Here is a 267963-nt window from a genome sequence, read left to right on the forward strand (position 1 = left end):
CTATCCACCTTTATGCATTTCAAACAGTGGAAATCAGTGTTTTCCTTATACATAACAGTCTGTATCTACAATCATTGGCTCTTATGTTCTCTTGTCTCTTTTTAAGGACACATTACATGTGTTCTGTAAGTAAGGGTCTCTGTGGGCAAGGGTCTCTTATCTCAGGGCGGGGGGGGGGGGGGATTTTGGTATTATAATGAACCAAGCTCCCTTAGGAACACAGTTACCTGCTGTTCTGCTGAGCTTTTCAAAGGCTTTCTGCCTTTCCTGATCTTTCTGAAGTTAGTTGTTGTTCTTCTAATCCAGATGGTTCGTTTATCTTCTACCTCTTCTCAAGGTCTGTAAGCTTGTAAGAAAACATTGCTTTTCCTTGCTCCATGCAATTCTAAAGTTGAGATTTTCAAGCTTTCACACACGTAGTCCTCTGCAGAATCATAGAATGGTTCATTGCCAAATAACAAGGCTTCTTGTGGATAAATATAACATTATTCCTTATTAAATGACCAGGATATCCTGAGTATGGGATATTCTGAAGCAAGTGTTTAGATAACAGCTATTAAACAATGGACAAGCTAAACAATTGTAGTAAAAATTGATGTGAATTCTCTCTGGTCCTCTTTTTGAGGTCATGGTTATTATTGTACAACCTATTGCTTTTCTGGAGTACACAACTGCTATGAAAAACCTCATGAACTCTTTTTGTTCATTTTTATACACAAGCAAGAAGACCACTGCTTAAGTGAAAAACAAGGAGCATCAGCATTATGATTTGCCAGCAGTTTATAGATATTTTAATCCAAACAGATGAACTGCTACTTCTTTGGGAGACACAGAAATTGGAAAGCAAATCTGACGGCCACCACAGTAGTAAATGTATTACATATGGTCCAGCTCCTGGGCATGCAGGAGAGGTGAGTCCCATCACTATGACTCATTCTCAAGTTCAATGTATTCTGTTACTAGAAGTGACAAGAAGAGCAAAGTACTCCAGACAAGATAAAATGGTGTGTTTCTTTTACGCTGTGATGGGTTTCAAAATGCAAACTATAAGGTGTGATAATGTGGGTGAACGGTATCCATGGCAAAGTAAATATAGCCCCTGCAGCATAACTGTAGTAGGACTTGAAAGATGGGTAATGAGGAATGATGCTTGTTGCTACTTGGTAACTGAAAGCAGTTTTGTGTTTATGACTTCAGCTCTACAGCAGCCATCAAATGCCCTTAGCTTGTGCAAGCAGACACACGGTGTGGCTCATCAACTGCCTCTTTCCAAGGAAGGTCCAGAGCACTCTGTGAAGTCTCCCATCTCTGACACATTCAGCATTTTGCCCAGAGACCCAGTCTGTGCTCAGAGAGTTTGGAAGTAGCCGAAGTCCTAGAAGAATAGGCTGTTGGCCATCTTTCATTAGCCCCAAGCTCAAGAGCTCTCATCTTGCCACTGGCTGAGGAGGTGAGAAAGGGCTACCTCACAATTTAAACAGCAGTAGTAAAAATGTGGATTTACTCTGGTCCTGACTTTGAAGTCACAGTTATTAGTGTACAACCCTTCTGCAGCCTGAGTGAGCCTGCACAAGAACTGTCTGGAGCATGTACAAGCATGTGCTGAGCTGGAGTTTGCAGTGGCTGGTCACCCACTTGGTCCTTGGACTTTTCCCACTGGCTTGGGGTCACATCTGCATTTTCTCCAGCCTGTGGGCCCCATGGCTGGCTGGGAGGCTGCAGCCATTCCCCTTTATGTAGGTCCTACCGTGATAATTGCCATGCTGCCAAGCTCTAGGTCACTCTGTGGGCAGCAGCTGCCTCCCAGGCACAGAGGGCCATGCCAGCTCCTGCAGATGTAGCTGTCTGTCTCTTGAGCGTGGATGTGCAGCTAATCGAATCAGCCTTGCGTGAAAAGACAGCCCAGGCTGCCTTGAAAAGTCAGTATGCTTGTCGTAGGATCTGAAAGGATGTGGAACATGATGGGCTCAAGGGTGCAAACAAGCACAGGCTAGTGAGAATCGAGCACATGGGGCAATGGGTTCATAGCATTCAGTGGTAGTTTTCAACAAAACATCTTTAGGATCAGTTTCATACAAGCACAGCTGTGCTTTTAAAATGTTTTGGGGATGCAGAACAAAGTGTTTGAAGTGATGGGTCACAGGCAGTGGGCAGCATGATGATGTTTTTGTCCACTTATCTGGCTTTGTGAAGAAATACAGGAAAATACAAATCAAGGAGTGAGGAAGAAAAATGCTTTTCACTTTCTGGTTGTTTTCAAAGATTTGGTTGTTGTGGAATGACATTTCTGAGTAGCAAGGTTGTGGCTTCAGTTGTTCCACAGCTGTCAGAAAACTTTTAGTTATGGGGCATGGAATGTTGTGCAGATGATGTAAAATTGCTGACAGTTTCTTACCTTTACATATACTTTTTTTTTTTAATTTAATAAATAAATAAGAAAATCCTGATTCTAACTCCAAGGTTCAGTGTTTGGAGTAGTTAGGACACCTTTTTGCAGCTCTCAAGTGTGCTTCTGACTCTCACCCTAGTTTGGTTGCCTGTGAATTAGTTCAGGCTCCTTGACCTTGGTTACCCAGGTTGACTGTGAGTACAGCATCTTGGCTATAAAACATAAGCTGCTTTCTATGAAGTAGGGTTTCTATGTACTTGAAATCCTGTTTTGTTTCACATAAAGTCATACTACATAACCAAATCCTTGTACAGCCTTTCTCTTTGCACTTGGCGCTCTGCCCTGCTCCTTGTTACAGCGTTTTCAGCTTGCTGGGGTTAGTATCTTGTATTCAAGCACTGCTCTGTCACCTGCATGGGGCCACCCATGACACTATGCAGATGCAGCAAGTTGCAGCAATGCTGTAATAACTTGATCACCTGAAATTAAACCACAACAGAATGCTTACACAGATGCTCCTTAAACTGCACCAAACAGCTTCGAAACTCGGTAACCACGTACTAAGTAGAAGCTGAGGACGATTATCCTGTTCTCATCACCACCTGAGACAGAGCTAATATACTTCCAGTAAAATAGATGTTTAACAATGATCTTGAGTACCTGTGCAGAAAGCAGGTGGCATGAATTCTAGAAAGAAAATGTGCAATCCACTATGCAGCCCTCCCGTATGAAGTTAGGCTGAGGAAGTTGGGGCTGTTCAGCCTGGAGAAGAGAAGGCTGTGTGGAGACCTCATAGCAGCCTTCCAGTATCTGAAGGGGGCCTATAGGGATGCTGGAGAGGGACTCTTCATTAGGGACTGTAGTGATAGGACAAGGGGTAACGGGTTAAAACTTAAACAGGGGAAGTTTAGATTGGATATAAGGAGGAAATTCTTTCCTGTTAGGGTGGTGAGGCACTGGAATGGGTTGCCCAGGGAGGTTGTGAATGCTCCATCCCTGGCAGTGTTCAAGACCAGGTTGGACAAGGCCTTGGGTGATATGGTTTAGCGTAAGGTGCCCCTGCCCACGGCAGGGGGGTTGGAACTAGAGGATCTTAAGGTCCTTTCCAACCCTAACTATTCTATGATTCTATGGTCAATAAATACAGTAATAGACAAATGCTATATAAAGAAGTCTTGGCTCTGTGTGGTGCTATGTGGCACAATTTTCCTTTTCTCTAAATTTAAAATGCTGCCTTTTCATCAGCAATTGAGCTCTCCAAAGACTTGCAGCAGTAGGAGCTTGATGTGCTAATTTCTTAGGTTTAATCATGATCACCATCATAGGGGAGTCTTCAAGCTAAAGCCAGCTGGGACCAGAGCCACATCCTGAAATACAGCTTAGCTACAGTGAGCATGTACCAGCTATGAGAGAGACATCACATGAGATATAAGGAAATGCAGGTTCCAGTGATCTTCAGATCTGCAATGCCCTGAAAAAGTAGTTTGGGTGAAGAAGTCTTAGTGACAGGCAAGCCCCAGTGATTTCTATGTGGTTTAAGGTGGCTTCTCAACTCTCCAGCAGTGCTTTGGAGGCTTTACATGTGTGGTGATGTTTTTGTGCCTGTTTTCTGACTTGAATGTTTGGCTCTGCTATTTGTAGGCTTGGGACAATGCCTGAGGTAGTGCTGTGTGACCGTTTCTGATAGATGTTCTTTTTCCTTCTTCGTGCTAAGGGCGATGCTGTGGGCAGAAGTGTTGTTACAATTGCAGTTAAGAGTGGGCTTGATGCCACACTCTGCTTCATACAACAGATGAGGCCACAGAAGTCCCTGTGCAACAAATGAGTAACTTCTCCCAGGGTTATTTCTTCCCTTTCAGTTTGTCAGCGACTGTGGAACTTGGGCACAAGGGAAGGAACCACGCTTTTGAACGACGTGACTGCAAGCAGCTGTTAGCACAGCAACAAGCCATACACGCCCCGGTGAGTTAATGGCGATGGCTTTGCTGTGCCTTTGGCACCGAGACCCTCAGACAGCGCTGTGAGCGGGAGAAGCTCCCCCGCGACAGGACGCAGACCCCTAAGTGAAAACCATTCGGGGAAAAACGTGCAACACGGAGATTGCCACACAGCACCACTGCCCGCGCAGCGGCACTGCCCGACGACACAGCCGTCCCCGTACCTGGGATACAGAAGCACCCAGTCCTGGGGATACAAAACCCCGCAGTGTCCTGTTGTGGTGATGGGGGCATGGAAACGCGTGCTCACACCCCGCAGTGGGGGCAGCACAGCCACGCCGTGCGGGACCCGCTGCAGCTCTGCCCCGAGGCTCCGGCGGTTCGGCTGCGCTCCCTCAGCGCGGTGGCGCCGGCGCGAAGGAGCGGGAGGCGCCGCTCCCCGCCCCGCGGGCGGCCCCGGCCCGGCCGGCCCCCGGTCGGACAACGCCCCCGGCCCTCACGCCGCGGCCGGGCCCGCCGCCCGTGGCATTTCCTCTGAGCTCACTCGGCGGCTGACGCGGCGCCGCTTCCCTCGGAAGAGGAAGGCTCGCAGCGGAGCAGGCAGGCAAGGGGGGCGACCGCCGTGCCGGCGGGGTAGCAGGGGGAAAGCAGCGGCGCGGCCCGCGCTGGGGGCGGCCGGGGCGGAGGAGGGGGGCGGCGGCGGCGGGGCCGGGCGCTCCCCGCCCGCGGGGCTGGGCGGCGGCCCCCGCCGTGGCCCGAGCCCCCGCCGCGCCGGGCCCGTCTACACCGTCAACCTGCGGGTGCTCTGGCCGCTGGCGACCGCTCTCTGCACCGCGCTCCTCTGCCTCTACCAGGCCCTGCGGGGCGGCGCGGCCGAGGAGGGCGCGGCGGAGGCGGGCTCCGTCCCGCTGCTCAAGGGCTCGGCGCTGCTGCTGCTGGGCTGCCTGCTGGCTCGCTGCTGCGGCGGGGCGGGTGGCGGCCCGAGGCCCGGCGGGTTCCGCTTGGCGGGGTCGGCGGGGGCGCAGCGCGACGCCCTAGAGCGGTTCTACGTGCGACAGCTGCGGGTGTCGCCCCACGTGCTGGGGCACAGCAAGGCGCACGTCGGGCGCGTCGTGGCCGAGCTGGTGCGCGCCGCCAAGGCGCAGGGGCTGCAGCCCGGCCCGCTCGCCCTCAGCCTGCGCGGGGACTTCGTGCGCATCGGCAGCGCCTACGAGCAGCACAAGGTGCGCAGCCCCGACTGCTTCGACATCCTGGTGCCCCTGCGGCTGCCGCCCCACCTGGAGCCGCAGCCGCGCTGCGCCGAGGGGCTGGGGCCGCACGGCGCCTTCGTCTGCGGCCTGCGGGCGAGGGGCGGCTGGCCGCGCCGCTACCGGCCCTTCGCCGAGGGCTTCTGCGTGGAGCTGCAGGGCCGCTGCCACCTCTCCTCGGCGCTGGTGCTGCGCTGGTTCCAGGGCCACCTGCAGCGCTGCCTGGGCGCCGTGCGGTACCGGCTGCAGGAGCGCTGCCGCATCAACCTCTCGGCCTGCCCAGGCCGCCCGCCCGTGTTGCACATCGTGCCCTGCTCCGACTACGTCTGCTGCCACATCTCCATGGCCGTGCGCCTCATCCCCGCCATCCCCATCGGCGACGCGCTCTACCTCACGGCCCTGCCGCCCGAGGGCCCGCTGCCTACCCCGGCCCCCGAGGCCGTGTGGGGCCTCAACGCCTCGCGGCAGGAGCAGCGGCTGCTGAGCTGGCTGAAGGAGCAGGCCCCGGCCTCCTCCTGCCACCTCAAGTGTCTGCAGATCCTCAAGGGCCTGCGGGACCTCCGCGGGCAGGGCCTGGAGGAGCCCTTCAGCTCTCAGTGGAGCCGGGTGCTCTCCTCCTACGTGCTGAAGACGGCCCTGTTCTCCCTGCTAATGCAGGGGCCCCTGGAGGCCTGGGACGAGCGGTTCCTGGTGGAGCGGCTGGAGGACCTGGTGCTGTACCTCAGGGACTGCCTGCGCAAGCAGGTGCTGATGCATTTCTTCCTGGGCAACACCAGCCTCCCCGAGGCCGTGGCGGTGCCCCGGTTCCTCAAGGAAGCTGCCCCTGTGAACTTGCTGGCTGCCTTTGATGGGCTCATGCTGGACCTGACAGCTTTCCAGCTGATCAACACCTGGATCCAGGCCCCGCACATCATCAGGATGTACAGCAGCCCCCGGTACTTGCGACCAGTGCCCACCCCGTGCCGTCATGTCACCGAGGCCAAGCAGGAGCCACCAGCAGAGTGAGCCGGTGGTGTCCATGGACTCTGCCAGGCAGCGCACGCTCGCAGTCCGCTAGTCCGTTGAGAGCCCATGTCTGCCTGAGGAAGGTGGGACCTGTTTGTGTGGTTCTGTGGTTTTGTCCCTGCCGTGAGAAGACTGGGAAACCAGAGGCCAAGACTTAAGGAATTTGTGATTCTTGTTTTTTAATCTCATTGCTTGTTCATGGGGAAATTGTGAAGTTTCTGGGGAAATGCGTTAGTAGAGAAGCATTACGTTCAGTCAGCTGTCTGCGAACCTAAGTATAACAGGCTTAAACTGGCATTTCTGGAAATCCATTTTCACTTGTTGTCTTAGTGGCAAATTTGACCTTTTTATGATATTTGCTTTTTATGATGCAAAATCCATTTGGGATTTAAAACTTGTAAGTGCAAACAGCCCCCCTAATGTACCAAGGTGCTCTTAAAATGCAGCGAGCAATGGAGCATGGTTGTGGATCGCAGTTTGAAATGCTCAATGACATGCTTTAAATTGTGTAATCTAAAAATGTGTAATTGAGTACGTTATTCTGAATAGAAATACAGTGCATATGTTAATGTTCATGTAAAATTGGGGTTCTGCCTCCAAACCGTCTCTGGTAACAGTATGAAGAATCTAGTTGCACGTTTCTGTGTGAAGGTTATACTGAAGGATTGAAATATAGATAAAAGGAAACAAATAGCACTTTATTTTCACAAAGGCCTTCTCTTTAGGATAATTGGCTGCACTAAATATTGCATTAGGAGGCATTAGTATTTGTTAGGGGAATGATGTTTGACATCCCCAGGAAAACCTTCTTTTAAGGAAATGCCAAAGAGGTTGGTTTTTTTGTGGGTTCTTGTTGAGTTGTATTATTTTTTCTGTCTTCAAGTATTCTTAGCATTTGCTTTACCTCAAGGACCAAAAACAAAACTAAGAAATTGTATATTATGTTTTGAAACAAACCTTAAACGAGCTCAAATCTCAGTGCTGTAAGCTGACTGCTGCACCTTCCTGCTCTCTGATAGGAGATTGGGGGGATTTTTGGATGACTGCCTAGGCAGTTGTCTGATTGTGGCAGTGTTTTGACCAAATAACCCGATGGGAATTTCTAGTGCTGTGCTATAGCAATCATTACCTTGTTGTGGGGAGGAGAAAGTGAAGTGTTTCAGGGTACTTCAGATTATTTAGCACTGATTCATGGTACAGTGGCAGTCTAAGGCTGTGGATTCCAGTGTCCCCTAAATATTCAGATCAGCCATATAATTTCCACTTCTTGCCCAGTTATGTCCCAGTCTCTGGAATAACCTGCCGAGTTGTAACACAGCCAGTTGTGCAAGTGTCCTTAGCTCCTGGCGTAGGTACCTGGTGCAGGCGAACCTGATGTGTCTCAGGGTGTCAGCAAATTCAGCATTTCAATCCTTGCATTATTGGGCTGCCTGCTCAAGTATTTGATGTATTAAGACACAAAATGTGTTGCTGAATTGCTGGTGCTCAGGAGGCTGAGGCCTCATTACCCACTATACTGTGTCCTAGGGGAACAGTTGGAAACAAGTTATAAATGACCAAGTGTGCCTTCTGGAAAGCTTTAGGGTAACTTGAAGTTACTAATACACTCCTTCTCTCCCTGCTGTACATAACGATACCAATGTGCTTTATCCAGAGTTCTGTGCATCAGAGCACAAAGCAAACATTTTCAAAATCTATGAAGCTTTATAAAAATCTATTTTTCTAAATGGAAACACTCCCTAGGCAGATGTTTGCCTACTTCTGTCTGTTTTTTTTAACTGCTCTTGCAGTCTTATTTTCAGGTAATTATAGCCTAGGTCACACTCGTAAACTGGGTTATTTTTATATAGGAAGCACTGTGCTTCTTTCTACAAATAGTGTATTTATAGGTAGTATTGATCAGTGTTCTTTACACATGGTATTTAAGTTAGCTACCTTGGTGTTTCGGGGTTGAGTTTTTTTGGTAGCAGACCATGATACATACTATTTTTGCAGACTTGTGTTACTTGGTGTTTGAAATAAGATGCAGCCAGGTTATTGTGGCTGCCTGAACTCGTGACATAAAACCCCTTTATAACTGTTAACTTTGGCATCTTAACCACTTTAGTCAGCTGTCAGTTTGTTTACATCACTGCATCCCTGTCTCTGAAAAGTGATCTTTGCTCTGAAAAGGGATGCATATTTGGTGTGTATTAAGTATTGCTGCAGTACACAGAAATCTGTAATAGACTTGGTAAAATGTAGTAATGCCAGGAAGAGGCAGTCACATCAGGAAATGCATGACAAGGAAAGATGGTGGAGGATATAAATAGTTTAGAAAATGAAAGTTGGGCTCGGGGGGGTGAGTGAGAGTGATGGTAAACTCTCAGTGAAGACATAGGAGGAACAAGCCAAAAGACATGGGAATGAAATTGAAGGAGAGCTATTGAAAGCAAGGTGTACTTGGAGTGTAGGGAAATGAGGGTTAAGTAGGTTTTGCCTTGACAGTATTTCCAAAGTGGTTGAATCTATCCGGGCTGAACAGTGAGGCAAACAAACCCTTGGCTTATTAGCCATGTAGGCAGATCTTCAGTTTAAGTTTTTGCTCAGCAAAGCATTTTTGAGTTTGTGATGGCTGTTGATGGGAGAAAATGTATGCTCTCTTGAGGAGAGGGGTCTTCCTGCCAGTCAGGCAATGTGCATGCAGTTGGTGGGAGGTCTGAGGAAGTCTCTCAGACTAACTTGCAGCTCTGTTGTACAGCTGAGTGTATTTTCTGTATCTGCTATAAAGCATGCATTCATGAATACGATTGACAAAAGGAGCTGATAAAAGTTGGGTTCTGTTATGGTATTCATCTTACTCCACAACAAATGTAATACTACCAACAGCATGCTGGAGCTATTACAGGGCCTTATCTGCAAGGAGGTGTACAGAGAACTTGACCTATATGAGTAATTCGGTGAGCCTTTTGCCCTCTCCCTTTTCTCTCAACCCATGGATACTGTACACAGAACAAGGTTATGAATGCCTATTTGTTAAGGTCCTAACTATTACAGTGTATCATAGATTCAGCATGGTTGCCTCTACGTGTGTAAACTGAAACACGAACACAGAAGAAAGTGCATGTTATTTAGCACTAATGTGGGTTCTTGGTTCTCTTCATCTAATTGCAGCCTAATTTTCCAAAGACTGCAAATGAAGTTGTTTTCATTGAACATTGATTGGCAAGAGGAGTCACACCTGCAAAAGAATAAGTTTATTTACGGAACAAAAATTCATATATGTGACTTTATCTTGTATTGAAAACTGTTGTGTATTTCTGAAAGACATCATTATTTTTTACCTGACTAGGTATCTCAGAAACATTCCTCTTTTGATTTTGAGTCTCTGCAGAGTAATGTAAATTTTAAGTGTCTGTTTGCAATGTACATTCTTGGTACAACTGTGTTTTGCTGGTTAATAATCAGACCAAAGATTAAACTAAAATGTTCAGCTGCTATTGTTTTTTTTTAAAAAAAAAAAAAGAAAAAAAGTGTTTCTAGGCTCAAAGTGTCAGCCCATTTTAATGAGGCATTTATAAATTCATTTCCTATTTAATATCAAAATACTTTTGCACTTTTATTGTTTCCATAAAACGTGGGTGATCTTGTTTTGATATCTCACTGTAGTAATAAATGGCTGTTCTAAAGCGCCTGTGCCTCAAGATTTAAATTCCTTGTTATCTTTTCCTCAGTAAAAGCTACCTGCAGCCACAAAACTGTGATCAGCAGGATTATGTGCTCTTTAGGAGGAGGATCCTGGAGTGGCAAATCCATGGGAAAGCAGGAAGTCCACGCCTTGGGAGTTGTGCAGAGGGATGTGGGAGAAGAGCCAGGAGAGAGACTAGAGCAGGGCTGGCACCATCAGTGCTGTTGCCAGCTGTTGAAATGGAGCACGCTGTTGTTTGTGGCTGTCTTGCTCAGAGGTTAAGAAGGATTCATTCTGCGTTTCTGTGGCTCCAGTTTAAGGGTGCTGCATAAAATCTGCTTTTTCTGGTGCTTACTGAAGAGCTAGGACTTCATTTCATGGCATGTATGTGAGCTTTTCAGCGTGACATGTACAGACACATCTCCTTTCCAAACGGTGTAGGTCGCGCTTTACTAACTATGGAAAATGTCCTGCTGAAGCCAGCAGGAATTCTGTGGATGGGCCAGCAAGTTACCTGTACTTTATTAGTCTTTGGTAAGATGCCAGAGCTCCACATTCGTGGCTTGTGCTGATGTTCCCTATTGAAGAATGAAATTACAGCACAACCCCTTGCTTTTCAATCATTAAATCAAAGCCAGGCTGAAAACTACTACCTCCAGATCTTTGTGTGCCTGGCTCTTACCATGCAGGGAAGAGCTCCTGCAAGAGGGGCAGCAGCCGATGGGGTAGCCCCACTGGCTAACAAGAGTTCTTGCTGGCAAAGGCTGGAAGAATGTCATTCCTTTAGTGTCAACATTCAGCCACCCAAGTCAGTACAGAGGAAGTGTATTTAGATCTTTACCTCTTTAATAAGATAATCTGTTGTAATGGCTTCCTTTAAGAGCAATGATCATCCTTTGGTCTCCATTCATTCCTTGCTCTGAAATAATTTCTCTGTTTGAAGCCCAAGTTTCTATTCAGCCAAAAAATCATTAAAAAAACACAGGACTTTCCTTTCGTGGTAAATCTGTTAACAAAAAATTAACTGGCCTAAGGACTTGCATGCTTGGTGTTTAAAGAAAAGCCTGTTTGCATCCAGCTCATTGGATAAATTGTTTAAAATCTTTCCATCCCTGTGCAAATAACTCCCTTGTAATGCAGCCAAGGTCGGCAGTGAATTGCTGATGAAGTTCTGCAAATGCAGGTTAAAGCTGCCTGCAGGGGAAGGGACTCTATTTGTGCATATTTTCATAAGGCTCCAAAGGAGTTCAGACATGAGAAATTTGTTTTCCTAGGCTGGCTTATTTCCTGTGTCACCTCTTCAGATGTTTGCCTGGTAAGTCTTCCCTGAGGTAAGTGACATTCCGACTGGTGAAAAGTAGTTTGAGGAGCTGGCAGAAAAGCCAGCCCCATTTTTGTTGGACTGATAGCACTGGGAAGCTGGCAGTCAATGTAGGGGAAAGACCTGCACCCCTTTAAGTGCATAGATTCACCTTCAGCGCTTCCTGATGCTTCGGAGCACAGCGCTCGGCTTACTCAAGGGGTCTGAGTAACACAACTCTACAATAAGCAGGACATGGAGGGCTGACCATAGACAGATCTGCCTGTACATAGTGGGTTTCTCAAACATATGGTATCCCTAATTAAGAGACTACCTGTGCTCTGGTGTGTGTGCCTGCAACGTCCTGTTTTAAATACGTAACCAAGAATTGGCATATGTGCAACTGCTTTATAAGAGATTCAAAGCACTGTTGTACTTGATCAGCAACACAGCTATAGATAACGTATGTTGTGTATCTGTGCCACAGTCTGTTAGGACTCAAATACCAACTTACAGGCAAAACTCTTAAAGGTTACAAATGTGTACGCATCAAATGTCATCATGTACCAGTCTTCTGTGTTAAGGAAGCCTTATTTTTTTCCTCTGAAAGAATAACAATGCTGATGCAGAGACTCAGAAAATTTCTGTATACTCAAGTTATAGTATGCATTTCTTGAGACCCCTACCCCTGGGAATTTCCCCCTTTCCCTAAAACTAGGACCAAAGCTGCATGGAGAATACTCAGTTCTCTGGGCTAGACAGCATATAATAAGGGTTTGCTAGTGTTTTCATGATACTTGTGATCCTCTATTGGCTTCTATCCCTGCCAAGAGTCCATACAATAATCTGGGTGGGGGGGAGAAAAGTGGGGAGGTAAGAAATCAAGAAGACAGGAGTGATGGGGATTATGCTGTGAGGGTTACTAGCTACCAAAGTAAAGAAGAAAAATTACCGTTATGGTGGACTCCCAGTGGAGAAAATGGAAGAGGTTCTTTGAAGTCTCACTACAGAGAGAAACCTGCTAGCTGTAGAAACAGAGGAAGAATGGTTGCAGAATCTAACAAGATAGCCCACTTCTCCACTGCTGTTTCAGTCTGTGCCTTTCCAGTTTCAAGTTGGGGAGAAGAGAAACTTAGAGCTGAGTTCGCTGGCAAATCAGTGTGCTTACTAGCCATGCTTCAGGCGGGGGGCAAGGGAGAGGGCAGCTCTTCCAGTGCTTTATTCTGTGCAAAATTAAAATGTTGAAATACTCCCACTGAGGGAGGGAGCGTTGGGGAATGGTTCACCAGTCTGCCTCCTGTGCTATCCAAAATGACAACCTGGGATCACTGGTTTTAAGGACAAGTCATAGTTGAAATTCAGGTGTTCAAGGCCAGGTTTGACAGAGCCTTGGATGACATGCTTTAGTGTGAGGTGTCCCTGCCCATGACAGGGGGGTTGGAACTGGATGATCTTAAGATTCTTTCCAACCCTAACTATTCTATGATTCTATGCTGGAAACTGCAGCTTCCCAGTTCCGGCTGGGAGCTGCTCTGCTGCCTGTGCAAGTGAAGCATTGGAGCAGCAGCTACAGAGGAAATGAGTCATTCCTCTATTTCTGTTGCAGGAGACTTCTCTGTGCTGTGCAGTGCATTTAGGAATATGTTCTTGTTGCTGCTTGGAAGTTCTAGGACCATGTTTAGGCATACAAACATCAGTGAATTAACAGGCGTGTTACAGACCTTTACTTCATTTTAAACGTGTAGTGCAGGCTTGGCTTCTGCAGGGAGCTGTTGTTCAGGGTCTTCCTCAAGCTGGTGTTTGGTGCAGTTCTCAGGTCTTATACTTTCAGTATAAAGACACAGTGGATACCAGAGGGAGGGAGGCTGTTAGTAGACACTGACTTCTGTGGTTTAACCCTTGGAAATGTTACTGGTGTTCAAAAAAACTGTATAAATCTTGTGTGCAGAGCTTGTGAGAGCAGCAGTGTTTAAATTTGCCTCTTGAAATCATTCTCATTACCCAAAAAGTGTACAGGGGCACATAATGAGCTTTTAACTTTCAAATTATTCCTCAAGGAAGAATGATTATGGTCTTCCAAAGTGATCCCTGTGTTAAGTGGCAATTAGGAACTAATTTTAATGAGATGCTGTAGGATGAAATTAGTATCAAACTTGGAGAGATGACAGAAACATCCATGTAGGTAAGGTGGAGAGGAGACGGTGGGAGAAAGGGAAAAGTAGGGAGCACAGCAGCTGGGCTGCAAGGAGGGCTAGGTGCATCATCTTGGGGAAGATGGCAACTAACTGGGTGGTCAGCAGAAGAGTCAGCCCTTGGTGGAAAACATGACAGCTTTTCTGAGGGCTGACCCTGGGATTTGCATAAACTCCTTCAGCCAAAGCTTTCCAGGCTTGTAGCTTTTATGGAAGAAGATGTGGGCACTGCTTTCTGCCTTCAGAAATGCTGGCTGGTGAAAGCGCTGTTCACCCATCTCTGGCAGCTGGAGGGGTACAGTGCCTGCTATCTGAAAAAGGGCTGTTTTGGTGGTGAAATTAATCTCTTTGGCTGATAAAGACCTTCATAATGAGACTCTTATATCAAAGGGCTTTGGCAGCGCAACAGTTTGAGTATTTGCTCGACTGCCATTGGAGTAGCTGCATGTGAAGTGCACAGGTATTTGAACAAAACCTCATGCTCTCAGAGATGAGCAAACACAGCTGCCCTGGAAACTTGTGTGTTGCAGAGCAGAAGGGTAATTTTGAGTGGATAATGTGCTGCTCTGATTGAACTCGGGAGCCTGCACGTACCGGGATACACTATCCTGGCTGCTCTGGCACATCTTTGCCCCTCAAGAACAACTAGGGCTTGTTTTCAGCAGATTTTCCCCTCTGTGATGGGTCCAGGCTTGCAGAGGAGCAGGCCCGTGCAGCGGAGGGAGCAGATGGATAACTCCTTTCTCCCTCCTGTGTAGTATTTTTGTAACCTTTCAATGGCATCCCAGTGGAATGGGGACAAGATGGCGATCATGTGCTGGCCACAGCCGCTCCATCTCTTTCAGTGGGGGAGGAAGCCAGGATGAGATCAGATCTCCTTTTTTCCCTTTTCTACTTGGAAAATTATTTGTGTTGCTAACGAGGTCCCCAGTTCAATGCCGTAAAAGGGATGCTGCAGGGAGGAGGAGAAGTAAGCTTCCTCCCTTGGGAAAGGGCTAATGTAGTCCTTGACTCATAAACTGCTCTTCTGAGGTCAGTGGGCATGCAGTTTGTCACCCGTGATGGCAGGTGATGTGGGTTGAGCCATTGGCACAGTGGGATGAGGCAGCAGATAGGGCTGGACATACACCAGGACATTGCTCAGGAGCAGAGACATCTTCCCTGATAGCATTGCCTGATCAGCTACAAGTTACTGGGCACAATGTGAGGGAGGAACATAACGTGCTGCTGCCCGTGTAATACAGGGAGCAAACCTGGGACCAAGCGTGTTACTGTCTAACCTGCAAGTTTCTTTGGTCAGACACCCAGGGGAGCACCCGGTGGCAAGGAGGACTTCTACTGCCTGGATTTGAGCAGACTTTTACATATAAGATTGGTTCAATCTGTGATGAAGACAGGTTTGTTTTCAAAGTGCGGCTCTGAATCTGAATGCAGAGAGCACACTGTTGGTTGCTGTGTGCAGAGATTTTGGTTTCCATTAACGTCCAGAGAAGAGATTCTTCATGAGAAGGAAATTTTAATTCAGAAAGGACTTGGTTCATTTATATTGATTACATTCAGCTGGATTTGTAGCCTCCCTCTTCAGCAGAGCTGCGTCCTAGTGAAAACACCACAGGATGAATGCATAAGAATGGGCAGGAGGGAAAAAGAATCAAACAACAGAAATAGATGGGTAAAACCAAGGTCCCTACAAGGTAGAAAGATTCAGTAATCCCATTTATTTCTCAGCTACAGCACTGCAGTCTTTTAGAATGCAAATCACCCCCTTAGCTCACCGATTTAGCTCTACTATGTGATACAGTATTTTGCACATCTGTTTAGTGAGATGGGAAAAACAGATGTAGTGGTCTCTGCTGCTGTGAGGGAATGACTGGAAATGGAGCCTTTTGTAATAAAAATAGCCCTGCCCTTTTGAACCTGTTGAATTCTGAAGCTGACATGGGCATTTTTTTTTGTTTTGTAAATGATGGTTTGGTCTTTGCAGCTGAACGATCCTAAACTTATTCCCATAGTTGTTCCTTTGCAGCTCAGAAGCAGGTCCGATTGCTGTTGATGTTGGCATTTTTCTCCAAAAGCTTTAAGCGATCTCTATTTCTCTGGTTTGGTCATTTGATTCATAAATTAAAAACGTTTCTCTTACCAGCCATATTTAAATGTTTTTGTGATAACTTTTGCTACATTTTACAGCTGCACAGCCCCAGGGCTCAGCTATAAAGCTTTGCTGGTTTAGTTGAAGTGTGCTTGACCACATCTGTTTCTGTGTTAACTCATGTCTTTAGGTCACTGCTGGAAAGGAGAAAACTGTAAAAGCCACTTCCTCCCTGGCCTCTTTCTAGGTTTGATAGAGTTTTTAATGTTCATATGAAGAGGAAATGAATATTTTAAACTGTGACTCGTTAAGTTAGTGTGAATCAAATGGGAAGAGTTATAGCACAGTTACTCAAACAGCTTCCAGGGATCAGAGTGTTCTAAGAAAGTCATCTGTGAGTTTGTAACTCAACCAAACCGCTCAGCATTTATCTTGCAATCTTACCCTCAAGTCTCGGAGAGATGACCTTGGATGGGAGACTGAGTTTGCCTGGTTCTTTAAAATCCCACATTCTGACCTTCATAGGAAGTATCCTCTCACTTTTCTAAGGTGGACACTGGAAGTATGTTGAGTATCTTTATCTCTGAAGTTGTGTCACTTTGGAGACCTGGGTCCCCCGTTGGCTCAGCCCCCCACTTGCCAGGGTCACGCTTCATCCCCAGGGCTGGGGAACCCATGTCTGCAGCTCCCATCTGACTCCTCTTGGTAGGAATGGCTCTCATTCTGCTGGGTTTGTCTTCCTGAGAAATGGGGATACTTCTCTGCTGCAGAAAGGTTGATGTTTCTCAGTCATTAAATTAAAACAAATACCAAGTAGAAATTTTCTTTAAAAATAGAGCTCACTTCCTTAGGAATTTGCTTCAGTGGGGCCTGTGAGATATTCTCTCCGTAATGATTTATATTACAAAAATAGCTCTGTCCTATGTCTGCAAACAGTTAGAAATGCAAGCCTGGAAAAGAAATCTAGCAGCTTAACTCCTCAGCACTACAGCTTGAATAAACCAGTCATAAACAAAATGAATTACAAAAGCAACTGAAAAGCTGAACTTCTCTATAAATATAATGTTCTCTCCTCGGAAGTCTGAAAATACTCTGGGCTTTTTAGCATGACCCAAAGTGTACCATATCCAAGCTTTTTTTGGCCTCAATGCAAGGAGTGAGTTCCAAAGCAGAGGAGTCCTGGCAGCGCTGTCCCTTCTCCAGGGAACTCTCCCACTGCACCGAGTCGGGGGGGACCTGTGAGTGAGCGAGTCACAGGCCACAGAGGTCCTGTCTTTATTGCAAAATCAGGTCGTTGGAAGAACATGACCTCAAACTCATATTTACACACAGGACCTGGCAGTCACCGTTTCCCTTCAACACCATCAGCTGATGACGCTTGGCTCGCATGCAGTGACCGTGTGAAGCCACTGAGGGCTCTGCCATTACAGGACGTGATAGGAGAAGAGGTAACGGCCTCAATCTGCATCAGGGGAGGTTTAGATTGGGTATTAGGAAAAATTTCTTCACTGCGAGGGTGGTGAGGCCTTGGAATGGGCTGCCCAGGGCAGTGGTGGAGTCACCATTCCCTGCAGCTGTTCAAAAACCATCTAGATGAGGCCTTTAGAGTAACATGGTTTAGTGGTGGACTTTACAGTCGTGGGGTTAAGGTTGGCCTTGATGATCTTAAAGCTCTTTTCCAACCTAGTTGATTCCATGGTTCTATAACTGGTGCTGAGACGTGATCAGCATGCTGGAAGGGAGCACGACTGAACCGGGCAGTGATGGCTCCCCCTGGGACAGGTTTGTTTAGAGCAGGAGCTTGGATTTGGGTGCTTGTTACAGTAGTGTGCGGTGCCTGCTTCCTCAGAGGCTGCGTGACCTTTGGCTGTGTTTTTTATCTCTGTTTACTATGGAAATAGCTCTAGTAGATTGTGCTGTGTCATTCAGTTCCCTGCCAGGATGTATGGTAAAGACAAAACAGAAAGCGTGCGAGTGCAAGCAGTAATCTTTATGGCATAAGCAAGGCCATTATGAATTATGTGAGGCACTGAGGACCTGAGGATTTTAGATCAAATTTAACCACTTTATCTGGAGACTTCAGAAAAGAGAAAAATATGCTTTTACTGATATTGCCAATTAGGGAGCTGCCAGGTGGCCAGTTAATAACCCAGATGTGCTGCAGAAGATGCAGCATCAGCAGAGGCTGTTTCTGAAGTGGAGCAGAGGAGTGCTTTCCAGGGCACAGCGCCAGCGGCTTCCTCCCGGCTACAGCATGAGTCGGGGATGGGAGATGTGACGAGAGGGATATCCTGTGGTAGGTAATGCCAAACCAGACAGGGATACGAGCTTAGGAAAACTGCAGAGAAGGAGGAGGGGAATGCAATGATATTTAAAGACAGTTGGCTACTGAAAATGCAGGAGCCTGGGAAATTGTATCTTGGCTTCAGCTCAGGCACATTCACAGATGTCCGTGTTGATGGGCTAATTAGAGACAGTTGAGACCAAAGGCTGGACGAGTCTTGGAAATGGGTTGTAGCACCTTCCCCGTTTGTCAGTAGCTGGAATCTGTTTCTGTCACACTGATGTCAGCCCAGTTCCTGCTGGAAACTGCATCATCGCTGGCAGGAGACCTGCTGCTATGACACTCGCATGCCTCAGGGGGCTAGAGCTTGGGCAGAGCCACTGCAGCTGAGGCTTCTTGCTGACCTCTGGAGCACATGTGGGAGAAGGGGATAACCTTTCCCTACTTCAAACAAAGCTATCTGGGCATGCTGCTACATGGGAATTTGGGAGAAGAGATCAAAGGGATCAATCAACACATGAGCTGGGGCAGCAGCCAGCGGGGTTTAGCTTGCGCCTTGGCCACCAGTGGGGGGGTGGAATTCAGCTCAGGTCACTTCAGGTGTTTTCTGCACTCATAACAAACACAGAGACCCTGACACTGAGTTAGTCCTTGAGCTTGAATAAATACAGGTTCCTATGGCAAAGTCAAAGCTAATCCTTGCTGCCAAAAGCCTGCAATATGAGGAGCCAGCAAGACAGAGCTGTCCTACCCCATAGCAAACCAACCCCCTTACCCACACTGCGTGTCAGGTCTCTCCTGGGATGCAGCAGGGGGTAAAGGCAGGTGAATAGAGTTTGCCAAGTTCTGCTTTGACAGCTGGGATAGATCTGCAGCTCAGAGCCTGGCTCACACTCCCAGCTAGGGGTATTTGCTCAGTTTCCTAACTCCACTGTTCAGGATCTCTGTGCCAGTGCTCTCCAGCCCTTCCCTTCTCCTGGGTGCAGGTCCTGATCCCACTTGCCCAGAACTTCTTGAATAAAGCCTCATGGACTTGCCTCTTCAGGGTAAAAATCCAAGGCAGAAAAAGACCTGAAAACCACAGAGGGAAACTGTGTTTCCATGAAACCCTCAAGGAGACAAACGTGTTGATAGATATGCCTGGAAGAGTGAATTGAAGATAACTTTGTTGGAGGGATGATGCTGTGGGGGAGCAAAGCTCATCTTATAGTGATGATTGAAGCTGGACCTTTATGGGCTGCCAACAGCACTGGGGAAGCACCAGCTACAATAGTTTGCCATTTAGAAAAACATCTGGAGATAAGAAACTTATTTTTAGTCAGAGCGGTAGCTGGCTATTCCAGCAGGCTGAAGTGATGATAAGGATTTGGCATATGGACAGCAGAGTAAGACATCTCATCTCATCTTGCCCTGCCACTTTTCTCCCCATTTTCCCCCTTGCAGCAGAAAGCCCTGTCAGTTGCTTTAGGAAGATTCAAATGAAAATCCTTTCATCAGCTTTCTTTCCTTTCTTTCTCCACTTTTTTTTGAATGATGCTCTTCTCCCTTAAGGCATGAAGCAGCTGTAAGACTTTGACTAGGGTTTGGAAGACACATGCAGACATAGCATCTTGAATACCAGCAGCCCTTGTTCTGGTTTGTCTGGGAAGCTGCTGAACTGATTTGCTGTGCTGGAGGTAGATTTTGCTCCTTGCTGGGCTGGTTGTAATGATTCAAGCGCATGCTCTGGTTGTAGCTAATGTTATTCCCAATGTGTATTAATACCAGCAGGAATAGAAATTTATCATAAAATCACGTTTTGCAAAAGCAGTGTTAATTTCCTTGTTTTCTGTGTAGAAATTCTGCGTTTGCAAGCCTCGCCATCTGCATTGCAGCCATTGCATATGGGAAGTATGGAATGTATCTTACCGGACACAGAGTGTGCACAGCAAAGGACATCCAAAGGTTATGTTGTCATCATGTCAAATGGGTTTGTTTATTCTGAGTGCTCTAGAAGCAGAGCTTAATCAGAGCATCAGCCATATGCAGATTTGAAATTAGATTTTACAATAACCACCTGTCTGCCGTTTTGAATCCATCAAATTCTTTGGGTTAGAGCTGTGTTTGCTTAGTGAATAGATGTGCTGGGAGAATGGGATCCAAAAGCCTTCATGCAGCAGTGAAAAAGGCACTTAAATGCATGTATATGTATGAGTGTGCAAGGGAAGCACATCTATCTTATGGCTCTGTGTTACAGTCAGCTACTAAAGCATATGGGGGAAAAAAAGAGCATTTTTCTATGTATTAGTGACCCCCCCCATCTAACTTGTTTTACTCTTCTTTTTGGGTTCACAATGCTTATAGATGTTAGCAAAAAACAAAAAGGCAGTGGCAATTGATGCATCATTTGATCTTTCTCTGTCTTAAATGCTTTAAAGGAGTAAGTACAAACATGCACATAATGTTTATACAGTGAGGCACGCCATCGGCTTTGTGACTCACAGCATTCTGCCTTCAAGGAGTCAAAAAATCTGTCTGAAAAGTTTAAGCCTCTCTCTGCTACATTGCAATCAGGGGGAAAAAAGCCTCCAAAATGTGTTCGCTTATTGCAAACTGCATCAAGGCGGTGGTGAGTCAAGATTAAAAGAGCAACGATATTCAAAGTAAAGGCTGGCATTTTAAACACTGGCACTTGGAAAGAAGGGAAATTAGGAAGAATTGCAAAGCAAAAATTGACAAACAACTTGTACCACAGTTTAATTATATCCTCAAAACTGTCTGAAACTACTACAGGCTTGGGTTTTTTCCTTGCTTATCTCCACTGTGGTCATTATTCTTCTAAAGCAGTAGCTGCTCTCCCTGGGGAAAAAGAGAATTTATTTATTCAATTCAGAGTATGGCCCTTCCCACGGAAGTCAACGGGAGTTCTTTACTGAATTCAATGAGAACTTAAATGGGCCATTAAATGAGATCAGTAATGCAAAAGCTTTCCAAAGCTGTCCTGTCCCAGAATCTTCCTCCTTGCCACTAGGAGCAGTAGGGATCCATGGTTTTAGGCGCGCCAACCTCCGAAGCTGTGCATGGCCACTTCTCCAGAGCAGATGCTTTTACCATTTATCACAGCACACTGAGGTATAAGGGTTGGTGTGAGTCGGGGATGTGCCTGTAGCATGCAACTGCTGACCATCCAGTTGGGCTGAGCTGCAAGCTACTGCCTTTTGCCTCTATCCGGGGTTTAGCGTAAATCCACATGCCAGGAAGATGCCAGCAGCGTAGCCTGGGTTTCCTCCGAAGCTGATGGCAAAAGCCTTTGCTCCCAGCAGCACGTTGGGAAGCCTCTAATTTGTATGGTACCAATGTGGTGCTCGAGGGGAGCAGCCCTAAATCTCCACCTTTCCTGTGTTTTCCCTTTTCTGGAGTTTGACCTCAAAAGAGTGCTTTCCTCCCACGTGAGTTCTCCATGTCCAGTCACCCACGTGGTGGGATTTACCCACTGCTGGACCACATCCCCTCCCACCCTCCCTTCCCCTGGGACCAACCCAAGCAATGTAATGCTCAGCGTGGTCTGTGGGCTACAAGCTCACTCCTCGCTCCAGCTCCTCATCTTTGCTTGGGAGAACACCAGTATATACATGTTTTAACTTTGTTCATTCAACCTCATAAAACGACTCCATCCTTGTGAAGCTCCGGTGCGTTCATAGCATCTTCTCACAGACAAACTCTTTAGAGGAAAACACCGCTATAGAAATTGCTCTATCAGACAAGGCCACCGCTCCACACGTACGAGCCTCCGCTTCCCTCGGCACCTCCCGCGTCCCCCGGGGGCCAGGAGGGGTTTCCAGCCCTGAATTTCCTCGCCGGGCCCTCTGGAGGTCAGTGTTCGCCCGCGCTGCAGCGGACCTGTTGCAGCCCCGCGGAGGCTCCGCGGGCAGGGGCGGGCCGGGCGGCAGCCTGCCCGCTCGCCGGCCCCTCGGAGCGCCAGCCCGGCAGCGCCTTCACAGACCCGACCGGCCGCGGGGGGCTTCGGGACCCCCGCGGTGCCTGCGCGGCCGCGGAGCCGCTCTCTCTTTCTCTCTCACACACACACACACACACACACACACCCCGCCCGGGGCGGTGCCGCACCGCGGGGCGTACTGCGGCGCGGGCGGGTGGGGCGGGAGGCGCCGTGCGCACCCCGCGGAGCGCCCCGCGGAAGATGGCGTACATCCAGGTGGGTGCGGAGCGGCGGAGGATCCGCGTCCTAAGGAGAGATGAGTGTCACGTCTGGGGCGTGTGCAGGGGGACCTCTGCTCCGTCCGCGGGATGGGTGTCGGTGCCTTGGCGGCCCCCTCCCTCCCCGTTCTCCTGGCCCGGGGCTGGTGCGCAACTTCGGGTTAACTTCTGGGGAGGAGTTCCCGGCGGCGGCAGCCCCCGGCGAGAGGGACAGGCGGGGCCGGGGCAGGAGCGCGGTGGGAGCGGGTTCCCGAGGGTGACGGGGAGCAGCGGTCGGCCCTCGCCCTTGTCTGCGGGGGGGAGCGGGGTGGCCCCGGGTGCGGGTGAGCCCGGCCCGAGCCCGCACTAGGACTTGCTGGAGGGAGGAGGATGCGAAACCCCGCGGGCAGACCGAGCTGCGCTGGGGGTAAATCGTCTCCCCAAGCCCGAAATGTCGAGGGGCCCCAGCCTCTGGCTGCCGGACGGGACCCCCGGCAGTGTGAGGCTGAACTGAATTTTGGGCTGGTTTAAACCCCGAGCGGTTCCCCCCCCGCCTCGGCTCTGCAGTTCCCAGCTGCCTGCGCCCATCTGTAGCTCCCGAGGCTGCCGCCCCGTTTTCAGATAAACCCGAGCGGAGTATTGGCAGTGCGGGCGCTGGTAGAGACACCCGCTATCGCCGCCACCCGTGACCCGCCATCCCGCGGGGCCACGTCCACCTCCAGCCACCCCGCTGTGTCCCCGCGACCGCCTCCCACCGGGACTGAGCCGCCACTGGTGTGTGCGGGGCACCGGGACCCTCGGCTCGGCGGGGATCTCGAGTGGGGCCGGGAGGGCTCCACGGCAGCGCTGCCGTCGGGGCCCGCTGTGCGAGGCGGGAGTGTCCGGGGGAGAGGAGGACAGCGGGGACACCCCATTATCCCCCCACTGTGGCGTTAATCACGTTGGGGTGGGGTGGGACACGCTTCCAAGGCTGTGGTGTCTGCTGTGGTGGGGCTTGTGAGCCTTCCCTGGGGGTGTCACAGCGGGGACCCCACCCTGCTGCGGCATCCCCCAGCAGGGACGTGGCCACAGTGGGCTGTTGTAACTGGTCTGTTGCCCCGGTTGTGATGGCAGCTGTGATGGCTCAGAGCAGGGGGACCCCTCATGGGCCGGGCAGGCTGGGGAAGAGGGCTCTGCATCAAGGTGCGGAGATGAAGTCCTGCCTTGCACCCAGAGCTGGGTGAGGGGATGCATCCAGGGCACTCATGACTGGCCTTCAATGAGGCTTCTCTCATGTTCCCAGCCGGGTTGTTTTCTGCTTGGCCGGTTTGGGAAGATAGGGAAAGGCATGATGGTACCTCCCTGACCCCAAGGGCTGAGCCCTTCTTCTGGGGGATGCTGAGCACATCACAGTGACTTTGTGCCCTGAGATCCTGCTGCACCTGCTTGCCGGTGCATCCTTCCCTAAACCTCTGCCCGTTCCCAGCCCCGACCCTCCTGCCTGGCATGACATGAGCGAGGTGGATGAACATAGCTGATTGTGTCTGTGTTCCTTTCATGGACCCCTGCATTGAAGTTGCTGGTTACTTGTTTACCTCTTCTGCACTATAATACTTAGTTCCTATTTCTGCTGTCCCATTTCCTGGTGGAGATCTGTGGGTGGTCGTGGATTCACTCTGTCACGGTGCCCACAGGACCACTGTGCTCTTGGGGCTGGTAGCACACAGGCATGACTTCACATTGCTACTGGCTGATTGGGAACAGGAGGGCTGTTTGACACCGTGTGTCCCCATGGGCCACTCTGAAATGCCACTTCCTTCCCACAGCACGTGCTACGGTATGGCATTCCATGGTGTGGCACGGATCCAGCCTCTTCGTTTCAGAGTGATTTAAATATTCTTGTTGCAGCTTTGCTAAACCACTGTAGCCTTGGCTGCAACTTAGCATTAATGAGGAATGATAAAGCCCTTTAAACCATTTAGAGTTTTCTTAAACGGTCCATGGCTGGCTGGTAATCACTGTCTTGTCATACAGCACTGCAGCCTCTTCATACTTCTAACAAGTGGTGGCCTTTTCACCAAGCACTGGCTTCCCGGAATTTTAAAGGGGGAGCTTGCACCAAAACGTGGCCCATGGGAGAGTTCTTGGCAATAAAGACACCTTTTGTGACCTGGTTGCTTTATAAAAGGCTGCTCTTGTCCTTGTCATGAGCATAAAGCTAGAAGCCAGTATCTACACATGGAAGAATAGAGTGTGTAGTCTTTTGTTTTGTGGCTTTGTCTTGGTTTGATTTGGGTTTTTTTTTAAGGATTCCCCCTATAGAAACACAGCCAGGACAGTTGGGAAACTCTTTAGATGTTATCAAGGGAGCGTGATAGGAAAGATGTCTCAGGAGGCACCTGAAATGCTTCTGAGTCTCCAGTTGTAAATGAAGTGGGTCAAGTATAATATTCTAAGGGTGGTTTTGTGAATAAAACACTGCCTTGCAATGATTTCTTCCTTTGCTGTAGATTTTCTCTATGGCTTGGGGGAAGTGAATGCAAACTGGAGTTGGTGGCTCAAGTTTTAAGCGCTTCTATTTTTTGTATTCTTCAAGTCACATCTGAGGATGAGACTGAAGATGCTCAGCTACCTCAAGTGCTGGGTACTTAATGGGGAGTATGCTGCATCTCTACTCCTTCCTAGAAATGTTGCTTTTAATGAGTTGGCATCGAAACTATGTTTATGTGGGCTGAATCAGGAGGAAAGCTTTTTTTTCCACTGTGGCATCTAACTGGAAAAATTTGGGTATCATTTGCTGTCAGCAGCAAGTAGTTGCTGCAGCTAGAGACAGGATGTTAAAGAGGAAAGTAAGTGGTTGCATGCGATACCCTGATCGTAAGGGGCAGTGAGGAGGATTTTCATTGCTCTACGATGGGTTTGGGAATTTCACTACTGGGGAAGGAGGAACAGAGGGAGCTTGGTGGGGAAGGACTGGAAACAGAAGCTGATGGCTGGTGAGGAGACCTCTCCTTCCTCTAACATCTACAAGGTGCTGTCTGAAATTCAGGCTTATCACAGGCCAGGCCAGGTCATGGCAGAAAATTTAAAGTTATTTGAACATTGCTAACCTGCTTTTGTCTTTTTAATTTTGTTTCCCTTTGCTTCATCCTCGATGTCTAAAAGGACAGTTGGAACCAATAAATGAGGTGAGTTAATCTGATGATTCACTCTCCTCTCTGTCTCCTTGCTCCATCCTGAGGGGATTGTCTCGTCTTTTCTGACTCTTTACTGATGTCCTAGATATAAGTGATGCACTGCATTTTGGGCTAGTAATTTTTAGGTTTTTTTTTTCCCCTTCTCCCCCAGTGTTCAGATTTTGTTTATGGAAAAAATGTGTGTTTTACTGGAGCAAAAAGAAATGTTCCTGTGGAGTCTTCTCTACAGATCTGTGTTTCTCAGAGGAATCCCCTTTGTGTGGAGTGATAGTGCCCCTGTGTCTGCACACTCATGAATACTGCAATGTCTCAAGTATTTTTGGTGGGATATCTATAGAGAAGATCTCACATGCTTTATTTCTTCAGCTTCATAGGAACATTTCAAGGTCACATACCATCATAAAGTGATTTAACCCTGTATGTGCACATGCTGTGCTCTTGCAGCTGCACGTCTACCCGCATTACTACAGTGTGATGCCCTTTATTAGCAGGGCCCTTGTGCTGGCTAAGCAAGCCTTCTTATGACCTGCAGAAGTTGGAGCTGGTGTGGGTGGGAGATGGGCTGAAGCTTGGCTTTCTGCTCCTCTTGAAGCAAGCAGAGCTTTGAAGTGGAGGGAAGGCTGTAGGGATGGCATGGAAGTGGGGCAGCAGCCTGCTGCCCTCCAGTGGGGTGCACCCTGTGGTTGTAATGTTGTCAAGGAGCACTGCTACAGATGATGCTGTCAGTACCACCATGGAAACCTAAGGAATAAAATACTTTTCTGGGTCAAGTATCTTCTTTACAAAAAATCATTGAAGGTTCTTCATGAAATTAATCATAATAGCAGAGGAAGGCATGTGGACAGAGTGCCTTTGCTAATCCATTTTAGTGGCAAGCTTGTTGGGCTGTAATGCTGTATGTGTATGGATCATACAAATACTGCGTACTGATGGATCTACAGGGATGGAATGTGTTCACATTGCTGTGTTAATTAAATAGACCCTTATTGGATTAAATTGGAGCTTTCACTTACCTTCTCCTTTAAATTCCTTCTGCTGTACATTTGCCGATCTATTAGTTTGTTGATGTGCGTGAAAGAATAAGCATGTTTCCACTCTAGCATATTGCTATGCCATAGTGTTTTGTAAATCACCCTCTTGCCAACCTATATAATGATACGTTGCTATGAGAGGGAAAATACCTGCGGTGAATGCTTATTTTTCTGCCTTGTTGTGGCATCAGTGAAGTTGGGCTGGTAACTGCATAGCATTTGTCTGTTGATATAGATGGAATAAATATAGTTCTTAATGTTCTGTTGCAGAAACACAAACATAAATACAGCTGAATGTTATTTCCCAATAGCTATTGATGGGTTGTAATCTTGTACTTTGGTTTCCAATGGCTTCAGGGTCTGCTCGCTAGAATCTCGGATCTCTTGCTGTGCCGGTGGACTTGTAGAAATTGTTGTCAGAAGTGTTTCGACTGTAGCTGTTGTCAAACAAATGAAGATGAAGTTGAAATCCTGGGACCTTTTCCTGCTCAAACTCCAGCCTGGCTGTAAGTTTAGATGAACAATTTCCTAGCTTTAACTGAGGAGTAGGGCTGCTTGGCTGTGATGAGAGTATTAATGTGAAATGATGACAGGACATTCAGAGGATGCTACTTAAAAAGGAGGAACCTTCTGCTGAGGCTGGGAATGTAGGCTACTCAATGGCAAGGTGAAAAAGGGCAACCCTATTAGCTCAAATAGTAATGTTAGATGGGTAAGATGGAAGTTATTTAGCAAGCAAGCTGACAACTGGTTTAGCTGTGCACCCTTTTCTGAGGATGCTTTTCATCTTCAGACTTCCTTCTTTTTCAAATGGACCAGCCCTTTGGAGCACTTCAACTTAACTTAAATGCTGATGAGGTTGTTTTGAAATGTTTTCTTACCCTAGCATAAGGTGATTATCATATAGGCAGATGAAAGGTGTACCTTGTACATGCTCTAAAAAGGAAATGAATTTAAAATTTCATTTAGCGAGACTTGATCTCCTGTGCTATCTCAGTACTCTTTAAGATTTCCCCTTGAACCATTAAAGAACAACAGTGGCAGCGCCAGGTTTTATCTGGAGCTTTGATTAGTGTATTTGCAAATCTATTACTAAGAAAGTCAGTGAAGTTGTGCTTGTTTTAATCCCTCTCTTTTGAGAGTCTGCAGCACAAAGGTGACCCTGTGGAGACATTAGTGAAACCAAGAAGGGAGCAGAGGTCTCTTGTCTTTTAGTGGCTGCTCTGTCAGCTGGGGCTGGGCTGTCTCTGTGAGAGCAGATTGTTTGATGAGTCCAGTTTCAGTGAGTCCAGAAGCTGTGGCACAGGAGATGCCTGTTCAGTGCAGCATTTGATGCTCAGAAGTTTGTACCTAGGCACGGAGACACTTGGTTGATTTTATCTGCTCCTGTGAGTAACTGCGGTTATTCTCTGTCAGGTCTGGAAGGTCCATATCTTGGTGCTGCATAATATAATTTGTCTCATGTTTGAATCTTGTCTATATGCTCTTCTGAATCCAGGTAGAACAGGATGGTAATTAATACTAAGCAATAAAAATAGAGATGTTCAAGATGTGTTAGAGCGGTTTTTAAATGTGGTGTAACATATTTAAGAGTCTGATATATGCCCAGAAATGGATTCACCTGCAGTTAATGGGAAATGGAAGCAAAATCAATGCTAAATAGGAAAGCACTGTGCACAGAACAGAGTGATGAGGTTGCAGTATTGGACATAGAAAGATTGCTGCAGGAACAATTACATACTTGGGAAGAAGTAGCTAGGCTTGTTGTGAGAGGTTGTTTTAGGGTTTCTCTGGTGTACTGAGAAGCAGAAGGGACATTATATGTGTTTGAGGCTGTGTGGTCATTGTCCTGTGATGTTGGTTTTGACTGCTGGATTCTGTCTGGCTAAAGGGGCATTTTAAGCATTGAAGCTCTGTTCTTTTGGTCTCAAAACAAAGATGTATGGTGCCTTTGCAGATGAGCTGGACTTTGCCACAGGCAGAGAACATGGAGACCTTTGGACTCATAAAGTGCTCTCTCCAGCCTGTATTGTTTCCCCCCCCCCCCATCCTGCTCCATCTGAAAACCTCTGCAATTAACTTACTGGAATGGCCACAGACAGAAGACAGTGTGCTCTGAAAAGAAAAGAAAAAACACCAAGCCTAGTTCTTCAGCCATGGTGCAATTTATGTTGCACCTACTCATACTAGCAGCCCTGGGTAGGGTCCCTGGGACCCCAGCCTAGGTCATATATTCATCTTTCCTTCCAGCCTCAGGTGATTTGGTGCCATTAGGGTCTCTGTTCTGCTCTAGTGCTCAGAGCAGTTGAGTTCCCAAAGGTAATGCCTGAGTGGGGCAGCAGGAACCAAAGAAGAGGACACACGAGACAAGTAGCTTTGCAAGGAGGCATGGATGCTGCCATGCCTTAGGATCACTGAAGTCACCATCTCCTCTGGCACTGTTGCAAATCCTGTGATCTCTACGTATGCCTGTTAACACATGTTGATATGGAAGCTGGAGATCAGGCTTTGCTTGCTTGAAGAGGCTTTTGGCTTCTTGTCGTGAGCTGAGATGGACCCAGGGTGGTGCCAGGGAAGATGGTGATGCTTTGAGCTTCGAGGGTGACTTTGCTAGAAAATGGTGAGGGAACCCAGAAATTAGTCAAGTGAGAAGGGCAAAGAGAGCAGAGGAGATGGAGAGGGAAAGGAGCTGAGGGGATGTGATTGAGAGGAGAGGAGGAAAAAATGAGCCTGTAGAGGAACAAGAGTCTGGAAGATGAAAAAGAAAGGAGAGTAAAAGGCGGGAGACAGAAATGGTGTCTTTTGTTTGCTGATTGATAGGAGTGCCATGCTTTTTGTGTGTGCAGGTTTAAGGTGGAAGTGATCCCATGCAGCCTCTGCTGGCTCAGAATTCAGGAGCCCAAGATTTCTATTTTCACTGTGTTGATTTTAAACTCTTAAATCTCTGTATGTGTATTTGGAGGTAGGATATTGCCTGGAGTTAGATGTGTGAGCAGAATAAGAATTTGGAGTTGGTCTAGGAATTAGGTGTTTAATGGGTATGTTTTTAAGTGCTCATAAATCTGTATATATCAGTTGGCCCCTCATTCTTTTTTATCTTCTTTTCTTTTTTAAAATGGGGCTTTTGGATTCCTAAAATGGAAGATGGATTTAATACCACCATATTCTGCATTTAGATGCATGCATTAGAAATACGAACAAATCAATTTACTGTATGCCATACTCATGGCCTGAAAGTGTTTCAAAAATAGACCTAGGTTTTTAGCTGAGATCTTTCCACCTTGCCACTTCTTCATGGGCCCAGGACGCTGGCATAATGCAGAATGCAATTTGTTCCTTTCTTAACTCCCCACCTAATTCCCAGGGGGAAACTGCTTCTGTGATCATCACTGGCCTACAAGCAAACATCTGAACCCCATGCTTAATAATCCATCATTTATTTTTCGCCTATAGGTTTTCCCTTTGGCAGCTCTGACACACCTTGCTTTCCTGGAAACTCAGGATGGGATGTTAAAGGTGCATATTTAAGCCCTTCCTCTTGGGAGACTGTTGAATTTTATCACTTCCTGATTTTTTTACAGTGGTAACTTGGGGAAAAAAAATTCCTTACAAAAGTGAGTCTAATTATATTGACCTGAATGTGTACTTGCTTCTTGTTATTCCCTGAGGAGCATTTGCATCCTGGTCCTTGCAGCAATGGACTGGGAACGAGCGTGTATGTTGGATCTGCCCCTTATGGAGTATTCTACAGAAACCCCAAAGATAAATGGATAAATGGTGCACACTCTGTGAGACTGAATGGCAGGCAGGATGCAGCTCCTCTTCCCAAAGGGTTGGATTAAACAGAAACAGAGCTGCTTTAACCAGAGCCAAAGTTTATTTGGGGAAAATTATTGTGGCTCAGCAGCAATTTCCTTACTAAAGGTCATCTGTATGTTATTAACTCACTATTACGTTTACCCATTGTAGAACATCCCTAATGCTTTTCTTCCTGATTTCCTTTTCACCCTGCCTTCTCCTTGTTTTGTGCATTTTCTTCTCAAACACAAGTATAGCCAAATGCTACCTATGATTGTGTAGACCTGCACTTAGGCGTGAAAAAGCTATTTGCGTTCCAGGTACTGATTATATGTCAAACCACATGATTTGGACTGCATTTAATGGGCTGCAGAGTTGTGCAAATATTGCATGCCCCTCTTAGCATAGGGTTTGGTTTTCATTATTAACAGACTTTCATGTGGGTAAGTTGTGTGACTGAATTAGTGAGATTGGCATGGATTCTGCTGTGACCTTTGTGGGTTTGGAGAAGAATTTCCAGTTCAAATCTGTTTTATATGGGGGGTGGAGAGATGGGATGGATATGACTTTTCTGCAGTTTTACTGCTTTTTGCAGGATATATTTGTTGCTCTGCTCCAGTCATTGGTTACTAAAGCAAATGATTCAATCTATTTCATTTATACCCAACTGTGCCATGCTTGTAGAAAGGGTGAATCAGGAGCAAAACTCACACAGTATTCCCCTTTGTTTTGCTCATTTCATGCTGATGCTTTCCTTGTGATCTGCTGCTATTTTCTTTTGAGTGCTCTGTCTCATGGATTAGCCAAGGTTTATTTTGCACGATGCACTACACGTCATGTACCGCTGAGTGATTTCATCTCTGTTGGCAGCCGCTCCCCTCTGAACATGCAGTTGGAGACTTTATCTCCTGTAGTTGTTACTGGTTGCTCTTGCTCTTCTTGCGGTCAAGGCTGGGAGGTCCTGACTGCTTTTGTGAGCCACTGTGGCTGTGACACAATGAGGGTTTTAACCAGAACGTTGTTATAAGATATATAATAGGTGTTACTTTCACATAAATTTTTTCTTTATACTTCGTATTGATATATTTACATATGTATAATTTTATATATATCTATATAAACTGAATTAGGAATTACACATGGACTTCTTTATAATGCCAGTCTTCTGTAGAGTCTTCTCAAAGATGTTACAACTCTCTTCAAAGCTCCCTTTGTTATTTAGATCCTTCCAACTTCCCTGCTCCTCCCAGGGCCCCAGGGCAGTAAAATTACTGTCTGGTGAGAATCACCTGTTGTTTATAGAAGTGGATAAAAAGCAGCCAGTTACTTAAACAACATCCTCCCCATGTCAATAAATAGCTCTTAATGAATGTATTTATAGGATCGAGTTTTGAAACATTAGTGGCATACCTGCAAAGCAATATTTTACTGAGAGAGGTGTGTTGTAGGTTTGAGATGTCTGAGCATGGTGGTTTCCCATGCTGGCTCATTCCTAGCGAAATCTGTGCTTCCAAAGTGTACCTGTGAGTTTACAGCAATAAGCTACTTTTGGGGGTTTGTGATTTGTGGTTTTTTCTTTCTTTTTTTTTCTAAGGACAAAGATAATACTTTTGGTCAAGGTCTGCCCATGTGGCCTGTGTTGTGCACTAATACTGATACAACTCTGTTTGAAACCCAGGCAGAAAGGTAAAGAGTCTGTTTTTCACATAGGTCTGAAGTCAGTTGCTCAGCCTTTTGCTTGCCAGATAGATCAGGAGATACCCCACAGCATCCAGGGATGTGCACCTGAGATGAGACACAATACCAGGATGCATTTTTATTCTGTATACCCTTTTTACTGAGTTGAATCACGCAAAGGTCTCTTCTTATAACAGGATAAGCAGCCAAAATGAGGACAAAGATGGAGACTCTGATAATACAATCAGTGAGCTGCCTCCCACTCTGCAGGATGTTTCCCCTGACAGAAGGCGGTCGTCTTCAGATGCATCACGGTCCACTTACAGCCTCACGAGGCGGATTTCAAGTAAGGTCGTCCTTCCAACATTAATGTAATTCTTGTGGGGAAGAAAATCAAACTGTAGTGTTTGTTCTTTCATCTTTTAGGCAGGGAATCAATTCAAGTTGAAGGAACATTGATTAAAATCTCATTCTGTTCTGCAGGAACATGGCTAATTCTGTTTTCCTTGCTAAAGCATATGCATGGTAATTGCATGTGAAAATGGACAAGGAAGGAAAAGTGTAGGTGGGCTTGGACTTCAGTATAATTAAGGGTCCTACTAATTGTGGTGAAAAGTCCCACTGGGAGGCCTGCTGTGCAAGGTGTTGCACAGAGACAATAGCTATATCCAAAGAAGCACAAGTTGACTTGCACCTTTAATGGCTTCAGCTGAGTTTCTAACAATTGCATTTTTGCGTTTCTCTCCTTTAGGTTTAGAGTCGAGGAGGCCAAGTTCTCCGTTAATTGACATTAAACCGATCGAGTTTGGAATAATAGGAGCTAAGAAAGAAATAGTTCAGCCGACAATCCTGCGGAAAACCTACACCCCAGATGACTATTTTAGAAAATTTGAACCAAGACTGTACTCTCTTGACTCGAATAGCGACGATATGGACTCCTTGACAGATGAGGAGATCTTATCAAAGTACCAGCTGGGCATGCTGCATTTTAGCACACAGTATGATCTGTTGCATAACTACCTAATAGTGCGAGTCATTGAGGCTAAAGATCTGCCTCCTCCAATTTCTTACGACGGCTCAAGGCAAGACATGGCTCACTCCAACCCCTACGTGAAGATCTGCCTTCTTCCCGATCAGAAGAACTCCAAGCAGACCGGAGTGAAGCGCAAAACGCAGAACCCGGTGTTTGAAGAGAGGTACACATTTGAAATCCCCTTTTTAGAAGCCCAGAGAAGAACTCTGCTTTTAACCGTAGTGGATTTTGACAAATTCTCACGCCACTGTGTTATTGGCAAAGTGTCAATGCCCTTGAGCGATGTAGACCTTGTGAAAGGCGGACACTGGTGGAAAGCCCTTGTGCCTAGTTCTCAGGTAACACAATTTATCAGATTATTGACACAAATTCTCTTGCTGGTTTTTTGTGCGGTTCCTCTGCTTGTTGGCAAGTAGCGTGCTTTCCAATTAGTCATTGCCATCTTGTTAATACAGCATCTGCCGGCTTGAAATAGTGTGGGCCTGTAACTGGTCTCATAACTAAAACTATGAGGTAGAGGAGATGGCTTTCATATTCAGAGGAGGTGACATGATCCTGTGTCAGCTTTAATGACAATGACTCAAGACTGCTTTGGAAGTCTGCACCTTTTAGACGATCTTCCTTGACACTGCAGTGACCTGCATCCGTTCCCAAACGCTGCAGTGACACTGTCCCATCTGGGTCACTCCTGTGGTGGGTAGCGTGACTGTGCTTTGGGGACATGCCAGTTTGCTAATGATTTGATTCGGTAAAGTCCGAATCTCCACAGACTTTTTGGTATAATGCATAAGCAAAAGATTGCAAAGTAGTGTTAGATTTGTTGTCATCATGTCCCTGAAGGAAATAAACTTGCCATGGATTTTCTCTAATGTACGTGACACATTGCATGCATGAAAGTTTGAGTGTGTGTCTTGGACTAGATTCAACCCTTTGATGGGAGGAGAAGATGCAGAGGGTCTGCGTGCTTACATATCTGCTCTCAGGAAAGGGCCTTGATCAGTGCCACCTCCTCCCCAGCTAGGAAAAGAGTTGTTCAATCGGAAGGTCTGAGCTTTGCAGCCAGGAATGGCAGTTAGCCACCAGATTTGCTACCAGCAGTATCACTCATGTAGCTAGAGGCACAGGACCCCATAGGAGGAGGGAGCTAAGAGCATAGCATGAGCAGTATCTCAAAATTGGTATGAGAGGGTTGTCTCTTCCTATTCCTTGCCAGCTCTGGGATTGCAATTTCTATGTTTTAAAGCCTTTGCTGAATCAAACCTCTCTGTGAACTTGGACGGTTCACATTTTCTTTGATTTTTGTGTGTTCACAGGATGATGGCATAGCCAGAGATATTAGACAAGATTAACAGTAAATCATTGGCTTCACTGCTGATGTACAGTGTGGGTCTGAGAGTCTGATTTGGAGTGGGAACTTGTGATGAGACACTTGTACGAGTAAAATCCACTGAATGGTGTTTATATGTGAAACCAAACGGGTCTTTGACTCTGCTTTGCCCCCTCTCTGTGTGCAGAGGGGCTGGGAGTGCTTTTACTTCTTGCTCAGACTTTCTGCAGGGTACAAGGGGAAGAAGATCAAGACCCCTGATAACTGCAAGAGAGCTAACTAAATTCACTGTAACAGAATTAGGAGCATTGTGGGATTAGCCTGAACAATATTCAGGCAAAAAGGATAAGTTTTGAATGCTGTGCACAAGTCAAAATCATGGGGTCCCTGAGCATAGCTTTATGTAGGACATGTCTTTGTGTCATTGGATCTGCTTTGCTCACTAGAGTGGCGGGGGGGGGGGGGTGAGGGCATGGCTGTGTTACAAGGCTGTTCATAAGGGGAACGAACAAAGACAGATATTCCTGGGCTGCCTTTGCTGCCCGAACCTTCTGTCAAATGTTTACTTAAAAATGCCTGCAATAATTTATATATATATATATATACACACACCTTTTTTGTGTGTTAGCAGTTTGTCATGGGCTCTGCGTTGTGTATCTGATCACAGAGCTCTCCTCGTTGCATCCCGTTATCCTCCCGTGGTTCCCACCATGCAGCCTTGCTCCGTCCTGCTCCCCTTGCTTTTGCATGGTAGATACTTCTATGTGTAATGTATCTCTCTGTTAGTAACGTGGACTCATTCCGCAGCTAATACAGACCCTGGTTAGACAAGATCATATCTGCCTTTGTGTGCCAGGCTCTGAACCAGCCCTTCCTCTCTCCCTCCCCAAAGTTTCATTGAAAGCTGCTGCTGTTTTCAGCAGTGCTGTCTGCTTCACCGGGATTCAAGATAAATTTATGCATTTCTGATATTTATAAAAGGAAGGAGACAAAGATAAAACTCAATTTGGATGGGCAGGCCTAACCTTACACACCTTTTGCATTTATCTGCTTGCTATCACATGGAAAAAAATTTAAGCAGAAAGGTCCTCTGCACCTTGGTTAGTACAGTACCTTGTTTTGGTCTTTTCATACTTCCTTGTTCTTTTACCTTGGCTGGCAGACTGCAACTGCAAAGGGAACAGCAATACTTTTACTAGGACATCCAGAAAGGATGTTTGGTATAGTCTTCCCATGTTTCCTCAATGATAAGATATTTAAAGTTCAATGAATAAGACATATTTTATCTTAGTTGGTTAAAATTAAATTAATTGATCAGAGGGTTAAAAATAGAGCCTGGAAGAAGTAAAACAATAAAGCTTAGACCTTTGAACAAACCTGCTTTGGAATGTCTTTCAATAACAGTGGTGCTTGAGCTAGAAATTTGTGAGGTGTTTTTGACTGCTGGTTGAAAGATTCTGCCTGCAGAATGATAGACTTGACATACTGACAATATTTTTATACTTCTTTTTGCTTGATGATTTGAGGGACAGACAACCTTTATTAGTTTCTTGCTGGATTGAAGTAGAGTCTGTTGAAGTGTGCTTTGTGCTCTGAGCTCATGGTAGACAGGGACAAAAAAAGTCTCTGTGCAATAGCATTTTATTTTGCAGAAGGTGTCCTCAGACTCTGGAGAGCCACATGAAGCCGATGTGCTGCAGCTCTGATCATTAGTTGATGAAAATTTGCCAGGCTGGGTTGGCTGCCCTGGGCTCTGACATGGAGCAGCAGCTGGCAGCAGCACCCCCCCAGAAATAAGGATCGTGTTGGAGACAATCCTGAAGCAGGTGCTTGGAAAACCAGTAACAGGAGGGAGAGAAAAATAGACAGCCACAGACGTGGTATGTAAAGATGAAAGACACAAAATATGTGGGTTTTTTTTACTGGCATATATAGACAGAAACGTCACGAGCTGGAGACGTGGAGGAAAGTGAATCCAGATGGCAGGAGCTATGGAGAAGGTTTTCTCTTTATACAGGTGGGAGTGGGATGGGGCAAGGTTTGTGGAAGAGCAGAGAAAGTGGCCTAATGGTATCACCCAGGATGAACATCTGTTTGCACTTGCTGTATCCAGCTGGAAGCCATTGCCATGGCGTGTGCTGATAAAGTCAGGTGCTGAGTCCTTGTCCCACCATCACGCTGAGCCCCATCAAGCCCAGAGCTGGGGCACAGCCTCAGCACAGGACTGCGCCAGCACAAGTGAGTCCTGCTAAAAAAGGTGGGGAAGCCTGCAGTGTTGACAGCTCTGGGTGGATTTCTCCCAGTCTGAGGCATGGTCCAGCTTCTGCAGCCAGCAGCTCCATTGACTCCACTAAGAGCTGGACCAGGATAAGATGAATTGGAGGAAGATGCTTAGGGGGCTGAAGGACCTCTCCTATGAAGAAGAAAGGCTGAGAGACTTGAGGCTATTCAGCTTGGATAAAAGAAGGCTCCAGGGAGATCTCACAGCAGCATCCAGTGCCTAAAGGGGTTGTCAGAGAACCCAGTATGGGTGAGCATCATGCTGTTCTCTCAGCCTTGGGAATCAGTGCAATAAACCACTTGATGCAAGCTTCAGGCAAAAGATTGCACCTGTACATAAGTGCTTTTTAATTTGGCTCACTCGTTGAGCACATGGGGGATTGAGTCCAAAGTGGAGTGTGGAGGCACAGGCGAGCTGCTGTCCAGTGTATCATCAGAGCCAGCAACTAAGCAGAAGGACTTATTCCTTGTGGAAAATGTCAGTGCAGGTATTGCCAAATCCTTTATCCTTTCTAAAGGATAGTTCTGGGAGGCTTTTTCTTGCAGGGTAATTAATATGTTTCCAAAGCACAGTAGGAGCAGCTCCTGAAGTAGCTCTTGAGTCCAGTCCCCATAGGAACACTCTGCTCTCCTTAAATGTCCCCTTAAACGTGTGTGGCTTTGCTTAATTACCATGAATGAAGCTGGCAGGCCTTGCTGTAGCTGGGCTCATATTTGCTTATTTCACCGTTCAGATTGATTCTGAAACACGTGCTTAGGACCCCAAGTTTTATTGACATATGATTCATTTCTCTTTTGGCAGATTTGAGTAGGCAGGAATAAACGCTGTATACCAGCAGTAATGAGAGCTTGGAGATAATTCCAGAAAAGAAAAAACAATTGCCTGGTCATGGAGACAAAATAGCGTAAAAATTCCTTCTCCTCTCAAATTAAGCCATTTTTGTAGTAGGGGGATTATGTATTGGACTTGCTTTTTTGACTTTGTACTATGAATGCACTAGAATGAGCTCTTTGCTTTTTACATTCAAAGTGTGATATGTGCTCCACAAATGGAGTGGCTTTGCTATGGCAGCTCTCTGCAATAGTAGATTCCCATCTCAGGATAAGCCTACAACAAGTACTGTGCTGTTCTCACCGTGCCATGTTTGGGAAGGAAAAGGGGGAAATGAGTTTGAAATTCAGGTACTGACTCATTTTGGCACATTCCTCTTGGGTGCTATGTTAGTTCTGCCATGCAGCCAGGTGGTTATGGCATGGGCTTGGAGGCCTCCAGCTGTGCGTGTACCAGGTTTGTTCTTAGCACCCTGGTTCGTTGGGCATTGCAGCCCTGAGAAGGAGCCATCCTTGGGGAACATGGATGATGCCCTGTGTTTGGTAGCGTGGTATATTATTGAAAATAGTGCCTGTACTCATCTCTCATACAGGCATAAAGCATTGGTCATGCAGAGATTTGGTTCGGAGAATTGGCACAACAGTTGACTCAAGTCTGTGTGTGCCAGAGTGCAATGGGGGTGCATGTTCATGACGGTTAAATATGGGAAATGAAACATGAAAGTGAACGGTGTCAGGGATTTTTCCTTTTCTTACTTTTTCCTTTTTTCTTTTTTTTTTTGTCTTGCCCCAGAGCTCAGTGGCTGCTTAATTAAAGGAATAATGCATAATCATTGATGGTGCATGCGGATTGGGTACTTAGGGCTATGCTCACTCATTAACAGGATATTAAAATCAACCTGGCAGATTGCCTGTGTCAGGCAGGAGAGATGTTCTGAGCGAAGCTTGGCTGGAGGTGTGATGCCACCCCCCTGCAGGTCACTGGAGTTGAGGGAACTGTGATGGGATGCTGTGATAGACACTTGCCTGTCATGATGACATTTTTAGCTCCTAACCTGTGGTTTGTTGTCATGTTTTAGTTTATGATATTCTGCCATCTTTCCTTCTCTGTGTGTTTTTTATTCCCCAGATTTGTTGGTGTTATTCCCCCCCTTTCATTTTCCAGTGCTCCAGCATAAGAAATGCTTCTAGATTATTTTCTCTTCATTCTTATCTGTCTCTTCTGCTTCCAGCTGTTGACCCAGCCGCCTCATCCCTTCCCCTCTGTGCTGTTCACTCTTTGCCCTTTCTGTGTAAGACTGGGATGGTGTGGGGTGTATTTTGTGGAGGAGCTGCCCAGAGGTGGGGCCTGTGGGCTGGGCCTCTCCATGCAACATCTTCTTCCCAAATGTTTTTTGCACAGGAGAGGTTTTCTCATGGCTGTCAAAACTGACGCAAAGCCAGTTAGGCTTTAGAAGGGATTTTGTGACTCTTCTCATCACGCATATAGCCAGCTTCTGTTACACAAGTAACACTGTTCTTAGCCATTGGTCAGTATGTATTTGTTTTCAGGTTCTGGTCCTTAATGGCTTGGCCTTCCTGAAATGATTGCTGTGTGTTGCAGGATGCTGTAGAAAGCCTGTTGGAGCAAACTGTTGTAAACATCAGTTTTCTAATGTGCCTGGAGGTACCGTCACAGATAACCTTGAGGAGGAAAATCAATCTGAAACTTCATTAGGAGCATTGCATAGATGTCTGTGCTGATGTAATGTGCTCTGGTTCCCGTCGGGAACAGAATTTAGCTGCAGAATTGTGCTGGTGTTGTAACAATGCACAACCAACAGTCTGAGGGGGGGGCTATGAGGAAAGAATTGCCCTGGTCCAAACCAGGTGTGCAAATGGCCCTAATTATAAACTCCTCTTCCCTGGAGGTGGCCTCTTTGTGGTTCAGAGATGTCAAAAAAGAAAAATAGATTGCTTATGGGTGTCTGGTTCCACCCAGTCAGTAACTGCAGAAGGTTCTGGATCACACGCGAGCCCGAGGCTGCAAATCCAAACGTCTGGCTCTGTAACGCAGCTGCGGAGAGGAACAGCCAGGAGTGAAATGTAAATCAGAGCTTCAGGAGGGTCTCGGATGTCCCTGACTTGGTGTCACTCCGGCACCTCATCAAACAGGAAATTGCTTTTTCAGGGTCATCTGGGATCTCGGCACAGATCAGCACATCATCAGCATGATAATGGCAACTAAAATGATGCCTTTGCACCGTGGTGCCTGAGGGGCACCTCTGCAGCTGTGTTCTATGAACAAAATATTCAAAGCAAAACCAACAGCATTTTAGTTTCCTGGTGAAAAGACCTAGGAAAAGTAGAATTCAGGCACTTCCTTTCCCTATAGTGAACAAGGTGCTGATGACACCTCTTGTGTATGAACTTGCATCCCTCTTCTCAGCTCAGCCTCTACGTGAGTCTGAGGTTGGGGATGCTGCAGTGTGTGACAAAACAGGAGCCATGCTTCTATGCCTCTGGTCCCCAGCAAGACGTGTCTTACCGATAAAACACCTCTGAACAAGGTGATGGGCATGGGAGTCCATGGTTATGGCAACACAGAGTGTTTCCAAGGTGCAAGTGAGCTGGAGAGGCTCTCTGGTCAGCTCCTATGGCCCCACGAGCCACTCAAGACCTCTGTGGCCATTCATTCCTCCCTGAGCCGAGTCTCCTGCCTGACCTATAGAGCTGGATGTCCTGTTTCTCCATCTCGCAGTGGATCCAACTGTGCGCTCCAGTTATCTACGTTTTGCATGCTGAGCCAGTCAGTCCATTAAGCTGCAGCTCTGTCTGCATCTCCATCTTCATCTCTGACACACACTGTGCCACCAGCATGTCTTATGAGCAAGGCTGTCACATCAGCATAAGTATGCCACGGCATGAGCTTGCTGGGGAAAGAATGAAGCTCTAAAACCTAAGGAGGCCTTGTACCTTGTGCTTCTTGGAGCAACACGTTAATTCCTTGCTAATGGTAGCAGGTAACCAAAGAACAGGAGAAAGCTAGCCAGCGTGGTGCAGTGGAGGCAGTGGTGGTCTGACATGCTGGGGAGGCATATGTGGTGGCTGCTGGCCACCAATTCGTTTTCTTGAGTGCCTGATGTCCCCTCAGGCACTGTGGCAGGATTTGAAGCATGTTTCCTAGATCCTTCCAGCTAAGCTAGAAATAATGCCTTCAAAAGAGCAAAGGCAGTTCAGTGCTTGGGTTAAGTGCCTTGAAAAGGCTGAGTCACTTGTTCTGGGAGGCAGCTATCCAGGGATCTGGGTTTCCTTCTGAAAACACCTTTTGTTACTGCTGCAGACACTGCTGGTGCTCACCCTACAATGGAGCTGCTGCTTTCTGGCTGGCTTTGAGCACACTCATCCTGCCATGGCCTCTGTGCGTTGGATGTTCCTTCCCTTAAAATAGTTAACAGAAATCTGGGAATGCTTGAAAAGCACTAAGGGGCGGAAGGTGCTACTGAGATTTAGGTAATTAGGCCAGATCTGGGACTCATTAAAGCTAGTGGTAGTCTATCTTCTGACTTCAGTGGATCACACTTACAGAATACAGCATTTTATATCTCCCCTTACTCAAATTTAAGCCCAGATAATCAGAAAGTTTTCTAGAGGTGCCAATATCCCTGTTAGGTTAGGTCCTACGGAAAATCAGGGATTTAGCTTTACCTTTACCTATGGAAGGCTTGTGGGTTAGGCAGCAGTGTGACAGTTATGTTATAGTGGCTCCTTCAGTAACCTCTGCAGGGGTTATGTGACCCAGTGCTGGGGAGGGTTCAAGTGGGTGTCAGGCTTGGTTCCTGCTTGGGGGTAGATGCCTGGTTTCCCTGGCAGTGCCTTAGAGAGTGTTACATACCCAGTCTGATATTGTCATGCATAAATACAGTCAGGAGTTAAACGTGTCCAATGTTAAATATGTTGGAAGTGTGGAGATCTGCCTTCCCTTGCTGGGCTTCACCATTCCTCCCTGACCCAAGGAAGTCCCTTAGTTCCTGCAGGTCTTGGATAAGATCAATAGGCTCCAACAATGGATGAATGGAGTTATTACCCCAAATCTTAATGTGGATTTTCAGCACTCTAAGCTTGAGGTGACTTGAAAGGTCCTGCATCCCTACCCAGTGCCAGCCAGCCTCCTGCCTGTGCCAGAAACTTGGTATTTGCAACAGGAGCTGTTTGATTGTCTCCTCTCAGCAGGTAATAACGTCACTAATTAGTTTCCTAATTCGTGCTGTCCAAATGTACCTGAATTTCTAGGAATTAAACACTGCATGGAACCCGACACAGCAGTTAATGCAAGTGGAAGTAGGACTGGATACGTTGTTGATATGTTATAAAGAATGAGTTTGAGGGGTACCTCAGCTGGATCCTGCTGTGGGCACTGTGGTGCTTCATTACTGTCCTGGTAATAGATTTAGAAGTTGCCAACTGTTTTTGGTGATAAATGTGTCTTCAGGCAGTTCCAGCCACAGAGCCAAGATCAGAGAAGAGTTGTTTGGGGAATATCAAACCAAAGGTGATAGCCTGAATTAGATAGATGATGTTTAAATCACCTTGAATGTCAGGCTTTCTTAGATCCTAACGTTGTGCAACCATTGGGCACAGCTGTATATATAGGTATGGCTTGACCTCACAGAAGTCATGTCGGGTCAGGTTTGTGTTGGGGAATGGTGTTCTGATTGAAAGAACTTCTAATATCGTATATTGAACAGGACTGTGATATGGGAGTTGGCAAAGGTGGACAGAAGAGGGGTGCCTTCTCAGTGAAGCAGTACTGTAGCAATGGAAGAAAATGCACATGATGAATGTGAGTATGTGTGCTGTGTAGTTGTATACTGCCACATCAGAAGATGCTGTGACAGAAGGCATTTGGGGTAAGAAATCAGATGCTTTTCCTTGTGGGGAAAGGTCAGGCAGAAGGTGGGGCAGCTTGGGGTGGATGCTACCAGGCTGGCTCTGGGGCTGGCTCCTGGGGCAGTGGAGTGTGTGAGGAGGGCCATGTGTTTGCCTTAGGATCTGTGATGTGGGTCCACACTTCACCCAGGGGCTGAGTCAGGATGCTGCTGTACTTGCAGCCTTTGCCTTGCTCCCCACATGGTGCTTCCCTTGTCGTTTGCTCATTAAATGTGTGGGGTTAAACACAGGGGGGTTGCTTTGCTAGCTCCCGAAACGCAGTGACCTTTAATATGAAATTGGGCAGCCTATTGCCACATTTTCTATGAAAGCCAAAAAAAAAGGATATTGATTTAAATTGAATTGTATTATGTAGCATCGGGGGTGCAGGACTTCCTCAGCCTGCCAGTGCTCCTGCATGCCACGCACGTCCTGCTGCTTTCCCCGGGAGTAGTCAACAGGAACAGGAGAGGAGACAAAATGCCTCAGGGAGAACTTTTAATACCATTACCTGACGTGGGTTTTAGTGCTTGGCTGGTTAGGTGAAGAGCTGAGTGGCGTGTGGGCAATGGGAGCCATCCTGTGCAGCTCCTGCCTGAGGAGTGAGGCTTTTCCCTGAGTGTCTCCTCGGGTTTGGTCCAAGCTCTCTGGTTGATCTGTGCTCAGTGGAGATTGTGCTTTTCCCTTTGCAGCTGAGTAGCTGTAAGCCGGTTGGGTTTCCTGGCAGCCGTACCCTCAGTTTCCCCAGTACTGTTGGTAACTTTGCCAGGGATGGGTACTACATGTGCTGGCCCATCTGCTGATGAACCTGGCTCTTTGGGTCAGTTCAGGCTGTGACTCCGTCTCAGAGCTTTTTTCTTTATTGTCTACTTAGTCCTTTAGTTTTGGGTTTCTGTAATTTAATATTTGGGGCATCAGTAAAGACATTTAAGCCTTTTGTTGCAATTGCAATACCACTGCAGCTCCTTTTCCATTTGGGAATGGCTGTGACTTGGTTTTTGAACTGTTTGGCTATTTGGGATGAAGAACCAGCTCTGCACTCTGACATGGACCTGAGACAAGGCAGATGGATTGGTGAACTGCCTGGGCTGGCTGGTGTGTCTTCAGTCTCCAGAGTTGTTTCAGTGTCTGGATTTTGCATCTGAGAGTAACAGCATCTCGGAGCCAGGTCGTGCTAGGGGAGGAAAGGTTACTTTAAGCTGTCATGTCTGAGGAGCAGTGATGTCAGTGCTCCAGCTCTTTTTTTTGTTGTTTTTTTTTTTTTAATTAATAGTTTTAAGCATCATTAAGTAAAGGGAAAAGAAATACTGGCTGAGCAGCTATTCGATGTGAGGCTATGTCTGGTGCAGACTGATGAACAGCAAGGGCACAGTTAAGCTGTGCCACGGCCTGGATAGAATGGGCTGGATGCCAAGGGGATGTTTCCTCTGAATTACCTTCCTGTGGCCCAGGGATGCATTAACTGTCTCATGCCTGGACTTCCCAAGTGGCTGGTGTGGTCCCTGGGGGCTGGTAAGGGAAAAGGATGTCTTCCCCAAGAAGGCAAGTGACTGACCTTACATTTATTCCTCCTTATAGGTCCTCTTTGCATGGCTGCTGAAAAGCTGGTGAAGGATCAGCAATTAAAGAACGATCTTCACCTGGGGATAGTATTCTTTCTTGTTTCTGCTCAGCATGAGGTACCACCAGATGGTTGTTGGCTGCAGTTTAGAGCGTAACTGAAATTTGGTTTTCAGGCACTTAGATAAACAGGATTTATTTAATTTCTCTTCCTGCTTCTCCCTTCCCCTCCAAGCTCTGTTCTGAATGTCCATGTTCCCTTTTTCCTGCAGAATGAAGTGGAGCTGGGAGAGCTGCTGTTGTCACTGAACTACCTACCCAGTGCAGGAAGACTGAATGTGGACATCATTAGAGCAAAACAGCTTCTTCAGACAGACATGAGCCAAGGTTCAGGTAAAGGGCAGTACATTTCTCACATTACTCATGGGCAGATTATATGTGCCTTTACAGGAGAGCTGTGGTGAGGCTGCAGTTTGTGGGGGATCCAGGGGGATTCAGAAGCTCAGTTCCTATTAATATAAGGCTCCAGATATTAATTTGGTATATATAGCCAACAATAATGAAAGTATTTGGAACCCTGACATAAAATGGAGGGTGTGAATACCTTTGCCATATTTAAGTTAAAATCTCTGAACCAGGGTGAGGTGAGGAACCAGGAGCTCTAAATTACCCCTGTGATGTGTTCTGTGAGGCAGCCCATTTGTGGCTGTGCTGTGCTTTGCAGATGCTGTGTGCTGCCTGACTATTAATGTTGCAGTAGTTTCATTTATGATATCTAGCTGCTCTGTGGATGCTGTGAGGCTTTTCCAGTGCCCATGCTTTGCTCCCTGCTGAGCGTGCTGGCTGGTAACTGCTTCATGCATGTCCTCAGGTATTCTTCCCATGTTCCCTGCCCCAGCTGCCGCTGCTGCCAGAACACTGGCATTTTCCAAAGTGAACAGTCCGCTGAGCCTCTGTCAAGGCTGCCATTAATAGTGGCTTTGGCAAGGAGCAGTTTTAATCCACCTGCCTGACTTTTGTCTCCACTGCAAATCCCTGGGAGCAGCGCAGTGGTACAAGTCCCAGTCATTTCCAAGTGCTGTTTTCCAGCACGGTCCGTCCCCATGGTGCCCAGCCTTCACAGACTGGGGTGCTGACTCAGGATGCCCATAAAGCAGACCTTGTGCTTTGTTTTTTGCCAGATCCCTTTGTGAAAATTCAGCTTGTTCATGGATTAAAACTCACAAAAACCAAGAAGACCTCCTGCATGCGGGGGACAATAGATCCCTTCTACAATGAGTCCTTCAGCTTCAAGGTTCCACAGGAAGAACTGGAAAATGCCAGCCTAGTGTTCACAGGTAAATGTGGTGGTGGTGTTACCGACTTGGCATGGTTGTGCTTACCTCCAGCATCAATAAAGAAGCAGCTGTGGGTGTTCAGATGAACCTGTGCAGGATGGTGTCTGTCCCAGTAGCCACCCTGCAAGAGGTGACAGTCGGTGGGGTCTCCAGGGAAGCTTAATTAGCACCCTGTCCTCTGCAGAAGATGGTCCCGGCATTGCCACCTCATGGCTGGAGCTGGCTGGGAGCACACCTTGTCATCCTGTGCTTAGTTGGTGCCATTTGGAATGGTTTTGTGCAGAGGAGGAGGCGCTGACTGCACTTCTGAGTGGCAATGAGCTTGGCATAAAGTAAAATACTGGAAGAATGAGAGGGAAATATTGAACAATCCCAGACACAGGCAAAGATAACTGCTGGTACTTGGCGTAATTTGCTGGTGAGGTGATGCAGCTACAGGTGTTTGACACTGGCATTACCTGTTCTGTAAACAGGTTTGTTCATGCCTTTGTTTAAAGGACTGGAACTTAGTGTCAAGCCCTGAATGGCACAGCTGAGAAAGACCAAGAGACAGACCACACAGGCTGTGGGCGAGGAGGAGTCCTAGAGCTAACCTCACTCGAAAGCTCTGTCAGCACTGGGCATGTTTGGCTGGGATAGGAATTCTTATTTTTATGCAATTTCTGAATCTCCTATTTTTGTTCTCTGGGCATGAACACAGTCAGTAAAGTTGGCAACTGCCGTGCTGCTCAGAGCAGGAGGAGCAGAGCACAGCAATGAGTCTCTGGCTGTGCTCTCACTTGCAGGCTGGGCAGCAGTACTGGGGCTAAACTGGGGCCATAGACCCACCATGGCAATGGCCTTGTTTGCTGTTCCACGGGATGGAGCTCATGGGCAGGGCTGCAGGGACCCGTAAGAAGCAGTGGGTTTCTCTCCCATGCCACGGCTTCACTCAGGCTGTGTGTGCTGTGGAGCTTGGGCACTGTCAGGACTAGGATTAGACCCTCTTGTCCTTTGGAAGAACAGAGGGATTGGGCAATGGAACCCAGCTTTTCTGCCACACTGGGTTCCCATGGTTCACAAACATGTTTTTTGGCAACTTTCCACCCATTACTCGCCATCTTTTGAGGAACAGATAGGAATCTGCATCTGAAGGAATACATTTTGAGGTGTTTTTTCATTTTATTTCTTACGCGGCTGATACAGGTGTCAAAGCTGGTACAAGGAGCCTAATTCCAACCAATTAGTTTGTTTCCAAACATGTTATAACAAAAGAGATGCTGATGAGCAATTTAAATGTTACCCTGCATGCTCAGAAATTTCCTCAACTAAAAGTCTATAATTAATCACTGCTTTGCATGCATGTCACCCTGCCTGTACCTTGCATGTGCTATGATGAATTTGTTCTTGGAAGCTTCCATCTAGGTGATCTTGTGACTGCTGTAAAATATGCTTTTCTTTGTTCCCCCCTTTTCCTAATAGAAGAAGAAAAGGCAAACGGAGTAGCAGCTCTATATAGGCAGAAAGGTGAGGGGAATACGCTGCTCCTCACCCTGGCTGATGGAGTGGATGCCTGATTATTTTTTTCTGTGCAGGTGGATGTATTCTCAAGCAAGCCAGTGGGTAGTTATCTGATTTCTAATCACACATAATGCAGTCAGATTTCTGTAGTGTTCCTTTTAAGTGGTGCTTCACTTTCTAAGTGATGCGTTGCTCACTTTGAATGTTGCAATAAATAATCCCAGGCCAGAAATGTCACCAGCGCTTCAAAGCTGGGAAGGAGCATGCAGAGCTTGGAGGAGCAGCAGTGCCAGGTTCTCATGGCTACTGTCAGACTGAAGGGTGGTGAGTGGCTTGGGCACAGCACTGCAGGCATCATTGGGCTTGCCGCTTTTGCTGTGGTTGGGACTCTGTTGTTTGATATACATGGTTTGTGCAGCCAGTATATAGCTGGAACCAGAGGTGTTGGTCATGCTGTTGTGTGCGTACAGTCTTCTGGTTCAATGTCTGCACTGCCTCCCATTGTTAAAGAAGCCAAGAGCTCGTCTTGTTGTGAGGACCTTTCTGAATTGGCACTCTGTGTGTCACAAGAGTGAGATAGTTCAGGGGACATGGTGGTGGTGAAGATGCTGAGCCACATTTAGTGTTCACCTAAGTGATGGAGGTGCTCTGGATGTTGGTGGAAGCCTAACTCCAACAGGGAGTGCGGCACCAGTTTCTTCTTGTGTGCATCTGTGAGGTTTAAATAAAATGAGTATTAGCATGCAGCTTGGCTGAAACTCTGGGCTGGGGATGGTGGTATTCCCCATATAGCTGCCTTCTTGGCATGTTAGGGTATTGCACAGCATAAAAGTTTGTAAAGGGCTTTGGGATCTTCTGTTAAAAGACAATAAAGAGCAAATGGTTGCCCCCATGGAGAAGCTGTACCTCGCAATGTGAGGATGTTTTTATTACTCTGCATCTCCAAAAAGCAGGAGAATGAGGCACATTTTTCTTTTCTAGGTTTTTGCTTTCACTTGGGGGTTGGGGTTTTTCTGGCTGCAGTGATGGGTTTTTCTGTTGTGTGTTTTGTGGGAGTTGTTTTGTATTTCTGACTTTTTCTCAATCCACAGCTCTAGTCCATTAGGTCAGTTAATTAAATTTGCTGTTGAGTCAAAGTCCAATTGAAAAGGAAAATAGTCCTGCTTGATTGGTGGGTGATGATGCTTTGAATGAAGAGCGAGCTGTAAAAGCAGTCATGGGAGCCAGGAGTCAAGCGTATCTTCAATAATTTAAAGGAACCTTTTCTGTGGCTTCATATTTTGGACCCAGTCTGCAGCTGTCTTTACATTGGCTTGGCTTCACTGGAAATCAGTAGAGCTGTGCCAGTCCTTATCAACTGAGGCTCCTGGCTCCCTCTGTGCGGTTGGTACCACACTGCGAAGTAAAGCACTATGTAGACAAAGTAAGATTAATTCTTTTTCCCCTGTGTGTTTTTCTCCTGTGCATCTTGAATCAAACAGTCTGGGTTTGGTTCTTACTGTAGTAAAAATTTAGGCCCAGTTTTGCTGCAGCTTTAGCAAGGGCTGTGTGCACAAACACTGTGGATAGATGGTTTTCCATAAAGCACTTTCCTGATGGTGCTCTGGAGAGCTGGACTTTGGACTGAAGTGCAGCTGGACTAGGAGACAAGGCAGTAGGTCCTCCAAGAAGAGGTGCACAGGGTGAGCTCTGCATTAGGCAACATTTGGAGGGGTTTGGACTGGTTCTTAGCTCTTTCCTCAGACATACTAGGATTCAACACTGTAAATTACTGGCATTTACAGACCAAAATGCTTCTCCTTCCACACTGGTGCAGGACACCTTATGCAAGCTGTCTTTCAGCCTTCCTCTCTGTTCCTACCTCAGGTGCTTACTGGAACTGTCACTAACTCACATGTCCCTGTTTAGTGCCTAAGATGAGGTGGGATGAGCTTAGGTGGAGATGTCCATTCCAGGAGGAACCATCTAGGGTCAGGATCGCTGCTGCAAGTGTCACAGAATCCCAGAAAAGGCTAAAAATAGGAAAGTAGCTGATAATCATAACAAGTATAATGTCCTGACAGAAAAAATAGATGATGAATGAGGCAACATCTAGTGAAGAAGATACTTGTTTTTCATTTACACCATCAAACATGTTGTCTAGGTAATGAGCATCTGTATACATCCTGTCGTGGTTTAAGTCCAGTCAGTAACTCAGAACCATGCAGCCGCTCGCTCACTCCCCTCCTTCCTCCCCCAGCTCCCGGAGGGATGGGGAGGAGAATCAAAATAATGTAACTCCCACGGGTTGAGATAAGAGCAGTCCAGTAACTAAGGTATAACACAAATCACTACTGCTACCACCAATAATAATAATGATAAGGGAAATAACAAGGGAAGAGAATACAATTGCTCACCACCCGCCGACTGATACCCAGCCCAACCCTGGCGGTGATGTAGCCCTTCCGGGTAACTGCCCCCAGTTTATATAGTGAGCATGACGTGCTGTGGTATGGAATACTTCTTTGGCTAGTTTGGGTCAGGTGTCCTGTCTCTGCTTCCTCCTGGCTTCCCCTCCTCCCTGGCAGAGCATGAGCCTCAGAAAGTCCTTGGTCAGAGTAAACATTACTGAGCAACAACTGAAAACATTGGTGTTATCAGCACTGCTCCCAGGCTGAAAGTCAAAACCACAGTACTGCATCAGCTACTAAGGAGAAAAATGACTGCTACTGCTGAACCCAGGACACATCCTGTAACAGAAATGCACTTTTTTTGGGGTGATTCTTTTTTCCACTTTGGGGGTATTTTTGGCAACTTGATGCATACCCTCCATGTGCCATCTTCTGCTTAAATGAAAGTAGCCTGGATTCACCTCTTGCAGAGAAATGGGGTGGGGTTTAAAAGATGGTGTATTCTCCTAACCACATATACCTGTGGTATATATATATACCTGTCCCATGGTAAAGGGAAGGTGGAGTTTGGCCCTGGAAGCAGGGCTGTCAGCTGCTGCCCAAGGTCATTTCCAAGCAGAGAAGAGGATATTTAAGGTGCGACTGCAGCTTCTGAGCTCAGGATGGTTTGGTGCTGGGTGCCCTCTCCTCACTGATGGGTTTTGTGCAGGTTGTCCTCTAAATCCCAGCCTAACATTTGGAAAACATGGGCTGTGCAGCAGGAGGTGAGACAACACCTGAAATCTGAGCACTGTGGTATTTTGTTAGTGATTATAATGTTGTTAATAACAATCATTGGTAATGCTGTTTGTGTTGCAGTAAAGCCCAGATGGTCCAATAAAAAACATCAGTGCTCCAGGGCAAGCTGCATCTTGGTGGGTCGTTAACATCTTTTGATTGCTTACCATAAAAAATACAGCCTTCAGGGCTCACAGATAGGGAATATGTATCTCCCTGAGGTCCTGTGGTGAGTCTGTGTGTGTCTCTCCATCTAAATAATCTCTTGTACGTGTTTACATGACAGCATCTTTAGAGCTTGTGAACAAGCAGGGTCCCCCAAAAGGGAAGAATCATTTTCGTGCTCTGGGTACTGGTCTGTGCAAATCCAGAGGGAAAACCTTCTTTGCTGTCTGAACTGGCTGAGAGCATAGCAGAAGCTGGGACAATAATCAGGGCTGGTGGTGTCTGATAGAGAGCAGTGGTGGGGCTCATCCCACTGCACTGATCCCCTGTGAAAGGTGGCTGTGACTCCAGCAGGACATGATGCTCTGGAGGGAAGTGGGCTGGGATAGGGTTTACATGTTGATGGAGAGATAGCCTTGTTACATGTGTGAAAGCTGGTAAGATCTTCATCTGAAGTATTGGCTGAGGATGCAGCCCACAGGCACTCTCTTTTGAAGCATTCATAGGATTTTATATGATTCTCTTCACTTTTCACTATGTTTTAAAAATGGACTGTGCCTGTCTTCTATAAAGGTTTAGGACCAATTTTTAAATGTAATTTCTTTACGTATTTTAGTTCCTGAGGTAGCATTGAGGAGCGACTCTTTGCACACCTATACCTGAGGTTTCAATAGCTACTGCAGAGAGGCACTGACAATACCATCAAGCTGTCTGTTCACTGAATGCTGTAGCAATGCATGTCTTCAGACCCCCAGATCCCTTTGATGCTTTATTCCAATTAGTTAACTCTAATTAACTTCCTGTAATGGACAGTACTTGATTAAAATAACAGATTACTCCTCAATAGCAATATACCTGGTCCTCTGTTGGCTCATTTTCTCTTTCCCTTGGCCTTTGGGAAAATTTAAGGACCATTTAATCAACCTGGAGTTTTTAGAGGAGAAAAAAAGTCACTGTTGGTGTGTGTTGCTAATGGTGCAGTTCTGGGTAGTTTGGTTTGCTTTCACTGAATGCTGCCTGTTTGAGCATATTCATTGCTTTTGTGGCATTACAGCTTGAGAGGAGAGGAATTGAGTCTTCTTTGAAATCCTGACTTCTTGTTGAAGGTGGATACTTTGGGATGCTTCTGTATCTGGAAAAAGTGGTCACTAATGGCACAGACAGCCCCTGGTGAGCACAGCTCTGCCCACTGTCACCCTTCACTCTTGGGGGTGCTGGGGATGCTCTGATGCAGACCAGTTTGATTTTGTATGTTGTCTAATGAACATGAGTTGGATGCTCTATAGAAAATGTTTTGGGGTGCTTTAGAACAACATAGCAGAGTTTCTGGGTCAGTCAGAGGTGGTGGAGATGAGGGGGGAGGAGGGCAGCCCTGACGTGGCAGAAAAGGCTGCTTGGAGATGGGCCAAAGTTGATCATCAGCTCCAGACCTCACCTTCCCAGTGAGCCCAGGCTATGAGCAGGGGAAAACTGCTGCACCGGAGGCTTGCAGCCCACAGACCCACACTTAGTCATTGCAGCTGGAAATAAAACTAGCTAGGATTCATTCTGTGTGAGTCCTAAAGTCGGGTCTCTAGGCATTGGATCTCTTAAGTCCTGGTGGAGCAGAAGATGGCTGAAGCTCCTCTGACCTTAAAACTATTCCTGTTTTCTCCATCAGCTCTGGTGGTCAGACTGGTGTAGACACTGGAGACAAGGTGATGCTTTTGGTGTTCGCCTGTGCTGCACTAGATTTGTAAAAGTGCCATGGATGGGATGCAGACATAGCAAGGCTTTTCAGTGGTACCTTTGTAAATAACAGGCCATTTTCCAAATGTCCCAATTAGCTGAGCAGGTTGAAGGCTGATAGTGGTTTTATTCCTCAGGCTTCTCCAGAAATACACCTGAATCTTGATTTGCCTGTCTGTGTGAAAACATGACCTTCAGATGCCAGCATCATCTTTAGGTGCCTGTTTGCATGGGTGGAAGCCAGGATGTGTTTGGGGTCATTACACATGTACATTTTGACTTGTTGCTTCAGACAGGTGCTCATCTCTCCTTTCTCCTGTTGCTTTTCCTTTCCCATAAAGAAATATCCAGGTATTTTGTCTTTTGCACACAAATATGGGGAGTGGAGGGGAATCTTCTCTAATATATGAGGCAAATGATTAGGGTTTTTTTCCTGTGCTGGGATGCAGGAGGAAGAAGTGGTTTCTGTTTTGAAATGCTATCATGTTGAGCACCGTAATGTCTCTCAGATGGATAGATAATTAGGCAACTTGCTGCTAGAAAATTGTTTCTTATTGTCTATTAGACGTGTGTTTCTGAAGTATTGGACTGTCTGTATATTCCACAGATCTGGAGCTCAGAAGCAGAATCTAATTTGTGCCTAAACCTGTGTAATCCTATCTTAGCCAAAGGGAAAAAAAAGAAAAACCCATTGATGTCAGCGCTGGATTTTCTGGGGATTTATACCTGTTTAATTTAGATCAGAATTTGGCCTTTGTGTCTGGTGTTATAAAATACTTCATGTATTTATGCACCAGATACCATATGCTCTGTGCTCGGGTCTGGAGAGAGCAGAGTGCTCCCACCCGGCACCCTGTGGCCACATGGAGTAACCTGGCAGGTCTTGTGGGGACATCTCCTGCTCTTGGGGTGGTGGGAGAGGAGCACGGGGAGATGTGCTTGCAGTGGGAAACCCTGGCCTCCTGGTGACCACTCTGCCTGGAGGAGCCTCTGTGCAGCAGGAGCCATGCATGGGCTTCAAAATCCATCTCCATTGCTCTCCAGGTCCCCACCTGTGGCTTCCTGGTCTCCATGAGAGGTGCTGTTTGTCAGCCTGGAGCAGCAGGCAGCAGAGCAGGCAGTGGGGGTCAGTTGGAGGTGCTAAGTGGGTCCTGCAGCCCTGATCATGGTTCAGGCTCACTCAGGGAAGATGCTCCAGGGATGGTTTTGGCTTTTTTTGCAGACTCGCTGCTTTAACTAGGAGGAGTGAACCACTGTTAATCCTGGTGAGAGCAAGATGCTGATGCTTCCTGAGCTCATCTGTTGCTTGCTTAGAAGGCAAAATTATATTCTTCAAGAGGACAGACTTAGTTAATAACCGCATTGCAGACATGGCAGAAGCTACTTGTCCTGGAACTTTCTGGAATGTTTGGGAATCTTTTTCTCCTCAAGAGAGTAGCAAACCCTCCTCTGTCCAGGCTGCTCGTCAGCGCTTGCTCATTTTGCCAAGCCCATCAATTTAAGCAGTGTCATGCCTGTCTCGACCTCAGTGTTTCATCTTGTTTGGCTCATGCTGTGGTGAGAGAAATTGTTCAAACGTCTCACAAGGCCATAATCTTCTGTGTATCAAATGAAAAATGTCCGTGGCAGGAGCCGCTCTGGGCGGCAGAGCAGTGTCTGGAGATGAAATGCCTGTGCCTGGCTCCATGGCTGTCGGAGGAGACATATGAATTGCTGGCAGAGGCTGCCTGTCCTGCGTGGCCATCCCTGCCCGTGTTTACAGGTGCTGTACAGAACTGGTGCCGGAGCCTGTTCCTGTGAGGTATATAAATATGCATGAAGCCATTCATGTGCTTTGTTGGATCTGGGGCTCATAGTGCAGAGAATGGAGATGCAATGAAAAACAAGAAAAAATAAAAAGAGGAATTGGAGGTGGAAAAAGCCAGCCGTAGGTGCTGCTTTTCAGTATGCTCCGGGCTGTTGCAATGGGTGCATCCACTCTGTTATTCCAGCATCTCCTGATGAGATAATTTCATGAGCTGTCATCCCTTCGTGTCCTTGAGACCTCTGTGAGACATGCTTATGTGTTTCCTCTGCTCCTTGGGTTCCTGCTCTCTCCTATGGGACTTTCCTCTCCCTGTCTGACATCACACCCCAATTAGCTGAATGCTTGGCCCGGGGGCACCACTGGGTGCACCTGCAGGGTCCCCTTCCCAAGCTGCCCCAGCCAGAGCACAGGGGCTGCGTTTAGAGGAGGTCGAGGAGGAAAGTGGTTTTCTGAAGGGAGTTTCCTTGCCATGGTAGCGTTCCCCTCTATGGAGCAGCAGCTGGATACTGGAGCTGCGGTGGGTCTGTGCATGGCCAGAATTTGGCCATGTGCTCAAGAGGTACCAATTCCCTATGGAGCTGGGCAGGTGCAGACATTGCAGGGAGCAGCCTCACGGAGGAGATGCTGGTAAGTGACTTTTACATGCACATCAGAGCCTGATGGAGATTAAATTGATAGATATGAAATCACTGCGTCTTCTCTTTCTTCTCTACTAAATATCATGGGCCATGCGCAAGGCGCAAGGGGCAGAATTTGGTCTGTGCCTGTGACCTTCGCAGTGTGCATTATTAGTCCTGCTGCTGCCTGCTCCTAGCAGCAGCCTTCTTGTGCTAAACAGCTTTTCAATATTGATGTCAAGCAGTCCAGAAGTAGTTTTCAGACCTGCTTAACCTCATAACTCAGACCCACTATAGCTGGTGGCAGAGCTCAACAGCCAGCATAGAAAAGCCTGGACACTGGTTTCTGCCTGCAAAGGATGGGGGAGGAAGCATTCCGTGTGTGTGAAACAGAGCACTTGAGACCCTGCCAAGTCCTGAGGCTAAGGTGGGGAAGTGCTGATGGGTCAGTGCCAACAGGATTGTGGCTCCTGACAGAGACCCCATGGTCTGCTGAGACCTGTGTCCCCAGGGAGACACTGCGGCTCAATTGCCTGTGTGCAGCCTTGGCCACATGCCTTTGCTTACTTCCCCCTTTTTTCCCTGGTTTGGCTGTACTCCGAGAATGTGTCTGGGCAGTGTGCAGTGTGGCTGCTGGAGCAGGATGCTGGTGGATGAAGGTTTCTGGTATTTCGCAGCTTACAGCAGGCATGGCTGCAGGGTTAGGTGTGCCTGCACTGCACAGCCCTTGCAGTAAGGATGTCAACTGTGTAGGTGTTTATTCAGTTCCTTGCTTGGTGGGCCAGGGGTACCAAACTCCTACAGCCTGTGGCAACAGCAATTGCAGGTGTATGATGGTAGGTAGGGTTTAGTTAACGACTTCCGTGCCCAGTGGTTGACCCAGGCACCAGATATTCTCCTCTAGACCAGCTATAAAAGTTGAGGTGGATTTTTGCTCTCTAGTATATAGAATGAATAGCTTTATCCTGTAGAGGAGAGGAAGACAGCAGGGCCCTCTAATTCCTTCAGGGTTTCTCCCACTGGGATGCTGGTTCCTGTGGCTGTGCCTGCAGCAGTGGGCTGGCTCTGTAATCATGCCAGCTGGCATGTTGTGTGCCAGCATTGTGTGTCAGAGGGGTGTACATGAGTGGCAGTGAGGGGTGCTCTCTTGTTTAAGGCCTTTTAAAATATGCTGGAAGCAAGTAAATTGCATTGAAAAAAGCCTAAAAAGTAGAAAACTTTGGGGGCAACTTGTTAGAGAGTGGGTGGTGGTGTGCTGTAATTGTGCTGTAAATAAGCTAATGCAAAGTGGGTGTATAACCCAGTGTATAAACCAGGGTGTATAAACCTAGTATAAACTGGGTGAAGATGTTCTGCGTGATGCCTACACTGAGTAAGAAGACAGATGAAAAACAGAGGCACATTCCTGCTTATTTTCTTCAGAGTTAAATGGTTTTAATTGCGTTGCAGGTGACTGATGTAGGTGACTGAAGTAGAGTTAAATTCTTGGTGCCAGAGCTCTCACCCACTCCAGTGCCTTGAGGTTTCCCTGCGGGGAGATTTTCCTCCTGCAGAGGCAGCAGTGGAGGGGAGGCTGCCGCAGGGGCTCCGGCAGCTGCAGGCGGCAGCAGAGGCCCGGTGTGGCTGTACTCAGTGGAGCAGCGCAGACGTAACTGCTGAGTAACTGCTGGGCTCGTCTGGCAGAGGGGTTTCAGGAGATGCAGGTGCTCTGTGGCCCCAGCTGAGCAAGGTGCTGCTGCAAAAGCTTGTTCCCCATCACGTAATGGTACGGATAGCTTTGAAGTTAGCTTAAGGAAAGGAAATGTTCTGAATTAGTGCTTCTTCTTGGTCATTTCAAGCAGCTAATGTGCTCAATCAAAGGGTGAATTAGTATCCGAAATGCCAGCTTAAATTTTACTATTGCATATAACTCATAAATCACAAATACTGTGCAGTCATGCTCTTCACAATTACTTGGTTTGCAAGTCTCAGGGTAGAGGTAAAGGGGAAGGTAAAAGTGCATTTTGTCTGGATTTGGTGCCAGGTCTGATGCCACCCCGGCAACCTCATGGTTCAGGGGCAAGTGCCAGGTTATGCAGTGACATGTGAAACTGATGAAAAGCAATTCCCTGTGAGGCTGGTAGGGGACAAGGTGAAGCTCAGGCGGGAGTTGCCCCTGGAGCCAAATGTTGGAGCTCCAAGTCCCAGCGCATCTCCTGGCAGTCCCTGCTGCTGATGGGGGGCAGCTCTGGGCTGTTCATTGCCTGGTACCTGTTGTGCCGTGTTGCTCAGCCCTGTGGGAGCAGGACAGGCAATGGGGCTGTGACCCAGCCATCCTTCCTGCATGGGATCCCCACAGGGACATCTGCCCCTACCCCAAAGAAAAGTTTAATGTAGCACCCAGGCCCTCATCAATCTGATATGGATCATGCAGGAGCACTGCATCAATGAGTATATAACATGAAAATGGTTTATTTACATTACGTTACTTGTCCTCAAAATTCCACCCTTTTAATGAATGTAAGTGAACCCAATTTTCTTTTATTTTTCAGCATTTCTAATATAATAAGATTTAATCTTTTTTAAAAAGAAGTCTTTCTGTTTCCAAATGCATCCCTCAGTAAAGAGCAGCTGCAGAAGGAATTGGTTTGACCTCTGCTTCCTTAATTGCTTTTTGTTCTGTATTAGCCTAGAAATGGATGTTGCTATTGTGTAAATTACTGTGGTGGTAGAATAAGAGCTCCTGACATCAGGTGTGTCGTTTCTGTCAGGAGAATAGGTTTCTTAAATGGAAAGCAGTGTCTTTCTGTCCATAATCAGAGTCTGGGTCAGTCTGAAACCCTAAATGGTAATTACCTCATTTTCTGCTTCTAAGCAGCTCCATGGAGGTACTGGGCTTTTTGTGGCCAAGGGAAGATTTAATCTGAAATCTACTCTGAGCTCCTGTCAGGCTATGGAAGGGAATGCTCAGACATCAGGGAATACAGCTCCATCTACTTGTACCATAACCTGTGCTCAGAGAGTGGTGCAGCGCCCAACTGCTGTCCCATGGCCTGGACCACAAGGGCTTCACCTCTACCTGCTGTGGAAGAAGCTGAAAGGAAAGAGCAGGAGCCTTTTTCCTCCTAAGGTGTGAGCTTGGTCTCAGGTCTTCCTGTGGATGCCTGCTGCTTCAGCAGGTCCCCTTCAGCCAGAGCAGGTGTCAGCTCCTACAGGTCTCCTTTACGAGCTGTTCTTGGAAGAACTGGTGACAGCAATGGGGAAAATCATGCTCCCCGTGAGCAAAGAAAAGGGCTTATTTTTGCACTACCAGCTTTAAGCACCTTCCCCTAGGTAGGGTCCACACAGTACCTCTGTGCAGCTCCACCACCAGCAAATTTGCCTAGCAGATACTGGTCATTTAAAGAGGGGAGTAAAGCAAGAAAGGCACATCCTTGAGTTTTAAAGGCTCGTGAAGCTGGATTTCTGGCACACAAAGATCACTCATGTTTTCAGAAAGCTGCTGCAGTGAAGCTGCAAGGCTGTATACCAGAGGTTGAATCTAGTGCCACCTCTTATGGTCGGTGTGTGAGCATTTAGCATTTAGCCTTGGAAAATGGTGGAAGAACAATGCAGCAGCTCACATGTCATCTGTCACCTTCCTGGAATACGTAGAGGACTGCTTCCTCACACAAATGTTAGATGTGCCAACCAGGAATGAGGCGCTGCTGGAACCAAGAAAACCTGCCTTGTAGTATCTCAGTTACTGACAGCCTTGGCTGCAGTGGAGTTTGGGATCAGGCAGAGCATGCTGAAGGTTAGTATTTTAGAAGAGCAAACTTTAGCTTGCTCAGAGCTCAGCTGGAAGGGATTCCCTGGGAAGCTTCTGCTGTTCTGTGATTCTCTGAATGTCTTCCCTGTTCTTCAGCAAGAAGTCTACCTCTGTGCTATCTAAACTAGTTAATGATAGAAGCGACAATGCTTGTATAATTAGCCTGTTAATACCCTAAAGGAATCAACATGCTAATTACCTGACGTGATGACATTTCTAAAGCAAGGTGCTTTAGAAAAATCCAAAGTACTTGGATCAACAGTGAAATGAAGGTTAGCACACCTACCTGCTTTGCAGTCCTGACATGGACTGGTTTTGAAGAATTGGTGCGCCTTGGGTACTTCTCCACTGTTAATTTACCCTGTGATTAATTGATGGCCTTTAAGACTCCTTAATTTAAATTACTTGGTGTTGTCTCCCAGGATTAGGCTTCGTCTTCTTTCATCCTACATAAAAAAAACTAGGGAGACGTTTGGTTTGGGCGTACTTTTATGCGATTTTATTACAATATTTGATTTCTCTAGGATAATAAATCATAGAAAGACATTTAGCACAGTCATGCTAGCGGTACTTGTGAGGCCTTGTTGTAGCAGAACTTGTTAATAACTGACAAGCTGTGCACTAGCTGGAGATGGATGGCTTAAAATTCTTCACCACATCCTCAAAAGGCCTTTCCAAATAACACCAGCCTGGCCTCTTGGCGGGGGCACTTCCTTGGCAACATGCCCCAGAGAGCTGATAGCATCACCTCTATGTAAGTGATGGTGACAAGCAGGAGAGATGAAGCCTTCTTAACGGGGGTGGTACCTCAATTAATTGTTAACTAGTTTGAAGGTAAACTTACAATGGTCTGAGCTTCAGGATAGTTGCCATTCATTGTAATTGTTTGGAGAAATGATTTAGACATCTGAACGATTGCCATTATCAAAAATGTCCCCAGGTAATTTGAGGAGCAGTAGCATTTCTGCCCATGAACTGTGTGTGTCAGAGCTGTCAGAAGGTATAAAGTGAGATGTAACCTTGTACAGATTGTTTTGAGAATGCACTGGCAGGTAGTCCCTGCATCACACAGAGTGAGATCCCATACTGATGCAGTAGCTAGGAACCAGCCTTTGCAGAGAAAGGAGATGACAGAAATACTGAGTAGCATGCATACTAATTACAGTAATTGTGGGACAGGTATAATAGGAAATACACAGCCTTGACAGAGATGTGTAGCTAAAAGTGAGGTTGAGTGTTTAGTGCTCGGGGTGCTGCCTGCCTGGAAGTGTGCGTGCTGCACCAGGGCATGCTGCCATGAGGGATCCCAGTTGTGGCTTTGCTGCCAGCGCTGGTTTCTGGCAGCCCTGGGGAGCTGGTGCCGCTGGCAGGGGCAGAGCTGGGCTCCATGCCAGGCTCACGGCTCCATGCCAGGGTGCTCTCCTCCTTTGAACTTGCTCTTGCTGCACAAGCCTGGGTGGATTTGGAGCCCCTGCAGACATTTGTTCTTAAAAATCCCTCTCTTCCCTGAGGAGATTTTTAAATCCTTGATATTCCAGCCACTGCCTGTGGATATTCTGGCTGCAGCTTGCACAGACTCTTTGTTCTAATGAGCCGAGGCAGGGCTTCGATTTGCAAAGTGCTTTTGCTCCTGTCTGGTGGGAGCATGCTAACTTTCCTGGGATCGGGCCCATCATTAGAGTTTGCTGCTGTCTGCGATCTTTTGTTCCAGGAGACTGGGCTAATCCAAAGGATGGGATGTTGGGATGATGTCTTTCCTTTGGTTGCTTTCCTGGACTTCTAACAAGTAACTGCAGTGATAATTATGGCAAACTGTTTCTGTAGAAATATTGTGCTGACAGCCTCTAGGTGTGTGGTTCCTGTCTGGGTCGGGAAGGCTGCTGATTAGCCTGGAGTGGTTCATGACACTTGTGTTTGGAAGAGGACAGTTTGAGATGCTGCTTCTTCCTTTACACAGGTGCAGGCTGCTTGTCTGCTTTTCTGTTTCACAGTGCCCAGCAGAGCTTTTGTCATGCCTTTCCCTGATGTAATTCTACTTCAGAGCAAGGTTGGACGGGGCTTGGAGCAACCTGGACTAGTGGAAGGTGTCCCTCCCTGTGGCAGTGGTATTGGAACTGGGTGATCTTTAAGGTCCCTTCCAGCCCAAACCATTCCATGATTCTACTTTACCTGCTCTTGCTAAATACCATGATAACTGCAGATTTGTGTCGTTTGTTTGAATTGTATTTCAGTTGGTAGTACAGCTTGTCGTATCCCTTTCAAACTCCCGATTCGGTCTCTGACATTTTGAGATGCTGAGCTATATACCAGTAACACTGGCACCTGGTGTGCTGTGTGAGGGGGTGTTTGCAGGTCGTTTGGCTTTCTGGGGGCAGGGCTCTGGGTGGACAAGCAGTGCTTTTGCCTTGACCGGTCTCTGTCTCTGCTCCCTCCAGTGTATGGGCACAACGTGAAGAGCAGCAACGACTTCATCGGGAGGATCGTGATCGGGCAGTACTCAACAGGGGCCCCTGAGTCCAACCACTGGCGCCGGATGCTCAATGCGCACCGGACGGCCGTGGAGCAGTGGCACAGCCTGCGGTCCCGGGAGGAGTGCGACCGCGTGTCTCCAGCATCCCTGGAGGTAACATGAGGTGGGGACTAACAGCACCCAGGCCAAGCAGGTGGACAAGGCACATGAATAAACCACCGACCGAACCACCCCACCTCACACCCTACACGCACCCCATGGCAGCTCTGTTGGATTGAAGCGGCTGCCGGCACCCAACCGGCCTCACTGGCCTCTGTGAACCATGTCCCACCGGCTCCCGGCTGTTGCCCTGGGACCACCGGTGTCCCTCCTGGCTGGACCTCTCGCAGCGCACACCCGGCACCGCTTGACTGTTCGCATCCCGCATGGCGGAGCGTGGGCAGGCTGTGCGTGGAGGTGCTGCAGCAAGCACTGAGCGGGTGGAGGAGATGGGAGTTGCCTCCGCTGTCCTTCCAGTCCAAATCCATGGCTCATCCTCTCGGAGATATAAGTACCTGTGTGCTCTCGTTGGTGAACGTGGTAATTAGGCTAGAATATTTTTTTAAGCGGTAGAACCTGTGGTGAAATCGATTCTGACTCCAGTTTTGTCCTTGTGCTAGTTTAACAGAATTAAGCTCCTGTTAGTACGTACATGTGTGTGCTGGGGCACGCGTGCGGCCGTGTGGCCCCGCGTCAAACGGATCCGATGTCATGTCAGCGGTGAGACGTGCCACTCTCGATAGCAGCCTGTGTGCGTCCCGTAGATACAGTGATGATGTAGCAAAGTAAACATTTCCAATAGCATTTGTACTGGGAAAGCCAGCTCATGTCTTTTCAAACGTGTGTTCAGCAAAAGAAACCTGCTCTGGGGACTTTTGCAGTTAAGAAGACCCAAAATACATGATTTCAGTTCTCTCACAGACTGCAGTGGCTCTTTCTGTGTTGTGTGTGTTAACCCAGGTAGTCCTCCAGGTCACCAAGTGAACTTAGCTACGGTCAAGCTGTCCTGTTGGTTGCTTCTGTACATTTTATTTTTTCACAGCATATTGTCTGGTATTGATGTAGATTGTATATTTATTGAAAATAAAATTCTATTTAATTGTGGCACGTAGACTGGGGTGATACTTGTTGGCAGAATTCATCTTTGTGTTGAGCTCCTTTGGTTGTATTTGTGGCACAAGAAAAGCCGAGATGTTGGCTTTTGTCCCCTTGTTACTCACTGTGGGTGAACCAGGAGCCATTTGAGAAACTAGGGACCAGATGATGGAGATCGGTGGAGTGAGTGAGCCGTTGGTCTGGATCTGCATGGTTCCCAACCAGACCACATTGACACACTGCAGGGTGGAGGTGTCAGGTTTCTGCACCTGGCTTTGGGTTTTGGTTCTTTGCAGGGGTGGGCCTATATTATTGTTTTTTATTGCCCTCTTTATGAACACTGAGACTGCATAAAAATCTGTACCTTGCTTACAGCCCATTCAAGAAATGGAACAGCAAAGGCATTGCCCAGAAGAGAGCTGGGACTGGCTCGTGACTTTATTGTCTTTCCATGTCTTAATTGTGGAGGAGGAGGGATCTGTTCTGTGTTCAGCAGTGTTTATTTGTGTTGGACTGGAAAGCCTCACAGTGTTACGGATGGTTTGGCTCTGCTGCCACATCAGTGCTGCTGTGATGGAACAGAGGTGTGGAAGGGCCCCGGCTCTGGCTGTATCTGCTCCCTAGGTGACCTGTGAAGTTACTGGGGGTAGCCCATGGCCTCTACCCATGCCCATGGCCCACTCCATGCACCCTGCAGTGCAGAGCCTTCCTGCAGCCACGCTGGTCTTCAGGTTCCAGAGCAATAACCATCCAGAGCTGGCATGTGGTAGGGCAGGCAGCAGCCATCTCCCTCCCTTATATTCATCAAGTGCGGCACAGAATGAAGTTCCATTATCTCCTTACTTTTAATATTTTGGGTTTTAGAAAGAAAACAATACATACATGTGACTATTTCACCTCCATTTGTTGTTTGGCTGCTGCAGTTAGTTGAGTGTTAAAAAGCTTAGTGTTTGTTTGGACAGACATCTGTGTTGGTCAGTATCCTTCCTGCTGTCCAGGATTTCTGTGCTCCAGTGTGAAGGTCTGTGCTGTAACTCCGATACCAGCATTCAGCCAGGGACCTTCTCCAGTTCACATTGCAGTGGGTGTTTTGTTCTCTTCTGCACTCAGAGCAGTGCATGTGAGTTCCCCATGCAACAGCCAAGTCTGATATGGTGACCCTGCCATTGTGGATGAAGGAATGCGGAGAATGCAAGGAGGCTACAAGAGATGCTGTCTCTGTTCTGTATCTAGAAGCTATGTCTCAGTGGCTCGGGGAGCTTAAAAGTGTGGACACCCTGCTCCCGGGTAGGGCATGGTGTTGGATAGAGGATGTCAGAAAAGAGCCTTGGTGACCTTGTTGCTGAGCCTTCTACCTACTTGCTGTGGCTGGGCACAAATACGGGTAGGAGCTTACCTTGTTGGTGTGGTTGTGCACACAGTCCCCTGGTGAAAAACCTTCCCTTCTTACTGACCACTGCATATGGCTCATGGCTGCTTGGCAGCACAATTGTGTGTATTGGCAGCACAGAGTGGTGGGGACAGTGGTTGCTGCAGGGCTGTCCATGGGCATCCTCTTTCTGAGCATATTGTGGATGGTGGGTTTCAATTCTAACCTGCCCCTCTGCAAGGTGAAACTCTGTCTTGCAGTGAGGTTGATAGCAAATCATCTCTGTTCTCTGGCTTTCTTCTGGTTTGTCTCATCAATGAATCACAGTGGAGAGGGAGCCCATGGGGTGTGCTGGACAAACACACACTGTAGGCGGCCAGTCTCTTCCTGTAACTCAGGCTCAGACAAGGGCCTGTGGTTTCAGCAGTCACTGCCACTGACATTAATGTTCTCCCACATGGTATCTATGGGCAGCAGCAAAAGCTCTGGCATCCATGGAAGCTGATGTGAGACCTGCCACATGCTTTGCTCAAGCGTTGGGGATGAAAGTGAACAGAAGGCACTCTTGCCCCTTAGTCTGTCCTTGGAGCCATGAGGTACCTGTTCCACAGGGAGGGGGGTGTCATGTACATGTGATGCCAAAAATTGGTGAGGGAACCCTGAGGAGAGGTCAGTGAAAGCAGGATGGAAGCACATTGAGGAGCTCCTGACCTGGAGGGCAATCAGAAAACAGCATGAGGCAGGAGAGGAGCAGAAGGGCTGAGTACACGAGCCGTGGCTGTGCTTCTGGGGCTGCATGCAGCAGGTAAAGCACATCTCATGCTTTGTGAAATCAGAAGATAACCCCAAGTGCAGCTGGGGCTGCAGCCAGCTCTGCGTGTGCGACGTGTGTGTACTCTCCCTGCGCTGGGAGCAAAGCTGGTGTCCAGCTGCTGTGCCGGGCATGGGGAGCTCGGTGCTCCCCCTGTGCTGGGGGTCTGCTGCTAGAGACAGCATTGAAGTTACTCTGGGTCTCTGCTCCCTCTTTAAGCATAAACACTTGTGCTTTGGGAGTAGATTAATATGCTCAAAGAGTTTTGTTCCATAGTTTGCTGTTAATTGCTCGTAACACCGGTTTTATCTGGGGATGGCACACAGTGAAGAAGGGAGAAGGCATGCCTTGGTTTCTGATAATCACAATTCCTTCATTTTTAGTGCTCTGATGCATCAGTAGGCTTTTCCTTGAGACGTACAGTTTCAGATGAATGTATGGAACTGCAAATGGGAGGACGGGGAGGAGTTTTCTTAGAAGGTTTTTTACTTAATGCAAAGAAAATTTAATATATGAAAGTTGATTGAATTAGTTACTGTCTCTGGAGTAAGTCTGGATGTTTTACTATACTGAAAGCTTTGTGTCACCCCAAACTGTTTCTAGTTGAATCGTGCCTGTAAAAATGGGTCATCCCAACTGAAGTCCCAGAAAATTCTGAAAACTTTAACCTGTAGCTAAGAATAAAAAGGGAATACCATCGAGTATGTTCCTAAGCAGTTCATTCAATGCTCATTCAAGGTGTAGATTGGAAATGGAGCGGGACCACACAATTTCATAGTATTTTGCCTATACTGTTTCCCTGCCCAGTGTGTTTTAAAAAATCTGGAGTTTATTTTTCCCCAAAAATTGACCACATGAAGGAGACATGGTAGGTCATATAGATGGTTAATAATATGACTGCTGCCTGATGCTGAAGGTTTTCTGCTGTTACAGGACTGCATGGACCTGGCAGACGGGCAGAGTGTGAGTCCCTGAACCAGCCTTGGACCTGCGGCACACCTGGTGGTGCCCTCTTCCAAGATGTTTATTGTGTCAAAGCATTGCCTGTCGCTGGTTATAAATAAATGAAAGCACAAAAAGGGCTAAACCCCACAATTACAGGCCGTGCCAAGCCTGCACAAGGCAGTGCTCCCCTGCAGCCCTGGCACCCTCTCTGCCTGACCCGGGGTGTCCAACTGCCGCAGCTTCCCGTGTCAACTCAGCCCTTGCTTCCAGCTTCTAACCTTGTCTTGTGCTCGATGGGCTGCCAGCCTTGCTCAGCAGGCAGAGGGCATGCTGCTCAGTCACCCCAAGGTGGAGGTCTGCCCCGAGCCCCTCTCTGCTCTGCGCCTGGCCGCTGATGCCCACCAGCATCCCTGCGGTAAGGCAGCCAGCTGGGTAGTGCTCAAGTGGGGACACGTAATCGTGTCTCAGGAAGCAACTGAGGGTAGATCAAGGATTTCCTTGCTCGCTTGCAGCGTGTGACAGAGGTTCTCTGGGAGGAGGCGTGCACCCCATGAGCCAGGCTGGGGCGAAGGTCTGGGCGCAGGTCCCTCGGGGTGGGATGCGATGAGCGCGGCCGGGATCCGGCAGCGCTGGTGGGAGGTCTGTGTCGCCGGGAGAGCCGCTGTTCTGGGGGAGGGAGTAGCACAGCGCCTATATCCAGCTCCGCGCCGGCAGCCTCCCTGGCACAGCTCGGAGGTCCCGGACGGAGTGGTGACCACTGCAGCCGGCTGCCTGCGGGGTTTGGGAGCGCTGTCCTCCCTCCTGGCCATGGGCACCGGGTGGGATGTGTGCGCCCTCCTCTCCACGGCGTTGTTCACTGCCCAGGCTTTCCCTCAGACCAACATAAAGATCAGCCAAGGTGAGTGCAAAGCATTGATTGCGGCTGGGGGTGAAGGTAACCTTAAACTGTGATGCCTTTAGCTGGGGAAGGAGGGTGCATACCTCCTGCAGGGTCAGCAGCTGGATTCCCGCTTTCTCTGACTGCTCCACAAACCTCTGATTTGCCTTGAAACCAACTTTCTTCACTGTGGGAACATGACAAGAGCAGCCCCAGTCTCTCTCTCCCAAGCTATAGAAGTTGCATCTGGGCTGGCTTTGTTTCTGTTCACAAGAAACTGATCTTTTGCCTTCAGCAACATGTGCTCACGTGGCACGGTGCTGTGGCAGCCCATCAGGACAGGCTGGGGCATCCACTGTGGCTCCCCATTTATTTATTCACACTTACTGCATGTGAGAAGTGGGCACAAATACAGGATTCCTCTCATTTCCCTCTTATTTTCTTGAGCTGTTGGTGACTGATAGCCACTGCTGTGCGTCACTGAAGTTTCTTGCAAACTTTTTCATGGGGCTGATGCAAGTGAGAGTCTCTGCTCTTAGTCTGTTCACACCCTGCTTAGATTTATATAGGAATGTGAGCAAAAAGGGACTCCCGGAGTGTCGTTCAGTGACTCTGTGAGAAAAAGGATCGATGCAAGCCTGGGTTTCCTGCCAGACACCTAATCCGTGGGAGCTTGGCCAAAACTAATTAGGGAGGGAAAAACCCTGCAAGATAACCCCTATCTATTAGTGCCGGCTGCAGGAGGGCTGCTGTGGTGTCTGCTGTAGCCTCACAATGCCAAACATACCTGGCAGAAGATTGGAAGCTGTAAAACCAGCTTGGTTTCATTACAGGATTCTAAAAAGCAAAGCCCTCTGTGTGAAGGATGTCACTTCCAATGTGCTTCAACTGGTGTTTAATATTTCACTTGGAAATTTGTAACATGTGCCTAAAGAAACTTCAGAGTGTGAAATATTGCCCAGTTATTAAATGAGCTTCACATCCATCAGTGGATACCATCCCCTGCAGCTCCGTATGCCCCCCCAGGCACACAGAGGCCAAAACCCCATCCCTGATCTGCTTGTTCTGAAGGTCGTCTTTGTCATCTTTGTCATCTCTTAATGAAAGACAAATACTGCAAGTAACATGAAGGTGGGACTTTTTGTCTGTAATGACTATAGTGTCAGGGCTTAAGGATGTGCTCCTAAAAGCCGTGGGTGACCTGAGGTGTCCCAGTGTCACACAATAGTGCTGTCTTAGCCCCTGCTACATGCTCCTGCCCATCAAACCCCTGTTTTATTCTTTATTCTTAAGGTTTATTCAATAAAGAGGGTGTGGGCTGGTTGTTGTGTCAAGGCTGTGGTGGGATGGAGGTCTGGCTCAGCTGGCACTTTGGACTCCCTAGCTGAAGCTGTCCTGGGGGGGGTCTTGGGCCTCCCCTGTTGTCTCATCCATCTGCTATAATCACCTTCTGCCCCAGCAGTGCCAACATGGGGTAAAAGCCATGCTGCTGGCCTTCCCCATGGTCCTGTGCTGGTTAGGCGTGATTCAGTGTTGGTGAGCACCAGGATGCTCATCCTGGGCCCCAGCTCTGACCATCAGCTGGGGAGCGCTCCCCATCCCACACTCTCAGCATCACCAGCAGAGGGGCTCTGCGGGCAGCTCTGCCCTGGAAATGACCCAGGCCTCCACGCAATGGGGATCTCCTCAGCTCTTCTCCATTGGCATGAACTTCAGACAAGCCTCTTGAGTGTTGATGGACACCCTCCAAGCCCAGCCACTTGCCAAGAGCTGAAGAGGTTCACTTGATTTTTTCAGGTCAGATGGCAGCATTAGCTTATGCATGTGCCAAGGGAGGGTGTCTCAAGACCATGTGTTTCAGTGAGGTGTCTCTTAATGTCTCTAAACTTTGTGCTAAGTCATCAGCTGTTGATGAAACAGAGCTCTTCAATGCTCTACAGCAAGAGGACCATCTGCTGCCAGCACTGATCTGGTCTGCTGTGCTGTCCAAAACACTTTGATGGAGTTGCAAGCCCCCAGGAGTCTCCTTTGCATGGGCATCTCTTGCCAACCTCATCCTAGCACCAGACTTTGTACTTCAAACCTGCAGATCACTGGAGGTGAGGCACCATTGCACCTTGGGATGAAGCTGTTCAGGAAAAAGCCTGCTCTTGGCTGGCTGCATCAGTGGGAGTCACACAGTTGGTATTTTATCTTTTCCAGTAGCATCCTGGAATAAAAACAACTTATGATACCAGCTGGGATTTTCGCAATGAATTATTTCTAACTGGAAAGTGGCCACTTGGGGATGTGAAACTTTCTGGCAAAGCAGTGCCAGCTTCTGCAAGAGGTTCACAAGTGATTTTCCTGGTGGTGCTGCAGTGGGTCTCAGCTAGTAAAGAAATGAGGAGGCTCCAGTTTTGTTGGCCCCGATACAAACCCAGAGAGCACAAAACTCTTTCTGGCCCCAAATTCTCATTTTCCAGCTTTTCTGAGTTAGTAACAGCTTCCTGATATGAATCTTCTCCTCATCCGGGTCAGGACACCTATTCTGAGTGTGCTGTATTAAAACATGGCCCTGACATTAAAACTGCTGTACCGTAAATAAGCAAAGGAAGGAAGACCCCAGATAAAGCAGCACCCCCAATTGTTCCTGCAGGTAAAACTGGGAGCAATAGTTCTCCAAAGAGACAGCCAAAGCCTCTGATCCTGACCTAAGAGAAAAGATGCTAATTAAATGCTGACCTCCTGTATTTTCCTTTTTGGTATATTTAACCTTAAATTCCTTCAGGCACCTCTGGTTCACCGAAGCTCATCAAATTAATGCTACCTAATGGGAAGCAGTATGGAATAACAAAGAAGGACTGTCTCCATCTCTGACTCAGTTTCAGCTGCTCTGAACAGAAGGAAGGTGATTTTCCTGGGCCATGGGGGTGCTGATGGAAGTGGCTCGGAGCCAGGCCATCAGGACTCCCACTGCAATTAGCACCTGGGAGCAAACGGCCCTGTTTGCCAGGATGCTGCTGGGTTAAGCCCTGTGAATTTTGCCACCAGACTGCTAGAGGTGAAGAGTTCCTCGAGGAGCTGCAGTCTCTATAATAAATCCTTGTTGCTGGGGGGAGATGGTGGTGCTTGTCTGCCACAGGCACCCGAGGTGCCTTAGGCAGGAGGGAGCAGCAACATGGAGTCACCAGGAGCTGAGACCAGATCCCAGTCCTGTTCTGAATGGGGGGGACATGCTTCATCTGTGATTTGGTGGTAAAGCTACAGCCTCATCCCATGGGTCTGACCCTGTTCCTTGCTCTGCTTTGCTTTTGGTGGGGACAGGGATCCCTAGCCAGTTTCACAGAGGGAGGAGGGTTTGATTCCCAGGGGATCACATCAGCCCTCAGTGTTCCTGGTACTGTTGCTACAGTAGAATAATTTCCATTTCCTAGGGCTGTTCTAAGGGTTTTCCAAACGCAAAGAGGTCCATGTATGAATCAGACAGCTGAATCCTGCATTGCCATTGAGCTGGCTGCAGGTTAGCCACCCTCCCCTAAAGCTATTCTGCTCTCCCAGCCTGGTGTGCCTTTTGTTCTTGGCAGCCCATGAGGATGGGAGAGCCCCTCAAGCCCCTCACTGCTCTTGGTGGGTTTGTTGCTGTGGGGTGCAGAGCTGCTGCCAGATACAGATCCTCAACAGGGGGTGGCAAGGGATGCTGAGGTGGGGTGATAGCACCACAGGGCTCTGCAGTCAGCTTGGCCTCTGCCCCTTGCTCAGGAGGTTAAAAAAGGCTCTTTGCATCTGTGTTTGTTGCCTGGGGACTGCGTGTGACTGAAATATGGAATTATCACCCAGATCTGTCAGCACTAGTGCAGGAAAGGGTTCAGCACAGGGAATGCTCCCACCACTGCTTTGAATTCACCTCCTGCCTCCTCTTCCCCATGCTGATGCTGCCCGCACTGCTCCCACATCCCATGCTGCTGCTGGCAGGGTTTTGCTCTCTGGACCCTCAGGGAAAGCCATTCCCCAGCACCCGAGGTCCTGTAGCACCACCCTGACCTCTCCAGGCTTGAGCCTGTTACCTGCTTGGATAATTTCATGGCATCTGACGTCTGCCGTCGCCCCCTGCTCCCCCTGCCCTGCCTGCCTTACTTCGGCAGCAGCACTGACCCTGGACCAGGACCCCATGGGGATGCAGGAACTAACTGGGGGAGCTGGCAGTTCCCCAAGGCTCAAACACCAGCAGCTGAGAGAGTTAAGTCACTGTGACACGAGATTTGGGGGTTAGTGCTGCGTGGTGTGGTGTGTGTGTGCTGCATCCTTCCTGCTCGACGAGGGGAGCATGACTAGGAGGAGGTCAGAGGGATGTGTTAACAGCACTGCAGTGTTTACACAGCGGCAACTGCAAAGGCTCCAGAAATGTGTCCTGCCCCTGAATGGCCTCTTTTTGGGTGACTTCCCCGCTGTGCTGAAAGGTGGTGAGGGAGGAGGATCAGCTCCACGGGCTCCAGCACTTATCTGGTGGTGGGAGGCAGATAGGCCGGCACCGCTCCTGGCGGCAGGCTCCTCACCCAGCTATTTATGGGGCTGAAAATGAACACGTGTGTGCGTGCACGGCTGTGTCCGGGCCCAGGGACACAGGGGATGGTGAGGGGGTTGCTCAAGGGAGGAGGTGCAAGGGGGCCTTGCAGGAGGGCAGATTGCAGCCATAACCCTACAGCCTCTGGCTATCAGCTCCCATCACAACACCGAGGCTCCGGTAGTGCCTGGTAGAGGTGACAGGAGCCCTTATCTGGGTTTCCCCAGCAGCAAATATCAGTGCCTCTATTTCGAGCACTCTCTGTCTAAACCGATGTCAAACTGGCTTGAAGTGCTCGTCCTGATTTAGGCAGATGCTAAAACTGAGAAACCCATTTCATAAAATGTGGGTCGGCTTTTGCAAACTTCTGCATGGCTTCTGCAACAGCTGGTTTCTCCATGCATGTGTTTGGTAGTTGTTTGCCCTGGGTGAGGGGGAGCCAGGCTGGGAACTGCTGCCTTTGTTGCCTGCTTGGTTGCCCGGCCATGCTGCTTCACCATCAGCTGCCAGATGTCCTCTGCTCTGCCCCCAGCCATGCCGGAGCCTGTCCATGCCTACTCCTGCCCGCTCTTCTGGACAGAGTATGAGGGCCATTGCTACCGGTACTTCCCCATCAACAAGACCTGGGCTGAAGCCGACCTCTATTGTGCCGAGTTCTCCATTGGCATCAGATCAGCCAAGCTGACCTCCATCCACAGGTGAGGGGTGCAGAAATGTGTCATCCCACCCTGGCACAGCCTGGGGAAGAAGGAAAATAGGGACAAAGTCCCATGCCCACAGTACATCCTCTGGGCCAGCTGCAGGGTCATGTCCCAGCCCAGCATCCCTCTGCAGCAGCAACTGGGTCAACTCTCATGCACTGGGCACACTAAGGCAATGTAAAAAATGCCTTTTCCTGGCCTGGCAGGGAAACTGATGTATTATTCCCTATATTTAGCCAAACCTGTAGGTTTTTACTCTTGAAAAAGGAAAGAAATACAACATGATTATACAGGCTTTTTCCTCTATTCCCTCTCCCCTAGCTCTTCCGCACACTACACACCTCTTGCACAGACGCAGGAAAGCAATCAGCAGCAAATAGATGAGGGGAACCCATTTGGCCATGCCACAGGGTGAACGCTTAGGGACATAACTGGCCATTTGCCTGACACACTCCCTCAGTGGCTGTGCATTGCTCTGTTTTCCAGCTGGGAAGAAAACGTCTTCGTGTATGACCTGGTGAACAGCCGTGTGCCGGGAATCCCCACCGACATCTGGACAGGACTCAATGACCTGAGGCAGGTAAGAGCTCCCTGCAGCCATGTGGGAAATGGTTTGAGAATTTCACTGCCCCATGCTTTCCCCTGGGAAAGCCACTTGGCTTTATTCTTTGTTCCTTAGAGCCCCATTGATCAGGTGGTGGTGTAGGGTCTGTTGTGCAGTACTCGGGGGAAAGTCATATTTTCATCTCCTCTGGTCTGATTTTGAATGAAAAGTGTTACTAGAATTAATAGATTGATAATTAGTGATTATTCACATCATATTTTATGAATGGATTAATGGAAGGCGTATTGTGTTGCTGGTCCAAGAAGAGCAAATGAACTGAAAACATCTCCAATATCAAAAATCACCAAGTTTCATTGCTTTCTTGTGATACCCTGTAGCTTTTCAAAGCTGACATGTTGGAAATATATAGTCTAGTATGCAACAAAGAAAAGTTGAGACCATCAGGAGAACAGCCCCGAGCCAGCAAACGTTTTGTAGATATTGGGAAAGCAACGGAAAAGGAAAAATGAAAGGAACACAGGATTGGGTGGGTGTGTTAAAAAATAAATGTGTTCAATTTCTGGGCTTCCCCTGGTGAGACACGGTGAATCCTGGGGTTTTCCAGCATAAGTTATCAGTTGTAAAATGCAGACAAGCTGCTTGGCCTTTGCTGAGGGGTGGCAGTCTCTTCCCATGGAGAATGGGTGTACATGGGAGTGGGACCCCCACTCTGCAAGCACGGCTCTGCAGTCACGGCTTTCTCTGCTCACCCCGTGCCAGGAGGGTCACTTTGAGTGGACGGACGGCTCCTCCTACGACTACCAGTACTGGGATGGCAGTCAGCCTGACGATGGGATCCACTCCATCCCAGAGGAGGAGGACTGCGTGCAGATCTGGTACCGGCACAGCAGTGGTGAGTGGTGTTGAGGTGCCCAGTATTGAGGGCACCTTAAGTCTCATTTGCATGTCAGTACATTAAACCCACTGCGGCTCATCTATTCTGAAGAGCTTGCTGGTAGGTGAGACCTTGCACTTTAATTTTTTTATTACTATTCTCTTTTCTTTGCAGAGAAGGGACGTGTTTTCTCTTTCACCACGTACACACACACACATATGCTTGCTTTCCCTCTGCCAAGAGCCTAGCTCCCTCTCCGCCCAGAGCCTAGCTCCCCCTCCCGTAGCAGTGGCAATAAGGAGGGGAGCATCATCCACTTGGAAGAATTACCAAATTTAGCCAAAGGTCAAATTTTCCTCTTTCTCCTCCCACACAGGAGGCCCATGGAAACACTCATTCCTTTGCCAGCTTTTCCCTCCCTCCCTCAGGCCAGGGGCATTTCACTGTGCAAAAATCTCTGCTTGTGCAAAAATCCCACTTCCCACCCTCATTGCCAGGGAGACCAGTCAGGTGTATCCAGACCCCTGGACATATGTAAATGCCTGGTCCATGGACACCCTGCTGATGTTCCCTAGGGTACAGAGCTGTTTGCAGCTGCCTCCGCGCTACCATGTTTGTGTCTGGGTCAGGCATTTCTGCCAGCATCCCTAGGACAGGGATGGGAGCAGTGCAAATGGAAGCACATGTAGGAAAACCCTCCTACAATGGCAGGAGGTCCTGGTCCTGAGGGTGGTGCATGGATACCCCCCATGCCTTTTCTGAGCTAACGCCTTGTTTCTTTTGTGGGGTAGCACTGCGCTCCTGGAATGACAACGCCTGCGGCAGAGCCTTCCCTTTCGTCTGCAAGATCCCCTCGCTGGCCCTGGACTGAGGCTGCTGGTGCTGCACAAGCTCCCCTCATTTTGGGTCACCTCTCCAGTGGCACGGAAGAACAGCCAGGACGTGGCACGGGTGGAGAGAGTGTGGAGCTGCTCAGCATCCCCAGCCAGACCCCTGCTGCAATATCCCTCCTGGAGTGCTGTGGGGATGAACCTGATGCTCACCCTCCCCATGGGCAAGCAGTGATGGGAGCTGTGTTAAACAGCAAAGGAGTCCCCAAGCCTGGGCCTGGCTTTGGGTTTCAGATCAACTATTGCAGTGTATTAGCAGAAACCCATGATTTTAGCAATACACCAAACTGTTAGCACCAAAGAGTAGCCATGTGTAGGAAATTATTCTGCCGGTTCACCTGTGAAGAGTGGAGGAAAAGTATTATTTTCTGTTAAGTTATACAAAATGCCTCTCACATGTGTTATTTTTCTCTCCACTAAAATAAACAGCAAACAGCCGGTGGAGGCTCCTCCAGCTTTCTAGTGCTTGAGTAACAGCGACTGCCTGAGATATGGAGTCTTGTGCCAAAGGCCCTGGTTTTACTCTGGTCTGGTCTGTATTAAAAAGGTGTGTTGGGGGAACCAAATGCCTGGGTTTGTTTCATTGACTCTGCTGGTTCTGGGGGACCTGGGCAGCCTGTGAAGAACCCTGTCCTTCACCCGGCCCCATCAACCAGACAGCATCACCACATGGGGTCACTCAGCACCCCACACCTTCACAACATCCCTGCCTGCAGCAGGTGAGCAGGGTTTGGTCCGGGCTGCTTTGAGCTGTCCAAACGACAAGGCAGGTGGGTGAAGGCTTATGTGCACCAGCTGAGGGCCAGCCTGCCTCACAGACCTTCCCTGGGGGGGAAGAGCTCACAGCTTTTGGTGTGACCCTGTTCCCTAGTGAGATGACAGTCGTTCCCACAGTCACTGCTGATGTCCTGTTCCGTGCTGGCATCACAGAGGTGCTTTTATCTTCCAGGTATATCATGTCTGAGGATTTGTGTGTGGCTGTGCTCGTGGCCCTGGCGTGCTTTGTCTGAGCTACTTAGCAGGGAGGTGGGACCCTGCCCTTACATATGGGTGAATTTGCAGGGCTTCAGTGGTGGTGCCAGAGCACAAGGGAAGGGCAGTGCTGGTGAGACAAAAACATGCTTCTCCTTCAGGGGACGTGGGTGCAAGGGCACTGCTGGACCCAGTCAAGCACAATAAATCCAGTGCTCCCTGCAGAGCCCCTGTGGTGTGACCTCTGGTCCCACACAGCCCCGTGGCACCCAGGTGGCTTTGCAAGAAGCTCTGTGCAGAGGGGGCTGCCTCCACATCTGGCCCTTGCCAGATGTGTCCCTTCTGTCCCTGCTCTGGGAAAGCCTCAGGGTCTCACAGCACCAGAGCAGCCAGGACAAACCTGGGCTCCCTCATCTCAGCCACTGCCTGCAAAGACGAGCAAAGGCAACCTCACAAACTTGTCTGGTCTCCCATGAGGTCACCACCTTAGACACATAGGATTCCAAATCTAAGATTTTCCAGAGCAATTACACTGGATACAATGAGGTAAATAACTGAGGCTCTGCTAGGAGCTCGTGACTGCTTCCTCAGTGCTTCCTCAGCTCAGCTTTCAGCTAAAATAAGTTTCCACTCAGGGAGAAGTGGCACAACTTGGTGGGCATGACAGTGGTGCTGTAAGTGGAATGTGTGTGTTGGAGCAGGTTTCTAGAATAAGGAAATACTGTCACCTCTGATTATGTATTTTTCTATATATAAATATAGAAAAGGATAATACCTAGAAATAAAACTGTATTATTTTTAATGGTTTATATATATGCACATTTTCCATATATTTATATGGAAAGTGAACAATTTGTATAGTTTTCAGCCCTAGGCAGGAGACAGCATTGAATGTGGTTTCCTTGAGACTTTTGCTTCATCAGAAGACAATAAATTATATATGGATGATAACAGTATGTAAAGAAACCAACTGTAAAAAGAAGAAGAGTTCTTGTATCTGACCAGGTAACAAAATACTGATGTGTCGGATCTGATCTGTGGCAGAAAAAGGGCTTAAGCAAACATCTTGGTCACTGCTCTAGAGATTGCCCACGGATGGGTCCTGTGCCTGCTGCTGACATGAGAACAAGAGGGTTGGGCATATGCATGGCATGGGACATGTGTCTGATTGACTCCTGGTTCTGAGTGCTGGAGCTGAAGTGTGGTTGAGTCTCTGTGGTGAAGATCAGCCTCATGACAGAGAGCAGACCCAGAAACCCCACAGATCCCCCTGGGGCTCAGCCATGTCCAGAGCCCATCAACTGGACAGGGAAGATTAGGGTGCTGATGGCAGGCTCTACCCTAGGCTGCCTCTCCCCAGTTTCTTTTCCATGTTCCTCCTGTTCCCTGGTTCAGAGGAGCCGGGAGTTCAGCATGGCTGGGGCTCAGTGTGCCTCCAGCCAAAAACTCTTCTTTTTTTCCCTCCAAGTGGCGTGAGATGTTTCAAAAGAAAGGTTAAAACCTTCCCTTGGGAAAGTGTTTGAAGACTTGGGCCCTGCTGGGGCTAAAAATATTGCTAATGGGGAAACCTATGAAAGCTGTCAGCTCCAATTAACATCTTCATTTCCAGGTAAAAAGAACTGAATATGCATGACCCGAAAGTCAGGGCCAAAGTTAACAGGGGCCTTGTTTTGTACCCCAACTCAGTTTTCTTCCCTGACAGCAGGGTCCTTACTTAAAAAAAACAACCCTCTGTCCTTGATAGTGTCTTCTGTTTCACAGGAATCAAATAAAACCCAGAAAACAACAGGAGTTTTCACCTCCTTAATGAACTTCCAGTGGATCTGGTGAGGTCAGTGCTCGATGGAATACAGAACGTGCCCTTTCCCCCAGCATGGATGGTCCCAGACTTTGGGTGGCCAGGAGGAGCCTCTGGCTCTTCAGGCTGAACTTAACCTTATTTTTCTGTGCTGTGTGTCCCGTAACCCCTGACTCCCCTGTTATCCCGAATCTCTCCATCCTGACTTGCCATATGGTGCAGACAGTGGGAAACCTGGCAGCGGCAGGGCTCTCCCACAGCTCTCCTGCACATCACTTGCAAGTGACTGGTACCTGAGGGCTCTTTTATATCACGGTTCTTTAGGAGCTGAACATCTTCCTTTGTGGTGCATGAAAGTTGGGGTAAGGGTGGAGAGTGTGTGAGGTAGCCTGGGAGCGAACAAAAGCAATCGCCTATTGGTGACAAACCCCTTTACCCTCCTATACCCCATTTCTAGGTCTATAGAGACAATATTACTGCAGCCCTTGAAGAGAGAGAATGGCCTGGCATGGCAGGCAGGAGAGATGGGCCTGCTTGCACCATCTGCTCTCTGATTCCCCTTTTCCCCTACTGTTATAGTTCTTTATTCCCTGAAATATGCTGCTGTTGTCCAGGGATGGGAGCTGCAAAGAGAAGCGCTGCACTGGCGCTGCTCTGCCCGGGTGCAGGCAGCCTGGTGATGGTTTTCCTGCCCAGTTTCTAATCTTGACAGCTCAGACAGCTGGGCTGAGCTGAACGGTCCTTCCCTCTGTTTATTCAGTATGATTTTTCACCCTGAAATTTGCTGGGAGGCTAAGGCCTGCACAGCTGAACTGTGAGCTCTTCCTAGTGCACCCCCTTCCCCTCTCCCTGGTTTCCCATGGTTTTAATTGCCTGAGTAATGGCGCAGCTCCTGCCCCAGGGCAAGGATGCTGCAGAGCGTTTCTCTTTGACAAGAGAACAAAAATATCTCAGGGCCAAAAAAAGGCTTCCAGCGGCTCAGTGAGAAAATTACAGACATTTACTGGCTGTGGCTGTGAGGTTCATCACCAAATAGAACCCTGAAACACAAAAATGTATGATGAACCATGTTACCTACCTGTGTGATGGTGTTAGCATTGAACCTCACAGCTTCAGCGCATCCCAAATGTGTGTGGCAGGGCACAAAGAAGGCAGGCAGGATTTGGACCTGTGCTGTGCGGGTCCCAGCAGATGTTGGCTTAACCAAGATGTTCCTTCTGTTCTGCGGGAGGGTTTTCCCATCCCACCTCGCACCAGCTGCTCCCTGCTGCTGCCAGGGAATGAGCGAGATGGTGGGAGCCAGCAGGGACAAACCTGCTGGGAAATGCATCTCCTGGGCACGGCTGAGCCCAGCTACCCCTCAGCTGGGCAGGGGGCTCAGCTGAGACAGCTGCCAAGAGAAGGGCCAGAGGTGTGATGGAAGGTGGGCTCATAAAGAGTGCAAGCTGCTGGGGTGTGATGGCACCTCCATTAATAACAAAGGTTCAGTGAAACTTCAAGCAGCACCAGTTTCCCCCGGAGATGGGGCTGGGGGAACCCAGGACGGGGCTGGCTCAAACAGGAGCTGCCTCATGCCAGCACCAGGGCTTATTTTGCCTCCCTATCAGCATCTCTAAAGTCTCCCCCTCTTTTGTAGCCAAGGATTCCCAGGCTTCATGCTAAAACTGGCCACTGGTCAGCAGCCCTGTACCCCTTTTTGGTGCAGGTCTCTGCGGCACAGGTACCCAAAAAGGATGGTAAAGTTTTTTGTTAACTGCTTTTGCTCTTCGGGGACTTGGTAACACGGCTGGAAACACTCATTCCCGGGTGCAAATTGCCAGAGACACTGCTGATTAGAAGTAAGGTGCAGATCTAACAGCAGCACAACTCCTGTTGCGGTTCCTGCTCATAAAACTGGGCAGCCTTGAAGGCCCCAGAGCCAAAGTGCGGGTGATGTGAGAGAGAAATGCATCCCAACTGGCACCATGAGCCTGAATCCCCTGGAGCCAGTGACTGTGAAGCTTCTTTGGGCAGACTGCTGAAAGAGCCGGTACTCCTCAGCTATACCTGGTTGCTGTCCCAGAATGAGGTCCCTGGTGCTGCGGTCCTGCTGCCTTGGCAAAGAGTAGCTGAACGGGGTGATGTGCAAAACTGTGCAGTCTGGCTCCTGGGGTTACCGTGGCAACGGGGTATTTGCTCATTTGTATTTCTTAAAAATTATGCTGGGCTGTTGATTGCATCATTTGTGGAGCTCTTTGTCAGCAGGCCAATAGATCATTGTCTGTCAGGGCTGTACCACAGTGAGCGCTGATGTTCTTATGTTCCCACTAGGAAACCTGCTTTGCTGGAGTGTGGTGTGTGTTGTAACTGCATCTCTCCTGCAGAAACCCAGCATAACCCCTAGCCTAGAAAGTGTGTGCTGGCTTTGCTCATCCCCTCTGACAGCCATTTGTACTCATGGAGTGGCTTGGGATAACACAACATCCGAGTGGCTTGCAGTGGGAGACCTTGGTAAGGATGGGACAGGGGAAGGCTTGCAGGAGAAACTTTCTTCTTGCACCTCTGTAGCAAGAGGACTTGAGTAAAATATGGCTGTGCATGGAAACCTGCCATGAGGTAGGAAGGAGAGGAGGTTTAACTAACTCAGAGCTAGTGTGAGGAATCACCAGTCTCCTTGTGTGACTGGGGGATGAGGTGGGAGCTGCGTGGCTGGAGGAGCAACACCTGCCAGCTGTAATGGGAAGACTGTGGTCCTGGTCCTGGGGGAATAACCACCATCCTCCACTTCCAGAGTGCATGGAGACTTTGAGGTTTGGGAAAATGCAAGCTTAGATCAAATGCTTCCTGATTTGTTGTATTGCAAAGATATCACTCCACTCGCTGCAGAGCACCGGGAAAGGTTGGTGCTGTGGGGCTGGCTTGAATTTCCAGAGGTGACTGTAGAGCAGCTTAGGGAAAGCTTCTTTCTTTTTTGAATGCTGAAGACAGAATTAATTTGATTTGGATGCTGTTCAGATTCAATGGCCATGAGTTCCTGAAAGTCAATTGACCCACAATCCAGGAGCAGTTTAAGAGCTCGTTGTCAAGTATTTGCTTAATGGCAAAACCCCACTTGCCACTAATTCCTCTTTTATCTCATTGATATAATCAAATTAGGAAGCAGGACATTGTGGTAGGTCTGTAGACAGAAGTTGTTTGTGCAATTTGTCTGCGTGAGGACATAGTACCTCTGTGGGCTCCCAGTCTGCTCAGCAGGGCTGGCAACAGTGTCCATGTGGAGCACATGGGCTGCTGGACCTCATGGTCTCCATCATGGCCAGCCTCTTCCATCCTCCCACCACCAGCCATGGGCTGCACCCAGCAGACACCAAATGTGAATGTCACAGGCAGAGAGAGGGGAAGGAAATGTCAGGAGTGAGGGTCAGAGCAATTAAATGTGGTATTTCATCAGTGTGGAGGGCAAGCACTCACAGGAAAGGGCTGTGGCCTTTATTAATCTCCAAAGCATCACATGAAGTCATGGTCCCAAATAAATGCTAAATGCAAATGATGAATGTATTAATCTAGTATGGGTAGTTACCCTGGATTTAGCTGGGTCGTGAAAGTGATTAGTATTTGGTAATAGCAATAAGAGTAACATCTCTTATGAACTTTTAAATGCCAGCTTTGTAACCTGCCTTTTTTCCGCACTGATTCCAATCAAGTGACCTGCTGTAGCTGCCTATGGGACTGCTTGTAGCTTTGCACAGGATCCCTCCAATTCCCCAAGCATACCTGGGGATTTCAGTGTTATCTATTACCTGTGCCCCACAACCACACAGGCAACACAGAGCAGCTCCCACTCTGGCAGTAATGCAGGCAGGCTACTGAAAATCCTTGCTTGGATTTGACATTTTTGGGTGTATTCTGCATCTACAGTAAATTCATCCTTCATTGCACCTTATCCTGAGCCCCTGGGTGCTGCCTGCTGCATCTTACAGGCAGCAATTGCCAGAGCAATAGCCATTGGTCTCCCACAGCATCCTGGTGCTGCTGGGTTTGGTGCCTTCAACCCTGGGATCCCCAGGATGTGACTTCTGGGGAAGGACTGGTGAGTCTGTAGCTTTGGGTGGAGCGGGTGAGGTGATGGTGAAGAGCGCTTGCAGTTTGTTCCACTCCCGCTTTTAGCATACAGCCTCACAAGGCACAAGATGCCTGTATGGGTGGGGTTTTAAAACCGCCAGTTTTAGACTGCTCATATCATCTGGCAGCTACAGCAATCGCATCCGTTCCTGCATTGCTTTCTCCATTTTTCTGGTTTAAACTGAGCAGACCCAAAAAAAGCTGCTGTTTTGTTCAGGCGGCTCAGTGCAGTGAATGACCCATTTTTCTTCCCGATGAGTCACGGATCCTCCTTTGAAAGCTCTCATTATTAATATGCCATTTGGGGGATATGTCTGAATTTTCCAGCATTGTCAGCAGCCTTGTCTGTGCTCACTAAGGGAACCTACACAATTAACGGCATGTGCCAAATGGCTGCACCCTAATGCAATGGATTTAGTATCTATGTATTTTTAGAGGATATATTGCTTCTCTTGTGGGCATTTTTGGGTACAACATTCTTAACACTTTTTCCTTATTTGAAATTTGTTGCAGTTCTTCTCACATGCAGGGTAAGGGGATCCCTCCCCAGATGGTTTGTCTCACAAAGGAGAAGCGGAAGAGGACAAGGGAGCTATTTTGGGATGCGCAGAATGGTCATTGAGTAGGGCTGCACCTCAGAGAGAGAGCAACCATCACTCCTCAACTGGGCTGCCAGGGCAGCACATCCCAAAGCCCTGCTCTTTGTTTTAACACAGACCTTGCTCAGCTGTTGCAGAAAACAAACGCTTGTGGCAGATGCCCCCTGCAAGGGAAAACGTAGAGTCAAACAGGAGGAGAACAGTGCTGAGTTTAGTTTGGGAAGAGGCCAAGTGCACTGTCTGGGCTGTCTGAACCCCACCTTGGATGAAGGCAACATGCTCTGTTTAAAATGATACCTTTATTTACAAGATGAAATATGTTTTCCCTAACATTTGTGGAGCTCCTGCCTCCAATACATCACCTGAAGTGTGACTTTAAACAACAAGTTAGACTATCAGGTAATACGTTAGTTCAAGGGTAACAAATGCAGGTTGAAAGAGGACAATATTCCTCCCATTTTCTGTTTGTTGTTTTCCCCTGAACTGCACTTTCAAAACGACTTCTCTGGAGCATTCTGCAAACGCTCAGTCTCTAGCAAGCCTAGTGAAAACACTAAACCACATACACCCCCTTCCTCCATTACATATGCGTGTTTAACCATATATAAATACACACATAGATATTTATGTATTACATTACTATTATATCCTAACCATTTCATGTACAAACAGCACATCTTCTCCACATCCCACATAGAATCATAGAATAGTTAGGGTTGGAAAGGACCTTAAGATCATCTAGTTCCAACCCCCCTGCCATGGGCAGGGACACCTCACACTAAACCATGTCACCCAAGGCTCTGTCCAGCCTGGCCTTGAACACCGCCAGGGATGGAGCATTCACAACCTCCCTGGGCAACCCATTCCAGTGCCTCACCACCCTCACAGGAAAGAATTTCTTCCTTATACCCAGTCTAAACTTCCCCTGTTTAAGTTTTAACCCATTATCCCTTGTCCTGTCGCTACAGTCCCTAATGAAGAGTCCATCCTGCCCAGTGTAACCAGCACTGAGGTCTCTCCCATGGACATTTCTTCTGCTGAAGAGCCCAATTACATCATTTTGAAGTTCCAAGCGACATACTTGGTAAGATTTACACTAAAACCTAATTTCAGGCTGATTATACACTGTAGGCAGTCACAGTGCGTATCGCCTCATTAGCCTGATTAGCTGGCTGAGCTGAAGGACGAGCACTCTGAGCTCTCCTGAGAATGGCTTATAGGAAGAAGGCCCAGTACCCAATAAGGTTTTTGGCAGCAATGAACGTTTATGGGTTTGGGCATAATTCTGTTTATGGGGATTTTGTGATCAGCCAGGAGCTGGGAACAGCCCTGTGGATAAGTGGCCATTTGTGTGGCTCAGCTCTGCTGGGAGACTGAGACGTCCCCCTGACTAGTTTTGCATACTGAGCTCTGCCTTTTCTTCTCTTCCCTCCTCTAATCCCATGCCTATTATTGTGGATGTACTGGAAATAACAGGTCTTTGCTGATTTTGGAGCTGGGTGTGTGTGGGGACAGAGCCTGGCTGCATTTCTGCCCTCCCTGTCTCACAGGGGAAAGTTTGGGTGTGCAGGAAGGCTTAGTACCCAGGGGGGTTGTACAAGGGAGCTGAGGCCACAAAATTAAAATGGTTGTAACCTGTAGCTTAGCCACTCACTTTAGAGACTTTTTAATTTTAAATGGAGCTGTACACATGTGCCTGTCTGCCCCAAGATTCTCAGTGTGTGCTTAAAGCACCACTGATTCAGTGGACAAACACTAATTTAGTGCATTTAGTGATGGTGCTTGCTCAGGCTCCCTGAAACAGCACCAAGCAGCTTGAGTGTGTTGGGGGCTCTGACCCTTGTTCTGACATGGGGGGAGCTGTGGGATGTCAGCTTACCATGCAGGTTACCTCTGAGACGTGCAAGAGGTTTCTAAAGAAGTAGGTGACAAGGGAGCCAGGCACAGAGCTCTAAGGGTAGGTGGCACCTGCCTGGGAGCCTGCTGAGGTCTGCTGAGGATCCATCCCATACAGCAGGCTCAGCCCATCATCTCTTCTGGGAACACAAGCACCAGCTTTCTGGGGGCAGCCCTTGTTGGTCACTGAGCTCTGGTGCCCCCTCCAGCATGGTGAATGGACCTTGCGCTTGTCCATCCTAGGAAGCAAAGCTGAGGTGATTTTACATTCAGCTTTATCAAACAGAAACTGATGCCAGACTTGATTAAAAGGTGGGCTCGAGTCCGAGAAATAAATGGGCCTCTGTGGTGCTCATTACCCTGGGGCAAGCGGCGCTGGGAGTTTGCATTGCTGATGCCTCCTGGAGTCCTAGGCAGACCTGGATAGCAGGTTTGACATCACGTGCTGCAGGGATCAAATCTTGGTTCAATAAACCAGAAATCTAATCTGCCTGATCTCTGGTCAGGAGGTTTATCCAGGCCCTGCTTCGCCTGAAAGCCTGGGGATGACTGCTGCGTGGTGCTCAGCTCTCACAGGTTCGGGGTCCTCAGAGAGGCTGTGGCTGTTGTAAGTTATTGTATGGCAAGTTATCACCGTGCACATAGCACGGGACATCTCCACTGCATCCCTGGCAGTCTCTGGCACAAGTATGATTTCCTCTGGCCGCTTTCTGAATACGATTTTGAGCCATCAATGTGTGGCTCTGCAATAAGAATGCTAATTAAGTGCCACTTCCACAACCGCAGGGTTAAATTAGTTTTGGCCATCACTGATGAATTATTGAACATTTGTACTCCTCGATGCGCTTTGTGATTTTCTTTAAATGATTTAGTCCCAAACCCAGAGGAGTCCCATTTAAATGGGATTTGCCCCAGCTTGTGCTGATGTTGCACTGGGGCTCGCGGTGGTGGTGCTGATCCGGAGCCCTGTGTGCTGCAAATGCAGTCCTCGCAAGAAGTCTCTATGATGTGTAGCAATGATAGATCGTTTCTGAATAAAAAGATTAGGAGAAGTAAGGCGCAATGACGTGTTGATACTTCATCCACCCCTGCCCATGTCCTGGGCCAGGTTCTCATTTCTAGCATGCTGGAAGGAACCCAGAACAACTCTGTCAATGGCAGTGAAATTGCTTCTGGATTTATGTTTGTGCAGTTGAAACTACAGTATGTCTGCTATTTGGGCTAAATCTGCCTGTCAGCATCTCGGGAGAAGTGAGACCATCCAGGACAGGAGAAGGAGCCACCTGAAGACTTTTTGCGAGGTAGAATATCTCTTAATTTACCAAGAGATACACGGTTTGCTGTGGGTATCTTCTGGCTTGGATTCACCATTAAACAGTCAAGCACACTGAGCATTACTAGTGCAGCTCACATGGGTGAGACAGCCAGGATGGAGAGGAGCTGTGGTGGCTTTCCCGGGGTCCACGTGTCCCTGCCAGGCACAGAAGGATGCAGGGGCCCATCTGCAGCCACGTGCCGACTTCATCACCAGATGGGAGTCTTGCCACACTCCCTGGTTTGGCACGTGCTGTCTCTGCGTCTCTCCATCCTGGGTTTCTAAAAAAGCATTGCCATATGCTGTATGAGCTATAGGCCATAGGGGATGAATCATGGCTCCCTCCACTGAAATGAGGCCGTCTCCAGCTTGGATCTTGCAGTTGTCAATAATATATGACCATTTACAGTAGTGGTGGGACTACTGCCATGGAGTTGGGCCAGGAAGGTAGCCCTAAAAGGGCAGGGATGGACTCAGAGCATCCCTGGTTGTGTGCAAGGTCTGGTCCAACAGCAGTTGAAATCCCATGGGCTTTGCTGGGCCTTGAGCCAGACCACAGGGCTGGAGGTGTCCCACAGCTGGGTGGAAATCCAGCTACTGCCCCTATTTGGTGGGTTTTCATAGTGTGGGAGAGAGAATCCTGCTTGGATGGCAGGTTTGCCTCTATAATAGTGCTTGGATGGCAGGTTTGCCTCTATAATAGAAGCCTCAGCTTTCAAAACTTCACCAAGCCTTTCGAAGCAGAGCTGACCCTGAAATGTCCTCATTCTCTCATTCTTGTGGATTATGGCAGTTTTGATGAAATCCACTTCCCTTCGCTGGTCTCTGTGAGTCTGAGAAATCAAGTATGGGGGTCTGAGGGACTGGGAGCTGGTGCTAAAGCTGGCCCTGAATTTCATCCTAAACTTGATCTCTGTGGGGATTTTTTTGTGTGCAATTAAAGAGGGGGGTTGTTTTTTTTCCTATCATCACCTTCAAGCAGCCATGAAAGGCCAGGAAAAAGAGAGAGGGCTGATTTATTTTCCACTTCCTTTGCCATCATCCAAATTGTTTGTGATCTGAATTTGGCCCAGTGACATCTTTTTGCTAAGTGAAGGCTCCAAGATAAGAAGCTACAGCTTCTTGACAGGGCTGTTACAAGTACCTGTGCTTGTATATGCCAGACTGTGTAGTGCTGCCTTGGCAGTGACAGTGCAGAAAGCTGTTTTACAGCAAGGACTTCCCAAGTGGTGGGAATGGCAAAGGATCACCATTTATTAGCATTTTCTTCCTTTCATACAAGAATTAGGTGAGGGGCTAGAGTTTTCTGGCTGGAGTAAACCAAATAGCAGTGATTTGGATAAGATGATGCAGGTGAGAAATTGCAGGCAGAGGTACAGCAAAACAGGAGCTCCATCAGAGCAGGGATGGGGAAAACAAACCTGAAAATTAAACCTGATTGGGATCTCTCCAGCAGAGAGAGGGAAGTACATGAAAAATAAAACAGAATTAATCCTTCTGCATGGGAAAATGGCCAGAGTGAAAAATCCCTGTGAGATGGGGAGTACTGGTGAACAAGGGCAGAAGAATGCAATACAGTTGTCAATGAAAGTGGTGATGGAAAACCAAAAGCAGTTTCCCCTCCAGTTCTCTGAACTGCCCTTGCAGTGATTTCTTCTAGTTAAATGGTTTGTCCCCACTAGCTGCTTTGGGGAACTGGGTTCTCTGCTAATTACAGACTTCATGGAGTCAAGTTCTGCACTGATTAACCTCATACCCCTTCTCTGACTTACCTGGTAATGACCAGGATGCAAAAGAGCACAGCTTCCATATGCCAGTCTGAGAAAGATCCCTGTTTTCATTATAAAATCCCTTCTGCAATACTAAATAAGCAGTTTAAAAACGGAGCCTAAAATCACTGTCATTTAGCCATGACTGCCACTGGCCTCTGCCTTTTTTTGAAGGTTATTGATTGCTGCCATGGATAACAATTTTTCCTGCTTGGGCTCTCTCTCTTCCTAGGCAGCTGAGCTCCCAAGGAACCCGTATTTATCTGTGGCATCCTTGCACCCAGGGCACGGTGCTTGCCAAGGTGTCCAGGATGAAGTGTGGGGTGTCCTAGGGAGGATGCGGCAGCTCCTGCAATGGTTGGTTCAACCGGTGCCACTTGCCTTCCTGCAGAGAGCTGCTCTGCAAAGCCTGAAACGCTGCTCAGTGCCTGCCTGGAGTTGCAGCAATGCCACACTGTGATCTGAGAGAGGCAGTTTCCACCACTTATAAACATCCATCAGAGATTAGATCTGTTGGTCTTTTTTCTTAGGAGAGCAGCTCAGCTCTCTGCTTTGTCTGAACACTTCAGCACAAGCTGGGCATCAGAGGAGCCTGTAAGATAAGTTACAGACATGTACTGTGATAATGTTCACTCTGCTCCTTGCAGCACATCTGAAAATACACAGACAATATTGCACTCCTGTTTTTCTATTATGCTCATTTTGCACATATAATTTCCAAATGGCTCTGTGTGTTTGGTTTTTCCATTAACCCAGACAAAGGCATCCTTGAGTACCACCAGAGACTCAATGAAACGCCTGCCAGCGTAAGCAAATCGAGGCAATGTTATGCTCTGTGTTTTGCAAGAGAGATGATAAAGATCCTATTTCCATGGCAGGTCACTGTAATGTTTGTTGCTGCTCGTGCCCTGGCGATGCTGCTGAGGTCATGCTGGGGCTGCAGGCCAAATTCAGCCTGGGTGGAAGCACTGGGCTCTCCTTGGCTTCTCAGAGGGTAAGGCAGTGGCTGCCGTGTCCTTGTCACTCCTGTAAGTGCTGGACCAGTGCAGGGACTTTAAAGGAAGCCCAGAAATCAGTGGGGCTGAGATATTCTATACACTGCCAAAAGCAGTTCCCAGGTGTCACAGAGGCTGCCCTGCTACTGAAGACACCTTATTCCCAGGCTGGTGGCACTCCACGTTGCAGCAGAGCTACCCCATGGTGAGGCTTCCAGGATAGCACAGAGTGACCTGGCTGCACAGCCCCAAAGGGGAGCATCAGCTTGGCTTACTCCCGGTGGGGGGGGCAGCAGCACCCACAGGGACAGTGCACAGATGCTGGACCTTTGGCAGTGTCCAGATGCGGGGGTTGCTTAAACAGCATGGAAAATACCAAGGAGGAGAAAGGAGATGACTGTGTGGAGTTGCAGATGCAGCATCTGCCCCATAGCCTAGGGAGCCCTGTAATGGAAACTCATCAGGTCCGTGGGAAATCAAGGAGAAAACACTGAACCAATGTTTCCTGACAGCTTTTATTTGCTGTTGGTCCAAATCCCAGATTCCTTGTTTTGTAAAGACCGGATCTGGGTTTTTAGCACACCTTGCTCCGAGTGCTTGTGCTGGAGAGCAGCAGCTGGGCCAGTAATGCCCTTGCAGAGCAGAGGACAGAAAGTAGTCAGGCTTGATGAGCAGCTGGCACATGGCAAGTTTTCTGTGCTAAGGAAAGCATTTGATGAGTTTTCTTTAAGCAAACTGCCCTGAGGAAATGCTTCCCACCAAAGCTGGCTTCCACGGACTGTGGGAAGGTCCTGCCAGCTCTGCTCTTCCTTCCTATAACAGTCAAGGAGGCTGTGGCACAGTGGCATTTGCAGGTGAGGCCATGTTGCTGCCCCTAATTAATGCTGTCATTAGCTTTTGTCCCAGGTGCTTCTCCACTCAGGTTTCCCCATATTGGTGGCAGTGGTCTGTCTCCTGCAGGAACTCAAGCTAGAGGCTCCCCAGGGTGATGGAAAGGAACTGCAGGTCTTCCTAAAACCCAGTCAGTGCAAAGGAGCATCTCTGGTTGGCGCTACCACTCGAGCAGACACAGCTCATCTCAGAGGTTCTTCTTCATAAAAATTTGTTGTAATTAGAAGGTATTTCCCTCCCCAGCTCCCAGAATGACACCTTTCAATGTTGCTACTCCTGACTGACAGCATTAAGCAGAGAAAAATCAGGTCATGGTTCACACTAAGTCTGCCTGCGGTCGTGGTCAGTGGTGACTGGGGGTAAGGGGTCTGTCCCTTTCCAAAGCAGTGACCAAGTCTGTTTTCAGAGAAATGAAGATTCTCCTCCTTCATCTGGCACAAGCTGACCTGCAGAGCCAGGGTAGCTTCCCTGCTGTGGGCTCTCTGGATCTGCTGGGTTGGCCCCTGGGGGGCTGGAAATGCTCAGCCCTCGCTTCGACCTTAATGCACAGAAGATGTGATTATCCTAACACAGCACGGCTCCTGTTGCGCCATTATGTGCTGCTGCGGATGGGCTTCTTGCTATAAAGTGGTTTCCTCTGGGTGCAGGCACTCACATTGCCCGTGGTGGGGAGGGACTGCCTCCTCCAGCCTTTCCCTTACATTCAAGTGCCATGATCCACAAATCTGAATTTCCCTGCAGCTCTCCACCTCTCTTAGTTCCTTCTGTTTTCATAGGGATTATGAAGCAGATCTCTGCATCAGACTTATTGAAATCAAACCTTGGTTTCTTCTGTTTGCATAGTGTTGGAAATGAAGGAGGGATGGCTGCGATCTCAGGCAGTGGCAGCAGCCTTGTGGGATCCCACAGGAACCAAGACTTGGCCAGGGCCAGCAGGTCAGTGCACAGCAGGCTCCTGGGGGTGTGCATGAAAGAGTTCAGCAGTCAGACAAGAAATAGGTGCAGGGTAGGAGGAAAAAACCAAAGGTAAGTGGGTGGAATCCTGTGGTGGAATCATCACCTTGGGAAAGGCAAAAATCAAGGCTGAATGTTTTCCCTGAATTTCTCTGCTTGTGTGCACTCGGGGCAGCTGGGACCTGCACCACACAGGGTGGCATGGGAAGCAAGGAGAAGGAAGAGTCATTCCAGATGCCAAAATCTGGCAAAGGATGCTGCTGTTCTTATTTTCTTCCGCAAACACCATTCAGAAGATGAAGAACAAATCCTTTCACTGACACCTAGCAAACACCTTGGATGGACAGCATAGCATCCATTCCATGCAGATGGGGATGACCAGGCGTATGTGAAATAATTGCTGCTGCTCCTTGCCTGTGTGGCAAGGTGGGGGCAAGGCCGGTGTTGCTGTACAAGGCACGGTACACAGGCAGCAGAGGCATCATCATCCCTGCCCTGCCTGTGCCCACAGCCCTGCAGCCCCATGGCAATTAGTGTGGCTGCATGCTGCAGCAGACCAGACAGGACAATGTCCCTGTGATGTGCATCGCCACTGGATTAAAGTTCTACACGTTTGCGTTCATTTGTAGGGGAGAGGGAGCTTTTCCTGCAGCACATATGTGAGGGAGTGCTGCCATCTTTTGGCTATGCAAATCAGGAGAGGTGTAAAGGAGTTACAGTGGGCAACTAGTATTGGCTTGGAAAATGTTGCTTATGAACTAGTTTCTTCTGTGTGTTTTTACCATTATCCCCATTACCATGTGTTATTCCCTTTACCGTGTGAAATGACCCTGGGCGCAAGGGGAAAGCCGTGATCTGTGCTCAGTGCTGGCCAAGGGGACCCTGTCATGGCTCCCAACAGCCCAAGCTGAGCATCCAAGCAAGCATTCTGTGTTGTGGGGCACCGGCATCCAAACAAAATGTTTTATCAAGTGTCTGATTTTAGTGTGTCAGCCCAATAAATAAAGATTTTCTGTAAATCTGAGAATTAACTATTGACTGATGGAAAGTCTCAGGCTTATCTATTTGCTTCAGTGGTGCACTGCAATGTCTGCAGGATGTAATTAGCATCTTCCTGGGTTTAAAATTAGAGTTTACAACCAGCAAACACATGAGCTCTCTATTTTATATACAGTGTTTACTGTATGTGTGTTGCCCAGGATCGAACGGTAGCTGCTACCACTGGGCAAAATAGGTTTCAGAAACAAACTTCAGAAAATGGGATACCTGTTTCCTTTCTGGTGAGCACCATCCAGAGCTAAGCATGAATCATTCCATCCATCCATTCATTCATCACCACAAAATCCATCAGTGTGATTTCTCTCAAAGAAAATGGGTTGTGCCATGTCAGATCCAGGGTATCATCAGCTGTAGAAGATATTTGTTAGTATAGCAGCCTTTCTTTCTCATTTGTGTGGGTCTAAATAGCTCATCTGTGGTCCCTTGCCTTTGGAAAGGAAAAGAAACTGGAAATTACTGAAGAAACATAAGTGAATACTCGTGGCTGCCATGGCTGGATGTAGTGAACATGACCTGACGGCTTGTTTCCCACCTAGGCTGGAGCCAAGATGCCACCCCTGCTGCAGTGCCATGTTTTTAACCCCATTGGAGTTGCTTTTTGCTGTGCGATTCCTTCTCTGGCCAGGAAGCATTGGCCATGGATGCTTAGTTCTGCTCCATTGTGGCCATGGTCCTGCCCAATGGTGTGGCTGCAGCTGTGTGGTACTGGGCTGAAATAGCTCCCTGGGAGCTCACCCTGACTTAAACATCTCTTCTGGGGTGAATGCTTTTGGAGAGCAGCCCTGCAAAAATAGCCCTAAAAGCTATCATGAGCACTTGCTCTAGAGGTAACTCCTTCCTGCGGTGATAAAGTCAGTGTTTGAGAAGCCATGAAATAAGGAAGAAAAATTGCCAGGGGAGATTACAGGGTCAAACTGCACCAGGTGTTTTGTTGATGCAGATGTGATCTATTTGAATGTGACATCTCTGACAGTGACATAAGCTGCTTTCCCAAATATAAAGGCTTTCAATATATCACTTTTCCAACACAGAAAAACAAATTTCAGTGGTGCTGCACTGAAAGAAGGTGAGGGGGTAGGGGAAGGGACCTGCTCTGAGCTAACAGCCCATCACTGACAATATGAATGTTGAACTGGCGTGTTTCAGGCTGTTTTTCTTGCCTCTGCCCAAATCAACAGCAGTGAGTCATCAGGGCAGACAGCATCAGCTGCCATGGTGCTTGCAGCGGTTCACAGCCCAGGCTGCTGAAACCTGCTGCTTTCCTCCCAGACATCCTCGGCATAAAAATGACAATCTCTCAGTGGAAATGTGGTTTCAGGAGCCAGAGACCCTAAGTTTTATTTTCAGTACCAAAAGATGCAGTGCCCTGCTCCCACACTAGGATGGGGATGCACCCCAAACAAAAGGTTGGGCAGAGCCTGTTTAAGCAGATACTGGGGAAGAAGAGCTATGAGATGGGCAGCCCCATGCTTCTGCCTGGCAAATCCCACAGGCACAGTTCCCCGAGGGTCTAAGTGTCGTGATACCATTGTGATAGTGATACGAGAACTTTGCAAGCGGTAGCAAAGCAAAGGTCTGGTTTTAGGCTTTCCCCCTACCTGCACTTGGGCCACCATGGCTGCTGCCAGAGCATCCCAGTGGATGCAGATCCAGTGTTTTCCCTACTGTACCCCAGCTCAGCAAGCATTAAAGCAAAGGGGAGCCATAGCCAGCTGGGTTATACTACAGCACTCTTTTGGTCCCTGCAGCTGAGTGCCTGCCTCATGGAGACCTTGACTTTGGGCAGGGAATGGGGAGTTTGGCACCTTGGTGTTCTGACTCAATTTGAATTTAAGAAAACTCCAGAGCATGTTCCTAGACCTGTGACTGGGGCTCCCCATATGCACTCACTTACAGGGAGCTGGTGTAAGGCTGAAGGGGTCCAACTTGCTTTGCCACCTGAAAGGAGGTTGCATTGGGGTGGGGGAGTCAGTCTCTCTCCCAGGAAACAAGTGACAGAACAAGAGGAAATGGCTTCAAGTTGTGCCAGGAGAGGTCTAGACTGGATATTAGGAAAAATGCCTTCACTGAAAGTGTTGTCAAGCATTGGAACAGGCTGCCCAGGGAAGTGGTTTAGTCACCATCCCTGGAGGGATTTAAAAGACACTTAGATGTGGTGCTTAGGGACATGGTTTAGTGGTGAACTTTGATGAACTTGGCAGTGTTGGGTTAACAGTTGGACTTAATGATCTTAAAGGTCTTTTTCAACCTAAACCATTCTGTGATTCCATGATCCAGGGCTCGCCGTGGCCCTGCAGGTAGGAGGCACTGCTCAGCACCTGCTCTGCCAAAACTACCACTGCCCACCCCAAAACCTCCTCGTGGTGGCTCCAGGAGGGCCAGCGTGGTGCTTGGCAAGGCAAGGTGAGCATCCTGGGGTGGCGCCAGGGCTCCATGGGCCATGCAAGCCCTCTCTTCCAGCCCTGAACATGCACCCAGCCAGGGACTGGGGAACACCTGGATTTCTCCAGGAAAGCTGCAGGACGTGGATGTCACTGAGCAGCTTTTGCTGAGCAGCCTGATGTGATTTAGAAGGAAAGCCTCAGTACTTAGAGTCATTTTCCAGGCTTGACCAGTGCAGCTTAGCAAAAGGTCAGTCTGTGGCTGGAGCTGACTGACAGTCCTTGGGGTGCAGGTATGTACCCACAGCATCAGCAAAAACAATGAGACAGCTGGCAGGACCTGGGATGATTGAGCAGTTTGCTACAGAGGGAAGCATTTCAGAAGCTTTACAAGGTCAATAGAGATGCCCTTTTGTCTTGGAAATCCCTGTAGCCACAGCTCCTCCCTGCTTCTTGCTTGGGAATGGAAATGTGATTGAAGTTAAAGGAGCAGAGCTGAAAGCCCTGCAAAAGCCCTAGCTGCTCAGGTCAGGCTCTGAGGAGAAGAAAAGCTTCTCCACTGCCCAGGTGGCTCCCTGCACACAGAGCAATGGGATGGGGAAAGCGTGAGCCTGCATAATCATTGCTATTGATGCTGTCAGTCTCCAAAGGCATCTCCCTTGAACACCCACCTCACAGATATCAATCGACCAGCTGGACAGATTAGATTAACTGGATTTCTGCATCCAAAGCTGATGCTGATGCCCACTGATTGGAAACCACTCCAGAGCAGAGGCAGTTAAATAGGAAGGTGTTTCCTGTTCATGCACAAGCTTTGCTCAAGGGAGATAAGGATACTTGATAAGAGGAGGCAGAGGAGACATGCAGCAAAGCTGAATTAGTAAGGAGTTTGGTATGCCTGTGGTCAGATTGTTACTACAGCTTCAGGAATTTGCTAATAAGCTGTGTGGGACCCTAATTATCTTGTCAGCCAGTAAGTCCAATAATAATTCAGTTTAAGCACCATTTATTTATTTGGAAGCCTATTTGGCACTGACATCTCCATGCACTGCTGCAGTGCTGCACAGGCTGTAATTAACCCCCTGGCTCTGCAGGAAGGGGGGCTCACAGCCACCCAGTCTTTGGGGTGATATGGCCCCCAGTCTCACTTGCTGCTGTAGGAAAGCAAAGCAGGACACAACAGGAGGATTTGCGAAACAACACTGGAGTTTGGGTGGTTTTGTTTGCTTGGGTTGTTTTTGTTTGGTTTTCTTTGGGGGGGGTGGGGGTGTGGTTTTGGGGCCTTTTTCATCCCACAGAACCCTGAAATACACCTCAAGGGCAAACAACAGCTTTCAGCTGGCTCTGTGGGGGCAGCAGTCCACAAGGACCAGAGATAGCTGGAAAATTAAAACCTGAATGTTTTTAATAAAAGACTGTAAGCCCTACAGAAATGTTTGTCTCAAGCAGGTGCCCTGGTTACCCCAGGCCCTTATTTCCTCAATCTTGCACTCTTCTCAGATGAGTATCCAAAGCTGAGTCCACTGGATGGGGCAGAAATAGCTGGAAAAGGCACTTTTTTTCCCACCTAGTTGATAAAAGTTTTAGCCTGTGGGGTTAACCGGGCTCTGAGTGACACCAGAGCAAATCTGAAGTTCATTTAATTTATTAGAGTCCCTCCAGGTGTAACGACCTGCAGATTTGTTCCTGCATCTGAGGAGGGATCCACATCCTGGGCAGGAGAAGATTTTCCCCATCCCTGTAAAAGTTTTTTCCCCTGAGCCAAGAGGGGGAGGAGGTGGTGACTTACATTATTTGTGAGCTGAGTCCTAATGAGGCTAATCACCAGGTAATGAACGTTCTCCTGTGTGCTGGTTTTGACTGGGATTGTTATTTTTCTTCACAGTAGCTGGTATGGGGCTGTGTTCTGGATTTGTGCTGGAAACAGTGGTGATAAACCAGGGGTGTTTCAGTTCCTGTTGAGCAGTGCCTACAGACAGTCGAGGCCTTTTCTGCTTCTCACCCCACCAGCAAGGAGGCTGAGGGTGCACAAGAAGGGGACACAGCCAGGATAGTTGATCCTGACTGATGTCGGCAATATCCCATACCCCGTGGTGTCATGGTCAGTATATAGAGCTCAGGGGAGAAGAAGGAAGAGGGGGATGCTTGGAGTAATGGCATTTGTATTCCCAAGTCACCATTACGTGTGATGGAGCCCTGCTTTCCTGGAAATGCTGAACACCTGCCTGACCATGGGAAGTGGTGAATGGATTTCTTGTTTAGTTTTGCTTGTGTGCATAGCTTGTGCTTTACCTGTTAAACTGTCTGTATCTCAATCCACAACTTCTCTCACTCCTACTCCTCTGATTCTCTTCCCCATCCCAATGGAGGGGTGAACGAGTGTCTGTGTGAGGCTGAGTTGCTGGCTGGGGTTAAACCACAACAGTCCTTTTGGCGCCCAGCATGGGGCTTGAAGGGTTCAAGATAATGACAGATTTGATTGGAATGTGCTACGTAGCGTTTATAGCTGTTATTGCTGTTTAGCTATTAATTGCCAAGCTTCTGTGTTTGCCATGGGGCTTGCTTGCCTTACTGGATATTAGAGTCCAGTGCTCGTTGGTGGCTGCTTTTTGCTTACGCTGCTTACTGTAGTGCTGCACTGCTTATCATCTTACTGTGCCGTGCCTGGGAACATTCTGATAACAGAGATGGCCACGTGCTTGGGCTGGCAGACAGCCAGGGCATCCCTGCTGTAGTGGACAGGTTGGAACTACAGTGTGAACTCAAGCCGAAGGGACTGGACCTGTGGATGAGCCCATGTGGGAGCAGGACACCCCAAAGCATCTGTGCCTGTGGTTATGTTTGTGCTGCTGTAGGTGTACCTCTGAAGGGCTTGTGGCCAAAGGATAAGTCCACGCTGGTGAAGGTGCATCTTGAAGCATCTGTGTCTGTGCACAAGGTCATGTTGGAGCACCTCGAAACGTTGCGCCATGGATAACCCTGCAACAGAGCAGGGCACCCCTGGAGGGACTGCAGCCATGGATAAGGCTATGCTGGAGCAGGCTTACTTCTGAAGGGACTGTGGCTGTAGGTAAGGTCCCACTGGAGCAGGTATATCTCTGAGCATTATGGCTCATGGATAACTCCATGCTGGAACAGCTACACCTCAAAATAAGGTGTTTATCCACCACCTGTGGCTGTGGATAAGCCTGTGCTGCAGCAGGTATACCCCTGAAGAGACCTTGGCCCATAAATAAGGCTTCATTTGGAGCAGATGCTCCCTAAGGGACTCCAGACTGGATAAGTCCAAGTCAGAGCAGGGGAGAGGGAGGGAGTTCATTGCAATATTAAATACTACAACCTGACCCACAGGGACATGCAGTGGGTATATCTTGCACTGCTTTTCCTAACACAGGGAGTTAGCTGAAGAAGCTGAAAACATTTCTTTGGAATACATTCCAAAATCAATTTAATATATGATGTCTGCCAGGACTGGGTGAGTCAGAGCACTGTGTTGGGCCTGTGAATATGCTGCAATTTATTTGTGCTGAAGTTTAAGCAAGATCGATGGAGCCATAAAAACATTATTGAAGAGACTTCATGGTGGAACATAAAGCACAGTAACAGGCTCTTGGTTTTGTGGCATCCTCCCACCTCACTGTGGGGTTGTGATGGTGGTAGGTCTTTGTTAGCTGGGTTTAGGTCCACAGAGAGCTGTGGATAGCTGTAGGTTTGGGTGGATGCCTGGGACTTGCAAGAACCACCAATGCTCTGCAAGGAGATTTCTCAGGAGATGAGAGATGGTTTGTGGAGCTGTACCCAGTAGAAGCTTAAGGTCAACCTGAGTTTTCTGGTTTAGATCTGAGCTTTTGTCAGAATTGGCCTTGAGGAAGAAGGCTTGTAAACCTGCTGAGGTTGGGGGCTAGTTTGGTACGGAAACCTTGGCGAGAATGCAGAGGCCCAGGCTGATTTGAGGCTTTTTTTAAAGCATCTCATAAATTGAGAGCTTGAATCTCTTCCTGTATTCCTTGAAACAGTGATAGTAAAGTAGACCAGAAGTAGCCTTCTGGCTACCTGGGATGAGCCAGGGCCATGGCAGGGAAAGGTGTTTTGGAACAGAAACCAGAAAATCCAGAAGTGCTGCAGGTTTTGCTGAGTGTTACTGGTGCTCAGACAATTCAGAGGTGGCTTGGGACTGTAATAGCTCCTGGAAAAGAGCATTTACACTCCTACAGGAGAAACTGAACCCTGCTGCTGGCTGTGGTGCATGGGTGAGTCTTTGCAGCAGCAGGCGACTGCAGTTAGGAAGAGAGATGCTTTGAGGGTCCAGGCACCTCCTGCTGAATCTGAGGCTGTCCCTCCACAGCCCTCTCCTCACCCCATTTCTCCTCAGTGCCAGTGCCTCTGCCTGCAGTGCTGTGCAATGAACTTCACCAGCAAACCTTGCTGGGCTGGGATCTGGAGACGGCGCATCTGCCACAAAGGCTTTTGGAAGCAGAGCAAAAGAAATTGGATAGATGGGATAATAAAACTACAAAGGATTATTGGCTTTGGTTTGCTTTTCAAAGATTAAGAACCTCTTTCAAGTGTCTTGGGCTTCATTTATCACTTAGATGTAGACCAGCACAGGCAAGTACGTTTATGGTGCAAGATATCTCTAAAGGTCTTTCTTTATACTTCACAGTTGTGAGGTATCAAACCCTCAGCTCTTTAATGATAATTTAGTCCAAGAAAGACATAAAGAGCATCAGCAAGTATATGTGGAGGTGTGCAACCACGGGCTGGGCATCCATGGGCCTCAGGGCACCTCCACTTTCCCCACACTCACCACACTGTCACATTGCCATCATGCTTCATCATGCTTCAGGCTTCCAGGGTGACCTGGGAAGGTTAATGAAAAACCTGCTGTCAGATGTTCACAGGCTTCCAATTTTAGCTGAACCCTTTCCATCTGGGCCTGTAGAAAGGTTTAGGGGTGGCTGCTTCCTTGATGTTTTCAATGCCACGTGTGCAGCCGACATGTCCAGTATTTATCACTTGGAAGTCTCTTTCCAAATGCACGAAGACCTTAGCTTAAGGGCAAGAAAGACCCAGGACGCACCAGGATTTCCAACTGGGGTATTTCTATCGCTGCTGTCTAAAAAGAGCTGAAGCAGAATCCTTCTAAGTAATTCAGAGTCTCCCTTTGCATCTGGGCATGTGAGTCATCAATGTGTTGACACATACTCATTTTAGTAAAATCTGGTATTTGTTTCACTAGTAGTGTTGATGTATAAAAGGCATTGAAATTAAGTGCTGCATGTTAAAGATCAATTAGCTTCTACTCCCACTGAAAACGACATTGGTATTTGGAAGACATATGTGCACACCCACGTCCCTGCTTACGCTTGTTGGGAGATTTATGGCCCTCTCCCCAGCTGCAGAGAGGCCATTTCCTCTGCAGCAAACTTGACACTTTGGTTTCTAGCTCTGCTCTTTCTCCACTTGAGTACGTTTATGTGTGCAGGAAGGAAAGCCCTGGAAAGAGTGAGTACTGGCCAGGAGAGGCTGAGAGCTGCCTGCTGCTCTTCAGACCTCGCTGCCTTCTCACTGGGGCTTATTTAGTGTAACCAAAGGAGCAGACTTACATCATGTGTGTGGGCTGCATGTGGAAACCCATCACCTGATGTGAAAGCTGCACCCCTGGGGTCGTTAACAGAAGCTTAAGAGGAAACGCTATTACAGGTACCTCCAAGGGAAGTGCTGTGGGATCTGATGAGGAGGTTTGCAAGTTTGGTACCAAGGGCTTTATGCTGCTCGAAACCAGAAGAAGAGATGAGGTAGGAGAAAGTATGCTAAGGGTGCTTGCCTGGGTTACCAGAGACACTGAGTTAAGGTTATCCCGGTCTCCACAGGTGTCCCTATGTGGGTGTCATGGAGCCCTGCTGATTGCTGGGTTGCTTCTCTGCTGATTTGAACAGGGGGGCTCTTGCTGCTGTTTTTCTACTCAAGCAGCTTTGTTTATCAGTTCCCTGTGGTCTTGGGCTACTCTTTTGAAAGAAAGAGGTATTTTGAAGAGCAAAGCACAACTGTTGGATGCAGTATCTAAAGCAACAGCCATCCTTACATGTGCGTCTGCCTGGACTTTCCTGTTCCTGTGGTTGGTGTTGCAAGGAGGTGGAGGAGGCTGTTGTTCAAGACCTGTGAGTAACACACCCCTCCCTGCCCACAGCTCTCAGGGAGAGCAGGCACCCTCCATCCCACCCCAGCCCTGCTGGAACCCGGGATGGTCAGCATGGGGCTCTGCATGAGCAGACGTGGGCCAAAATATCCCTGGGGAAAGGGAGTCAGGGGGCTCTTTTCAACCTGAAAATTTCCTTGATGTGGCTAACGGGACTGTCATTCCTTTCTCTTATGGACTTGGAAACATTGCTGCACAAAGGATATGGACACCTTTTCTTGTGTTTTGGCTTATATCCTCTTCCATCCCTGTGTAAAGACAGATACAAACTGAGTTTAGTACGGACAAGCTACAGAAGTGATTTCAATTGTTAAGAACAGACTGGAAAGAGAGGGGCATGCATATTCTGCCTCTCATTGACACCAGAGTTGTAGCTGTTGTCATTTCCAATTGTGTGCATGACTTTGTCAGTTTAATCAAATCTCTCCTTTTAACACCAGATTTGCTCAGGGGCTTCTTTCCATTCCCTTCTATGTCGGATGAGGATCCAGCAATGGCACAGCAGGGGAAGGCCATCCCAATGCCCTGCAGCCTCCCCAGAGGGCTGACGGCCAGGGATGCTGCTGGGCAGGGGGGCTGCCCCCAGCTTTGGGCACAGTCTGGGGCTGGCCACACAAAGGCAGCACATTGGGGACCACCAGCAGTGTGATCCCTGCTGTGATGATGATCCCTGGGGAGACCCAGAGGAGCTGACCTGGCCACGGAAGGCTGTGAATGATGGCAGGGAGGGCAGCAGTAAGAAACGTGATGTCACCGCTAGGGCTGCTCGCTCCGTCTCGCCTGCTGGGGACTATTTTTAGCATTATCTCAAAAGTGCCTCCTCACCAGGGTTTAGTTGCTTAGCAGCGCCTGGCGAGGCGTGATTTGGATAGGAGAAGGCAGTTATTAATGCACACGTGCAGAGATTACCTTGCAGCTTCCACACGGTGGCTGCTCAAAACCCTGGCAGCTCTCGGGTCCATGGGGCTGGAGACAAGGGGTTTCGGCCCCAAAGGCAGATCTCCCCTGTGTACAGTAGTGACAACCCACACTGGCCTCGGGGGGCTGCCTGCATGCTGTCCTGGGCTCATCCCTCCAGCACACCAGACCCCTTCCCTCTGGGTTTGCTCTGTTTGGGAACAGGCAGCAAAAATGGGATTCAGGTTCAAAATATGCCTCTGTGGCACTTGGCAACCTGCAGCCAAGAAAACATGGTGCACAAAAGATTGCCCCGATGCTTTGTTCATTCTTCAGTGAGCCTTTTTACTTTCAGATGATCTGTTTTCTCTGACATATATATAGAATCGCATGTTTCTAAAACTGCCTACCAGGATCACTGGTGGAATTATGTTTGTCGTTAAGTCAGCGATACACTCAGTCAGAATCAGGGCTCTTGGAAGACAAAAGAAGTTATTTTCTCAAATGGAAAAGTTTAGTACTTAAACTATATCTGCTTAATTTGATTGAATCAGATTGCTGAGCCACAGGTAACTTTATAAATACATTAAGCTGAAGGAAAAAAGTCTCTATGCACTGATAGGCTCCTTTTAAAGCTGGAAAATCCTGAAATGAATTACTGTAGGTACAAATACAGTACACAAACAGCACTTTAAGGGACTGGTTCCCAAAATGGCAGGAGCCGAAGCTAGTGCACAACTGTAAGCATGTCCCAGCTGATGGCAAAGTGATGTCTGCAAATGGAGACCACTGCAGCCTCCCAAAGTCAGAGCATTGCAGCTCTCCTAGGAGCTACTACAAAATGTTATTTAGACAGCAAAGTTGTCCTTCAGCATCTGTTCAGGGATGGTCTTGCTCAGTGGTAGTGTTGGACAGTGTCTCTGGGATGGCCACTGTGCAGAGGGACAGTCAGCATGGCTCAGCCAAGGGTCTGCTCTAAGGAGCCTACATAAAGGGACAGACAGGCCTTGGGGACCAGGTGGCAAAGACAGGGGCTTTTGTGGATGGGCAGAAAGAGACATCCACCACCTTAATGGCATCCTTAACCACGGTCTGGCCCTCAGTGTGCTCTTTTTGGGAGCAGTGTAGATCAAGAACTTCTTCAGCAGCTCTTCATTCCCACCTTTAATCCTATGCAAATTCCAGGATAGTGCAAATAATATCCCCGAAGAGTGGTCAAAAGCTTGCATGTGGATATGGAGCAAAACTGGAGATTGCACAAAGTGGAAAATTGGGCATAATCTGATAAACCTGAAAAATCAGGCTGAGGCTCTGTGTGCCTACTGGGACCCATCCTATTCCTGTCTGCCCAGGACCTTCAGGGACATACTGTAGCTCCTGGTTCCTGCATGTGCATCTCCTCACCATGTATGACTAGATATGTCTAGTGCATCCAAGCTGGAGAGTGGTGATGCAGAGCCACAGGTCTCTGAGCACGGGCAAAGGAGGTATTGGGAAGGGGAACGGAGGTCTGGGATCTCCTCAATAACCCACTGCCTGGGAGGACCATGCCATTGCAAGGACAGGTGTTGTTTCAGGAGTAACACTGTTTGCGAGACAGAAGGTCTCCATCAGGCACCAGGGCATGAATGCTGCTGGCAAGAGAGGGTTTCTGTTGCATGTCAAAAGCTGTCAGGAGAAATCCTGCAGCGTTCAAACCAGGGATCAAATTCCTACTCAAGGGAAGTGATCTCTGGATATCACCCCCTGTTTAATCCAGGGTAGGTTATGCTACTGTGTGTATTATGCCCAGGATCTCATCTGGAGCATCTCCACCTCTCCTAGGCAGTGGGTAGGAATAAGAGGTGGGATCACTGGATCCCAGCATGAACACCCTGCATGCATACCTGTAGTCCTACTGATTTAGCATAAAAGGCAGCCTTCAAGTATGATTTCAGCCTTCTCTGCCAGCTTGATTCACAGATCATGCATTTTTAGAAAGCCCTCCTACATCCTTCATGCAACCGAGAGCTGTGGGCCACCACTTGTGATGAATGTCAGCCAATTAAGCTATATATGGGAATGGGGCAGTCTTGTCCTTCCTGCCAGTGATAGTGACACCAAAGGCCTTCCTGGTGGCCTGTGCTAGTACCCAGATAGCTGGCAAGCTGGAACAGAGATCAAACAGTTTGAGGAAAAGTAACATACAGTACTGCACAAGAGAGGAGGTGTTTCGGTCTGGCTATGGTTGGCACCCTAGAGTAATCTTTAATCACTTAAAGATTAAATGGCAATTCCTGAGCTACTGTAAACTCAGCGTTACAGAAAAACTGTTCTCTTAGAGCATGCTTGAGTGACGGAGCTGTTTCCTCTCACTTGTTCCTCTTTAACCTATGTACAGTGAAGAATGTAGAGCCAGTTACTAAGCTGTTTTTTCCTGACCAGTCCTTGGTCAAGCAGCAAAATGCAGGTGTGTGTTTCTGTCACGGTCCCAAAAAGGCAATGGAGAATCAAGTACCGCAGTGCCTGTGCTCCTGTTCCTCTGCAAATACAGCTGTCTCATTTCCACTGTCTGGCACGTGTCCTGGCTGAATCAACCCAGTGCGCACCCAACTGCCTGCACAGGCATGCCCCGAGGTGATGCTGGAAAGGTTATTCCTTGGCTTTTTGCTTCTTTTAGTCATGTCAGGGCTTGTGCCTGTATCGATCACTTTCAGACACTATGCAACATTACAGCATGGAGCTGAAGCTCCTTCGCCCAGGTGAGGCAGCATGAGAGCAGATCCGTGGGCTTTGCTTCAAAACAGCTAAAGCCATAAACCCGTGTGGCTGCAGAACCAGCCCTCACCAGGCCTCTGAACACTTTTAATGAAACACTTTCTGCATTCGAATTCCAGTTGCCTCTCGCTAGGTGTGACAGTGCCTTCACTCTGCCACCTGCTGCCAGCTGCTGTGGGCACTGGCTTCACTGCAGCCGGGTCTAGGCCTTGGGTTCTTCTTCTTCATTGTAAATCGAATTTGAGGTAAGAAATACTATTTAGGTGGTTTAGGGCAGAGCTTTATCCTACTACTTGTTTGCTTGATGCTTTTTACTTCGGCAAGCGTGTCAAGAGTGGGAAAGGAGTGTTAACATTTGTCACACATTTGGTAATATTGCATATAGAAAGGTAAATGCCAAATGTACATATGCCATTTTATAAATAAATGCTTCTGGCAAGGAAAGACGTTTTCTACCCAATTATGTGGCCTTTTTGAGGTAAATGTTATGAATGTGTGGTAACACTTGGCCATCTGCTGATGATAGTAAGAATTGCACTGGCATGGCTGAAGGAGTCGCGGCTCTGTGCCGCTGCAGGCAGGAGGAGGGATCATGGGGACCCCAGCGCCCCACAGAGGTACTGAGATCTACCCCACATAGCGCGATGCGGTGACAGCCTCATCCAGACTTCCTGACATCATAAGAAACCCGAATTCAGGTTTGGGATCACCACCTTGGTCTGTAATAGTACCTGTGGGTGGCAACTAGCAGATGACCCTGCTCGTACACGGCAAGCTTTTCCCACACTGTTGACCACTTGTTGCTTTCAGTCACTGGAGATGTTTCTAGAAATGTGTTTGCCTAATGTCTGTAACCTATAGGGTCATGGACTGCACCCAGGAACAAAACCAGGGAGCAGTATCTGAGTGAGAGGGGAAAAGGAAAGGAGCAAGAATAAAGGGGAGATGAGAAAAACACAAAGCAGGAAAAGGTCTAAATCAAACGAAGTCTTGATTTGTGTGGTTGAGGCTGTGTGAAGGAGGAGACAGTGGTGGAGAGAGTAAGGAAAAGCCGGTGAGGGAAGACAGGGAGACAAGAAAAAGGGGAGGGGAGGTTGAAGTGATGAGCTCTTCTTAGATGAGAGTTTAGGATCTGGCATACAGGTCCTGATAGATAGAAACTCGTTCCTTGAAAGCCCCCTGTGCTCCCCCTCTGTATGCACAGGCTGTGGGACAGAGGGCTAGAGGGGAGAGTGCAGGACTTCTCTGCCCCTGTCCAAACCCTGCCAGCACCACTGTTTCACACCTTCTCAGCTGATGGGCAGTGGGATGTGATATCCCTGCATGTGTGGGCTGGGATGTTTCAGTGCCCTTCCAGCTCCTGGCTTTCTCTGTGGATTGGGGAAAACTGTGGGCTCAGGTCTTGCACTCACAAGCTGAAGTCCGGATGGAGGAGCTGGGGCAAATGTGCTGTGTGCTGGGGTGACAGCAGGGACACAAAACTGTGACAGCAGAGGTACGATGTAACTTTGCCTCGACTCCAGAACCAAAGGAAGTTGGTTAATGGTTTCATCACTGTTTTTTTCCTTTTACTCTCTGCCAGTGGCCACGTTTTGTGTGCCAGCATAGACCAGCACTGTGCCACCCTGGGCAGGGTGCACACAGGGACATGACTGTGTCACCTAGAAGACACCTGGTGCTGAGGTCTCCACCCTCCTGTCCTGCTCTTCCTTCATGACATGTACGTATTGCAGGATATTGGTACTGTGCTTTACAAGAACGGGTTGTGTAAAGAGATGTGATTTTACAGTCTGCCCAGCAGAAGGCAGTCAGGTGAACTCTGATAACTCTTATCTCCTCCTCCCATCAGAGGGATCTTTCAGTTCTTATTCCCTGCCACCCCACAAAAGGTACCGAGGAGGTGTTTTAGGAGGTGAAAAAGGAGGACTTGGTTTTTAAACCCATAGAAACATAGTGAGTCAGGAAAGGTTTCTAAAAGAGATAGATAGAATAATAGCACAGCCATTTTCTTCTGAACTTTCCTAGACATCTTAAATACATTTTTCTGCTTAATTAATCCTGATTATTCTCAGCCCACCTCCTCCAGACAGAGGGGCACCTGGCATCATTATAACACCAGTCCCACCTCTATCGACCCTGAGTCTCAGCTGTGGGTCATGAGCTGGGAACAGAGGACCATGTCCTAGAGCAAGAGCTAGAATTGGATAAGGGAAGGTGACAAATACATGGTAGGGATGCTGAATTAATGTAATTCAATAGGAGTATGTTCCCCAGGCTGGTCAGTGCTGAAAGCCTCCAGCATGTGGAGCAGTCCTTGGGGTGTGCAGTGCTGCTGGTCTGTCTTTCCTGGAGGAGAAGGAGAAATTCTTATCTGTCAAAAGTCATCCCCTGTGCCTGCTTCAACCCTTTGGTCGTTTCACTGCTGCAATAAATTTGTGCCAGGTAGGGACTTCGTTGATTGCATCTCTAAAAAATACATGTTTTTTTTTTTTTACTTTCAGCTACCATGACTTTGAAAAACACTTCTGCATTTGACAGGCAGTGTATTCACTTGCTTCTGCCCATTTGCTTTCCTACTCTATTTTTCATTTCACATTTCTCAACAGCTCACCATAAGCTATTCAAGCTTGTACTCTTTCTGTGACAGGGCATGTCCTCAGACTAGAAACTGCACATGTTGGACAAGAGATGTCTGCTCCAAGGCTTTTAGCTAGGCTTTTTAGAAAGACCTGAACAATTTCCAGAATCTGGATCCAGCTGTGTTTCAAATGGATGCAGCCAAGACAGTATGAGGGAGCTCAAGTACAGCACTTCAGCACTATGATTTTGTTTCAGCTTAGAGTAAAAAATACATCTGATATATATTAAAGGAATTTATGGAGATGTCATTCAGAAGAGTGAAGTACTTGTTTTAAGAGGTATGGGGACAAATTCCCTGTTAGGGGATCCTACAGGGGAAAGCCTGACTTCCAGGGAGGGGATGTTCCTTTGGCTAAAAATCCTGTGCAATTCCTTCACTCTGCTAAGTAAAAAGCTGTGCGTGCTCTCCCTCTCTTACCACAGGCCTTGATCATAAGTGAAAATCTTTCCACATGTGGCTGATATCTTTCTGTGGCCTAACAGCATTCATAGCAATTGTATTCCAATTTCCTCTCTTATGTGACAGTTTAATAATATCCTGAGTGGCATTTAATGCTACTGTTATACTTGCCCCATCTGGTACAGAATGAGTATCCTTACAAAACTGGAGGTTGGGATATTTATGAAAGCTTTCTTTATTGCCGAGTTCATTGTTGATTTGTTTAGTGTTCTATTTTTATATCTACTCTTTCAATTAAAGGAAAACCAACTCTGAATAAGAAAGTAAGGAGAAAAGGCAATTTCTGTGGGCTTATGTTAGTGTTCCTGACCTACACCCTCTTGGTCCTGCTTACCTTTAGCTAGCTGAAGTCAAGCTGACATTCAACCCCTGTCGCTGTATCAGACAGGGCCATAGAGATCTTTTTGCATAGATATCCCTAACTTCAAGGGGAATATTTGACCTCTGAAGCATCTGAGCAACCCCCATTGCCTGGAATGATAAAGGTGCGTTTGCTAGGAGGAATCCTTGAGCTGTATTTCAGGCTACTGCTCCTTGCTCCAGAGGTGGCTGCATTGCAGTAACAGTGAAAGAAATCCCTTGTTGGAGCACTGCAAGGTTAAATTGAAGCAGACATGGAGTCGTCTCTTGCCACGAGACAAATGGTATTACTCACACAACGTGAACAAGATCTATCCCAGGACTTATGAAGACTGTCAGCTTTGCACACACGGATAAAAGGCATTAAGGAAATCCCTCTTATTTTTATGATGTGTTGTCCTTTCTGGGACTTGCCCATTTGCCGGGTTTATGCTCTCATGCTGAACGCAGTTTGAAGCTCTCAGGTGCTGTGTATTTAATTGGCTTCGCAGGCAGGCACCTCGCGCGACACAGTCTGTCTTGCTGGCAGTCCGAGAAATATTTCGCCATTGTTCTTTCTCATTTGGCACACAAAGATCTGCACATGGTGTCCAGGATAGCCAGGTCCAAGTCACTGATGACATCATGGCCTCTGGAAGAAAAACTTCCTCAGGGAGTCAGGGCAGTGTGTGCAGTTTTGAGCTAACTACAAAGCAAATCCACTTTTTTTTCCTGTAGAAAATGAAAAAGATATTTATAAATATAAAAGGAAATTACAATTACCAGCAGAGGATGTGTTGGATGAGCCCAAAGTTGATGTGATTGTACTTCACACTGTATCAGCAGTTGCATCTGTAGTGTGAGCCCCAGCTCCCAATGAACTCATCCTCATGCCTTGGTGGCCTTTTCCCTCTTACAAGGGGCAAACTGTGGTCCAGATGACCTACCAGGATTCAGCAGCACTTGACCTAAGGGAAGCCTCCTGTCTTGGGAACCTCTCACTTCCAGACTAGAGCCTGCTGGGCCCATGGTTTCCCTTTTTTCTTCTTTTTCTTTACTTTTTTTAAGCTGATTGCAGGTATCAAATGGTAAATCAGCCTTTGCCAACACTGATGCGAATTCATCACTCCTCCTGGTTTCCAAGAAATGCTGAAAACTCCAAGGCTGGGAAGAATCAGTTTTGAGGGAGAGAGGAGGAACACGGCATGAGCTATTCAACTGTCCAGGCAGATTTGCATCTTTCAGCTATTAACTGAAGTAGGGAGTAAAAATGCAATCAAATTTAAATTGCCTAAACAATCAAAGACCAATTACTTCCTTTCACTATAAGCAAGATGGAGAAAACAATGGGGTTTAATTTCATTAAAATCTCAACCAACTCAGCTATGATTTTTATTTAATACAAAAGTGACAGAACTTCCCGCTTTGCAGTACCCTCTGTGCCTGAAAATTACCATGCTTTATCTTCACCATACACAATAAACCATGGTATGGACTTTGCTTAATACTCAGCACCTGACTGAAAAATAAACCAGGGCCCTACACTTTGTTTTTAGATTATAATCCCAAATCTGTACAGCAGTATCTGCTCTCAGTGCCAAAGTTCACTGTGAGAACTCAGCACTAAGTTGAATGATGCCCTGTTTGTTTTGGTATTACTTATTAATTATATATTTTTAGACCTTTATTTATATAATATATAATTATAAATATAATTATATTTATAATTCCTTTACAGAGCACAGAGCCAACTCGGTCTCTCCCTGGAGAGGCTGAGGGCTCAGCAAAGGGGATGTGAGAGGGACCTTTCAGTACTTTGAGATGGAAAAACTTACCAAAATCTGGGTAAACAGAAAGGGAAATGAGAGCAAAAGTAACAGCTGGATTAGTTGGCCACTGGAGTGCTGCAGGCTTGCTGGTGAGTGGCACAGCTGTAGAACAGTTTTGGCTCGTTTATTCCTGCTTTTTGCCTTTGTAATTGCAGATTATTTTTTGCTAGTATTTTTAGCATTGTTCCAGTTTGGTAGCATTTAACCTTGCTGCTATAATAACTGCTGCAGAAATTTTCATGAGGGAATTTATTCTGTCTTGGTGAATGCGTTTGTATAGTATGAAATAAAGAAGGCCTGAGGCAAGCTATTGAACTACAAGGAAAAGACAAAATATTGACTCACCAATTCAGTAAGCATCATTTGCCTAGTGTGCTGAATAAGGCAGGGGTCCTGTAAGAAATTTCTCCCTTGGCCATGCTATTAAGGAGTATCTTGTAAGGCAGAGAAACTGAAGGACTGGTAGACCACTGCATGGTCTACAGTATGCCATTTTTGGATATTTGATTTTGCAGCATGTGAGTATATAAAACTCATATATAATCCATATAGGTAGGCAAAGGAACTGATATGCTCAGACATATATTTCCAGTTCATGTAAATCAGTGGTAGTTTCATTCCTGATGTTCCTGGTTCCATTTATTCTCATCTTAGTGCTTGTTCCTTTTATTTAGAGTTGCCCCTTCTGACGTCCTGAGTCACTTCAGAAGAGGAGGACATGAGGATCCAGCTTTAGCTTCTCCAGGCAGCTCAGTCCCATGCCTCGGTTGTTGTCAAGGAGACATATCTCTGGCATATATCTTCTCTGTGGTTTCTCTTCTTAGTATGCTTTTCCATTGCTATGGAGACTATCAGAACTCATTTAGCAACTCCCAGTGCCCCAGGAGGAATGTGTATTTCAAAATCACTGCTCAGAACGAGGAGTGTTGTTTAATTTTTGGCCTCTCACCTGCACTGTCCAGCCTGGCTATGCCAGGGACTGTCGGTGCTGAGACCTTCTGGACCAACCCAACACAGTTCTAAGGGCAGAGCGTAAAAAGGTATCTTCAGTGGGGACGATTTTGAAGCTGAGGCAAACCTTGCATGTGGGAGGTAGCCAAAGGCCTGCCCTGGCTAGTTGGCATGGCTCTCCAGGTCCCAAACCCTCTTCTTCTCTAGTTCTTCAGCTTGTGTTCTACTAAGTTCCCATGCCATTGTTATCTCTGGTAGAGACCACTTCAGATCAACGATTGCATGCTGTCGGTGAAATGTAGCTTTGGATTCAGTAAGGATTTCATAATAATTTATTTTGAAGAGACATAATTACAATAAGACTATTAAGAGACAAGTCTCCAAATAGCAAGAGGGACTGAATTTGCTGGTATAAGAGCAGAAACAGCTCAGAAATTTGAGGATCAGGGCAGAGAACACAGGTATGGTGGTCTTTCATGGATACAATCTGAAGCAAAACAGTTGAAACCAAGGAAAGTGCCTAACTATAATGGTGCAAAAGAGAGGGAAACAGAACTGCTCTTGGCCACCACTGCAGGGTAGGAGAGAGGGTACCATGCAGCAGATATAGCAGCGTGGAGATATAGAGAGAGAATCTGTGGTTTGGTTCAATCAGTTCCTAAGACTGCCAGCATCCTAATACTGCAGATGAAGTTGGCATCTTCCTCAGGGTAGTACCTGACTTTGCATCAGCCAAGTGGTAACACTTTGACTCCTAGAGAGCAGTGGGGCAGTTGCGTTCGAAGCAGCAGCATTCCAACAGTGGAGATGGCAACAGCAGGCTGGAAGAAACTAATAGTGTGCTGGCATCATGCACACAAAACTGTGCTGGGCAGTACAGAATTACAAGCTTTACTAAGAAAACCAAGACATACAAGAAGTTATCATTTGGGGTTTACAACAGCTGGTACACAGGAAAGCAGACACTGCTGGGCTGAAGAGGCAGAAAACAGTGGGCAGAAAGCACATCAAAGCATCTTCCTCCTGAGATAGGAGAATAATCCCTGCAACCCAGTCCAACAGGGACTCAGTTCCATGGGAAGACCCCTTTCAAAGTGGATGCAAGTGAGCAGGCAAAAATTAGAAATAAATAGGCCAGCCTATAAAGTAATGAAGTTTCATGTTCAAGGTGGGAATTACAGCCCTGCTCATGAGCGATGTGGTTCATGCTGAGATGGTAGCTGAGGCTGAAGCTCCCAGCTCCCTGCCCTATTTCCCCACTCCAGTGCACAGTCTGACATATTAGCATAATCCTCAATTCCAGTTTGCATTAATATGTCGGTCTATACCCTGCAGTAACTCAGGAACAGAAACACTATCATTCAGCTTCTACAGCTGGAAGGCCATAGGAGGGAACTGAGATGGGGATAGTAACTCCATTACCCTCCCAGGGTAAATCAGAGCCCACCCATACACAGAAATCTGTAAGTAGCTGGATAATCTCCAAATCACCACCTCAATGCCACACAGCAATAAATATTCATCAGGTAATAGGAACAGCTGAACCCAACTAAAAGAATCTAAATATATTTTAAAAAATGAGGTAATTAATCAATTCAGGCATTTTACAAAAATGTAGATAAAATTTACATATTTTGCTGAGGCACATGATTTGTAATGAAGTCAAATTTGGGGAACTAAAAGGAATCACATATAACCTGTCACTTATGCAAATCATTCTCTTTTCAGTGATCTTAAAAATCAGTTACATGTGAAACTGCCTTAAGATGCTGACATGCATCTCCATGATGTACTTGGCCTCTACATGTGCTGAACTGCAGCTGGTTCAGCACAGCTCTGCGCTGCGCCAGCATAGGAGGCACACCCTCAAGGTACTCTCAGCATTAGGAAGCCAGCACACTGCATCCAAAACATTCACAGGCCATAAGCAATAAAAGGAGGGAAATGCATCAAAAATCAACCCTGAACAATTAATCTCAATATACCTTAGAAGAAGAGATGGGTTGGTTTGTAATTCGCTTCAGTGTCATTTTTAACCTTATGAAATTCAAAATTAAAAGGATATATTTCATTCAAACTTAGATGTTCTTTTTTTCAACTTGGATTCCAGATTTAAAGGAAAACAGTTATCTTGATCCAGATAGTATCTGTAGAAATACATGTGTAGGCACATATACACCATACATGCAAATACATTTCAGAGGGGTACCTACACCCAAATTGCAATTACCTGTGCAGCTCTGGTTCGTACCACTACATTTCTCAGTGTCACTTCTTTTGTCTCACCATGGGTTTTCTTCACAGCATTTAAACGCTTAGCTTGTTCTTTAGCTGTGCGTTGGTGAAAGTATACAGCCAGGATTTGTGGACTTGCAAACATGTCATTATGGGGCTGGTGGACTGGGCCTGCATGCTTGGAGCTAAACTCCATTTATCTGGAGAGTAGGTGTTTAACTAACGGGCACATCAGACATGGAATAAATGCAGGGCAGCTTCTAGTGTCAGTGTTTTACAAAAACACCTGAATTAACAGGCTGAGAGAGCAAAACGCTGACTAGTTTTATATTCAGTGAACAGAAATAATAAGAAAAAGTACCATGATGAAGCGCTATCCTGGTGGATTACTGATTATTTCAAGGTTAATTTTATTCACTCTGAATGATTGCTGTATCTATCTGCAAGACTGAGGAACATGAAGTTCAAGGAACAGAGAGGATTAAGTACAAAACATAGGCTAAAACCAATCTAATTAATATCTCAAATAAGAATTTAGAGGAACTTATGTGAAAGACACCAATAAATTTATGTCACTTATCGATTACTTTCTAGCTGAATGAAAGGCTGATCATGCTTGTTAAAAGGCCTCTGGGTTAAAGGATTGTAACACTGCTGTGTGCGTTGCCTGTGTGGGCTGTGGTCTAAGGACAGCTGTGCAACAAGGAATCAGGCAAAAGTGTGGTGCAAACTGTGGTCTAGGAAATACAATGATGGAAAGAAGAGAGAGATGTGCTCTGTTAAAGGGCTCATTCTACTTCAAATGATGAAGCTCACACCAACTTCAGGCTCTTGAATTCTATAGCAGAATTATTAGACTTAACATTATGTTGTGCTCCAAGATCCCAACTAGATCAAGGTCTTACTGTACTTAACATAAGAAAAGATGTCATTTCTGCCTAGAAAGCTCTACAATGTACAGAGTTTTATAGATTAACATGTTTTTTACAGGAGGAATCACAAGTATTGGGGACTAAAAAGTATCAATTATATGTAAATCATAAAAAAAGGTAACAGAACATATCTATACATCCTGATGAGATCTTCTGTCTTCATTCTGTTTATCTCTGATTAAATTCTGGAGTTTTCTCTGTAAACATGCAAAAACTGAATTAAAATAACTTTATGAAGGCTACAAAACCAAAATTCAGGTTGACTAGGAATAATGTATGATTTTTATGCACAAGAATGCGTACTATTTTTTCATCCTGGCCTGGAGATGAGTCAAAGCTGTTTATTGAAGGAAGCTGTGGTTTGTGAGGCTGTTGTTAGAGAAACTGGCAATTGTAGTGATTTAGATAGGGTACAAGAAGATGATTTGGTGGTTACGATGCATGTATGTTATCTGGGAAATCAGATACTCTTTTACATAATGCTAGACAGTCCTCCCACACCAAGCTTTTCAAAGGCTCAAATTAATACCAAATCTTCATGCTGAATATATCTGAAAGTAGAAAGCAATTTATTCTCATTTGATTCAGCTGGAATTGTGTCATTATTTCAATAACGGACACAGTCTTTCTCACAGAAATAACATGCAATAGCAACTATGCAGGTGAGATTTCAACCAAGTAGTGCCTGAGACCTCAATTCCCTGTATAGAGACTTTGAATCCTCCTGGGTTTGCTCTAGATAGTGCCAGGTGACTGCAGCCACAGGGATGCTCATCCTCTGCAGTGCCAAGCAGAATAGCCATGGCTGAGCTGGAACAGAGCAACTCCTGCTGCTGCTGCTCCTGAGTTTACCCCAGCTTTATCCGTACACCATGAGTGAAGGAGTCCAACTCACGCTCTGATACTATGTTTTTTTCTCATAAAGGCTAGTTATTGAGCTGTCACTTGAAGTATGACCCAAGTGACATCTCTAATGACATCATCAAATTCTTTTCCAGAGACTTCAAGGAAAGATAGAGAGGAAAGGATCTGGTAATGCTGAGACCTGAAACACTTTCAAAAACAGGTAGGAAAATAAGCCTAGAAAAAGCAGTTAAAATTAGTGGAGATTAAAGGATAAATACCCTATGGGAGTTTACTCTCTGTTTCACCTTCTAATTGTTAGACCTCTTAGACCAGTCTTTCTTTTAATTTTCATAGCACTCCACTATCAGCAATAAACACCAAACTGAGATAAATTAGCAAGTTGGATTCATTACACCCTCCAAACAAATTCTCCTGGGCTTATTATGCCTTAAGGGCTTGACACTTTCCTGGCAGCCTCTTTCAAGTTACCCCTTCAACAAACACAACATAAACTTGGGTCTGCAGAGCATGAAAATTTATGTGAGAGAGCAGCTATTTTAAGAGATGGAAATTCTCAGATTCACCACAAAGGTGAAGTATCGAGTACATGATTAATTTTTCAAAAGGACTTCACAGTATAATAGTCTACTGGCATCCACGGTAAAAGATAACTGCTTCCTGCTTCAACTTTGTCTTTTTCTGCAGTGCGGTGAATGCCAGCTCCATTCCAGCACTGTCTAGCATTTCATAATATGCAGTTGCTTGTGAGTCCTGATTCAGCTTTTGCTCTTGCAGGATGCAGTGCTTCTCATTAAGCTTCTGCCCAGGCTTTCCAGAAATAATGCAAACAGCACAAATTTCCCAACAGCTGCCAGTCAAAACAGGGAGCTCTTGCAGCAACATGAACTAATCTACGCTCCTTGGCTTGCACGTAACAGAACATCTCGGGCAGGACCTTGGGTACTCATTGAGCAGAGGGAACTGCTGCTTGTGGCACACATTTTATTCAGTATGAGTAAAAGCATACTTGATTCTTGGCCAGCACTGTCTACCAATCAGACATACAACTGTTCCAGTCTGATTTTCAGAGATGCTGAGAATTTTTTTTAACTGAGTTGCTATGATGCTGTCACTTTAACTATGTAAAACACTGCATGCAGACTGTGACTTTCCTCCAAGGCATTCTGTGTGGCTTCCAAAACTCGTAAGAGGATTGCTACAATTTCTGCTCTCCTGAAGACCAGCACGGAAACTACTGCTTTGGGCCGTCTTGTCAGTTTTACTCTGGCTGGGATTTAACAGGTGTAATATGGCTGATTTTATTGACAAAAGAAATTTACTTTTCTACCGTTTTTTCCTTGGACATTTCAAGACCTAAATATTTAAAGACCTAAAACTGTTTTAGGCTATGTATTTGCCAGGTCAAAGTAACTTAAATGACTGCTTGCTCAGGGACTAGTCACTTGAATGGATGCTTTCAGTTTATATATTATATATAACTGTTGCTGGTAATATGTAAATGTTTAGGACATTTAAGGAAGCACATAGTTAATAAACAGAAAATGAAAAAAAGCTTATACACACGACCAAGGACTTTTGTAGTCTATGATGTAATAAATCTATAACAAATATCTGTGATAGGCACTCAAATATTTACGCATATATTGTACATATTGCTATCTTACCTAGGAGATGTAAAATGTCTTAAAGATGCAATAGCCTTAAAGAAATTCAGTAGAGCAAAAATACAAGTTCTCAGAAATCTACTGTATTTGTTGCACTGATGTAGGGGAATACTGTTCAGTAAAAGTTATTCTCTAAAAGACCTTGAGGAAATGGAGCAGATGGTTCCATGTCCTATACCAGTTAATTTTAAAGTGGGTTTATAAACACTCAGAAAAAGCAAAATACTATTTCCCTCAGTCTGTTATGTAAAAAAAGGTAAAAGATGTTTTTTGTTAGTATTCAAATCACAGTGCACTTATTATGGAATTCCAAAATATCAGATTGACCCTTTTTTTGCATTATAAAGATTTTCAACACAAAACTGTAGAGTGGTTCGATATGCCTTGCTATTAGGACTATTTGTAAGTTGGATTTCTGTACTGATACACCACACAGGATATGGAAAGATTCCAGTTTCGGATGAAATAAGGTAGACCCCTATATAGTCTGCACATTTGTCCATGATAGACAGTATCTGTGCTCGGCAGTACAATCTCCATAGATCATTACACCTGCCAACATTTTTAATGAAGAAAACAGTAGGAGTCCTGTGGGACCTCCTGTGCATGAGCGGATGGCTGTGCCTGCACCACAAGTACAATATGTTCTGGACACCCTGGGCTCTCTATGCTTGCACAGATTGGCCATACATCATATGTGTTTTGAGTCTGCTGTGTCCAGAAAATAGTGTATGGGGCCACCCACCTGAAAATCTGGTAGGTTACCAACAAAAATAGGATTCTGCCATCCAAGCAGTAGAATTGGCAGGTACAGGGAATAACTGTTCTAGGAATCCTTTCTAGTTCTTAAGAGGTATCCATCTGCAATATACAAGCTACAGGATCTTGGTGTCTGGTACTTATCTGCTCTAGTTAAATACTCTTTTGCTCCTTGGCTTCTACCATATTTCCAGAGGAGGAAATAGCATCCCTTTCCCTCTCATGGTTGGTGATTATTTTTCTCTCAATCTGTAGCTTTGTTATGCATCAAAGCAAGCCAAGGGCCAAAAGTGATTTGTAATCCTCAGAACATGCTGTTTTTTCTAGACATACTGCTTAGTAAGGAAATAAACTAGTAAGTGATAAAAGATGCAACATGGTGCTTACCACCCTGTTCCAGCACATTAAATGTATACAATCTGCACTTCATTCCAACTAAAAATAATGCTCAGATTAATACAGCTTTCTTTCATATATTAAATAATCATTACCACAAATTACAAAGCAGGAAAAGCGTGGTTCACAGTGTCTGTCACTCCAGAGTTCTGCATTAGTATGGATGCGGACAGTCTGATGGAGTGAATTGAGCATCTCACCCAGCAGTGAGAAGAGAGGCAGACCTCTGTGAGTGTCATCGACTCATTCTGAAGTGCAAAACTTGTTTTTCGAGTTCATATAGTTCTATTTTGAGAGGGTTCAGATTTAGACATCTTATTTATTCATTTTTTAACAAGACTCAAGAATCTACAGCTCCAACTGATGTCAGTGCCAGCCACTGAGTACCCAAAACTCAAGTCCCAAACTCGAGGACAGAAAATGAGAAGAATTGGAATTTTGAAAATCCTGGCCTCACCTTCTGTGGGCTTCTTCATTCAGAGTGGTGTCCGAATGGCCTTACCCATCTTTGCAAAGTGGCCGTAACTGAGAAACTGTTATATAAATAATTATTGCCCTATCTTGGAAATCCTGATGAGCATTTTCACTATCAATAACATTCAAATTTCACGATATAATCATCCTTGTAGAAACAGATCAAGTATGTCTTCTCATTTGGCAGCTATAGAATATTTTACAGTTTTAAGGCTGTGCACAACAGCAGTTTGGAAAGCTAAACATCACTGATCCATTTTACAAACAGAGACAACTGCACTCAAAAGAGGGATCTGCATTATACCACACAGACTGCACCAAACTCACCACTAGAATACAAGATTTCTGATACAGAATTTCCAGTACCAAACACTAAATCAGGCAGTTGTTTGTCATAGTATGCCAGCTTTATTTCTTGCTTTCCTTTGCTAAGTTAATATGAAAGGTAGTTAAAAACACATTCCTAGTATTGCCTTGCCCCTCAAGTGATTTATATTGTTACTGTTGCGATACTACTCAGTCATCAAATAAGAAAAATCACCCGATACATCACCAAGGGCAGGATCTGCTAGACTTTGTTGGAAAGGGCAAGCAAATTTGCAGCAGGTATTCTTACTACGCTTATAAACACATAATTTTGCTGCATACTGTGTAATTCTGAATCTTGATTATAGAGAAGGGGAAAAAGATCTATCATGGGTCGTGGAATTGATTGTTTTTGCAAAACTGAATCACTTAAGATTCACATGCATGTGTCAGTTGAAACAGCCCAATGGGCACTGGGTCCTAGCACATTAAAATGGCATTGTGTTGCAATGAAGCCTCAAGATACAATTCTTATTTTATTTTGTCCTAGAGCTGATTTTTAAATATGTACACGTCTCGCACACATCACTTATGGACTCTTAAGCCAACAAGAGTGTACCAGCAGGATGGTGGCTGTCCAGCAGAATCCAAGGGAGGCGGCAGTATGCCATCTGTCTTAGCCAAGTCACCACAGGACCATGGCACGCAAGCAGAGGGGAATTTTAAAAGTCCCCTCGGGTCTTTCAGTGGTCTCAAATCTAGGATAATGTAATTAAAAAGAGGTTTTCTGCTCAGGTCTCTTTGCTGAGTATCTCACTAAGCTATTCTAATTTTTCATAACTAAGGAAATATTCTGCAGTCAGGAACTGGATTTATCAAATCAGCTAATGTAAGTTTCTGGTGTTGCAGGAAAAAATATGCCTGACAGAGTCTTCACATTTTTTAAGGGGGCAGAATACCTCCCAAATTGAGGAGACTTTTATTTTACTCCCATTTCCTGCCTTCCTGTTTACAGACAGGCTTTCCCCACAATGGGCATCTAGCAATGTGGTGACTGCTTTACACAGAAAAGTTATCTGGGCTTAGAAGGACACTAGTTCACTATTCTGCCTTTGAAATGCATTTTAGCAGCCGTGAGGAAAAAGGTAGGAAGGAGAAACCTTTGGGGTTTAGTTAGTGTTTAGGGTGGGATTAGTCTGCTTTTTGCTGACCGTTGCCAAACATCAGACTTCTCCTTGGCAGTCATATATAGGTGACATGTTCCAGTGGTAAGAAACACGGGGATGAGGATCTGAACGATGCAGCTCCCCACAGACACCCCAACAACATTTGGGGCAGCACAGACCCACATCCTCCTAGCAAACGGAGATGGGCCCCAGACTCCTCACGCCCTGGGGTCCTTGGTCCCCTCAGCGCCCAGGGGCCCAAGATCCCCTCAGGACCCAGTGTCTGGGATCCTCTGGCTCCCCTCGCAGTTGGGGCAATGGGAGCCTCCACTTTCCCTCATGCTCTGCTGACGCTGGTCCCCTTCGGGGTGCAGGGGTGTCGGGATCCCCTCAGTGTGAGAGAACCCCCACACCCTTCACGCTGCTCAGCCTGGGATCCCCTGGCAGCCTTCACGTCCACGTTCCCCCCACAGCTGAGGGGCTGGGAGCCCGTCTGCTGTCACCGACGCTGACAGCCCACTCAGGCTCTCCTCATGTCCCGCGGGCTGGGAACCCCCCTCCCCTCACGCCCCGGGGAGGGGTGGCGATAACTGAAGCCCGCTCCCCACCGCCCCGCAGGACGAACCCCGCCGACCGACGCCCCGCGGTGCGGACAGCGGCGGGGAAATGCGGACCACGGCGGCTCGGGGCGGTGGCGGCGGAGGCACTTCCTGGCTGTTGGGCCTAGTTTGGGGCGGGCCGGCCGCCGGGCCTAGGCGGCGGGGAAGGGGTCGGCTGCGGCCGTGCCACGGCGGGGCGCGGAGGGGGATTTCCGGATCCGTGTCTGCCGGCGGGGCAGGGACCGGGGCAGGTCTGTCACCGCGCGGGGCTCTGCGGGACCCGGCCAGGGCTCCGAGCTCGCGGGTACGGGTTCCCCTTCCTCCCCGCCCTGTCCCTTCGTCCCCGCGGTCAGCCTCGGCTCGGTGTAACGTACTGGGCTGATATCCGGTGTGTATCCGCAGGCAGCGGCTTCCCTCTCCCTGCGCTTCGCGGTGGAAGACGCTTCCCTGGGAAGCTGAAGCGCTGGGGGGCCTGCAGCGGGGTGGATACCGGGGGGTGGGCTTGATAGCCGTGTTCCTTCAGTCTAGTTCTCAGACGGCAGTTTATCAGAGAAGAACAGAGGCTGCAGGAGTACCCGTAGTCTTCTGAGGGTTAATAAAATAGTACGGGATTATTATTGGGTTTGTGTTCACCTGGGGAAAGTAGTTGAGCTGTAAGTAGGCTGGGGTGAGAGCTCATACAGTGTGTTAGGTTTTAAAGTGTGATACCTCTTAGTAAGTGACATTCAGAGCCTGCTCACTTTAGTCAAGTAGATATAGTTTATTTCAGGTCCTGATTGATACCTGGTTAATAAATCTGATGCCAATGTATTTGCTGTGCTGCTCAGCTTTGATACTTTAAGAGTCTAAATTGTCATGTAGGAATTGTAAATAAATTTGGTATTTCTTTCTGGTGGAAGACCTGGGGCTTTTTTAGTGTTTTTGGAAGTTTAACATAATATGGAACCCTGCTTTAAAACTTCCCAGTGAAGAACAGAGTGGCATGTGTTTGGGAATGTATTTACAGATGACGGTCGCTGTTGCGTGTGATTTAGACTAGGAAAATTGGGTGGATGTGAAGGTAAATCTTCAGATGAAACAGATGTAACTGCAGTATTTACTGTGAAGCAAGTTTTCCTGTTGCTCAAGCAGCAGCTCAGCCTCAAGGGTTAACACTAGAGGCTGTTCAGTTCTTAATGGTGTGTGGGGCATGGTTGTTTAAGTTCTAATTTCTGCTTGGTTTAATAACTGCTTGGTTTAATAACTTACAACTTGAAAACCTCCTTGGTGACCTTTTCTTACAACATCTGGATATTTTGGGGAGGAATTAAGAAGTCTGATCTCTTTATTATTCCTTAACTACTACCTTGCTTCATATTTCTGGGCTGCAGCCTAACTCTTGATCTTCAAACCTGGAAGAAATTGGATATACATTTTCTGTCTTTGCAGTGGAGAGCTTCTGTAAATGCTTTCTGGCTGGGTATATTAATTTGTCACATGTTCTATCTTTTAGCCTAAAAAATTACATCTTGCAGTGTCTAGGAAGTTGACCTTTTCCAATATAGCGTTATCTTCAATAGGTTCAGTTATGTTAGGAAAGGAGCATCGTAGCTGCAGAAATGCTTTGCTTGGTGATAAGCCTGGATTAAGAAGTTACTGTCAGCTCAGTGTCTGACTGGTCCATGCCCCATGATGTAGTTCGGTGCCTCCTTAGCTCTCAGGTACAGCTGCTGTAAGATGGGCTGCTAAAATAGTTATCCCAAAAGCCACAGCAGGAAACAAAAATCTGAAAGCTCTAGAGGAAGCGTGGCAGACAAGGGTACCTTCGTAGCATGGATGGGGCCTAGTTCTGTTCCCATCATGCTGTGTGTTAGAGCTCCTGCTAAGGAATAGGTAACACCTCTTCGCTGGTCCTGTCACTTGTAAGGATTTAACTTTGTCTTTTCCTTTAAATATTATTAATCTGGTGAGAAAGCCCAGGAATCAGGAATGTTCGCGCAGTCCCAAACACAGAGCACATTTTTCCCTATACGCCATGCTCAGATTTTTTAAATCTCAAAAATATAGCTTTGGTGATACAGAACACGTGAGGCTACATTAAGATCTCACAGAAGTACACAGAGATTAAATCAGTCTTTGTTGTTTTGGCGGTAACTAATTTTTTTACAAGTGATTCAAGTGCACGGTAGGAAGGAGATCTGTTGCATAAAACTGGCAGTGTTTCTTTTTCACTGATTGTTTCGAGTGTGCGCTTGGACAAACCCCACGACACAGAATACACCCACTTATTCTTCCCTTCCCCTTTCTTTTCTGTTAGTTTCATTTAGCTTAGGTGATGTTGCTGGCAAATGCTTTCTTGTGGGGCGTGGAAGAGGGAATGCACGTGGCCAGAGTAATGAAAACTGCAGTAATGGTAGTTGTTTCAAGTTCCTGAAAGGGAAAGAAGGAACTGCTAATGCACAGGTGTATCATCAGATGGATTGTGTTTTCAAGCACACATTTTTGTCTGTGTAAAGAGAACTAGATTGATTGTCATTACTAGGTCTAGATTCTTCTCAGTTTTTAATAACAATAATCAGCACTGGGATTTGGGGGGAAACAGTGTGAAACTGGAAGTTGGAGCCCACATTCTTCTTCAAGGGAGAATAGTTTTAAATTGCGGTCTGATTTTTTTTTTTTTCTTTGTGCCTGCATGAATGCAGTAATATCTGTGAGATGCAAATGGGCTGGTTTTCCTATAATATGTGTATGACAGTGTATTACAGAGGAAGAAGTTGTCCTAATATATATATGGGCGTATTAGTTTGTGCACTGAGGTGTACCAGACCCTAAATTAGCATCAACACCAAAACTTCTTGGATAAATGTTGGATGTATGTGATAAAGAATAGTGAGGGTTTTGGTTTTTTTTTTTTGAGAAGGCTTGATAAGATCTTGTTCCTCCTTCTTCTAATCTTTATAGCTTTCTAGACTTGTTTTCCTTTTGTTTGGTAAATTTCACTGCATTTTCCCTGATATGAGGGGAAAAAAATAAAATATCAGTGTGCAGGTCTTGCATGTGAGCAGAGTTAATTCGGTAGAGTACTGAAGGCAAATTACATACTGAAACAAGCAATACTTCCCTTTGATAGGGAATGCAAGTTTCACATGCTTAGGTGGTACTAAGCAGGAGTGTGTGTTCAGAGTGGCAGGTTAGCAAGTGCAGGGTGCACTATGGCTTTCTTATTCTTAGGCAGAAGTGAGAAAAGGAAGATAAGATTTTAATTAACAGGACCTCTCTGTCTCTCCTGTCATAATGTAGGTTAGCAGGGGAGTATACAGAAAAGAGAAAAATCATTCACCTCTGAGAAGTTCCAGAAATACCTTACTAAGTTCAGTACTGAAATTCATTCCTGAAAATTAAATATATTGTTCTCATGCAATGTGAGTGTTATGAATTACTAATTTCTGTTGGCATGGTTCCTGCCAAGCCAAGTTACCGCCTAGGTCCCCATGGGTCTAGACATGATGAGACAAGACAATGAAATATGTCTCCTCTTCCAGGTAGCTTACAACCTAAGCAAGAGAGCGGTATTGGCTGGCTCTTCATAACTGAGGACAAGTACCCCATCTTAATTAAAGACAGGACAGGAGGCATTGGCAGAGAGCAGAGAAACTAATCAGAGCAAAACGGCTAAGAAAGTGATGGTTAGAACAGTCCTTTTTACATGGCTGTGAAGGGCAGAGATATATCTTACAGAAGGCAAGCACTAGTTGTGGATATTGTCTGTTTATAATGCTGGATTAACACATTGAATGACAAGCAGAGTGATAGTAGTGTAGGAGACAGGCTTTAATTCTTCTCCATTTGCATGTATAAGGAACAAAGAAAATGTTTGTTAGAAATCGGCTGAAATCTTAGTTTGAACAGGTCTGTAACTGAAAGATCTGAAAGTTGACAACATAGAGGTGTTTGAAGATGTCACTGAAATTAGTCGAGAATGGGTGTAGTGTCATGAAGGATGAAAGTTTGTAAGACTTCTCCGTGTTGTCAGGGATAGCTGAGAGTGGAGTGTGCTGTGAGAGGTGCATGGGGGCAGAGAGACAGAGAAATAATCTGTGATGTTGAAGGCAGTTTAGAAAATGAGATACAATATTAGTTGTGAGGTGCCATTATGAAGAGGTCAATGGAAAAGCTTGGGAAGAGATTCAGTGAACTGTGTGGGAGGTGCTGAACAGGAACGGGTTCAGCTCTGAACTGGCAACAAGTAATATTTGATCTCCTTTCACATGTGAGTGTGTTGAATATGGTGATAAAGTTGGAAAGCTATGAGATCAAAAAGGTTTTTTGGGTTTGGGTAAAATAGGGGAGCCTAAGTTTGTAATGTGAAAGCCTTTGTTTTTAATGTGAAGACAGGAGAATGAGATGCGAGAAAGATAAAAGAAGATGAAAGTGTGTCAAGTGGGAACCAGAGGGAACTTGGAGAACAGAGTCTTCCATATAAGAGCCATACTAGATCGGACCAATGACATAGCTAGCATATTATCCTGTATCCAGAAATGGCTATCAGAAGATGGCTATGCAAAAATAAGGACAGCATGCATATATGTGATACATTTTCTAATGTTCCCTCCCAACGTCTACCACAGGACAGAAGGAAACTGTTGAGCTACTATGTAAGAAGGGAGTGATGCAGAATCAAGAGGTTACTTAAAAAACTACTGTGACTGCAGGTAGTTGTCCAGCATTGGAAATGGCAGAATTGCAGTAGTAAAATAGTTAATTAGTTGTTATTTTACTAGTGGAAAACACTAGTAGGCTACTTCCACTCTTACTGTGTTCTCTCAACACAGAAGTTGAAACAAAAGTAGGCTTTGGGGTAGGCTCAGCAGGTACGGGTGGTGGGCAAGATGGACCAAGTGTTGAAAGAAGAGCATGGCAAAAGAAGGCTGTCATAGCTCTGCATGCTGGTGGAAGAAAGGTTGAAAACTTGGTTGGAAGCTGTTAATTGAGTGGATACAGTGACTCTAAGTTTTAAGTGTTTTATTGATAGAGATTTTAAGTAATGAAGAATTTTTCTGCATTATAGCAAATAACCTTGTCAAATAGAGCAAATAAGCCAGTAAAATTGACTGGCTTGAACAATAATACAACTCATATGGTGGTTTTCTCAGAATAAATCTTCCATGTAGATTCTGTACTTGGAAATAAAATTAAGTGGTTTGTGTCTCAAAATAATACCCATATGGCAGGGTCACTCTGAAAGAGCTGCAGATAATGAGTAGTATACACCAGATTGTTTGTAACAAGTTGCTTGGGTAAAAATTCCTAAGGCTTCCATTTAACAGAAAAAAGATGATATATGATAACATTGACCTATTTTTCTTAGAGACTTTTTCTAAGCCAGTTGGTCCATGCTTTCTTCATTCATACAGGTTAGCTAATCAAATCAGGCCGATGCTTCTGATGGAATGAGTAGACATTTTTGAAAAGTCTAGCTTTCCTTTTGTATGTGTGTCCCCCACAAAAAGAAAAATTTTGGGTTTAGGGAGAACTAGTGCCCATTTCTGCTTGTTTACATAGGTGGATTATTTTCTTTTTCTGATGGATAGAGGCACATTAAAAAACACCTTGCAGAAAACTGAATGTAATCTCTTCTGTATAAATGGTATTGCTAAACCAGCGTATGCAGGAAATTGGTGCCGGTGTTGGTGGTAATCAGGTAGTCTTCCACCCGGAACCAGGCACAGATGAAAACTGTCATGTGAGCTCTTGAAGTACTTTGTTTAGTCCCCATCAAGGAGCTTTTCAGGTGGAAATAAATCAGAGTAGCATCCTGAAGTGGCAAATACACTTTTGCAGCTACAGTATAAGGTAATCATAGACATGTTCATCCTTTCAGTTTCCCATTCCCACTTTGTCTAATATCGTATTTGTATTTCAGCTTATGTGTTGCTAACATTGTACCTTGTAGTTTTATTAGTATACAATGTTTGCTCAGGTCTGTGACAATGTCAATGTATGTAACTGACAGATTTGTTGTTACATAGACTTCTTTTGAAAGATGGTGCCTTAGGTCTGTGACATAACCTGCCATCTGCTTGGCACAATATAATTAAGATGCAAATACTGCCATGTGAACAGATAAAGGCTCTCCTGAAATGCAGGCATGAGTTGGGGTAGCTGGGAGTACAGTTCTTCCCATCGCCATGTGGGATGGCTGCAGTGTACCTTAAAGATATACTGGAGGGAAGTTGAAAAAGTAAGACTTTGACAAGTACCTGTCCACTGAGTGGCTGCATTTTGAGTTCTAAGCGGTAGTCTTTCAAAATCATGAGTACATTGCTGACATGAAAAATGGTATGTTTTTCAGAAACACATCTGGAAATTCAGTGTGACAGGTACTTGGGTTGTGTGCCCAAGTCTTGACAAGCCTGCACCACGAACTCCCAGCATGTTGTGGCAGGAGCCTGCAGTAAAGTTTACTTCCCACCTAAGACATGGTGTGCATCACTGAACAGCTAGAAATGCACAGACCCAAGAGGTGGTGGGCTCTGCGTTTGGTGTGGATCATACTGCAAACTTCCTTTGGTTCAGAATCCTCCTTCAAAGCTGTATGGGTTTAGCAGCCAGTTGGGTCATGAAACATCGTTCTCTGGAAACAGTATCTTTCTACAAAGCAGTTTTTTCTCTGCCTCAAGGGGTAGAAACTGCTGGATATCTAAGTTATGCATTTATTATAGTGGGAACAACTTTTTCAGTGGGAACTATTGTCTTGTTTTGATGCACAGGACAACAATTACACATTTTTAATAAAATTGTGCTTCCCTTTTAGTCAGGTGATGAAGTATGAACAGGTTAGCCCGCAGAAAGCTGTTCCCAAAGACGGAATGAAGCGAGCATGTGGATTTTCTCAGGGAAACAATAGGCTTATGTATTTTTACCACAATGGAAAATTTTCCTAACTGTTCAAAGGCTGTGCTGCAGGAAGGGAGGTTAGCTGATGAGAACACGTGTAGTCCTTCAGTTGATTGGGATACACAGAACAGTCTTAAAAATTGTATGTTTAATCAGTTTGCCTTCAGACTCAATGCTTGACAATTGGAGATGGTACAGTCTACAGCACGTTGCCTTGAAAAAAGCAGTGTTCTTTGGGGAGGTACACTGTTAACCCATCAGTTCTTAAATTTATCGGTTGAAACTTTGTCAGTCTATTTCATTGAAAGGCTAAAATAATTTGAATCCTTCGTAATAAACTGCTGCTCCTCAAAGTGATCTGGAAGTCTGCTGTTTTACAGCAGGGAGAAAATCTGGGGGCTCTAGCTGACTGGAAAATTTGCACATGGTTTAGGCACATTTAAAGTTCATATCATTTGAAGGTACTGTGCAAAACTTTACTGTTCAACATTACTTAGGTGAATGATGAAGGTCCAACTGTGTAAGTATTGCTGCAATCCTAGTTGGCTGTCATAAGCAAAGACTTTTAGTAAGGTCTTGCCTCTTGAGTAGCGTAGCCTATTTTATAAAATAGGCCAAGCACTGCTCAGCAACAGTAGATGTGATGCCACACTGAATACTGAGCAAGAAAGAGTCCTATTGTGTGTACCTTGAGATTAATTTGCTTATACAGCAGAAAGGAATAATACCTGCCAAGCAAACCTGGTGTCAACCTTTCACTGTAAGAAAGGGCAAAAGCACAATTTTCTTCTTTGGAACCTTGTTCCAAATGATTGTATATTGTCTTTTAATATTCGCATAAAATATGTGTGGGGGGGTGTTTTCTATCCCAGTTGGCTTTGCGAGTATCAGCCCTCATGGTATTACTCTTCCAATTTTACTGAGGGCAAACTATTTTTGAAAATAGCAACTAAATAGTATTTAACTCCTTTCCTCTGAATTTGTCTACCATTTCTAGTCACAGTGTTCTTTTGAAACATAAAAGTGAAAGGCTTCTTCCCAAGAACATGTGGTGTTTTTCCTCACATGAGTTGTACTTAATTTACAAGAATGAAAAGGAATGAATGGTCTGTCCTGCTTTTTCTTAAATAATCAAATGAGCTATCCAAAGACTAAAATAGAAATAGTAGATCGTTTGCTTAGAGAAGAAGACCTCTGTAAATAATTTCAACAGTGTGATTCCAAATATATTCGAGTCAAACAAAATTTTGTGGATTTTTCTATTGGATGAGCATTGTTTTACTGGTTTCAGTGTAAAACCTCCAGTACTGCTTGTAAGAATGTGTTTAAAGTGATTGGTTGAATGTGGGTTCCAGATTTTCATGTGTGCAAGTTTCATGTACTAAAGTTACTGTATGTTTAAAAATGAAGTCACATAGTATATCCAGTGAGAGTTGGTTCCATAATTTTCACCTTTTTCCTTAAAAACTTATTCTAGGCTATAAATCTATTTTCTAAGATGAGTGATTTTAACTTAATATAGATATTTTTTTAACTCTGTTTTTATCTGCAAACATTTACTCTGAAAGATAACAACTCTTAACTTACATTCCAGGTTTTGCCACAGTAAAGCCCGTTCTTTTGTTTTGCAATTTTTGTTTTACAAAAATTTAATGTACAATTCCTATATTGATTACCAGTGACATGTTAGTGATACCCCCATCTAATAAGTGGGTATATTGCTCAGTAAGGCCCGTAGCATATTATGTAGATGTTCATGTGTGGATTAGTAATGACTCGCAAATGGTAGACACTGTATTGCCTAGCTGTGATGTATACCTGTACATAGTTGTATTTTTTTTTTCAGTTTTGGGAAGTAATTTTTCCTTATATAGGCCTCCAACTTGAAAGAGACTTGATAACATCCTGAGAAAAGGCAGTGGCCCACTAGAATACATTTCTTTTGCATGTTACTGTGATAATGAATCAATTGAGTAAATTCTAATCCCAGTGTGAATTTAGGGTCGCTTTTTAAGCAACAGGTTAGATGTATTTCCTGTGTCAAAAAGCACATTTGGGATTGTCATTTAAATATGTTGCATTTATAAATGAATGTGAATCCCGCTCCTGTTATACCCCTACATAAAAAAAAATATTTTTCTCTTTATAGAACTGACAGTGCATCAGCTGACCAGGACAATTTAAAATACTCTTCATCCAGAGATCGGGGCAGTTCTGCCTCCTATGGATTACAGCCCTCAAATTCAGCTGTGGTGTCTCGACAAAGACACGATGATATCAGAGTCCACACTGACATACAGAATGAAGAAAAAGGTATACAGATTGCTGTTTCATGTGTAAATTGTGAGGGGACATTTGGAGAAAGGCAGTAAACTTGAAATGGTGGAGATTACTCCCTCCCCCCCCCAAAAAAAAAAAAAGAAAAGGACAGTGAACAGCTCATTGCCATAGTATCACTGTGCTGAGAGATTTATCAGGGATAAAAGAAATGTGGTTGATAGGAATAGTGAGAAAAATATGCAATTGCATTAAGAGAAGAATGTAAGAGAAGACTTAATGCATTAACAGAATAAGCAGTCTTCCCCTAAGGAACAAGATTCTGGATGTGTTGGTCTGCAGGCTGTAGTTTCTTCCTGAACACTGTCTAGTGCTTCTGGTGTTGAAAATTGACTGCTTGGCTAATCTGACACATTATCTACTGCAGCAAACTGGAATCTTTGTTTGGAATAAAATCTATAGTTTCTCATTAATGGGAATTTCTACTTCTATATGCCTCAGTCAGACTTCATAGAAATCATATGATGGAGGATTAAGACTTTCTCCTTTTTTTTTTTTTCCTTGTATTTTTCTAGTATGGAACTACTTTGTTTAGAAAATAGCTAAAATTCAGAATCATCTCTCAACTTTATTAAAAAGAAGTCTATATTCTGATTTTTCTTTTTCTTTTTAAATTCCTAAATACAGGTATCAAACAGGAGGATGTTTTTGCTTGCAGAGTCACTTTTTTGACTATGTAAATCTTCAGGCAGGCCAGACTCAAAAATCTCACAGGAATATCAGTGTGGGAGTCTTTGTTCAGGAACGGAAAAAGCATTCGCATTCCTCTGCTTCTTTCCTATAACTACCTGTAAAGAACTGTTGCATCTTAAGGGAAGTTACAGCTGGGTGTGCTGCTGCAAATTTATTTTTTATAAGAAGTAGGTGTTAGTAGGACGCAGGAGCATGAAACAGGTACTTGGTTTATCTGCATACCTTGAGAACCTTAGGATTTGGTTAACTTTAACAGAGAAACTTCTCAGAAAGTGAGTATATTTGTCAATGTGTCTCCTAACATGGAGAGTTTTACTGTGTTTCACAGACGAGCGTAGTAGGTTATTCTTACACTTTGAAGTATGCTAGTATTTAAAGAATGTACCGGTAATACATAGTGAAATAGTAAGTTTCAGCTAAATTTAGCAAGGTAGTCTAAAGTTGCTGGGAAGGTGCCATTTGAAAAGAAAAATGCACCTATCTCTCCCTGAAGTACTGTATCTTAAAGTGCTGAGCTAGCAGAGACATGCCCTGTAACTATGCTGTTTTGTTCAGGTGTGACTTTGAAAAGAGATGATTAGGACATTCTGTACTATAAAACTAAATTCCAGGTATTTCTAGTTCATTTTTATTTTGGGAGAAATTGATAAGCTTACAGATGCAGAATAGTTTCTTTGTTTACTAAGATTTTTCAATGAATCAATTGGAGTCTGCCAGCATGGAATTTTCATTTTAAGGACTTCTAGCTTTTCTGTCCTGGATAATCATGTGCTGTAAGTACCCAGAATCCTTGAGAAGAGGTTCCACACATCCCCTACCCCCCTTCCTCCCTGTTTCTGATATTGATAATAGAAATGACTTCTCACTTGATAACTTTTAGAAGTTGTTCTGGTTTGAAAACCTCCAAGGATAGAAGGTTCTATAAAACCTCCCTTAGCAGCCAGTCTAGGGCTTTGTCGCTCTGCTGGTAAATAATTGTTTTCTCGTATCCGTTTTGAATTTCCCTTGCTGTAGCTTGTGACTGTTAACTCCTGTCGTTTTCCTCTGCACCTGTAAGATTAGTCTGGCTGGTTTTCCCTCTTTTATTACTAGGATTTTTAATAGCCCTTCATGTTAACTAGTGGAAGAGTACAATTATACCTCTCCCCTTTGTCTTCTCTCCTTTATAAAACAAGACAGAGGAGTTAAAAGTTTAGAGTTTCTAAAACTAAATAGAAGGCTCTTGGGATTTTACTTCTCAATGAGATATTCGCCCTTCCTGCAACACTTCCCTCCCTTTTGATTTGTAACTGAAGTGCTCAGAGTCCTTACTGCTAAAAAGATACTGCACAAGTATTTGTATGCCATGGTATCTGCTTTTTTATGCTAAAATTATTAACGGTGACGTAGGTGATCATGTCCTTATTTGGCCTCAGATTTAACACTTAAAGGGGAATTAATAGAATTTGTATATATCAAGATTTTCAAAAACTTTTTATACCAGGAGGTAACTGAAGAGAGTTCTGACATTCTGAAAAAAAACCCCCACTTTTTAAATTACTGTAAATGACAGTTTGTTTTACATTGTTGCCAAAGATGTACCATTTACATGTCAAGTGGGAGAATATAGGTTTGTGTTTAACTCATTTAAGAAAATGACAAATATGCTGTAGCAAGTACTACATGCCTTTGCAGAAAACCAGAAAAGCTGGGATATTTTTTGTGCTAAAGTATAAAGTAACTTTTAAGAACTCCAGTAGTATATGATAGTATGTATGATAGTCTGGTTTTGATAGTTGATATCTGTGGTCTGAATGCATGATTAGCTGATGTCTTCAGTTAAACTGATTTCTTTGTTGCCTTGAATTTTAGTGATACGCTTCTGTTTAGTCGTAATTCTTGTTGTTAGAAATAATTTTCTTCATGGGACAATGTTGGTTTGTTATGGTAAAATAATGTTAAAGTGTCATACATATTAGTTTATGTTTAAAAATTTGGTTTAATTTTGTAAATGCAAATAACCACAGATTACAGTAATTGTAACTAATTACAACTGAGACTTTGGACAGGATTTTCTGTAATGGTAGGATAGTCCTGTTTGTTTAGAAATGCAAACTTCTACGGGTAGCTAACAGCTTCTTATCAGAAGTTTTGCTTTCAAGATGATGTTCTTTACATCTACTAAGGTCAAGATTCACCCTGATACGTGAAATAATTTCTTTTTAACTATCCTGTAGGCTGCCTCTTTTTACAGAGACTCTCCTTTTCTCTCCTTTTCCCCAGGCTTTCCTTTATAAACTGATGCAGGTGGAACTGTGGATATACCTTTTCTGAAAGAAGCCTTGCATATCTTTTGTTGTTCTGGGTTGAATTTTACCAGTTGATTTTCTTCCCTGTGTCAGGCAGGGAGGCAGTTTAGAAAGCTTGCCTGCACAGCTGACTCAAAAGTGATCTGTAGTACATTGAGTGAGGTATTGGGCAGGCTCGGGACAGTTTCACTTCTCCACAGTACTGCACAGGAAGAACCGGTCCTCACAGTGGTGTGGCAGACTGGAAAAATCTTTGGTTTCAACATTTAAGCATATAAAATCTTGTGGATCTAGTTGTAAAAATAATTGAATTGCTCAGAATGACACTTATATTGCTGTGTTTTATAGTTACCAAAGATATACTGTGTGTATTTCAAGTGGGAGAATGTAGGGTTGAGTTTAATTAAAGTATTAGTGTGTGAAAATACTGACTGTTGTATGTTTAGGGAGAGTTGTTCAATCTGTACAGAAAATGATCTGTGTTTTTTCTTAAAAGCTTTTTCCTTTTTTTTTTTTGACCATTTTACTGAGCCTGTGTGGTGGATTTATAACAAAAACTGAGTAAAAAATTATTCTGCATAATCACAGAGTTTGACAAGAAGGGCCCTGTAAAACACAGGGTCAGAAGTAATAATAAGAAAAGCCCAAATGCAAAAAGATCAATGTTAAACTTTATTGCAATAGAGATTTTTTCATATGCTTCAAAAAAAGACTGATAGATTCTGAGTATCTGACCTGGAACCTTACAGGGCATAACAAAAACGTTTTTTGCATGTGAGAGTGAAGAAGGTGGTAGAAGCTAGAGCTGCTAATTTGCATATGAATTGAATAACTCATACTACTAAATATATGGTCTGATTGCCTGTTTTAACCTCCTCTTGTTTTTTTCCACAGGTGGCTACAGTGTCAATGGAGGATCTGGGGAAAATACTTATGGTCGGAAGTCGTTGGGGCAAGAGCTGAGAGTTAACAATGTGACCAATCCTGATTTTACCAGTGTTCCGCATGGGAATCGTGCTTTAGCCACAAAAGACATGAGGAAATCACAGGGTAAGGATACCACAATTTTCTGGAAAGAAGGATCTCTTTTGGCAACATATCTTGTTCTGAAAAGAAGAACTAGATGATCTTAAGGTCCTTTCCAACCCTAACTATTCTATGATTCTATGATTAGGCAGTCTATATGGATTTTATTTTTTGTGATACATGATATGATATTGATAGAAACTGTCATCTTGTATTTACTGTTCCTGCATTGCAGCTTCCTTCATACATTAGGCAGATCTCTCGACTGTATAGCTTATGCTGTCAATCTTTCAGTTTTGTTTAAGTAGCTTTTGAACCCTTATACAGGTTTGCCAAATTTGGCAAAGAGATCAAAGGCTTCAGGAAGGAGAAGGTACTCTTAGATTTGTTGAAAATCAATGCCTGAGTAAAAACTTGTTAATTAACAAGTCCCTAGTGTGGGAAAACCTGCAGTGGTGAGCTCAACAGTTATCTGTTCTCCCTGGCCTGCAGGTCAACTAGTCATCACATCATACCAGCTGATTAGTCAGTAGATGTGCACTCCTGAACCAGCCACAATTCATGCTCCCTCTTGCTTGGCTGCGTATTAGAGGCCAGGAAGGAACTGGAGGCATCATAAGAATGTGGGCAAGGTCTTGAGTTGTAATGAGAGGAAATCTGGAGTTTCAAGAATGCTGGGCACGTTTTTGAGAAAGAAAGCTTCACTTTATCCACTATTTGGGTTTAATTTATAGCTTTTTTTTAAAAAGCAAAAGTTTTTCTGAGGGCTTTTGAATTAAAATAGAAACTTAGTTATGACTAAACACTGTCATTTATTGCATCATTTAGTATAAGTGGTAGTTGAGCCACTGACAAAAACTGTGACTGCTTTATGCCATCCATGCAAGTTATAAACATATACAGACATGGTGTTTCATCTCAGGAATTTATATTTCAGAAGATACAAGTGAAGAGTGAGTGTGCTTTGCAGGTAGAAGAACTGAGGTGCAAGTGGTGACATGACTGTTGCAAAAGCCCGATCCTTGGAATGGGTTAAATTTAAGACTTCGTAATCCCATTGTGGCATCTTGATATAAAAATTATTCAGTCCTTGTAGCACCTTGAATTATGTCTACATAGAAGAAATAGAGAATTGTCTAATAGAGAATTATGTGTAAATAATATTTCTGGTAGTGGCTTGTGCATGAATTTACTATTAATAGCGGCAGAAACTGTTCTGCTATGTATGAGAGCACCTTTTTAAGCCTTAAAATGTTAAGAACTATAATTTCAGATGATTGAAGCTGCTGCCTGTGACTTCTGTGTTGCTGTATGTGTTGTGTCCTCTGTCTGGATGTTGGTTTTTCAGGAGTTTCTCCTTTTTAACTGGGTTGTGTTTGTAATTGTCGGTTTTGGCAAGCCATTTTTATTTTTCATATTGTCCTCAAAATCCAGTGGGATTATGTTACAACAGAATGTTTTGTATTTGTTTTGTTTGGTGTGAGCTTTGAGCAATTTTTATAATGGCTGTCTTTAAGTTAGCACGTGGCTGAGACCTTGCTGATATTTCACAAATGGAAGTTAAACAGGTGTTTATTGGCTAGTGTTTTGATTTCAGTATAACATCAGTTGTGTTCTTGGTTAGCTTATTCTTTTATTTTTAGGTTATGATTATGGCTCAACAGACAGCTAACATTTACTCTTTTAGGGAGTAATGCCAATGTTCATCAGATATTAACTGGATGCTGCTTTTAGTAGAGAGCTTTGAACAGTATGTCTTGTTCTAGCAGCAGTTAATTGTGTGTTTCATACCAGTAGCCTTGGTAGTGGTAGCTTTATTTACACGGTCCTGGTTTCAGGATTTATTTGTGTGTAGAACAGCACAACCGTATTTCAAAATAAATTACAGCTTTTCCTGAAGAGATTACAAACAAAAAGATAAATCTGAAAAGACAACAGTAAAAAGTTGCAAGTTACGGATTTAATGAATTCAAGGCTTTTATTTGTTGTTGACTTTTCATCTAACACTGAAGAGTCAACATTATTAGGGATGGGAGGGTAGAATAATTAGGCACCTTACAAAGATCTAGAATACCCTTATTAAAAGTTATTTAGTAAAACCATTTTTCAGTGTTTTCCAAACCACTGCATCCTGGTTTGCCCTTCAGGAGCAGTATGTAGTGACCTAACCCTACTGTGCCAGTGTAGCTTCCCATGTGCTTGCTGAGTGGCAGAGATCAGTGCAAACTGGAAGTGACACAAGTGATGCATACTGTGCATTTCAGGTCACTGTTAGTGTTGGCAGAGTGCAGCTGTAGGAATATTGTAGAATAGATTTTTCTCTTCCTTGTGAGGCACATCTGTTGTCTTGGAAAGGAGTATATGTTGTGGCAAATACATTGAATTATTTAAGGACAGATTCAGATTGCTGTTTTGAGAAGCTTCATATAGAGACAGTCTAACAGTGAAGTAAGTTTGTGTAGATTTGGATCAGCTTAAGCGTTCAAAATACATTCAGTAGTGTAGAACATAGTACTTGCCTAGCAGAAGAGTTTTCACATGGAATTATTCATGAATAGCAATTGGACTTTTTATTTTGTCTGCTGTAGTCTGTATTAATTTCCATTGTAACCAAGCTTTAAAAGAACTTCCATTTTTATTTGCATATGTTTTGTTTCTGAACTGTTCATTAGAACTTTCAAAAAAGAATGTTTTTCCTGGTCTGGTGATCTGCTGCTGCCCAGGTTTTATGGAGAATGGTAGCTATGGTACAGCCCCGCACAGGCTGCATTCTTTGTGGCAGTGCTTTTTCAGGGCTCGCCAAATATTCTGGGCGGGTAACTGCACCAGGTCCATCTTTCTGGAGCTTTGCTATGTATTGACCATTGGCAGGCAAGCCTTGGACTACACCTTCTAGCTCAGCTCTGGGCAGAAATAAAAGGAGATCTTTAGATGCAAGTGATCATGTATCAGGGATTGTAGGCATTAGTCTGGCACCATCACTCTAGAAGATGTCAGATACTTGCTTCAGAAGGTATCTTTGCTGATCATGATTCCTTGTATGTTTCTCACCAGACACGTGGCTTTTTGTCCACTACTTAAGACTGTGGTTTCCCCATAAAGAAGCTTTATTCTTCCTAAATGGATACGTATGCCTTAGTCTCCTGTAAAATCAATAGCATCTTAAAAGAAGTGCTCTTAATACCTGTCATGTAACATTTCAGCATGTCTTGTGTAGTTGTGTTAGCTAGGAACAAAATGTAGATTTGATCCTTCAGATTTACTGCTATTTTAATGTTTGCTAAGCCTGCCTTGTTCTTTGGGATGTCAGATGTCTTCAAAACTAATTGCTTAAACTGATGCCTGGCAAGAAACAGATTATCAAACCTATTTTACTCATACCCTCTTTTAAAAAATAAAGACATGGAAATAAGTTTGAGAATGTTCTTCATTACTGTAATACAGTAGATATGCTCTTCTGTAGAAGGTGTCATGACCTATAAGAGTTACTGGTCTGTGTGTGGATTCACAGGATTCTGTAACATACAAGGACACAAAGGTTTTTGTTTCTTAAGTTTCTTTATTGCGAATTACTACAAATGACCACTAGTAAAGGAAGTATATGCTTACAACTAATTGTTTGTATGCACACCTATGCATACTTTTCAGAGCCTTACTGGTACAGCACTTTCCAGGAGTGGGGCAAATTGGTGGCAAAGTCTCACTTCAAAATGATCTGCATCAGCCTGGAGTCAGGCATTCCCAGTGAGGGTCTGGTCTGTCTGGGAGATCTTGTGTAGTGAAATCTTTGCAGGGGAAGCTTTTGGAGAGAAGCTTCATTTTGGGTAGAAAGCGAGTTATTTTTATCCTGTTGGAGACATAAGGGGGTGTAGGGCACAACCACCTGGAGCACCAGTAGCTTTTGCTAACTGCTGTTTTTCACCTGGAAGCAGGCAATAGATGGTGCTGTGTTCTGAGACCAGTATTTGCTTTCTCAGTCTGTTTTTTCCCATTTGAGTAGCCAATAACTGTTGCTTTCCAAGGGTGTCTTCCACCATTGCAGTCTATTTTTCATGTCTCCAGACAGTAAGTTGTTGCTGTTTCTGGGTTTGTCCTTATTCAGGGTATGTTGGGATGTCTCGGGTTCCTCGGTACCCAGCTGCCCTTCAAGGATGCTTCACGTTCCCAGGCCACGTTCTTGGGCTGGCAAACATCCAGGCTGGCAGACATCATCTTCTGTCAGTGTTTTTGCATTATAACCTTCCCATTATAAGCAGGTTGCCTTTATGGCTTTATCCCAGCATAAGATTGATGTGTAACATACTAGAGGAAAGAACTGTCTGTAGTTGTCTTGAGTGTTCGTATAAGAGTCATGGTGACTAAGAAAATCTCATCGTGTTCCCATGAATCCTCTAATTTTAATCATCATGGAACATCTAATGTTAAACTTCCAACAGAAACTTTTTTCCTTTTTGCAGATTAGGGAAATGAATTATTCATATGAATTCATTGTAATTGGTACCTAAGGGAACTAAATCCAGGGGTTTGTGTAGAAGTAAAATAGTTCTGCTTAGTTCTGGATGAGTTCTGCCCAGGTACTGGAGAGTCCACTGGAAGAAATTAAACATTTAGATAGGTAAATTAGATTTTACATTTAATTTTCCTTGTATTAGCTTTAAAATAAACCAGGTTTTATCTTTTTTGCCTTTTTTTCTCCTATTACGGCTTTTCAAATGCACAAATACATATTTCAGACAATACAGATCTTACTGATCAAGTGCTGCAGACAAAAGAAATAGATGCCTTTTCTTTTTCAGAGCGATCGTTGTCTTATTCTGACGAGTCTCGACTGTCAAATCTTCTTCGGAGGATTACTCGGGAAGACGACAGAGACCGAAGACTGGCTACTGTAAAGCAACTGAAAGAATTCATTCAGCAACCAGAAAACAAACTGGTAACTTCTACGCTTGCATAGCACTTGTTTTATAAAGCTATCTTTTTAAGAAATCTATGTACTGGGATATGTTTGTGAGGAATATTTTATACAAAGAATTTCCTTCCATAACAAAGCATATTCCTGGATTGCATGTCCTTTTTCTGGCATTGAGGAAATTTTTTTTTTGCTTGATTACGTACGACATATTGCCCTAAAGCAGATTACTGAATGCATGAGCTGTAGGAATAAATATGGTATGCATGTGGGGTTTTTTTGGCTGGTCTTAGCAATATATCCTCTAGATTCTTCAGCAAGGAAATAGAAAACTAATAAAATGTGTTGTCTTGTTCAAGAACTGTTTCTGTATTTTAATTTAAAAATATGCAGATATTTAAATAGTCTTGTGAATAGCTCATCTTAGTTATTCAGCTTTCTAGCTGAACACCTTTGTATGTGGACTCCCTTTTATGGGAGAGAACAAAATGAGTCTTTGTTTTCATTACATCTTTGTTTTTTTTTTTAAATGGGTTGTTGAACTAATACCCTCAAGTGTTTCTTAAGGGTTGGGTGGGGGAGAGTATCCTGCTGTGGATATATGTTTTTACACTACTTAAATAAAGTATTTATTTTGTCTGATACTTTTTACCCCCACTGTTTTGGAGAGCTTAGGAATTCTCCAAGCATTGAAAAGGCAGGAAGTGATGGTTTAATATCCTGCCACTCATTTACTGACAGTGCTGTGATTTTTCAGTTGTGGATAATGTGTCTATCCATATTTATAGAAGTTGGTTCATTCTGTCATTATATGTTGATTAACTAGTGTTAATTGTGCTCTTTTTCAAAAGGCATGATAGTCAAATACCGAGACTTTTATATTCCGTGCACCTAAGCATAAGCAGACCATGTGCAAGCCTAGCTAATACTTCAGCTTTCCTCTGCAGCAAAATCCTTGTTAGCACAAGTACAAGTTAGTACAATGGAGTAAATGTGTTCCCCATTTTTCCTTTTATAACTGCATTTTATTTAGGTTTATTGGTATCTCAGGTATTAGAATAGTAATTCCAGTATGTTGTAACTCAGTGTTGACAATCTTTGTTAATGGTCAGAATGCTAGAAGCCTGTCACTGAGAAATTTTTCTTTAAACTTCTTCCAGTTTGGTAATGAGAATAAGATCAGATGCCAAGTAATAGCCATCATGTCAAGCCTAAAACTATAATGGACTATAATAGCAGTATAAAATAGGAGTAGCTCCTGCAGTTCTTGACACTATAAAGTGTAGCTTCATTCTCAGGGTTGAAATGTGTGTTCAACGAAGTGAATTTAGTCACTAGCCAGTGGCATTGTCATGTAATGGCATTGTGCTCCAGCTTCTAAATCGTATAGGTACTTCTCATGTCTCTTTTGTGGATACCAGGCACATTTTTAAAACCTCCTTGTGAGTTCTGAGGGGCCTAAGCATGTGGACTTCTTTCCAACCTGTGCCTCCTACCCCCTGCAAAAGAGTGATTTTGCTCAAAACTTAGCAACAAAAACTAGATATGAATCTTTAACACAATAGATGTTATCTTGCTGAAGAAAAAAGAACAAACTTTTTTATTAACTCGTCAAGAAGGTTTGTTCTTACTATCTTAAACAGTTGCAGCTAATGTATTATTTTGCAACTCAACTCACTAATGTGGAGAGGTTTTTTTTTACTGCATGTTAGGAAAACAAGTATTTCTGGTTATGTTTTCTGAGAAGCACTGGTTCATCAATAATGGTTCATCCCCCTAAATAATAATCCATTTCTCTGAAATTCAGGTTTGCCTCAGGAGAGATGTTACTACTTCAGATAGTATTATCTGATGAATTAAATATTTAGCTGACTCAACTGGCTATTAGTATAGGAGACTAGGTCTTCAATAGATGCTACTGATGAGCTGTATCGTGAGTTTTACATTTGTGATGTAATGTTATCAGGAAGAACTAAACATAGAGCAAACCCTGATAGCAGGCTGCCAGTGTATTTTTGTGGCTACTGTGAATAAATATAAAATATAACATGTAGGATAATATTGCAGTATTGCTTAATATAGTTCATCCTAGTCTGCAATGGCCATGGGAAGCATAATAGCATTCTATTAGCAAACACTAACATGGTTGTAAAGAGTATCTAGTTTGCAGAAGTTACTGTGCCATTATTATGCTTATGGCTTTTATGTATCTTGTAGGTACTAGTTAAACAACTGGATAATATCCTGACTGCCATTCATGATGTACTCAATGAAAGGTAAGCTGGAGAAACAAGGCTTTTCTGAAAAGGGAAAAATAATGACAGTGTTAGGTTTGGATTTCTATGTAGAAATAGAATGGAAGGAAGAAAGGTTGAAAGAAATTCATTCAGTAATTTTGCGTGGATGTGACATTGCAGTAACAGGACAGAACTGCAGGAGAGTTAAGACTCCCTTAGGCATATCAGCAATACTGTTAGACTGTCTAGAGTATACGTAACACGAGAGAATTTGAATGCACACCTGTGGCTTTTAGGTTGTAGGTAATATAAAGTCTGTCTCAGCTATGTTTAGTCACGTGGGTGTAGTAGTATGCTGCTGTGGTTGTCTAGCTGGCAAATTGAATTTCAGTTTTTTACAACCTGATCTAATTGATTTATATGCAACTAAAAGGATATGTAGAGGGAGCTCAGGTGTTGGGGGGAGCTTTTTGGTGTTCATGGTTACTACCCAAAGCCATCTGTGTGTTAAGAGTTTTCCTCTTTGGATAGTGTGTTTGAAGTAGACTAGCCTATTCATTGCATATTTTTATTCAAGTTGCTTCATTCCATAGAAATAATTATTTGACAGGATTTTTCAGATTATTAATTTTTATTTTAGCTTCATTGCTGCTGCCATTAGGTAGGAGAGAAGTAGCTTCATTCATGCATGTATTTTTCTGCTTTAGAAATGTTCTAATTTGTTCATTGTTTATTCTGCTGTCATGTCTGGAGATTTCACTTGTTTTTTCTTGCCCAAAATACAGTAGCAAATTGCTGCAAGAACTGAGACAGGAAGGAGCTTGCTGTCTTGGACTTCTTTGTGCTTCTCTGAGCTATGAGGCAGAGAAGATCTTTAAATGGATTTTTAGCAAATTCAGCTCATCCTCAAAAGATGAAGTTAAACTTCTTTATTTGTGTGCAACCTACAAAGCACTAGAGACTGTAGGAGAAAAGAAAGCCTTTTCATCTTTAATGCAGGTAAGACTACAAGTTAAAACAGGATTATTAATGGTTTTTCCAGTGCAAGGCTTGAATTAACTTTTTAATTGGAATGAGTGATAAGTAAGGCTGTGTTGACATAATGCGTAAATATAATTACAGCTGGGAGGGAACTTTCTGACTGCATGGAATTCTTTGGTTCTGATAACATTAGAAAGGAATGTCTGGTCTTCGTAGACAACATATATTTTGATGCAAGTTTTTGGTATATATTGCAGATTTAAGAGGAAGAGTCTTGTTGAAACCAAAAAGAGAATTTGGGTAGAATGGTGCACAAACCCCAGCCAGATAATTGCTTTGTACTACCTCTTATTTACAATTTCTAACTTGAATTGTGTTCAGATCTGAGAGGGAGTAGGATATGTGCAGACAAATCTGGTCCCCTGGTTCTAGTTCTAGGGTCTGTAATTTTGTATGTAGAACAGCTAGGTCCAGGTCTGTGCTCCAATTTAATAACTACTTTACAGAGCCAAAAAGCTTCAGCAGGAGAAGCAGGAACTTAACTGGTTGGTCTGTGTCCCTAGCACGAGAACCTGGGTCTGCTGCATTTCAAGCAAATGGCCACTTTATTATTTTCATGCAGTATATGTTATGCTTTTTACATTTTTCCTTCCTTCAGAAAGAGTATTACAATGTTTCTGATGAGTTGAAATAATTCACTAAAAAGTGTTCAGCACTGAATAAATCTGTGTCTAACACTGTAACTTTTTCACACGTCGTTTTAAGGAAGTGAAATGTCTATTGGCTTTGCTTTACTTTTTAGCTTGTAATGACCAGCCTGCAGTCTATTCTAGAAAATGTGGATACACCAGAGTTACTGTGCAAATGTGTCAAGTGCATCCTTTTGGTGTCCCGATGCTACCCACACATTTTCAGCACCAATTTTAGGGTAAGTTTACTTCTTACTCTGTATCTTCTTTCTCACATGGAAATGTTGGTGCAGCAAATTGGGTTATTAATCTTCCTTAAAAATTGCTTTCTAGGACACAGTGGACATACTGGTTGGGTGGCATATAGATCACACTCAGAAACCTTCCTTGACACAACAGGTGTCTGGTAAGTGGCCAAGGAGTCACTAATGTAGTACACTCTGGCTTGCAGATGATATGGGTGTACTTACATGAGTCTGATCCTACTGACATAGAAGTTAACATAAAACCAAAATGAGTTTCTGGCTACATAACAAGAGATTTTGTTCCTAATTTTTTATTATAATTGCGTTTGCCATTTTATGCTATAGCTGGAAAAATGGGATGCTTTATTCGGGCTAAAGTTAAGCGTTATTAACTTTTTAACAGTTGTAAATAAGTTTATGGATCTTAACATATTCTCTGTGGAAGAATATATTTTCTCCTATGTACTTCTAGAAAATCTTTGTGATAGATACTGCACTGGCATTTAAGAAGTTGGGAAGCTTCTTCCTATAGCTAGAGCAGTTGTCTTGGAGCTGTTCACAGCAAGTCTGTTTCCTTACCACAGCCCTACATTCCATCATTAATGTTTAACTGCTGTGGGGTAGGGCTGAACCTCAAAATGAATTTGTCAAAGGGATGAATGAGGGAAATAAAATTTATTTTAAAAACTGCATGTTAACATTTTGATGCAGATGACCTTCTCTTACCTTAGCAGCTTTTACCTCAGCAATATTTAGTTTTCATGTTACCTTGTTCTGCTATTTTAATTGCCCTGTTTTTTTTTATACAGGATGGCTGCAGAGTTTGGAGCCCTTTTGGGTGGCTGATCTTACTTTTTCCACCACACTCTTGGGTCAGTTTTTGGAAGATATGGAAGCTTATGCTGAGGTAAGCAAGACTTTATGGTATATACCAGAGTGAACTATTGCAGATTTCCTAATCTGTAACTGTGAGTCTGATGGATGTATCACATGTGTAGAAAATAAAATTACATGGTTTTCCTGGGGAAAAGAGGATCAAATTACAGAGTATACTTAAGGCATGTACAATAACAATTGTACACAAATCCTCATGAAATGCTTACATAGGATCATAGCCAGGATTTCAGCCATTGTTTGTTGAGAATAGGATGATATAATAAAAATAAAAACAACCAAGTAGGAATGCCTTCATTTTTAAATATCTGCAGTAAAGACATTTCCCAGTCTTTCCTTGGTGTTTTCTCTAATTGTCCAGCGTCGGAGTTTTTCAGAGGTAGTGACTACTGGGGGGGAGAGGGATATTTAATGCTTCTGGAGGTTAATGGTAAGTTTGTCTTTTTACTAAAGTAACAAATTATACTGTGCAGGAAATAATGAGGCAGGATCTGATAGAAAACTACAGTATATTGATTTAACATACTTTGTTTTGACTTTGTAACCTTTGCTTAGGTAACAGGAGTGTAAAGTTTATGTGACGCTGGCATTAAAGGAAGAGTTTTGGATTTTAGGGAGGAGCGTTGCTTTTTTCTTAAGGTGCTCATATGTATATATGCTTCTAACTACATCATGCTGTATTATATGTGTTAGCATGCCATTCCTATAGGTGAAATTTTACTTCCAGCTTAATCTGTTTCATTCAAGGTAGAATAAATGATTTGATATTATTAATGTACTTATATATACATAAGGCTTCTGATGGTACAGCTTGAGTTAAGATTCACAGACCTCTTTGGCATTGTCAGGCACACAGAAACCTGCGTGTGACTGTAGGCAGAGAGTTGAAAGTGATTAGTCAGGGCAGTAAGTCGCTACTTATCAACTGGTCTGCTGAACTGGACATCATGTGTATTCTTAGTCACGGAAGAGTTTTAAGATAACACATATTAACTTAAATCATGGAGGAGGTGTTTCCTCCATGTGTGTGTTTACCTCACACTGGGGTAGACCAAGGCTATGTCTATACTAATGAGATCAGTACGTCTGGAATGTTCCCAAGCACTGATGCCAGCTGGCATGAAGTAGCCTGCCAGTAAACTCATGATCTCCAGATCAAGGTAGCTACATGTAAACAGTGTCATGGGAATGGCCACTCGAATGTTTTCACTCCAGTTTGTGGATGGAAATTGTTTGACAGAGTGGTGAAAGTGTGCAGACAGCTGTACGTGCAGCAGTATGAATGATCATGTTCTAGGGGCCAGAAGCATCATGAGTCTGTGCTTTAATTTACAAGGTATAGCCTGAGCACTCCATTTCAGTGGGTAAACTAATGAGCAGCATCTCATTACTGCTCTGTGGCTTGCTCAGTGTCATTGTGTGACTCTATCCCATCTCCATATATATATAAAGTTAGAGATACTGGATAAATGTATCTATAATATGCCTGGAAAATAGATAAAATATTTTCAGTCTTATATTTTGATCTTTTATATGTGTATTATAACTGTTAATGATGTGTACTGAAATAGAAAACTTCTGTGCTGTAGGACCTCAGCCATGTGGCTTCTGGGGAATCGGTAGATGAAGATATTCCTCCTCCTTCAGTATCTCTACCTAAACTGGCTGCACTTCTTCGGGTTTTCAGTACTGTGGTGAGGAGTATTGGGGAGCGCTTCAGCCCAATTAGAGGACCACCAATTACGGAAGCATATGTAACAGATGTAAGAATTCAAGATTTTCCTTCGGTTTTTCTTTGTTGCTGACATGATTTATCACCATACAATGATGTTATTCACTGTCGAGTTTGTTTAGGTTTTGTGACTCGTATGTGAATATGTATATGGTCAGCTTTGAGCAGATGTATTTTTATTAAATATTGAGGTATAGATTGTGGTAGTGGTACGTGGGAGTAGTATATAGCAGAAACTAACTTTTTTTAGGCATTTTAACTTCACATAGCTAGGTTTATGCTTTTGTTATGTCTTTGTAACCATGTTACCTTTATTCAGATTGCTCTGATGCTATAAAAGCTGAATTCATGTTATGAGTTTGACTTTATAAAACATAGGCGTCTTGTCCATACTGAAACTGTATCTATCAAATCTGATAGCAAAGTCCTCCTGTTGTGAAGTATAGGGTGGTGTAAACTTGGAATAAATATTATATAATGTGCTAAGTAGCAGCTATACTTCTGTAACAGAAACTGTAGAGGGATGGATGTTAAATGAGAGAAAATAAAATAAGAAAAAAAAAGTAAAAATATTTGCAGTCAAATTCTTCTTGCTGCTGTGCTGCACAACAGGAACTTACACCTTTGCAGAGTCTCGGGTAAGTAAATGTGTGGATTTCCCAATTAAAGCCAGAAGAGTTATGTAACTTGTCTCTTAATCTGCAGGGGATTCTTGTGACAAAAGAAAACTAGTCTGTCTTTTACACGAGGAGTTCTGTTGACATCAGCTGCAACTGAACAGAATTCTGAATAATTAATTTAGTTTTTCTAGGTCTTTTCAGGTCTTTAACTGAGTAGGAAACCAGACAATTGAAGGTTTGTTTTGCCTTATACTTCTGAAGTGTAGTGCCATGATGCATTATTCAGAATATTGTATTGACAGAATTTACCAAGCTGCAGATTAGGTTATGGGACAGGATATCAGATAGATGTGAATATAATCAAATAGCATGCAGCCTTTGTCTCTTTTTAATGGATCTTAATTTAGGTATGCTTTTAATTTTCCAGGTTCTATACAGAGTAATGAGATGCGTGACTGCAGCAAACCAAGTGTTCTTTTCTGAAGCCGTACTTACTGCTGCCAATGAGTGTGTTGGTGTTTTACTTGGCAGCCTAGATCCAAGCATGACCATACACTGTGACATGGTCATCACGTATGGATTAGATCAAATGGAGAATTGCCAGACTTGTGGCACTGATTATATCATTTCAGTCCTGAATCTGTTGACACTGGTTTGTACATGTTTTTATTATTGTGGGGGTTTTGCATTGGAAAATACTATTTTCTAAGCAACTTTGCTTTTCTTTTGTATGTATTAGATAAATATTTAGAACTCTTCCTGACCACAGACAAGAAATTCCTCTTCTAAATGCTTGTAATCTCTTCTCTAAAGCTTATGCTGCTAGCTTGTTTATGCATTTGGCTTGTTGATAAATTGTCATGTAGTTTTAGCCTGAGTGTTAGCATTTTGTATTTTTGTGTTGGGTTTTGGGGGGGGGTTGGTTTTGTATGGTTTTGGGTTTTTTTTTGCCTGGCTTGACTGTTGAACAGTGGCACTCTCTGGCCTCTGCAGTTGACAATAGCACCTGATGAATTTCAGAATCTTAGTGCTTGATATGTTCTATTTATCTACTTATGCCATGACCTGGAAAATCAGACTTCTTCAAAACATAGTTCTGAATGTATAGGACACAAACGCCTAAATCCACAAGGATCTAAATTAAAAAAGCAACTTTGTCTCAGGTGTGCCATTAAACCCTGAAAATAACTAATTCTCTGTGAACTAATGTTCAGAACTATTAATTAGAACTAATTCTCTGTGAATTTAAATGTGAATTTGGGAAAGCAAATATTAGATACTTGCATTACTGGGAAGCATTTTTTTTTCCTAGATGTAGTGTATACAAGCTAGAAAAGCGGTATTTTATTTAGTCTTTAATAATCTATTCTAATTTAATTCAGGTAAAGATATTTACAATTTTGATTTTTATTCCCAGATTGTTGAACAAATTAATACAAAACTACCCTCATCATTTGTAGAGAAATTATTTATACCAGAGTCTAGACTGCTTGTTCTTCGTTATCATAGGGAGAAAGAGGTAAGAGTGACTTCTACCGGTGTTTTACAACAGCCTTTGTGTGTTTCCTGGAATATATTAAGCTGTTCAACTTTAATTTAAAATATCTTTTTTTGTCATAGCTAGATATCTGTGAAACTTTTGAAAAGGCAGATGTAGGTAGTTCTTGGTTTTGGCATTTAGGTCTGATAAGGAATTGGTAAGCTGGCCATCATACCAGGTAGATAATTCCTTAGTTGATGTGGTTTTCATACTCAGTGTGTTATATGGATGATCCAGAAAGTAATTAATAGGTTTTTGTAAGTAAGTAGTGTTTAATTACAGAAAACTAAATCAGATTAGGCTATTTATAGGTAAAGAAGCATAAGTTTAAATTCTACACTGGTGATAAATATATTTTAGGATTTTATGCTTATCACTTATTAGTGTACTTCTTTTATATTCTCAAGGTTGTTGCAGCAGCCCAGGCTGTGTACCAAGCCGTACTGAGCCTGAAGAACATTCCTGTTTTGGAGACTGCTTACAGGTTGATTCTAGGAGAAATGACCTGTGCTCTAAATAGTCTTCTCTATAGTTTACATCTTCCTGAGGCCTGTTCTGAAATCCAGCATGACTCTTTCAAGAAGCGTATACTCAATGTGGATAACGCAAAGTTTGTTGTTATATTTGACCTCAGTGCTCTAAGTACTATTGGAAATGCTAAAAACTCATTAATTGGGGTGAGTAAAACTACAGATAAATCTTGTGCATTTTTTACTTAAAATATACCATAATGTATTTCACCATGAGTGCACAGATGTACAATTAAAATAATTGGTGTTTTTTTTCCTAGCTTAGTCATAGAAAAGCTTCCAATATTAAAACTTAGGTGAAACGAAAATGTGTGGATTATATCTCTAACTGGTGCATAATGAAACACAGTTTTTAGTGAAGAGCATCTTATTGGGGTTGTTAATGGGTTGAGTCTGATTGTCATAGTAACGTCTTTTTGAAAGCCAAGACAGATGAAAGGAGCCTTAGTGGTCCTTTGCTAGTATTAGCCATGTGAAAATATTTATTTCAGGTCTCTCCAAATAAAACAAACTGCTTTTAACAGTGTTTAAAAAAGGGAAAGAAAATAGTTACAATAAAGGCCAGAAAATTAATAGAGTTAAATTATTTCCCATGGGAAGAGGCAAACCACAATAATTAATGTTACAAAAACTGTGTTTAAAAATAGATCCTATTTATTATGTTTCTTGCTTATGTTGCAATTGTTTTATAGATGTGGGCTCTTTCGCCGACTGTGTTTGCACTACTGAGTAAAAATCTGATGATTGTTCATGGTGACATAGCAGTTCATTTTCCTGCTGTCCAGTATGCAGTACTCTATACGTTATATTCACACTGTTCCAGGTATGAAGATCAATAATTCACCAGTATTTTAAGAGCAGTAGGATGGACTGGTCTGAGTAGAATATATTGTTGGGGGGATTAATTTAAATAGGCTATTACAGTCAAGCTTTTGTCTGAACTTCCCTAATCAGTTTTTACTTTCATTAGTTGCAGGGAGTCTGTATCTCAGCCAAGAAAGCATATCCTGGCTTAAAATTTGGCATTTTATTCAAAAGCAGATTAGAAGTCTTGTGTTTGAATAGAGATAACTGAGGGAGAACTCTACTGAAAGTAAATAAGGAAAGATTATTTACTATTTTGCTTACTGTGAGATCTAGGAGAGGGAATGAAATGTAAACAGTAGATTAAAACACATTTTGAACCTTACTGCTACCAAATGTTGGCAAAGTAAGGGAAGTAATTTAACTGTTACTCTGTACATTTCTTGGGTTTAATGATCTTTCACGAGGCGTTTGGTATCAGCCAGAGTTAAAACCGGGTTACTGGGCTGCATGGACTGATGTAAAATTGTAGCTTTGTTCTTTTAGGCCAGTGATTAAAATATTTGGGTTTTGACATGATGTGGTTACTCTGTGGGTGTACATTAACTTCTGTTGCTGGGATTTTTTTGTTTGTTTTGAGGGTGTTTGTTGTTGTTTCCTTCCCTCCTCCCAGTACTGTAAGGAAGTATCCCTAATCTGGGAGTAGGTTTATATTCTGTTTTTCCTTCCCTTTTCAGGCATGACCATTTCATATCCAGTAGCCTCAGTTCTTCCTCTCCCTCTCTGTTTGACGGAGCAGTTATAAGTACTGTAACCACAGCAACAAAAAAGCATTTCTCAATCATACTAAACCTTTTGGGGTTACTGCTTAAGAAGGATAACCTTACTCAAGACACCAGGTAATCAACATTTTCTTACTAATCAGGAGTCTTGCTCCCCTTCACAGTAGAGTGCCTTAATTTGGAAATCAGGATAATTTTCATCTTGGCATAAATTTTAACTCAAGTATTTGGGCTTCATTTGTTTGTGGCTTTTTACCTTGGGAAAAAAAAAAATTGATAACAAAATACCTGTGGAAAAAGTAGCTGCTCATTATTATGTGTGAAGACTAGAAAAATTGAAACCATCATAATATCTATACAATAAAAGCAGAGCTATCAGACTTTACTGCAAAAATGGTTTTGCTCACTGAAAGTACCCTTTTACAATAGTTATAATCTTCTATTACCTAAATGCTGTGAAAGTTAGGGACATTTTTAATGTTAAGAAACCTTTTGTTTCAAAAATGAGTGATACAATACTCATCTGTAAAGTGACATAGTTTAAGTTACATTGAAAGGTATCTTTCTGTAACTGTATGGAGTGATTAATACTTTTGTTTTTTGAAGGAAACTACTTATGACGTGGGCTTTGGAAGTGGCTGTTCTGATGAAAAAATCGGAAACATATGCACCATTATTTTCTCTCCCATCTTTTCATAAGTTTTGTAAAGGACTTTTAGCAAACAGTAAGATATCTTATATTTTTACTTTACCATACTTTAACCTGTCTTCTACATGGCATAATTAAGTACATAATCGACCTTGCATATACCACTGATAGCTGTAACTACTTGTTTCATTTACATTAGGGATGCTTTCAGTTTGTATTGTACAAAAACTTACACTATATTTCTTCTCAAATGGATCTCTACCTATTACTTATGCAAACAATTTTTTTCTCTTAAAACTTACGATTGTAAAATTGATTTACCAAAAATGTCAGTGATGTGCCAAATCTTACTTGTAAGATTGCATTTTATGTTATCAAAAGCAGCAGAACCATTCCATAATGTGATGTGCTGTTCTGAATTTCAAAACTTGGAAATGGAAATATGGGAACTAATGCTTTTAGTAGCATACTAGTAGCAAAAGCAGTAACTTTTCAAGGCCAGGAGTTACTAACTCTACCTTAGGGTTTATTTAAATAGATTGTGTATAATCTCCATGTATGAACCATAGAAGGATTAATTTGTCAGCTGCCAGGAAAGGCCTACAAGTAACACATAGCACAAGTGACTTTTTGTCATTAAACATGTACTTGTTATAGTAAAACCAGTCAATGAAATCAGTAGAAAAGTATTGCGTAAAGCCTGTGTCTCCTACCAGGTATGCTGTTAAAACATCTTTAGATGTTCTACCACAACCAGAATAATGCAGAAGCTATCTAATTCTAGCAAGAATAACTTTTTTTCCTTTTAACTCCTTAATTCAGCCCTTCTGGAAGATATGAACACTTGCCTTCAAGCATGTAGTAGTCTCCATGCCCTGTCTTCCTCCCTCCCAGATGACCTTTTACAAAGGTACTTGTGCTGAATTCTGTATTTTACTTTAGTTATGCCATTGTTGGAAATGTTACCACCTCTTTCTTTCTGATTGGTGCAGGTGTGTTGATGTATGTCGTGTTCAACTAGTACATAGCGGTGCTCGTGTAAGGCAGACTTTTGGAAAACTTCTGAAGTCAATTCCTTTAGATGTCGTGTTGAGGTAAGTTGTTCAGATTAGCTTCAACATAGGGAATGGTTGGGTTCTTCAGTGACAATTTCTAAAAAATAATGCCAGTTGAATGTCATCATACTGTCTTAAAATCAAAAAGCATGAAGTGTCTTGCTATCTGTTCTACTGTGTTACAGGTTTGAGTGGTAGGTAGTACACAAAGTAATTAACAAGTGTGATACAGCACTTCTTGCAGTAAATATGAAATTAAGTTTAACCATGCCAAGTGCAAGGTCCTACACCTGGGTTGGAGCCATCCCAGGCACAGCTACAGGTTGGGCAAAGAAGAGATTCAGAGCAGCCCTGTGGAGGACTTGGAGGTGTTGATCGATGAGAAAATGAACATGAGCAGGCTTCAGTGTGCGCTTGCAGCCCAGAAAGCCAACTGTATCCTGGGCCGCATCAAAAGGAGCGTGACCAGCAGGGCGAAGGAGGTGGTCCTGCCCCTCTACTCTGCTCTCGTGAGACCTCACTTGGAGTATTGTGTGCAGTTCTGGCATCCTCAGCATAAAAAGGACATGGAACTGTTGGAACAAGTCCAAAGAAGGGCCATGAGGATGATCAGGGGACTGGAGCACCTCCTGTATGAAGACAGGCTGAGGAAGTTGGAGCTGTTCAGCCTGAAGAAGAAAAGGCTGCTTGAAGACCTCATAGCAGCCTTCCAGTATCTGAAGGGGGCTTATAAGGATGCTGGGGAAGAACTCTTCATTAGGGACTGTAGTGATAGGACAAGGGGTAACAGGTTAAAACTTAAACAGGGGAAGTTTAGATTGAATGAAAGGGGGAAGTTCTTTACTGTAAGGGTGGTGAGGCGCTGGAATAGGTTGCCCAGGGACGTTGCGAATGCTCCATCCCTGGGGGTGTTCAAGGCCAGGTTGGATGAGGCCTTGGGTGGTATGATTTAGTGTGAGGTGTCCCTGCCCATGGCAGGAGGTTTGGAACTGGATGATCTTAAGGTCATTTCCAACCCTAACTATTCTGTGGTTCTATGAAATATGAATGCTTTTAAGTTCCATGTTACCAGTATTGTGTCCTGCAGTTTGTCTCAAAGACGTGAACTCTTAAAGCACTTGTCTTGATACTAAAAAGTATACTTATTTCCAATCATTGTGCATGTACATGTATGTGTGCATGTGTAACTTCTTGCACAGCTTTTTTATTCTAGTACATTACAGCGTGGTTTGGTTTTTTTTCCCCTTGTCCCTGCAGTAACCGTACCCACACAGAAATACAAGAAATTTCTTTGGCTTTAAGAAGTCATATGAGTAAAGCTCCAAGTAATACATTCCACCCACAGGATTTCTCTGATGTCATTAGTTTTATTTTGTATGGAAACTCTCACCGAACTGGGTAAGAACTTCTTTTAAAACAGAAATTCATGGATGTTGAAATCATAGTAAACAAATTCAAGCTGTATTTATTTTAGAATTTTAGAGATTACATGGCTTTACATTCAGTCATTTTTTTAAATACTTCTTAAGTATTTATAAATATCTTTAAATACACACCTTTTTGCGTATTTGCCTATGTACATTGCTGCTTGGAAATAATCCTATGAGATTTGTTGGAGAGCAATAGGGAGCTGAAGTGCGTGCAGTATAAACTTGTTTCCACGTAAACTTTTGTTAATGTACTGATGTTTTCTTTCAGGAAGGATAATTGGTTAGAAAGATTATTCTATAGCTGTCAAAGACTAGATAAGAGAGATCAACCAACCATCCCTCGCAATCTGTTGAAGACTGATGCTGTCCTTTGGCAATGGGCTGTTTGGGAAGCAGCCCAGTTTACTGTTCTTTCAAAGTTACGAACTCCTCTGGGTAGAGCCCAGGATACATTTCAAACAATTGAAGGTAATATAAAAGCTATAGTTTACTTTTGTGGCTTTTTTTTTGGTGTGTGTGTAAGGCTGCTCAGCGATGAGCTTCATGTCCAAGGCCAGGAGCACAATGGTGTTACTTTTCACTGATTTTTAGATTTTAGCATGTTCTTGACTAAGGCATCAAGACATGTAATGGCAGAAGAGTGGTTGTATAATTACTGTAAACTTCTGAGAGGTTTTCAGATAGCATTGCTGTGCCTTGACATATTTAAACAAAATACTGTTTGGTAACTCTTTTTTTCCCCATATTTTGGTAAAATGTGTAGGTATTATTAGGAGTCTTGCTGCTCACACATTAAACCCTGACCAAGATGTTAGCCAGTGGACTACTGCAGACAATGACGAAGGACACAGTAGCAACCAGCTTAGGCTTGTTCTCCTTCTACAGTATCTGGAGAACTTGGAAAAATTGATGTACAATGCTTATGAAGGATGTGCCAATGCCCTTACCTCTCCACCCAAGGTTGGTTTGTCTTACAGTGCTGATGTTACTTGAAACAGTCTACTGAATGAGCAGTGTTTTTTAGGTTTGTTTGGTTCTTAGTGTGGAACTTCAGCAGGACTTCTCAAACAAAGTTTGAGACTCTTAATTCATCTGGCTTTGGCTTATGCCTAGAGAAAGTGTGAAAACCAGGATTTATTTCTGGACTACCAGCTTGTATAGTGATGCAAATAAAGCAAGTCTCTAATTTGTAGCAGTCACTTACTTGCAGATTGTTAACAGTCTTGTTAAAGTAACACAGTTATTTGAGGCTTTAAATTGCTTTTTGAGGTATATAATAATTACTTATGTCCAGCGTACCCTTTTCTGTAGTTCTTACTGCAAAACATTCTTCACTGTTGCAATAAGCTGTTATATTACTGCCATGTCAATGCCTGGTAATTACATAATTATAGCTGGTTCATTTCAAGATTTTTAACTTGCTGTTGAGCCTGGCCAGTTGCATGCTACACATGATTTCAGACTATCTGCATTAATAAGATTAATGATGCAGAATTTTACCTCTTTTCTTGATCTCCCAGTTGAAAACTCAGCTGGAGAAGAGACACATGTCCTGACTTTGATTGTTATAAATACTAAGTAATTAATGTGACTATTTGGATTTGCACAGAAGAATGGTATTGTAAACCTTACCTTTTCTGTCTTTAAAGGTTATCAGGACTTTCTTTTATACTAATCGTCAGACATGCCAAGACTGGCTAACCCGGATTAGGCTTTCCATCATGAGAGTTGGATTGCTGGCTGGCCAGCCTGCTGTGACTGTCAGGCATGGCTTTGATTTACTCACAGAAATGAAAACTAATAATAGTCTCTCTCAGGTACTCTTTTCAAACTCTTTGTTTGTAAAATTTGTAAACTGTTGCAAAATATTCCCATGGTATTCCAGAAGAACTAAGATAAGGCAATCAACAGTTATTAAACCAACTGGTCTGTAGAAGACTCTGTAATTTAAAGCCACCTTTTAAACTCACACTTCAGTGTTGACAAACTTTTGTGGTTAAGTGATAATGTATGTTGGAGATTAGGATGCACTGTATGGATATGGTGGATTACTATACTTAAATGAAGGCTGTAGTTCACTCACAATTTGTGTTTAACAATTTCTTAAGTAGCAGGTTCTGCTTAAACTTTATGAAACTGCTGTTGTATTAGTGTGAGGCCTTCCAAAGCTTGTAGTAGTGTAGTGTCTTTCCTTAGCTGTGTATGAGCAGAAGGGGGATATGATGCGAAGGTATCCTTCCTCTATAAGTAACTAGCAGATACGCGCAGAGTGGGTTGAGTGGATAAAGTGGTTAAACCTACTTAAAAAGGCTGAATAGTTTCTCCAGTACATTACTTGATTTGCTTAAATATTTTAACAAAAGAGGTTTGATAGGTAATTACTACTTCCTGCTTCTTTATGAATTCTCATACTTACATAGGTATAGACCATCATGTAGTGGTAGCTACCTGTTGACGTTCACGCTGTGGATTCACAGCATAGACTCTTCCCTTAGCTCCCCTGCTATTCCGAAAGCAGTTTGATGGATGGATATGCAGAGCATTTCACTTGTAGATGCGTATGATGAAATGCTGCTTTACCCTTTCCAAGTACTTAACTATGTATATAACTTTTCTTTTATATGAGATTTGCTGAATAAAGCTTTTGGTTTGATTTTAGGGAAATGAATTGGAAGTGACAATTATGATGCTGGTAGAAGCATTATGTGAACTTCATTGTCCTGAAGCTATTCAGGGTATTGCTGTTTGGTCTTCTGCTGTAGTTGGGAAGAGTCTTGCCTGGATCAGTTCTGTAGCTCAGCAAGCAGAAGGGCGGTAAGTTTTCTCAGTTAACTGGATGTTACAAACTTGGATACTTTTTCCTTCTTACATGTAGTTCTACATCTGAATCTTTCACACTGTGGTGTGAATGAATGCTACTGATCTAAATTCTTTTTCAGTTAGTTACTGTGTCTTTCAGAGATACCCAGTGCATCCAGCATTTCTAGGTATTTTAACTTTTAGTTTTAACTAAATTAGGATTTGAATATAAATGATGTTCCTAAGCTGTTTTTCCCTTAGTTTTTCATACACAGCAGTACTATTTTCATATTGTGTATAATTTTCCATTGCAAAATATTAACTTAAATGTTTTCTGATGAAGTTTCTGACCAATGTTGTGATCTGATACCTGCCACAGTCTGCCGAGAGAGGTACTCTGAGGGAGATGCTTTGCAGTTTTAATTCAGATTTGAAAAAGTGGCTTCTACGTCTATTGAAGTATAATCTTTGGCTGCAGATACAAATAAGTGGGTCAATGTTCCAGATAGGGTATGCATTCATTTTCGTGTTTTCATCTCCTTAAAGGAATGCATCCTTTATTTTGTGTGAAATGAAAAAGGGACCCCTTGCATTATTTACCTATCATGTAAAAATCCCTAAATAAAACAAAAAAAGTAGGTTTTTGTATTTATAATTATATTTCCCTCATTTTTGTAAGATTTCTTAAAATAATATGCAGCTTTATTATGTGTGGGAAGCTTCTCAGAAATGTTAAGTTAAAGGTGTGCATTGTTGCCCTAGACCCAGTTATACAATCGTGTATTAAATGGTATGTAGTTAATCGTTATTCAGCTTTGCTCATCCATGTAAAAGTTGACAGAGAATATAAAACTAATTTACCTACTTCAGTCTGTACTTGGTTTAAAGTTGTCATTAAAACCTGAATACAAAACCTCTTATATTCTGCTATAACTGAAGATTTAGCTGGTAAGCTTGTATTCAGTGCTAATCCCCTTCTTTTGCTGAAGGTGATGTGAACTTTTGGGGTATGATGGTAAAGGAATGTTTAGGATATAGTCTGTTTACCAAAAAAAGGAAAGATTCTGTGAAATGCTGACTAAAATATTAAACCATTTAAGGTTTGAAAAAGCAACTGCGGAATACCAGGAGCACCTGTGCTCCATGACAGGAGTGGATTGCTGCATAACAGGCTTCGACAAAACTGTTCTGAAGTTGGCCAATTCAAACAGTGTGAATAATGCCAGTCCAAAGCATTCCTTGAATGGTCAGTATTCCTTTCTTTTTATGAGAAATACAGTTTTGTAACTGTATATACATAAAATAAGAACATCCAGTGATATAGCCATGGTAATGATAGTGTCTAATTCTTAAATCTGAAAACCTGTTTCTGCTTACAGTTAACTGAACCACTTAATGTCACTTAATCATAGAATCATAGAATGGTTTGGGTTGGAAAGGACCTTAAGATCATCTAGTTCCAGCCCCCCTGCCATGGGCAGGGATGCCTCACTCCTAGGGCATGTCGTCCAAGACTCTGTACAACCTGGCCTTAATGGCATTGAAGCCAATGTTATGTGTAAATATGAGGGTTTGCAGTACTGAGGTCTAGCTGAATGAAACAAAAAATAATAGGTAAAATATTTTCTAACTTACTGATTTGGTTGTAAATTATTTTAGCTCATCATAAATTAAGGCTTAGTACTTATGGTTGTATCATAAATTCATTAGTGACTTGGATTTTTTTAACTACTGAGACTTTGTTTCCTCTTTGAAAAGGGACCTTCTTTGTTCCTAATTTAATTCTTCTCTTTTCCTGTTTTGATACTTCTTTACAAATATGGACTATTTCCAAAACCTCATTTGAAAAAGTTCTGGTTTTTTATAAGAAAAATAAGTGGAATAAGAATACTGCAAATGTTGTGTAACTATTTGGGTTTTTATATTAGGTGTTTTTTTTGAGAAAATACATGGAAATTACATTTGAGTGATAGAATTGCCATTTGAAAATACATAAGTATAAATATATATTGAAGCATATCTACTTTTTTGTTTGTTTCACAGGAGAAACTAGAAAAACTGTTCTGACTAAGCCAAGTGACTCTTCACCTGAAGTTATAAACTACTTGGGTAACAAAGCATGTGAATGCTACATTTCCATTGCTGACTGGTCTGCTGTTCAGGAATGGCAAAATATGGTCCATGACTTGAAGAAAAGCAATAGTAATACCTCAATCAATCTGAAAGCAGATTTTAATTACATAAAGTAAGGATATAATTAATTTTTTCAACAGTGTCTTAGAGTTCAGTATCTTAGAACTGGAATATTACAGTTGTTATGGACTGTTAGAAGCTAGATGTCTGAAATAGAGGAGTGATAAGAAGAAAGTTGTTTTTGGAAGGCAGGGGGAATGTTTTCCTTCATTAATGTAAAAAGCATATTAAGGAGGTGGTCTTGGCTGCGTTAAATTTTTCTTTTTTTTAATAGCATTTAGAATTGTAGCTTTTGTATGTATTTCCTAAGCCTTGATATTTGTCTAGTTCATGAAAAAGTATCTGTCCTTGAAATAGTCCTTCAAGGTATAAGGGTCCTTTTTGTTTCATTTGGCAACTCTGTTACCTTCCATCCCTGTGCTATTGTGGTAAAAATTGTAAAATCCTTTTTGCTGAATTTCATTACTTGAAAACATAAAAGGAAGCTTTTGAAATCTAGTCTTTCAGGTCTGAAAAGGTGACTGCTTCTGATAGAGAGTAAGGCAAGCCTTTTTCTTACTGCAGTAACCCAGAGAGCTGTGCAGTGAATCATTAGGAAAGTGAGTGCTTGTCGTGGATGTGAAAACGTGTCATTTCTGAATGTTCATGGTTTTGTAAACTGAAGCCACTGTACTTTTGATAAGCATCACTGTTGCAAAGGTCTGTTGCACTGTACTTTTGATAAGCATCACTGTTGCTGGTTTGAGTTAGTTTTCATCCAGATAACTTCTGGAAGAAAGATACTATATCATTAGAAAAATCCTGTAAAGAGCCTTTGAGGATGCATAGCACTTGGACTCTTATGTCCCTGACCAGGCCACGCAGAGACTCTGTAATAATGAGGGTCAAAATAATTCATCGGAAAGGGGAGTTTTCAGATGCTGAATAGATTTGTTTGGGTTTTCTGGTTTGTTTTTTCTTCTTTTTCCTTTTCTAATGCAGATACTTAGATTCAGTGGATAGTAACAAGAATACAGAATCTTTGAGATTTCTAAGCCATGAAGGCTCTTAACCTTTCAGTGCTTTTTTTGTGTAGTTCTGTAAAAGTCTGTGATGCCCAAATTACTTACAGTGGGGAACGAAAAGTTAAATTTGCAGCTTCAGACTGTTAAGCAATATAATTTTGTAAAATCTATGACCCGAACAATATATCAGTCTGTAAACTGAATGTTGAACTGTTGTAAATGTAAACTGAAGAGTTGAAACCATGGCCTCATGAAATTCTGCCCCGGAACTTGCCTTTCTATGCATGGTGGAGAGGGGAAAGTTTTGGGGGGTTCTTTGCTTGTTTTTAAACTCTTCCAGTCAACTTTTTTCTTCCTGACTATGGTAGAAGAGTATTATATATAATGCAACGATAATATGAAAAGCTTAGTACCTGGAGAGGTGTTTTCCTTTCTCTTTGATATTGAATATATTCTTTTGGTGCAGTAATATTGCCTTTTATCGATCTATGTGAAAATTGAGATTTTTTTTTTCTTGGAATTAATCATAAGTATTCTGTAGGATTTTGGGTAGGCTCAAGTCTTTTTTGCTACATAAGATGTTTAGCAACTGGAATGAAATAAGAAACATGAAAATAAAACTATAAACATTGAATTGCAGATCTTTGAGCAGCTTTGAGTCTGGACAACTTACTGAATGCACTGAACAACTAGAATTATTACCAGGAGAAAATATCAACCTACTTGCAGGGGGATCCAAAGAAAAAATAGGTATAAATGCTTAAGTTAACATTGCTTCAAATACAAAAGTAAATATTTCTTCATGCATCTGTATCTATAAATGACAGACTGAAACTTCTTCTGAATGCAGTTTGTGTTCAGTGGACGACCATAATCTCTACGAATTGAGCTTCAAAATAGACCTTCAAATTGAGCTTCAAGAATAATCACTTGGTAGTAGTCATTCTGTATGTTGATACAAGTGTGTTTTCTGGAGCTAATGTGTTTGTTTATAAGTAATCTGTCATCAATTTCTAATAATGAATACAGAAATACATACTAAATACATATGTTTTTAAAAGTTCTTTTTCCAAACTTTCTTGCTCTCAAAAATGAATTATGATGCTTTGGTAAAATTTGGCTATTCTAGTTGGTTTCAATTGTTTAATTCCCATATAGACATGAAGAAACTCCTTCCTAATATGTTAAGTCCTGATCCAAGAGAACTTCAAAAAGCAGTTGAAGTACAGCTTTTGAGAAGTTCAATATGTCTGGCAACAGCTGTAAACCACATAGAACAGGAGCAAAAGTGGCAGTCAATATCTGAGTAAGTTGAAATGTGCTATGAATGAGTGAATGTTCTGTACTGTGAAAAGCTGTTCTAGTTTGTTAAAAACATTGCATACCCTACTTTGCAGATTATGAACTTCTTTGATAAAGTACTGCTTCTGGTCAGTTTAACAACAAAATGTCATACTGCAACTTGTGTGCGATGTTGCAAGTTTTTCTCATAATATCTTTTGAAGATGGTGAATTTGCTTTTTAGTCAGCAATTTTGATATCACTGTTTACTCTTTAAGTGTAGATTTAAACAAACAAATCACTGTTGTGGTTCTTCTATTTCAGAAATGTTATTAAGTACTTAAAGCAAACATCACGAATTGCCATTGGACCTTTAAGACTTTCCACACTCACTGTGTCTCAGTCTCTACCAGTGTTGAGTACTCTTCAGTTGTATTGTTCTTCTGCTTTGGAAAACACTGTGTCCAACAGGCTGACATCAGAGGTATGTCTCTGTTCAAAACCTAAATTGGAGTAATGTCTTTCTCCATGTCATGAAGTATTGAAAATAGAACATACATTAATTGCTTTGACAGTTGGATTTCTTTCTATAGTTATAAATATTGTTTATAGTTTATATAGTAATATAAGTATATATAATTATAAATATACCATATCTTTCAGTCAACAATACTTTAGTATTTCTGAAGTTTTACTGATAATTGCTTTTTACAGAAGTGTTGATATTTCTTCACTAAATACATTTTAAAACTTATTCCTGCAACACACGCTTGTAATTTATTTGAAAATAACTTTAAATATCTATCAAAAAATGATCACTGCAGCAGTTAAAAACTCCATGTCAAACTTCAGCCAGCATCAATGATCTAGTTCTAATTTCTAATCACATAGTTTAGAAAACAGTTCTGCTTGATTTTGAGCTGTTCTTAGCGTTGTTCTCTCAAATATAACGCCTTTAGAGAGTTGTGTAACATATTTGAAATAATGCTTCCTCTGCACTAAAATGGTCTTTGGTTTTAAGAAGTGAAAAATACATTTCAGTAATGATGTCTCTGACGACTGTGTGACTTCCATGCGTCTTTCAGGACTGTCTGATACCTCTGTTCAATGATGCTTTGAGGTCGTGCAAACAGCATGATGTAAGGCCGTGGATGCATGCACTGAGATACACGGTGTACCAGAATCAATTGATGGAAAAACTTAAAGGTATATAAGCTTTCATTTTAGTGTTATGAAAGGTAAATGCAGAACTTGAACTAAAATCTGCAGTTGAGAGCAGCAGTTGTCTTTTTTCTATTAGATGGTTTACTTTTTAAAAGTCAAGTTTGAGTCATTTAGGTGTCTTGCTCTACAAATAGGGGTCTCAATTACTACTGTAACATAGACAGTGGTAAAAGGAAAAAAATATTCCAAAAAGATTAGCAGTTCTGTACTCGCTCTTCTAATTGCCCTTTACTTGCTCATCTCTTCATACTTTAAATGCTTTCCGTTTTCAACACTTCAAGACTATTAACGATGGGTCTTTTAAAGAAAGCCATTTAAATGTGTGGTACGGTAAGAGATAATTGGGAAAAAGAAGTATCAGGGGACAAGTAGATTTCTTGGTAAAGAATAATATTTATGATGAAAAAATCACTCTTTTGCCCAGCAGGTAATCTGTGGATATAATTTTTTTCATTTCAGGTGGGTTATATAAATATTCTAGGCAGAAATAAAGTAATTAAATTTCTGAGGGAGGTGTTAGGAAATATGAAAGAGAGAAGCAATTTTTTACTGATGGCCATATGCAGAATATGTTGGGCAGAAATCATCTGTGTAACCCAGGTGCAATTACTGTTTGTTTAATAATTTTGTTTATGATGTCTTGCTTTCTTCAGAGCCAACAGTCCCAATTAAAAGCCATCTAATGGAGCTGGGCTTAACAGCAGCAAAATTTGCAAGGAAGCGAGGAAACATTGCCCTAGCTACACGACTGCTTGCCCAGTGCAGTGAAGTTCAGCTGGGAAAAACCACTACTGCACAGGACTTAGTCCAGCACTTTAAAAAATTGTCGGCACCAGGTCAGATAGATGAAAAATGGGGTCCTGAACTTGATATTGAGAAAACAAAACTGCTGTATACCGCAGGTGAGTATTTGCTAATTGTGTTGTAGATACTTGAGCTTCCTGTTCTTGTAACTAGACCAGTTCCCCTGACCTTAAAGAAATTGTGATAGGACAGTATGAGTAGGAACTGATGTCATCCTATTAACTGTTGTCTCAGTCTGAAGGTGTTTTTACAAGTCATTTTTTACAAGTCATTTTTAACTTCAAAAGAGAATATAGTTTGTGAAAATATATTGTTACAAGCTGTGTCTAAACATGCTGAAGTTCAGAAGTGTTTTGAATAAAGTTAATGCTCTAATGAAGATATGCTTTTCATAATATGCAGGTCAGTCAACACATGCCATGGAAATGCTGAGTTCTTGTGCCATATCCTTTTGCAAATCTGCCAAAGCTGAATATGCAGTTGCAAAATCTATTCTCACACTGGCTAAATGGATTCAAGCAGAATGGAAAGAGATTTCAGGACAGTTAAAACAAGTATATAGAGCGCGACAGCAGCAGAATCACACTGGTCTCTCTACTTTGTCTAAAAACATATATAATTTGATTGATCTCCCAGCTGTCAATACACTAGAAGAAGAATATCCTAGGATTGAAAGTGAATCTACAGGTAGATTTGTTCTCTTTATTCTCTTGTTGTTAAATTGGTTATTGACGATCCCCCTGAAGGATAGCACCAGTTACATTGATAAGAGTAAGAGCTCCATTACTCATGTATTTGTTTTCCTAAATGTATGAACAGTCTGTTTTGTGCAATAGATAACTGCAGTTAAAAACCCCAAGCACCTTAATAGTGATATTTCATGTTTTTTTCACATTTTTTCTCATTCAGGTGATGGTAGCCTGAAAAAGAAACTAGGATGTGTTTATTTTATGAGGAGGAGAATAAATTTTGCTTTGCTTTTGTCTGCTTTAATCTCCTGTATTTGCTAAAGCTTGAATGAGATCTTTCAGATCAAGCATTGACAAGATTTGTATTTTGAAGGCCCTGTTATGTGTGAAAAGCAGTTACCTTAGTTCTTCTCACGATCTTTATACATCATTTGAACGCTTCTGTTGACACAAAATGTAGTCAAATTCCCAATTTTCTGCTGACTGTCTTCAGATGTTCTTTGCTGAAACATGCATTTTATATATGAAAACTTTGTTCCCCTCATACAGAGTCAGAATTGTTAGATCTAGTAATGGATATTAAGCAGTAGGTGCTTTTTGACTTGATGGTGAAGAAAATAAACACGCACTGCCCTAGATGCTTCATAAGTCTGGTCTCTGAAACATCTTGGTCTGTTAGACATCATGAGTTCTTACCTAAGTTACATCTTCCTGTGAAAGAGAAAACAATTGTAGACTGTTAGCAGTGTTTTTTAGCAAATGAAAAGTGGTCTTTGTTTTGCAGCCACTGTTGGAACTGAAAAACACTTGCATTTAGGAAAATTTTACACTTTGGGGCATTAACTTGACTGAAAAAAATACTACATACTTAAAACGTTTTGATGTTATTTTCTATGTTAAGGAAATTAGAAGTAGGTTTTACATCATAACATATTCCTCTGTTTCTCCCATTACAGTAAACATTGGAGTTGGAGAACCTGACTTCATCTTGGGACAGCTATATCACTTGTCTTCAGTACAGGCACCTGAAGTAGCCAAGTCTTGGGCAGCCCTGGCTAGTTGGGCTTATAGATGGGGCCGGAAAGTAGTTGATAATGCCAGGTAAATTCATCCTAATGTTTAAATCTATACACCACAACTAGTTTTCTTAAGATAAACCATAGCTTTCTATTTATGATTACTGTTCTTTGTGGTCTGAAGTCACGTGTGAGCAGAGGACTGAGTATTTTCTCTATTACTTGCCCTCTGTAAAAAGTTATTTTAATTCTGAGATAAGGATGAAGATTTCCTCCTTCAAGAAGTTTTATATATACAGTCTTACTACATTCAGTAGCTCTACAAATATTAGTTTATTGGGGATCAATAACTCATTAAATGTTACAGTCAGGGCGAAGGTGTTCGTCTGCTGCCCCGGGAAAAATCAGAGGTTCAGAACTTGCTTCCAGACAACATTGCAGAGGAAGATAAAGAGAAAATCTATGGGATTCTTGGGCAGGCAGTGTGTCGTCCAGCTGGAATTCAAGTAAGTGTATATTTGCCTGCTTGAAAAATGTTCAACCTCAGAATGAACTTTACTTTTCCTCTACTTGTGCTTCGTATTAACTCTTGTAAATGTTATGAAGTTAAAATTTGGACAATACAAGAGCTCTCTGAGAAACCATCTGTTAGCTAAATGGTAACACATCTGTTCTATGGACTGTGCGAATATTATCAAGTAAAGCAGTTGCATGACAAAAACCACATTAGGAACTAATGTGGGTTGTAGAAGTGGTTGGAGGACTTGATCAAATTGTTTTCGCTTTATTTGCATGTAGGATGAAGATATGACTCTACAAATCACTGAAAATGAAGACAATGAAGAAGATGATATGGTGGATGTTATATGGCGTCAATTATTAACAAGTTGTCCCTGGCTTTCAGATCTTGATGAAAATGCAACAGAAGGGTTAATTAAAGTGTGGAGGAAAGTTGTAGACAGAATCTTCAGCCTGTATAAACTCTCCTGCAGTGCATACTTCACTTTTCTCAAACTCAATGCTGGTCAGGTTAGTGTTTGTACTGATGAGGAAATCCAGTTACAAACTTTTCTAAATGATTATATGAACTATAAACTTAGCTTAAAGGAGTAATTCTTTCTTTCAAGGTTCCACTTGATGAAGATGATCCCAGGCTACACTTAAGAAATACTTCTGAGCAAAGCACTGATGATGTTATTGTGATGGCAACCCTCAGACTGTTACGACTGCTTGTGAAACACGCTGGAGAGCTTAGACAGTATCTAGAGCATGGGTTAGAAACTACACCTACTGCTCCTTGGAGAGGTGAGTGTGTGTTATGTAGTTGTTAAAATTAATCTTGGTGCATTTACTCTAAATACAAGCGGAAAGCATTGCATTTTCATAAAACTTTTATTTAAGCCTGATGGAAAGAGAGCCTGTCTTATATTAAATAATTTTATTAAAAGTGTTGAAGTCTGCTATGCATTCTGATCGTAGGACAGGAAAGTAGCAAAGATGCTGGTCCCCTTTCTCCCCTGCCTTAAGACACTGAAAGGAGAAAGGAGATGTAGTTTGTGGAGTATTATATTACCACCTTAAAGTGGGGTACAGGGGGTGCAGGGGAAGGGTGTTTCCTAGCTACTTTTTAAAATGAAGTTAAGAGAAAGAGATATGGCTTTAGCCAGATGTCTCAGAAGTAGTTGTTTGTCACTACGCTACTGGTTCTGATTGCTCAAGGGCTTTCCCACAAAAGGTCATTGAGTCAAAATGTGGAAGGCAGAAGAGGCTGAGTGATGCAAAATTGTTCTTTCATTTGCAACATTGTTACTAACTTCAAGAGCTATTAAGGAGACTTTCCTTTGAAAAATGATAGAACAGATACAATGTGCAAAACTCAGTTCCTAGTGCTTGGCTAAAGGATTTATATGTTGTGTCTGATGTCATCTGTATTTGAATAGTAGAAGGAAATAAGCTATTGCCTGTACTTAAAAAAGACATTTACGTTCTCTCAAAGCAAAACCAGCAGACTTTTAGAGATAAAATATAAAATTTCTGCATCATTTGAGGTGAAATGAAATGGGTCCTCTTTCTTTTCCTGTGTATGAAGGTATTATACCTCAGCTTTTCTCCCGCCTGAATCACCCAGAAGTGTATGTTCGTCAGAGTATTTGCAACTTACTATGTCGAGTGGCTCAAGATTCTCCTCATCTCATTCTGTATCCTGCAATAGTGGGCACCATTTCCCTTAGCAGTGAATCCCAGACTTCAGGTATGGAGGAAAAATAAATATTCAAATACGCTTTAGCTAATACATTTTTACATACTGGATAAAAAGATACTGAATTCCTTTTGTTTTCCCCAGTAACTCTGATACGTTCTGTCTTATGTGGGACCTCACTGATACCTTTCATTTGATTTACTAGTTTGGCAAATAAGTGTTTTCAGTTTCATCATCATGTACTTTGTTGGTACTTAATGTAATATGGGGACCTGATGTGAAATGTTGATTGATACATCTTTCAAGGCCAGAACAGCATAGCTGGTATTTTAACATCTGTTGTTAATTTAGGAAACAAGCTGCCTTCTGCCATCCCTACTTTGCTAGGTAATATTCAAGGAGAAGAACTGTTGGGTGGTGAATGTGATGGAGGGAGCCCCCCAGCTTCTCAAGAAAGCACTAAAGATGACACAAAAGTTGGATTGAATGAAGATCAAGCAATGATGCAAGATTGTTACAGCAAAATTGTGGAGAAATTGTCTGCTGCAAATCCAACAATGGTATTGCAGGTAAATAATCCAAATGTATGCTACTTGCGCAGTTACTTGAACCACAAAATACATAGTTTGTGGGTAGACTTATTGAAAGCTTGGTGCATCTTGCTGTTAGGCAGTCATCTTTTTTCATGTTGTACCTCTGCAATAAGTCTTAAAACTCTTAGAAGTGAGTGAATCTTAATTTCTTTTACACAGGTTCAAATGCTAGTGGCTGAGCTGCGCAGAGTTACAGTTCTTTGGGATGAACTGTGGTTGGGAGTTTTACTGCAGCAGCATATGTATGTCCTCAGAAGGATTCAACAACTGGAAGATGAAGTCAAGAGGGTCCAAAACAACAACACTTTACGGAAGTATGTCTTTTTTGATTAATTCAAGTGATAATTGTAACAAATATTTATTCTTAGGGAAGCATACACTCAACCACTCAGTAGTGGTGTTGCTCCTGAATTCATACTATCCTAGCTGCTTCATGTAAACCAGTGGCTTTATTTCAAGAACATTATGATGCTACAGCTAGTACTGTAATCAGATGAAAACCAACAACAATCTACGTGTGAATCCATGGTGGAATTTCCTTAGCAATAATATGTTGGGAACCAATGCATATTCAGTTGTGGGTTATGAGATTCTGTAGTTCTCATTTACAAGGTCTTTCTACAAGTTGGCTGAAATGAGAACAAGCACACTGAAGAGTATGATCCATTTGGAGTAAACAGAATGTCTTAGTCTGCTTTTGAGTTTCAGTGTTCATAAAGTCTTCTTCACCTGGGTTCTCCTGTGAATGGATTTGTGGAAGAGGGAAGCCATTCACTGGGGTCTTGGCTAAGCTTAAGAGTGCCTCTTGGATTCTTATAGTCAGGACTGACATGGAATGGGAGAGCAGCATGATCTGAATATCTTTCTTCTTTATAGTGTGGTGCATCTTCAGGCAGTAGTAAAGAGCTCTTTAATAAAAGGAAAACAGTTTGTTAGAGTAGTTTGAGCTCTGAGCTTCTCCTCAGGGTTTCCAGTGCTGAAGAACCCAGTTAAAATGTTTCAGTTATTAAAAAACCCGAAAGGGGTGAGGTGTGGGGAGCGTGGCTCAGAGGAACATGCGTTCAGTGTGGAATGAAATACTCTTAAATTTAGTACAGTTATTCTTGAAGACCTCATTTTAGAGATGTAATAATTTTTGTGAATTCTTAAATGTCTCATATGCAGTCTTATTTTATTGCTCTGCTTATAAAGTAACATGGTTTTTATGGAATTTAGAGGAATTTTTTGTTTTTACTAGAGAGGAGAAAATAGCAATCATGCGTGAAAAGCATACAGCTCTGATGAAGCCCATTGTATTTGCTCTGGAACATGTACGGAGCATCACTGCAGCTCCTGCAGAAACTCCCCATGAGAAATGGTTTCAGGATAACTACGGAGAAGCAATTGAAAATGCGTTGGAGAAACTTAAGAATCCTTTGAATCCTGCTAAACCTGGAAGCAGCTGGCTCCCATTTAAAGAGGTACTGTATGCACAGGCAGTACAATGTAGACACGCTCAGCACTCTTGCTGCACCGTGTGCTTGACCTTTCTCCTTAGTATTCTCTTGCCACATCAAAATTACAGTCTGAAACTTTCTCTGCAGTCACCGCAGGCCTGCTAGATTTGCCTCTGTAAGGCCTGCTGACTGCCTGCAGTATTGCATTTCTACCCAATGAAATTGTTCTGTTTTCTTCAAATCTTGCATCTTCTGCTGTCTGGTATGCTGTCAGCTTTGGGGACAGAGGGCTTTGTGGTTTTGAAGTACTGTCTTTCTGAAACTATATGCCTTTTGAGTTTAGTGGATTTAAATTTTAACACGTTTGGTGTAGTTCTCTGGCTATGCAGCAAGCTTCGAGTGATCCACCCTACCCAAAGATACTTTGTTTTTCAATGATGTGATCTTGTCCTAGTTCTTAATTGGTCTGAGGAGAAACAAAATATATATTTACTTGGATATCCAGGGCCATGCTGGTGGTTTTAAAAAGTCTTGCTAGATATAACCTATGTCTTGCACACAAATAGATGGTTTTTGTAGTTCCCCTTCTGCCTCGCAGAACAAGCAGGTATGTAAACAGGAGGCTGCTGAATGCTGCTGCTTTTGACCACAGCTCAAATATTTATAAACACAGGAGCAAATCTCTTAAGGAATCATTGTGACTTTGGTGCTTGTCACCAGGCAGGGTATCTTTGCTGCATAAAGGATGGGGTTTTGGGTTTTTTTTGTGTGGTTCTTTTTTTTTGTTTGTTTTCTTTTTGTTTGGATTTTTTGTTTGTTTTTTAGTTTTTGTCATCTTCATCCTTAACTGTAACTGGATTCATAGGGTGGCAAGGATGCTTTCTGGAAGGTGACCACCAGTACATTTCTTTTGGTGACAGTTCTTTTCTACTGCTAGCTCTTAATGTGGACATCTGCCTAAATTAATCTTCTTTGGAACAGGTTATGCTAAGTTTGCAGCAGAGAGCACAGAAACGAGCTAGTTACGTTTTACGCCTTGAAGAAATTAGTCCTTGGTTGGCTGCCATGATGAACACTGAAATAGCACTTCCTGGAGAGGTATCCACCAGAGACACAGTCACAATTCATAGTGTGGGCAGCACCATCACAATCCTGCCTACTAAAACCAAACCTAAAAAGCTGCTTTTCCTGGGCTCAGATGGGAAGAACTATCCCTATCTCTTCAAAGGTAAGAAATTGAAGTTTCCTCTTGCAAGTTATTGTCCCTTGTTATAAATTAAACTGCAATAAAGCTAGGAATCCTCATGCTTGCAGCTTATGTTTTATCTGCCTGCCTGACACAGAGAAACAGTTGTTTTGGGCCATCTGCTCCCTCTCTTCCCCGCACCCACTTCACCATACGTTTTTAAGGAATTTTGCCCTGTGAATCTGTAAGTCAGGTGTTTTGTATCTTTTCTTTAGCAGGGTTGCATCAGAAACAGTATTTTACTTGCACACTGATGGGGTTAGCTGGATGCACTTTTCCAGGAGTTTAAGGTAGCACCCAAAAGAGAACTTCAGAGACTTTATGCCTTTTCTAAAAGAGAAAGACCTATTCATTACGTTAGTAACCTCATCTGTACTGCTCACAGAGTGAGCTGTCATAAACTGGTGATTCTAGTAGGCAAATGCTACGTAAACATTTAAGTTTAGACTGAACAACTCATCTTTAATCTACATAATTTATAAAACTGTTCATAGTCTGAAATGAAGTAGGACTTTAAGAAAGGATGAATTTTTATGTAAAAATTAAATTTTAAACAAAACTTATCACAGGTTTGGAAGACTTGCATCTGGATGAAAGAATCATGCAGTTCTTATCAATTGTGAACACAATGTTTGCTACTATTAACCGTCAAGAAACACCGAGGTTCCACGCGAGGCATTACTCTGTGACACCTCTGGGAACAAGATCAGGCTTGATCCAGTGGGTGGATGGAGCTACACCTTTGTTTGGGCTTTACAAGCGGTGGCAACAGCGAGAAGCTGCTTTACAAGCACAAAAGGTAACAACTATGTTTTGTGCCAGCTTGAACAGTTCAGAGGAAAACATTTATTCTGATTTGCTTTGCAGTTCTCTATAACATTGTCTTAAAAAAATTGTGGTTCTTTTATAGTAACCCAGAATGGGTCTGTATATTGGGATTTCACCAGATGTCAATATGTATTTTCATATATATATACACACACACATACACACAGTATATATTATGTAAATATACTCTTGTATGATAATTCAGGGAGAATTGGGTTTAAACAAGTAGAGTTAATTATGATTAAAGTTACTTTAGTTCAGTATCTCATTCTCTCATTCTTATTTGATTCTAAATGTGGGGTTTACAGTTATATTTTCAGAATTTTCCTTCATAAATTGTACGGTTAAGCCAAAACAATGTGTTTTGTTCATTTAGGCTTTTTAACTATTGATTTTTGAAAGAATTCTGAGGTTTAAATCATCCTCGGTAGAGGAGTTAATTTTTTTGGTATTTCTTTCTCACCAAAACTGAATTTGGGTTACTTCTCTGTAGTAATGAGTTGTAATAGGTAAATTACAGTTTTTATCTCTTCTAGGCTCAGGACTCTTACCAGACTCCTCAGAATCCTGGAATAGTTCCTAGACCAAGTGAACTTTACTACAGTAAAATTGGGCCTGCTTTGAAGGCAGTTGGGCTTAGTCTTGATGTGTCACGTCGTGACTGGCCCTTGAATGTGATGAGGGCTGTTTTGGAAGAACTGATGGAAGCAACTCCCCCAAATCTCTTAGCTAAGGAGCTCTGGTCATCATGTACTACACCAGATGAATGGTGGAGAGTTACACAGGTGAGTTATAACGGATACCTGTCCCTTTGAAAGGCTGTGTTTTTAATGGGGTGAGGGGCAGCAAATGCCTGGGATGTGTTCAAGCAATGATACTGTTGATTTAGGTGAGCTGGCACTGCTGAAGTTTCATGTAACAGGAAATGTTGGCAGTTGTACCATCTGAAATAAAAAATGGGTATACACCTGATATAGCTCTATCTTATACTGGAATTATCAGCCTATGACATGAAAACTCTTGTAAGATATCAGGCAAATCGAAAACGGCTTGGAATAAGTTCGGTTTAAATTGTCTTACACTTAAGATAATGTTTTAAGATGGTAGTCAGTCTGATGTGTTGGCAGAGGATTCCCACAAATAATTTTTTCCTGAAACTCTCTTTAAAGTCGTATGCAAGATCCACTGCAGTTATGTCCATGGTTGGCTACATCATTGGTCTTGGAGACAGACATCTGGATAATGTTCTTATAGATATGACTACAGGAGAAGTTGTCCACATAGATTATAATGTTTGCTTTGAAAAAGGTAACTTAAAAAATGCTATATGTTATTCAAATAAAAGGTTTCCCTTCTTGCTAGTTAAGAGAAACAACTTAATTTTTTGTCTTAAAGGGAAAAGCCTTAGGGTACCAGAGAAGGTTCCGTTCCGGATGACGCACAATATTGAAACAGCGCTTGGAGTGACAGGTGTAGAAGGGGTTTTCAGGCTTTCTTGTGAACAGGTAAGTTAGGAAACATGCAGAAACCTGAAGGCTGTCATTTGCCAAATCCTATCCTAAAAGTTTTCTATTAGACATTCTGATACTGATTTATTTATAAAGCCTTTGCCTTTTCTACTGTGATTTTATATAGGACTTTGTGTGGAAGGCTAGCTAGAACACAGTCTTTAGTTTTAGTGGTGTTACTACAGGCTAGCTGCATTTGTACGTACTGTGGTGTTCTTCTGGGTTTGTAGTGGTTAGAGCAAAGTTACAGATTTCTGTACCTACTCAAGTACAGTATTTTGCATTTAAAATTCCACTGTTCTATAAGGGTAATTTAAGATCAGAATGAGTCTGTTTAAAATATGGTGCAGGTCCTTCATATTATGCGGCGTGGGAGAGAGACTTTGCTCACGTTGCTTGAAGCTTTTGTTTATGATCCTCTGGTGGACTGGACAGCAGGAGGCGAGGCAGGATTTGCTGGAGCTGTCTATGGTGGTGGTGGCCAGCAGGCTGAGAACAAACAAAGCAAACGAGAAATGGAAAGAGATATTACACGTAGTCTGTTTTCTTCAAGAGTGGCTGAGATAAAGGTGAGTTTACTACAACAATTTTATTTTTTATAACCAAAGTAGGCTGTATGCTTTCCCTTCATTTATTTGCGTCTTCAGGTACTGGAAGACCCAACATTCATTGGTGATCATTTATTAGAAATAGTTTACAGATTTTATTGAGCTGAATTCAGTTTGTATCAAGGAAAGTGCTTATATGGAACTTGCAGATACTTAGTTTTCATTTTCTGTGTACTTAATACTAAAACCTGTTATAATATTTTTCCTGAATCTAAGCTAGAGGAATAAAAATAGAGGTTTAGAGAGCAATCTGCATGTCTGTTAAGCTTTAGTGCTTGTAGCACTTGTAGCACTTGTAACAGTGGAAGTAGTCCTAGATTAACAAGATGATTGAAGGGTTAAGTGCTGCCATATATTACTTTCTCTTACCTGTTAGATTTAAGTCCAGTTGTATAACGTCTGTGTCTTGGTTATAGGTTAACTGGTTCAAGAACAGAGATGAAATGCTTGCTGTACTGCCAAAATTGGACAGTAGTTTAGAAGAGTATCTGAACCTGCAAGAGCAGTTGACAGATGTAGAAAAGTTACAAGGAAAACTACTGGAGGAGATAGATTTTCTGGAAGGTGCAGAAGGAGTGGATCATCCCTCCCACACACTTCAGCACAGGTACAGAGGAACCAGGAATCCTGTCAGGAATCTCACAGTCCAATACAGTTGGTGATTTAGTAATGTACTTACAAGTTAAATGTTCAAAATACATATATATGGGGGTGATTAATAGCTGTGTTGAAGCTATTCTTAAGTAAGCAAGTCACTTCCTGTACAGAACTACTATTGAAACTGTTTTCCTACTGAATAATCTTATTTATGTCCTATGTCTCATACTGCATCAGTATAACCTGTGCTAGTCTATGTTCTACACTTGATCCCCAAGACAAGAGACAGCATGTGCTGTATGTAGTGTCACATCACATTAATCCACATAATGCAGCTATTGGTAAATATCACAAAAATATTTTCATCTAGGCTTCTAGTTCTTTAACTTATTTTTGAGTTTATTTGCAATTGATCAGAGATTTCAGAATTGCATGACTATGCACATGCATTATTCTGTAGGAAAATTAATTATTAACACAACACTGAAGTTTTATGTAATTGGGGAAAACGTGTTTATTTTCTGGTCAACAAAGTAGTCGTATTGTTCAGTATTGTTTTCTATTCAATATAGTTAAGTATTTTTTTCTTTCTGGTACATACTTAATTCTGTGGCTTTAATAATTCAGGTATTCTGAGCACACACAGTTGCAGTCTCAACAAAGAGCTGTCCAGGAAGCAATCCAGGTGAAGCTGAATGAGTTTGAGCAGTGGATAACACATTACCAAACTGCTTTCACCAATTTAGAGGCAACGCAACTTGCAAGTCTTCTTCAAGAAATTAGCACGCAAATGGACCTAGGTATAAAACAGTATTTGTGGGTTTTCTTAATGGTTTGAAAATATCTAGAGTTTAGTATCAGGAGACATTATGAGTATCCTCCAATTTAAAGGCAAGGACCTAGGGTATCCTTCAAAGGGTGATTTATAACTTCCAAGGCTTCTGTGCCAAGCTGTCTGAAGGACCTTGTCTATCTTACCCTAGCTGGGCATGAGATTATTCTCTTGCCTTGTGTTCAGAGTTCTTCAGTGTGAATTCTCAATGTTTTCTTTATCACAGGTGAAAGAATACTTTTCAAAATGTGTCAGCACTCAGTATTTGTATGTTATAAAATGCGTGTTTCAGAGATGCATCTTCATTTTTAACCATCTTTCTTAAAAGGTCCTCCAAGCTATGTACCAGCAACAGCATTTCTGCAAAATGCAGGCCAGGCACATCTCATCAGCCAGTGTGAACAACTGGAAGGTGAAGTTGGTGCTCTTCTCCAGCAGAGAAGATCTGTGTTACGTGGTTGTCTTGAGCAACTGCACAACTATGCAACAGTAGCTCTTCAGTATCCAAAAGCCGTGTTTCAGAAACACCGAATAGAGCAGTGGAAAACTTGGATGGAAGAACTGATCTGTAACATGACAATAGAGCGTTGTCAGGATATCTTCAGGAAGTAAGTTGAAAAAATAATGGATTGTTTGAAGAACTTAATTTTCAAGCTACTTTGGGATTTTAATTTTCTAATTAAAACAAATACTTTGTATTTGTTTTAACTGATCTAATTAGAAAGCAAGACAAGATTAAGTTGTAATTCTGGAAGTCTGGGAAAAAAAATAAAAGATGAAAAACTGCTTTAAAAATACCGTTGCAGAGTTTAATCTGTGTACTGCAAAAAGAAAGCCAAGTAACACTGCCATGAAGAGCCATGCTTGTGGCTTTAGGGTAGTGATATTTAGGGGTTTTAGAAAGTTATAGTATTTAAAAATCACTTCAGTAAAGATTTTTTAAATTTGTTAAAGCAGAATTTCAAGCAATTATTTTTTTCTTTTTCTGAAGCATTGGCATTAGCACTGCTTGGTTTACAAGATCTAGATTATATTTGAGCATTTACACCAAAACCCGTTTTCTTCCTATTCTATTCCTTCTTTGCCCAAGGGCCACTGATTGCCTTCTGTACTTGCAAATAGGTATGAAATACGGTGCATTCTAGGATTTCCTGAAAGTGTCATTAGGGTGGCCATCAGCTTCTGTCCTATTTAGAATTGATATGGAGTAGGGTAATGTGGCAACTGTTCAAAGGCAGAGTATTTTCCAGAATACAGAGCAGAAAGCAGTTTGCTAGCACTTGAGAAGGGAGAACTTTGTCGTTGTATTTTTGCTTTACAGGTATGAGATGCAATATGCTCCTCAGCCACCTCCAAGTATGTGCCAGTTCATAACTGCTACGGAAATGACTCTACAGCGTTATGCAGCAGATATAAATAACAGACTTATCAGGCAGGTGGAGCGTTTGAAACAGGAGGCAGTTACTGTACCTGTTTGTGAAGAGCAGCTGAAAGAAATTGAACGTTGCATAAAAGTTTTCCTTCATGAAAATGGGGAGGAGGGCTCCCTGAGCTTAGCAAGCGTTATCATCTCCGCTCTTTGTACGCTGACGAGGTGAGTTGCCTCTTGTGAAATTTTTGGTATGTGCTCATGTTTGAGACCACTTAGAAGGAATGTTCAAGTGATGGTTATGTGGGGAATGCAATAGCAGGCAGGTTGTCTAAGTGTCATAATTCATCTAGGCGAAATCTGATGATGGAAGGTGCAGCATCTAGTGCTGGAGAGCAACTGGTTGATTTGACTTCAAGAGATGGAGCCTGGTTCTTGGAGGAGCTTTGCAGCATGAGTGGGAATGTTACGTGCCTTGTGCAGCTGCTGAAGCAGTGTCATCTTGTACCCCAGGATTTAGATATTCCTAATCCACTTGAAGCATCAGAAGCTGTTCACTTAGCGAATGGAGTATACATCTCGCTTCAGGTGATACTTTTGGATTACTTTTCCTTTCCTAATCCCTGTACTTCTAAGGCTTCAGCTAAGCCATTCTTAACATCTTCCTTAAATGGCCAAATGTTTGCTTATGGTGCTGCTGAGATTTTTATTTTGTTGGACCTTGGTCATCTTCATTGCTGTGTTTGGCTGAGCTGAATAGGCTTTGCTACTGCCATTTACATCGGTTGAAAGAAACCATTTTGACCTATACCTGACAGATTGTAAAAACTGCTGTCAAGTAACCATAATAATTGTTAGTATCAGATTATTGACACATCAGCTTTGTTTTGCTTTCATTCTTTTATTCTATTGCTGGCAGTGCAGAACAATTTCCAAGCTGTTTAATCTATGCCCTGTCCCTTTTCTGCTCCTATGAAGTCTTACTTATTTTCACCTAAAAGAAGTGGTTTGAAACAAATTCTGAAAGTCTGTTTTACAGGCCCCTATGTCCAAGATTGGGAAGGAGAAAACTGGGTTTATAATTTTGTGGTTTAGAAATGTTTTCACCTTAACCAACTAAACAAACAAAAAGACATTAGTGGCAGATTGAGTGAAATACCTGCTGAAGACTCAAACAGTTTATAAACTGTGGCTGGTGGAAATAGCTTATTGAGGCTCTTGGTTCCACTGTATTGTGTTTGACAAATATTTTCCCACCAACCTGTGTAAGCACATTGAGGTTTTTGTCACATTGTTTTTTTTGCTCCTCAAAGTATTAACACTTCAGAAACATGCCTGCAGTTTCATTGCATTGCAGCTGAGATCTTTCACCCACATTGTTTTCCTCCCTGTGAGCTCTTAGGTAAGATGTGTAGCTCACTGAACAGCCAAGATAGCTAATCTTTTTTTTTCCTTTGTGTCTTGTCTCATTTTGGAGACAGAACATATCGGTTGGTTCTTTCTATAGCTGCCTTTAGCCCTCTGGTGCATTCTGCTTGCAGAAAATTGCTTTATGCCATTTGAGGTACTGTTCTTACCTGCATTGATTTCTGTGGAGTGAGTAGGATAAAATAATCACTGTCTGGCAAGTTTTTTGATTATTTTCCTTGCCTAGTACAATCAGTTTAACAAATCATAAATTCTGTAAATAATTCAACCTACTCTTTTAAAGTTATGTAATGGAAAGAGAAGCTACCTAATTTGATTAAATCGATTTGTAAAGTGTGATGTCTGTACCGCTAATGCTCTGCTGAGAATTGCTGTGTGGTATTGCTGATGATGCAGTTAAGGTAGTTGTTGCTATATTATGCAAATGTCAAACCTTTGGGTTTGTACAGAGTGTAATGGATTCCTGATTTCTTTCAACTTAAAAAAAAAAAAGTCGATTTTGACCCTTGGTTGACCACCATCGTGTTATCTTTCAGAGAATATCCACTGCCAAAATGAGAAAGATGCTGTATATGATACTTCTTGAGATGGGAAAATTTCTAATGTTTTCATGCCTACTTCCCAACAGGAACTGAACTCGAACTTCCGACAGATCATTTTTCCTGAAGCCCTTAGGTGCTTAATGAAAGGGGAGCATACTTTAGAGAGTATGCTCCATGAATTAGATAATCTCATTGAACAAACAACTGATGGAGTCCCTTTGCAAACTTTGGTTGAATCTCTCCAAGCCTACTTACGAAATGCTGCCATGGGACTAGAGGAAGAAACACATACTCATTACATTGATGTTGCAAGGTAAATCACTTTTTAGTTCAGGTGTGAGAGAATGAAGACTGCACAGCATTAGTTTGTCTGAATATTATTTATTTGATGTACAGGCTTTTCTTGTCCAAGAAAACCCTTAAGCGGAGTGCAGTGTCTAAAGTGCACATTTCCTCTCTATGTGTTTGTGCATTTATTCACAGGCATACATAGACATACAGAGCTACGGCAAGTTACATTTACATTTGCCTGGTAGGTTGACTTTTGGTAGTCAACTTTGTTCAAAACATATAGTTGTGGTTTTATGCTTGAGGTTAAGGGATGCTAAAAATAGAAACTGGTCCATTATTTTGTGGGAGGAACCTGGGAAAGGGAGAGCTTATAACTATGGAACTTCTCCATCAAGATGTTTGATGAGCAGCTTTTGCATGATGAATTGGTGACTTCATTAAGAAAAACAAAACAAATAAACAAAATCCCAGCCAAACAAAAAGACTTGTGCATCTTGTAATGTGGGGCAGTACTTTTGTATGGATGGAAGTTCTTGGCAGACAGCTGAGCCAATTCAAAAGCTTCCTGCTACGTAGAAGTGATCTTGATGCTTCCCTTGTGCCAGTTATGGTGGCTTCATCAGTGCTGCAAGGAAGGCTGCTATACCAGTTGAAAATCATTTGCTTTTTTCTCTTGGGTTAATTGTCTTTGTGGTTTACCTATGGGCAAGCCTGCTCAACCTGTTAGTTAAGGGTCAAAAGTGATGTAAGGGAGGGAGAGGGTAAGACCACCTTTGAGGAGCAGTAAGCTGTTAAACAGTCTCGACTGTAACAGAGACCTCATCCTCCACCTTTTTACCCCATGGTGCATTCAGACATTTACATGTGTTACGTTTTAAAACCAGGACTTAATTTTCATGAAGGGAAGATATTTACATCACTTATTGTTCATAACTTTAACATGCTCATAGGAAATGTAGTTTGTATCCTCTACCTGCATTTTAAGTTAGCTTTGTAGCTGGTCCTTTAATACAGTCCTGTCTTATATGATATCTTTAGCTGTTCTTATGAAACCAGCATTAAGATTTATGGTAAGTAGAGGAAGAGGTGTAAGAAGAACATGCAGAGATTTCACCTTGTTCAGATGCGTCTTCATTCAAATCTGCTCTGGCTGTGGGAATCAAATCAGTTTAAGAAAATCCTATTTATTTCCTGTAGACTAACCAAAACCATGTAAATTTTCTCTTTTAAGAGTACTTCATGCTCAGTATGGTGAACTGATTCAGCCAAGAAATGGTTCAGTGGATGAAACTCCCAAAATGTCAGCTGGGCAGATGCTTCTGGTAGCCTTTGATGGAATGTTTGCTCAAGTGGAAACTGCATTTGGTTTATTGATTGAAAAGGTATGGATTTGTTCTTTACAGGGTACTTTGAGTCAGGAATATGAAAGCTTTACAAAAACAAACTATATTTCCTTTACATTTCTCAGCTAAACAAGATGGAAATACCTGTTGCTTGGCGTAAGATTGACATCATCAGGGAAGCCCGCAGCACCCAAGTTAACTTCTTTGATGATGACAATAATCGGCAAGTTCTAGAGGAAATTTTCTTTCTGAAGAGACTGCAGACAATTAAAGAATTCTTCAGACTCTGTGGTACCTTCTCTAAAACATTGTCAGGTAAAGAAATGTTACCAAATATTCAGTATCACTTTGTCCACTTCTCATAGAGTGATAGAATAGTGCCTTTTGAGAAGAATGTAAAATGGTCACTTCTGCTGTAACTTACCTTTCATATATGGCAAGCATGCAGAAATTTAAAATTAGTTCCTCTAATCTTACTATGTTTATAACAAAAATATATTTCCTTTAAAAGGTATCAGTTCACTGGAAGAGCAGAATGCAGTAAATGGACCTGTTCAGATTGTCAATGTGAAAGCCCTTTACAGAAACTCTTGTTTTAGTGAAGACCAAATGGCCAAACCAATCAAGGCTTTTACAGCTGACTTTGTGAGACAGCTTTTAATTGGACTTCCAAATCAAGCTTTGGGACTTACTTTGTGCAGCTTCATCAGCGCTTTGGGTGTTGATATCATTGCTCAGGTAGAAGCTAAAGACTTTGGAGCAGAAAGCAAAGTTTCTGTGGATGACCTGTGCAAGAAAGCTGTGGAGCACAATATCCAAATTGGCAAGTTCTCGCAGCTGGTCATGAACAGGGCAACAGTATTAGCTAGTTCATATGATACAGCGTGGAAGAAGCATGATCTAGTGCGCAGACTTGAAACCAGTATTTCATCTTGCAAGACCAGTCTTCAGAGAGTACAGTTGCATATTGCCATGTTCCAGGTAAGGCCACAATGCACAAAACACATCTCTCTCCAAACTGTGTCTGTGGAAAGTGAGCTTTAATTACTGTGGGTAAGTAGAGCTCCTTTATTTTGTTGGATGAGCTGTAGAATATTTTAATGGACTTGAAGTATTTTGGTGTTAAATTACTCTGTCAATGTATAAGGAAAAGAGGTGTTACAGCTTAGCTTCTTTTGAAGGCTAGCTGCTGTATAAGATTCAAGTGTGGAAAGGTGTACATTTGGAGTCCATGAAAAAATTGCAGGTATTAAGTCATTTACTAGAAAATAAGTCATTCACTGGCTTTCTTGCTAGCAATGTTCCCCCATTCTCCCTCCTTTTTTCAAACAGACTATGACTGAGGAGATTGCTTAAAACAGAGGTTATGCATTGCTGAACGTTGCACCTTTCCTCCTAAGTTTTAATGCAGTAAATGTCGTCTTGCTCCACTGTTTGCCTCGTGGCAAAATATAAATAGTACTTGTATCCATTCTAAAAATGTTCCTCTGAGGCTTTAAATAAATGCCATTGTGCAACTTGAGCTCTATGCTGGTATCTAGTTGTATTATAGTATCATTGATCTTCATTTTGTAGTGATTAGAAGGTTAAGGGAAAGGCTTTCTCCATGTCAGTTAATGAACCAGTTAACAGATTGGTAAGCAAAATTGTGTTTGTTTTAGTGCATCACAGAGGAATTGTTTCTGACTATTGATGGGTTTTTTCTTTAGATCAGGGAAATGTGTGTAAATCACTCCTAGTAAGTTAATGACTGATTAATGATATAAATACCCAAGCCAGCAAAACATAGTTTACAGCTACTTATGTAATTTAACACTAACGATTTAGGACTTTTAAGCATGCTGGTATTATTTCACATTTAGCCCTTTTAAAATGCCCTTACTAATCGAGTATGCCAGAGTGCTACAATTACTATTTGTGAAGCAAAGTATTTTGTGCTGAGAAATATGGCTGATCAGGTGTTCCCATTATTTCTTTAAAGTGGCAGCACGAAGATCTCCTCATCAGTCGCCCACAAGCTATTTCTGTTACTCCTCCACCTCGTTCTGCAATTTTAGCCAGCATGAAAAAGAAACTTCACACGCTCAGTCAGATTGAAGCTTCAATTGCAACAGTCCAGGTACTATTACCTTTGGGAGGTTTGTCCAGCAGTGTATTGGAATGTGACTTAACGCAAATGGCAAAATTATCTCCCACCTCTGGATTGTGTTTTCTCTCCTGCTATCGAAGCACAAATTTAGTGGTATTTTCACTGATCTCTTTAAAGCCTGTCTGATGTATACTGGTACATTGCTTGATTTTTGCCGTCTCATACAAAATACCCTTTCTGGAATATCACTCAGTTTGTTTCACAAGTGAAAATATGAGTATGTGAAAGTACTTTTCCTTCTGAAGGCTGATCATGCTCCTATTCTTTAAGTGTGTCTGACCTAGATCATCATTATTATCTTACTAAGTGTTAGCAGCTCCCTTTGTAGATCCAGGCAAATCAGTTATTTTGTGTGTTAAGGTTTCTGTGTGCTGTGGCTTGGCTCAGCTTTTTAGGCTTTTGAGTATCAGTAATATAGTATGTTTAATTGTTTAAATAATGCTTAGCTTCTTGAGTTTTTATTTCCTTTTTGTTGTGAAGTTACTGTTTGTAATAGTTTTTTGAAAATTATTTATAAAATAATTCAGGACTCATATGATTTTATATAATTTTTAGTCTAGAATTGTGATTACTTTCAACCTGCTTTTGGTTTGGTGGGGAGGGGGTGTTCTGATGTGTTAGAACCTAGAAGGGTGACTTTATTTCCATAACAATCAAATCCAGTTGTGATGTGTGCTGAAAATAAACCTTTAAAGAGTATAAGATAACATTTGTCAGTCATGAATGTCACATTCTTTTCTATATATGGGTGTAAGAGCGTGCCTGCATGTGATACATGCATAATTTTTTTTAAAGTTAGGCAGTTAGGCTTAAGATTATGTATATCTGTATGGATTATCTATATCTGTGTATGTGTTTTGGTCACCAACATAGGAGAAACTAGCAGCACTTGAAGCAAGTATTGAGCAGCGTTTAAAATGGGCAGGAGGTGCTAATCCTGCACTGGCACCAGTCTTGCAAGATTTTGATGCCACTATAGCAGAAAGAAGAAACCTTGTACTGAAAGAAAGTCAAAGAGCAAGCCAGGTAGTGTACAGCAGTATGCTACTATTGACTTTGAAAGTGTGTTTACTCTATATTTCCTACTTGAGATTTATGTAGAAGACATTCTTCCTCCTCAGCATCTAAAGAGCAGACGTAAATAACCAGATACTTCTGGGAATTTCACTTGAAAACCATGATGAATAACCTCGGGGGGGATTGCTGCAGGGTTGGATGACCCTGAAATGATACTGCTACTGTAACAGAGTAGCTTTACTGTTGTGTTTAAAATTGTCCCTTCTAAGGGCATGGAACAAATGCAATTTGTGTAATAGACAGGTTAAATGGAATAATTTTTCTCGCTTGCTTTCATTTTCAGGTCACTTTCCTCTGCAGTAATATCATTCATTTTGAAAGTTTACGTACTAGAACAGCAGAAGCCTTAAATCTTGATGCTGCATTATTTGAACTTCTCAAACGTTGTCAACAGATGTGTTCTTTTGCGTCGCAGTTCAACAGTTCAGTCTCTGAACTAGAACTTCGACTACTTCAGAGAGTGGTAAGTAAAGGTCAAAGCAAAGTATATAACATTACAAAATCATTATAATCACGAGTTCCCAATTTTGACTTTCATTCTAAATGTTATGTATCCCTCCTAATGGTTGTGCATTACAGAGTTTATTCCATCAGCTGCTAAACACTTGGCAGTAGCATTCAGACAGTAATTGAATTTTATCTTTGGATACAGATACAAAGGTGTTTCTGCTATTTTTAGGGCACTGGTCTTGAACATCCTATTGGCAGCTCTGAATGGCTTCACTCGGCTCACAAGCAGTTGACCCAGGAAATATCTACACAGAGGACAGTACAAACAGAAAGAGAACAGCAAATAGAAACAGTTTGTGAAACAATTCAGAATCTGGTGGATAGTATTAAAACTGTGCTCACAGGTCATAACAGACAACTTGGAGATGTCAAACATCTACTGAAAGCTATGGCAAAGGTATGCCTAAAACTTTGTTAAAGTTATTCCTCAAACCTCTATAGTTCAAGGAAAAACAACACTTTAATGGTGTACTTTTTAAAGTATCTAGAAACAGTGAAATGTGTTTATGCTTATGGACTTCAAGACAGAAAATTCATTTCACCTCTAAGAATTTATAAAGCTTTATTTCTAGAGTTAGGCTGATCAGGCTTTGGCTGAATTAAACCTTTCCTCTCATTCAGGAGCTGAAACATTTTCTTTTGTGTTTACAAATCCTCTTGGGTTTTAATCAGCAAAACATTTGATCTTTTACAGATTTTTTACAAATTCCTTGAAGTGTAGCCACTGAAAATTATGGTTCTTTGTAGTCAAATGACAGAGGGGCTGCAAAAGTTACGAAATGCTCAGCTTTATTCTCTTAGCCAAAATAGAATGAATAGTTAACCTTTTTTGCATGTCTTTGTTACAGGATGAAGAAGCAGCTTTGGCAGATGGTGAAGATGTTCCCTATGAGAATAGTGTTAGGCAGTTCTTGGGCGAATATAAATCGTGGCAAGATAATATTCAGACAGTTTTGTTTACATTAGTTCAGGTTATGGGTCAAGTCCGCAGTCAGGAACATGCTGAAATGCTGCAGGAAATAACTCCCACCTTGAAAGAACTAAAAACACAGAGCCAAAGGTAAGAAAGTCACCTTCTCCTGGGAAAAGGCATGTTGCTTGTCTGTCTACCTATACGTGGCAGAAACACAGACAGCACAGGGTACCTACTTGGGTACCCTCCCTGTCTTAGCATTCGTTCCGAGTCTTAGAATGCAGGAATCTTTTTGCAGAATTTGACTTAACTGTCTTTTTGAGTTTTCAGTAAGGCAAGTAGTTGCATGATTATTCATCAACTCCATTGTTTCCTAGTGTCTACAATAATCTGGTGGGGTTTGCATCACCCTTAGTCACGGATACATCAAATGAATGCTCAAGCCCAACATCAGCTGCTACATATCAGCCAACCTTTGCTGCAGGTAATACTTGAAAAAGTACAAACATTCAAATACCAGGAATGTATATAGAGAGGGGGTCATAACTTGTAAATCTTGAAATACAGACAATCTCTGTAAGATTATAAAAGCCTATAAAATTAAAGCTATTGACCATACAATAGTGAATGAGTGATTATCCTAGCCTTTGAATAGCCTTTTGAGATCTGGATGCACTCCACAAAGCCCGGAACACATGGAACACATTGTCGCGTATATATCAACTGAATGGTGATTTGTGTTGAAATCAGTACTAAAATGTATGGTGACCTTGAAATCAATCCAGAAATCCTACAAGGTCATTCAAGCAAAATGTTCATGACTTTACAGTTAAAACCACAAATTTTCTCATGAGCATGGTTTTTTTTTTCTATTTAAGGATTATTCCACTGTCCATATTTGGGCTAAGCACAGGTCCCTGATTTCTGTCAGGAACAAGAATTGCATTTTCTAAGTGCCATACAAAATGATAGAATTAAATGTTTTGCAGTGGAACAAAACGTCTAGTCTATTAAGTGAAGGAAATCAGAAAACAGGAAGATTGAAGAGAGGAGAACTGGTGCAGAATTTAAAATGCATTTGTACACAAGTACTGATAGCTGCATTTGATACGCTTTTATTTGTGCTTTTTTCTTGCATCTATAATATATTCTTGAATAACTCCTTTACAGCTGTACGTAGCAACACAGGGCAGAAAACTCAGCCAGAGGTGATGTCGCAGAATGCAAGAAAGCTAATTCAGAAAAATCTTGCCACGTCAGCAGATACTCCTCCGAGCACAGTCCCAGGAACTGGCAGAAGTGCTGCCTGTAGTCCCAAAAAGACAGCCAGGGACCCTAAAACAGGAAAAGGTAAATATAGGGCTAAAAAAAACCCAAACAAAAAAAAAAAAATCAAAGCGTTAACTAAAAAACCCATCACTGACAACAGCAAGAAAATCCCCAAACACCTCAGTGGGCTTCTGTGCAGGAATGTAAAATTGAATACATTTTATTTTGTACCTTCAGCCGTGCAGGAAAGGAATTCATATGCAGTTAGCGTGTGGAAGCGGGTCAAAGCCAAGTTAGAGGGCCGAGATGTGGATCCCAACAGGAGAATGTCTGTTGCTGAACAGGTGAGTTCAAAATAGTGAAGTTCCAATACTGGTCCTCACTTTAAATATTTGGTAGAAAGCAAGCGCATGTGTGTGGATGCTGAAGTATGCAGATTAAAATCCTACTGTGAACGGGGCATCCCTTCCAAGGTATGTGATTTATATTCCAATGCAAATCAAGGTATGCTGCTGCCTTCTTTTATTTATATAAATCTATGATACAGAAAACAAAAGCATTTGATAAACTTAAGAATTGAATAAAATTGCCTTTTGTATATCAGTAAGCTAACAAATGTTACACAGCTGTTGATATCCAGGCAGAACATGAGATCTGTACCGCTGTCTAAAAGACAGAACTTGTCTGTGTTTTCTGGTGTAACACAGCCACACTTGTGACTCTGGGAGGCTGAGTCAGGGGACCCAGATGCCTATGTGAGTTTGAGAACATTGTGACTGTCTTCAAGATAGGGGCTGTGAATGAGATGTTTGATCTTGGTCTGCCCCTGCAGTATAAATTCCTATTTCTTATGTGGACTACACAGAGTTATGCAAGATTTACAGTTATTATAGATCTCTTCTCACTGAAATTCTGTATTTGCAGGTGACTCAAATTTTAAGATTGCTGAAACACTTTAAAAAATCTGGCTTATTTTTAATTACTTGTTTGACCTTTTTAATAGGTTGACTTTGTGATTAAGGAAGCAACTAATCTAGATAACTTGGCTCAGCTGTATGAAGGTTGGACTGCCTGGGTATGAGTAGGGAGAAAGCAGATCAGTCTGGTTCAGCGAGGTCAGACACCCACCAGAATCAACTCGGCCTCAGGCATCCATAGCCGCACCACAGTCGGTGGTGATGCATACTGGGGCTTAATCTGAGGAAACCTAGGAAATCTCGGTGCACTGGGAAGTGAATCCTGCAGGATAGCTGCACTCAGGGATACGCTAAACACAATGGTCTGCAACCCCCACAGTCAAGGGTGAAAGCTCACCGCTTGAGCAACACGGTTTGTCTTTCTGCCATGGAAGAACTGCAAACGTGTCTGGGGGTTAGCTGCAGAAAGAAATCGGGATGCTACAAACCGCAGAGTGATTTGGAACTCAATTCCACCTGACCCTGTGAACACTTCAGGAAACACCGAACCCTGGTCAAAGAAAAACAGAAAAAATGGGGCCATGAAGAAATCACAGCAAGGGAAGATTTGATGCATTCAGATTCTTGTTACTCTTGTTGCGTGGCAACAGTGCTGGTTGAGTTGACCAGTTAGTACGGGAAAAGGCTACAAAATGTACACTTCAGAAATGGACTGAAAGTGAAGAGCTGTACATCAGATACTTGCCGCATTGGAAGAACTTCTGAGATAGAAGAAAAAGCCTTTGTTCTCTTCTCCCTTTCCTCTTTCCTTTCTTTCCTCCCTCCCAGCCTCTTGCATATACCCCTCTTGGCTTATTCTTGTAGGTTAGGCGTACTTCCAATATACTTTTCATTTCAATCCTTCTACTTCACAGTTTAGTCAAATTTACCAACTTAAATTTCATTCGGTAAACAAATTTTCCAAAAGCACTGAAAATACGGAACATCAGTGATTCCTTATGAGTTGGATGGTCAAATGCAAAGTGTAATTTTGGTTATTTTAAAGTCATCTCTGTTATTCTATTATGTACAGTTTCTCCAAATTGTTGCTGTGCATTTAAAAGTAATGAATCCTACAGGCATTTGATTTAATGTGCACTTCCCTCTGCTTGCAGTGTACACTTCTTTTGTAATTCAAATTGTCCCTTCAATCTCATTCTACTGTGATTGCTGTAGTTTCTTTCGTACAACGTAGCTAATCCAATGTAATCTTTACCTTTTTAAAAACCAGGATAGAGTATCTAGTAGAGTTTTACATTGTTGATGACAGATAAACAATAAAGTGATGTTCTGGTGGAGGTAGAGTGATATGCTTTTTACTTCACTTTCCTAATACTTTTAGTTCACACTTGTAAATTACGCTTCAGTTCCCAGGGGTATATGTATAATCCAAGAAATGAAGGACTCTCCAATTTTTGTTCAACTAGATCTGTAAAGATATCTGCAAAGTAAATTTCCTTTGCCATATTACTTCTGTAGATGGTTGTTCATTAATGCATCCACAGTGAATCTTCCACCAGTTTTCTGCTTGGTTGGGTATTTCAATCAATTCTGCACTCAAAGTGTGATTATGGTCAGAAAAGTCTCTCTAAAAATGGCATCTCCTTACTTAGATCAATGCCCTGCTTGTCTGCCAGTTGTTTTCAAGTGGGACGTGTAGGAGAAGACAGCTTCCTTTTCTTAGAGCAAACCAACCTACCCCAACTCAGTAACAGCCGCAGAAACTTAAAGGTGCTGATAGCTAAAGCAGAAGCGCACACTGGTGTTCTCAACCCAGGTAACTTTGCGTAGCTACGTATAAAATGTTTCTCATTTGTAAACTTGGGGAGTTCATTATGCACAGTTGCTGAAAAACAAAAGGCATGGGAAGATTATTTATGCCATTTTAGTCACTTTTCAGAGTAAAACACACTTTAAATACAGCATTTTTTCAATCAAAATACAAGTATTAAAGGATTTGAGCCAAGCCTGCTACTGACTTAAAATTCATTTAACTGAATCAGTTCATCCGAGTAGAAAGCTTGGCTAGTAATTTCAGGATGACATAGAGTAACACCAGGCAGAAATAATAGCCAAACTTGTATTATTTTCAGTATTTGCACTATGCTGACTGCTCTGCCTCCTCAGTAGGTCTTAGAATTCACTTTCTCCTCTGTTGCCAATTTTTTGTGGACATGCACTTTGAAGCGTGAGGATTTCCAGCAGACACATGGCCTTTTTTGCATTCTGATTGCCTGATTAACTCTATGGAAGTCACAGGCTTCATATCTGACGATACCCATGCAAATGCATTCCACTGCCATTGCTTCCTGAACCCTCTGCCATCCACGTGCTGCGAGAAAGAAGGTGTTTGCATGTCGCATTGAAGAACATTCGTATGCAGGACAGGACACTTGACACTGTCAGTCCTTTTTACTTTTCTCCAGTTAAAAATAACCTTACAAGCAATCTGTTTGGAGCACCATAGACAAGAGTGTATTCTACATGCTGTTTTATGTCTTGGAAGCTGGGGGGAAAGGAGGGGTAATGCACTCACCTGTGGCTCATGTATTATACCTCTGCTATCCAGAAATGAAACACTTGTGTGGAGATGGGTTCTTACTGCGTAATTTAATAAAGTTTTAAAAAAAAGAATATGTATCCATCATTTCCTTGTATGCAAAACTACTGTGGTTGTGAAAATCATGGGGGAGAATGAAGTACCTAGCATAAACAAATACAAAATAAAGCCCAAACTGAGTGCGCCCTCAGCAAGTTTGCCGATGACACCAAGCTGTGTGGTTCCGTTGATACGCTGGAGGGAAGGAATGCCATCCAGAGGGACCTTGACATGCTTGTGAGGTGGGCTGATGCCAACCTGATGAAGTTTAACCATGCCAAGTGCAAGGTCCTACACCTGGGTCGGAGCAACCCCAGGCACAGCTACAGGTTGGGCAGAGAAGAGATTCAGAGCAGCCCTGTTGGAGAAGGACTTGGGGGTGTTGGTCAATGAGAAAATGAACATGAGCAGGCTTCAGTGTGTGCTCGTAGCCCAGAAAGCCAACCGTATCCTGGGCTGCATCAAAAGGAGCGTGACCAGCAGGTCAAAGGAGGTGATCCTGCCCCTTTACTCTGCTCTTGTGAGACTTCACCTGGAGTATTGTGTGCAGTTCTGGTGTCCTCAACATAAAAAGGGCATGGAACTGTTGGAACAAGTCCAGAGGAGGGCCATGAGGATGATCAGGGGACTGGAGCACCTCCCCTATGAAGACAGGCTGAGGGAGTTGGGGCTGTTCAGCCTGAAGTAAAAAAGGCTGCTTGGAGACCTCATAGCAGCCTTCCAGTATCTGAAGGGGGCCTATAGGGATGATCGGGAGGGACTCTTCATTAGGGACTGTAGTGATAGGACAAGGGGTAACGGGTTAAAACTTAAACAGGGGAAGTTTAGATTGGATATAAGGAGGAAATTCTTTCCTGTTAGGGTGGTGAGGCACTGGAATAGGTTGCCCAGGGAGGTTGTGAATGCTCCATCCCTGGCAGTGTTCAAGACCAGGTTGGACGAGGCCTTGTGTGACATGGTTTAGTGTGAGGTGTCCCTGCCCATGGCAGGGGGTTTGGAACTAGATGATCTTAAGGTCCTTTCCAACCCTAACTATTCTATGATTCTATGATTCTATATTGCATAAAACTACTGTTGTATGTACTTAAATACATAACTGATTAGAACAATTTTGCCATTCATCAGACTAATGTTTTGTGAATGGCATAAGAAAGTTTGCCATGCATTTGTTATATTAGGTGTGATGAATGGGTGGAGGTTTAATGTGAAATCTGTGTTTCTAACTGCACACAGCAATTAAACTGCTCCTTTTAGAGGTTCTTTGAAGTTTGCTTGGGCATTTGTGTTTCTGTGCATCTGCTAAGTGAAAATCTCAGCAAAGGAAGAATGCATCACACTAGCATGACCTGTGTCATACATTAAAACATACAGAAAACAATTAGATTTCGCAGCTGAGGTAATGTATGGGAGGTGATGAATAGGTTTTTCCACACTCTTGAGTCCTGTGATTACCATTCTCTGCCGTCCACATTAGGGCTCTGATTTTAACAACCAAATTTATAAACATGCATATGTGTGCACACACAGCATTTATTCCCTTCACATTGTGCTGCAAACAGCCTGACTGCTTAGCAAGGAAGGAGCCTGCGCTGTCCTGTTCTCTGCAATGCAAGCATCTGTCTCCACTGATATTTCTGGGAGGAGAGGGCATCCTGCAGTGCTCGCTCTTCCCTCTGCCCCTCCAGGTTATGGAGGAACACTTACCATGAGCGGACCGCACCTCTGTGGACCCTCTAGGGTAGCAGAAGCTTTAATGGTAGGCTGGTCAGGGAGTTGGCATTTGGAAGACTGGCTGGAAGATCATGAATCTGACCATGGCTGGGGGTGATGGAAATACCTGCTGTTCTCATGGGTAAGTGCTTCTGGGTTTGTGGTCAGTCACACAAATAGATGAAGCCAAGAGCTGGCTGATCGCATTGAATAGCCAGAGAAGTGGCTTCTGCAGGACACTGCGGATACCCCTAGAAATAGCAGTGCATCATGCTTCTATGTCCATGCTTTCTTAAGTCTAATTGGAATTATTGCTGGCATTGCTTTCTTATGAAATTAGCTTTTTTTCAGCCTTGCTGTGGTAAACTTACAGGTTTAGAGGGTGGCCTCCACCATTTTTAAGTACAACATGGTACATGAAACTACTCTGAAGAGCACGGAAATGAATTTGGAAGCTGTTCAGTAAGCTGTCTTGTTTATGAAATCTAAACGAGTGTCTTGTAAAAGATCAGACTCCTCACTACAGACATGTTTTTGCTTTTACAGTGTCACCCTTAGTCCTTTTTTACCTCTCCATCAAGCTGGTGAGCTGGGTTGGAAAAGTATCGCACTTTTGGTGCCAGAAACGATAAGGCGTTTTCTTTGTCCTCAGTTGGGAATCGCATGCATGGCATCCTGGGGCTGTGATCAAGCTCACTGACACGTGTGCCTGAAACATTTAGAAAGCTGAGTCAGAAAACATTTATATCCTGGTGCTTTCTTCCTGTGTCTATCCCTGTGCTGCTGCTGCTTCTGAAATAGGCAAGCAAGCTACGGACAGAGGTTAACTATCAGGGGTAGGTCAGGCAGCGGCTGGGGCTGGAGAACCTTCCTCTGGAGTCACCTCACCCTTTTCCTGTGTGCGCATCTGAAACCCTGTGCCCGGATTCTGGTCTGCGGCTGACGCCTCAGCTGTGCACTGCAGGAATGAATACCTGTGCTGGAAAACCAGGCGTTTTTAAGGAAAAGGGTTTTAAGCAGAACCTTACGTCAAAGAAAGGTTGTTGGCGAGTCCCTCCGGTGCTGTTACTTCAGCAATAAGGGGCTGTCGGTTAGCCTTGAAACACTCTCGTCGGTAGGACGCGTACACTTACAAAGCATGTCAAGAAAAGGGAACGTATTTTCAGACAGCACACCTTTTACTTATTTGCATCCCACTAATCACACGTTCGGGTTATATACGTCAGGTTTGTTTTTACACGAAAGCATTATTCGCTCATGTCCCGGCGGGGAGGCGGCTCTCACCGGCGCTCTCCCCCGGCCGCGGCGGCGGGCGGGCTTGCGACGGAGGGAGGAGGAGGAGGCGCGGAGGCCCCACGCTGATTGGACACCTGTCGCTATTTGAATCGCACCAGCCAACCGGCTGCCGAAATGGCGCGGCCGGAGCTCTGGGATTGGCCCGTGCTGTGTTTAAAGAAGGCCAATGAGGATGCGGAGAAGAGCCGCGGAGGCTATAAAAGGCTGCCGCGCGGAGTGGCGCAGGAGGGCGCGGCTGAGTTTGTGAGGGTGTTGGTGCGGCGGGCAAGATGGCGGATGATGGGCGCCTACCTGCTCCACAGCTGCCGATGGCCGCCTCGGCTGCCGAGCTCGTGAATCGCAGGGGAGTTACCTCACGGCCCTCGGGTTTGCTTCTCAAAGCTCTCGTAAGGGATCGGTCTGTGCCCTAGGGCCTGGCGGGGGCTGGGGTTGACGAGGCTGCGCGGTGCGTGTGCCTGGGCGCGGGCCGGAGCTCATCGTAATACCTGGCTCTACCTGATGTGCAAGGCTTGCGCTTAATATTCATGTTTCTATGTTTTAGCACTCTTTGGCAGCGTTACAAATGCTTCAGTGGTGCAGGAGACTGGTGGGAGTTGGATTATTAGCTTCAGTACATCAAGGGTGGGCTTGAATACTTCAATGCTTAAATAAATACAAGGAATGTACATTGACTGCCGTTATGGTAAACGGCTACCATGAGACAGTGGCTGTGAAAGCATCTGAAGGGTTGGAGGGGGGCAGCTTTTGATGGCGTTATTGATGGGTGCTGCACTCTGCAGCAGGGATTCGCGCAGCCTGGCAGATGACCAGGAACCTGCCAGGAGCAGGGGAGGGTCGAAGGGAGGTTCGAGTTTAAGCAGAAACTGTGTGCAGAGCTGTATTGTCAAAAAAACATAAAGGGGTGCCCCTTTCGGGTCTCTGAATTCATATTCTTGGAGACTTGATGTTGTTCGGTTAATGAAAAAATACTTTTTTGGTAGCTGGGCCCTGGAGCAAAGGGGGTGTTGGCAAAAGCTGATTCGTTTTCTCTGTGTGGCCCAGTGGGAAAACAACTTATAGTTGTGGCCTTTTAGGCAGACAGACACTGCTGTTAATAATGCTGTTATATTCCAGCCTGTTTTCCATTAAGTCTTCTGTTAGTTGTGATGTTAAAAACGGACGCACAGAGATAATAAATAAAGAAAAATTTTGTTATAAAATGTTTTCTGGAGAAATGCAGCCCCTGTGCCCCATGTGATGGTTTGTGTCAATAACATGAACCAGACAGGAGAAACTGGAAGGTGTTCAGCAGCATGTCAGATAGTTTTCTACTTTTGTCCTCAACTGAAGTTTCAAATAGTTTCCAGTAGTGTCACACAAGAAAACTGCTTTACCATGATAGCTGCACTCAGATGTCCTTGTTATCCTAGTGGGGTCAGGCTTCTCATCTGGCTTAAGTGACAATGAAACCTGCTCTAGCTCTCCACAGCACATGTGCAGGTCTTGGGCAGTGATGGTTCTGCTCATGGTTACCTGAGTCTTTTAATCTCTGAGATACACCTTTTTACCCTGAGGGGAAACTTAAGCTATGTTAAATGTGGAGCACCTCGGGTGAACTGCTTAGCAAGCTGATGCCAGAGCAGATAGGGCCTCCTTGCAGGTGTCTGGGAAGGAATAATTTATGAAGGGGGTTTAAAGGCTGCCTGGTCTTGGGCAACCTGTGGAAAAACTTTCTGTGCAGTCCACTTGCATTCAGTTGGATAAAAACTCAAAATCCACAGTTAAGTTATTCGTCTTCTACATAATAAAAAAAAATGCTGTTGGGTAGCAACTAGAAAGCTTCCTTTTAATGTGGTAGAGTTTGCTTTGAAAATGCATACATTTAAAGTAGTTTTCGTGTTGTAATTTTCCAGATGTTGACACTGAAAACTTGAGAGGTTTTTATATAGACTTTAAAACTTTCTACTAAGGGGGGGGGGAGTACGGTAAATGGGAGACTGGGGGGAAAACACCTTGGCAAAATCTGGGAGGAGGTATCATTTGGTCTAATAACATATGCTGCTATTTTGTTATGGTCTTATTTTAAAGAATCACTACAGTGATGTCATAACTTAGTGTAAAACTTGCAACCTTATTGGTAATGAAGTTATTCAGAAAAGCTTGTGACTTGGGTCTTTAATTATGACTTTTTTTTTAAGTTACTTGGGGTGTGGGAATTAATTTGATACTCTGATTAGCAATAATAGAGTTTTCTCTTTCTGTGTAGGCTGCTGAAACTGCAAGCTTGGAAGAGCAGTTGCAAGGATGGGGAGAAGTGATTTTGATGACCGATAAAGTTCTTCGCTGGGAGAGAGCCTGGTTCCCTCTGGCACTAATGAGTGTTGTTTCCTTCTCTTTTCTGTAAGTAGCTTGTGAAGGGAGTCTAGAACACCATTGCACTTTCATGGCTGGCAGCAAGCCTACTAAGTAAATTAGTAAGAGAATTTTAAGGCCTGGATAGGAAGGCTTTTACTCTACACGTATTCAGAGACAGAACCTGAACTTTGTTGGAAAAAAAAACCCAAACCCTTAAATATTGAGACCAGGAAGTAAAACAAATCCCATCCAGCTCAGAGGGAGGGGAGTGCTTTCTGTGAAAGCTGTTTGGCAGCAAAGGTTGCTGTAGTTTTTACCACACTCAGCTGTATGTCCTTCCTCAGTGTGTTCATATCCCTGCTTCTTAGTGAAATCTTGTTTCCTCCTTTGGCTTTTTCCCAAAACCAATAGCAATATCATCATGAAGAACTTATTTCCATAAGGCAAGCACAGGTTTTACATTCTCTGTCCTGTCCTTTGAGAAAGGAGGAAAAGGAAGGACTGCAGGTAACTTTGTCAACAATATGGGAGGATTCCCCATCCATGGATTGGAGATACAGAACTGGCTTGCTGGTGGCACTTGTACATGCTTTTACGTTACATGGCTGACCCCAACCTGCCTTGTACAAATAAGTGTCCGTGCCAGCTGTGCAGTTTGCCAGTTGTGTGTGTCTTTGGAGTAAGGAGAAGAGGGGAGTTACAAAAATAAATGCTGAACCAGGTGAGGCAGGGGATAATCAGTCTTCTAGCTAATCAAAATTTATGGTCTTCAAGGGAGGTGAGGAGGATGGAAATCAAATGAAACTGAAAATTGCATGAACTTCAGGCTATTATGTTACAAATGCTGTGATTATAGCAGGAAAGATCATGTGTTCAGTAATACTTTGAGGAAATAGAACTAATTTAGATTCCGAGTTGGTACTTCATCAAAAATAAACTTGAACATTCAGCACATTTAGCACTCTGCAAAGTGTAGAGAAAGGCTATCCCTACAATGGACTGTGTTGTTTCTTTTATTACTCCAGTGTTCAGCAAGCTCTGTTAAGTGCAAATAAGTAGCATGGGGCACAGCTGAGCATTCAGAAACGCTTGTGAGATGAGCTGGTTCTTGTCCAGTATACATACTGCTGTATTTGAGTGATGCACACTCAATACATGAGAGCACAACACTGTCCTAATTGGAGATTTATGGCTGCCTGTCCAGAACAGGTTTGGTTAGCTCTCACAGGTGAGACAGAGCAAATGACAGCTCGTAGTGGATCTGATTTCTGTGACGTACTTAAGAACCAGCAAGATGAGAGGTTTCATTCTACCTGGTTATTTTATATGTTCACTCACTCATCCCCCAGTCAGTGTTGAGTCCACTAGATGTCAGCTTCTGAGAGAACAATGGTGATGAATTTTTACTTCTATCAAACTTCATACTGTGCTTGTTGTATTGTAGCATTTTTTTACCTAACACTTAAAAAAAAAAAATCCTGCTTTTCATCTATATTTCTCTGTAATAGTGTTGAAATACTTAAACATCTTTTTATTAGCGATGAAGCAAATTTTCTTTTTATGTCGGGCAAGAGGGTAGGTCTGCTGTTTGCAGTCCTGAGCCAGTCTGAAGAGGTGACTAAATACGTCTTGTATTTAGCAGTCTGAGATTTGAGAAGTCATGTTATCTTCTTTCTGCAGGATGATCTACTACTTGGACCCATCAGTTCTTTCAGGCGTCTCCTGTTTCGTTATGTTCCTCTGTTTGGCTGATTATCTTGTTCCTGCTCTTGCACCTAGAATCTTTGGATCTAACAAGTGGTGAGGAAACAGCTGCTTGAGTGTAGATAAATTATGAACTTCATAAAATTGAATGTCTGACTTACAAATGAATACTTTGTAGAGTCCTGGTAGTAAGAAATCTGCAATCTCTATAAAGTGTGAAGTGAGAACACTGGTAAAATGTTGTTCGTTCTTATGTGGTGTAACTAAATTTTGAGTTAGAAGTAAGTTAGAATTTTACTATATCTGCTTTAAGATGGCTAGTGGATAAATGTTCTTGTCTAATAATGAGCTAACATAAAAGCCATAGTGATACAGACTGGTGTGAGGTGTGTATCACACTGGTATCAGTTTTAAATCAATGATCTATTGGTTTGAATGGGCCTGCTCCTGGGGAGTTGATTTGAGCGTCAGTGTACAGAAAAATTATATGGGCAATTGCATTACAATTCTCAATGTAGACATGTATAAAACTAAGTGAAGCAAATGCCGGGATATCCACCAGGTAACTTTTTTACTGATGGAAAAATACCATGGGAGATTTTTTAAATTTCAGGTAGGATCTTGAATTCTTACTTCTGGTGGGTTTTTTTGTGTTTTTTTTTTCTTAACAAAAGGACTACAGAACAGCAGCAAAGATTTCATGAAATCTGCAGCAGTTTGGTTAAATCTCGTCGCCGAATTGTTGGCTGGTGGAAACGTCTCTTCACACTGAAGGAAGAGAAGCCTAAAATGGTATTGAGTGCCAGGAGTTCATCTCTCTTGTCTCAAGGTTTTGTTTTTCTTAAGTGTGGCAAGGGACATGATTTGAAATACCACTTTATTTTGACAAGAACCAGCAGTTCTGGTATGACTTAATGCCAGTCACACAGCTTATTCAAACTGGAGTGGCAAGATACATGACTTTAAACTCGCAGTACTGTGCAGTTAGGTGCATGCCCTTGATATATTAAGATAAAGCTGAACTGTGCTGCTTTGAATAGGTGAATTTTTGGAAACACAGCTTGATTCCAGTGTACACCAATTATCAAAAAAAAGAAACCCAACAGATCTTGGTGATGTGTCAGCTTAGGTACATGAACTCTATTTAGTTTACTGTCCTGAAAACACCTTCAGGTACTGTGTGAGGCTGAGGTTGTGTCAGTGGGGATGGCATAGTCTGACTCTTAAGGGATGTCTGGACAGAAAGAACTGCCATACCTTAAAACTGATGATCTGAAAATAATGAGAACGTACAACTGTAGACTCTGTAATGTCAGTTTTAACAAGCCTGGGCATAGCATCGCATGTGGAAGAGTTGAACTTTGTTGGTTTTATATGTTGAAGTGTTGCTGAATGCTGAAGGGAAAGGGGGAGAATTCCTAACAGGTCTGTGATAACTGTTCCCTTTTCATTTTTTAGTACTTCATGACCATGCTTTTTTCTCTTGCTGTGGTTGCCTGGATTGGACAGCAAGTTCACAATCTCTTCCTGACCTATCTTATTGGTAAGTGTGCAGCATGCAAACCAGAAGTAACTTTTTTGCTGGCTAACTGAAATGGTGTGAGATGGGTAGAAGCAGTTTTTGATTGTGATGATTTTGTGTGGGGGGTCTTTTTATTTATTTTTTTTAGGGTTATGTTTTTCTGCTCAATGGCTTAAGGGAATCACAAGGAATCGCAGGTGACAGAAGCTTGTTAAAGGACTTAAGTAATTCCCTTTTTTTCCCCCTCTCCTCTCTAGTAAGTTTCCTGTTGCTTTTTCCTGGACTAAACCAGCATGGGATCATCACGAAGTATGTTGGAATGGCAAAAAGGGAGATTAACAAACTTCTCAAGCACAAGGAAAAGAAAAATGAATGAAGACATAACTGCTGTTCAGTCTTGTAAAAGATTTCCTGGGGAACAGTTTTGAGAGTTAATGTATAGTTTCAGTAGAAGTTGTATTGCTCACTGGCTTTTGTTGTTTTTGTTTTTTTACTGGCTCCCTGATAAAGTGAAAATGTCACTGTAGCAACTGCTGGGGGTTTGTGTCTCTTGCTGTGCTGACTGGGGTTCTGCAGCCTGTGGTTGATCTTGTGTGAAAGATCCTGTCCGTTGATGTACGGAGCCTGTGCAGTGTCTTCACCAAACTAGGAGGCCCTGTAAATAAACACCCCATTTGACTAACAGCTGAATTGTAATGTGCGGTAGCATTTCTGTAGCTGTGTTCAGTTCACTGATCATTAGTGTGTGGCTACAGGAAGTATGAAAGGCTTAAAGTTCTGAAAGCTAACTTTCCTTGGGAGGTTGTGACTACTGATCCTTGTGGAAGGGGGGACCATTAGCTGAGTAAGAAGGATGATAGCTGAGGGTGTGTACTCAAAATTGGTGCAAGAAGGTGATCCCATTGTCTCACTGAACCTGTTCGGGTTTTTTTTCTGGCTGCATAATCTGACTAATGTGTTGAACAGGGATCTGGAATATAGAAATCTGTAGTTCAGTCATTTAGCTGTAGTGTAAACTTCAACTTGTTGCACTGAGACTGTAGGAAAATGAGTTAAGGTGTGTTACCTTAACAGCTGATTGTTTGAAAACCTGCTGTTGTCATGGAGCCATGTAGCATGTTTGGTTTTATGAATGTTGTTGTCTGTAAACAAAATCAGTTGAATATGCTAGGGTTGTCTCTGTAAATAAGCCTGTCTGAACTGTTTGTGCTTTTCTATGACCTCTCCTTCCTTTTTTAAAAACTGAACTTTTTTCTTTAAACTGCTAAAACCTGTGTTAATATTTTAAAAGTTTACTGTTCTAAAATGAACTCTCCTCAGTGTCCATTGTAACTGTTCAATAGGCAAATACAGATTAAAGAGAAACTTCTTTAAGTTCTTTGTTCTTTTTCTTCGTGAAAAACACATCTTTCGTTCATGAACTGGAGCTGGAAGTGTTGTTCTAGTGCTGCAAGCACTCGCACTCGCTGTGCACACCTTGTGTTCAAAATAGCTCTGTGCCAAGATCAGAGCCGCTGTCGGCTGTGGCGGTACGCTGGCCGCTCCTGCTGCAGAGGGGAGGGCTCTAACGTCACCCGTGGCTGACTGACAGCGGTAAAAGGGGCGGCCGTGGGCGCGTTGGGCCGAACGGGAGAAACGCGCGGCGCAATCCTGCGGCTCCCGCTGGAGCGTCCCGGTTGCTATAGAAACCCGGGCCGCGGCGTCGCTCCGGAAGTGAGATCCGCAGCTCTCGGCCAATGAGGATGACCGCGCCTGGCGCGAGCCGCCACCGGACTGGGACGCCAAGTCTCGCGACAGCTCGCTTCGCGCCGCGCAGCGCCCCGCGCCCATGGCTCTCCCATAATCCCGCGCGGGTGCCCGGCCTCTTCCTTTTCCGCCATCTTGCTGCACCGGTGAGTGGGGGATGGCGCTGGGTCCCGGTCGCTATCCGCCGCCTCCCGGCCCCATCCGAGCACCGCGGCCGCCTCCGACCGCAGCGTCCGGGCCGCGAGGGTGCGCCCGACAGGGCCCGCCCGTTTTGAGCCGCCGGCGCGTTCCCTGTCTCGCGCTAGAGCCCGCCGAGTGGAGGGTGGGGGGCAGTCCCTTCTTGCCTGTGGCTCCGCTCTCCGCGGAGATGCGGGGCGGGAGCAGTGGGGCGGGGGCTGGCGTGGCAGCCAGGCCCGGGCTCGGCTGGGCAGGGCTCGGGGCAACTTGACTGTGGAGTCTGTGGACTTCGGCGGATGAGGACCGTGCTGCCGGGGAGGAGGTAGCGGCGGGCGTGGGGAGCGGGCGGTGTGCTGGGCCCTGGGAGAGGAGGCGGCCCTCGGGGCGGGGGTCTGGCTGCAGTCGGCCCCTGGGCAGCAGTTAACGAGGTCTGCTCGTCTGGAGTCCTTGGCTCAGTGCTAAAAGCTCCGTGTGCTGCAGGACTTGGCCATCTCGGGGATGGCCCTGTGGCCCCTCTGAGGAGCACCGTCATGGCTAGTTGTGGCAGTGCTCAGGCTCTGTGGCACCCCGACACTACCAAGGCGTGTCGTGGTCTGTGGTAGTCTGGGGGCTCTTTATCACGAGAATTAGAGTTGAATCCCGATTTTCCTTCTCAAGAGTGCTGTGTTGTGCATGCATCCTGCAGGGTTATTGCAGATAAGCAAGCTGAACAGTATCTGTTTAATAACAGCTATGAATTAGTTTTAGAACAGGGCTGATACTGCATAACTGGCTTTTAAAGTCCCAAACGATCACCTGTTAAAGGTGTACTACCCATGAAATGTTGTCTGGATGGTGGTTTTAAATGTTTATGTGTGCATGCTGATAAAGCTAAGTTCAAGTAAGTGTGTCAGATTCCCTGACTTGTCATGATAATAGCAGATTCTCTTGAGACATGAGTATGTGATTTAATCTGCTTTTTAGCCTAAGAGAGCTTGGTAAGGTTTAATGTAACTTCCTGTCAGTGTTAGATCTTTTAGGTCTAAAATTAGACTTTCAAGAAAGCTCAGCGTTTCTGTGCTGGAAGGCCAGTGTCCATAACTGCCTCTCCTCTTCCCTGCAGGCACCATGGTGCGCATGAACGTTCTAGCCGATGCTCTCAAAAGCATCAACAATGCAGAGAAACGTGGGAAACGTCAAGTTCTCATTAGGCCGTGCTCCAAAGTAATTGTCCGGTTTTTAACTGTGATGATGAAGCATGGTAAGTGCAGAGTGTGCGGTGCTGGCTCCTGTCATGGCTTCTGCGGGTGCTGTTGTGTTGAGGGGCTTTTTGGCTAAAAGTAAACCAAGATGCTTGAACTAGTTTTGTACAACACAGTTAATGAGTTGTATTAACGTAGCTGAATGTTATGTGTTTGATTTGTCTGTTTCCTCGTCTTCTGTAGGTTACATTGGCGAATTTGAGATAATTGATGACCACAGAGCTGGGAAGATTGTTGTCAATCTCACAGGCAGACTCAACAAGGTAGGATTTGTCTTTCTGACTTCAGTTTTCTAGAAACATGTCTTTATTTATTTTAATTGCTTGTGTGCTCCGGTTCTGAAAGGGAGGTTCTATTTATGGGATCCATGTAAATGAGAGTAATATGGGTGTTATCAGTGGTTATCGGATGCTTGTTAATTTTTCTGGATTTATAATGGTGTGGGTGACTAGTTAAATTTCTTTTAAACGCTGAATATGTCAGATATATTTTCAGGGAAGTCTGCTTGCAAGTGTGCTGTGTTTCTCTCTCTTTAAGGGCTTTCTGGCTACCTAGTGAGTTTCCACTTTCTTTGATGTTTAAGGTGTCTAGAAGACTGTCTTTAAGAGATAGGAACTGAGCTGCTTTCCGGTTGATGTTTGATACCTGTAAGTGCTGAGGATTCAAGCCTTTCTCCTGCCACTAGATGGGCTTTGCTTGTAGTTGAGGGAAAGTTGAATGTTGTGTTAAATGTTTGCTTTTTAAGTTCTGGGGCATCTGAAGTATTTGTGTGTGTTTTGGATTTTTTTTTTTTAATGCTTTCGTCTCAAAATACTGAGCTGTCTAGTTCTGTGCTGACTTGCTGTACATTGTGGTTTCCAGTTAAGCTATTCAAGTGAGAGGTGGCTCTTCAGGGAAGAAATAAACAAGATTAGATATTAGGTAAAAATTCCTTACTATGAGGGTAGTGAGGCACTGGCACAGGTTGCCCAGAGAAGCTGTGGCTGCCCCATCCCTGGCAGTGTTCAAGGCCAGATTGGACTGGCTTGGAGCAACCTGCTCTAGTGGAAGGTGTCCCTGCTCATGACAGGGGGTTGGAACTGGGTGAGCTCTAAGGTCCCTTCTGACCCAAACCCAGCCTGTGGTTCTATGAAAACTACTTGGTCAGGACATGTTGGGGGCTATCTCCCTGATGAAATTGCAGGTGAACATTGCGTGAGTGTAGTATGCAGAGTTCTGATGCCACCTAAGTTCCTAGTTGTGTGTATCTGTAAAATAAAGTATGTCAGATTTGAGTATAGTGTTGCCTGAACTCTTGGGCTAATTTTATAACAGATCTTCTGGAGTGCGGCTGGATAGAATGTTTCTCTCAAAAGCTGCAATAAGGGAGCGGTTGTTTGGTTCAGAAAAATGGCCCTCAGTGCAGGAAGGTGTGCTGCTGTTCTGTTCTTGGGGAGTAACTAAGATAGTTGGAGCCAGCAAGGTAACTGGAGGCAGTAGTAGCAGTTGATTAGAAGTAGAATATCCCTGAGCAGTCGCAGGATTTCTGATGGATGATACAGGATGCTTAATAATCCTCAGTGATTTGTAGTATGCTTTTGTGCTCTCCCAGGTTTAGCCATTATTAGTTTAGCTTCAGCAGTGTAAGCGTAAGTCACTCTTAAGAGGAGGAGGTTGTGAGGAGAGGCAAGGCTGCTAAGGAAGTAACAGTTGAGTAGTTGTGTGAGAGTCTTGAGTTACCTGAGCAGAAGTGCCTGTGTGTATTGCGGGTAATAGAGCAGGCTTCTTAGTACTCTGATCTTTCGCTGCCAAAAATATTTTAATTGCAGTTGTTAAATTCCTTTATCCAGTGAATGGGAATGACAAATGTGCAAATCCAGTTCATAAAGTTCTTCAGTTTGTAATGGAGTTCTGTTTTACAGTGTGGTGTAATCAGTCCCAGATTTGATGTTCAGCTGAAGGATTTGGAAAAGTGGCAGAACAACCTGCTGCCTTCACGTCAGTTTGGGTGAGTATGGAGAAGAGTTAAATCCCAGTGGTATGTAAAAATGTGGGTGTTTTTTCTTGCACTTTAATACTGTATGAATGAGACCTGCCTGACACCTTTCCGCTCTCATCAGTCTGGAGGTAGATACCAGTCTAAAAATCAGTCTTCCATATAAATGCTCTTTTTAACCCATTTTAAAGGGCACTAAAACTAAGCAAGGCCCTGGTTTTGCTTGGCTTTGGTAAATCCTGGTCTCACCAGTTCTATAATTTACTGGGAAAATGGAACTTCTCTTACACAGTCCAGTATCTGAAAAGGGCCTACAAGGGTGCTGGAGAGGGACTCTTTATCAGGAACTGTAGTGATAGGACAAGGGGGAATGGGTTTAAACTTAAACAGGGGAAGTTCAGCTTAGATATAAGGAAAAAGTTCTTTACTGTGAGAGTGATGAGGCACTGGAATGGGTTGCCCAGAGAAGTGGTGAATGCTTCATCCCTGGCAGTGTCCAAGGCCAGGCTGGACAGAGCCTTGAGTGACATGGTTTAGTGTGAGGTGTCCCTGCCCATGGCTGGGGGGTTGGGATTGGATGATCTTAAGGTCCTTTCCAACCCAAACCATTCTGTGATTCTATGATTTTAATTGTATTAATGGCTATATATAGAAGGTCAGAGGAGTGATGTAAGTTACCAGGTCAGTGGAAGTAAGTTTCATACTAGTTTAAATTAAACTTCCTGATTGTGTATAAATTGATTAGATACCAGGTGATGAGAGACTCGAGAGCCTCTGTTAAACAAACCTCCACAACATAGAAAATCTTCCTGTTGTGCAGTGTATTTTTCTTTCCCAAAATTCACTTGAGTCAAATACTGGGAAGGCAGAATAATGTTTATAGTGATGGGACAAGAGGTTCTTGGACCTGGAGCAATATGGGTGAAGTAGGCTGGTAATCCAGATGTCGGCGTTAGCAGTGGCAAAGGCTGCTTCACGTGTCAGTCCGGATCCAGCTACTCATCTATGCTCAGAACATGGAGAGGCAAAGTGTTCTGAGTTGAGGAGCTGTCTGCCACAGTGGCAACTCTGCCTGCTCTGAAGAAAAATGTCTTTGTAAAATAGAATTAGATCTTGTCTAGAAACTCTGGAATTGTTGCTGCTACAAGAGCTGAATACAGTGAGAATGTGCAAGAAGACATCTTGCTGAGACACAAATATTTGGAGAATAGAAGCCTATAGGTGTTTCTTACACGCTGCAGAGTTGTACTTGTGAGAGGAGTTTGTTATTGTCTGATAACCTGACCTTACTTCCATTAGGCCCTTTCTTAGAGAAACAGATGTTGCTGTTGTAATGAAAATTACAGACAGGAATACGACATGACTGTACATACAGAAATGAAGTTAGTGTTGTCAGCTCAACGTGAGTGTAGGACAGAACCATCAACTGAACATTTGTTCTTTCTTCACAGGTACATTGTTCTGACAACCTCAGCTGGCATCATGGACCATGAGGAGGCTAGGCGAAAACACACAGGAGGCAAAATCCTGGGATTCTTTTTCTAAAACTTGTAAAAAAAGAGGATACTAATAAATTGTTCAAATGGACTCTGGTGTTTCCAGTCGGTATTTTAATGACTTCAGACGCTACCTGTGCTAGTGTTTGTAACAGACAGCTCTTCAGTAGTGCTCAAGTTCCAGCTTCAGAGGACGTTTGGGTTCCACACCATCCCCGGTCACAACTTTTATTTCTTTTAACGCTGTAACCTACTTCTAATGGTTATAACTTCTGGGATTGCTGTGCAGAATGACCTCCACCGGGGAGCTCTTGTGCTAAGCTATGTACTCGCTATTATGCCGTGGGGTCGGCTCTCAGGTGCTAGGTGTGTGTGTCTCCAGTTACATACGTGGGACTCTGTAGTTTCACCTGTTGGCGATAATAGAAGATGCCTTGCCAGAAGGTATTTCCTGGTTACGTTTGAAAAGGTTATGAGATGTAGGACTTTAGGATAATTAAGATGGTTGAAGCTTGATTTCAGATCCCAAACTTGTGCCTCATCTTGCAGCTAAGGAGTACCTGAGAAGTGGATTTTTTCTCAGGGTTTCTGCTTTGAAAGTCCTTTGAAGCAGGCATTTCGAATGGGGTAGTTGCCGTGTAGCTGCTTTGTATGTTGAATGAAGATGTCACTGTAGGAGTTTTTAAGTTTCTGGAGTGGGACAATAAGGATGCGTGAGGTTGCACATGCTGAGTATTTAGTATTGAATGAGTTGTTGCTCTTTCAGGAAGCTGATGCATAAGAGTGTAATGTACTCAATACAGAAAAATCAATGCCTTTTAAAGCAGTACAAGAGCAGGTGACAGAGGCTGAGGAGCTGCATGCAGATGGTGTGGAATGGGGAGCAAGCTTCTGGGCGATTGTATTGTCCTTTAACAGCAGCTGGAAATACCTTGCCTTGCTTTGCTTTGTTTGGAGTCTGTTGGGAAGGAGCCAATTGAAATGTAGCAAGCCTGTTTCAGCATGCTGTGAAACAGCTTTTGAATTGGCGGTTCTCATGATCCAAAGAGTTGGAAACAATTTTCCTTCTTGGCAGTATGCCCTGGCTGTTGATACCTATAGTTGCTCAAGTCAGAGGGGCTGTGCTGGGAAGGTGACACAGAGAGCCTTACTGTCTTCAGGCAGTAAGTATTCATAACTATGTAACCTGTTGCAGGGCAGTCTGTTAGGGAGAAAAGGGGAAGGTGTTGACTCTTTGTGGACAAGCAGCACAGTCTCACCTGCGGTGGCTCTTCCCTGAGGAGCAAGGAGCCAGCAGCAGAGCTGTGCAAGTGCTCACGCTTTGTGTTGTGGGGTGCATGGCAGCATCCTCTAACAGGGACTTGCACCATGACTGAGAAGATGAGGGGAATAATGGAGATACTTTACCTGTTTTGACTTGGTCACCTGCTGTTTAAGGTCACAGTATGTGGATTGCGTATGGCAGCAGAACATTCAAATGTGATCAGTACAGTTCTCAGTTTGATTTGAAACAAATTTACTTAATATACGGATCTGTATATTGAATTACAGAAAGTAGTTGCAAAGTCAGAAGTCTGCCTTGACCCCTTGTCAAATGAGCTCTTACTCATTACTGGGTTGCGGGTTTTTTTGTATCATTAGTGGAGATAATTCTGCATTACTAAATGCTGATGCACACCTGAGCTTTTGTATTTCTTGCTCAGAGTAACTGAAGATTCCACTGTTCCATCTTGACTCAGTCCGGAATAGAGGACAAGTTTCTGATACATGGTGGAAGAAGGTCAGTGACACTTCAAGACTTCCTTTAGATGAATTTACTAGGGCTTCAAGCTCCCTGCTGGTCCAAAATTCATGTTTTAAACCAGTTTTATAGAGGACACACACATCAGTTCTGAACCAGTTACCTGTGTATGTCCTTCCCCACCACAGAGACTTGGAGGTGACAGGATTCCTGATACTCTGAGTTGAAGGAGCACTTGGGAATAGACTGTTAATTTATTTCACAAGCCAGCCCAAGACTTTTGTAGGATTATTAAATGGAAATTAGAGCTCCAATGTAGAAAGAATGACTTGGAGCATGCAGCAGCAGATGCACCTTTTTCACAGCAGAGCTAAAAATGTGACTGCTCGCTGGCTCACTGCAGGTGATGTGAGTTCATAAGGGGATCTCTGAGCTTGTGCCTCACTGATGAGAGCTTTACTCCTGGGCAACTGCTGCTGAGATCCTGGGAACTCCTGAAGTAGGATTTGGGAGCTGACACACAGGATTAGGGTTAGGATGTGTGCCCTGCAACACAGCTGCTTTAAATCTTTGCAGAAATTCGTGATTCTCAAACGTGTTTAAATCTGAAAGGGGTCTGTTGGGGTTTTTTTTAAGCCCCAGTGCTGTTTTGTGAGCTGCAGGATGTGCCTTGGGAAAGCAGTTTGTAGGTAAGTTAACTGTCATTTTGGGTAATAAAAGGATTAATAGGGAGAGGTGAGAGGGAAAGCTGAAAGAGCAGTACAGGTTGCAACTGGCAATGAAGGCAGGGTGTTAGAGTTGTTTGGTAGCAGTGGAGCAGGGAGGGAATGCTGGTGGTGGAGGAGTCCCCAGTGGGACAGGGGCAGCTGACCCTCCCATGGGGAAACGTGTGAGGGTGGGTGGCTCCTCAGGCACATCTCTGCTGCAACCAACCACTGGAATTACCAAGCTTTCCCTCTGGTGCCATCCTGGATACCTGCAGTCTAACACTGAATGAGTCTGGAAGTGGTGTGTCACCTCCATACCCTTCCAGGTGTAGAGAAAAGCCTCAGCCTTTAGGCTGGAGGTTTGCTTCTGCTTGTTAAGTCATACCTCAACACCTAGGTTGAGTGAGCACAGCTGCTTGCCTGGCTATTGTGCTGTGGGGAGGCTTGTGTTACAGTATGGATGGTGATGCTGAGCTGCCTGTAGTCCCTCTGTACTTGCTTGGCTGATCACAAGAAGGTAAGTGTCAGTAATCACAACTGGTGAAATGGGGTCAGAACTTGGTTTGAGTTACGAATAGTAAGTTAGAAGTAGCTGGGAGACGGTTGCTGACCCATCTGCGGGGTACAGCCTGCTCTCCCTTCTCGTGTCAGATACATGATCAGTACTTCCAGATACCGATTGCTCCTTATGCCACTGTTTAGAACAGGATGAAACATTCAAACCGCATTAAGGAGTATCTATTTATTGTTGCAGTGAGAAGTTGGCAGCAGATGGCAGCAGATGGCAGCATCCAAGAGAGGCGTCCAGAGAGGCTTTGGCGTTGCTGCTGGTCCCCCTGCTCCTTGCTAACCACCCTGACTTCTCCCGTACTCTGGCTCACAAAGAGACTTTTTTCTGTCTTTGATGCAAGAGCCTGGTTTAAGATAATACGGGAGATGAGATAACTGTGGATCTTCAAAATACCCCAGCAGGGTAAGAAGCCTGGTGCGTAACAGCGGCTTCACAGGAAATACACTTTCTCCTTCTCATCCTTTTGTTTGTTTTCCACAACGGGTAATTGAGTCAGCTCCGTTCCCCTGACTGGAGCGTGTGTTCTGTTTCTCAAACTCATGGCCCAGTTTCTTGCACCAGAAATGCAAGCAGTAATTACATCTGGATCTCCAGTGTCCTAGCAGTTATCTTCTTGTCTCTTTTTGCCTACCAGACTCTGGATGAAAGCCAGCAGCAATAGACAAGGATGTGTGCGGTGGTGTGGCAGAAAGCTGAAGTGGCAAGCGAGGCTTTAGAACTTGCGCCAGTGGATTTTGCACCGAGTAGTTATTTCACAGCAGTGAAAGAAGGAAGAAATGCTCATGGCTGGTGTGGGGTCCTGCCTCCAGGATGCAGGAACAGGGAGCACAGTGATGTGCAGGTCAGGATGTGCAGATGAGGCTGATGGTAGAGGACAGAAGACACCATTTGTTTGTAAAGGATCTGGGACTGCCCAAGCCATTATTTTGGGGGGGTTTAATTAAAATTGCATGCTCTGAAATAACAAGATGTTTTGCCTTGTCTAACACTATTTAGGTTTAAGACAAGGCTTACTTCAGTTCAGTGTCTTACTTCCAGTTAATGCAAATATCAGGCTCCCAGTAAATATCTGGGTGGATTTAACCACAGTTTAGTCCAGAGAACTATTCTAGTAGAGCCAAGGAGTTTCAACAGCTGGTAGCCTCTGTTCTTGCTCTTGCCTCTGATGCTTTCTCTGCTCAAGAGCTGCCACTTAACTCACACAGTTCTTTTAAAAAGAGAAGTATCTGGTTTTCTGTTCACCATCTCCTTGCTCTGGTACGCTGTGTTTTCATTTCCCGCTCGTGACCTGGAGTAATTTGGTCTTGTTTACAACTGTTTATACAGAGAAAGAAATGCTGACATACCAAGTGATAAGAATAACTGGGCTGACCTTATTGCTTGATATGTGAAGGTGCATCTTCTGCTGGGGGAGAAAAGAATCCACTGACCTTGTCCTGTTCTCAGGCAAAGCAAATGAGGATGTCTGGAGGCATAAAACTTTCTGCTTATTTTCCAGTTGATCCAGTTTCATTTACTGAATGAGATACATAAGGATAATCTCACAAAAGCACTAGAAACAGATGAGAGCACGTACAAGGAAATGTTGTGGTTCTGGTGAAGGTAATGAGAGTTTTGAGCGTTGCTAGGACCACTCTTACTGTAATCAGGTTGTCCTGGTACCCATCGTTGCCTAGTTGTACCCATGGTTTTGAAAGCCGTCCTGTTCTTGATCCGACTACGCTGGGTTCAGCGACCTTCCTGCCCACTGTGTGGCTGCTAACATGGACCTGTGTGTATTTATATAGGGAGCACAAGTTAAAATCCATACCGTTGGTGCACTGGGAAGCACAGGACACCCCATCTCATCATTCTTGTAACTGGCTTGAAAATAGTGATGCTGTTGGTGCAATTGTGCTGGTGGGTTGGACATGTGCCTTTGATTTGGGATTAAAAGGGCAGCATTCAAGTTCCAGGTCTAGCTTAGTTCCATTTTATTGGAAGTTTTATCTGCTAGTGCTGCAGTTAATCATTGTGCATGCATTCCAGGAGCATTGTGTGCTTTTGGACAGGCTGCCCTAGCAGGGTGTGTGACCCATCCCAGAAGTTCTGTCTTCCAAGGAGGTGCTTTTCTTCACAGTTTGGGGGTGGTGTGTGAGGGCAAGCCACAGAAACAGACTGTGTTCCTGCTACTCTATAATCCATTGCTATTCCCTCTTGGGCCTTACTTATTTATAACCAAGAGTCAATTTGTTTCATATTTCATTCATTTTATTCATTGTTCCCAATCTGTGAACACATTGTGCTACACAGAAAACTGTTTTTCCAGAAGCTTGCAATCCCCTGCCTATGATCTCTAGATGTCTCTCTTGCCCTAATATAAGAAAATAAGAAAAAGGCAGGAGTAGCAAAATACTTGGTATGTGATCTTGGATAGAAATGTGTGTGTGCAACACCCTGCCGTCTTCATCTTCCCAGCTAGATTAGAGCGGGATTTGCCCCTTCTATTGTGGGGAAGAAATGTGGCATAACCGTTCTTGTTGTCTTCCACTGATGCAAGTAAATTGTGCTTTCAGGCTTTAAGCAGTAAGGAACAAGGATTATATCTGGGAGCAGGAGAAAAGCAAGTGACAAGTGAGGTCAAAAGAAAAGCTGCTGCTGAAACCCACCTCTGGGGTACTTTCCCAGTCTCATTAGCTCTATGGATGGAGCCTAATTGGTGTTTGGTTCACTGTTCTGTGCAGTTTTAAAGAGAAAAGTCCAGGGACATCAATGAGAACTTTAGGTTTTCAGTATCTTTACAAACCAGGCCCTTAACTGTACAAATGAAAAAGAGAGAAAATGGAAGGATTTTCTTTTCCTTTTCTCCCCACACCTCTGCAATTCACATAGATGGCTGTCTCCTCACTTGCAATAACATGCCCAGCTGTATTCTTGCATAACAGGATCCTCGACATATTATCCACAAGTCTGCGTGGGCTGGTAATTAGCTCTGGCCCTCGTTCAGTCCTTTGGATTCATTCCTTAGTGCAGGAACATCAGCCTCAGTGAAGCATCTGTGCTCCTCAGACTTGAAACCATTTTTACCTGAGCCAGGTGGGCTGTGGGTCATTGCTTCTGTTTACGTGGTGTGGATGAGCAAGTGGACCTGTCCTTCTTGGGCAGCAGTTAAAGCCTTGCTGGTTTCCCACCACCGGTGGAGGATTTCTGACTCAGTCCTATCTCCAGTTTAATGTGAAAAATGGTTATAGTTCAGCCCAGGTAGCGGGAGTTTGAGCTTGGTGTGATGCCTTACTGTGTGTGTGAAGCGCTGTCAGGCGGATGATGAGACGTGTGTCGTAGGACCACTGAATTCATCTGCTACCTGCCAAGCAGACGTTTGCTCTGGGAAGGAAGCAAAAGTCGTGAGAGTATTTTTAGCTCCGAAATACTTTTCTTGAATGACATTTAGTCCTCGCCAGCCTTTGGTGAGCACAGAAATAATCTCTCAAGGGAGCAACTGAAGGTGCCTGGATCGGCTGCTGGCAGCTCCCAGTGTGACTGTGGAAGCACTGGGGCAGCTCACAGTGCGACAGTCTCCCACAGATACCAACTAACACAGGTCCTGGGTGAGCATGAAATGCATATGGAGTGTCAGGGAGCTGGGGCACAGGAATGTGTCTGAGCATGAATGAAAATTACTCTGAGCCTGTTTCCTCATAGAGACCCAGTCCTACATTGCACAGCATGGAGCTGAGAACCACAAGCCCATTGCTTGCCAGGAGTCAGCCCTGTTCCCATGCTCATGTGGGAGAACCCATCTTGCAAACTGGTGAAGTACGAGCCCAGTGCTGCTAGGTGATGGTTCCAGAAATAGAAAGGTACAGTGATAGCAGATAACGCTCCCTGATAGCTGAAATTAAAAGAATTAAATTGTACAAAAGTGTGCTTTAATTGCTAACTCTCTCCTGTCTGCTTAAATCACTAGAAATAAAGGTCTCCTCTTTAGTGATGAGCAATTCCAGGCAGAACAGACATGATGGGGGAAACATGTTTGGAATAAATACTGATGTGAATGACACTTATTAGCTACAGTGTGGCATATTTATTTCTCTGTAGTTAGCATAATAGCACAGCTTGAAATGAGAAGGGTTCCTTACTCGTATCTCTGTGTGTGTGTGCATAAAAATAACAATGGATTGTTATGGGCAGAATGCAGATGATTTTCCTCTCTCTGCAATTAGCACTGACATTTGGATGGCATCATTTGTTGTGGGAGATGAGTGAGTGGCCGAAGCATGGCTGTGCTTTGAGAGAACCCTTCCGTTCCTTGCATCAACCAGGAGACAAGTGAGACAACAGCACAAGAGGCTGACTCTTCTCCCCCTTCTTCATGCGCAGCAGGTGCCTGCTGGGGTGTCTCTGCTCTACTTTTGGGTGCCTCAGTGAGCTGTGGCTGCAGTGGGAGGGGAGTGGAAACATCCCAGTTATCTCACAGGAATTTAGTTGCAGATGTGTGGGTGGTGGGGTGAAAGCTTTATTGTCTTGTGAGGAGCTGGGTGCTCAAAGTGGAGATTGGTGATGGAGATAACGTTCAATGTGCAGGTTCCCTGCCTTTCTGCTGGTAGGAACCTGCTCATCATCTTCTTGTCCTGCTGTTCTGTGCTTGTGTGCTGGGTGCTCTCAGGTGCCCCCATGCCTGGTGCTTTTAGCTGGGAGTGGTGGTGGAAGCTCTGCAGGGAGGAGCTTTTGCTCACTTGCACAAAGCACACTCCATCATGCTGGCTCAGTCAGGTTCTGGCGGCCTTGCTGCTGCCCTGCCCCTTCCCATTTTGTGGGGCTTGGGGTTTCTCACCCTGAGAGAATTGCTTCCCACTTTTAGTGCCATTTCTTCCCCAAGTCTCGGGAGGGAAGGAAGGAAGGAAGGAAGGAGGGAAAGCTTTGCTGAAAGTCTGTGTGTTGGGCAGACACTAGCTGCCAGGTGGCATGGGGTGAAGGGCCCTCTTGCAACAGCTTCTGGACTTGAGTGGTTCAGCAGATATCATCTTTGAGTTGTTGCTGTGCAACAGCAGTAATATCTCTCATCTCTTATGCATACATTTTAATATAAGAACTTCTGGAAATGGATGATCCTGGACTGTTTAGGCCTTGAGTGAAGCTGGCTGGTGGATTTCAGAGCTGTTTGGGGAAGGGAAGAGAACTGGGAGGACAAAATAAGGGACTGTCTGAGCTCTGTTTCCTTAAGAAAAATAATGAGACATTTCAAATGAGGGGCCAAGAGGTTCTCAGGTCAGCTGTGAATGCTGAGTACTGTCTCAGAAGCTGTCTTGGAAGCCTTTCCATTGAGGGGAATAATTATGTTGCGGCAAAAGTATTTACTTGCCAGGTATTTGCCTGCCTTATTTGTACTGTATTCTTCCATTGCTGAAATAGAAGATGAAAAACCTTAAGACATATGCCTGGGAGTAACAAACTTTCCATTCTTTCTAAGTTCACTTGATTGAGTGCTTGGTTTAGAAATACCATAAAAGTGCCAGCCCATAGCTTGAAATATCTCATTACCAGGTGTCAGGCTGCTTATGACTTTCACTCAGGGATTGTTGAGGGCTTTTTTTCCTGTTGGTCTCCTAATGAAAATGCCAAAGGGGGGAAAACTATTACAAAAAATAAAAAATGCTGCTTTGATTGAAAAGAAAACTGCTGAGCTGGCAGTGGCTCTCAGTAGTGCTTGCTCTATTGTAGTGACATGACTATACATTATTTCACAAGCCTGTGGGATGTTGTATAATGTGAGGGTCTTGTATGGGCACAGACCTGCTTGGAGGTATTGTGGAGCTGAGAGATGAGCAATGGAGGAACCTGACAAGTAGGCAGGGAGGAAAAAAACTCAGATGCTGAGGTTACAGCACTGACTTGGCTGAAGCCAGACAAGTGTCCCATGTAGGGCATGTGCATCAGGGTCAGCTGAACAAGAACCTTGTTGCACTTTTTTGTGGCTGCTGTGACAATGTGGGGACAGTGTTTTAATGTTCTTGCCTTCTGTTACAGTGTTGTCTGCTCCACTAGCTTTGGGTACTAGTGCAATAAGTGATTGAGAGACCTTATTGCATGCCCTATATAATATGTGTGTAGGACCAGCGAGAGGCCACTGTGGACCTGTAAAGGTGGCTGAAGAAGCAGCTGAGAACTGGTGGTCCAACATGTGAGTAGGCAGCTATGGTGCTGGGAAGGAAATGTGGGGAAGGCTGGGGAATGCATTTATCCTCTGTCTGAACGGAGAAGGAAGGTGTTTTTCTGAAGATGTTATTCATGGTTGGAGATTCATATAGCGTCTTCAGGAGCTTCCTGCGTTGGAGAAAAAGATGCTCTGGTGGACAGTCTTGGCCAGGTCCAGCTCATACTTTTGATGGCATTGGGATCTGTCTTTAGTCCTGGTCTTCACCAGTGCTTCCCTGCTGCCCAAGCATCTCCCAGTGCTGGCAGCAGAAGTGATGGCTTGAAGGATCTCCATGTCATTCTGGATAATGTGCCGGTAAGGATGGAGGTGTCACAGCTTGCGTACCAGCACCCAAATGTGCTGGCTGTAGGGAAGCCTGTGATCCCATTGCTGTTTCGCAGGGAGCCGTGCCCTGGCTGTCCACAGACAGAGGTGCTCAAAGATACTGTGGTACCAGCCAAGGAGGTCACAGTGCCCCAGAGCTGCTTGCATTGTGGGAGATTTCTGTGGTTCTCTCCAAGATTCAGCTGATTGCTTCTTCAGGCCTGCCAGAGGCTGCAGTCCCCTCCTTACAGCAATGCTGGCACTTTCCACAGCAGGGAAAGGGAAACTTGGAGACGTGGCAACCAATTTGAAAATAATAAAACACTTAAAGCTATATGAAAATCATCTTGCATGGAAAATCAGACAGGGCAGGAAAAACAGCACTTACCATCAACATAATGCAGCTGAGAACTCTTTCTGAGAGATAATCATCTCTGACTCCAGCAGTAAAAATAAAGGACAAAAGCTGGAAGATGCCAGAAAGCACAATCATGGGAGTGAATCTTGGTGAAATGAAAATTAAAAACACAATGAAAGGCATAGAATCGCCTTAAATGAAAACAGAGCTGTCTGCCTAGAACAACAACTGAGATTATATGGGAAGCACATGGGGGTGTGGGGAGCTGGGCTGAGCATGGGGCTGCAGCAGGGTTGGTGCTGTGCCAGTGCTCAGCTGTGAAGGAAGGGAGGGGAAAGAGCCCCTGGCTACACCTGAGAAAGATCCAGGTTTCAGGTGTCCCTCACAGTCTAGGAGACATTCAGGTTCTTGCTTTTAGCACCCAATCTGAAGTATAAAGTAATTTATGGTCTGTCTGAATGATAATGGCTGATCCTGGCCAGTGCCTGTTTCTGCCTGGTGAAGCTCATTGTTGAACTGCTGACCTTTAAATGGACAGCATGTGCTGAACTGGCCTTCAGCAAATCTCAGCAAGGCTCACATTTAAAGGTCTGTGCAAGTCAGTCCTCATCCAAAACTCAAACAATTGAAGGGAAGATTTGCACTGGCACAGATCCAACTCCCACCAGGCTGTGATGGCTCAAGAGGCAGTACTGCCAGCGGGACCTGGTTGGGAGCAGCCCATGGAGTTCATTATTGCCCCTGCTATGTGAGAGCATAGTCTTACGCAAATCAGAGCCACAAAACTAGGCTCTAAATGCTGCTTCCCACTCCAACACATCATTTGGAGACCTACATTTAAAAATAGGTACTGCTTTTTAAGTGCTACAGGAGATGCACAGCCTTTTATCAAAGGATGCCAACGTATGGTGTGAATACCTATGTCTTGTGACTATTTCTGGTTGACCTTGATGGGTTTGTTATGCTAAATATCATAAAAATCAAACTGCTCAATGAACTGTCTACTTCTTTCCACAACACCAAGAAAGCACCTGGGACCCTTTTGCTCCCTGTGGACAATGGCACACAGGGGCTTATGCACCTTGTCTGCTCTGGGGCTGGCTGCTCTCTTCTGGAGATGCAGAGGAGTGTCTCCTAACTGTATGTTAATCACATTTTCAAAGCTTCAGCTGATGTTAAAGTGATTCAGCCATTGCCTGAACTCACATACTTCTGTTTGTTGCCTTTTGTGTGCTGTGTGTAGCTTTTCATATGACTGTGCCTATTTTCTACCAAAATCATGGTTTGGGAGCTGCTGTACAACAAAGGCTGGTTTTATCCTTTCTGAAGACCTTTTGAGTTATCCTTGGCCCCAGTCACCTGAAATACAGACTCGTGCACTGTATTTCTCTCTGCAGGCAAAGAACATAGACTGGAATACACTTTACAACTGTGGTTCTTAAAGTTTACTAGTCAAAGGGCTGCATGACCTTCTGGGAGGAAAAAAGACCTGGCAACCATCATATCTGATGCTTCCACCCTGGTGTCCATTTATGACCAAATAACTTCTTTATAGGATATTTTTTTAATTAGGTTTGCTTGCCCTTTTGTTACTCCTTTGTCTGATGGGAATGTGCTCAGTAAATGTCTTTGTCCCTCTTTATGGCTCACTGGTCTCACACAGCACCCTTGGGTCTATACTGAATGTGGGTTTTCAGCCCTTGTGGCCTCTGCCCCATCAGTCTTACATGGAGCTTGCTAAGCTGAGGAGAATGCTCACTTCTCTGCAGATGGTGTGAAATCAGTCCTTAGTAAAAAAACGCTGCATGCTCAGCCCAGTGCATTATCTGCTACTGAAGAAACGTTCTCAAATTCTATCACAGAATAAACTCACTATATACTTTTATGAACAAGGAACACAACAAGTGATTGACTTAGCTTTTCCTGGTTTACCAGGCACTGGTGAGGACCCCAGCTTGGAGCATGGTCCTGGCTGGTGGGGTTCATTGGGAATGAAGGGGAGGAGATGGGAAGACCCAGCTGGGCTTTGCTGGTGTCCCTAGACCCAGGGTACTGCTCACGCAGCTGACCAGGGCTGTCAGCTGGGGCAGGCTGGGGTAACCTCTCTGCAGAGGAAAGTGGGGTTTTGGGGATCCCAGTGTAGGAACTGGTGCTTCCAAAGCCAGGCCCTATCAGTGGCAAAGCAACACCCAGGTTTGCTGCTCCCAAAGGCAATGGAACAGCAAGGCCTGGAACCATCTTGGCCTGGTGTGGAGGAGCCAGGCTGGGGGGCACTGGGCTGCCCTCCCACGCATTTTGGGATCTCTCCCTTTGCCAAGCTCCTCTCCTGGTGCCTTGTCCTAGATAGGCCAGGCACCTGTGTGCTTCCTAGAGTGGCACTTGGACATGGACAGAGGCTCTGCCTGTCCACGGGTTCCCTTTCAAAAGGTTTTCTGTGACACACAGGGGAAGGGAATGGCCTTCTGTGGTACGTCCAGCAAGCATCACATTGCTCTTGTCACCACGTTTCTGAAAGTGCCCCGCTGCTCCATTTCTCCCTCAGCCTCTTGTGCACCCTGTAAGTGGCCGGGCCCCTGGCAGGGCTCAGCTCCTGGCCCACTGAGCCTGTTACAGGCACACAGCCACCACCCGTGTCAGGAGGGCAGCTCTCCGAGGGGATCCTGCCTGTCACCGCGGCCTGGCCATGCAGGGCTGCCGGCGGCCACGGCCCCACAGGCCCGGCCCACTCCATGGGGGCAGCCCTGTCCCCGGTGCCGCCGGCCCGCAGCTGCCACGGGTTTGGCCATGCCCTTCCCGAGGGGCTGTGGAAAGCGGGCACGGAGAGCGGCTGTGGGGGTTACAGCTTCCCCGGGCTCTTTCTGCCGGGTGGTCTTTTGTTTTTCAGCCTCCCTGTCAGTCCCTTGTGTGTCCCTTCTCCCCAGCTGCGAGGGCTGCTCCGGCCTGCGACCGCCCTCCCTGAGTGGGAGCAGCGTCCCTGGAGGGCAGCGAACAGCTCTGGGCCGGGCTCTGGCGCGGTCCCTGCGCTGAGGTGAGGCACAGCGGACATCTTGAAAGAAGCTAATCCCGTGCAATTCAAGCTGGTGGAGGGTTTGTTCTGCGCCCCCTCTCTTCGCTGTGCTGCTTTTTTACCCTCCTCTTCCTCCTCTTTAATCCCCACCTTTGTTGGATTTAGCTTTTTATCTTGATCTTCAAGGACCAGTGCAACATGCTCCCACAGCTCAGGAAGCTGACCAGATTCGCATTTAACTTATTCGCATGTAAATATTTAGGGCTGAAATTAAAGCAAAGGGAGACAAAACTGGGAACAGACTAAAGAATAAGTGTATGTATAAAGGAACAAAGGCGATGCTTACAGATACACAGGGAAAATAAAGCATGGGGAAGAAGACAGAGAGAGCCCAGTGCCTCTTTGTTGTTGTATCAAGCACACTGTGACTAATGGCGATAATCCCCCCCCCAAACATAATAGAAAAATAAAACTAATTGTCATCTGCCACCCACTGTTTGTAACACAGCTTTTCTTAAATAGTTCTTATGTATTGAGTTCAGCTGTCAAAAGGAGCTGCTTTCTTTATGGTCTGCAAAATGCATTTCAGTATGAACACAGCTCCATGCAAAGGTCACCCCATCAAAAATGTTTTCCCTCAGTAGTGAATATAACAGCATTTTGCAGTCTATTCTCACCATTTTACTTAATATTTCTTACATGGTAGACAGATGGAGATTAAATTCCCTTTGATGGGCAGAATTTGAGGGAGAGTGTTTTGTAGTGTGCTTCGGGTTTCCTCCTCCTCTCTTCCATGCTGCAGTACAGGCTCTTTAATAGCTACTTATGACAGGTAGTATGAGCCTTAAAAAGAGCTGGAGACAGAAGAAAATTACCTATTGTTTTTCAGATTGGCTATTGTTCCTTAGGTTATTAGTGTATGTTCCAGTATGTGCTGGTGTTTTAATGGTAGTTTGGATCCTGGATGCTTAAATTACTCTCTCTATCAGTGTTTCCATTTACTTGACACATTCCAAATATGAAAAGACTTTGGGAGCCAGCCTACAGAGCGAGGGAGACCACAGTGACAGTAAATATTGGTACGGACAATGGGCAGAGGTCAGACAGCAGGGGGAGGGAGGGTTCCTGCTAACACTTCCACAGGAGAATCAGGGTAAGGTGGTTTGAAGTTATAATTACAGGTGTACTCATGCAGGGGTGCCTGCTCTCCGTGTGTGCTCCTGGACCTGCCTGTGGTGTAAGCTGGTGGGGGAAAGAAGAGAAAGGTCTGCCTGTCTCCTGCCAGGCATCTGAAAGTGGGTGTTACCTCTTCAGGGATATAACTGGCATATTTCACCCATGTTTTTACTAGAACTTTGCTGTGTTTTGGAGTTGCAGAGGGGAACTTTGGAGAAGGCTTTATTGGCCTCCAGAGGGAATGGTTTCCTCTGTTGTGCTGCTTGGGTTAACCCATGGTGACCCTTGCCCAAAGGACTGTGTGTAGACAATGAAAACACTGGCTCTGCATCAGCTCCTTCCGAGTGCATGTGAAGTGATCTTCCAGCAATGGCAAAGGGAAGCTCAGGATAGCTGAGAATGTAACACCAGGTGTTCTCCCTCTCCTAGAAGGAGGAACCTGTCTGAGCACCTCAGCGAAGTGAGGGCGAGCAATGACTGAATTCTTGATGAATCATAGAATCGTTAGGGTTGGAAAGGACCTTAAGATCATCTAGTTCCAGCCCCCGTGCTGTGGGCAGGGACACCTTACGCTAAATCATATCACCCAAGGCCTCGTCCAGCCTGGTCTTGAACGCTGCCATTCACAACCTCCCTGGGCAGCTCTTCCAGTGCCTCACCACCCTAACAGGAAAGAATTTCTTTCTTATATCCAACCTAAACTTTCCCTGTTTAAGTTTTAACCCGTTACCCCTTGTCCTATCACTGCAGTCTCTAATGAAGAGTCCCTCTCCAGCATCCCTATAGGCCCCCTTCATTGCTTCACTGTCTGCACACTTCCCAAAGCTTACTGCCTCTGAAGGCTGCACCTTCTCTGCAGGATTGCCTCAGGCATTTTGTGTAATGGTTCTGTCTCTTTTCCAGCTACTTAGTTTTTGGGTGACATTTTGCTCTTCTATGCCTGGCTACATGGAATGGACAGCAGGAATTGCAGCCTGAATAAAAGCTAAGTCACTTGAGGTTCTCCAGGCTTGACCAGTTCAAGAACCAAACCAGAGGCAGATAAAAATGTCTTTATGATGCAGCTGATGGTTTTTTGCTGTCTCTACTGTAAACAGTAAGAGCCAATCTCTCTAAGGAGAGTGGCCACGAAAGACAGGATGGCTTTTGTGTTCTGCAGTCAAGTTGTTGGAGAATCGAAAGGCAGGTAAGGAGGATGGAAAGAAAGCAGAATCCTTCTACTGATAAATCAAGCACAACAGCACAAAATGTAATAATGTGACATTTTCGGTAGAACATTGCACATGAGTGAAATGTACTGCCTACCTGTGATGTAAAACCTCACTTTCCAGCAAGGTTCTCCATTGCTGTCACATTAATGGGGCTGGTAGATACCATGAGACATAGATTTCTGTAGGCAAACCTCCCATTTCAGGTTCTTCTCTGTAAAATGGTTCACCCATTCAGGGCTAATGTGAGGATATGTTTGTAAATATTCTTGGGGTCCTCGTCTGTTTTTGGGAGAGCACTGTGAAATGCTTGAAAGGGAAATTCTTTCTATCAGAGCATACGCATAATTAAATGCTTCTGTTTATTCGTGAGTTCAGGCAGGCTTATTACTGTTTTTTTCTGACCTTGATCTAACAAATTGTGCAATGTGGTCTGCCATGCATCTGCTGTTCTATGTGTGCTGGGGAGGGTGGAGGGAGAGTAGTGGAGTGAAAACAGTGGCCTCACTGGGAATTTCCTTCTAAGATAAAACCCTTGCATGGCTATTTGTGAAACGTTGCTCTTGAAGCAGCAGCATGGGTGGGGTTGTTACAAGCAGGAGACTTTATAAAAGCAAATAAGTGCCAAATGCTTAAGGAGGGTCTGTGGATTCTGACGGCTGAACTCTTCTGGCAGCAGCACTGGCTGCGTTGCTGTGTCACACGCTGGTGGTTGTTCTTGAAAGACAAATCTGTATAGGGTACGTGGTGTCCGTGTTGCTCCTCCTTGGTGTACGACACAAGCTGATTCCATCGTGTTGTATTGTGGGTCTGATAGGCGAAGTACCCATGTAGTCATGTGCAAGGACCATGATTGGTTCTGCACTCCTAAGCTGGGGGAGGCAGAGAGAGGAATGTCCCCTTGTGGACAGTTTGGTAGGAAGGGAAGCAACCTGCTGGAGAGGGGGGGATGCCTGGGCACTACATCTGCCAGCGTGGACTCTTGAGTCTTTGCAATATATGTCATGGGAAACGTGTGTGCTTTTCTCATTGTGTCAAAGCCAGAAAGCCCTGGCCCAGCTGGAAGAAAATGAGAATTTGAACAGAGATCTCACCAAGCAAGATGTTCCAGCTTGTTACAAAACAACTTGCTGTATGCTTGAAAGGCACCTGCAATGCATAAAAAGAAATGGCTCACCCTTGCACTGGAAAATCTAAAGTAGAATAGGCAGGTATGACCTCATCTTTTCATGCTGGAAAATTACTGCCACTTAACTTCCTGCTCTTGCCATCTTAAAGTGGTTACTGGGGAGTCAGTAATTTGGGAGCAAGTGTAAATGTGGCTCAGTTGCTTATCAAGTTGCAGCAAAGTCTTTTGGTTGGAAATATGTTTAATGAATGGAAAGGCAAATGAATAAGCAATATTGTCTGGCTTGTAACTGGCCTATTCAAGGTATCTGGAAGGCTTGAGAGGGAAGAATTTAAAGTGAAATGTGGTGCCTGACCCTTGCATTGAAGGTAACTGTAGTTTTGCTAGTCACAGTACAGATTTCTGGGTCTGGTGCCCCAGCATTTCATTCAGGAAGCATGGTCCCAGTGACAAACACTGCCACAGTGTTTGGGAAAATGAGCTGGTTCCGTGATGCAGGTGCAGTGTACAGTTTGGGGAGGCTCTAAGTGGGCTAACAATAGATGGCATAGATGGTTGTATCAATCTGTTCATTCCTTATGCCAGTTCAGAGAACTGGGCTTTCATTGTGCTTGCAGAGCTGGGAGAACCCTTTCAGGTAGGCTTGGAGGTGAGGTCTGCTCACAGGCTGTGTTCTACTGGGAGGGAGGATGATCTCTCTGTGGTGGGCTGCCATGTTAGAGATCTTTAGAGTAGAATGTGACCTTTGGGAGATGAGTGTTTTATGAGCAAAAAATAGTTAGGCCCAGAATCTCTGGTACTGCAGCCATTTCCAGAGAGTGTACCCAATGAGGGAGAAGTTCCTAAGAAAGGGAGAGAGTGGTGGCAGTGGCTGGAGAGACCTGCAATCTGCATTACTAATTGTGTGCTTCACTCACAAGCATTTGAATATACCTTTTATTTTCAGCAAATTATATTGCTCTAAAAAAAATAAATAGGATCTGTTTCTGAGTACAACAGCTCAGGAGCTCTGAGCCTGGTGTTTTCTGGAGGTCCCCAGGTTCCTATAGGCCCTGCCAGGGGAGTGAGAGCCAAGTTCGGGCTAGGAAAGATGCTCCTTGGCTTCAGGCTCTTGTTTCACAGCAGGACACATGTAAGCCAAAAAGGCCCTTAGCCTTGAGGCAGGCCATGTGGGATGGGACCACTGCAATATGTCTGTTTGGCACACGTGAATGTGTAGGGATAGACAAAGCAGATTAAAGTATATCACTCAGCAGTGCTATACTTCCCAGTGGGGAAGTCTGACACTTCCCCAGGGAAGCCATTCCAATGGTTTAATTGCTCTCAGTGCTGGGAAACAAGCTTTTATTTCAAAGCTGAATTTGTTTGACTTCAGTTTCTGCCCATTGGGTCTTATTTTGATGAGGCTTACTTTTGGCTAGCTCTTTCTTTTGCAAGTACCTGTGAGTATCAACTGAGTTGTCCCTTTGTTTTATTCAGACATATTAAATTCCTTATGTCTGTCTCTGCAGGAATTGTTCTCCAAGCCCTGGTTTCCTTTCAGCTCTCATTTAAAACTTGTTTCCATGTCTTCCTATTCTCTGAAAGCTGACCCTTTGGTTTGGGGACAGTTCTTTGGATTTAGGTCTGTAAGGTAGCTCTCATGCTGCCTGCCTCTTCAGTCACACAAGAATGGCATAAGCACTGCAGAGATCATTACTTTCTTCTCTGAGTCCTTGTTTTCTCTCCTGTGAACACATTGTCTTTTTGGTTCCCAAATCTCCAGCTTTGCATTGTATTCTGCAGTGTTAATCCAGCAAAGCCTGTGCTTACCTCTGCAAACAGTGCAGCAGGTCTGGTTGGGATCTGGGGCTATGTGACACTCATGGATATTGGCACAGCCTGCCAGGTTGCTGTTTTCTATCGGGTCAGTTGTCTGTGTGTTATAGTAACAGATGCACTCATGGAAATGGGAAAATTCTCCCTATGACCTCCATTTCACAACAATTTGCTTTGCAACTTAATTGTTTTTTGTCAACATTAGAAAATGTCTTCAGGTTTGGCTAGGCTTCAGAAAAGTGAGGAAAGTGTACTGCTCTTGCTTCTGTTGGAGTTTTGCTGTCCATGAAGGGAGAGGTGGGGATGGGAATGTGGCAGGGAAGCTGGGTCTAGTATCAACCATGAAGGTATTAGGGTACCACTGAGATGGCTCTGTTTAGGCGTATGAGCTTTTATAGGCAGTTGCAGTGAGGAGCTACTGAATATCGTTCAAAACAACCATCTGGGCAGGCTGTGCTGCTGTCCAGAAGAGCCATCTCTGTTTATGATTAATATTTTTCTTTACTATGAACTCTCTGTTATTTGGCCACTTTCCACAAGAATTGGTTAACCCCTTGAAAACTCTCAGCAAGTGAGTGACATTGCCTGGATTTGATGTTAAATTAAAGGTTAAATGATGTGTCTGCCGCCCTGTACAGTACAACCCACATTACCAAAATCTAGAGGGACCAGAGAAGGACAGATATTGCCTGCAAGACCCAGTTTGCACATCAGAATAGTAAATATCTTACAGTAGTGAGACAGTTCTGGAAGGAATAACAGGTCTCGTTCTTCCCACCTGTTCTGCATCTCTGCCTTCTGCAGTGTCTTTCTAATGCTGCTGGGATTTCAGTGCAGTGCTTGAGCATGTACTTAGTTTCTAATTTCTCAGATTTAGGAGGGACTAAAATGTGTTTTAAACACTTTGGTGAATGGAGATATTTTGCCAGAAAAGAGCCAATATAGAAATCTGAACCAGAAGGCAGGGTATCTTTTTTTTTTTTTCGTTTTGTTTTTCAGAGTTAGTTTGTTTTTCTGTTTAAACACAAATATTTCTCCTTGGCACCCTGCTTGAGAACAAAGAAGGTGATTGCTCCTTATGGCTATGCAGGTTTCCTCATTTGAGTCTGCTTAATGACAGTCAGATTAAAAACAATAAATGGCAGACAGTTGGGCGGAGGTGGGATGTTAAATGTTGTGGAGAGCATGGAAACCCTGTGTCAGCCCACATCTTGTAAAGGGAAAACCATCAGTTGGCAGAGACAGCTTAATAGGGTTGTAAAATCTGGCACCATCAAAACCATGATTTGGGTTTTATCAAAGCATGGCAGTGGAGCCTTGAGAAATGACAGCTGTATTATCCATCTTCAGATCATTCTGAGAGTAACATCAGGAGCAGGCTGAAAACAGTTCAGAAAATAATTCCATATAGAGAGTTTGCTGAGGGCAGAAATGTATAGGTAAAATTGAAATGAAAGAATAGCAGTATCAATAAACTTCCTACAGCAGCTATCAGGCATGACATGAAAATGACTTGAAAGTTGTCACCTACTGTGTATTTTATTCCCATCAGGAAGGTTTGAGGGATGAGAGGAGAATCCAAACAAGGCAATTCGAAGACTGGAGTGTGTTGGGGAAAGGAGTTACGGCTGATGTGTAGAATCTTTCAATGCAATTTTCCCTACCAGACATAGGGCCTGGGCCAAATGCTGATACAGTGGAGTGAGCAGGTTTCTGGAGTGATTGCAGTGTCAGATGGTGAGCACAAAGGTGGTCCATGCAAGATGCTGATTGTTGCAGCAAGTGACACAATGCGGCTCTTCCTAGAAGAGTGTCCTAGAGGCAGAAGACTCTAGCTGGGGTTTCTCACTCACCGCCAAAACCTGTGAGCCTTTGATCATGATTCAAATTCACTCAAGTCATTGCCAGGATTTCCAGTACTTTTTCTGGGCTGTGGACCAGTCCTGCTTAGTCAAATCCAGGTAGTACAGATGTAGGGAATAGTAAAATGTCCTTTTTTTTTTCTGTCACTGTATTCTGACTCTGAGCCATTTGTACTCATTCTTTTTCTCCAGGATGACTTGACTCACAGCCAGGAGTTCATTGTACTTGCTTTGGGACTCTGGGCCCAAACTGGAACTGGCCATAGCTACTGGAAAAGAGAGCCCAGCAAGTAGGTTAAACCACTTATAAATGATGGCATGGCTGAGGCAGCCAAACTCTATTTCTGAAAGTGACTTAGTCACCTAAGAAATGAAACCACACTGAAAATGTTCCCCTTCCCGAGGTCCAACTGCTTTTCAGACATTACCTAAGCGATCAGGCTGTGACTAGGACAGACTACTGTGATCCCAATTTGCCAGTTTCAGGTCATTAATGTCCAGAGAAAGGACTTGATTTTCAGACTTTCCCAGACATGGCAAGTTTCTATTGCAGTTTATGTTCAGCTTCCACATTTCATCCAAAATTGACATTGCTTTTTTGACCTATATTTAGCTATATTTTTGCCACATAGCTGGCCAAACTTGCAGTGTTTCCAAGGGAAAAGGGAAGACGTGAAGATTGCAGTCTCTATTTTCTGAATTAACGATTGTATGTCTGAGAGCTTCAGAGTCCAAGAGCTTCAGAGTCCGAGAGCTTCAGAGTCCTGATCATAGAAGCTAGCAAAGAAGAGAAACCACTTGCATGAATGCATGGCAAAGGGTGAGGCACAGGCTCAGTTGCACAGGGCTGAGAATACTGTAGTGTTTATATACAGGGGAAAAAAATGGTATGAGAAGAGCAAGCTAGTAATTTTAGAAAGCTGGTCATTACTTTCTCTTTTGCTCTCAGCAGTCTCTCTGAAATTAGTTGGTTAATCCTTTGTACTGGAGATAGATATAAATAAAGAGGTTTATGCTTTCGGATGGAGCACAGGCACTGAGCTGAAGAGCAGGTACTGCCTCTGCTGTATGAGACAGGCTGAGGTCTGCCAAGCAGCTGGAAGTTGCTGGGGAGGCAGGGGAGTAGTTTGATAGCTGGAGTGGGGGTGGTCACCTGTCTGCAGGTTGGTCCCATGCTGCACTTGTGACAAGACTGTATGCTGTTCAGTCCCACGCCTTTGGTTCACATTGGGAAGCCTCTGATATGCTGGTGCTCAGAGCTGCAATGCACACAGACCATGGTTCCTGAAGCCAAAGGGCATTTGTGCTGCTGGAGAGCGGGGGTCATAGGATGGGTTCACTTGCAGGGTGGGAACATGACATTCTAAAGCAAAACAGGGCTTTCTCCATGTCCATTCCTGTAAGCTTGGTACAGAAGGAGAAAATGCCTTTTCAAGAGGAAAAAAGTCGATGTATTCACTAATCACAGTGGTCGGTGGGTTTATCTGCCAAAATAACCTATGTGCCCCCAAAATAAGAAAAGACCTCCATGACACTGAGTCTGTGATTCTAGATCCTTTCTCCCTTTGAACAATTGCTTTTCTTCTGCAATATGTAGTTATTCAAAGGTAGCTTCAAAAGATCAAAGTTGGATCCAGTCTTTATAGCATTCATGCCCCTGCCATTCAGTTTATGCAGATATTAATGAGGTGCATTTTATATGGCCTGACATTCATGTCTTCTCTTTACCCTAATGAGATTGTTCTGCTGTCCTTCTTGTTTTAATAAGCAACAGAGTCTCCATGACCATGTTCTACAAAGATATTTTTCCACTTTAGCCTTATCAGGAGCAAAACTAGAAATGATAATTTTAACAGGTATAAAACATCAGGATCTTGCGTCTGATGCCTTCAAAGCAGTGCTTTCTCCTCTGCTTTGCCTACTCTGTATTATATCCCAGGTTTCAGGCTAACACGTACATTTCTTGCCCTTTTATCTCTCTAATTGTTTTCACAAGTTCATTAATGATTTTGCAAAAGCTGTAGTGAAACTAAATGACATGCTCATAAACCTTTAAAGGAGAATATACCCGATCCTGATGAGAAAAGTCTCATTAGTCTTTTCAAATCGCTCCCAGCAGGTTTTTCTGCAGATTTGAACTTGTTAGGCACATAAATAAGCTCCTCTAATTTAGTTGGCTGTGCTGATTGTGTGCCAACCAAAGTTTGCTCTGCTTTTAAGTAGCTGCTAAAATCACCTTTCTAAAGCAGATGTTCTGAGAGACAGAACCAGGCTGAATTCTGAGAGGTTTTTTGTTTGTTTGTTTGCAGTCTGTGGAATTTCTTGGGCTACTGATGTCACCTATGCTTTGTTGCCAAGAAAATCCTGTGGTAGCTCTTTGGAAAATGACTGTATTTTTCTCTGAACTGGGAATATTGAGGTGATGATGATACAGCATCCACATATATCTTCAGGCCAAGGCTTAAGATGGTGTGGGATTTTTGCTGGGACAAAAACTTAAATTCTGTATGATTAACCATAAAGTGATAAGCATGCTCTTTTGTGTTCTCTACAGATGATATGTCCTGACATGTGCCTGGGGCAGAGAGAAGAGCTGGGTAAAATGAAGGCAGCTGCAGCATCTGTAGGACAGAGCATGTCCTGTGGGAGGTGGTCCAATGGTGTGAGGTAGAGTCTCATAAAACAGCATTTTGGTACGGCAGGATGTGGGGGCAAGTGTGGACGGCTAGCCTTGGCGCTGAAGCAGCCATGGACGAGGAGCAGGAGGGCTGGAGGCTGGGCAGGGCAGGAGTCCAGGAGTGGAGGAACCAAGGGGAACCAAGTCCATAATGTTCACCACTTCTGCACAGGACATCCCGAACTGCTAGAGTGGCACATTTCCATTCTCCCTCATCTCAAAGCTGTTCCTTCTATGCTGAGATAAATACAGAAAATGATTTTCCAAGTCTTGAGAATGCTTTCCTTTGAGCTCATCCAGATGAGGGTATTTCTACTACAGAAACCTTAATTGAAGTATTTGATTTCATTTTTGTATGTGAAATTAATTTATGTAACAATTAAAACACATTTTATTTATACAATAGGAACTTAGAACTAGACTAAGTGATTAAAACAACTGAACAGCCTCTTCTGAAATTTTAACTTTGCTAAAAGCATGATCTTTTGACATGATTTTCTAATCAAGCATTTCTGAAAGTAAGTTAAATACAAGAATGCATTTTAGAGGAGTACTTTACTGTGCAAACTCTATTTTATGCCTGACTCTAAAGATTTCTGGAGGAGTTTTGATTGGACTAGGAAGGGAATACTAGTATGTTTTAGGGCTTATTTCTCAAAGTTGCCTGAATGAAGTTGAACTGTCTGGTAGTGTTACTTCAAAGGGTTAAAAATCCCTTCTGGCTGTGTTTATTGTGTGCTATGTTGTTACCTTTCCATGTAAAGCTACTCAGCACCGAATTGGCATTCTCACATTAGAAAGTGAGTAGTCCTTGGTGACACAGAGGAAAATCAAACCTCCTTCCCCAGGGAAGCAAAATAAGCATATCCAAACTCAACACTGAGCTGTAACTGAACTGAGTCAGGTTTGCATCATTACCCAGTGATCAACAACTAGCTCTGCGGAACACTTCACATATAGCAGAGAACTGAGACATCTCTTTTATCTGTGAGCACAAATGTTATCTGCTTGTCTTGTACAGGCCTCTCTTGGAAAGGGGATTCAGCTGTAACCGTTATTAAGGCCTTGCTTTGTCTGAGACTTTGCTCAAGCTGTAAATGGCTATTTTTGATTGTTATAACTGACAGCTGTGGTAACCTGCACTTGTCACAGTGCTGCATGGATCACAGTAAAGTGCAGCCGTCAGCCTTGGCCAGCTCAGAAAACAAGACACGCATCTGCTGATGTTTAACCTCGACTTTACTGGAAAGAGCAAAGCCCTTCCCGGAGTTAACTGCTCTGCTGAAATGTCTTGGGTGAGATTCTGCACATGTAGGACACTCCTGACCATAGCAAGTGCTTGCTGAGCACGGCTGAAGGCTGTAGGTGGCCCATGCACCTAACTTTGCACACCTAACCCTGCACACCTACCTGCAGTATCTGTACCTTCTGCAGGGTGGCAGGAGCAGGAAGCTGGGCAGGCTGTGCTCTGAACTCGGCTGTGCATCTTCCTGCCCCAGGGCCCACCTTCTAACATCCATGCTGCTCCCAGTTGCTGGCCTGAGAGGAACACATAGCTGTGGCTATGCTCAGGCTTGCACATCCCTCTGTTAGTTTTACTGGCTAGATGATCTCTGGGATCAGTTTCCCTGGGAGCAGAGACTGAGCTCAGTATTTTTCAGAAAGGGAGGTCACAAGGAAGTTCTGGTTTCTGCAGGTTTTCCAAACTGGATTTTGCTGGGTATCATCTGAAACTATAAGAACAGGATTCTAAGTTTCCATTTTAAAATGTTTGGCAAACCTCCTTGATTCTGCAAGAAATGGTTCAGGATAACAGATGAGACTCCTCAAAGCTGATTGTTTGTTGCTGTTTGTTTGTGAAAATGTCAAGATCTTGACCTGACCTCTTGGGATTGACTGAGGAAGGGCAAATCTCTTTCCCTTCCCCACTTTCTCTGCCCAGGACAAAAAATAAAAGAGTTTTTCACACAAATCTTTCGAGCCCTCATTATGTGAAAGTCACAATTTCCAGTATCTCATGACTTTGGCTATTTTAATCACTTTTTTAGTGCCCAGCTTCCATTCACTTTTCTCACTTTCTGTAACAGAGCAAATGTCTCCTTTCTGAGAGCATAGTTGTACTGCTGCATTACAGTGTGCAAAGCTTTCTGAAATTTTTGGATAGGAGCTACAGTTCAGTGGAAAGTCCTTCCATTACAAAAAGAGAAAATAACTTGCAATTAATTAAGTTATTGGATGAATTCCTCCTTTGTTCTGTCTGGAAATGGCCTGTGAGCGCATTGCTAAATTCTCAAACAATTCACTACATAGCTGGTGAGTTTCTTCACGAAATAATTCCTGATTTGACCAGAACAAATAGTTCACAATGTGCGAGTGGAATTCATAATCTCTTAGTTTCTTCATTAGCTAATGTATGGAGAGAGGTTCCCCATTCAATGTGAACAGCAGAAGACATGTCTCAAAACTTGCAAATGAAAAGTGTTTGTGGCTGGGATGTGAGGGATTAAGCAGCCCACAAGTGAGGAGTGGGACACAAGGATGGGAAAGCAGGACAGACTGGCCATGTAGCTTGTGTCTGGTAGTGCTGGTAGAGGTTGTGTGGCAAAGCACTTGATTGCCAAATCATCACCCAGCTAGTAAATATTACAGGAGCTGAAAAAAATGAATGGGAGCAGGACAGAAAATGTCACTGACTGTGCCAGCAACTGCAAAGGGCTGGGCTAGCAGGGTGACCCTGGCAGCCCTTTCTGTCACTGCTGCAGCCACAACTCCTCTGTGCTGCTTGCAGGCAGCTGTTGGATCTCTCTCTCAATCTGCATTCCTCTCTTCTTGGTATTTGGAAACAGCACAGGATGCAAAAAAGAGAGATGCCAGTTTTTGTTTTATTGCATTCTGTTGCTTTCTGCCTGTGGTGGTTTTGTTGCCTGACTTGGTATAAAAGCTGGCTGGAGTATTTTCTCCTCTGTACACTAAATCTTGTTTTTATACTCTTCTTACAAAGAGTTGCATATGGCCCTTCTGCAGTCTGCCTGTGCTGGCTCATGATCAGCCATTAACACAAAAGTGAGCACTGGCTAATGAAGATGGAAGTGTTGGCATTCAGACTGGTGGTGATTTGCTAGTCTCTGGTCTTGATATATTTGCCCCCCATTAAAACCACCTAGGTGTAGCATATGCCACAATGTTCACTTTGTCAAAACATTGGCTGTCTTTCTAGATTAGTGCAGCTCACAGACCAACTGCACTGGCATCAGAAATTAGTTCATTCTACCTCTATTAGTTAAAATAAGCTAAGATTATCTCATATTATTGTGGCTTTTAGGAGCATACTTGTGTCTATCACTGTTTCCATGGCTGAAGTTTGACTGATTTGTGTTGTGACTGTGTAATGGTGGCTAAATCTGGAGTGAAACAGGAGCAGCGATTAGTGAAACCCAAAAGATTTCTTGCTTCTCAGCTGTCTTTGGCTCAGTGGCAGCTTATATCTCTACCATCTCTCTTGTGAAGAATTAAAATTGAAGAATTGTCCCTTGCTACTTGGGTGGTGGAATGGAATCTGTCGAAGCGGCAGTCAGTAGATGGCACTGTTAGACCTGCTTGAGAGGTTATGTGACGGGTGAACAGTGCAGGTACAGCTCTGAAAGGTGTTTTGGTGTTTGTACTTGGCTTCTCTCCTGAGCGCATTGGTTGTAAGTGGCAGGTGGACTTTTTCCCCCAGCTTAATCTCTATTATGCCAGTGTCTGGTGATCAGACTGGGGGAGCACATCACTGTTGTTTTGACATGGCTCCTGCTGGAAAGGTCCAACCCCTAAAGATGTTTTGTGACCTCTGACCAGGCACCAAGTCAGACAAGGCAGTTGGCATTAGCTCCACAGACATCTTCCTCCATGCAAGATAACTGGTGAAAGTACCCAGCTCAGCTTCACAAGCACAGGGGGTGATGTTTCAGTTTTGATTTCCTTGAAGGTCATTAGGGCATTTCTAAGGGGTGGGGAGCACTGGAGCTGCTGGGGGAACCAGCATGGAGGCAGCATGCTGTGGAGATCAGCACAGTGCTTTTCTGTGCAAGCTTGGCTTGTTCTGTGTTCTCTCTTAATACTTCAAAAATTGCAATATGGCCTTAAAAGAATAGCCAGTTCTGCACTGCTGATGAGAGAGCCTCATTTCCTAAGGGATGATTCCTAGAAAACTAACTAGCATTGCTGTAAAATGAGGATTTGTGATTTAATAGTTATCATGGGAGCAGCTCCAGGAATCCCTCTGCTGCAAAGTCACCATCCTACACAAGCTTCTGTTCTCTGATCAATGCCTTTCTTTCAGCTTCTGGAGCAGACACCGAGCTTGACATCATGTTCATCTATCCATACTCCGTAATATTGTCAATGACATTCAGTACTTTAGGGATTTTGACTGCTGACTTTCAATGACATTTGGAGCAATCTCCATGGCCAATGTGAGGTACTTCTCTGTGCTAAAGCATATAAAAGAGACTATTGCATTTAATATATTGAAGGGCATGAGACACAGCAGCAGTTTGTGTGATTTATTGGGAAAGGCAACAATGTGCCATAGCATATTCTGTAAATACAAGCACAAACAAATCGTGCTACATCCTGCTGTAAATTTTGTTTACTGCTAAAGTGTCTAAATTAATAAATGCAGCAATAATGGATTAATTCAAACAACAAGTTCCATCACAAGCTACTTGGTCATTAAGATGGGGATGCACTTGAGAGCCCTCACAAGGATGCAGGACTTCAGATGATGGTGACATCTGACAAAACCACAAAACCACGTGTCATTTAGGGCATGGCCCAATGCCCTTGACTCTGCAGGAGGTGTTGGGTAGACTGGGTGTCGTGGTTTAAAACCTAGCCAGACAGCTTGTTCACTCACTCCCAGTGAGTGGTGCTGGGCTGGAAGCAATCGAGGCCACCCCCCCCCCCGGGGCTCTCCCTTTCCCTGCTCTTGGAGAGATGGGGAGGAGAATCGAAAGAGTGCAACTCCTACGGGTTGAGACAAGAACAGTCCAGCAACCAATGTACAACACAAATCACCACCGCTACCACCAACGATAACAATGATAAGAGAAAATAACAAGGGAAGAGAATACAATATCACCCACTGAGAAACGAGTCTGACCTAGAAGACCCCGTGTCCTTCCGGGTAACTCCAAGTTACCCCCCCGGGCATGACGTGCTGTTGGTTAGCTTGGGTCAGGTGTCCTGTCTCTGCTTCCTCCCGGCTTCCCCTCCTCCCTGGCAGAGCATGAGCCTCACAAAGTCCTTGGTCAGGGTAAACATCACTCAGCAACAACTAAAAACATCGGTGTTATCAGCACTGTTCCCAGGCTGAAAGTCAAAACACAGCGCTGCACCAGCTACCAAGAAGGAGAAAAATTGACTGCTACTGCTAAACCCAGGACACTGGGGAAAGGGGCTACCTCAATTTCTGTGCTGTAGACCACCCTCTCTGAATCACTTTTGCATCTTACATGAAGGCTAACCTGCATCTCTCATTGGTTGCCTGCCCTTGACCTCCCTTTTTGAATGGGTATCAAGCACAAGACAGGTGATTTCTGTGTTTTAGTGTCTGAATCCCTCTTGCATTGGATTCTTACTCACTTTTGCTCTCTTTGTATCTGGAGGGTAGGTACAAGGAGAATTGCTCTTGGTTTCTTTGGACAGATTCCCAAAAAAGAAGAAACAAATAAGTAAGTACATACATTTTTTGAAACAGTATTGACTTTTACTTGTGATGAGGCTGACAGAAGAGAGAAGCTGGCTGATGGGAGGCAGTTTGGCATGTCTGCTATCACATCTCATGCAAAGTTTGATGTAGTCACCTGGCAAATACCAGTGACTCTCCTGAGTTCATCGCTCATCCTGTTTGTGTTGACATTTCTGGCAAGGAAAGGTAAAGAGTTATCCCAGCTGCAATAATCTGTGAGGTCTCACTCTGGGTTTCTCTTAATTTGCCTAAAATTAAAGTCTCATTCAACAGGAGCAATTCACATGCTAGTGTTTGCCATCATTACTATTTGATGGAGGACCTGTAGTAGGAGATGGGTAGAGAACTTGTGGGAGATGGAACCTGCAGTAATCCAGTCCCAGCTCTGTAACTGCACACCAGTAACCCCACAATTTACACCTTCCTTTCCTCCCTCTTAAAACCTGACTTTGTTTTGACCTGGCTCCCTTCAAATGCAGTACACATCCTGCTGCATCAGGATGGTGTGAGATGCTGCAGCCCCGAAATGAGCAGTAGGCTGAGCCTTGCCATGTTGCTGGAGAGGCAGTTGTGGGGATGCTCAAGTTGCTCCTGAAGAAAAGCCTTCAAATGTGTAATTTGACTATGTGTCCTTGTATGGGGACTTGCCATTTTACAAGGGAAAGCTCTGTGCTCCTTACCCTTCTCGTACTGTTCACAGCATGCCAATCTTGTGCTGTTCGCAATTGACATCAATTAGGATTGGGATTATCAATTAGGATTATTACTTGTTTGATATTAGGTGCTAGATAACATAAAGAAGCTTTATCTGAATACTTGCCCAAGCATGTGAGATGCGTCTGATGGGCAAAGACTGTGTAAAGACACCATTAACTCTAAAGAAGAAGCTAATGCTGACAGTAGGTTTCCTTTGAACTATCTGAGCTCATTTCAGTTTCAGATGCCTTTGCATAGAACCCTTGACTTAATCAGTAATATTGAAGTCTTTGGACCTCATTCACTTCTCCTGTCCGACTTACCCTGACGTGACACTGGAATGATTTTCCTCTTGATTCTGATATATCAGAGTGAGACAAAAATCTGACTTCTAACATGAACCTAGAATATATATCAAAACAGAAAAACAAATAACGAGCCAGAACTGACAGGACTTTTGCAATACAGTGCAAATATAAGGTACATTTGATATGTTGGTTGAAGGTATTGAGAAACTTTACTTGCATTGCAATGGTTTTTGGTCATAGAGTATAATGGCATGGCATTTTGTCTTAGTACAAGAACACTTATTAAAAATAAAGAGTGGATGTGGGATACTGGCCTGGTATCCCCTGGTAACCAGTGCTGATGTGTGAAGAACATTTTATTTAATTTAAAATAGTTGCTGTTTTACTAATCTAAATTTTCCTGCTGCACTATAGATGGAATATGTCAAGTAGTTCTGGCATTACCTGGTGTTCTTTAATAGACTTAACTGGAATCTTATTTACAGATCAAATCTATGGACCAAATAGCAGTAAGAAATCCCTTTTCTTTCTGAGAAGATGATGTGTGTGCCCTAAGAAAAGCAGTGGTGGCATGCTGTGCCAGCTCACATTCTCCTCTTGCTAGGGATCTCTGTGATGTATGCAGACAGAAAACTAAATACAAGGCGATATTGGCTTGGTTGAATTCATCAGTCATTAGGTGAACTAGGTTCTGTCTCCCAGTAAGTTTTTCTTGCAGACTTTCATGTCCTAATCATTATTCTCCCAGTAAGGAGAAAATGACTAGGATTTAGGAGAATGTAAGGTACAATAGAATTCCAAGAGCCCTAGCAAGGAAACCTGATGTCTTCAACTTCCTTTCAGAAATACTTCTCAGGCTCTGCTCAGGCTCTGAACCCCTTAGTACCTTTCACTGAGAGGAGGCAGCAACATACTTGACCTTTAATTCTCCTCTTGCATTTCCCCTGCCCCAAGAAAGGAAAGGGTACCCATTCTTTCTGCAGTGTTGAACATATTGTAGAAGTTGTCGGGCAGTAAACTTGTTCTCACACACACGCTCTAGTAATGTCATGATAGCACTGGTTAAAAAGTCCACAGTTAAAGGTCAACAAGAAGAAAATGCTTAAACAGTGGTGATAAAACTATGACTGAGCTAGAGCTCCTTTTTGAACCAATGGAGCAAAAGCACCAAGGCTGGGAAGGAAAGTTCTGTCTTAACTCTTTGGCCTTTTTAGCCTTTTGCACAAGCAGATGCTTGGGGATGGCAGCTCTTCCTGAAAACTTATTGATAGGACCAGCTAAATAAATGTGTAGAGTTTAAAAGTCACTTTCTCTGTGCCTTTCTCCATCTCCTCTACCAAAATAGTTCTTGTTGACATTTCTCCTGTTAACCAAGATTTTCAGGAGATTAAATTAAACACAGTAGTTAATTGCCAACTGTATTGGATGTTAAGGCACTAGTTATGTGAAAAAGAAGTTCCCCAGACAACTGTTAAGGTCTGGAGAGGGTATTTCCTCATTGCATAGGAGCTAAATTTCAATTTGAATCAATATTTAGTGTTCTGTGGCAGGGTCCCAGGTGGTATGTGAGTTATTGACATATTTAGATGTTTTTGTTTAAAGTATCTTGTTATTTATATCTCAGAGTCCCCGTCCCCCCCCAAAGCAGTAAATTGTCAGACTTGCTTTAAGTATTAGTAGTTCTACTGTCAAATCTTAGTGAATCAGGTTGTACAGCTCCTAAAGCATATTTGAGAACCTTTGCACCTTCATGTGGTGCTGCTTGGAGCCTTTGCAAAACCAACATTTTCTGATTTGGTATTGAAATTAGTTGTGAAAGAGAAGAAATGACTTAGTGCTGACTGCATGGGAAGCTGTGATGCTGAAGTGATGGACTTGCAACCCAAATTCCAGTGAGGCAGCAAAAGTCTATACTGAGAAAAAACAAATGCTGTTCTCATTGCAGTTTTAAGCAGGTTTGGGACATGCTGGAACACTGAGATGAGGGCAAATAATAAGAATATGTATCTCCAGCCTCTTTGTAGGTGTCAAATGGTGTTTAGGACAGGCACTGAGTGGCTATCATCCAAATCCTGCTGAAACAAGGGAGTATTTTTGATGATGTTGGTTGGCTGTGGCTTGGGACTGTGATGAGTAATGGAGGAGGGGGCAGATTTTGTGCTCTCTCAAGTGGTGGAGCTGGGCTGGCAGTGAGCATGGTCTGAAGGCTTCATTTGGGAGCCCTTTTCCATTCTTGGGTCTCGACTCCTGACCCACTAGCCTTTGGCTAACTGGCTGTGATAATAAGGTCCACAGGGGACACCACAGTGATGAAGATCTCTGAAGCAACCTCTTCCTTCAAATAGTGCAAATGGGAGACACCCCTGAGACTTTGCTCCCCATGGGCAGACCTGGGTGGTCCTACTTCTTTGAGCGAGGTTCTGTGTAAATCATATTGCAGCTGATTTTCCTTCGAGTGGATCAGTTCTTGTTGCTACCCTGTGTGTGATGGTGCTTTGGGTTGTACATTAGTGTCCCCTTAAATGTTCCCTGTCCCCACATGTTCCCTTAAAAAGCTGATTTCTGTCAGTGCCTCCTGGCACTCCCCTGTCCACCAATAGACAAATTGGTGTTATTAACTGCTGTTACCATACTGATTGCTCTCCGGGGAATGACCCTCATGTCAAGGTTTCTCCTGTATAGGACGCTTGCTGCCCCTGCTGCTGCAACCCCCAAATCTTACTTTAAAAAACAACAGATCTTTCCTTCTGTCATCACCCCAGCTGTGCTGTCAGCTCCACTCATGAAGGCACTCTGAATAAGTGATTTCTGCCTTGTGCGAAAATGAAGGCTAAGGGAAGTATCACCCACACTGGTAGACAATTTGGTGCAAAATCCTTCATGAGACAATGACCTGGAATAACTGAGGGGCCAGAAGATGAGGGCCACCAGTTCTGTTGTCCCTATGACCTTGTCAGCACGTGAAAGCTACTGGAGGTCAGGTACTGACTAAATCTGTACACACACACTCTTGAGCTAGACTACTCCAGTGCAAGAGTTAAGGAGGAACAGATATATATGTAAACAAGTCATTAATGGACTATGCAGAGAGTAGAGCTTAGCCACTGCTGGACAAATGTCTTGTGAAGCCTTCTTTCTGTCTACCTTGGGAAGCAAACAAAAATACTTTCTTGTCCTTAAGAGCCAACAATTTACCTTCACAGAGAGGAGAGGAAATGAAAACCTAAAGGAAACTCAAATGATGTGACTTTGTTGCCAGCATCCTCTGCTTCTTTAGGCTTTGTTCCAGTGCTTGCATTGTCTGTACTGTTAATAAGACTGTTTTCCTGTGAAAGACAGCTACTTATATATTCTTGCTTCTCTTTAAAAATATGACCCTTTAGCTTTTGAAATTTCACAATTGCTATTAATCTGTTCAATAAGAAAAAAATAGGGCATAAAATATAATCTGATTTGTCTGACTTCAGTCTTTGACTCCAGCATTTGCTCTTTTAGATATGTCATCTCCACCCTTGGGAATGCTAACCCCTGCCTGGGGGACAGCCGCTGGGAGCACAGAGCTCCTCCTGAGTGAATCCACTGCAGCCTTGTGTAGAGGCAAACAGGCTGCCTCTTCTTTCTGATTAGGCCTTCATGTCATCCCCTCCCTACTGCCTTTTTGACCTGCTGTTTGTATTCAGTAGCTATAGGCATCTTGTGGCTCAACCTCCAGTGCCCAAGAGGCCTCTTGGTGTTATGCATTCCCTGGAGCTGTGCCTGGGTTGTAGGTTTATATTCAAAACCTCAGACTTGGTCAATGTAAGATGATAATCCTGTGATCAAAGCTGCCCTAAACTTCCTTATACTTTCTTATATGCCTTGCAATTTCAGAGCAAACATACTTTTAAACTACAGATATTTAAGTGATGGGAAGTTATTTTTTCAACCCTTTTCAAGGGTTGAATCTCACTCTGTCACTCTACTTCTCCTAAGTGGGATCCAGACTAAACTCTGTCCACTGAGTGCCCCCCTTCAGAAACACTTCATATTGTAGCACAGTACAAAATGGACAAATACTGAAGAGAAAGCTGGAGGTCAGAAAAATATTCCTTTCCTCTCTTCTTATCCATGTATACCGTGAAAGCACCTTTCAAGCACCTAATGTTTGAATAATTCTCCTCTTTAATGTCTGAAAGCTTTGCTCACCTCTGCCTTGCTGGCTGACTGAACTGACACTGCCTGTGTCTCCTTCCGGGATGACAGCCAGGAAATTATTACAGTGCAATCTGAAGACCATAAAATACAGGATGAGCAGATGGCAGGTCACGTCTCCTTCACACGAATAGCCTGTGTCACCGTGGCACTGCCTCAGCACATGCTGAGCCACACTCACAAGATCTAAACAAGAAGCATTACCAGTGAAGGAGATGTCTGTCAAGGCAACATCCCAGCAGCACAGACCTTACGACTGTGACAAAGAATTTGGGCATTGGCAAGAAGCTTAAGTGACAATGAGCTTTAAATACCTGCTGCTAAGATAATCACAATAATCTATCTGCCAGCTTTTTCCTAATGTGCATTTTCTAATTCATTGTGGGAGGCAAAATCCTTTGACTGGTGGAATGAAGACGTGGCACTGTGACTATAATTTACATTGTTAAATAACTGGAAGGAGCAGCTATCAAAAGCTGGAAATCCTACCCAAAGCAGAACATCTGCCTTCATGGATTAATTTAAGAAAAGATGAGAAATTAGTGTTTTCATAGAAAGGAATTCCTGATGCAAGAGATCCTCAGTTCTGCGAAAGGGATTAAAAAGCAAAATGTCTTGGTTGCAGGATTTGCTGTGGTTCTGCTGTTCTTCTGATCTTTTTGAGTCCACCCTTGGAGTAGGGGATCTTACCCTCTACCTCTCACTGCTCTGTGCACTACTGTGCTTTGTGGGGACAAGATGCTGGAATAGCCGTTTTGGTTGTTCCTGATGTCCTGAGAGGATGTTTTTGAGCAAATTATTTTCTCTTCTCTCTAATTGGGAAACTCAAACAAAGCTGTGTCACATATTGGCCCTTGGTGCAGCAGTCAAGATGATCCCATTTATCCTTTCAGTGTTAATTGCAAAACACCTCTGCTCCTATGAGCAGCACTTTGCTGAAGAAGGCTGTATGTTACCTATCAATCAGCAGCACAGTTGGGTATATTTGATGCATGGGGATACACCATGGTGTAGAAATTGTCATTGTTCCTTTACTACTAGAACAAATGAAAGATCTGGGATTCACAAATTTCTTGGTAGAATGGAGTTGTTGGTTTGATAGGAAAGTATCTTTTCAAGAAAATGAGGAAAACATTACATCTAAATGAGCCACTGAGCTCTAACAGCAGGGCCAGCAGGTGAGTAATGTGTACTGAGAGAGGCACAGCTATCCAGAAATCATTTCTTATGTAGTTTGTTTTCAATTAATGAAGATGACTGTTTTCTTCCTTTCACACTGTACAGCCTCCTTTTCTCCCCTGTCCGGGGGTGAATGGGGTGAGAGGGAGCAAGAAGCAACTTGTCAACCTAGGTGGCAGCTCGGCCTATGAGCAGTGCCTGGCTTGCATGAGATCTTCTCATGCATATTTGGATAGTGTATAAAAAACACCTTTTCTTGGTCTGCTCCAAGTGAAATGAGCTGTAATGTCACCCTGTTCCCATGTGAGTATGTCCATGCCCTGCAGAGGCTGCACTGGACACCTGACACCTTTGTTGGCAAGTGGGTGTGAGAGGCAGATGTTCATGGAGCTGGGACTTGCAACTCCCTGCTTGCCTCTGGAAAGGGCCCTTTCAAGGACATTTTCAAGGCATGTTTGCAGAGGTTTGCATTGCTGCTCACTGTTCATGCTGAGGAATAAATTGGATTTGACTATCTGCAGCTGCTTTTGGCACCTTTCACTAGTGCAGAAATTCCCGTTGTGATCTATGCAAAAATAACCACCAAAAATCCTTCATTTTCTGAGAAATATTCGCGGGCAAAATGTCACCTTTCATATAGCCCAACTGAACATAGCCAATTGTACCATTTATTCAATAGGGAGCATTATAGTTTGCACTTTGCATTTCTAAAACTTGAATTTGCTAAATGGAGCACTTCCCACTGACAGAGCTGAGGTTGTGCTGTGCTGTTTTGCCCCCCTCTCCCCCCCCCTTTTTTTTTTGCAGCTGGAAGCCATTTTTAATCGTATCATAGAGCTTCTTAGCCCTGTTGAATCTGGCTTAGTGTTTCTCAAGGGATAGAGGAAGATTTGCTAATAGCTTTCCATCCCACTTTAGTCTCTCTCTTCATAACGCAAGCACTCAGCAAAACAGACTTGAGCAAGGTCTTTGTCCTGAATGACTTTGCTGAATAAGTTAGCAATGCTCTATTTAGCAAAATCTCATATCCCCTGTAGATGCATTCAAACTTACTGGTACACTACAGTGGGGCTGTGACAAAGATAATATGCAAAATGCTAAGAGAGGAGTTGTGTTCACATTTAAGCCTTAATGCAGCCAATACCCAACATGGGTACTTGCACATGGCAAGGAGATAAAGAAGTATTTTGACCTGAATCAGAAAAATCTGTCATTTTTGCGCAGATAATCTGGAACTGGTCCCTCTCTCTCGCAGATGAATAGCCAGAATAAGCTGTCCACCTTCAGAGAATTAGTTGACTTTGCCTTTGAAGAGCATTTTTTTCTTCTATATGAAATATATTAATAAGTGTGCTTTTTACAGCAATCTTACTTCCTAAAAATACGTATCCTGGGGTTTTGATTTTTATTTTTCTCAGTCTTGTGTGGAAGTTGTATGCTGTAGGGCCTCTTTTTTTCTTTAATGCTTTTTCTTACTCCTATCATACAGTGAGATGAATTTTTAGGTGACAGAGACTGGACTCTGACAGGCATCTCATCTTGTATTGAAGCTAGTGACAGCCTGAAAGAAATTGCTCATCTGAGTCAACAGCCAGCTTCTCCAGTTGTATTTGTCTTCAGTGCTAATTCCATTTCTTTGCTCAGTTTTCCTGGAATCTGAGCACACACACACTGACCTGATAAATAACTGAAGCCAGCAATAAAGATAAAGTTCTACACTTCAGAGGTCAAGCTAGCCTCCAAATCATATTTGCCCTAATGGAGAACAAATTCAACACTACCAAAAGTCAAATGAATGTTTAGTCACCTGAGAAAATACCATTATAAACTGAAATGAGCTCTCATTATTTTTTCCATTTTATTTCTCTAATTTCTCCTTGGCTTCTGCTACAAAACTAAATATAGGGGCATTAGTCATGGGGTACTTCAGAGGCACCCTCAAGGCAGAAGCAAGGTTCGAAGGTAAATCAGAGCTGGTGGCTCTTACAATGGATGCAATTGCTTGCATTAGGCCTGCAGGATGCAGATTTTCATTTACTTGATTTATTCCTGTTGTTTAAGCTGTGAAGTGGCACAGGTGCGATGGAGCCAGGCTGATGAGGGACTTTATAGTGAGCTGTCAGGGCAGAAAATCCCATTGCGAAGGGACTCTTTCCTCAGGGCTGTTTATGAGGATGGTGCAGCAAGCAAGTGAATGATTTAAAAGGGTAAAGGAAAAAAAGACACATGGGGAAATAGGAGGTTAATTATCTGACATACTGTTAGGCACCAAGGTGTCGGACTGCCTGGTGCAAACAGGGGCAGACCTTGGCAGAATCAGACCTCTTCCTGGAGGTGAGGTGGTGATCCCTTTCTGGAGGTGAGGAAGATATCTCAGCCCCTCATCCTGCTCTGCACAGCAGCTGATTTGTCTCTTCCCTTTCCCACAGGAGCTGGTCCCTTCGTTCTCCACCCAGCATGAGAGATGCTGGTAACCTGTATCCTAATCATACCCATAAGCCTCTCTCTGCCTTGTTACATGCTTTGAGTGTGTGACTGTAAAAAGCTGATAGCTGTCTAATGCAATATTTCTGACAGCCAAACTGTTTGTTTTGGAGCCCAAAAGGTGATAAATGAATCATTTTTTGTCTGTCATTGCTGATGTCATCAGGTCACGTTCCCACTTTATTGTATCACCAGCATCCTAGAAAGAACATCCTGGGTAAGGCATCTTGGCAATAGCAAGGTGTTTTATTGATAGGTATGTTGCCTTCTGGAGAAATAATGGAACCATCAGGGCCAAATAGCACTGTAATAACATGTTCAAGCCTTCCTCTTGCAATTATGTCTTGGAACTTCCATAAACCACATTTATTTTGCAAAGTATTGGAAGATAGTAAGGAATTACTGTGGAGGTAGATATTAGCATGGGCTGGGGAAAAGTGTAGAACCTTTTATGTATCCCTCTGTGTCCCTGTAAAATCTCAGCTCTGTCTTACCTCATTTGATATATGTTTGTTACTAAGGGCATATGAGTCTTAATCGGTTACAGGAACTTTTCTACTTAGCCTAAGTGCAGTTGTGGAGTTCATTAAGGTACATAGCTATGGTCTACATACAAACGGTGAATCATTTTCTGTTCTGTGGGTCTCAATTATTTATTATAGAAATCTGTTTGTAATTTAACTTCATTTGATTTGTGTTGATGATGACAAAACTAATTCTGACTGATTGACTTGCATGTAGTACATGGAAAAGGGTGGACATCAGTAATGCCTTTGAATTTCTGTGCAGTAGGAACATCATAACAGAGCTGTCAGCAAGCTGACTTACCACTTAAACTGATTTTTTTTCACCTGTGTGAGATAGTGTGTGGATTTTATAGTAAGTTACATTGAACCAGCTTACTGAAGGATGTCTTTCTGATTTCGTGGCTTTTGTTTATCTGCTCGCATTGTATTTGTAATGGGAATTCATTTGGTGCAAGTTTCCTGTAAATATCAAATGCTCCCCACCCCCCAATATCCCCAAGCAACAACTTGCTCCTCTTCCCACACAATCAAAATATTTTCAGAAGAAAATTATGATTTTTGTCAAAACAATTTTCTCCTCAGAAAAAAACCCCAGGCAGTATCATGGTTCATTTCAATATTGACATGATCTGCTTGAGGTGATCTATTTTTAGTGATAGCTGTGTCCTTTTCTTCCATTGACCAGGTTTCCAGCTCACCAGTGGCTCTCCTGGTAGTGGGACATTTCTCTGCTTGTGGAGCTGGGGGATTTCTGTGTCAGTGATGTGTCTGGGAGATGTAACCCAGTGCCAGAGGCTGGGCTGAACAGGAGAATGAGAGCAGGAGGTATGCAGCTGTGTGGGCACGCATACAATCAGATATGTCAGTCTCTTTTTTTTAAGTTAAGTCTTCTGAATTGTTCTTTTAAGGCATATCCCTTTCTTTCTTTGAGTTTGGAATGATAACAGATACCAGTTTATCAAACATCCTAATTTTTGACCAGCTATATACAGAGCTCAGTACTTTTTGGTTTTTTCCCCTGTTTCCTCTATCAAGGGTTCAAAGCCAGCTCCATGAAAGCATGTTACTTTCTAGAGCAAATTATCCAGTTTTAAGGACAAAAGGACAAATCCTTTTTGGAGGAGGCAGGTTTGTTGATTCGCAATTGTAATGACATATTTATTCCAGGGCTAAACTTGTCCAACTATTTATAAGTGCACACAATATAACAGCTGTATATGCTGTATATATTGTTTGGCTGTGGGAGAATGAGTGCTGCTCCTGGCATAAAAACAACAAAGTGGATGAATCTGAGAGCTAATATGATATCCTAGGCACTCCTCCATATATCAGTAGAAGGAATAGTACTAAAAAGGCTGCTTCTCAGATTTTAATAAGATGGTGTCTGTGAAGATTACATTTTGGCTTATAGTACGATATTTCATTTTCCTCAGTTTTTTAGAATCTTTTTTAATAATGCATCTGTGTGTACATTTTGTGGTTGCAAGCATATTTTAGGTCACTCAGTCAAGTGACATTAAAAAAACGTGCTAACAGTGAATTTCAAATGCTGCTGGGAGATGGGTGCAATAGCTCATCTGGTAAACAAGCTGTTCCAGAGAAAAAGTTACTCATACTGTGTATGACAATTATGGCAACTGAAAATGTTAGTTCAGCTCCATGTCACCAGTGCCATCAGCAGGCAGATGGCTTTGAGATAACCCCAGTAGGACTGGCCATGTCTGTTCCAATAGCAAAGATAAAGTTGTTTTTTTCTGTCCCTATATTTAACATAGCCCATACCAATCCAATATCATGTTGGGTAACTCATAATAAGTCTGCAGTAATCAACCATTCAAAGGAAATCTGTAGTTTTCACTCAGCACTCTTCCTTGTTCTTATAATTTGATACATGTTTCACGGGGCTGCATTATTCTATATATACTATATATACTGGGCTCTTATTCCAGCCACACTTTCTAATCAGATTTCCTGGAAGTTGGAGACAAGAGAAATTCTTAAATGTTGTTGATTTTAATTGTCTTGCCGATAGTTAGATCCTGGATGATCAAGTATGCATGACACTAGCATTGTGTTTACTGAAAAGCAAACATTTGCACTGGTGGGAAAACTGTCTATCTATACATCATCTTAGATTCAACACCTGTGTCAGAACTCCCACTTGTATCAGAATGGTATATTTTCTACTAGCAGGCAGCAGTCTAGGCAACCCAGAAAGTATTAACTGCATCCCTGAAAATTCCTGTTGCTGTTACAGGGGTGGCAAAGAGTGACATTAGTCTTTTGAGCTGAAACCTCAGATCTGGACATTGCTGCTTTGACTCGAAGTATGCAGAATGGAGTAGAAAATGTCATTACTTTAATGTTAAGTGAGTGAAAATGTGCAAATCATGGAATGTGCAGCAGTTTTTTTAACTCTCTTGAGGACAAAATAGATCTGTATGAGCTTTGCTGTAACTTATTTGTCGTTGAGGCCATATTTCATTAAAAGGTATAGCTCACAAAATTATTTGTTGATTTAAACCCCTCTAAAGGATCTCACTGTCTAAGGTTCTTGTGCTGGCACATGTGCAATAAACAGTTCCATGGAAGGGTGGCTCAGAGTAAAACTTGTTGGTGGGTAGAATTATGTATTTAATATGTTCAACACCATTAATTGTACCTGCTATTTACATAGTGTATTACAGGGTCAAATTGTCATCCTAACTGATTTATGCAACAGTCAAGATCTTTTATACATTCTAACCTTGAATCAGGATGGTAAAATGATATGCCTCATGTCACCCAGAAAGTCAGTGGCAGCATCAAGGTTGGTCCCATAGTTGCCAGACGCACCTAGAGGCTCGTTCCTCCTCCATTTACTGTTCAAGGACACCTCTATGGCTGAAGTTTAATTTAGGTAGTTCTCAAGGAAAAGCAAATTCTTTCAGCGGTCTGATGAAACAGAATGTGTATAAGGAACAACTGAAAATTATTTTATGAATAATCAGAAATGTTTAATCCAGATGGGAGAATCAATACCCAATAGCCACTGACAGACAGAGCTTAACACAGAGTACCAAATAACCACCAACAGTTTAAGTTCTCTTTATGGCCACCTTGTGAGCAGTTTGCACTCTTGAATATATTAAGCAGCTGTGAGTAATGAACAAACTTGTAAAAATTAATATGTTTTTGGGGGGGACAGTCAATGAACTGAGGAAGAGCAAAATTTATTGAACAAGTCATTTATTTAATGAACAGTTTGACTCAAAAGTATGGTGCCTCCACTGCAGCTCGTAGCTGGACCTAAGGGGCCCATATATGTTACTCTGGTATAAACTGCTTCTCGTATATTTTAGTGCTAAGGTAGACTTCTGGCCTTTCCAACAGGATGTGAACAGTAAGATAATGACAGCAAGAAGTATGGAAACAGTGGAGTTAAGTCCTGGAGGAGCACCACTGCAACCAAGGTACAGCAAGATTAAAAAGAGGATTGGACTTGAAATTGAGCTAGCAAAAACATCCTGAAGGCTGATGTTAGCAGATTTGGTAAGGTAACTGGTATGTCATCCTTCAGGTTGTAAGGGTAAATTTTATTAGAAGCTTGGATGAAACTTTTTTGGAATGAGACAATTATCTCCTGTGTCCCTGCTGCAGCCTCTCTCTGATGGATCTGCAGTTGCCTGGTGACCTGTGGCAGGACCTATGCAAGCCAGAAGCTTGATCCATTTTGGCAGTTCTCATGCATCTTTTAAATCTTGTAGACACTTCCAGCACAGCCATGGTGTAGACATGTATAACAGAGTATGATGAAGAGGCCACTTGCCTGTTCCCATGGCAGGTTGTTAATCAGTTTTTCACGAGGTGTCTGGGACTGGTCACTAGATGCTTGAATCAGCGGCTGATCCCATACAGCAATTCTTATACTGTTTTCAGCTTTACTCTGCTTAAAGCTAGGTCAGTCTCGGAGAAGAATTTGGTTTTCTGTATATTTGCTGGTTTTTGAAAGGAAATGGCTGACCACAGCTTGCACATACAAACCAGGCAGGACAAATCAACAAATAAGCTGTGTAATACCATTCCAAGGAAGCCACTTCCCTGCACCTGCAGTATATGAAAGGAAGTATAGCATGGCTATTTTATAGCCATGTGAATACTTGGCTCCAAGTTGGTAGGGAGGATTAATGAGTGATTGTTTTGTTGATGAAAAACACAAAGCATTTGTGCACTCTTTAGGGAATCAGGTGCCAAGACGAAAACATACTAAGCCACTGCTTTTAGCCCTGAGTGGAGATGCAGTCCTTGGAACTGGGAAAGGGTATGTAAAAGAGTAGAAAACAGATCGATAAGTGGTTCTTAGAGAGGAATGTTTGGTGCTGCTTAAATGGTTATGCTGCAGGGAGCTTTAGAAGGAAAAGCTGTACGAGGAAGGATGAGAAAAGCTAATCCAAAGAAAGGGCATTATCTGTTAAAAGCAGGACCATACCCAAATCGCATTTTTTTATATATATAAAAAAACCCCACACCAAACCCCAAACCTAACCTTGAGTGAATAAAGCATCAATTTTCCTACATTTTAAATGAGACCTAAAAAGAACTCAGTAATGGCATTGGTTGCCATGGTGTTTAAAGGTGAAGCTCCACAGACACTTCAAATAACAGGAGATGCTTTTATCTGTCTATGTGGCTGAGTTAATTTTCATCTGCTGGAATTATTCATTTAGTTTGCTTTAATTATTCTATATTGGCAGTATCATAAAAGGGCCTGATCCTGCCATCTTAATACGGACAGAGCTCTTCTTGAGTCCAGAGGAAGAAAGACTAGATTCAAGCTGAGCTAATCAGGAGGTGCAAATTGGAATGCTGAGGCTTTGGGCTTGCAGAGATGCATGCAGACATACTGCTAATGGTACAGAAGTCCATTTAAATAGGGGTCAGGGCAGAACTGTGCAGAGACACACTCACCAGGCTCTGAGATGTGGAAAATCCACAGAAGAGGTGCTGTGTCCTGTTAATACAGGCATTCATGCTCTCCCACATCTGTTTGGAGGGACTTTGGAGGTTGAAAGATTCACTCTTGTGTCCTTCCAGGTTTTGCCCTCCTTTTGCCAGGGCAGTAATGTCCCCAGCTGGGCTAGCGGATGTTAGTGAAGCAGGCAAAGCCTGTTCCCTTGCTTTACTCACCTCTAAACTGCTGGCATGTTTAACTGCCCCATGCCAAACAAGCTTTTGGGCTTGCTTCTTTTATGTGTCTTTTGTGGCACTGGGAATGGTTGACCAAATAAAAAGATTACTAAGTAGATGGGACCTGCAGTTAGATTCCCATATCCTTACCACACACTTTGGTCTGACTTTTGAAGTGCTAAACACTTGGCTTCTCTCATGGCCTTCAGTGGTACCTGCTGGGTGTTTGCTGCTTCTGATAGCAATGCCTACTTGGGTGAATGCTAAGATCCCTGCTCCTGTGCTCTATTTGCAGTAGCATCCCTGTGGCCATGAAGAGCCTGGAACTTGTCTCAGATCTTGTCTTATATGCACATTTTATTGATCCTGTGCCTTATTACCTTTGTATCTCACCAGCTTAGCTCCCTCTTCCCCTTGTATTTTGGCTAAGAACACAGCCATCAATACTGGCATTGCATCTCTAAACACAAATATTTCTTTGCTGTATTTGACTTTACTTAAAACACAGGAATGACCTGAAAGAGGAAAAATTAGAAACTGATGATGCAGCCTTGTGTAACTATACTATGGCTGTCATTTGAAGCAGGTGATCAATAAAAATATTTATCATGGTTTTTGTTCAGATATTAGTTGTCACATAATCCACAATGAATCAGCATTCACAGTCTCAAGAGCTTTTCCAGCTCCCTCTGTATGTTATGTTATAGTTTATTGATTTTCATCTTTTTCCCCTTAGATGTATAAGTCATGAACCCTCTGTTATTAAGAGCAGTCCCAATTGCACATACCTTTCATTTCCTTTGGATTACATTAATTGCCTGACATCTAAAAGTGATCTGGGCTTTTCAGTCTTCAGCACTGGACCACAAGAAATATTTACCAGCTAAAGCAGATTTATAAAGATGCCACCGAGATGCCTTGAGACTAACAATCAGAAAACACAGCAGCAAAACAACACTATTTTTTAAGGTTAAATGCTCAGAATGCTAAAAAGGAATAGCACATAATAAAGCCAAACAAAGACTTGTATTCAGCCCATTTTTTCATCCACCATGTCGTGGTTTAAACCCAGTCAGGTAATTCGTTCGCTCACTTCCCCCCCCCTTTCTTGCCCTCCCCCTGCTCTCGGAGGGACGGAGAGGAGAATCAAAAGAATGCAACTCCCACGGGTTGAGATAAGAACAGTTTAGTAACTAAGGTATAACACAAATCACTACTGCTACCACCAATGATAATAATGATAAAGGAAATAACAAGGGAACAGAATACAACACCTCACCACCCGCTGACCGATAACTCGCCCCCCAAGCCCGACCAAGCTCCGACCGATACCTCCTCCAACCCTGCAGACTCCCAGCCCTTCCGGGTACTCCCAGTTACATCCTGGGCATGACGTGCTGTGGTATGGAATACCTCTTTGGTCAGTTTGGGTCAGGTGTCCTGTCTCTGCTTCCTCCCGGCTTCCCCTCCTCCCTGGCAGAGCATGAGGCTCACAAAGTCCTTGGCCAAACCAAAACATCCTTGTTATCAGCTCTGTTCCCGAGCCGAAAGTCAAAACACTGCACTGCACCAGCTACCAAGGAGGAGAAACATGACTGCTACTGCTGAACCCAGGACAGTCTCGCATAAAAGGAAGGTGCTGGTGGTTTAAAAACGATTGCACAGCATCACATGACAATTAGAAATTTAAAAAGGTAGCTTTAATTTTAATTTGGTGTTGGGTATTTTTTTAGTTCAGATATCTGTTAGATTCAACCCTCTACCTCTATTGCACAGTTGTTTTCTTTTCTTGAAAGCCTTGCCTCCCTTCTTTGTAAGACTCAGCTGAGAATGGCTGGACGATACACTATAAAGAGCAGCTAAGGTGAAGAAGGGATTTTCCAGGCTGATGCTAGCAATCTAGAACTCAGACATGTCCTGCACAGAATCATAGAATCTTTTAGGTTGGAAAAGACCCTTAAGATTGAGTCCAACTGTTAAAAACACCATTAAACAATGGTTAAAGCTGATACACTGTACTGTACAGCTGATGAGAATACAGCATAGTCCTTCAGTATAGTATTTGCATGACTTCAAACAAGTCATTTAGCCTCACTGCACCCTGTTTCCCAGGTATAAAGTGAAGGTAATTGCACTTCTCTCTCACTGAGGGCTGTGAGGATAACTGCTATAGGAGGTGCTCAGGTACTATGGCAACCAGACCAGGAAAGGAGCTTTGACAGAGGAAATATCCTGTAGATGTGTAGTGGAAAGGAAATGATACAAAATGTGCAGTCTTAAATGCATCAAAAACTTTGCAGCTTTGTTTCAATGACAAAATTAATAGGCCTGATTCTCATTCAGCCACAGTCACCACTTCTTGTATCTAATAAGATCTGTCCTAAAGGCCCCACATCACTCGCAGAGACACTACCCTTTCACCTATACAGGTATTGGGGTCTTTTTCACTTCCTTGAGGAAATGACTAAGGTCCATATGTATGATATGAAGATATTCCCTGCTTTAAAGTGACTTCAGGTCTGCAAGTAAAAAAAAATAAACTTCAAGAAATAGATCTTTTACATTGATCTTGGTGTTATTTATAATTCAAAATGCAATGTTCTATGTACAAACCCAATGGAATTGAACCATTTAAAACTAGTCGGCAAAGGCAGTAATAACCATTCTTTAACGATACGCAGTGAAAAAACGTGATGCAAAATATTAGTAATTCTTACCCAAGTGACCTTGTAGCAATTGTTTGTGTTTGTCTGGATTTTAGATAAATGCTGCACACTTACATATTTATAAATCGTCTTATTTCAGAGGGAAAGGACTTGCTCACAGGGAATGACACTTCAGCAGCAACCTGACCTGTCCTGAGGTTCTGAGAGCCAGGGGGGAGCAAACCAAGTTCCATGGTGAGTGGGGATTTTGAATAACAGAGGTGCCCACTGTGGTGGGTGTACTGGCCTCATTTGGGAGGCCATCAGAAAAGATTGGCAGCAGCAGGGAAAGGCTGGAATTGGTAGTCTTTTTCTTCTCTCAGTGCCTCAATGGGAACTTGAGAGATGCTGTTATGGCCTGCTAAGCTGGTTAAGTGAGCCATCTTCCTGGGGGTAGCCAGAACTGCCTCCAAAAGCACGTTAAACTCCCTCAGTGGTGAGGAAATTGTTGAGCCCTTTGCTACCCTCTGAACTACATCTTTGTATTACCACAAGTTTGTGCTGGGAGCAGGTTTGAAAACCACCCTAAAGAGGATAAAAGAGAGAAGAAAAATTCCACAGTGGTATAGCCTTCCATTAACAGCAATTGAGACATTATTGGCAGGCACTGTTGTCTTTCCAAACCTTCTTTGAGATTTTAATTTCCCTTAGAAGGTGCATTAGATTTAGTCCATTTGTCTGTAGTTTTTCTGAAAGGTGCTATTGCTGCAATGGGACATGCTGATGGAGGTGAGCAGCAAAGCTGCTGTTGCAGGTGACCTAGACAACTCAGTTTGGATGACTGGTTACTTAGCAGCTTCCTGAAATTGGTTTGCAATAGGTAGGTGACCTAGGTACTTTGAGCAGACCAGAAGCTGAGGTGATAGTGAACACTGCAGGTTGCTAGCAATTTAGCACAGCAGGGTGCCTGGTGCCAGCAGCGTTTGAAGCAGGGTCAGCCCTTGCACTGTACCCTCTCCATTATGCAGGACAGAGTGGTTGGCGGCAAGAAGTTTTGCACACTGCTTAACATTCACATTATCTATGTGTGTGTGTGTAAGGCTGAGGTATATAGCCTAGCTATTTTAGGGAAATGCATCATTATTTTGTATTAGGAATACCTAAAGGGGCTTGAAAGTTTGGATTAAACTCCTATACAGACTCTGTTGACAAGTACCCTGATTTCAGTTTCTCAATCTATTACCAAAGTGAGTTAATTAAATAAAAATGGTCTTAAATAATTTTGATGAACTCAGTGGTGTAATGTGGTTTTAACTAATCTTGTATAAATTAATATCTTTAATGTACATTGTTCTTTCTGAGAACCCTTTGATAGATGAGGTCTAAACATAGGCTTTAAAATCTTCAATTGTTTTATACTTAGCAGTAAGTGGAAATAGTTGTTTTGAGATCCCATCTTTGTGACTGGTTTAACAAGCTGATTTTGTTTTTCCAAATGTGTATAAGCTATTTTCCAAATGTAATCCTTATTTGAGAAATAGTAGGAAATTTTCACAAGCAGGTACTTGGTATTTCTCAGTTATTTTATGTGCCTGACCCTCTTTGCCAACATGGCATTGAAGGAGCTATTTTATTTTTTCAGCCCCTGAAGTACTGGATGGCAGGTATTATTAATTTTGTGTGGTTATATCACATTGTGACTCCAGGTTTATTCTTCTGCAGTGAAAAAGGAAAGATTTTGAGTTTGCAGTGCATTAGAACATCACATTTGTTACTCTTTCTTATTTTCTTCCCTCTGCCGTTCAAGTTGGAAGGAACTCCTCTACCTTGGAAATGGGTCTCTTTCTCTGTGGGCCTTCAAATCTTTCAAAGCCTAAGGCTGGCTACAGTAATCCTGCTTTATCCATTTTTTTTAACCCTTAAACAGAATTAATCATGTGAATTATTACTCATGTGAATCTGCAGTACTCATTTTATTATTGTTCTCAGTCTCAACTTTGACTGCTTTTGATGATTCAATTCAAACTGTTATCATATATTCGCTTTCAGGAAAAGGCTGTGGGAACTTAAATTTTTCTTTAATCCTACCTCTAGCTCTGAACCTTTGGAACAGAGAACGTGTGTGTCTGCGGTTGTGTGTGTGTGTGTGTATGTCTGCATAGGTTGATCTACTTGAGTGACCTTTTCTTGAGGATCTGCCTTATCTGTTTATAGATACAGTTAAGACCATAGAGGGATTACACCTAGTGATCTTTGGCTCCAAATACTCAAGTCATCTCTAAATTGGAGATGTCTCAGCAATGGACAAGGAAATTGGAACTATTGCTTTTACAGACACACTTCAATATATTGTATTTAACCCATACTTTATTGCCAGAACAAATTGCTTCCCAGATCAGGGACTCCTGGGGAGCAAGAATGTATTTGTGGAGGTCTCCTGATGGGGACTTTCATTTTGGTCTCTTTTTGTTCACTTGTTTTGTTAACCTAAAATAATTGGGTTTAACTGGGTAATCCCTGTGTATTGAGGAGGTTGGGGAGGAGAGAGTATGTAACTTTTGCACAGATAATAAAAAAATTCTCCAAGGCTTGGGCTGAACAAATCTCTGAGGAATCCTCCTTTTCACCCTGCATATAAACAGCACCAGTATAAACAGTCTAAGCAGTTAGTTACATGCTCTTTTTCATATCTTAGTGGCCTCAGCAGCAGACATTTGCATCATTTCCCCTTCTTCTAATCTGTACTGTAGTATGGGAGGACAGAAGAGGAAATCATTAAAGGTGGGGGAGATGCCCAGTGAAGAGGACAGGAATTGCCAGCTGTGTTACAGCAACAGGTTCAGGGATGAGAGAAGGGAGCAGGAAGACCCTTAGCAGCTGGGAAGATTTCCACAAGCAGAGAATACCAGTTATTTATCCAGGACATTTCCTCTAAGAAAATTAGGGAAAGGTAGGAGAGTAACTTACCTACCTGTGTGAAAGGAACAAAGACTTAGCCTCCCGAGCAGCACTGAAATACGAGAGGTGGCTCTGTTCTTCCCATTAGGATGAAGAACTGCTGCTGCAAACCAAATGAGTATCTGACTGAATGAATTTGAAGCAAACAGCTAATAAAATCTGAAATAAATGAGATAACTGAATCAAATCATAGAATGCAAAATATTTGTGTAATTGTATAATTCGAAACTGTTGTAATATTAATGAATATTATAATACAATGATTAAACAGAGGTTTCATTTCCGTTTTGCAAATGTGCCTAAGCCTTTAATCTAGCAGGGTATTACAACCTAGGTGAATTCTGTTAAGCCTTTCTGTGAAAGCATTTTATTTAAAAAACACAACTATAAACCCCTTTTGCTTCAAAGCTCTCATCATCACTCATTGTTTCCTTTAGTCTGCTTCTTCCTATTGTTTCTGGATCACCTACTGAAGATAAAATGAGACAATATGCAACTAAGACGACACATTGAACAGTGAGAAACCAAGGATATAGTTCAGCACAGCTGAAGTCCAATTGCCTAAAGCACTCTTTTATTCAAATCCTGCCTTTTCTTTTCCTGTAGTCTGATCTAGGCTCTTGTATAAAGTGTTTTTTTCTCTGAATAATCTTGCTGTTCACAGTCAGCTCTTTCAGGAGCAAGGTCCTATTTAATGGCAGTAAGCATGGCAAAAACTAGCCCCAGGAGGAACAGTAAAATCTTAACTGCATCCTCATTTGTCTTAATCTCTGTTTATTTAAATTCTGTTTATACATCCCAACAAGCCAAACATAAGCCAAGCAGTATTTTTCCCTAAGAGTTTTTGGAACATCTTCTATTCAGTGGCTAAAAAAATGATGTTCAAACACCTTTGTGTTTCTTTCAGTCCTCAGGAAAGTTGCAGAACTTCAGCCTAGGCTGAACAAAATTGATTGCTCCTATTTTCTGCTGTCTGGTAACTAATCTTGCTCCTTGGAGCCTTGCTTTAAGTTGTTCTACAGAGCTTTTGTGCTGTTGTAAATCACTGCTGTTGTCAAGATGGAAAAGTTTTGAGCTTTCATCCCTTAATGCTTGCTAGTGTAAGGCTGTTGGCTTGTCTCTGGACAAAGTTTGCGAGATCCTGGCAAGAAGAGGGGCAGATTTCTTGACTGTAGCCTTTACGTCAGGACTGTGCAGGCAGTTGCTTTACGTCCTGTGATGTGTGCAGGGCTAAGAGCTTTTCCAGCCCCTTGAATACCCTTCCTACCATTTGTGTTTGAATCTGTTCCTGGTCAAGTCACAAAATCGGAACTGTATGGACAGTGGGGGGCTGTGATAACAGCTCAGGAACTCCTGTCCTAAGCAAGGTAGGTGGTTTTGCTGGTTCAGTTTCCCATGCTCATCTCCTTCCCCAGAGAGCTGTGATGCTGAATCCCCTCAGTGGGCAGCTCCACCTCCTGCTCTGTCCCCCCAGCCTCTCCCTTTCCCCCCTGCAATGTACAAATCGTGGCCACACCAGTGTCAGTTCATGAAAGAAGCACCCATCGGGTCTGATTCAGCTCCGCAGGCACCAAGCCATTCGAACCAGGCATCTACCATTCTATTGATGAGTAGACTGTAATATCTATGGCTTTGAGAATGTTTTATCTCTCAAAAAGCTATTTCACCAAAAGGAGCATCTCCCCTGATTACTGGAAAACCAGTGAAAGAGGAACAGATGTATTATGCCTAGAAATAGGTGTATGTTTTTGCTGCAAGGGGAATTAATCATTTAAACAATTTACCTTGGCTTGTGCTGGATTCATTGTCACGTGAAGTCTTTAAATCAAAACTGGATGCCTTTTCTAAAAATAAGATCAGCTTCATTCAGAAGTTATGTGTCTGGTGAAGGGCTTTACTGGGTGAAATTCTGTCATACCAGTGACCATTCTAGTCCCTTTTAACACTAAAATTGGTATGAATCAGTGCTAGGAAGGTGGGTGAACCTTTCCCACACTCTGAACTACCTAGCAATTGATTGCATGGTGTTACAGTGATCATGTGAGTTGCCTTCATACTTTTCATTCCACATACTTGCACCCATCCTGTACTGCAGCAAGACAATGTGATAGGATCCATTCTTTGTAGGGTGAGGAAAGAATCTGGTGAAATCATTTTGATTTACAAAACAAATTGCAGAAGAGATATTAGTAGATCTAAGGTGTACAAGGATGTGCATCTACCCTTTCACTCCTCCCAAGCAGCAGAGCAGAAGGCAGTTGTAATTTTCTGGCATGCACATACAGCCTTTTGTGCATCCATTTGTAAATACAGATCAAGATTTAGATTTCTGGCCTCTACACCTGAACATAGCACTATGGGCATGAGGTTCCTTGGAAGGCAATGAAAGCTATTATCATGCTATTGCCTCTGTCATGGTTTAACCCCATCTGGCAACTAAGTACCAAGCAGCTGCTTGCTCATTTCTACTGTCTTGGTTTAAGGATAAGTTGTTTGATGCTTGCTACCAGCAGACAGAGATGTCAGGAATAGACTAAGATTGATCCTGGGTCGTGTAGACAAAATACAAGATGAGCTTGGTCACTCCAGAGGGCATTACTATGGAATAATAGCATTGTTTGCATCAGTTTTTAGCATCAGCCATGTGGTTTTGTGCATGTATATGTTTAAGAAAGGTCTGGTAATGCATGTAAGGACTGTCCTAGCTGCTTCCTGGGTAGGTTTGACTGCACAGTGGTATTTGATTTCCCTGTCCTGTCAACCAAGATGGTTGATTCCTTAATGTTACAAGAAAATTCTATTTCCCAACAATGATTTTTCTCAAATAACCTTCCTCCCACCCCCCAGTTTTGCACTAGAAATCACAGAAAATTGTAAATGAATTGCAGGTGCAGATGGGACTAATTGCATCTGTCTGACAGAGCAAATTCTGGCCCTCTGAGCCTTGCAAAGGCTGTGGATTCAAATTGCAGTCTACAAAAGGACAAATGGAAAGCCTTTCTGAAAGTTAGGCATTTACTGAGTATGGCAGAGGTCCCCCTAAAGCTGTGAAACCAATGAGAGGTGATGAGCACTCCTGGAAATTAGGCTGTGAGAATTTATATGCCTTAACTGAGGGAACTCTCACAGAGGGGCCTCTGCAACAAGTAACCCAGCCTCAAACAGAGCAGCCACCCTCTCAATGCACAAATGTTCAATTTAGATGGTTTCCTTTCCACATATATTTTGTATCAAAAAAGTATCTGTACATTCATTTAATTTTTTGCTCTTTTTCTCATAGTATATGTCCATATTGCCCCTGCAGTTCTGTTGGTTTTCTGTGGGTTTTTTTTCATGTTTTTTTCATGTTTTTTTTCATGTGTGTTTCAGTTTTGGGTTTTGTTTGCTTTGTTATTCTCTCATAAAGCACCTTTAGGTGAGCAGTGTGGATGACAAACCATGGCCATCAGCGCCAATAGAATGCAGCAGAGGAGGAAATGGGAGGTGGGAAAAGAATTTGTGGAGGTGGCAGCTGGAGGTCTGGTGGGAACCTGATTATGGTTTGAACTGACTCAGGGATGTAGGAATGGTCTGAAGGAGCCCAGAGAAGAGTAAGGCCACTGAGCAGCGGGTAGGGATTAGCAGAAATGGAATGGCAAAGAACAATTTGTATGCAATTCTTGTCTCTTTGTGGCCAAAATGATTCTCCAGAGGCACCCCAGTGTGGACACAGGGGTAAACTTGAGGATAAGCTGAAAAAGGTGAACAAAAGAGGGTGGGTGGACTCTGTGACAACAGGAGTGTCCTCAGTGTGTGAAGTGTGTGGTCAGCCTGAAGCCTGGCAGGAGAAGCTAGGCATGGAGAGGCAGAGGTAAACAGAGCATTGAAGGTGTTGAAAAGAGGTACCTGTGCATGAGGACCTTGTGGGATGAAGAGGAAGAGTGATGCGGATGAATCAACAGGTGACTGCCAATGGAGCCAAACTGAGATATTACTAAGATGTTTTTCTCTGCATTGGACATACCTAACCTATTTTCTTCATGTTCTGTGGTTCCTCAGCAAGAAAGTGTGTTTCTGTGCATATCCTCTCTTTTGCCATGCTTTGTATTATCATTGCTGAAATACTCCTTGCTCTTGTTTAGCTGATCCTATATTGTCAGTACGTTTGTGTGATCTCCACAGCTGGGAATACTCAGCATAAATCACTGCTATGTAAGTGCTATTTTTTGTGTGTGACACTTCTGGCAGCTGAACAGCGCTCAGTTCTGCACAGGGCGAGAGGGCTGTGGTGTGGATGGAGCAGAAATGCAGAAAGGGAGAAAGAGTGTGAAGGTTCACAGCCTGACCTGCCTTCGTCGGTACTGTGCTGAGCTCTCCTGTAGTCTTTAATGTATCCCCATGCCTGGTGCCAGCTTGCAGCCAAATTACCCATCTTGAGAGTTAGCATCTGACACAGAATTTACGTTTTCTCAGCATCTGGAAAGCATGTTCTATAAGGAAAAATGCAATTTCACTATAAACATGGCCCAGACATCATTTTGAATGGGAATAGAGCACCTTCAAAATGAATTGCATTATGCTGCTCCATTGAAGTGTTAAACTGTTTGATGAGCATTTCAAAGCTGAAGCCCTGACACTGATTGCTAACAGCACACCATACATCATGCACCCTAGCCTGTCAGCATTGCTGGAGGGCTGCAGGGAGTGCCTGCTGCTCTCTCCTGGAGTAGCTCTTCCACCTGAAATGTCTGGATTTAGTGCTTATTGCCTATAGTGCTTAGACTTCAGAATAACTCTGCATTGGAGTGCTCAGTTTTTAATGGCCTCTGACATTCAGACACACATCCTAATGTATTTCTCCCCAAAGTATGAGTTCTCACATCTTTCTGAGAATGGAGCTGGTATTCCCAGGTATTTCCCACACCTGGGAATGTCCAAATTTCCATTTTACTTTGGAAAATACTGGCTCTCAGCCATTAGTCATGCTAAAATGATTAATTAGTATTCCTTTCATCCTAAAAATTTGTGAGAAGATACAGCTAGTTTAGGAGCACCATGACTCTGCTACCTGGTATGAGGGAAGGATTGCTTTCTGCTTGTGTTTTGTCAAAACCAGAATAGCCTACAAGAGCTGACAGGTTTGGGCAGGAGAAGAGCTCAGTGATAAGAAGGAACAACGACAGCCAACCACCTCTTGGCAATCAAGCAAAGAAGCAGTGACATCCATTCTCCTTTCCTGGGGGAGAAGTAAGACTGAATGTCAGCAACTACTTGTATGAACGCAGTGCTTTGTGAGAAAGAAGCAGGACTTCAAAGTGGTGAGACACCAAAGGTGGCTGCTGCTGTGACAGGGAAGCCAGTGCTTGAAAATCCTGCTGCCGCAGGAGAGAAAAATCCTGTTTGCTTCAGAATTGCTCCGCTGCACTGGTCTAGCTCTTCTCCCTTGGAAGCATTTTGATTTTATTGACAGCACAGTGGGACCTAGTGTTAGAATCACTCAGTCTACCTCCACAGCCAGCATTTTTGTAATAGTGTAAGTAACCATTTGTGTAACCACCAAAATCTGGCTGTAAGAATCAGGGCCTCATCTGAGATTATTTCATTTTACTAAGCATAAGCTGTGCCTTTCTAGACAGCAGTACTAATTCCTGCAGAAATCCTGTCCCTCGAAGATGTATTGCCTATGCTCAGACTGTGGGCTGCTTTTTACAGCTGGGTTTGCTCTAAGCATTTATTTTCTCTCATTGCTCAGGTCCTGGCCTGAAGGCTGTCTTTGTCATCCATGCTGTCATTTGGCATGAAGACTTTTTCATCTCAATTCCCTAGTCAGATATTTACCACTATAACTCTGGCCACAGGAAGGCAGAACTAATGTTCCTGCTCGATGTTGCATCAGGGTATCACATAGAAAGCTGGGAGTGAAAGGCTGAAGAGAGGCTCCAGAGACTTTCTAGCTCAAGGCACTGCTCCAAGGAAGGATCAAGTCAGCCCATGCAGCTCCCAAGACATACCACAGTTTAACTGTTCTCAGCAACTGCAATGAAGGGTTTTCTGCACACCCAAAGGCAGCATATCTTGATCCTTTACTACCTTAAGAAAATCTTTTTCCTTAGTATCCAGAAAGGATCTTTGCTGCTAATAAAGCATTTTCCCTGCTCCTCCCCCTTATCCTCATTCCCACTTCCTCAACCACTAGGGTGGAGAATAACCTGGAACTCATCATCCTTTAGAATAACATTTAACATACAGACAGAGTATCAACCTACCCCACTGGCTTTTTGTTTGGTAGATGAACAAAGTGAAGCCATTCAGTGCTCATTTTTCCAGAACTTTTCTCATTTTGAGCTTTCCCCAAAAGTTCAAACTTCAGAGAAGCCTCAAAAGATGAATGAAACATCACTTTTCCTGGTTACTGGGCCCCACCTATTTAAGACTTCTTTTTTTCTTTTCATTTTAGTATTGTTGGAACTAAAAATATAAAAGGGGAAGTCTGGAAATGTGGAACTCTTGCAAATCAAAGTCTGTCTGAATTCATGTGTATTGTTTGACAGGTGAGATTCGAGCAGCTCATCAATCCATGCTCCAGCTCTGTTTCAGACACTGCAAGGAAGTTACTTAAAGCAAGAGGTTTTTTTCTCAACTTGCTTCTTTCTTGCAGCCTCCATCTGCAGGCAATACCATCTGCAGGAGCAATGTCTTCTTCAGGCTTGCTGCTCATTCTCAACTCTCTCCTACGCATTAATTACTAAAGAAAATTTTTTGTTCTTTTCACATGAATACATCCTCATTATGGTATGAAAATTTAAAAGCAAAGAAACACATCCTAGATCTAGTAAAGGCATTATTTTAACTTATTGGATACCATATTTTCTATTCTATGAGATGGTATTTCTTGAACATCCTCATCTCTAATGTAATCCTAAAAGATTTGCCAGTGTGCTGCACTTTCTGCTCACTGAGTGCACTCTGGGAGCTCCATCCCTTCTCACTGATAGCAATAGATTGTCTTATCAGTACTTTTCCCACTACATCTGCTGACTGGCTGGGTGCACCACAGAGTACTTAGAAAATTCTTTGCTGTAGAGAGAAACAATTATAAAGCATTTTTAGAACAGTGCACTGAATGTTTTTCACAGCTGGCAGTTCTGATTTATGACAAGTAATAATTGCCTTGGCTAAAAAAAAAAAAAAAAGGAAAAAAAAGGTTATTTTTAAAGGGAATTTGGTACCCTTGGATTTGAAAGTTGGATCCAAGCAACTGAACAGTGAGGGTGCTGAGAGGAATAGACTGGGTCTACAACAAGGCATTGCTCCTAGCTGGTGGTGCCAAACCTGTAAGAGGTATAGCTATACACTGACCAGGTGAAGACTGAAATAAGTGGCGTTTTGGTTTTTGTCTGTGTGTCTTGGTTTGTTTGTTTATGAGCTTTTTGGGGTGTTTGCGGAAGCTGTGTCTATCCTGTGGGACTGCAAAGCTCCTCTAAGCTCTCTGGCCTCAGTGTTGTCCTGGATGTACTTAGAAAGCATGCAAGGGTGAAACCTGACCTCTGGCCAGATTCCTGATTGCCCCAAACCTTGCTGTAGGAGGTCTGTATTCCTGTGTAGGAGAATGCTACTTCTGAAGCCTCCTCAGCTGGTAAAGGCAGTGTAAGTGGGACAGAGACGTGAAGTGCCCTGTGCCTTGCCAGAATGGGATTCCTCTTACGCAGCCATTGTGCAAGAAAGTTATAGGGCTGTACCCTGAAGACCAGCTCACATCTGGTGGGAAGAACTGCAGTAGAAACTGTGAGCAGAGCTGTCACCTGCTCTAGGACTGCAAATTATGTACAATGGCATTCACTCCTCACAAGTGATGATGCAGCATACACCCAATTAGTAAGCAACTTGGGCCATCTATCTAGAACATTTCTGTCTAGAACGTTATCTAGAGCATGTGCTATACAGTAGTGTATAGATCCCCAGGCTAGAAAGGGTATAGTTATAGAAACTCTTTCTGAAATTGGAAGAACTGGGCAGTGACATGATGCATTACCTTCCAAGTATGTGTTTTCTGAGCCACTCCGCAAATACATGTTGGAATTCAAAAGGCTTGAGCTCCTATGGCTTCATACATATTATTCCTCAGTGCCACTTGTTTCACTTAAAATTTTCCTTAAGAAATTCTAAGACAAAATATTATGGCTTTTGAATTTGAACTCCTCAGAGCAACTGTTTCTCAGTTGGATAGGTTCTGTGAGTACTGTTCAAAATCTAACACATTTTTAGTGTCCTGGCAAATACTTTTATTGAAATATTTCCCAATGAATCACCTAACAAAGCTTACAGCCAGCAACAAGCAAAAAGGGAGATTGCTTTGCAGGATGCAGATAAACTCTCTCCATTTTTTTTCCTGAGCTCACATCACTTTTCCTGTTTTAGTGGGAAGACAAAATTTATCAAGACATGTTGTAAATAGCATTTCCATAACTAGTAAAGGTCTTTTATTGATGCTTGAGACTATTTATTTTCATGCAGAGAATGTTATATAGCCCATTTAAAATGGACAATACACTTTTTATGTTTCTTTGCTGTATGGCAAGCCCAGGTTCCACATAACCTTGGCTGGGAAGAAAGATCTTCCAACTCCTTATAAAGGAAGACAGAAAAGAACTGCCAGGACAGTCCTGCAAATGTAGGATTGCTCAGGGAGTGCCCCTGCTTTGTGGCTGGAAAGCCTGTGTATCTAGGCGTCACCAGTCTGACTTTCTTTCCAGTCTCCACTGTGTCTCTTTCAGAGCATGGGCTTTAACTCAAATCAGCAGGAGGGGACGAAGAAAAGGAAAAGATCAGTGTTTACTGTGACTTGGCTATGGCATCTAGGTTGATAGCGTCTAAGAAGTGGCTGGCATGATGTGAGCACCCAGCGAGGCTTTTGGCTGGTCTTTTCATTTAGACTGTGAATTATTATCTGCACAGATCCTGCATTCTATCATGTTGTATGACATTCTGGGCAGTATTTCAAGGCAAATAAATAAATAGCAAGACTAATAATTCTCTTGCACTTTTCTCTGAGCTGCAGGATTTTGGGAACCCTTAGTTCACATTTCTTCTAGGTCTTCATTTTTGAATATGCCTATAATGAGGAGAATTAAAACAAGCAGTTGGCTCTAGAAAAGAAGGACAGTTAAAGCTTTCCGTTAGGTCTTGCACAGGCAAAGCCCAAAGCACCCTGATCTCTCATCAGTATTAGCAAACCCATAATAGCAAATAGTTTCCTGGAATTTAAGACGATTTGGGCTCTTCAGAAAGAAGTCAGCAGGAGTTTCCACATGCTGTAACTGACATGTTTTATGTGCTTTCTTGGGCTTAGGACTTTCGTCATTGTTTTCTGATGGTACCTTGGAGATTTTCTGCATCTCTGTGTACAATTAACGGCTTCTGAAAAAGCTATTTTATGGATAGTCTATAGGGGCTATTCTTGGAAAAGAAATGAGTAGCATATTTGAGGAAAATGTATTGTTTATCCTTCTCCCTACATGACTATGTGGGGTCACACAGGGACACCTGACTTTGGGTTCCAGTGCTATCAAGACAAGTTTTCATCAGACATCTTGTGCTTAAGTGAAAGCAGAGCTGTGCCTGCTCATACCAACTGAGGATTCAGCCTTTTTAGTGAGCATAAGGATTGACTTCAAATCCCATGCTGCCACAGCAGCAGAGCTGGATCAAACATGGTGAGGAATAATGCTCTATTGCTTTTTTTTTGTCTTAGGCTGCACATGTCTGAGCATTGCAGTTTCAAGCAAAATAAAACCCCTCGACTCCCTTCCTAGAGATGGATTTTCAGAGACAAGAGGATCCCAAAGCAAGCAGAACAGTCTGGTGGAGGAAAGGGAAGATAAATGTAAGGGCTCAAAGGGGCTGAAACATGAACATTTCTTTCTCAAGAGGGAAATTTCTGTTAAAAAGAGGGCATATTATAGTGAAAACTCCTCCATTGTACCAGCATGTGATTCATTATGCCCAGGTGTGCATCGAAACTCCCTAAATGTAGCCAGGCAATGGCTTCTACCATTAGGATGCAAAAGCTTGAGCCTTAAAAGAAGAAGGCTGAGACTGATTTTGGAAGAGCTTCTTTAAGCTGGAAAGGAAAAACTAACACTGAAGGGGTTCTGTGTGTACAAGCACTGGGGTCCATGTGTTTTTGCCGAAAAAGTAGATGGGAGGAAACCCACCGTGGGGAGGTGGAGTAGGGAGAGAACTGCCAGGCAGCAGAGAGGCAGCTTATGCCAAAACAGCCGTGGCTTGAATTAGGCTTTACTGCTGACTGAATCCTGACCTGTGAGTACTGTGCTACTGCAAAAGGAAGATAGCAACCAGCTGCCTTAGGAATCACCTTGCCACAGGAGAGACTTTGAAAAGTTTTAGTTATACTTCAGGAACTAGGTATTATGTGCAGATATTATATGATGACTTTATCAACTGCACTGGTGTTTTCCAGTGTTGCTTAACAAATACGTTTTTGCTACACTGGTTGCTATTTGGGAGTGGAGAAAGTGCCTCACTGAGCATTGTAAAGACTTCAACTTCACAGTTTCTGGAAGGAGACCTGAGCCAGTGATTTGCTTGTAACCTTTATAAACACGACCTTTTGGCAGTCAGTCAGGTCTTGGCAGAAGACTTGCAGTTGCTTATCACAAAAGTCTTTCATGTAAGTATGTCGAACTTAACTACACTTTTCTTTTTATTTTGGCCTTGATTTTGAATTCTTTCTAAGTAAAATTTTTTTAGCCTCTGGCTAGCCAAGGCTCTTGGGTAATTAATTACCAGTTACGTATGGTATCTCATGTAGAATATATACAGTTGGTTTATGTCTGATCTGAATAGCTATCTTTTTTTTTTTCTTGCTGTTTCCTTGCTAGGGCTTGTTTCTGCCACTATATGCTTTTGTGTACGTTTCAGAGCCAATACTAATAATTCATCAAGAATCACAAAAACATAAGTGTGCAAGTGATGATGCAGGCCAATGCTTGGCTCTTGTTTGGCAAAAAGGAGCATTTCCTTGGAGAAACAGTGCTAAGGTTTAACACCCCTTTTTGCCTCATTGTTTCTCCTGCTGCAAGTGGAAGAATGTGTCCATTTCTATGCTAGATATGGTCCTCATTCAGGGCAGTCATGCCTGGTTTTGGGGGAGAATTTGAAATGAGTGGAGGAAGCTTGTAAGTGTCATCTACCTTGTACCTGTCTGCATAATCCACCTCTAGCTGTTCAAAGGCAGAAAGCAGACTGTTGACAAATGTCACCACTCTTTCAGAATGCATTGTAAGATAAAACCTAAGCCATATTTACTCTTGTGTTCTGCTACCCTGGATATAGCTCAGTGCCTAGAATATGTATCTAGAACAATTCTTCTGTTTACAGTTTAAACATGAGCTATAGAGTGCTTACTCCAAGTGCTGGTTTCCTGGGAAAAAGGTTTGCAGTGACCATCTATTATCTCTTCTGCAAAAAAGTAAACGCTTAACCACATGTGAAATTAAGTGATTCTTTTTTAGCAATTTGAGTTTAGTTTTGGTGATAGTGTTGGGTTGTAATTTAATAGGTCATTATTTACTTTGCTTATAATCACAAAGTAATAAATAACTATTGGCAAGATGGATAATAGCTAGGTCTGAAAGGCATGAAAAAGATAAAGCAACAGGCAAAACCACACACTTTATATTCATAGGAAATGGATTCTAGCCAAGAAGTGTGATGTAAACTGATATGAGAGCAGATTTTTATGAGATGTCTCTGATCTGTCGATGGCTAAACATCTACAAGAGCTAGTTGTCTGTCTAGTTTATAAAACATGTTTTGGACATGTTACATAGAAGTATTCCTTTCTAAAGAGTTAATTCTGTATCTAATGGACCCTGACTCATGATCTCATGGACCTAGACTTCCCTCTGAAAGACCGCACTAGCCTTTTGGGCCCAATTAATCAAGTCATTAGTGCTTCACTGTTCACTTGCTGCCCTATTCAACATCTGCTGCAGCTGCTGCAAGTTGCACTGAATTTTGGGCCACAAGTTCCTCATCTCTTCCTTACTTGTGATATCTTATGCAGTTCCGGTCAAACAAGTAGTGGCCTCTTGCATCCTTTTGTATTTTCTCAGCCATTCTTGTTTCCTTCTGTGCAATGTAATAGTCATTGCAACATACCATATTGCATAATTGCATAATTTCTGCCATAAATTCAACTTGTTGGTTTTGATTATCCCTAGACACAATGTGCAGAGCTCCAGGCTTACTTTGTAGTGTGCAAGAAAGCAGATATGAAATTGAGATCCAAATGTGGCAACAAACTTCCTCAGGGTTGGACAGGGAGGATGGCATGGCTGTGGTGCTCATCACCAGCTCTTGAGCTCAGCATTTATTTCTTCTGTGACTCTATTCTTCATTTGGCTGGGGCCAGAAAAAGAAGATGAAGGCAATGTATAGATGCCTTTGACATGGTCCAGTTTTGAAAATGTGGGAATACAGTTGTGCAGCTCTGAGCCTGACATCAAGGTCATGCAGAGGAAGCCAGTGGCTGCTGTTGAAAGTTTTTTGATTAATGAAGAGGATTGACTTGAAGTATCTGTCCTTTTCCTTCTCAGGAAAGTTCAAAGAGAAAATGTCTTTGCATATTTTTTAGGAGGTGAGGCGATGGGGGGGAGGAGTGAGATGACTGCAAAAGTGCCAATGGATGTTTATTCGCTCCTAAATAGAGAGAAACAAAGAGATCTCTTCCCTATTTCTCACCAGCCTCTCCCATTTCCAATACATGAGCTTTATATCTGATAAATTTAAGAACAAAATGTGCTCAGGGAAAAGAGATAAAAACTGTGAAGCAGTTTCCTTTCCTATCAACAAAACTGACAGAAAAATGACAAAATGCTTGTGGGAACGATTAAAGAGAGTGAGTGTTCTCATTCATGTCATGTTGTATATTGCTAATTTATATGAATTTGCTTTCATACCAATCTGGCAAATTTCAAGAAAGAATCTGCCAGGAATCAATGAGAAAAACAGCCCTGTATAATTTTTTTTAATTAATAATAAGTATTTGATGTGTTTTATTTGGGTTTTAATGACATCTGTAATGAGTGATGGATACCAGCAATGGAAACAACCAGTAAAAAGAGACAGGATGCCTCACAGCAGGACTCTGGGGCCTTGGGACCTCTTGCAGGCTCTGCTGTTGGCCTGTTGGGTGACCTTGGTCAATCAGTGTACCCTCCTCTGTGCCTCCATCTGGGCAGTGGAAATACTGATACTTGCCAGCTTTGCAAGCTAGTTAGACTGTGAGGTAGGATTGGCCAGAACCAGGAATTCTGCTGTGTAAGGAACAGCAAGGTCCAGTGTTTCATTTTATCTACAGGAAAATGGAGAGGTGAGACCTCTGAAACTCTCCAACAAGGGAGCAAGGTTCTGTGCAGTGCAAGAGTGGGGGTCTGAATCTTTGCCTTCTGCCCCTCATACATGTGCTCTTGATTGTTGGTTTTCTAGGGGTTCATTCTGTCTTTTTCTCTCTTTTCTCTTTCCTTCTTCCTATCTCTAAAGAAATGATAAGCCTCTAATTTCCTGGTTACTCTGTCCTGTGTGATACAGCAGTTAATAAATGCAAAACATAAATTGGGTATAAACATTCTTTCACTTGCTAGGGCAACACTCTCTTTGCTCATCTTTTGGCCACTCCAGTTTTCGATGTGTCGCTAACTGATGCTTTCATTTTCCACTATTACTCTTTCCTCCATTGCCACTGATCTGCAAATATGAGACACTCACCTTTGACTTTTTCCTTTCAGTTTTACCCCATTATTTGGCAGCATTTCTCTAGATCACCCTAAATATCCTCTGATTTCTTCAATTCTGTTGCTTTTCCCATAGCAAGTAGGGAGTTATTTAAAGTTCCATGAACTCTGCTGGTTCCAGTGACGTGATGTTGAAATTAAAAATTCTCCTCAGTAGCCTGGGGAGTGTGTGTGTGCGCGCATGTGTGTGTGAGATTCTGGCTTGTTCACCTGGCTTTGCAGAGGCATTCAGGTGCCCAAATCCTCTTGATTTCCATGTCTCTGGAGAGTTGGCCTTTATTTAATACTTCAATAGCCTGTAGATGTGCTGATTTAATTATCATTCAGCACAGTTATATAGATTTAGTTTTTTCAGTCTTTCCTTGTAAAGCATCACTTAGAGCTCCTTAATCACTCTGTTACTGATTTTATCTCCTTTGCATGCCAACCTGAATTTTTTGGCAAGGTTATTGCTTTCTAGGTTTTTAGCCTGAGTGTCAGGAACATGGCATGGCCAAGAATAGACCAGGAAATATGGTTCTTGCTAATCTGTTTCTACAGAGAGAAAATGAAATTCAATGAGAAGAAACATGTGCTCTCTAGCAGAACTTGGTGTGATGAGAAAAGGAGAAGAAAGTAAAATGTCTGTGAGGGGTAACAATGGGGAAGCTAACAAGAACGTGATATGGGAACTCAAGAGGAACACCACACAGGCGGTATATCATTCCAGCAAATATGCTATTTTCCTGTCTGAATCCATTGATTTGATCTGAGAAATGTGTTGTGTCTAATCTGTGCCATCCTCTTTCTCAGAGAACCTTTGACAATGCACCTCATCTCATGAATCAAATTGCATTTTCATACTCAGAGGCTGGTGCTTCAGGCTGCTGAGGCATTTACAATTTGCAGGAAGGCTAAAGCACTGCATGGTAGAGGACAATTCCTTGCACGATCAATATGTATTTCCAAAGGGAAGATTTGACTTCATGGCCAGCCAGACTCAGTCTCACAATATAAATGATATGCTGTTGGGGGTCCTTGTTCAGGGGGGCCCACTGACCCATATTTTTCTCTCTTGACACCCCTGCGTCATCTCTTAGATAACCTAAGAAGGGCTGGCAAGGGCCCAGACAGCCTGGGAGGGCTGTGAGCACTGGCACAGTGAAGCAGGGTGACCACTTTCCTCAACAGAAAGTTTCCCCTTTCCAAGGGACTTAAACCTGAAAGAACTGCTTTGTCAAATGATGGAACTGCTCCATCTCCCTAAACCACTTATGGTGTGAAATTTTATTTATTTCTTTCCATTCTGTGGATTCCTTTTACAGCAGGGTATGTCTGTTATGATTATCTCATACTCTGGTGTTGGAAGGAACGTCAGCTCAGCTTTTTCATTAGAGGCAGAGGAGATATTAACCCAGCCTGTGTATGGGAAAGGGGTGGAGAGGTAATCTTGGTCTTGGAGAGCAAATGACTTAATTTACTGGAGCTGCTTTGAAGTCTGTCTGTTTGGGCTGACTCTTCTCTGACTTGGCTTAACACAGGAGTTATCAGCCAGAGGAATTACTGTTTAGTGTAAGGGAAAGGAGATTAAGGGGCAGGGTCTGTGAATTGTACCCATCTGGTTTTGGAAGAAAAGTGATGTAAAGAGAACACAAACAATTGGTGCATATGCTGTGTTTTTTATCTTCAGAAGCCTGTGGTAGGTGTGCCAGTGTGCTGTTGTTCAGCAATTAGCAGTAAAGGCAGACAGCAATTAACCACATGTCTTCTGTGACTGGTAATGCAGGTTATTTGTATTTAACCTTCATGATTCATGAACCACTTTCTTTCAAGGAACTAGAGAAAGAGGGAAATCTTATAGCCCAATGTCACCGTGTGAAAAATGGTCAGGTTTTAGTTGTCAGTAATGAAAAAAATTGTATCTATAAATAAACATAAATGTATAAACTTTTCCCATTGTTAGCAAATGAGATATAATTTCTCATATATTCATGCATGCATACATATCTATGACAATAGATTTCTACTTCTGGGAATTTCAGGCTTTGTTTATTTTTAGGATCTCAGATCAGGTATGTACTGAAGCCAGTGGAAGAATTCCCATCACTATCAATGGCTGTTGCATTTGGACTGCTAGTAAAACCACCGCTGTAAGAGCCATAGGCTTTGAAAGTTGTTGTTTTTTTGTCCCATATGTTTTTTAAGGTATTAGACTTACTTGAGGAAATTAGCCTGTATAGGATTCAGTATTCAAAGGAATGCTATGGGACACCCAGATTGATGCAACTAAGCCTGTTCTGATGCCACATCCTTTTCAAGGATGTTTGAATTGGCAGACAGTCCTCAGGAAGAATTGTCATTGGAATAGGTACAGAGCTCAGTTCTTTTCTGTATTTTATATCTTATATTTTTATTATTTTTTTATTACTATATTTTATTTATTTTGTTTTATTTTATTTTAATTTTATTTTATTTTAACTATCCCAGCTGTGGGTTATTCTCTGTTAAAGAAGAAACAACTACTGCACAAAGTTGACATACACTGTAAGGTAACTTTTTCTTTTCCCCTGAGTTCTCTCACAGAACTTGTTTTTGGCAGAATGAGGTTTAGCAACCAGTTTGTCTCTTTATAGGTAAACAGGTACATTTTGGATAGTTTTGACCATTGCATAAATTTGGGCTTAACTGTAATGAACCTGCTCCAAAATGTGTATGGGAATATTGATTTTTGTGAATTAATAAGATATTGTTTTCAGTTTTTTATGGATTAATACTTAGCTACAAGCTGTTCAGCATTTGGATAGAGAATATCCTAGTAGTAAACTGCAATTTTGTTTTTAAAACAGATGGAGCAATTGGATTGGTGGACAGATTGTTTTAAAGGGTAGCAAGGGATAAGCAGAAAGTGCCTTTATTGGTTTTTCTGTCAATACAAGTCATAAGTATTTCCAGTTAAAATCCAAGGAGAGCGAGTCTTCTTTTTTGAAAATAGAGTTTTGGGGGCTGTTATTTTTGTCTGTGCCTAAAAATGTAGTTTTAGGGAAAACAAAGTAAGTATTTTGGAAGGAAAACAATTAACTTTTAAAATAAAAAGAAGTCATTAAAATTGTGTTCCCATTTATGACAATGTACCACTTGGCTTTGAATCAAAAGCTTATTTAACACTTAAAGCAAACACAAAATCTGCTTTCCTCCTACTATCCTTATTTCCATTGGGAACTCTAAAATTTTCCAATAGGAACTTTTGCAAAGGTGAATTTTCTCAGGAGAATTTTCTTTCAAAATATGTACCTAGTAACCGAGTCATGGAGCATTTCAGATGTTCCACAGTGAGGTGAAAAGAGGTCATGATACTGTAGAAGGAGCTCAAGGACAAGAGAAGTGATTTGTGCTGAAGACTGTCAGACTTGTTGGACCATTTGGACCATTAGCAGTGGGCTAAGCATGTTGCAAAGGTTGACTGGCACAAACAAGAATGCACTCTGCAATTTGTGACCACCCTGGGAAGTTCACTCTGCTGCGTTTGTGTGTGTTACCTTTGAGCTACCACACTCTGGACCAGACAAAGAGCAATGACGTTGGTTGGTGCCTGTGGGAAGAGTATTTCGAGTTGTACTGGTCCAAAAAGGTTTGCACTACAGCATATTGGAGGAAACAGCAAACTCTATGTGTTTTGCCATCCTTTATTTGACTTTAATTATTCAGCTATGCTAATGCCAGTTCTGTTTTCAAATGTAATGCTAGGTAACTGCACTGGTTTCAGAGGAGTTAATCCTTAGTTGTTCAGCAGAGAGCAACATTGAGGCCATAATTTCTGCTACTAAGCAGTCACAAACACAACAGATAAATAACTGTTGGCATAGCTTCAAGAAATGTGTTTGATCAGTTATTGTTCTTGTGCCATGAAAAGACCTGTTACAGAGCATTCCTGTAGGGAACACGTTGCACTTGAAATGTAAATCAAATTCAATATTGTTAGACCTGTTAGTACAGTCTTTGGTGCTGCTTAATAAACAGACAGCACATGGAGCCTTGACGTATTGCTGTTTGGGCATTAATAAAGTACTTGGTCTGCATTTTAACTGGAAGGCAATAGGGAGAGATGTGCAGGAGTGAACTAACACTTGGTCTGTATGTACTTCAGAGAAGATGTGAAAAACTTGAGTGTCCTTCGATTGGAAACAATCGTTGCTGGATCTCAAGAATAAGAGTGTGAAGGTGAATATGTCTCTTCCTGAACCTCAAAACACACTGTGCATCGTTATCAAAGCATATTGTTTTGCAGGTCTGGAGGAAGCATAGCTAAGCACAGCTCATCAGACAGAGCGTGCAGCTGAGCTCTGAGGAGGGATTTGCTTTACAGTCACAGGATTGCCTGTGAGAAGCTTCTTGATCAGAACAGAAATATCTAATCAGGTCTGTCTCCTGTAACTGTCATGTAGAGTAAACAAGTCTTCAGACTGGATTTGTGTGATCAATGGGCAGGAAAGACCACTTTGTCCACCTTAGTGAAGCTGACTTACAAAACGAGGGTTTGATGACAGCACGGTGTTCTGGCAGGACCAACTCTTTCCTGTCTGGCAACTTGAGCTGTTCTGGAACCATACACTGATCATTTTTAAATTTTAGCCACAATTTATACTTTCTTGTAAGTCAATAAAAAAACCAGCTGCTGAGTTCAGAAAGAATAAGATTCTTCTTACAGCAAAATCAAAGGAGAAATTTGCACTGATTGTACCCTAGTAGATACACAGAAAAATTTGGGTACCTAAAGGTATGTTTTGGAATTTATTCAAGTGCATCAGCGAATTAGAAACCTCTACATAGTTTTTCAAAGGCCAAGGCTGCAGAGGGGAGTGTGGTGCAGGGACATGACCCAAACAGAAATGGATTCAGGGCGTGAGCAAAGCCTCTGCAGCCAGGTCTGGCATCCCGAGGCCACTGTTAAATAGATCATCCAGACCTGACAGTTCATAGTTTCAAGCATTTGCAAAGCATGAGCAACACAGCAGGTCTTGCTGAGTCTAGTGGCACTGTAAATCTAGTAAATAAATAATTGCAGAGAAGATGGGAGCCATATATGAATTTCGTCTTACAGAGTTTTGGCATAGTGACTTGGCAGAGTCTGCTGAAGGATTTGAGTTATCTTGATGGGTAATGAAACTATTTTCTAGTTTTCTCTCTCTGTTTATTAGAACTGGTCTTTTTGTAAAAGAGGGACTGTAGGCAGCTGGCCACAGTCTGGATGTCTCCCCACGAGTCTGGGAGAGAGGATGATGAGATGAAGAGTGCAGCTTTTGAAACCTCCCTGAACATGAAGAGCTGTAGGATCCA

General features: G+C 43.6%; 6 protein-coding genes and 1 long non-coding RNA gene across 11 annotated transcripts; all 7 read left to right on the plus strand.

The window, feature by feature from the left end:
• The first annotated feature begins 4610 nt into the window (after positions 1-4610).
• Positions 4611-7078, plus strand: ITPRIPL2 (ITPRIP like 2). The gene has a single exon (XM_057418997.1). It carries the CDS (start codon positions 4611-4613, stop codon positions 6576-6578), a length of 1968 nt encoding a protein of 655 aa, XP_057274980.1. The 3' UTR covers positions 6579-7078.
• Positions 7079-22199: 15121 nt separating this feature from the next.
• SYT17 (synaptotagmin 17) lies at positions 22200-61628 on the plus strand. Of its 2 annotated transcripts, none has more exons than XM_057418988.1 (8): positions 22200-22302; positions 25433-25450; positions 26848-26996; positions 32163-32311; positions 32717-33336; positions 44177-44297; positions 45086-45241; positions 60451-61628. In XM_057418988.1, the coding sequence occupies exons 1-8, from the start codon at positions 22288-22290 to the stop codon at positions 60645-60647; spliced, it is 1425 nt and encodes a 474-aa protein (XP_057274971.1). In that variant the 5' UTR covers positions 22200-22287; the 3' UTR covers positions 60648-61628. The 2 variants fall into 2 exon arrangements, with proteins under 2 accessions (XP_057274971.1, XP_057274970.1); XM_057418987.1 differs by lacking the exon at positions 22200-22302 and adding an exon at positions 25147-25293.
• A 3585-nt stretch (positions 61629-65213) lies between these two features.
• CLEC19A (C-type lectin domain containing 19A) lies at positions 65214-73386 on the plus strand. Its single transcript, XM_057418980.1, has 5 exons — positions 65214-65642; positions 70697-70862; positions 71352-71445; positions 72190-72322; positions 73096-73386. The coding sequence occupies exons 1-5, from the start codon at positions 65348-65350 to the stop codon at positions 73173-73175; spliced, it is 768 nt and encodes a 255-aa protein (XP_057274963.1). The 5' UTR covers positions 65214-65347; the 3' UTR covers positions 73176-73386.
• Positions 73387-97843: 24457 nt separating this feature from the next.
• SMG1 (SMG1 nonsense mediated mRNA decay associated PI3K related kinase) lies at positions 97844-183714 on the plus strand. 4 transcript variants are annotated; one of them, XM_057418992.1, is made up of 63 exons: positions 97844-98085; positions 126420-126583; positions 130483-130638; positions 135411-135547; positions 137741-137799; positions 138546-138759; positions 139544-139669; positions 139764-139836; positions 140485-140582; positions 142159-142332; positions 143349-143573; positions 144339-144440; positions 144869-145138; positions 145684-145814; positions 146533-146694; positions 147184-147302; positions 148049-148136; positions 148219-148320; positions 149539-149679; positions 149980-150179; positions 150475-150671; positions 151361-151528; positions 152371-152525; positions 153611-153756; positions 154554-154755; positions 156348-156457; positions 156866-157013; positions 157313-157472; positions 158074-158194; positions 158866-159114; positions 159419-159703; positions 160662-160806; positions 161089-161227; positions 161520-161750; positions 161849-162026; positions 162811-162972; positions 163273-163490; positions 163674-163828; positions 164752-164974; positions 165932-166178; positions 166766-166995; positions 167561-167809; positions 168194-168332; positions 168420-168529; positions 168883-169101; positions 169557-169747; positions 170365-170537; positions 170898-171177; positions 171891-172163; positions 172292-172526; positions 173995-174221; positions 175431-175581; positions 175668-175857; positions 176054-176523; positions 177524-177661; positions 178565-178717; positions 179052-179231; positions 179448-179675; positions 180127-180338; positions 180569-180675; positions 181362-181541; positions 181698-181804; positions 182464-183714. In XM_057418992.1, exons 1-63 carry the CDS (start codon positions 97979-97981, stop codon positions 182539-182541), a joined length of 11007 nt encoding a protein of 3668 aa, XP_057274975.1. In that variant the 5' UTR covers positions 97844-97978; the 3' UTR covers positions 182542-183714. The 4 variants fall into 4 exon arrangements, with proteins under 4 accessions (XP_057274975.1, XP_057274978.1, XP_057274977.1 ...); XM_057418995.1 differs by lacking the exon at positions 97844-98085 and adding an exon at positions 117582-117645; XM_057418994.1 differs by lacking the exon at positions 97844-98085 and adding an exon at positions 127856-127911 and having other exon boundaries at positions 126447-126583.
• Positions 183715-188312: 4598 nt separating this feature from the next.
• On the plus strand, positions 188313-194045 carry ARL6IP1 (ADP ribosylation factor like GTPase 6 interacting protein 1). The gene is made up of 6 exons (XM_057418982.1): positions 188313-188407; positions 190267-190400; positions 192036-192155; positions 192734-192851; positions 193518-193602; positions 193839-194045. Exons 1-6 carry the CDS (start codon positions 188330-188332, stop codon positions 193955-193957), a joined length of 654 nt encoding a protein of 217 aa, XP_057274965.1. The 5' UTR covers positions 188313-188329; the 3' UTR covers positions 193958-194045.
• Positions 194046-195374: 1329 nt separating this feature from the next.
• On the plus strand, positions 195375-200307 carry RPS15A (ribosomal protein S15a). The gene is made up of 5 exons (XM_057418990.1): positions 195375-195473; positions 196607-196744; positions 196929-197008; positions 198647-198732; positions 200172-200307. Exons 2-5 carry the CDS (start codon positions 196612-196614, stop codon positions 200263-200265), a joined length of 393 nt encoding a protein of 130 aa, XP_057274973.1. The 5' UTR covers positions 195375-195473; positions 196607-196611; the 3' UTR covers positions 200266-200307.
• A 52064-nt stretch (positions 200308-252371) lies between these two features.
• On the plus strand, positions 252372-267938 carry LOC130604472 (uncharacterized). Its single transcript, XR_008973462.1, has 3 exons — positions 252372-252795; positions 253950-254366; positions 267825-267938. It is a non-coding gene; the product is annotated as an uncharacterized LOC130604472 (long non-coding RNA).
• Positions 267939-267963: the final 25 nt, after the last annotated feature.

This window comes from Pezoporus wallicus, unplaced genomic scaffold (assembly GCF_028554395.1).
Source record: "Pezoporus wallicus isolate ANWC-B61680 ecotype Strahan unplaced genomic scaffold, APGP_CSIRO_Pwel_v1 contig_13942, whole genome shotgun sequence".
NCBI classification, from domain to species: Eukaryota; Metazoa; Chordata; class Aves; order Psittaciformes; family Psittacidae; genus Pezoporus; species Pezoporus wallicus.

Bases quoted from the DNA above. Each gene is read 5' to 3' on its own strand.
- ITPRIPL2 (XM_057418997.1), top strand. From the start codon at position 4,611: ATGGGGGCATGGAAACGCGTGCTCACACCCCGCAGTGGGGGCAGCACA.
- SYT17 (XM_057418987.1), top strand. From the start codon at position 25,252: ATGGCTGGTGAGGAGACCTCTCCTTCCTCTAACATCTACAAG. The intron at 44,298-45,085 runs GTAAAGGGCAGT...GTTTTTTGCCAG, and splicing joins AGACATGAGCCAAGGTTCAG to ATCCCTTTGTGAAAATTCAG. The intron at 45,242-60,450 runs GTAAATGTGGTG...TGCTCCCTCCAG, and splicing joins TGCCAGCCTAGTGTTCACAG to TGTATGGGCACAACGTGAAG.
- CLEC19A (XM_057418980.1), top strand. From the start codon at position 65,348: ATGAGCGCGGCCGGGATCCGGCAGCGCTGGTGGGAGGTCTGTGTCGCC. The intron at 70,863-71,351 runs GTGAGGGGTGCA...TCTGTTTTCCAG, and splicing joins AAGCTGACCTCCATCCACAG to CTGGGAAGAAAACGTCTTCG. The intron at 71,446-72,189 runs GTAAGAGCTCCC...ACCCCGTGCCAG, and splicing joins GACTCAATGACCTGAGGCAG to GAGGGTCACTTTGAGTGGAC.
- SMG1 (XM_057418992.1), top strand. From the start codon at position 97,979: ATGCAGTATCTAAAGCAACAGCCATCCTTACATGTGCGTCTGCCTGGA. The intron at 140,583-142,158 runs GTAAGCAAGACT...TCTGTGCTGTAG, and splicing joins ATATGGAAGCTTATGCTGAG to GACCTCAGCCATGTGGCTTC. The intron at 145,815-146,532 runs GTATGAAGATCA...TTCCCTTTTCAG, and splicing joins TTATATTCACACTGTTCCAG to GCATGACCATTTCATATCCA.
- ARL6IP1 (XM_057418982.1), top strand. From the start codon at position 188,330: ATGGCCGCCTCGGCTGCCGAGCTCGTGAATCGCAGGGGAGTTACCTCA. The intron at 192,156-192,733 runs GTGAGGAAACAG...TCTTAACAAAAG, and splicing joins ATCTTTGGATCTAACAAGTG to GACTACAGAACAGCAGCAAA. The intron at 192,852-193,517 runs GTATTGAGTGCC...TTCATTTTTTAG, and splicing joins AGGAAGAGAAGCCTAAAATG to TACTTCATGACCATGCTTTT.
- RPS15A (XM_057418990.1), top strand. From the start codon at position 196,612: ATGGTGCGCATGAACGTTCTAGCCGATGCTCTCAAAAGCATCAACAAT. The intron at 196,745-196,928 runs GTAAGTGCAGAG...CGTCTTCTGTAG, and splicing joins AACTGTGATGATGAAGCATG to GTTACATTGGCGAATTTGAG. The intron at 197,009-198,646 runs GTAGGATTTGTC...TCTGTTTTACAG, and splicing joins TCACAGGCAGACTCAACAAG to TGTGGTGTAATCAGTCCCAG.